The sequence below is a fragment of the Rhea pennata genome, chromosome 1 (genome assembly GCF_028389875.1).
Source record: "Rhea pennata isolate bPtePen1 chromosome 1, bPtePen1.pri, whole genome shotgun sequence".
Classification (NCBI taxonomy): Eukaryota; Metazoa; Chordata; class Aves; order Rheiformes; family Rheidae; genus Rhea; species Rhea pennata.
The window spans coordinates 1866416-2142708 of NC_084663.1; the positions used below are offsets into that span (position 1 = coordinate 1866416).

General features: G+C 49.5%; 12 protein-coding genes and 1 long non-coding RNA gene across 17 annotated transcripts; 8 read left to right on the forward strand and 5 right to left on the reverse strand.

The window, feature by feature from the left end:
• Positions 1 to 2236: 2236 nt before the first annotated feature.
• Positions 2237 to 11651, forward strand: LOC134149724 (carboxypeptidase A2-like). Its single transcript, XM_062592963.1, has 11 exons — positions 2237 to 2301; positions 5081 to 5162; positions 5930 to 6064; positions 6839 to 6937; positions 7570 to 7671; positions 7882 to 7983; positions 8764 to 8874; positions 9231 to 9321; positions 9771 to 9970; positions 10974 to 11058; positions 11464 to 11651. Exons 1-11 carry the CDS (start codon positions 2237 to 2239, stop codon positions 11649 to 11651), a joined length of 1260 nt encoding a protein of 419 aa, XP_062448947.1.
• A 4354-nt stretch (positions 11652 to 16005) lies between these two features.
• LOC134142204 (carboxypeptidase A1-like) lies at positions 16006 to 19727 on the forward strand. Its single transcript, XM_062579027.1, has 11 exons — positions 16006 to 16082; positions 16478 to 16559; positions 16934 to 17068; positions 17260 to 17358; positions 17457 to 17558; positions 18175 to 18276; positions 18590 to 18700; positions 18866 to 18956; positions 19061 to 19260; positions 19364 to 19448; positions 19540 to 19727. The coding sequence occupies exons 1-11, from the start codon at positions 16006 to 16008 to the stop codon at positions 19725 to 19727; spliced, it is 1272 nt and encodes a 423-aa protein (XP_062435011.1).
• Positions 19728 to 20996: 1269 nt separating this feature from the next.
• LOC134142210 (carboxypeptidase A1-like) lies at positions 20997 to 24190 on the forward strand. The gene is made up of 11 exons (XM_062579041.1): positions 20997 to 21223; positions 21599 to 21680; positions 21861 to 21995; positions 22070 to 22168; positions 22275 to 22376; positions 22580 to 22681; positions 22768 to 22878; positions 22950 to 23040; positions 23534 to 23733; positions 23814 to 23898; positions 24003 to 24190. The coding sequence occupies exons 1-11, from the start codon at positions 20997 to 20999 to the stop codon at positions 24188 to 24190; spliced, it is 1422 nt and encodes a 473-aa protein (XP_062435025.1).
• A 353-nt stretch (positions 24191 to 24543) lies between these two features.
• CEP41 (centrosomal protein 41) lies at positions 24544 to 38244 on the reverse strand. The gene is made up of 11 exons (XM_062593056.1): positions 38175 to 38244; positions 37731 to 37794; positions 36814 to 36861; positions 32861 to 32922; positions 31687 to 31756; positions 31049 to 31193; positions 29809 to 29960; positions 29208 to 29275; positions 28295 to 28409; positions 27872 to 28087; positions 24544 to 27397 (listed from the first exon to the last, which is right to left on the reverse strand). Exons 1-11 carry the CDS (start codon positions 38205 to 38207, stop codon positions 27249 to 27251), a joined length of 1122 nt encoding a protein of 373 aa, XP_062449040.1. The 5' UTR covers positions 38208 to 38244; the 3' UTR covers positions 24544 to 27248.
• A 3618-nt stretch (positions 38245 to 41862) lies between these two features.
• COPG2 (COPI coat complex subunit gamma 2) lies at positions 41863 to 62667 on the reverse strand. 2 transcript variants are annotated; one of them, XM_062580005.1, is made up of 24 exons: positions 62601 to 62667; positions 61127 to 61179; positions 60220 to 60300; positions 59308 to 59379; positions 58162 to 58241; positions 57310 to 57385; positions 56924 to 57016; positions 55670 to 55756; positions 54614 to 54771; positions 53845 to 53978; positions 53085 to 53152; positions 52245 to 52433; positions 51245 to 51340; positions 50616 to 50859; positions 49693 to 49768; positions 48481 to 48584; positions 47799 to 47924; positions 46818 to 46880; positions 46562 to 46701; positions 45973 to 46144; positions 44871 to 44968; positions 43931 to 44069; positions 43427 to 43525; positions 41863 to 42362 (listed from the first exon to the last, which is right to left on the reverse strand). In XM_062580005.1, the coding sequence occupies exons 1-24, from the start codon at positions 62635 to 62637 to the stop codon at positions 42232 to 42234; spliced, it is 2616 nt and encodes an 871-aa protein (XP_062435989.1). In that variant the 5' UTR covers positions 62638 to 62667; the 3' UTR covers positions 41863 to 42231. The 2 variants fall into 2 exon arrangements, with proteins under 2 accessions (XP_062435989.1, XP_062435998.1); XM_062580014.1 differs by lacking the exon at positions 62601 to 62667 and adding an exon at positions 62539 to 62569.
• A 14223-nt stretch (positions 62668 to 76890) lies between these two features.
• Positions 76891 to 82287, forward strand: IL15RA (interleukin 15 receptor subunit alpha). The gene is made up of 5 exons (XM_062579053.1): positions 76891 to 77018; positions 79122 to 79316; positions 79408 to 79515; positions 80668 to 80734; positions 82263 to 82287. The coding sequence occupies exons 1-5, from the start codon at positions 76946 to 76948 to the stop codon at positions 82285 to 82287; spliced, it is 468 nt and encodes a 155-aa protein (XP_062435037.1). The 5' UTR covers positions 76891 to 76945.
• Positions 82162 to 111500, reverse strand: FBH1 (F-box DNA helicase 1). 2 transcript variants are annotated; one of them, XM_062580037.1, is made up of 21 exons: positions 111452 to 111500; positions 109531 to 109695; positions 107464 to 108017; positions 105935 to 106065; positions 103845 to 103980; positions 103449 to 103639; positions 101037 to 101150; positions 99328 to 99422; positions 97491 to 97659; positions 96338 to 96566; positions 95478 to 95565; positions 95021 to 95107; positions 93617 to 93753; positions 91432 to 91531; positions 91136 to 91257; positions 89334 to 89409; positions 87871 to 88068; positions 87063 to 87185; positions 86314 to 86420; positions 83945 to 84079; positions 82162 to 82896 (listed from the first exon to the last, which is right to left on the reverse strand). In XM_062580037.1, coding segments are annotated over exons 1-21 (3078 nt in total). In that variant the 5' UTR covers positions 111453 to 111500; the 3' UTR covers positions 82162 to 82776. The 2 variants fall into 2 exon arrangements, with proteins under 2 accessions (XP_062436021.1, XP_062436012.1); XM_062580028.1 differs by lacking the exon at positions 111452 to 111500 and having other exon boundaries at positions 109531 to 110213.
• A 238-nt stretch (positions 111501 to 111738) lies between these two features.
• Positions 111739 to 127710, forward strand: ANKRD16 (ankyrin repeat domain 16). Its single transcript, XM_062593186.1, has 8 exons — positions 111739 to 112080; positions 114116 to 114336; positions 118245 to 118287; positions 119379 to 119487; positions 121318 to 121479; positions 124574 to 124652; positions 125974 to 126169; positions 126407 to 127710. The coding sequence occupies exons 1-7, from the start codon at positions 111767 to 111769 to the stop codon at positions 126132 to 126134; spliced, it is 1089 nt and encodes a 362-aa protein (XP_062449170.1). The 5' UTR covers positions 111739 to 111766; the 3' UTR covers positions 126135 to 126169; positions 126407 to 127710.
• Positions 127711 to 129683: 1973 nt separating this feature from the next.
• On the forward strand, positions 129684 to 147933 carry GDI2 (GDP dissociation inhibitor 2). 2 transcript variants are annotated; one of them, XM_062580052.1, is made up of 11 exons: positions 129686 to 129861; positions 138051 to 138158; positions 139018 to 139117; positions 140494 to 140628; positions 142043 to 142241; positions 142640 to 142771; positions 143938 to 144037; positions 145064 to 145235; positions 146350 to 146494; positions 146826 to 146880; positions 146959 to 147933. In XM_062580052.1, exons 1-11 carry the CDS (start codon positions 129817 to 129819, stop codon positions 147112 to 147114), a joined length of 1347 nt encoding a protein of 448 aa, XP_062436036.1. In that variant the 5' UTR covers positions 129686 to 129816; the 3' UTR covers positions 147115 to 147933. The 2 variants fall into 2 exon arrangements, with proteins under 2 accessions (XP_062436044.1, XP_062436036.1); XM_062580060.1 differs by lacking the exon at positions 146350 to 146494 and having other exon boundaries at positions 129684 to 129861.
• Positions 147934 to 148877: 944 nt separating this feature from the next.
• On the reverse strand, positions 148878 to 186557 carry TASOR2 (transcription activation suppressor family member 2). Its single transcript, XM_062579065.1, has 23 exons — positions 186490 to 186557; positions 177469 to 177614; positions 176069 to 176164; positions 174406 to 174478; positions 173017 to 173108; positions 172622 to 172759; positions 172369 to 172493; positions 172250 to 172269; positions 172047 to 172146; positions 171277 to 171377; positions 169579 to 169682; positions 167157 to 167229; positions 166975 to 167049; positions 162821 to 163621; positions 161325 to 161561; positions 158527 to 159448; positions 157607 to 158141; positions 153023 to 156199; positions 152153 to 152278; positions 151750 to 151903; positions 151172 to 151277; positions 150208 to 150389; positions 148878 to 150033 (listed from the first exon to the last, which is right to left on the reverse strand). Exons 1-23 carry the CDS (start codon positions 186527 to 186529, stop codon positions 149915 to 149917), a joined length of 7542 nt encoding a protein of 2513 aa, XP_062435049.1. The 5' UTR covers positions 186530 to 186557; the 3' UTR covers positions 148878 to 149914.
• Positions 186558 to 196589: 10032 nt separating this feature from the next.
• On the forward strand, positions 196590 to 210183 carry ASB13 (ankyrin repeat and SOCS box containing 13). Of its 2 annotated transcripts, XM_062593403.1 has the most exons (7): positions 196590 to 196659; positions 201707 to 201894; positions 202778 to 202928; positions 204634 to 204768; positions 206128 to 206319; positions 207870 to 208008; positions 208415 to 210183. In XM_062593403.1, exons 1-6 carry the CDS (start codon positions 196617 to 196619, stop codon positions 207995 to 207997), a joined length of 837 nt encoding a protein of 278 aa, XP_062449387.1. In that variant the 5' UTR covers positions 196590 to 196616; the 3' UTR covers positions 207998 to 208008; positions 208415 to 210183. The 2 variants fall into 2 exon arrangements, with proteins under 2 accessions (XP_062449387.1, XP_062449302.1); XM_062593318.1 differs by having other exon boundaries at positions 207870 to 210183.
• A 6706-nt stretch (positions 210184 to 216889) lies between these two features.
• NET1 (neuroepithelial cell transforming 1) lies at positions 216890 to 227284 on the reverse strand. Its single transcript, XM_062580071.1, has 10 exons — positions 227117 to 227284; positions 223980 to 224087; positions 223238 to 223405; positions 222432 to 222494; positions 221881 to 221977; positions 221682 to 221758; positions 220927 to 221184; positions 220548 to 220718; positions 219396 to 219582; positions 216890 to 218932 (listed from the first exon to the last, which is right to left on the reverse strand). Exons 1-10 carry the CDS (start codon positions 227207 to 227209, stop codon positions 218532 to 218534), a joined length of 1623 nt encoding a protein of 540 aa, XP_062436055.1. The 5' UTR covers positions 227210 to 227284; the 3' UTR covers positions 216890 to 218531.
• A 17900-nt stretch (positions 227285 to 245184) lies between these two features.
• LOC134150022 (uncharacterized) lies at positions 245185 to 250239 on the forward strand. The gene is made up of 2 exons (XR_009960578.1): positions 245185 to 245346; positions 247390 to 250239. It is a non-coding gene; the product is annotated as an uncharacterized LOC134150022 (long non-coding RNA).
• The last annotated feature ends 26054 nt before the right edge of the window (positions 250240 to 276293 follow it).

The window sequence follows — 276293 nt, forward strand, 5'->3', positions numbered from 1 at the left end:
GAGGCTGGTCAGGGCAATCAGAGCCTGTTGGTGTGCTCTGGGCATGGACATAATGTTTGGCAGGATAACCTGGCAGCCTCTGAATCCATGTGGGATGCAGCACGAGTAATGAAGTGAGCTATAATTTTGCTCTAAACTAGGTCCCTTCTTCCTAGTTTAAAAGAACGAATCAACAGGAGGTTGTGGAGAGTCTATCAGTTCTTTACAAAACTTTGAAGGATATAAGCTTATAAGGCTATAAGGCCAAATATTGGAATTACTGTAGTACTAGAAGCAGGGGAAATCTCATGGTGGCTTGTCTTCTAGGAGAAATTCCTGCAATCTGATTCAGTTTGAGAGGAATGGAGACTCCTTGTTTCCCAAGGACTGGAATAGGTCAAACATCAAAGATCATAATTATTCGGAAGACTTGAATCTAGTTGGGAGTGGACACGGGGCCCATTTTTGCCTGGCTTCCCAGCCTTGCTCTTGTGGGGAATCTTTGCTGCGGTGTCACAAGTCATTTATTAGAGATGATGGGAATCCCTGGCTGTATTTGCTCTGTAGAAAAACCTGTTCGTGGCATTTCCCACCAGACGCTGTTGTGGGTGGGAGCTGAGGAATATTGCATGTGCTCTCCACAGTGTGCCCCCAAGATACAACCACTGCAGGATGACTATTTTTTTATGTGCCAAAACAAGCGGAATCCCTGTCGAAGGCTCCCTTTATTCTCAAAAAACAAGGCCTGGCCTTTAGAGAGACTTATTTGGAGCTGACTATGATTGCATTACAAAAAGCCACTGCCCCAGCTGCGGAAGGGGCAGCTTGGGAGTGGGTGTTGGAGGAGGCTCCTCAGGGAGGTGCTGACGGATGTTTTTTAGAGCAATGTGGGTGAGGTCTTTCTTAATGGCCTCCTCTGAGGATTATCAGTTTTCCTTTCCCCAGCCTTCCTCCCCTAGATTTCCAAGGGTGTTAAGTGTTGAAGGTGTGGCTCCCAGGAAAAGAAGCCAGAGGCTGATTACAGCGTAGTAGTAATTACTGTCTCCGATGTTAGCACCTAGGAACCCCGTCTGCATGTATTACAGCAGGTTTAGCACCTGGCTCCCCTGCAGTAAAATTTTTAACTGCACAAAGTGAATCCAACAGCCCTATGACTCTGCTCTTCATTCTGGGGTAATTGCAGCTGGGTACTCCCAGGATGCAAGGCAAGAGAGACAGTTCCCAAAGCTCAGCCAGGAGAGTGCCTGTCGCCGTTACTCCTTGGATGTGGACAGCATCGATGAAAATATCTGGGCGTCTGTATGGAAGGAGAATGAGGCAGAGATTGTCCTCCCTGCAGCGAGATGTAGACAGAGACCAGCACAAGAGCAAAGAGACCCAGGGAGCTACTGGATCAGGGAGCAGCCCTGCCCTCATTGTAAAGCTGAGAGGACCAGGCAATGGCTGTCCCAGCACTTCTTTAAACCTGTCTCACCTCCACCTGGGACAGACCCTTCATTAGAAGAGGACTTCTACCAAGGAATCAATCCATGACTTGTTTTCACAAGAATTTTATTGCAGCCTTATTTTTGCTTGAAGCCCTGTAAAGGCTGGCTGGATCTATATGAAACCCCAGCAACTTGAGGATTGGGATGCTTTATTTCAATAAAAAAAACAAATTCAAACTATCTGAATTCTGTCTAGATGTGCGTAATTTATACATAAGAGTGTGCTTATAGCATTCCATAGGCACCGTCTATTAAAGACAGCTTGTTCTGTACCAGGCTAGGCCCAAAGCTCGTTCTTCAACATAGTCACTCAAATTAATCAAATATTTTAGCCAGTGTGAGATTTTTCTGCTGGCTACCTCTTTGTAACAAGGAGTGGGTTACTAGAAAACTGTAGTAGGAGAAATATTAGCATGGGAAAACACATGGCCAAGAGTCTACTGGTAGAGCTCCCTTGCGCTCTGGTGAAAGTTAGAACATCCTTCAGTTTGATTCTTATTTTCTTCTACCTAGAAAAATCTTTATGACAACACCAAGGAGCTTTGTGGGCAAAGCCTTGAAAGCAGCTCTGCTGTTTCAGTTCTGAATGTGTCAGTGGAAAATAATTTGAGGTGAGATCAGCCCCCTAATCTGTTGATTACTTCGAAAGCTTTGATATACGTGTGAGTTCAGTCACATGGAATTCAGATATGTTTTATCTGAAAAAAGGTTTCCTAACAAGTGCTGTATAAATTCACCTTTGCTAGATTGATCTGCTGTTTCCATAAAACATGAAGCTGATTTTGGTCTTCAGTGCCCTCTTCGGGGCTTCCTTGGGCCTGGAAACATTTGTTGGGTGAGTTACTTGTGTAGAAGACCTTTCATTTCAAGGCCATACTTTTCAGCTATTCCTTTCCTCATTATCTTCATTTTACAAAATCTGTTTGAGGTGTGTTCTTTTCTCTTCATAACTACCATGTCTCCAAAATACATTAACTTAGCTCCTTGAGCATCTCAAATCACTTGGAGGTAAGGGGAATCGGGCTACACAGTTCTACCAAAGAGTACTGTAGTCCTAATACTGCACTAAAGCAGACAATATAATTAAGCTACTAGGAAACTGGTGGATTTGATAATTCAAGATTTTAATGAATCCTCCTCTTAGCTTGATCGGGGTTTTCCAAGGAGGTAGGTCTAGCTGCAGAGTTAAATTCATCTTAAATTCATGTTCACCCAAGGCTTTTTTCAGCTTCTGGTAAAAGTAGGGATCAGCCTCAAAAGCCTAGATCTGGATCTGAACCTCACTGCAAAGCGTGACTATTCAGCCTAACAGATTTGGTCCAGCAAATATTGGAGCCAGAAGATCACAACTTGGCTTCATATCTGAACAAGCTCAGGAGCTGATGTTTGAAATTCAGGGTTTAAATTCTTTCTCACAAACCTGTGAATGTTTTGAGTTATGAGTAATCACAAAAGATAAGAAGTGAAGCTCATCTGAAGCTTTTATGTTCCACACGATTTTAATAAATGGCCAGGAAATAAATTCAGAAGTCTCACTAAGACTTCTATTTATGCTGTTTTCCTTCTGCAGAAAGTGTGGTTTTATGTACATGAGTGATTCTGTGCTATCACTCCATAAAGTTTTATTTCCATTTCTGGTTTTAATACATTTACCTGAGAATTCACTCAAATTATATGCAGAACTACTCCAGGGAGTTCCACGATCCTAGAACTAAACTTTCAATAAGTCAGAATCTGTACACAGCTTCTGCTTCAATAAATTTTGTTCCTTTCAGTCCTGAAATTTCACAAACCTCAGGCATGGATCATTATTCAAGTGAAAGATTACTAGCTTCTCATTATTTTTGGAGATTCATGTCATTCTCTTTAAATGTTTAATCCTTTTCTGAGCTTGCCTTGCTTAGAAATTTGGATCTTTATTTCCAACCACTGTGTTCTAAAGTTTTATCTGTATATTGCATCACAAAATATCTCCTTTAGATTTGTTTCCCCACAGCCTTACTGAGCGCAGAAGAACCTTAATAGAAGGTAATAAAAAAACCCCAAAACTAATAGACACTTCCTGAGATATAGTAAGTGAACAGCAGATTCTAATGAATAAATATCTGTATATTAAAATGGAAGGATTAGGAACAAGAGATACACATTTAGTTTACAAATCGACTCTAGAGTTTATTAAGACTAGGAGAAACTATTATGGTCATTTAATCTGGTCTCCAGCATACTATAGACTGGTTTCTCTTGGATTCTTTCCTGCATCACATCCAGTGGTGGTGGTTAGTGAGCCCTGCCTCTTAACAGAAGAATCCAGTCTGGAAAGGGAAGCTTACAATGATGGAGAATCCTATAAAAAGTTGTTGCCATAGTAAAATACTTCACTATTTGTTTGTCTTGATCCAACAGAAGAATCTTGTACCTCAGGTGGCCCGAGAGAAGAACCTGGTGTTATCAAGTGTGTCTCCTCAGCGATGATGTTCACACTAGTAAATAAGCACAACGGAGTTAAGTCCCTTGTTTAGCTTAGCCTTAATGCAGCTAAGGATCACACCAGTGCTTTGGCCACAGCGCCCGTCCCAGGCTGTGCTTTCAGTTGATTATTGTGTGGCTCCAACGTTTCCCTCTGAATCCGAACTGGTTCCCCAAAATAGGATGTACTATCCCGTGACTCTTGTGCGTGCTTGTTGTTCATCGATCCTTGTGTTGTTTCGCAGAGCATTGGTTGGAAGGGACCTCCGGAGCTCTTCAGTCCGATCTCCTGCTCAGAGCAGGACTTGGAGCTGTTGCCCCTTGTTGTTATCATCTTCCCCTACCTGGAAGAGTTTGGCTCTGTCATTTTTGTAACTCCCCTTCAAGCAGTTGTACGTTGCAATTAGATCACCCTGCCCTTAGCCTGAGGAAGCCCAGATTCGTCAACCTCTCCTCACAGAACTGTTTCCTTGTACCCATTTTACCAGGCAGCCTGGCTCACCCTGTGTTTGGATGTGATATATCTGTCTTTAGAGGTCTAAAAAGTACAATGTCTAGTCTCAGGTAGTTACTGAGGTTACCTCTGTAACCAGTGGAGGGAGGTCCTTTCACAAGGTGGTTCATTCCACCTGTCTGTCTGAATGGTACAAGCCACCCTCTGATTGTATCAGCTTCTGGTATCAGAAGGAAGTTAGTCAACAGTCTTTGCCTAAACAACTGAAGAAAGGTGAGATGAATCCCATATTTTGTATCTGCTCTACTTTTTTTTATATAATGCTCTCCAAGCATTTGATCATTTGCAAACTCAACCAGATTTTTTTTTGTAAGTTCTCAACAAAAATGATAAGTATGTGCAAGACTGATCTTTGTAACTAATTAAAAACTCGGCCACTTGAGGATGTCTTGTTTCCAGTGAAACCTTGGGAACTGCCAATTAACTAGTTACTAACCTAAGGCACATGAAGCAGGTTGGCTCTGCAGGTTGTTAGTCAAACTCTTGAGTGGCGCTAAGTCAACTGCATTAGAGAAGTCCATACTTGCTGCGTCAATACGAGTGACTATTCTCCAAATCCATAATCTCCAAAACAAGCTAGTTCAACAAGGTCCTTTCTCAAGACTGTTTCTCAAGGCTTATTGGTTTACTGCAGACACCAGGTTCTCCGAATCAAGGCGAGCAATGAGGAACAGATTAAAAAATTGCAGTTTCTGGAAACGCTGGAACATCTTCAGGTATGTTATTACCGCAGAGGCATTTGTTAACTCTTCAGACCATGGGTTCATCAGGGGTAGGACTTTGCGTCATGTTCAGTGCCTGCATTCAAAATCTCTCTCGACTGGGTTTACAATCATAGTTGAACTGATCTGCTCTAGACTTTAGTATCACCCCCCCCCGAGTTTAAAATGGGAGTGCTAATATTTCTGTACTTGTCTGCAAGAGTGGTGGGAGGAATTTATTAGTTAGAGTCTATACCACATTGAAACAGTAAAGCATGCTATAAAATCCTAGGTATTAGAGTTCTGACTGCCATTGCAGAGAATTTTTGATATAATTGCCTTTAAAAATATTGATTTGAATAATATATAAACCAAAATTTTAAAAGTCATACCAAAGGAGAAATAAAAGCAGTGTTTCACATTACCTAATAATGTAATATGGAGCTTTTCTTGAAACTATGGCTAGTGAAAAGGAGGCCAGTAAAATAATCATAATAGAAGACTAAAATTTCCTCTTGCTTGTACAGCTGAAGCTCTAAAGTCAGGGAAAATGCTGACTTTAACCCCCTCTGGACCTTTTTTCTGCTCCCAAGTTCATCACATTAACTGGTCCAAGGTTGTGGTGAGGTCAAGCTGAAGAATGGAACATGCTGTAAGCATGATGTGGCGCGATGCTGTCGGAATTATACAAGTTGGGAGAAATCAGTTTTTCTAGAGCTTTAGGGAAGCTGTTTGCAGAGAGCGCCTTCCTCAAACAAATCCATTTTCCTTTCTCGTTTCAGCTGGATTTCTGGTTAAATCCCTCTACCCCTGGTCTCCCTGTGGATGTCCGAATCCCCTTTAACAGCCTCCAAGCCGTCAAAGTCTTCCTGGAGTCCAACGTCATTGAGTACACCATCCTCATTGAAGACCTGCAGGTAGGCAATGCTATAGGTGTATGATTAACTTCTATATCCGGTGGAAACAAACAGCAGTTCATGAAGTGGCCTCGTTCATTAATTCATGCACTGTTCAACATTCTGCTTTCCATGACGAGTGCTTCCTTTCCCTTGCTATGGCAGACTGTGGATTAAGCCACCGTTTCCCCAGAGATGGTTGGTGGACCACTGTTGCCCTGGGAAGCTGTGGAGATCACTCTGAGGATGCTCTCCGAAACCATTCGGAACAGCGACATTATTGAACTCGTTAGTTCCAAGGGGCTATTCTGATCGTGAAATTTTGTGCGATCTTCTGCCGTCAGAAGTTTGGGGGTCACCGCAGTACGTTAGCTGTAATTCAGAACAGCTCTGGACATCATAACCTGAAAGAACTGTGCAGCACAGTGTGACGGCAAAAATCACACTCCTGGGCACTAATCTGGTATTGCTTCATGAGCAGTAAATCCAAGACGGCATCTAAAGATTAACTCAGCCAAAACACTGCCTTTTTTTTCAAGCTTTCCAACACTAGTATCTTCTTCATCTTAACAAGTGTTTTAAATTTACTGCTGAGCAATTGAACACTAGTGATCTTGCCTTCTTCACTACAGCGAAGTCCAGCAGAAACAGCAGTTTGCTCCATAGCTGTGTGAAGCTTGGGACTGTGTCCAGAGCCAGTACGCGGTGGCATCATCTCATTATTTGAGGTGAACATTGGGCGAGAAGTCTGCCAAGCAAGCAGGCTTTTCTCCACATTTGAATGGCTTGTTTTAGGTTGTACTAGATGAAGAAAAGCAAGCGATGGCCTGCAGTCAACAACGGGAGCGCAGCAGCAACACTTTCAACTACGGAACTTACCATTCTTTAGCTTCAGTGAGTAACTTGAATCCAGCTTTTGGGGAAGATGATTCTTTTTTCCTGGCTTTTTTTTCACTCTCGCTTTGATCAAATCCAATACTAGGATCTAAAATTCCTTTCTGGCTTCTTCTGGTATGTGGTTTTATTTTAAATGGATTTTTGTGTGTGTGGTCAGCACAGTGGGACAACACTCTCCCTCAAAAATTGTTGCAACTGGCCAGTGTTGATCTCATTTTTTTCTTAAACTTTTGGACAGAGCTCTATCAAAATACTTCCTTCTGACCCCTCAGAAATATCTCAGAAGAGAGTGAAAAATAAATAAATCTTGAAATAGGGAAATACAGGAAAGCTCCAGCCATCAAGCAGAGCAGAGGATAAGGTGTTTTTACTACCGGGAGGTTCTTGGAGTGGATTGTGAACTTGTTCTTGGAGTAAATGGATCTTGAAGATACAGCAGTATTTCCTGCTGCATCTGAGAAGCTGGGAAATAGCACTGACCACACTAACGTAGGGTGAGCTGGGGCTTTGGAGAGGCCGTGCTAATGCAGGCAGGAGGTGATAAAGTGGATTTCACCAGATCCGACAGAATTCATAAGATTTTTCTGGGATAGATGGAATATAAGTATCATCCTGACTTTTAATTTTAGATTTATGAAGAACTGGATAATCTTGCACATGAGCACAGCAGCATTGTCAGCAAGCTGAAGATTGGGGAATCCTATGAAAAGCGGCCTTTGTATGTGCTCAAGGTATGGTTCCTGTGTATATAACATATTCAAGAGTGTATGGCTGTGTGTGTGTATGTACGTATATTTATGAATATATATCTGCTATACAATTATTATAGATTGTATTATACAGGGACGTGGTACAATTCAGTTCAAAGCATCCCAGTCTATATGGGATGTTTGACTAAGAGGTGCCAGCAAGAGTTTTACAACTTTTTGCTTTATTCACAGTTCAGCACTGGAGGAACCAACCGTCCTGCAATCTGGATTGACGCCGGTATCCATTCCCGAGAGTGGGTCACCCAAGCAAGCGCATTATGGATAGCTAAAAAGGTCACTTCAGCAGTGATTGATTTTCTTTTGTCTTAGGAATGCCATTGACTATTTAAATGTATATCTACCGCACCTGTATGTACTTAACCAGGTCTGCTGCCTCTCCTTCACCTGTCTTGAAATGCAGCTGACTCCAGGCAGAATAATTTTAGGCAACTGTTTAGACACAGAATTGAACTATTACAACAGCAGGGAGAAGTTTAGGTAGGCAAAATGTAGTAGTCCAGGTGGAACAGTTGATGACTCCAGGGCTGATAGCTTTATGAGTGACTGAGGACTTTGAGAAAATTAAGATTAGTTTGAGAAAATTGTTGTTAGTTTGCTACTTCAGTCTGCAGACACAGAGGAGCACTGTGTAGTTGCCTTTCACAAAAGTGATAAAAAATTCCAGCTCTATTCAAATGAGCATTTAAATTCCACTAAAAATGAGTAAGCCAGCAGAGAAGTGCAGCATGATTATAGATTCCTAAACTGGACTAATTCATCTCGATCCTAGTGCTAGCTTTGGTACATTCTCAAGGACTTGCAGCAGAAAATTTTGTTGCCCTCTCCCATTACATTCCTGTCTTCTGAATATAATAGTAGAGCAGATTAATTGCTCACTCCAAGCTTTAGAGCAATTTTTTTAACAAGGAACAGTTTACTGCCAGCAGATAATTCATGTTTCTTGTTTCCTGCCCAGAAAGCTAGACATGCCTCTGTACTCAGCCGTTAGAGTGTGAGCATGAGGGAAGGAAATACGCTGATCATCACGTTGTGCCATATTTTATCTCTGCTTAGATTGCTTCTGACTATGGCAGTGATCCATCCATCACCTCTCTGCTGAAAAAAATGGACGTTTTCCTGCTGGCAGTCACAAACCCTGATGGATATGAATTCACTCATACCAAAGTGAGTAAGCACACTGCATCTAAGCTGATTTAGAAAGCTGCCATGCTCTTCCAAGGTGACATTAAATGTGAGGGAAGTAGGTTCCAAAAGTCCATTTGTTAATGCTGTGACAAGGAAATGCAAAAGAGTCGGGCAGCCAACGATTGCTTGTCTAATCCATCTTTCTTCTTCACTGTAAATTCACCAGCTCTTTGACTGTTTCCATTGGCGCATCTTGGCAGTTCTCCCATCGGAAATAATCCTAGGCTTGTGCCTAGGATCACCTCCCGGTGAATGGGAACCATTTCTGGGTAGCAGGTGTAATGCAAGCCCTGAGCTTTGTTCCTTAGCAAAGCCACAGTGTTGTTGTGTTTTAGAATCGCATGTGGCGGAAGACACGCTCCAAGAATCAAGGCAGTCTGTGTATTGGAGTTGATCCAAACAGGAACTGGGATGCAGGTTTTGGAGGTAGGAACAAAGTTTTTGGATTCTGGCTGTCACTGTGGAGAAGGTTCCCCTTCACAGAGTCAGTAAGGTTGGAAGGGACCTTTGGAGATCATCTAGTCCACCCCTCCCCTGCTCAGCACTTTCACGCTCCTGGATCTTGTTACACAGGAACAACAACCTCCAACAGCAGCAAAATGGTCAAAACAGCAAAATGGTCAAATATAATAGTAGTTGCCTTTTCTAATGGTAATTTCTTACTGACTAGTTGCCAAAGAGCTGAAAATGAGACAAATAACCTGCACCTTCTGGCAAAAAGTCTCTTCAGCATCCGTACTCTATCACTGCTGTCATCCATCATCATTCAAGGCTTTGCTGAAGACCTGTTTTTAGGAGTCACACAACCTTGTGTTGGTCTGCTTTGTCCTTCCCCGAACACCAGTCCTTACTTTGCTCTCCTTTTGTGCCAACAGGTCCTGGAGCCAGTAGTAATCCCTGCTCTGACTCTTACCATGGGCCCAGTGCCAACTCAGAGGTGGAAGTAAAATCTATTGTAGATTTTATTAAGAATCATGGAAAGATCCTGGCCTTCCTCACCCTCCACAGTTACTCTCAGCTCTTGATGTATCCCTACGGCTATAAATGCACTAAACCAGCAGACTATGCGGAGCTGGTGAGACACATTGACTCAACTATATCATCCTCTCTTCTTCCAGCTGGCTCTCCGTACTTGAGTATTGTAGTGAGATAACAGGATAAATGAGCTGAATTAAGCCATCCTTTCATAACTGTAACCATCCATGGGACTGAACGGGACCTATTGCAATGCAATACCTTTAAAAAGATAAGTCTTGGTCCTGTGCAGACACAGCCATTCCCACCCACTGTCAGCCCTGTTCACTCACTCTAAGGCTGGCCCACATTTCCTTCTTTAGCCTAAATGACAGTATTACTATCTTAGGGGGGATATGAACCACACTATCATAGGACAATTTAGGACTGGAGGCCTCTAGTCCAACTGTCTGCTCAAAGCAGACCAGCTTTGAAGTCAGGGCCAGCTTCAAAGTTAGATGAGGCTGCTTACAGCCTTGTCCATCTGAGTTTTGAATGTTGTCAAGGACATAGATTCCACAGCTGCTTTAGGCCCATTCTGAAGTTTTCCATGCTTATGGGGATTTTCTTTTTCCTAATATCTCTGAAATTTCCTGAGGGGCATTTTGTTTGTTGTCGCTTGTCCTTTTACTGTACACTTCCAAAAAGACCCTGGCTCTGTTTTTGTTACAACCACCCATTACATAGTTGAGGTGGGCACAAAGCTGACCGCTAAGCATTGGAAGATCTCTGACTGCCTTGGGGCTCTCTTGCATCTTCTGAACCTTCTACTGACAAGACAGTGGGTGAGATGAAGCATCAGATAATTTGGTTTAGAAGCTTTTATGTTAATTTGCCTGTAATATCATTTCCTCAACGTATTGTGGAAGCTGTGATTGCTGGCACTAGTATCCAGTAATGAAGAAATTCGTTCATTTGGTACAGCTGGTTTTGGGGGGAGTGAAAGCAGGTTGTAAACAAATTTAGAGGCTTCTCTAAATAGGGTTCAGGATGGTGAAATCTGAAGATTTAGTGTCATTAAACGTGGCTACTTTCTGACTCTTCTTCCATCCCCTCCTCTCCAGGATGCCCTGGGGAAAGCTGCTGCCAGTTCCATCCATTCCCTGCATGGCACCACATATAAAGTGGGGAGCATTTGCTCTACTATCTGTGAGTATTTCACCATTCTGAGCTTTATGGGCTATCCCAGGGAAACATGCCATGCTTTGGTCTCCCGTCAAGTTCTCTGACTCACAAGGTCCTTCTTGGAGGTCGTGTTGCTTCAGTGGAGTGACACCACGAGTCAGATGTTGCCAGCTGAGTGTTCACATGAAAGCCTAATACTTGATCCTCACAAATATTACCACTGTAAAGTTCTCTTCTGGATAACATCGTTTCAAAGCCATAAGCCCCAAACCAAGAATGCTTTCACTTACTTGTGTACGGCCTGATCCTGAGAAATTCCCAGCATATTTAGCACAAATTGGCTATGGCAGCTGAGAGTGCTGCAAGGAGGCATAACCCAGATCAACCCGTCGTTCATTCCTTGTGGCTTTTTCTCCCTTTCTCTTTCAGACCAAGCTAGTGGAGGCAGCATTGACTGGACCTACGATTACGGCATCAAATACTCTTTTGCCTTTGAGCTGCGAGACACAGGTAATTACGGCTTCCTTCTGCCAGCCAGCCAAATCATCCCAACTGCAGAGGAGACCTGGCTGGGTCTGAAGACCATCATGGAGCATGTGCGAGACAATCCATACTAAAAGTCGGGATGAGATCCACTGCCTAAATTCCCTTCCCTTGACATGTTTGGGACACTCGTTACTGCATGGCATATGGCTGAATAAAAGGCTTGGGTGCATATCTCCGACAGCAGTATGTGTCTGTATATCAAGAGCATTTCTTTTTGGTTCTCTGTATTTGTGCTTGCATGGTAGACTCCTTACAAGGCGTTACTGATTTTAGGCCCCAGTCAAAACTCTGTAACAGGCCCTGTTGCGGTCTGCCCCAACAAGACAAGGTAGGAGCTGTGATGAAAGGAGAGGAGGGTGGAAGATGTGACTGCTCCTGTGACTAAACATTACTGAGATTTTACAAATGACCTCCAGTTAGAAAAAGAAAACAGCCCCTTTCCCACCTAGATGAAGAGGTCGTCATCCAAGATGTTGATGAGTGCAAAGGCTGAGGAGAGAATTAAAGTTGAAGAGCAGGAAGCTTCAGAGCAAGGGGGAAAGGACTGCTTGGAGAGGAGGCATCTGACCCCAGCCTGTGACTGCAGTAGCTTGTCCGGCCGTGTGCCGCCTCAGGTGGCTTCTGCAGCTGCACCCCTATTAGTAAATAAGCACTCAGAAGTATTCCCAGGCAGCATAATGCAATTACCTATACTGTTAAACTCTCATATATGCTCCCAGGTGTGATTTCAGCCCTACTCCACCTCAGAGGCTTCACATTCCTGTGAAGATTTAATTTACTGGTTCAGCCGGACAGTGACACTGCTGCACCATGAGCTGCTTTTGCAGCTCCTCCTTTGGATGATGTGCTGAGCTATTTTCAACTCTGATTCTGCAGATGTGGCACTGTCTCTTCCTTTCTTGCAGGACCAGTGGTCAATACATTGCAGGGCAGAAGGTGGGGTTGGCTAAAAAAGCCTTTTTGTTTACGGTGGACAACAGTAGCCCTTCTGCAGCACTTCCTACCTCCGCAAATCTAATAAAAAGGGTTTAGAAAAAAAATGAAGGTCCTGGACTAAGACTTTATGTGTTTATGTGTGCACATGTGGGGCAAACCTGCGTCAAGCAAGAGTGTGCTGCTCCTCTTTACGCAGGGTGAAAAGTCCCCCTTGGAGGGGCTGGTGCTCTGGGTGCTGAAATCCTGGGGTTTCTCACCAACATGGGGAACACACACGTGGGGTTGGGAATGCAGCTGGGGCACTCCTGGTTCTCCACCGTGGAGGCAAGGAAAGGTTGGGCTTCCCGGTGCAGCGCCTGCTGCCCCCAGCCATAGGTAGAATCATAGAATCAGTAAGGTTGGAAGGGACCTCTGGAGATCATCTAGTCCAACCTCCCTGCTCGGCAGGGTCACCTAGAGCATATTAGACAGGGTTGCATCCAGGCGGGCCTTGAAGATCTCCAGAGAAGGAGACTCCACAACCTCTCTGGGCAACCTGGTCCAGTGCTCCATCACTCTCACAGGGAAGAAATTCCCCCTCACGCTCAGGCAGAACTGCCTGTGCTTCAATTTCTGCCCATTGCCTCTTGTCCTGTCACATGGGACAACTGGAAAGAGTTTGTCCCCATCCCCTTGTCACCCTCCCTTCAGGTACTTGTACACATTGATAAGATCCCCCCTCAGGCTTCTCTGCCCCAGGCTAAGCAGGCCCAGCTCTCGCAGCCATTCCTCAAGGGCAGATGCTCCAGCCCTCGGATCATCCTTGTAGCCCTGCGCTGGACTCTCTCCACTAGCTCCATGTCTCTCTTGGACTGGGGAGCCCAGAACTGGACGCAGTACTCGAGATGAGGCCTCCCCAGGGCTGAGGAGAGGGGCAGGATCACTTCCCTCAACCTGCTGGCAGCACTCTTCCCAATGCACCCCAGGAGACCATTGGCCTTCTTGGCCACAAGGGCACATTGCTGGCTCATGGTCAACTTGTTGTCCACCAGCACTCCCAAGTCCTTCTCTGCAGAGCTGCTCTCCAGCAGGTCAGCCCCCACCTCGTACTGGTGCCCAGGGTTATTTTTCCCTGTGTGCAGGACTCTGCCCTTGCCCTTGCTGAACCTCAGGAGGTTCCTCTCCGCCCAGCTCTCCAGCCTGTCCAGGTCTCTCTGAATGGCAGCACAGCCCTCAGGTGTGTCAGCCACTCCTCCCAGCTTGGGATCATCAGCAAACTTGCTGAGGAGGCGCTCTGTCCCCTCATCCACGTCACCGATGAAGAAGTCATTGATGAAAATGGTAGGGGCACTGCAAAGCGCCTCTGCCGTCCCTGGGGGAATTGCAACCCACTCACGAGGGCTGGGTTTGGCCTGCACTCCAGAGAGCCAAGGGAGCCCCTAGTAGCTGGCACGTCCCACTCTCACCGTCCCGGCCCGTCGTAGTCATAGGATGTTCTGGAGGCCCCATGTTCGCAAAGGAACTAGCTAACAGATGAAGGCCACTTCGAGGCTTACTGAAGGCAAAGATTTGGGCATGACCTGTGCTGCTGACCGCTAAGGTTGTCCTGGCGTGGCCTCACCGTGAGTTTATCCCGGCCCTTTCCTCTTTCCCTAGCTCTGGCCACCAGGCATGGTCAGAGAGGGGTCCACAATGGAAGGACCCCTGCTCTGACCCAGCGTGGCCGGGCTTGAGCGTCCTGTGGGCTCCCTTGTTGTGTTCTCCAGCTTCTTGGAGCTTCTCGTGCCCCAGTTTCTCGGGACTCATGAGCCAACACCTCCTGGCTGTGCTTCCAAGCCACCAAAGCTTCAGGCATGAGCAGTCCCTGGCGCAATAGTTATCCAGTCTAACGGGTTTATCTTGATGTCCTCGGCTTCCCCCGGCAGCTGGTGAGCTACTCACACCTTCGGGAGCGCAGCTGGAGAACAAACTTGCCCGGCGCGAGAGGGTGAAACGTGGGCTCAGACCCAAAGGACGCAAGGCCGTTGGCAGGGAAAGGCGGGTGAAGGTGCAGGTGAGGCTTCAGGCAGCTCCCCGTGGGGTTGGTGTGGGGTTGAAGGAAGCCTGGGCAGGGGGCTGGGGACTCCGCTGGCCCTGCGCCCACCAGCCGTGCTGTTACCCAGCCCGTGCATCTGCCGGTCCCTTCCCACCGGTGCTCGGCGACTCTCCGGGACGGTGCTGCGTGGCCGGGCTGCCCCATCCTTCCACGGCTCGTGACGGAGCCGAAGCGCCGCTGCCGAAAGGTTGCCGGTCCCCGGATCCGCCTGAGCTGCTGCCTCCCGCGTGGGCAACCCTGTGAGCGGTGGGCGGCCAGCTGCAGGCGCCTTCGCACGGGGCTTCAGACTTCAGCTCTGGCCTTGCCCTGGCTTTGAAGCTCCATCCAGGCAGAGACCACCTGAGCTTCTAGGTTGTCTTGTCCCTCTTCTTCTAAGTGCACGGCTTGATGACAACGGCATCCGGTTTTGGGACCCCCGCACTACCAGAAAGACATTGATAAACCAGAGTGAGCTCAGTGGAGGCCACCAAGATGGTCGGCAGATGGACGCAAGCCCTGTGAGGAGAGTCTGAGGGAGCTGGACTGGTTCAGCCTGGAGAAGACACCTACAAGCAGCTTTCCCATACCTGAAGAAGGTTATTGAGACGACAGAGCCAGGCTCTTTACCCCTCGAAGGTGCATGATAGGAGGTGAGATACAACAGCATCAGCTGAACAAGAGTTGTTCAGATCGGATGTAAGGAAAACCCTCTCCACCATGAGAACAGACCAGCAGCAGTCCAGATCGCCCAGAGAGCTTGTGCAGTCGCCGCCCTTGAGGGGTTTTAAGACCCAACCAGATAAGGCCCTGAGTAACCTGGTCTGACCCCAGAGCTGATCATGCTTTGGGCGAGAGGTTGGACTAGAGACCTCCTCAGGTCCCCTCCAACCGGAATTATCGTGTGATCCTAATACCCTGCCTAAACGAGGACCTCTTTCCCCACCCCACCCCCCCGTCCAGGTCTCCTTGTGCGGAGCAGCTGGCGGGCCCAGCCCCGTGGCTCCCACCGGCGCTGCCCAGGGGCCAGCTCCGAGATGCCACCGCGCTTGGTCATTCCCGGCAGGAATCGCCCGCGTATTGTGAAGCCACAAAGGACATCCCTGACTCCGGTCCTCTGCTCGGCGGAGCCCGGCACCTCCAACGCCCGCTGCGGCGAGCCAGGGCGCGGGGAAAACTGCCTCCCCGGCCGCCCGCCGCAGGCCCGGGGCCTCGAGGAGGATGTTTTCGGAGTCTCCCCGATTTGGCGGCTCCTTTATTTGCTTCTCCAAACAAAGCACACGGGGTTTTGGCTCCGGAAAACTGTTCCTTGCTTATCTGTTTGCTGTGTACCCACCAGCCCAGCATGGGCAGCAGATGTGACCTTGGCAGGAAGGTCCCCGAGGTGCCCCAGTAGGACACCTGGGGGCTATATAGGCCCTCGGGGCCAAGGCCCGGCTATGTCCACCACCACGCGAGGCCTCCTGCTCGTCGTCGCCGTCGTGGCCGCTGCCTGCGGCGAGGAGCTCTTCGTGGGGTGAGTCCTGCTGCTCCCCAAGGAACACGGTGGCCATGAATCTTCTGGAGCCCTCCTTTCCTGGGCTGAGCAGAAACACCCTTCTGTCTTGCTAAATGTTGGTCCCCGCTTAGCCGCTTCCCAACATTTTGGGATGCTCTTTGACCCAGGGAGGTGTTCAGAAGGTGTCTCAGACCACCCAGCTCTCTGGTGCTTGCTCTTTTTCCCACCACAGCTGCTTCAAAAGTGCATTTATTGGTCTTGACACCCCCCCCCCAATGACCAATTTCATTTTAAACCTGCTGAGTGGTCGTAGCCTTTTTCCGGGCGGATCGAGCACCCTGGTACATGTCTCCCCCTCATCTGCTACCCTTCCACAAGAAAGAAAATCTCCTTTTGCTCTTGACTTCCCGTAGAGACCAGGTCCTGCGCGTTGTGGTGCGTGCTGAGGAGCAGCTCACCCTGCTCCGGACTCTGGAGGAGAAGGTGGAGCTCCAGGTGAGCGCCCATTGCCCCGGTGTCGGGGCTGCGCTCCAGTTGAACGCATATCCGCTATGTGGCACAGCTCCGCCAGATCCACCACCAGCACGGTTCCTCCTACCCCCCCGCCCACCCCCACACATGCCTGGGTCCTATCACGAGAAATGCGACCTGATGGGCCACCTGTCCCACCTCAGAGGCTCTGATGAGGCCAGGTGGAGCCGCGTTTCTTGCCTGAGACACCAGTGACCACTAAACACCAACTGCGATTAGCCGCTGTTTTCCTAGCACCCCTTGTGAAGCCGCCTGGATGTCCCCCCGTGGCTCCACAGCGCTCTTGGCAGAAGAGCCCGAGGTGCTGGTGGAGCCAACCTGCCCCTTTCCCAAGCCAGGTTGACTTCTGGCGTGGTCCCACCAAACCCGGTCTCCCTGTGGACCTGAGGGTCCCTTTCCAGAGCCTCCAAGCCATCAAAAGCTTCCTGGAAGCCAACGACGTAGCCTACAGCATCATGATCGAGGACGTGCAGGTAAGGGGTGCCCAGTGGGATGCAGCTCCTCGCCTCCATCCTGGTGAGGCTGCTGGGGGCAAACGGAGAAGGTGGAAAGCAGAGGGCATCTCCACTAGACTGCAAAAAAACCACACCTGGTAGGTGGGAGGACCCGGGCTCCCTGGGGTGGGATTGGCCCCTGGGGGCCATGTTTGACTTCTCCCAACCAGGAACTGCTGGATGAGGAGAAGAGGACCATGACACTGTCCCGGAGGCTGCAGAGAAGCACGGACACTTTCGATTTTGGCTCCTACCACACCATCGAGGAGGTGCGTGGCTCAGCCGGGCGTCCCGTCGGCGGACACGTCCACTCCGCCGGGCGATGCGCTTCGGGAAAGGCCGGTGACGCCACTCCTGTCCCTGGCAGATCTACGACTGGATGGAGACGCTGGTGGCTGCTCACCCCAACCTGGTCACCAAGCTCCAGATCGGGCAGAGCTATGAGAAGCGGCCGCTCTACGTGCTGAAGGTGGGTGCTGCCAGGCGGCTCGGCCCGACGGAGCGGGCGGAAAACCACCGGGCACCCGCAAAGCCCGGCGCCGGCCTTGCCTGAGAGCAAAGTGACGGAAAAGTGCAGGCGTGCACCAGCCCGCACACGCGTGCACAAGCCTGCACACGCACGCACAGCCTGCACATATACGCGCACACATGCACCAGCCTGCACGCATGTGCACACAAATGCACCAGCCTGCACATGCATACACAAGCCTGCACACACATGTACAAGCCTGCACACACATACACCACCCTGCACATGCATGCACAAGCCTGCACATGCATGCACCGGCCCACACATGCATGCACAAGCATGCACACACGTGCACCAGCCTGCACACACATCCACAAGCCTGCATGTACACAAGCCTGCACACACACTTTCAGAAGGCAGCACACACGTGTGCAAGCTTGCATGTGTTCGGAGAAGCCTGCACACACATGAATGGACCTGCAGACTTGTGCTTAACCCTGCATGCGTGCCTAAGCCTGCACGTGCGTGCACAAGCCTGTACGTGCATCCACAAGCCTGCACACACAGGCACAAGTCTGCAGGTGCCGGAGGTGACGGAGCCGCGCTCCGCTCGCAGTTCAGCACGGGGGGATCGGCCCGGCCGGCCGTCTGGCTCGACACCGGCATTCACTCCCGGGAGTGGATCACCCAGGCCACCGGCGTGTGGACAGCCAACAAGGTAGGCGCCGTGCCCGCGAAGTGGCCGCCATGCCCGCCCCTCCGAGGCCCTCTGGGGATGGGCCCTCCAGCCTCCCCGCGCTTCCCCTGGTGATCTCCACGTGCTGCCCGCTGGTGGCCTCGCGTGTCCTGCGTTGGTTGGGAGAAGCTGGTGGCTCCTCGGTCGTCCTTGGCCATGGAGCCCCGGCTGTTTCCGCCACCTTGGGCGTGTGGTTCCTTGGTGTCCGCCCGTCCCCCCCCAGACCGCCCCGTGCCCGGCTAGCGTGGAGGGGGGGAAGGTCGAGGCGGCTCCTTCTGCTCCCCTCGCCGCGCAGATCGCCGAGGCGTACGGCAAGGACGCCGCCGTGACCGCCATCCTGGACAGCATGGACGTCTTCTTGGAGATAGTCGCCAACCCCGACGGCTTCGCTTACACCCACAGCACCGTAAGCGCCGAGCTGCGCTGAGCCAGCCCACCGCCCGCGCTGGCCGGCGCCCGCCGCGGCCCCTTCCCGGCCGGCGCGGCGGAGGCCGATCTTCGCCTCCCCTCGGCGGCCGGGGCTCGTCCGCGGCGGCCCCGCGACGGCCTCTCCCCGCGCCTCCCCCCCTAGAACCGCCTGTGGCGGAAGACGCGGTCCGTCGCCGCCGGCTCCCGCTGCGTCGGCGTGGACCCCAACAGGAACTGGGCCGCGGGCTTCGGAGGTACGGGAGGCCGGCGGGAAGCGCCGAGGTGCCTTCTCCCTCGGGCGGCCCCGCCGGCGCCGGCGGGCGTCTCCTCCTCCTCCTCCTCCTCGCCCGACGTCCAGGTGCCGGCTCCAGCGGCAACCCCTGCTCCGAGACCTACCGCGGCCCCTACGCTCACTCCGAGAGCGAGGTGAGCGCCGTCGCCGACTTCATCCGCCGCCACGGGCGCGTGAAGGCCGCCGTCTCCATCCACAGCTACTCGCAGATGCTCATGTTCCCCTACGGCTACAAGAAGGAGCCGGCGCCCGACAGCCACGAGCTGGTGAGGCGGCCACGAGCCCGGGCCGGCCCGCGAGCCGGGGCGGGGGCTCATGGCGGCCCGGCCCGGCCCGGCCCGGCGGTGCCCTGCGCTCTCCTCCTCGCAGGAGCGGCTGGCCGCCGAGGCCGCGCGGGACCTGGCCGCCGTGCACGGCACCCGCTACGTCTACGGGAGCGTCTTCGACACCATCTGTGAGTGGCTCCCGCCGCCGCGGGGCGGGCGGGCCGGCGCCGGGGCATGGCCGCCGCCATCGCCGCGGTCACCGGGACCCTTCTCGCCCAGACGAGGCGGCCGGCACCACCGTGGACTGGGCGTACGACAACGGCGTCAAGTACTCCTTCACCTTCGAGCTGCGGGACACGGGCCGCTACGGCTTCCTGCTGCCCGCCGCCCAGATCGTGCCCACGGCGCAGGAGACGTGGCCGGCGCTGCTGGACATCATGCTGCACGCGCTGGAGCATCCCTACTGAGGGGGGCGGGAAGCCCCCGCCGCCGCCAATAAAGCCCCGGCGGTTCCTCGGCTCCCGCGCCTTCCCGGCCCGCTCCTTCGCCTCCCCCCGCCGCCGGGGCGGCCCCTGGGAAAGGGGGCAGCTGCGGGCGCCCGCGCCGCCCTTCATAAACGGCCCGCGGCGGCGGCCGAGGCAGCGGCGGCGGCGGGAAATGAGGGGGCTGGTGGTGCTCGCTGCCCTGGTGGCTGCGGCCACCGGCATGGAGACCTTCGTCGGGTACAGGAGCCCGGGGCGGGGGGGGGGGCGCGGACAGGAGAGGGTGGTGGTGGGGTGGGAGTGGGGAGGGTGGTGGGGGTAGCTGCAGAGGAGGTGGCAGAGGTGAAGGTGGTTGTAATGGTGGTGGGGAGGGTGGGGGCAGTGGTGGGGGCAGTGGAGGAGGGTGGGGGTGTAAGCGGGGGTGCAGGTGGCAGGGGTGGTGGTGGTGATGGTGGTGATGCTGGTGGGGACAGTGGTAGCAGAGGTGGTGGCAGGAGCGAAGGTGGTGGTGATGGTGGGGGTGGGGAGGGTGGTGGTGGTGGCGGTGGCAGCGATGGTAGGGGTGTGTGAGTGGCAGGGGTGGTGGTGGTGATGGTGGTGGGGAGAGTGGTGGCAGAGGTGGTGGCAGGAGCGACGGTGGTGGTGATGGTGGTGGTGGGGAGGGTGGTGGTGGTGGCGGTGGCAGCGATGGTAGGGGTGTGCAAGTGGCAGGGGTGGTGGTGGCGATGGTGGTGGGGAGAGTGGTGGCAGAGGTGGTGGCAGGAGCAGTGGTGGTGATGGTGGTGGGGAGGACGGTGATGGTGATGGCAGCAGCGATGGTAGGGGGTGTGAGTGGCAGGGGTGGTGGTGGTGATGGTGGTGGGGAGAGTGGTAGCAGAGGTGGTGGCAGGAGCGAAGGTGGTGGTGATGGTGGGGGTGGGGAGGGTGGTGGTGGTGGCGGTGGCAGCGATGGTAGGGGTGTGTGAGTGGCAGGGGTGGTGGTGGTGATGGTGGTGGGGAGAGTGGTGGCAGAGGTGGTGGCAGGAGCGACGGTGGTGGTGATGGTGGTGGTGGGGAGGGTGGTGGTGGCGGCGGTGGCAGTGATGGTAGGGGTGTGCGAGTGGCAGGGGTGGTGGTGGTGATGGTGGTGGGGAGAGTGGTGGCAGAGGTGGTGGCAGGAGCGACGGTGGTGGTGATGGTGGTGGTGGGGAGGGTGGTGGTGGTGGCGGTGGCAGCGATGGTAGGGGTGTGTGAGTGGCAGGGGTGGTGGTGGTGATGGTGGTGGGGAGAGTGGTGGCAGAGGTGGTGGCAGGAGCAAAGGTGGTGGCAATGGTGGGGGAGGTGGCAAGACTGGTGGTTGTAGTGGTGGAGGGGGGTGGTGGTGATGGTGGGAAGAGGAGGGTGGTGGCCGTGGTGGCAATGGGGGTGGTGACGACAGTGGCAGTGACAGTGGCAGCGGTGGAGATGGTGATGACGGCAGCAGGGGTGGCACTGGTGGCAACGTGGGTGGTGGCGGCGGCAGCAGAAGCTGCTCCAGCTTCCCCTGGAGCCCGGGGGCGGCCACATGCCCTCCCCACCGCCTGGCTTGGCGGGGGAGGATGTTGCCCGCCGTGCGCCCCGATGCCCCAGTGAGGGCTGCCAAGCCTCGGGGCAGGGCACTCCGAGGGCCAGTGAGGCGTGAGGCCAGGGCTCCCGCTGGCCCCACCACCATCAACATGACCACCACCACCACCACCATGTCCACCACCATGACCACCACCACCATGTCCACCACCATGACCACCGTGTCCACCACCATGACCACCACCACCACGACCACCATGACCACACTATGACCACCACCACCATGACCACCATGACCACCACCGCCGCCGCAGGCACCAGGTGCTGCGCATCCTCCCCGGCAGCGCCGCCGAGCTGCAGAGCCTGCGGCAGCTGGAGGACCTGGAGCACCTGCAGGTAACGGCACCGGTGCCCTCGCTGGAGAGAAAACGAGGGGGGAGAAAATACCGGCGGAAAGGGCACGTCGCGAGGACCGTGCCCGGCCGTTCCCCCCCAAACCGGCCGAGAACGGTCCGAATCTGGGCACCGCGAAGGAAGAAGCCGACGAAAGCGCGGCGCCGCCTCTCGTCCCCGCAGCTGGACTTCTGGCTGGCGCCGCGCGGCCCCGGGGCGCCGGTGGACGTGCGCGTGCCCCCCGGCAGCCTGCGGGCCGTCAAAGCCCACCTGGAGGCCCGCGGCGTGCCCTACACCGTCATGATCGAGGACGTGCAGGTGAGCGGGGCGGCGTGGGGGCCGCGGTGCCCCTCGGCCGCCCGCCCGCCCGCCTGCAGCCGCGTCTCGCCCAGGCGCTGGTGGACCGGGAGCGGACGTGGACCTCGCGCCGGCGGCTCCTGCCCGCCTCCAGCGACGCCTTCGACTACGCCGCCTACCACGACCTCGATGAGGTACCGGCCTCCTCTGCCCTCCTTTATTTCTTAAGGAAACCCCCAAATCCGGGGCCGAGAGCCGGCGGTGGCGCCGAGCCCGGGTCCTCTCCGCTCTCGCCCGCAGATCTACGCCTTCATGGACCTGCTGGTGGCCGAGAACCCCGCGCTGGTCACCAAGCTGGAGATCGGCCGCACGACCGAGGGCCGCCCCATCTACGTGCTCAAGGTGCGGCGGCGGCGGGACGCGGTGGCCGCCGGAGACCCTCCCGGCCGCCGGCCCCCAACCGCCGCCTTCTCAGGGCGAGCAAAACGTTGCGGTCGCTCTAACGCCGCTAATTTTTTTTCTCGTGTTTTTTTTTTTCTTTTTTCTCTTTTTTTTAACCTTCCCCCCGGGGGGGGATTTGCGGGCGGCGCCGGCGGCTGTCGCAGTTCAGCAAGGGCGGCGCGGGCCGTCCCGCCGTCTGGATCGACACCGGCATCCACTCCCGCGAGTGGGTGACGCAGGCCAGCGGCGTCTGGTTCGCCAAGGCGGTAGGGACAGGCGCCGGGAGCGGGTGCCGCGGCCGCCGCGGCCACCACCGCCGCCGCGGGGAGCCCTCACGCCCCGGCGCCTCCAGATCGCCTCGGACCACGAGAAAGACGAAGGCTTGGCCTCCGTCCTCGACGAGATGGACATCTTCCTGGAGATCGTCACCAACCCCGACGGCTTCGTCTTCACCCACACCAAGGTGCCGGCGGCGCTGGGAGCACCCGCGGGCGCCGCCGCCGCCGCCGCCGCTCAACGGCTCCGTCCCCCCAGAACCGCATGTGGCGGAAGACCCGGTCCGCCCGCTCGGGCTCCCTCTGCGTCGGCGTCGACCCCAACCGCAACTGGGACGCGGGCTTCGGAGGTCAGAGCGCTGCCCGGCCTCCCCGCGGCTTTGCCGAGGCGCCGGGGCTGGTCCTCGGGCGGCAGGAACCTCCCCCAAGGGCGAGGGAGGATGAGCCCCGGCCCGGCGGGCTCTCGCCGAGGAGCCCCCCGCGCTCGCCGAGGCCCGGCTGCGGCTCGGGAAGAGCCGGTGCCCTTTGTGTCCCCCCACCAGGGAGGGGGGTCAGGGACGGGCTTTGCCCCGGGCCTGCTCCGTCCTTGGAAACGGGGACGTGGGGTTGGGTTCCACCAGGACCCCGGTGTCCCTATTGATCAGCGCGGTGGGGACCGGTCGTGACAGCGGTCACACGAACGCCGAGCAGGAGCCCCGAGAGCGTCCCTTGGTGGCCACCACGCGGCTGAGGGGTGGGAGAGGCTTTTGGGCTCGTATCTACGCCGCTACGGCTCCCTGAGCCGCCCCGCTGGGCCACCGCCAGCAGCCTCCATCATTTCCGCGCGTCCCCTTCCCTTGGCAGGGTCCGGATCTAGCGGAAACCCCTGCTCGGAGACGTATCGGGGGCCCTACGCCCACTCGGAGCCCGAGGTGAAGGCCATCGTGGACTTCGTGAAGGCACACGGGAACATCAAGGCTTTCATCTCCATCCACAGCTACTCGCAGCTCCTACTCTACCCCTACGGCTACACCACCACCCCCGCGGCCGACCAGGAGGAGCTGGTAGGGCAGCCCCCTCCCGCAGGCCGCGGCCTCCCCCCTTCCCCGGGCTCACCCGTCTCCCTCCCGCCTCTTCCCCGCAGCACCAGGTTGCCGAAAAGGCCGTCGCAGCTCTGTCTTCCGCCTACGGGACTCAGTACAAGTACGGCAGCATCATCAAAACCATCTGTGAGTACCCAGGGCTCGGCCCCTTCGCCGCGAGGTCCCGGCCCGGCCCGGGGGGACGGCAGCACCGAGCGACTTAACGCCTCGCCTCCACTCACCCCGTTTAGACCAGGCGAGCGGAGGAACCATCGACTGGACCTACAACCAGGGCGTCAAGTACTCCTTCACCTTCGAGCTGCGGGACACGGGCCGCTACGGCTTCCTGCTGCCCGCCGCCCAGATCGTGCCCACGGCGCAGGAGACGTGGCTGGCGCTGCGGGTCATCATGCTGCACGCGCTGGAGCATCCCTACTGAGGGGGAGCGCAGCCCGAGCGGCCGCCCCCTTACCTGGGGGGGAAGGGCGGGGGGAAACGCGATAAATAAACGTAAAGCTGGAAGAGAAGCGGCTTTTGGCGTTGCCCGGTTCCCAGGGGCACGGGGAGGCTCTGCGCTTCGCGGCTCGCGCCGAGCCGGGGAGCTGCCGCTGCTCCGTTTCGCCCGGCCCGGCGCCGTCTGGCGGGGGCCCCCACGCAACCCAAGCTCCACGCAGCGCCCCTTCCCCTCCCTCAACCCTGGTGGAGCCAGGGCGAAGCCCACGCTGCCTCCAGCCATACGATGCCATCGACTTTTTATTAAATTAAACAATTACAAGGGCCAGGTTTATGTAACACAGAGTTCCCACCTCCCGCTGCAGCCACCACCAAGGCAGATCATCACAAAACCTCTTGATGACCCTGTCCATCAGGACGGTCAGAAGACAGGAAGGTACAGGGCCCTTTTCCTTAAGATCCTCAGTCCCGGCAGTGAAACAGCTCAGATTAGTCTGGTCCCTCTGGTTCAGAAGGTTTCCTGGAGCAGCCAGGGACTTCAACCCCTTCTCCAGCAGCTGCAAAGATCAGGACTTGGTTTCAGCCGACATCCATGACCCCTGCTCTTGTCTCCAGCTTCACCTGGATGCCTTTCGCATGCATAACGGCGCTTCCGAGCGCTCGTGGAGCCAAAACGCCGCCTCCTCACAAGCCGTCGGCGCCCTACACATTGTACAGGTCCCCGTTCCAAGCATGTAACGTTCTCCCAGCTCTCACCTTGCTTGCGAGCGTTAAGCTTCAGCTGTACGGAGCAGCTGTACGGAGCAGCTGTACCATTTCTCAGGCACAAGCCTGGACTGGTTGGCAGTGCTCAAGGTATCAACCAAACTATGGATGAGGTGCCGTTTAGTTCAACTTTTTTATTTCACAACAACATAAGAACAGAGCTGCCATACAAACCAGAAAGGGGTGGTGGACTCAGGACACCAAAATAGGCAACTGTGCGGGGTCACAGTTAGTCCCCAGCGAACGCTTGGCGTTGCTGTGAGGCTCCACCGTCAAGCTCAGCTTTCCGTGGATATCCACCTACTCGCACCACGAGGGTCACCAAAGCCCGGAGAGGCGAGCCCAGGCTGCAGGGGGAAGAACACCGCGGACAAGAACGAGGTCTCCGCGGCTCCTGCTTTGGGAGGGACCCTTTAAACGGATACTCTTAAGCGGCAATGCTGCAGTTCAGCGAAAAGGTAACCTGAAAGACCCACTGCTTCATTGACGAGAGACGCGTCTGCGAACAGAGCGGCCGGAAGCCTTACTTCTCAGAGACGGGATAAGGCCAGAATGCACTCAGAGGTGTTGACTCTTAGGCTACTGAACTGTAAACTGTCTGCAGCTTCTCTCATCTTTCTTGCCCTTTCACCAGAATTGTCTCCTACAGCAGGGTATTTGGGGGCTTGTTTAAGCTTACTTGGCTACATCAAAAGGGAGGGAAAAGCCCCAAAGCCACGCACAAAAAGCACAAAACCACGAAGCCAAAGCTGGGCTAAGCTCTGTAATACTGTAGGTAAAGGCAGGAGCGCAGGGTCTCCACACAGCCACCCCCAAAGTCGCTAACAGGCAGCACATTCCTGCTTTTTTCCACACCCTGTATCAGCTTTGTCACTTTGAGGAGTTTCAGCTGGTTTCTAGGTCAGCCAACCAACACTGATATGGTTGGAAGCACTGATTTGATGAAAGCTGTGGTGCTTGTTTTCCATGAAATCTTCAGGCCCCACTGAGCTACCACAATCATGTCCCTCCTAAGTTTCAGGGTACCTAACTGGAGAGGAAAAAAGAAAAATTTTCCTTCAGTCACCCTAACTTTAAAGACGCTTCTCCAAAAATACCAGCAAAGGCATAGCTAGGAATAATTCTCAAGCCTCTACCAGGCACGGGCACTGTGAAGCTCTCTGCTGCTCAAACAAGGAACACAATTTACCTGCAAGTATTTTACAAAGCAAAATGAAGTTCTGCCTCCTAATCTTGACTCACATTGGCCTGTATCACAGTTAGGGAAGACCGGCGGGCTACAATTAGAGTGACCGACCGTCTCCTCAATTTATTTTGCAGTTCTCTGCGATGACAATGACCAGCAGCCTGCTCTTGCAAGGAGGAAAAAGAAGCAAGCACTGGTACGCAGTTGCACCCAGGAGATCCCAGTGTACAGACAGGGTAAGAGGAGTAGGGCAGCTGATCCTACCTTAAGAGAAGTCAACTAAAATCCTTCTCTGCACATGTCAGAGCATTACTCTTGTATCCTTTAGAAACCAAACCACCACGCGGTAGCTTTCTCCATAACCACAGCGAGGAACAAAGCAGAAAAGCGTAATTAAAAGTCAAACACTCCAGAAAATGAGGAGAGGGAAAACCTAGTTATCTTCCTGTCCAACGCACTTTTAAAAATACAACACTGTTCTGCAAATTGTTCACGAGTAAAGACAACTGTCAGGTTACAGCGCTATGCTGGGCATTATTTCAAAAGAAAATCTTTATTACAAATACTTTGTTCATTAACATAATATTAAAAAAAATGATGGAACCCTCTCTCCACCATTTTGGCAATTTGTTGAATGTCCGTATCACTGCTCCTAGACACAAAGGGTTTTGTTCACCGATGATTTCTGGCCCATTTACCCTCACGTGAGTTCACATATTAGCACAGTCCACAGATTTGGTCCTAGCGCCGAAGGCGTATTTGTTACAGACACAAATTCATTAAGTCTGAACTACAAGTTTCATAGAACCATTTCTACTGGTCCCAGGCTTTACTACCAGTTCCTCCTTCCCCTAGAAACCAGTTATGTCGACACTGTCCTGACACCGCACCTAAAGGTCAGCCTGATCAAAGCGACACCACTCCTGCTCCTATGAAACATCAACCGTTCCAGCTCCCCCAGCCTTTCCCAAGCTGCCATTTTTATACCGCTGCTGCTTTTCTTTGCAGATTCCTAAAACGACAAACGGGCTGTACCGCTCACGGTTCCCAGAACCTGGGCATTCATTTATTCAGCTGAAAGAGACACCGCTGCCTATTTCCATGGCCGATTTTGGAGGCTGCTGCTGCTGAGCGAGCGGGCGGTGAGCGATCCAGCTGAGCCCGCAGCGCCGGGGAGACTGTGGTTGCTCCTCGCAGTTGTCGCCTTGGAGTCACGCCCCGAAGAACCGCGGCTAAGACGGCCTGCGGACAAAAGATTAGAAACCCAAATGCAGTTGCACATGTGACAGAGCACCTGAATGATCTGCTGATCCTCACTGGCCCTCCAGCTCTCACTGCAATATTCAGCGCCATCGCTAACTCAGTGAGGGTCTCTGGACAATCTCAGTCTAGCTGTGCTGGAGCAAAAGGCCTAAACAACTCAAAAAAAACCCTACCAGCCACCAGGAAAACCTAAAGGCACTTAAAGCTAGAGGGCAGCACACCACACATCTGCCCTCAGTAGACCCAGGATTTTGCTCTCATGTAGCTATAAGATTTAAGTCCTGTGGGATCAATGTGACACAGGTTTTGGTGTACCTTCTCCATCAGTTCAGAAACAACCCTCCTCCTCCCAATAATATCCTGGAAAGAAAGGCTACAGGAAAGCAGAGACTTGCTGCTAGGCAGTTGCTAGAGCTACAGAAAGCAATTCTAGCATTATGCAGCGAGTCTTACTGGCAGTATCTGAAGGAATTTGCTCCTCTTCTAGGTAATACTTCATCTTTTGTAGATCATCTGCAGTAAATCTCCATTTATTCTCAGCACGTGCGGGTGGCACTTTGGGAGTGGCCTTCTTTCGGGCAGATGCAGTATGAGTTGCCACCTGGCACGACACTGGGAGTGAGCCCGTGACCAGTCCCTCCGGGATCTTCTGTGCGAGGACTTTGAGGCCTGCAGACATACAGATCACATCTTATCAGTGACCACCAGCTAAGGGGGTCCAAGATGGGATCGGTGATTTTAGTGGTCACAAATGAAACACTCAACAGAGCTGACCACCAAGCTCTTTTGCTCTATCTCCAGCTCACACAACCCTTGCTCTGTTTCACACCAGGGCTACACACTCGAGATCTCAGAGTCCTGGCCATCCCCACTTACCTCCAGATAACATGAACAGGTTTTCAAAGCCCCTCTCACACATGGTTGTAGCAGCCTGGCTGGCTATCCTCTCGTCATCATCATACAAAATAATAATTTTTCCATGTGCATTTTTCTGATGGTGGAAGAGTTAAAGATCATACTTACAAATTTAAATTCATTGTTAGTATCTCTTAAAAAGAGGAAGAGACAAATAAATGGGACTGGAGGCAAAAAGCATCTCTATTTGATTTGCAGCTATCAAGCAGGAACGCCTCTCTTTCATTTGTGCATTAAAGCTGATTTCTTAGTAGCTGAAGCTTGTGAGATATTGGAAGGACCTGCTTAACCCCCACAGCCCCTAGGAGCACTCGTGCCACCACTGTTCGGAAGGCTATTTAATAACAGACAATAGCAAGAAGCACCTTCGTTGCCGTCCTCCCCTCTGCTTTGCAGCCCTCACAAGCTATCAACCTGGGAAATCACCAGCCTAATCCTAGCTAATAATCTTCTTTCCGTCCTCCACAGGAAAGGCAATCCCCACAAAGGTGCTGAGAGGAAGCCAAAGAATTTGGTCAACGCCTCCCTCAGGTCGCCCAGCAGCAGCAGAGGACAGGTGCCATGTAGTAAGGATTTGCCTTCCTGCGACAAGAGCACATTCCCCAAATCGCCCAATTCGGGCATCTCCCAGCAAAGCCAGTAGGCTTATAACCTAACAGTTCAAACCCAGCAACTAACAGCTGCAGCAGAGCCCCGCCAGGTGATCACTGCCAGCAGAAAGAATTTCCCTTTCCACCCTCCTTGAAACCCTGAGATTTTGTTGGCTAATCATTGTACTAGCCCTGGTGGTTGCCAGAGCTCTGGGTTTTTTTGGAAGCTTCCCCCATCAATCTTGCCTCAGTTCTCTTGGATTCCAGCACTTTATAAAGGATACATATTCCAGAATGCTATTGGTATACGGATTCATGGTTCTAGATAGTGTTGCAATAGGGTAAGAATGAGCTGCAGAGGAAAAAGAGAAAAAAAAATCATATTGTGGCTCAACACCAACCATCACACAATCTAAAATACAACACACACTGGCTTGTAGGAGTACAAGAGCCTTGGCAAGCCACTGAGCAAGGGATTCACATCGTTATCAGTCCCCTCTCCCCCTTCCAGGGAGAAAGGTCTGTATTGGACGCGAGCAGAGATTATCTATGAGAATAGCTTCTTGTGGAAGAAGTTTCCAAAAATTCCCTGAACTTGAAAGACCCCAATTCCCCTTCCTGCTGCATCGCTTTCCTTCGCATCCTGACCATAGTTACTGGGACTCCCTCTATGCCCTGCCTAGCTGGTTGGTGACACTGCCACCAGCAGATCTTTCATACAGAGTTTTGGTGCTGGCTATTAGCCAGAAAAGAGCGCTTCTGTTGGAGACACTGATGTCCATCTTGGGGGAAAAAAAACAAAGACACCCAGAATCCAACAAAAAGAGCTTGAACATATGAACTCAGCTGACACTGGGCTGCTGTGGGGTTCTGGCCCTGTCTTACCTCCAACAATATGGCATTGGTCGTATGCATCGCGATCTCGTACGTCCAAAAGCAGGAAGGGGCAGTCGGGATAAGGCATGTCTTTAGCCTGAGGGTCCGCTTTCTTCGGAACGTCCTTTTCTATATCTAGTTCACCAACACCACTTATAACGCTACAAGAAGAAAGAGGAGGTTATGATACAAGCTCTCACTCTGTGAACCCTTCCATACCATCATACCAGGATGCTTTTCTATGATTTTATTTTCTATTTTCCAATAGCTCTTTTATGTTCCAACACAGCAAGACACAACATAAAACAGAGCCTTTCTGTGCAGTTTTTGTCAATTTGATTCCTGTAAACTTGTTAAGTACATCAAAAGAAAATGTTTTCATTTTTATCTATATAAATAACCCCTTTTGTGGTAGAACAGAGTACAGCCTTGCTATGTGAACACACCAAATGCTTCTGGATCAGTCAAGTCCAGGTGTTTTATTCAGTGTCCCAAGTGCCTATGTTACATTATTTGAGCTGAGGGAGAATAATCCTAAAAAGTTGCCAAAGCAGAGATCTCAGTAGTCCAGGCAGAGTAAATACCTGTCAATAATCCACCAGTAGTACCCTGCAGAGGTATCCTGTTTCCCACTCCATCACTAGGATGGATACAGGATGCTGAATGGAAACCTCCAGAATAAGAACAACTCTGTGTTCTACTCAGGATACTCTCAGCGGTCGCTAAATGGATAGCTTTGGCAGATGAGCTTCAAGGCTGTCAGACTAGCACCTCAAATGTTCTGTTAACAGTTGCACAGATATAGCAAGGCAGGGCTGGGATAAAGTTTCCTGGTGTCTTCCTGGTATCTCTGACCTTGACTAGTGATATATTGGATTTGGAAATTGGACTGTCATTCTCATACACTGGATAATCCACTAAGAGCATCAGGAAGGCACATAAACTGTTCTGGTCAACTTGGTTATAACATGGATTCCTGAACACAGGGAACTGGACTGAATCCCACCAGTGTTATTTCCTTGGCAGCTATTCCAGCAATCGTCAGGTAGCAACAGTGTTCAGTCACAGCCTTGAACCAAACTAATTCAAAGGGGAGAACCTGCCAACACTCACACACACCTGTAGTCCTTCAAATGTGGGCTTTAATGAGAAAGACAAAGAAGCCACTAGTAACAATTTAAAATAACTCACAGCATAAAAACCATTACTTGTTAACATAGGAAGAAAATTCTGTATTATTATCAGGCACCTCTGCAGTGTGGATCGGTATGACTCCCCTGCTCCTGTGTTGTTTATGAACAGGAGCGGATTAAGTGGTGCCTCGCGGGGGCTTCCTTTCCCATTTGTCCCTGCTGTGAGTTCAGCATCTGCATCTGAGGCAGCAGAATCACCATCTGGGGAAGACAACAGGGTATGAAGAGTTAAAATGCTGTAGGAAAAACAAGTAAGTTTTAAGCTTCATTTCTGTTTTGGGAAGAAAGTGTGTCTCTTACAGACATCCTTAGCTTTATCCTCTTTCAGAGTGACTGAGACTCTCATAGTAAAAATAAGAAAGAACTAGATGATTTAAGAACTCAATATCTCAGTTTTAATAACTCACTAAAAATATTACAGTCCGTTTAATTCTGACATATGATATCTATTGAGTTACTGCACTACACAGCAGAAGGCCTTTCTTCTTTGAGGCATCTTATTTGCAAACCTTCCTGCTTTTATGAGCCATGCATCCCAAACTGGAACAGCTGCAGGCCAGGCTGCAGCTTAAATTATTTTTATCTTTGATTAAAAGACTTGCTGAACAGCCAGTTAAGTCTCCCAGGACACAGTTCAGAATACGACAGTGAACTACAGCTCTTTCTCTTTTGTGCTTACAATAAATATTGTTACCTTCCAGCTTCTGGATCTCCTCATTTGTCACTTCTAATGTTTCATCAGATAGAGAAGCAACCTGGATGGCCTGCACAAAACCAAACCAAACAACAATACCTTGATATGAATACGCTGGTGTCAATGATAGACAGGGATCAGCTTAAGGAAAAATGATCTTCATGCCAAAACACATTTAACTCTGTGAAACTTCTACCGCACTTCAAGGCCAAATACAGGTGTCTGTTTGAGGCCCATACTGCAGGTCTGTCTTTTTACTGAACGGAAGTTGTAGCAAAAAGAAAGACCACTCAACCTTAGAATAAAGAAAATGCAGATATACCACGTTGGCCAAGCAGAACAGCAGAACTTTTTCTAACATTTACGAAGTTCAGTCACTGGCTGCAAACAAAACATTTTCACAATGCATACTATATAGGAGAAAACTGCATATAGCTAACTGGTCTGTAACGGCAGACCTACGCTACTCATATATTACATTAGCTCATCACAATAGCAAGAGTCACAGGAGAGGATTGGTTTTAACAGTCCAATAACAGTTCCGTAAAAGTCCTCTCCTTTAGTATTTGTGAGCTCAGCCTTTCCTTTTCTTCTCTCCTTAAAGGAAACTTCTTTATTTTTCTGTTTTTATTTTCTTGAACAAGCATGTAAGCAAACAGTTCTATTTCCTAAACGTATTTTCCACTTTTAAAATATTTTGATTCATTATGCATTACCTTTTTTCTTAATTAAAAAATAGGCAGAAAGCTTTGAAGTCACAGCCTTTCTGCCTTCTGCTGTTAGGGTTTCACACTGTGACTACCTGACACAAAGCTCCACGAGATCTGACTTGAGTATTACTTTACACAGCCCTTTTCCTTTGTAAGAGGCTTGAAGATCTTAAGTGAATAATAATAATAATAATAAAAGATTGGATTTTGAAACCCTCAGAACCATTGCAAACTTCCAGTTCTAGCTACAAGTGTTTGGCTATTCTGAAAACACTGCTTTTATTCAGGGAAATCTGTAAGAGCAGGAAGCAAGGATATAAGCAGCTGCAGAAGAATCCAATTACAAAAGGACATATAGTGTCTAAGGCTACATAATTACATATAAGGCTTTAGACAAAGCAAAGATGCCATTAACAAGAGATAATGATGGCTTTGGAAACCAGAGAGAAAAGAGCCGTACGTACCAACTGGGCAAAAGTAGTGATCTTCAGTCTTTTAAACAGCTCATCTTTCTTGTACCTGTAATCTTCAGGAACAAAACAGAAGAGGACAATGTAATTTCTCACAGGCATTCCCAGTTTTTGCCAGTACCAGATGCAAGTCTTGATGCCAGCTATTTCTCATACACTCTTCCACAAAGAGGCAACATCGAGGGGCAACAAGCTTGCTTTGCAGGATCAGAACAAACCTGAAGGTTTGTGGAGAGCAGTTTCAGCTATAGAGAGATCTCACCCACATATGACTGAAATGGAGAAGGCAGATTTAGTTGCTTCCTGACCCTGGCCTGTATTCTGCTGTGCTTTCTCCTCTCTCTGGGGAAGGAAGCATTTTCACAAATTTATCACCTCCCCTGCTGTTCTTTGAGGCCCAGTACTGTTGCAAAGTCTCAGATCTAAAGATAAAACTCTGACTGCCTGAATTTTCATTTGTGCAGTTTCCAGCAGAATCAGAGCATAAGTGTATTGTATCTCAGACTATGTTTTTTCTAAACACTAAGCAGCAGCGTAATGTAAAAAGAGTACTGATTCAAGCGTTCCAGGTTTTCTTGTTTTACCTGGAAACTAAATTCTGAATCCTATGACTTGTTATCACAGCTACATAAAGAAGTGGAGAATTGACACGACTCAACAGTAGAAGAACGGCGTGGGTACGAGCCCAACGCACGCGTAATCTCCGCAGACAACCTGGACTAATTGAACCTTAAGCTTGAAGGCAGAGCTTAGACAGCAAGAAAACTGAGCGGTCTGTTGGAAGGATTGACAAAAAAACCAAACCAAAACAAAAACAAAAAACCAACCTGCAGAGCAGCGATTAATAGAGCTAAGTAGGTGGTGACAAAGATGAAGTCTAATTGTGTACTGATACTTGAGCTGGGTAAACAGCAGGAAAAGAGAAGCCTTCCAGGTAAAACAAAAGAGTATACGTAGTAGGAGAGAGAAGCTAAGACAAATATCAGCAGGAACATCTTGATACAGACTAGCCTCCCATGGGAAGTAATGGAAGCCCCATCCTTTGGAAAACTTACAACCAGAAAAAAAGAGAGCAGAGGAGAATATATTGAGGGGAAAAAGAATAATAATAAAAATAATAATAATAAAACCAATCCCACACTAGCAGGGAAATTTACGGGAGGCAAACAAAACTTTTCCAGTGCTAGGTATTGCAGTTTTAACAAAATTCAGTGTGTAGCTCTTCAAATTGTTAAAAGCCATCCTCTAATTAAGCTAAAATCTCCTTAAAAAAAATGTTTCTCTATTTTTTCCCTCCTCCCTCATCAGACCCTACCTCTAAAGCTTTTTTTTACCCTTAATATAAAGAATCCTTTGCATTTTCCTAACAATTTTAATAGCTGTTGGAAGATATTCCAAACCAGTCCCTCTCCAACTGTTCAGCTAAGAGGGCTAATACTGGAATACAAGACCTTAATCGTATTCAGCCAGTTAAGCAATTCTAAATCCTACCATCTGTTGACTGTACTGTAGCTTAAGCTAAAGAAGATTGGGAGGGAGGGGGGAGAAAAGGTGAGAGGTCTCCAATCTATATTTCTATTAAAACCACAAAAAAAATGCAACAAAATTAGCTTATAGAGACTCTCTTTAGGCAAGGAACCAGCTGAGTCTGGAGGCAGAAATCCCTTCTCAGTACAAGTGGTGATCACACACTTACAGACAAAATTCCCCCTGTGCACCATCCACAGGTGCTTCAAGCAGTAGCACAAACACTAAGAGATATTGTGAGCTTTCAGCTCTATTTTTATCCCTTCACTCTCAAATACACTTCCTGGGGAGGTAGGCTAACTAATTTTCTGTGTTCCTGGGCAAGCAGGCTCCCCCAATTCAACACTGCATCTCCTGTAACTTTTCTTTTTCAGACTACAAAGCCATACATACTTGAGGCTAGACAATCTGTATTGGAAAAAAAGAGCCCATCCAATACAACCTAGTGGTCTCACATCTCCAGCCACTCCGAAAGAACAGCAACCACTTCCTTCTATGCAGCCCATTTCACTTGCCCAATGCAAGGTCCACAGGTAATCCATGTCCAAAAGGCTAAAATTCCCTAGCCATGGGCAAAGAGAGTCCCTTAGTTCAGTCGTGTGGACAGAAAGGCAAGGGATGACAAGGCCCTATTTAATTTATAACGAAAAATGCATGCAGTGAAGCTTGAGATGAGTTGGATGTATGTAGCCACTAACAAAGCAGCACTTCCCTTGTCCCAGCCCTCACACAGCACAGCTGCGGATGGCTTCCACCTCCTTCAAACACGGATTATTTACTGCAGAACAAGCCTTTATGACCGAGATCTTTGCTTTTCCACCTGAGATCAAGTCAATCAACGCAGAGAACTGTTGCTATTAAGCCTGCCCTGGAGCAAGCCCTTCTGAATGCTCGGGTCAGCTTCCCAGCTAACGCCACAAAGCGCAGAAGCAGCACTGCCTCTGACTACAAGAGCAACACCGCGTACCTGGCTCTGTCCTGGAAGGTCCGTTAGGGTTTTCCGACATGGCGATTCGGCGAGCTGCTCTGGAGCTCTAATCACGCTGAGGTATATTCAGGGAAGTTCTTCTCTGCGCTTCAGCAACGAGCAAAGCGACATCGAAGAACAGGAAGAGACTTGGTGCCTCCGCTCAAGTCAGTCCTCCAAAGGACAAATAATCATCCTTCCAGCTATCTTATCATTTTTGATTCCACATTAGGCTTGCAGTATTAGGTCCCACTCTCTCACGTTACACAAGAGACAGAGAGTTGACTGTACTGAGTTTTTAAAGTTGTGTCCAAACAGTGTCATCTATCCATGAGAAATCAAGGCAGAGAAGTTTCTAAACTGCCAGGGAACACAAGGTGCCTATTCAGCACAAATATAATGAGAAAGTTTCTGTGGGTCTCTAGAACCAAGATTAAACAAGAGAACTCCTATATACAATGAAATTAGATTCACAGTAGAGATTTAAAACCAACTAGACCAACACAACAAGATTTTCAGTAGATAAAAAGCGATGGCGATCCAGTGTTAAGAACTGAAATCTCAGTCAATCAACAAAGGATTTGGGGAAACAAAGTAATTTCTCTTTTGATTTACCCAAAGGAGCCACAATATTTAAAAACTAGCAACAAAGGAACATTTTGCACAAAGGCAAGCACAAATACATTTACGTGACAGATAAATGATCTCCCTTACAATCTGAACATTATCATGTTAGGGAAACATAGTAAGTGGTTAGAAGAGCCAAAAACAAACATTCAAAATCCTAATCATCCTCATTATCTGTGGCGATTTCTCTTTCATATCAATAAAGGCAGCTTTTGGATTTAATAGTTTTCCTGTCTCTCCGTGAAAATAAATAAATAAATAAATAAATCATGACAGTAACTGAAAATAAAGACGTATAACGTTATTAGCAAGAATTAAGAAAAAAAAAAGGGAAGTCAGCCTTTTACTGGAAAAACAGACTGTGATAAAAGTCCTAAGAGTCCTAAGAGTGCAATCTCAGTCTTCCAGGTGAGTTTAACTCCTGGTTTCATGTTCTTAATCCATATTACTGAATGGAAACCGGGTAGGAGTCAGTTACAAAACTTGCACAAAGAAGGTTCTAGAAAAGCTCCTAGACCTGCCTGCCTCCTATCTTACTTAATGAGAAGTATTGGGAGAGACAGAGAAGTGAGGCACAAGAAAAAACAGATGATCCCCAGCAGAGAAGCAAGGTAAAAGCCTAAGTACCACAGCCCAGTACATTCATACCCTACCACCGCAAGTTTCTAATATGCCCATTCCTGTAAATGCCTGGAGGCATCGCATCCTAAGGGAGCAGAGATTCCCAAGCAAAGGAAGGGCCTGGGATTCCACCCTGTAATTCGATGCTCATTCAGTCTTGAGCAAACCACTGCAAGCTAAATTCTGCTCCTCACGAGATACTCACTTCTTTTGATCTCCTCCAACTTCTCGGTGTATTTTGTCAAACTATTACCTGTAACAAAGATCAAATATCTTGTAACAATTCTTTATTAGTGGTTTTCAAAAATATTATTGAAGAAACAAAGCAGAAAGCGTTTGTTCCAGATCCTCTTTCCCCATGACAATACAAAGCAACCTTAAATCAAAAGCAACATGATGTTCCTCCTCACCCCCTTAAGTCACCAGGAACATTCATACCTAGCAGGAGCCCAGATCTTCTGCATATACTCACAGCATATTTTGATTCCTTTACAGAAAGGACCTGCCTCAGTTTTATTTTAGGGGATTTTCAGCAAGAGGTACAAAGGTACCTGCCCCCTGCTAGTCTGAACAGCAATGCTGCTGAAGAACAGCCTCTTTGCATTCTCCCCGTCCCATTTACAAGTTCCACACCGAGTCCTCTCTAGTCACAGGTGTAAGCTGTTTTGGTGATGCTTTGCCCATCAAAGCCATGATCTTCAGAAAGCCACTGCCTAAAACTCCATATGTCACTAAGGGACCGAAATCAGGACCACGCGGTTTTAATCCGGATTCTGACACACCGCTTCAAGTGTGACTGTGGACAAACTGTGCTTTTCCCAACACTTTTGTTTGGGATACCATTGGCAAATACTACCAGACAAAATTCAACTGTCTTATCAACAAAAAGCCCAGAGCCCCCTCCAAATAATTACTGCAATTTACGTTTTTGCCAAGAGATCATTTTATACAAAGAAAGCCCACATATAGCAACTGCAAGCGTGACATCCCAGTCATGATGCCAGTTCTGCCACAGCTGCATCATCCTGCGCATCGTAAAGTAGCTCAGGGCACAGAGACAGTTAGGATGTTGAGCATAACTACGTTTGCATACATAGTTTTTATTACAATGATTTCACTTACCAGTGTCAAGGCGAGTTTTTATGTGTTGATATTTAGGATTCTGAGGGATCCTCCTGGTTAAATACTGTTTCAAAAAGGAGACAATACCATGAAGTCGATACACGGCCACGTTGTGAGTTTTAAAGGCTGAGAAACCCTTACCAAAAAAGGGAATCTAAAGGGCTCCGCAAGGCAGCCAAAAAGGGTGGTAAGAGCAGGGCCACCGCCTCAGCTGGCCCTTGCCCCCCGGCAGGGCAGAGGCCCCGGAATCCTCAGCCCCACCAGGTCGTCACGTTAAAGCCTCAAAGGCAACTTTCTCCCCCTTCCTCTCCGCACGCCTCCAACTCGCCCGCAGAGCGGCACGGCCGCCGCGAGGGCAGCCCCGGCCCGGACCCCCCCGGCATCGCAGTGCGGCCCCGGAGGCTGCTCTGCTCCCTGGAGCCCTCCCCCCGGCCCCGCGCCCACCTCCGGGTCGCCGACGCTTCTCCTCCCCGACATCTTCCCGTCAGCGGCGGCCGAGACCTCCCCGCGCCCCCTCCTCTCCCGCCTGCCCGCCCGCCGTCCGGCTCCGGCTCCTCCACCCCGCAACAACCCCCGCCCCGATTGGCCGCCCGCCTCCCCCGCGGCCAATCAGACGCCTCGTAGCGGCGGCGGCGGCTGACAGCGCTCAATGGTTGCCGCGCAACGGGGGACGCCGCCGCCGCGCGCGTCACAACGCGGCGGCGGCGGGAGGGGGTGGAGCCCCCCCTGCCCTCCCCGCAGGGGTCCGGGATGCGCATGCGCGACCCAGCCCCCGCCCACTGCTGCCCCTCGGGGGGCGGTGCGACAGAGAGACAGAACAGCCTGGGGGCAGGGCTTTGGCGCACGGGGGGCGGGGCTTGCTGAACGCGGCTTTGCTCGGGGGCGGGGCTTATTCGCTCGGGGGCGGGGCTTGAGCGGGAACGGGGCGGGGCTTAACTGGGGGAGACGCTCAGCTCCAGTCCCCGGGGCCCCTATGGGGCCAGTGTCCCTTGGAGCCCCTCGGCCCGGGCAACCGGGTCCTTGTCCCCCCTCAGCCCCCTTAGCAATGTGCTCATGAAACCCTGCAAAATCTACATGGATATATATAAATATATATAAAAATATATATATATATATATAAAAAATATATAAATATATATACGCGCAGGAACGCGTGGGAGCTTTGAGCCGCGCTGCCTCCCCGTGCTCCGTACTCACGGCCGCGTCGCGCCCGGAGGCCTCCGGCCCTGCGCTCTGCTCCCTCCGGCCCAGCGGGTTTAGAGCTACCTCATCTGCTCGCTTACTTTCAGGAGTTTTCCCCCGAAACGCGCTGCTCCCGGTTCGGCCAGGTGAGCTGTTGCTCTTCCTGGCCTTACCGAATCACCGCTCGAGGAGAAACGAGCCGAGCTCTAGCACGAGCTCGGCCTGCTCTAACCCTCTCCTCCCTCCCGGGTGCTAAAATCCCGGCTGCGGTTTTCTTCAGTCTGGAGCTGGCCACGGCCCAAGTCCCACAGCCCTGGTGCTGCTCAGACCTTCGCCGGAGACGCTGAGGACCAGGTTTGCTCCCCGTCCCATGGCGCTCCTCGCCGAGCCCGGCGGCGCGGGTTCCCCGCGGACGTGCTCCTTGCGGGGGGGGGGGGGGCGATGAGAAATCCTGTCTCCTTGAGCGACTCCGGTTAGTTCTTGCCAGAGGCAACGGGGCAGGGAACCCGGCTGTGAGCGGGAGCAAGGCTGGAAGAGAAGCAGGACCAGGTGACTTCGACCCATGGGGAGAAATCCGGGGCCGCAGCCCCCTAGAAAGCCCCGCGGAATAAAACCCTCGCAGGGACGATGCAAGGCGAGTAAACGCAGCCCGGAGGCAGGGTGGTCTGAGCCTGGAAGAGAGCACGGCGGGAGAAGGCAGCTTAGGCTGGAGATGTGGGGAGATGTGGCTTGTTCTTCCGAAGCTGGGGGGGCTCCAGCTTCTATTTGCAGGCACTAGAGCCTTTTGCAGCGATGCATATCCGTGTGAGCCCTGCAACCGCTACCGGGCTGCTGTGCCCCCTGGCCTGGCCCGTCCTGTAACGTCACCTTCGCCCGCAGCTTTCTGTTCGGTATTTTACTGTCGTACGTGTTTGTACGCGCACGTTTATTTTTCACCGTTAGTAGCACGAGGACCTTTAACTCGAGTCACCCATTGGAAGAACTGCCCTGTTCTTCCAAAGCTGAGGTGCTTTCAGTACCGTCTAAAAGAGCTGGCTTTGCACCTCTGCAACATACTCAAGCATTTTACGGGTAGTGCGGACATTTCTCAGACGTCCAAGCAAAAATCTAGCCTCACCCCTACCTTCACTTGCTGCAGTATTCTAGACATGTGGTGTACATCAGCCCTGTTAAGACTGTGTTCAAGAAAACCATCATTTAACAAGGTACCTAGCAGAAAAATTGCTGCTCTGTCAGTGTGTCGGGGTCCGCGCTGAGATGGGCAGCTCCGCTGAGCCACCAGCAGCACTGCTGGAGCCTGAGGGGCACCGTCGCTCTCGCCGGGAGCGCCTCGATGGCTGCAGGCTCAGCCACTGCAGCTCCCGTGCTTAAGCCTTGCCGCATTCTTCCAACAGGAAGGTGCTTCCCACGTCCACGGTCTCCGTGCTGGACGACCGCATTAACCACTACCCCAGCTGGAGGATCTGAGAGGCTTCCTGAACGCCCGTCTGAACTTCATCAGCTCCTTCTGAACTGCTGCAGCTCAGCTGTTTCTCTCTGTTTAGGAGCCAGGTTTGGGGGACAGGGGGAAATCCCGATTTATTTCCAGATCCAACACCCCGTACTAAGAACCTTAATCTCTGGCTGGCAAACTGCTGCATCCACGTATGCAGTTAAATCCTCTGAACTCCGGAAAAGATTAGTTAGCCTCCAGGAAGGCATGGACTAAACTGCCAGCCTAAGTCACAGGATGCCGACAACTCTTCCAGCCCTGCACTGACCTTGCTTCTTGACTTGCCTGTCTCTGTATTTAGGGCCCGAGGAATAGGCACACCTGAGGGGAGGCAGAGAACGCGTATCTCATCAGTCCGAGGGTCCTGTCTTGCCTTCATTGCCAGGCTACCTGCTCACCCCAGGTGGACAGGACCACTAGCAACCAGGTGTTGATGAGGGTGTTTCCAAGACGCACAACAGATCGAGTTGCTGCACAGTTTAAATTATATCCCTGTAGCAAGTGTTGTAAAACCTAACTAGCTTTTCAGGACTGATGAATCTTGAAACCATCTCTGAACTTGTCCACACCAAATACAGCAGGAGAATCGGCGCTGTGAAGGTATAGCTGCTCCCGGAGCTTAAATGCCCCTGCACTTAAGCATCATAATTATGCCCTCAGTAATTGCTTTTGAACGGCCATTTACCTGTAGACAAGCTCCAGAACACCATGACTTCACCCACATCCCTTGCTTCTGTTATTTTCAGCTCCCTATACAATAAACCAAGCAGAGCCACTCACTCACTGACATGTCACCCTTGGGGCTTTCTCAGGAGCTTCCCCAAGGCTCTGCTGTAGCACCAGGGTGAGCTCTTACCTGTTTCATTAGAACGAGCTGAATATGCAATACTGGCACTAGCAAAAGCAGGAGGATGGGCAGTCTTCTGAGCAGCAGCTATTCAGGCCACAGCGATCTGGTGTAGGTGTTTAGATTAGCATAAATAGAAGTATTCTCCCGCACTCTTAACATCCCAAAGAAGCACCAGTTCATCAGTGAGCTGCTACGTGTCAGAACTTCCTTCACACAGACCCCCCTTTCCCCATCTCTTCCTGACGTCTCCTCCCCAGTCATTGTGATACAGGATGTTTTCACAGCTTCGAGTCCAGGAAAAGGGCTGCACTGTTGCTTGGTAATATCTGACATAAGGGTCAGAACTGTTGTTCCAACGTACAAAATTAATATACCATTGTAGGTTACATTTAATCTCTCTCTGTACATTGATCTTCTTCTATGAAACAAAGGACACAATCACCTAGAAATTGACTGTAAATGTACAAGTTGGCAGACTCTGCAATTTTATGTTTTTAACTGCTCATGTTTCGAAACATAAGCACTGCCTTAGGAATAAGGGGTGTATGCTGAGTGAACAGCCACTGTGGGCTACTTTTTCTGTACTGAAGATTTGGAAGCAGACAGAATTACAACAAGAAATTTCCATTTTATTGACAGTAATTCACATGGATTCCACCACTTGCATCAGTGTTTATTTTCTGTTAATAAAAATCATTCTTGACAAAAGTTCAATTGTTTTCTTACCATCTACCACATCTTACACCTTCGCTGCGCTACTGCAAGTGGCCAGAGATGCAATAAGTTAGACAGGAATGTGTAAGTGACAATGAGGGAAGGGACATGGAAACGGCTCAGTATCAATCAGCCACTACTGTAACATCATACAAAATATTTACCAAATTGAGGAATAAAAACTACATGCAGAGGGACAGACAGGCTGCTTGTAATCCGGTGCTTGCTAGGGTGTTCCCACCTTGGTAGATGCATTGTAACACTTAGCCTACAGAAGCCAGGATAACATCTACAGCCGTTTCCTCCTTGCTCCTAACTGTCACCTGCATGGTCACTCCATCTCCTAGTGCAAGCCTGGACCTTACCAGCACATCGTGGCCACCTCTGTACACACCTGGCAACAAAGCAAGATTTGGCACATTACATTTGTTATTATATATAATATGTATTATTATTTGACACTGATCCAGCTCTAACCCAGAAGCCTGGCAAATGCAAAACAGATTTGGTCCCAGTCAGTTGCAGGGAAGGGAGAAATGACCAAAAAATCACCAAGCACTTAAGGTTAAGAGTGAAGGTAATAGCTACCATCCTGATCAGACAGCCAAAGTCAGCCAGTACTGCTGGACAGCCAGGCAGTTTTAATGGGTAGAAACCAGAAAGCAAATAGCTGAAGCTCACTTGCAGTTTGAGGAGGCAACAAATATTGTACTTCTGCCTCGAAGGCAAAGTTGATTGGCTCAGTGCCCTTGCCGCAAGGGAAGAACAGGCATTTGGAAGAGATGCTCTCGCAGCAGTTCAGACTGCAGGACGAGCCATCTCTGTGGGTCAGGACTTCAAATCAACTTTAACAGTATAATGCAGAGATTATGCAGAAACTCTTGGAGTTGACAATTCTGCACCTAAAATAAACCTGAGATCTGACCCTGATTTAAACCTGAGTCAGGCTACAACACATCGTGTTCATTGCAGTTTTGCTTTAATAGCTGAAATAAAGAGTTTTGTAGGGTGCTTACATTTCCAGGGATTGCCAGAACTGTGAGTCTGGACCACAGTTTCCAAAGAGTTCTGGGAGCTGCGGGTAATTTAGGACCTGTTTTTAGTGACAGGAACTTGAAAATCAAATAGTCCTAGGAATCCCCTACTGAGATAGCAACTTGCAGGGAATTTAGTTTGAGCATCTTCTCTGGAAGTCACTCCATTCGCAGGTTTCAGTATCCTTTCCCTGAGGCAGAATGCCTCCATCCCGAGGGAAGCTGAGCCTAGCCTGAGTACACCTATGACAGCACACTCCAAACTAGCACCTGCTGCATTTATCTCGCTGGTTCATGTCAGCTTTCTACAGGAATAAGCTCTCTGTTCAAGGACAGAATCTCCTAACCCATTTCCGTTCATTTAGTAAGAAAATCTGTCTGCTGGGGCCACGAAAACATCAAGCGCAACAGTGTGAATACATACCAGCTAAGCAAAGCGTGTGAGAATTTTTGTTCTCTGGCACTTTATCGGATCTCTCACATGGCTGCATGCCCAAGAACTTGATGATGTTATTGACAGCTTCTGCATTCAGAGATTTAAGAATGTTATCTCCAAGTTGATACCAAACTTTCTGTCAGAACTAACTCACAGTTAAAGGGCATACTCTTAAGCACTCACGTGGTATAACCATTTCCATTTGCTATCCCAGTGACAACCCCACCAACACATCTTCTGTGTGATGTCCCTTCTGCTGCCGTAACCGCCTAGGAGGACATCCCGCCCCACAATCAGTTTCACCAAGACTGCACCACCAAGTTTCCAGTCACTACAACCCCATGCCGCAACACAGAGCCTCGCTGCTAGGACACGTTACATTAGAAGGCATCAAATTCCCCTCCTACTACACTAAGTACTTCCCCATCATTGAGGAATTACCAAGGATTACTATGTGGGTCACCAACAAACAAGGAGGAGAGATCATCTCACCATCAAGGGTTTTAATTGAGCTGAGTGCAAAGGTTTCTTCCTTCTCAAAGTCATCTCCTACTTCTTCCCATGCAGCTGCAAAGTTAGGCTTTAAGACCTTCTGAATATGATCAGACACAGTCACCTCCAAATCTTCCAACTGGCAGAAAAGCAAAAGAGATTTTCAGTTACCAGTTACAGAAAGGATTCTAATCTTAGAAAGAGGAAATGAAACAAGGAGGGACAGCAGCATTTTGCCAAAACAACTCTAGCATGCTAGGCTTTATTTTCAGGAGAAACATATACTAACAATATCTAAAAAACACAGAAGAAAAATAGCATTTATGGTGGTCATCTGCAAAGCTTAAAACATTTACACAAAAACATCAGTGAGACCAATGGAGAGCAGGAAACATGGCAATCGCTTGGCAAGTCAAAGCCCATTCTAGCCCTTACTGGACATCTAAGGAGAGAGACTTTCTCAGAAAGCAGAAGCAGCCTTTACTTCTCCCAAACCCAGGAAAGCTATGTTCTTTGGCACACCCCCCAAGAGAAAGGCGCTTTCCTGGGATGATTCGCATTTCAGTGACTTGTAACATCAACAGAACAAACAAAAGTGCAAATGCTTGGGGTGGAGGGAAAGAGTGGGTCACAGTTCTGAAAAGAGACCATGTAAATTACTCCTTCCGTCCTGTGTATCCTCACGAATCCTATCTCCACACAGTGCTAAAGCTATGCCAACTTTTAGCAGAAGCAAGTTTTTGGGGGAAGGATCTAAATAAGACACACAATCTAAAGCCAGATTATTTTGAAAATGGTGTTTCAGGCAGTACTCCCATTCTCTCCTATTGGCTTCAGACCTGAAGGGAAACTAGGGCAATCCAGTGGAAAGGAAACTGCAACCCAATGGTCACATTCAGAATTACAGTAGGAAGGGAAAAAGTCAACAGTCCTATCTTACCACATACTCATCATCATAGCCATCTTCTTCTGGCACGCCTGTGTTTGGGTCACAGTCTCGAACGGTGAACTTCATAGTGCAACTGAACGTACAAGCAACTGGGGAGCAGAGGACAAACGCACTAGGTCAGTGGTATAGTTTCCTCTGCTTAAGCCCTCGCTTCCCAAAAAAAGGTTGGGAATAGCATACATTAGCTTCTTCCTCTGAAAGATACAGACACAGCAGAGGTCACAGCTCTTTTCTACTTCACATAAAATTTCCCCAGATTCTGATACGAAGGCCAAAGTACGCTTTTAGAGGAAGAGCATGCCAGGGCTGTAGTGTTATGAGCACAGGTCTGCTGCTTCGCAAAATGCTGTGGTGTGATCCAGTCAGCAGCCATCATCAGGAGAAACTCTGCAGGGGTTTCTGTCAAGTGGATTATGATCCAAAATCACAGTTCAGGGAATTCAGACTAGTTCTAATCTTCTCTGGTATTAAAGCAATAACCAAGGAACCCAACTCACTGACACACTGAGTCATGTTAGATCAACTCCAAATCTATTCAGGTTTCTTTCAAGTGCAGATATAATAGAAGCAAAAACAAACCAACCAAAAACAAAAACCACAAAAAACCACATCATACTTTCATGCCCTGAAGAAAACCTCTCATTTCTAAGTTTTACACTCATTTCTAATTCACTACAAAAGGGGAAAATTGCATTAGTCATTTTTTTTTGTAGAGGCCCAAACTACCAATCAGTATTTTCACTTGTATTTTCCTTTTATAGATTCTGTTCCTGACTACTAACAAATATTCATGTTCTCAAATGTGTCAATTCTCTTGACTGAAGGTAACAAATTCAGTTTCCTCTAATTATCTGCAGAGTCTCAATTTTTCTTTAATATCTCATTTTTAGTTATCCAATACCCCTCAGTTAAAAAGTACGTATAATGTGTTGCACAAATACAGGTCCTACATAAAAACCAGTGAGTATGACACACAAGAAAATGTGTTAGGGCCTCAACATCCATTCAAATGCCACACCCTAAACATATCTGTTATTGAAAAAAATTCATTTGAGGGATTTCTCATGCAGAATAATTCCCTCTCAATTGTTACCTGCAGTGGGATCATCCTGGGGCAACTGGACAAGCGTGTAACACATGCCCGGCTGGTTGTAAGCAAGGTTAGGTGCTGGGATGCAACAGATCACATCGTAAGCATCCGATGGCTCCATCTGCACAGTGACTCTCTCTAACAGCTGATCATTTAACGTGTTTGTGCAGTCAAACTGCAGAATTAAAAAATAAAATAAAATCAGCAGGACTTCAGCATAGGAGAAACATTTCTAATCAAGAATTTTCCCAGGATCAGCTACAATACTTCACTGCATGTGGCAGATATCCCACTCCTTTGACCCAACCCTACCACTCTCACTGAACAATTTATCTTTCCAATTTCACCGGAATTCTCTAACAGATGGGATTCACAACCCCTATCCTCTTCTGATCATAAAGGCAAGCTTCTTCTTGTTAGCCCTAGTAAAAGAAAGCTAGAAGTATCCAGGCACTACACACCCTCTCAACTCTACCATGCAACTCCCTTACGGAGAAACGGGCTCCTCTGCAGGGCACAGTGACAATGTTGATTACGCTACCTGAGGGCCAGCTACCACTGCAGCCTTGCAAACATGCTTATCTTGTCTTACCTGGAAAACTATGTGGTTTGTGAACATGTGTTTAATACAACGAACAAAATATTCTGTTTCTGCTTCTGTGAGCTGCACTGGTTCCGAAGACTTGAATAACGGACCCAAGTTCTTAAACTCAGGAACGGCTGCCAGTTGTTCTGCGCAGAAAGGAGAAAAAGATGACAGAAACTTAATGACAGGCATGCTTGTGCCTTGTGGGAGAACAAGGCGCCTTCCCACTGAGCTCTAGAGACCCACCAATTTTCTCCCATACCTTGGAATATATCCTGACGTGAAGGAGCAACTTTTTCAGGCTTACTGGTCACTAGGGCAATCTCTGTGAAGACAGAAGCAAAGACAGCGCACTGTTAACTCCATAAGGCATAAGTTTTAAATGCCTTTAGATCTCCACTAGAAATTCATTAAGTTATTAGTGTTTCACACATTTCCACAGCAAGTTATTGCTAACTTGGTTCCTTGTACATACTAGAATAGATCTTATTCTGCTAACTAACATTGGATTGTAACAAGAGGGGAGAGATTTGAGTCATAACAAATAGAATCCACTTTAGTCCAAAACTGAAGCACCACTGCATTCACCATCTTGTAAGAAAATTAGTCACGCTGACTACATGACCACTCCAGTTTCAGTATACATTATAGTCCCAGCAATGATACACGAGCAAAGCACCGTTTACGACAAGCTGCCATTTCCTGGAAGGCATACACTTATTTATCTTGCTTAGGTGAAACCCAGCAACCCATGTAGTTTGAAATAGAGCAGCTCCTATTCCCCACACTTAATACGTACGAAGAGAAAAAGAAAAGGACGGGGGAAAAAAAAAAGGTCTTTTCTAAAAAAGTTATGCAAGGTCAAAATGCAACAATTGTTCAAGACCAAGGCATAAATTCAGCAAAGTGGTGTTAAGTGCTTCTGGAATGTTGTTTTCTCAAATATCTACACACTTATAAATTCTGATATGCAGACCCCTTTCTGATAAAGGGCAACAACATAATTAGCAGAGCAAATAATGATCTTCCTGCCACTGCTATAATCCTTTGGAAGAGGCTCTGTTTTCCTGTATCGGTGAAGATCAGGCAGGCTTGGTACCACAAGCTGGTGGCACTGTAAGCTGTACGGTACTTAGTTTAGCCACCTCCAGGCAAGGCTTGACAGAAACAAAGTATTACAGCAACCTTAATGCTTAAAGCCTTACCTGGAGCACAGAGTATTTAAACGAAGCTTGAGTGTTACCTGCTTTCTGTTCAAAGATTGGTGCAGTAGCCAGTGGAACTGTTTTCATATCAAAAGGTTTGTCAGAAGGCTCCAGTGTATACTGATGCAGGGCTTTCTCCATGCCAGGAACAGACACAGTCAATCCTGCAAAGCATAATCACGTGCTGAAGATTGCAATTTTAAGAGCAGGAATTGTCAGAGGCCTCAATGCACTGCGATGTCCACAAGTAAACAGTGTGAATTTTGGATGGCTGACTGCACCAAAAGCAGTAAGCTGGTCCGAGTTTGAAAAAAATAGGTCTGTGTCTCAGCTACCATTCTCTTGAAGTCAAAGAAGGAAATTTATTTTAAAAAGAGTTCCTGTTTGTAGCTTGCCCATTGGCTTAGGGTGGGAAGAAAGCCCAAGTGAAAGAGAAGGCAGTGATGAAAAAAGCCCAACTCATGCTCCTCCTCCATTTCCTAGATAATACTCCCCAGGTCTTGCTCAACCTGGTGTTCTCAGCTAGTACAAGCACTTCACAGGAAAGTCACAGTGTCAACAGACACACATGGCTCTGTCCCTTCTAGTTATTTTGACCAAAGGTACCCAAGATGCATTACAGAAAACTACTCTCGTAGCAACAACAAAATCGATCCATAATACAGAACATGAAATAACAGCCCTTATTTTTGGAGGTATTAAATTCTTTCTATCACTGACCATTAAAAATATAGGCAGCATTCAGTGCTATCTGTCTCTGCTGCAGTACATTCAAGTAGAACGTTGCTCTGTCCCGAACTTCATCATCACTGTCCATCATGCATCTGTTTGGGGAACAAGAGGATAACAGTCAACTGGCTGAGGATGTCACCAGAGCTGAGCTAGAAATGGAAACGAACAGACAGGACTTCATATTGCAATGCAATTCTCTGAATGGCTTTGCAAGTTGTGCAAAAAAAGATTCATACAACTTAGTAGCTGTCACAGCCCAAGTGCTGCATGGCAAAACCAAGATCAAAGGAGATGTGTACATAACATCATGAACACTCGGTAGGTTATAGAATATATACTAGCCATAAGATATCTGGAACAGGTAATTCTGATGGGCACCATGTGGTTACACTTTCTTTTTCTACAGCTTTGTTTTGACATATAAGTAGAAGAAATGCATAAAGATTTAAAAAAGACAACATAGAGGTTGGTATTTCAGAACTTAAGAATGGCTTGTGTATTGAAATATTTGCCTAGTTTTTCCAATTATACCAGGTGGTTTATAAAGACAGATTACCTCTCAGCAGCTCCTGCTTTTTAAACATTAATCAAGTCCCCTATTGTAGTAGTGACTCACTTGCATCTCTGCACAGTTTGCCTTCTGCCTGAAGCGCCTCATAATCTGAATTATTCCTCTCACCAGAGAAGTCAGAACGGGCAAGGGCTTATGATATACTACAGTGCTGTACCAATGAAGAATGTGACATTTACTGTACAGAGAATTTAAGGAGGCCGAATGGTCTTAACCAGAGATGTGCAGACCTGTGAAACTAGAATGCTACTCAGCCACGTGCGAATTACTATTTATGGATGACATGGAACTACACTTTCTTCAAGGGATGCAAAAATATACATACTTGCTACAGCACAGCAGCTCTACATTTTCAGATTGGATTAACAAGCCATGCAAAGGCTGTCAGATGTTCCCACGACTAACTACCTTTTTCTTTTGCATACCTCCAGCAGTCCCACACTCACTTCAGCCAGGAAGGAACAGCAAAAGAGAGTCATCTGTCAACCTCTCTGCTGAGCATACCAGTGTGTCCTGACAGATGCCAGGGCAAGTTTGGGCTTGATCTGACCTTGCTTCCTCTGTGGAGCCAGACAGCCCAGAGTCACCGAGGAGCTTAGCACATGCACAACACAGCTATACCCACTCACCTCTGCAGGAGCACCAAGATGCTTGGAAGAAGATTCTCATTCTGGGCACCAAACTTGGCTAGCGCACTCACAGCAGCTAGAGAAGAAAGCAGGCAGACATCAGAGGTGGTAAAGCAATATGCAAACACATTTTCACAGTCAGATTCAGAGCAATGCGCACACTATTGTCCTGAAGTTCCAGTTACACAGGTTTTCACCTCCACACCACAAACTAACATAAGTGAAGAAAACTCCCTCCTACGTAGCCATATTCCCTCTGCTTCCATTTTAAATGGAAATAGTTTAGTGCTAGGGAAAGGCTCAGAGCCCTAGGGGTTAGGGAGTAGTAACAGAACAAGGACAGGTTAGCAGCCCTGCAACTCTGTCCCAAGAATGCTCTGCACGATAAGGTTAGTTCAAGCTCCATGGCTCATTCCAGTTTTTGGGCCCTCTGGTGTGTACAATAATGAGGTTTCTAGAGAGTGGCTCAGTATGTTCTCCAGGGGATGCTCTAGAGGTCACAATGAGGAAATGATATCTCAAAGCGTTGCTGCCAAAATCAAGTGCAAACTGGCCCAGGATTTATTTGAGAGCTCGTTTTGCTTCCTCCTTCCCTCTGCTTCCACCACCAATAATCAGGAGGCTCAAACTGATCCTGATACATTTCCGATGCCAAGACTCAAGTGTAAAAAGAGGCTGAGTGCTGCAAAGGGTTTAATGTGAAGACCTTCACACATTTCCAAGAAGAAATCTTCATCTTGTGCATGTGGGAGATTGACATAATAAGAATACGCATCAAGCCCTGAAGAGCTTTCCTTAAATATTAAATCCACAGCAGACGATTAGGTCTATTATAGAATTAACAGTGTTCCCTTCTCCTGCACTGCCTCTTGGCCTTTTGGAGACATGCAAAGAAGGGACTGCAGCATTTGACTTGAACTTACCAGCTCTCACAGCCTCGTTCTCCAGCACTACTCTGTTGAATATGAAGCGGATATACTTGGATGGGGATGGAGTCCTCGGCCCCTCTTTCCCAAGCAGGTGCAGGATCTTTGTGGCTAGAACAGTATGTTCGCAGTCCTCAATGAACTCGCAGAGGTGAGCCAAACCCGATTCCTTACTCTCAGGATTCTCCTCAATGATGCCAATTATGCAGTCCACAATGGCTCGTTTGTACTCAAAGCCACCCTGGGAAGGGAAAGGCAGGGACGTTCACCCAGCAGGCAGAGCTCAGACTGCAGCGCTGCTCAGCTCTCGTCAAGCTTTACTTCCTTCCACACAGAAAATAAATATATTTGTATATAAAGAGAGGAGACAGGCTGGATAACCTAACAGGCTCCTCCCAGCTCCAACCAGCCAATACAGACACATCTTCTGAGCAGTTCTTTAGATCAGTTTTTGACGGTCTAATGTGTAAGCACACTTCAGACAGGTTTGACCCCTGAGAAAAGCAAGGCTTTGCTGATCAGTCAGGCCCTGCCAGTGATGTATCCCCGCTGACAGAAGACAAAGACCCTCTTCATACTATGAGAGCTACCTGCCAATAACTACCCAAAGAAAGTGTTAAACATACATCATCCCTGAGCATGTTGGAAAGGAAGGTCATCATGACACTGTGTTTCCGGGGGTATTTCTGGCACAAAGCACTGATAGCCTGCACTACAACTACCTGCAAAACAACAGAGAAGGACTTTAGTCATGTGCACTTACTTCTCTATGAAGAATACAAGCTTCTCACACAGGCAGTATCTCAAGCTGTCACCATCACAGGTTCAATTCACACAAGAAGGATACAAGATACAAGGTACAAGAAAGATAAAATCAGGTGGTAGACTCTCAGCATGTATGTATTGCCAGTTCCTCTGTGCTAGCATGCTGCCAGACCTGACTTTGCTAGAGGGACTGCATTTAGGACAGACCATGTTAATTCAAAGGCCTCCCCTCCCTCCTTTTGCCTAGTCACAACAGTGGCCCAATTTTAACTTAGTTACATTTTGTCATTAAAAACTTTTTCCATTTCAAATTCTTGCCCTTTGCTCATGAAAAGAATAACGTAAGAGCATTGTATGCTGGTAGACATTGACTTTGTACAGATACATCATGCTCAAAGCAACTCTATGACGCAAAAGGGACAAAAGTACAGGTGAACTGCTAGCTTTAACCAAGTTATTACTCGAGTTTACAGTGACTAAACTTAACAAATTAATTGGAAATCTACAGTTCACACTATTTCTTAACTATCAGACTGAGGTGACAGAGACTCAATTAAAATGGTTAAAACCACTTTTCCTTTCCACAGGAGCAACCAGCAGGCAGTACAAGGTGCTGCAGGATACTGTACTAGACCCAGGAACCCACCTAAGGATTTTTACTCTTTTTTTTTTCAAGGGGAGGTGGAATGAAACAGCACATTTAGTCAGTTAAAAAACAGAGGCTCACACCTTTCGAACTTCAAGCTGGTTTTGCTAACCAGACTAAGTCACTGAAGGATTAACAAATGGGAAAAGCTTCATAAAAACAAGAATGGGAGAAAAACCTGCAGCTGGAAAGAGCAGAGGCCTCCAATGCCACACCTTAAACTCATCTGATATTTCTGACACGAAGGAAGAGATCTGTTTCATGAGCCTGTCTACACTGCTCTCACTCCCTGTCTTCAGCAGGGTGGTGATGGCGAGAGTAGCAATGCTGCGGTTGGAGTCGGTGATGAGGTTTTCCAGGTCCAGGTTGCAGGCAGTTACGGCAGATGGATGCTTCATGGCCACCTGTAAAGAAGGTAATTCCAACAATTAGATGGGAGCAGTAACATTCTGCAATTCAAAGCTTTATATGCGGTAAAGATTAAAGCCCTTGCTTTTTCAAGCACTGCTCTGTTCCAGAAGTACTGTAAAGAATTGTGACTAACGCTACATTTATTCAGACACCATGATTGTTGGCAGGATACAGCCAAGGCTTAGGTTCCTGTATTGCAGCTTTTGAAATGAACTCCTCTAGCTGCAAATATCAGCTCGTAAGTTTAACAGTCATAAGTCATAGCCCAAATCTTCTTCCGTTTCTCTCATGGTGTGCAGCTTTGAAATCAGAATGTTATTTCCCTCACACATATCCTATTTACACATTTCACAGCATTAAAAACATTAGACTCCCTTACGGTTGAGAGTTCACAAGTTTTCCAACTGTAACTGGCTATAGCCCTGTGGTCCAGAAATGACCACACATAGCTTGAGTCCTGGTAAGATCTCTGCCACAAGAGATTTGGCATGGAAAAGCCAATCCTCCAGCATGGAATAGTTCTGAATACAGTAATCACAAGGGCAATTGCTCTATTTTAGGCAACACACCATCAGGCACTGAAGTCTGGCTTCCTCTGATGCTCTGAGACTTAAGCTTTTTTAGAAGGTCTTGGAAGCACTCACTTTATTAAGGGTCCGTACAGCTGCATATCTCAAGACAGGTTTGGGAGAACTACAGAAAAGCTGCAGCACTGAAAATAAAGAATCAAGAGAAGTAACTCATGACAAAAATATTGGAGTAGAGATTCTCTAACAAAAATTGGCTCCCAATACTCTAGGCACCTGTAACGTCTGGGGAGGAAAAGAGCCTTTATGCACAGAGTTTCCCATACCAGATGATGCCATGGAAGTTGCCTTGTGCCAATACTTTGATATTGACAGCTGCAAACACTGTAGTCAGAATTCACCACAGCAGATATGGTCTCTTTCCAAGGAATAGGAGTAGAGAGAAAAGTCTAATGGGTCCACATTCAACCATGTAGTGCTAAATGTTCATACAGCTCTACTCACTATTTACCACTAGTTTCATAATGAAATTAAAAACAATCTCCTGTTCTTTATCTTATATAATAACATGATAAACCACCATACAAACTGCCTATCTGTGTCATCAAGTTTTCCTCTACCACTCCTCCCATCCCTGCTTCCTGCAGTTGGAAAAAGATAAATATCACCTTGTGCTATCTAAAGCTTTGGATGAAATGGGAAAAAAGGAATCAACCTGCTTCACATCTACAAGACTCCTAACTTAAGGAGGATCATAAATTTAGGTTTTATGAGCACAGTATTTTAGTTATGCATCAATGTCTTTCATGTGTGCTTTATCACCCTTTCTTTCATAGTATTCCTACATTAATGCTAAGAAGGGTTCTTTATGACCAACCTGAAACAGCAGGTGCCAGCTCCCTCGCTGTGCAGTTTGGAAGATGGATGATTGCAGAGGCGGCTTCATAAATAACCATTTCATGCTTGTTTCGCAGACAACTCTCAATGAAGTCAAACAATGGACTTTCATGTCTATTAAGTGAAGGCATTTTACAGTATGATGCTGAACTATGTATAAACCATTGTAACTGCACTTCTGATAACTCGACAGAAAGCACAGTCAGTGCACTGGCTCTTACATTTTTCACACTGACATTTTGCTCTATTCTTAAGGCAGATTAATGTTTGAACTCTAAACTTGCCATTTAACATTATTCTACTGCTCTCTACATTATTTTCTACAAGTCAGGACTAATGCATTCTGGAAATAATACTTTATTACTAACCATGTTTCACACACCATTAAAAAATTTCCACTGATAAAAAAAATGTATTTGGAGAAGTTCTCAAATAACTTTATCATATTCTACTAGGATGAGAAATCAGAATAGGAGAGATCCTTTTGTTTAAACAGTACAGGTAGATTCTTACTGTATTCAAAATGCATCTAATTAGACATAATACAAAACACTGCACTCCTTCAGAGATTAATCTGCAGTTTTTATTCCTACTCTGAACTTAGCTTTGGTGATACAGCATCTAAAAAAAAGAAAAATTCACTTTTAACACTACAGATGTCCACAATCTTTATGAAATGCAAACTTCCCAGCTACTGTTGAACTCAGGCTATGATTATTTTTGTAATTCACATGCTGTCTCTCACTTACCCCTCTTCAGATTCTTTCAAGAGTTTGCTTGCAATTCGGATTAGCATGCAGTAGGCAAACTGGGATTTCAGTCCAGATTTAGTGAACTTATTCAGCATCTTGGAAACTGCAAGGCGATCGTTTTTTCTAAGGTGATAGAGCAACCCCAGAGCATGGTACTAGAAAATCAGAAGGAAAAGTGAGATGTGTACAAGAACATGTGAAGACATAAAATACATGCTACAGTAGGAAAAGACAGATTTTGAGACATGCAGGAGGAGTAATATTCACTGTTTCCTTGCAAAAGTACTTTCTAACCTTGAATGACTTCATTTTACTTACATGTAACAGATCTACAGTGTTTCCTTCCCCTTCTTGTCTACTGTTAGACAGCCTCAACATGTTTCTAAAGATCGAGAGCCATGAAATCAATGTTTACTCCCTCTTCTCTCCATTTAATGCCATAACTTCTACTATCTCAGGTTATTAAGCTATACCGCACAATAATGCAGTATGTATACTTGTATGTCCACTAACATAACATCCAAGACATCCCAAGTGCTTTAAATGCCAGCCGACCCTACAAAAATCCTTGAGGAATTTACAGCAAGAATCCAAAGGGCAAAGTACAGAAACACATTTCCAGTCACTTGCCAAGTTTTTTGTTATAAGATTGATTTACAGTAAGGCTTAAGGAAGCTGCTTACTGTGGCAGGAACAAAGCTGTTTTGGCACTGCTGTTTCTGACTGCGGATCTATGACACTGTTTGACCAAACATACAGAGTATTTTCATTTCTGTAATTGTTTGGAATATTTGTGTGAAGATTTTGCTTACACAGGTATCTTACTGATATTCAGACTATCTCCAGTGATCCTATAGCAAATGAAGCTCATGATTTCTGAAACGGTAGAGTCATTTCCCTCAAATCCCAATCCTCGGGGGTTTTTAAAAAAATAAAGGAAAAAGGGAAAGAGGTTACTTCTCAGGTTCTGTGGTTATCTTAAGAACTTAAGAGAATACCACTAATACACTATAGCTTGTTAGACCTTTCTGGGGCACCCACTCTGAAACATACCTGTACCATAATGTTGTCACTAGAAGCAGCTTCCTGAGCCTCGTTGATCCACCGTTTTACCACGTCATAACTGATCTTCATCATATGCTGGAAGAAGCCACAAACCGAGACTTCAAACAAGCTCACATTAGAAGCACTGAGAAGTACCACAAGTCACATTTGCAGGTTTCATTAAGTTTAATTGCTTTAAAAAAAATCTACGGCTTTGTGGCATAGTATTGGCAACAAAGAGCATCTCCCAAATACGTGTTTTGTATGGAGACACCCATATTGATAAAAAGAAAAGTAACTCAGAGAGCTTTTGTTTCCATTCTAACAGGGAAGAAGGAAAAACCAGAACAATTCACCTCTGCCTACTGTCCTGCCCTGCCTACACCAGAAAGACTGCAGTGATCAGTATTAATGCAGCTTCTTTGCTTTCTCAGGATCCGACACAGCTGTACTCCACCCTGTCAGCTGGACCTCTTACCTGCTGTTCTGTCTCACTGATTTACCAATGCAGCCAGTCTCTTTAACCTATGCACCTAGAATCCATTTTTTCTTACACATCGGACTGGAACTACCACACTTTCATCTGTATCTTCCCTCTTCTAGTAAAAATATTAACCTATAAAGATTCTTTTCTCTTAAAAATGAGAGAGAATATTCACAGTGAGCTTCTTTATCTGGCCCTCCTACTACATATTAGGGAAAATAATTCTGAATTATACCTTGTAAGGGCAGGAATTGGTTAATTTGGTTTTTGCACAGCACACAAAATAGGCTGTTTGTATTTTCTGTTACAGAACTGATAAACACTTTCACGGTCATCAGTGTTGGGTTTTGCACAGCACAAAGCAGGTAGCTTTTACTTTCTGTTATAAAACTGTTAAGCACTTTTTCAGGGTTAAGTGGGTTATCTTTTGAGAACATGAAGACAAGACTCCTTTCCAGATAAATATTTGACACCACACACACATAGAGATGACCGAGCACTCTGCAATTAGTTATTACAACAGATGCATTCTAAAACTATAGAATGCTAAGAAAACAATTTCAGAAGACAGGCTGCTTGAAACATAGGAAATTCCATTTCTACCAAAAAAAATCCATTTTTCTGTTTCTTTTTCAATGAAGAGGCAAAGACTAGTCATGTTAAAGGAAAGGGAGATGAAGAAATAACCAAACAAAGGCCAGCCAAAGCACTACACATATAATAGACTATCCTTCCCAATCACAAGTCACAGACTTACAATAATCTGCTTCTTCACTTACTAAGGAAGACACCAGTGCAGAACTGGACACACTGGGGACTTTGTCCACAATGGCTTGCTTCATGTATCTCTCAATGGCTTGTAACATTGTACCCTATGAAAGAGTAAAGGAAGGTTGATGCTCAGCTTCTGGAGGAAGAGCACGAAAGTAGCTGAAGATAGAAGTGTATGCACAGCACATTCAAAAAGCTCTAATAAAAAAGCTTCAGGTTACCACACTAATTCTTAAAATGCATACTCTTGCAAGGGAGATATGACTATCGGCTACACACTCCTGGAAGTTCAGTGACATGGTCAAAATTTAAGTAAAGCAGTCTCAGAACTGAAACTACAGCTCCAAAGCTCCAGCCTTTTAACACCCAAAACAAGGCCGTGACTTGTACTTACATCAGTGATCCTGCAGAGTGCTCTGATGGCTGGACCTCGGTACACATCTTCCTTCCCTGTCATGTCTTTGGTCAAACTAAAATAATCAGAGAGGCTTTTAATACTTCTTTAACATCTCAGTGTCTCAGTCCTTTTGGGAAACTCAACTCATCCTATTTAGCTGAAGCTAATATCAAACTATTACCATATAAGCAATAACTAAAGTTAGTATCTGCTAGAAACAACTTCCTAATAATGAGCACTTTGAAAGTTATTAAGATCAGATTCTAAAGACAGAGAACATTAAAAAAGACATAGTGCATAAAATTGTTTTGCTTTAGGATTGGTTTATTTAGTTCAGTCATTCTCTTCTTAATGTTCCTCTTCTTTTTACACTTAAGTATTATCTAAATCAAAGTTTCAAGTGGTAGTTTCCAGAAGAGATTCGAAACCAATCTCTTAGCTATTTCCAGAGATCCAATTTTAGCTCTCACATCAACATTAGTATCTGCTCTGTAGTAAAAAAAAAAAAAAAAAAAAAATGATAGGCCAGTTGGCAGAAGTGTATTGAGAGCTGCTCTGCTGTTCCCTAACTGCTCTGATAGCAAAGTAAAACAGAAGTCACAAATAGACTTTGATAAAAAAAAAATCAAGCACCAGTAAACTGAAAAAACAAGATGACAAAATAGCAATCAACTTCTAAACTCCATGCAAGTCTTCCCCTCCTTTTTTTTAATCTAAGAAAAGCATACTAACATGTACTATATGCTTTATAAAGCATAGCTGCAAAAACTGTAGCCGCTAAAACAAACACATTAAAATACAACTACTTGTACCAGAGCTCTCATACTGTGTTTTCTCTAGTTCTACTACCTGCTGGTGACAATGATGACATCTTCAGAGATATTGGCCATCTCTTTGATAGTAAGGTAACACATTCTTCTAAGGGTTTGCTGTGAAAATGTATTGTAAAAAGCATTAAACCCGTGTGCAATTATGAATAAATATTCCCTACAAGTTGTAGAAGTTAAATGAACTAGTCACAGAACACCCTTATCCCTCCCCAAGTCTATATAGTCTGCACAGGTCTAATTTCAACATAGACTGTGAATGTTATCATACAGTTTCTGCAAAGCTGAATCATTTTGTTAGTGCAGTGAACCTGAGGTAAATTTAGAGCACAAATTAAAGTCAAGTTAAAATGTAAGCCACTTTGTTGTAAATCAGAACCTCTTACAAATTTTGGGGATCATGTTAATTGTAAGCGATGTGTAATCTGTGTGCAAAAGCCATACAATTATCTGTTAAAAGCTTTAAAATCAACTCTCTCAGACCTATTTTTTATTGTCAAAGAAAAACAGAAATGTGCAAATAGCACTGACATTCTAATTCCTTGAAAGTAAGTGACATATTTTGCATTAAAAATAACTATCTTCTAAAATACGGATATAAAAAATGTCACAAACACTGTTACTTTAAACAATTGCATACAAAACCCTCTTCAGGCAAATCTCTAAAAATCTAATGTTCTGGTTCATTTTTAACATAAAAAATCCATTTTTTTAATGGTCTAGTCAAAAGTTTCATCTGATGTTTTCAGGACATTCTTAACACTTTGTGCTGAGTTATGAATAAAGCAAGCTACTTGAGGGAATACTAGTATCTGATTTACAGATAACTTTTTTATTTTATTTTGACAGTTAAGCAAATGGGAGTTACTTGCAAGTGCAAGACATTCATAAAATCATAGCAATTTTTATACTAAGCTTTTCTATGTTCATGTTCTTTACAATAGGAAATTAATTCAGAGAAAAAAAAATCTGCAGAAGTAACTATACGTTATTACACAATCAATTATTTCCAAACTACAGATTGCCTTTAGCAAGTCATTTGCATGCAGAGCTCATTCTCTGAAGTACTTGCTCCATGTTCTTCCCACATAATACTCAACTGTTCTGCAATTACTGTGAATGCAGCCAAAAGTAGGAAGGTAAAAAGCAGTAAACATGAGGCACTTACATCATTAGATTGAAATAATCTGGTCATTGCAAAAAAAGCTTCTGTGGCTTCAGTGGTTCCGAAGTGTTCACCCTGAAAACGGCAAACAACAAGTGAGAGATTAGCCAAAGCATCATTGTCCACTAGCCTCCACCCCTCACTTATAACGGCTACTCTGATACTGACAGATCTTTCTTGAAAGACGTTTTCTCATCTAAGAAAGTCCCTCCCTCACCTTGTGTTTCTCAGAGAGTACATGCTAAGATTACCAGTTCTTACCTACGTGGCTTCAATATGTCATCCATAGGTGTACAGTAATGGAATAGAGTTTGTCAATTAACCTATGTTCTCTGTTTTGACTTTAAAGTATTCGCAGTCATTCTTGCTTCATTTTTGTTAATGAGAAGGATCCCTGTGCAATCTACTTAACATGTGACTTGTGCCAACTAAGACTGAACAGCATAGGTTCATCCTACTTGATCATAGCTCTATGTTAAGTATTACCCAGTATGGCAGGAAATCTGGTCTACATGGATACATAAAATAAATCTGCTTCCTTATCATATTTCCAATTTCTCCACAAAGATACCTTTCATTTTGTGGCCTATGTTCTGACATGAACTCAGTTATTCCTATTTTTGCTAGACAAGCAAGAACAACTCTTTAATTACACAGTGACACAGTAAATAAACACAGACCAACCTGCAGCTCTCACCTGGCACTCGGAAGAGTCTTAAACGCTTCAGTGACATATCCCAGCTCACCTTAGAAGGGTAGTCACAAGAACACAGTACTACCGAACAAATATCCATTTCTAATATCCTTAAAAGTTGCCTTTCAAGTCTAATAGAAAAAGGTATAAAACTTCTTTCACCGGAAATCATCAGAAATTAGCCACAAGAACACACATTTGAATTAGGAAGAAATGATTACCTGGTTCAGCAAGTAAAGGATCTTTGTAAGTATGTGCAGGCATCTTCTTGGATTTATAGGAGTCTCATTAAAGATACGTGCCTACAAACATAGCACAAATACTCTATTATGGGGTAACCAAACAATAATAGTTTTTACCTTTACAACAGACATTCACATAATTCTTTTTCATCCAAGTGGCTTATAACTTTTTCATTTCAAAATGCAACCCAATGAATTTATCCTTGTTGTTCAGTTCATGTATGTTCAGCTCGCTGGATGGGCAGCAATCTGAACAAAGGACAATGACTCAGTTTATCAAGTTCTTAATTGACAGCTTAATCAAAGCTAGTTCTGGACATTTGGTACTAATAAAAACACTTTAAAATAAAAGCATAATTTAAAATTTCTCAACTCAATTTCTTTCACAATGTCTGCTGTCCAAACACTATTCAGCATAGTCTGTGGGAACACTGAATTGAAATTTTTAAGTTCCTACTTATAGCTCTTTGCACCCTGAAGAATTATGTAAATACTTAACTACAAATCTATCTCACCACTTGCGATTGCTCTTGGAGTAGATAAGAAGAAGCAGGAAGACCCATTATGAATAATATCAATCCATTATTATATTCAGCTGCATGCTGAATGACCACAGGAAAACAGGTAGGTCATCTCTTCAGAAGTACCCTGGAGGATACCGTGCATCCACATGGAAGGAAGAAGCCTATTCCAATAGAAACCCTACACATAAAACCCTTCCACAGTAAACTTTATGTGCTCTTAATTTACCTACCCTATGAATTTAAACTAACCACCCATCAAATTTAACCATCCAGATTTCCTACAATTTGTGTTATAAATCTTAAGATGCTAACACACCCTGATCAGCGACAGTTAAGCAATATTACGCAGTGATTATTCATACCTCCTGAAGCACAGCGCTCTTCTCCAAGTGCTGGAAAGGATTAGAGCCACTACCTGAATAACAAAAGAGACCTCTCAGTTAGGGAAATGCACTCATTAGACAGAAACAATAGAACTGAACATGTAGGAACAATCCCTAAGCTTTATAAAAACATGTCACCATGCATAGTACAAACCCTACAGTGACATTCCACTTTGAGTAACTGATGTTCTCCAACAACAGCTTTCAATCTACTTTCTGAAGTTATACATTGAGAGTTCCAGGAAGAAAAAAAGGGGGGGGGGACAGATTAAACACAGATGGAGGGGTAGGAGGTAGAAAGATATTCACTGTTAAAGCTGTCTTAATACCTGCTTTACATGAAATTCTACTCTTTTTCTTCCTAGACTCTCTCCTCTCTTTTTTTTTTAATTTCAGGTACAGAAAGCACTGAAAATGTCAGGATGCAGCTGCTGCTAAGGATCCGAAATAAGAGTATATTGATTCATGTGAATCAGCGAAAAGGGCTACTCAGCAAACTCCAAAATCAGCATGACTGCTACATATCACAAAATCATTAATACTAGTCTATCTTCATAGAGTAACCCTGCAGACTTTATAATGGTCCAGATCCCAACCCAGATCTTGACAAGTTACCTGCCAGCTAAAAACAAGATCTGCAAAGGATTTTAAAAAGATTTCAGAGGGGAAAATACGACGTGAAGTACTGGTCCATCTCTCTGCCTGTTGCAGGGGAACATAAATATCTTCTACAGTGTAACCCCCATACTCTGTTTCAGAGAACCATCTATACCCAAAATACAGTTTGAGTCCATCTCAAGCTGGCAGCATACAGGGCAGATGAGCTTCCTAATCCACGTTCACAATGAAAACACCTCTTGGGATCACTGTTACGGTCATGTAAATCCCTACAGACCCTTCGAGCTGCTTCTGTACCCTTTTCCTACAGTAACTGCTGTTCTTACACCCCAAGCAGAACGAAAGTGGGAAGGAAATGAAACTCAACCCAACAGGGCAGCTTTTCACGTGGTTTAGAAGATCTCTGAGCAGCAGCAACAGACAACGGATACGGCGTTAGCAGTATCAGTGGCTACATGCAAGCTGAACGTAATTTTTAGGTGATTTTGCAGAGTGAAAACATCAAGCCGATGGCTTCATCAGCCACAACGATCAACGGCCCATGGGGCGGGCGACAGGCTCGGCCTGCAGCCCGGGGGAGGCTCCGCGGAAGCGGCCCGAGAGAGGCTGCGGCACCGGAGTGCGGCCGTTATTGCCCTCCCAACGGCCGTTATTCCCCCCTCAGCGGCCCTTATTGCCCTCCCAACGGCCGTTACTACCCCTCCCCCAACAGCCGTTGCTTCTTCCCCCTCCTCAGCGGCCGTTACAGGCCGCGGCGTGCGCCGGGCTCCTACTGGTCGCTCCCCTCATGGCTGAGCCGACCGATCCCACCGCGGCCCCGCCGCCAGCCCCGCACCGGCCTCCTCGTCCTTCTTGTCAAGCTTCTTAATCATGTTGTTGTCGCCGCCGCCGCCGGGCGCCCTCCCCTCCCCCACCCCCACCCCGCTCCCGCCGAGCCGCACCGCCGCGGCACCACCCGCCGGAAGTCCCGCCCCTCCTCGGGGAGGTGGAGGAGGAGGGAGGGGGAGCCTCACCCTGCGCCATCCGACTGGGCCGCGGAGCTGTCACTCAACCCCTCCCCCCAACACACACACACACACCCCCCTGCCCCGCCCCGCTCCCGGAGTGCGCGGCGCGCGCCGAGCCGCGCGACTTCCGCCTCGCCTGGGGCCACGCCCCCTGCCGCGCCGGGGGGCGGGGCCTGATGGGGGCGGGGCAGCTTAAGGGGGCAGGGCCGCCATTTTGTGAGGCGTTTTCAGTCTCCTCGCTGAGGCGGTTTTGGGGGCGGTTTCTCGCTTTTCGGCGTTGCCTTCGTGAGGGACCTGCTCAGCCGCCACTAATTCGGTTTATTGACCGCACGCCGCCGCCGTCCCAACGCGTGGGGGTTGTTCACGGGGCGCCGGAGCCGCTGGCCGCCCAGCGCGGGACGCGGCCGTGCCTGAAGCCGTCGTCGCCGGGCACGGCCACGACGCGGTGGCTCTCGAAAAGCGAGGAGAGGCGCAGGGGCTGCCGCCGCGGGCCCTGGGGCTCGGCCTGCCGCTCGCCCGGCTCTGGGCCTGGAACGAAGCAGAGAGGGGAAAGGCGGGAGCTGCGCGGGGCATCGCGCCTCGGCACGCCCCGTGTCTGGGGCGGCTTGTGAGGTTGTCTGCGCTAATCCTCATTTCCCTTCTGGTGCTAGCTCTGGCAAACAGCGTTTTACAGAGTCCCGAGTGCTTTTCTGGCTGGGATCGTAGTGAAGCAACACCTCCTGCTGCAAAGCAGCCGTGCTGAGCAGAAGTGAGGTGAAACAGAGATCTTCACTTAAAAAATAACAAAAAAAAATAAAATAAAAGCTCGACTCTCACAGTGTGAGGATTGCTCAGAGTTCATGCAGGGACCATCTCATGTGGGTATTTGCACCTGACCCCAGGCCAGCTGCAAAAAAACTCGCTTCTACCTTGGGCACTTCTGAGCTTTCTGAGCTTTTGCCACTCAGAGGTGCTGGCTGCCGCTTCCCGCACAGCCTCTCGCTTCATAGGTGGGAGATTCAAGCAGTGAGAAATGGAGATGCAGAGTACTCAGCAGGTATTATACGCAAGCATTACTGACTGCTACTTTCCAGAGTATTCAGGTGCCTAATGCTGGGATCACGGGGAGGAGAGTTAGTGCAACCCCAAGGTTTGGGCTGTTGCTGCCAACGGGCAGATGGAGCAGGGAAATCCTGCCAAGTCTCTGGTTAGCACCACTCGTGAGTCAGGTGCTCTCCTCTCACTGCAAAATCCCTGCTGTTGCCTGTGGCTGCAGCTCCTTCACAGGAGGAGGTCCTTGGAGGGACTCACCCTGGCAGCACACTGCTGGCAGCGCACAAAGATGCCCTGCGGGGCCTGAGCAAGTGAATGTTTCAGTGGTTCTTCTGCCGAGATGAAAGGGTGATCCCTAATGCCTGCTCACTTCGAGCAGGAGGCCAGGAGGTGCCTCCGTTTAGGATGAGCTCAGCAGTAAGGGTTTCTTCAAGCTGCTCTGCCAAAGACAGCCTTGCTAACTTGCTACACCCTCATATGAGGAACATTCAGGTCATTTCACTCAGTGCTCCTACAGACCCTCATTTCCATCAGAGGATTCCTTGCTCTTGGTTACCTTCAAAGACCTCACCTTTGGCCAGGAGTCCAGCTGCTGCTCTTGGTACATAATTATGTAAGAGGAGAAGCTCTTCTTGGAAGTACTGAGACAATGGATCAGCTCTTGGGTTTGGAGATGAAGCAGTATGGAGCAGGGAGCTTGGCATTTATGGAGGAGAGGAACAGGAGGGGGAGGACCGTACTGAGAATTACAGAGGATGGGGGGTCTCCAACAAGTGCTATAGGAAGGTCTGGATGCTAATTAATTTGATATAAATTAGGGGAACAAGCTGAGAGGAGGCAGCAACCCTGCTTGTCCTGCTGCAACCCTGTGTGCCTGAGAGGTATCTTTACTCACCACCTTTACCAACCTTAATGATCCCAGCTTTGCAGTAGGTGCTGGATGTCTTCAGCCCATCCTTCCCTCCCCTTCTCAGGGGACAGTAAATTCCTACCTGGCTTAGGGAGGGCTTGATAGCAGAGCTGTGGATATTGCCTTTTCATTTGCTTCTCAGCATAGCTTTTTGAGAACCGTCCTTCTGCCTCAAAATCGCTGTCCCTGGAGAACCTAAGGTGTGAAATGAAAACTAGACTCAGTAAAGCAGCTGGAGATCTCAGGGATAGCTCTGTTACTTGGCTATAGCTCTGAATGTTTTTTAGCAGTGGTAACTTGTGCTAAGACAAAAATGAGCAGGCCCTTTCCTAGGTCAGGCAGAAGAAGGTAAGTGGATATTGCGGGGCCTTAGGCCTTTGACAGGCTGGGTCTACAGCAGACTCTGAGACACCGCTGGCAATCCTGAGTACCGAAAAGGCTCCGCAGCTTAGATTTAGGAGCTGGAGGAGATGCTCAGCACAACCCACCTGGGCATCATTATAAGACAGGGACTAGCTGGCAGGGTGGCCAGGAGCATGGACAGCACAGAGGGAATGAGAAGCTGCAGAAATACTTGGGGTAAAACATACGTGCAGGCTTGTTCTTTCTTACCAATTGAAACTATACTAGGATCTTAATCACCACTGAAAAATACTCAAAAAGCTTACTTTTCTCCTTGTGTTTAGAAGGGGCAAATCACAGCTTTGGTACCTGCGCCGGATCTTAGTGTCAGATTGAAGTTACAGTTCAAGGTTCACGCCTGTGCTCTAGCAGAGATTATGTAGGAAAGGAAAGCGGTTCAAATACACCTGAACAAAAGACGTTTCCCAGCCACTTCCACAGGAAAAGCTGCCTTTGGCTTTGTCGGCTCCTGCTGCTGTGTCTTCTGCAAGGGAAAGTGAATCTGACTCCTGGGAGCTGTCCTCTGTAAGAGAATGGAAAATTAAACCAAAGTAGATGTGCATTATTACTGTGCTGGGTTTAAAACATCCACCTTAACGCAAGAGAGAAATTCCTGGTGCTTGTTCAGGGTAACCTAAACAGGTTTTGTATCAGGAATGAGGAAGTTTGGATGACTGTGGTGTGTCTGTGAGAAGTAAAAGCAAATTCAGTAACTTCTAAAGAAGGGAAGCAATGGAGGCCAGACATGCAAAGCTGTGTGGCAGTCACGTATACAGTCCTAATGCAAACAAGTGTGTTCTCCAAAACCACCGTATGAAGCCAGCTGAGACATGTAATTCAGTATTATTTACTGTAAGTATAATTGAGTTGCTCTTGGTGGTGTTCTGGTTTGCTTTTTGAATATTGTCGTTTCTGTTTGCTGGCACAAAGACTGAAGTTCAGCTTAAAAGAAAAAACTAAAGTTGGTGTGATTCCACAGCACTGATGGTGGGACTCATCACACCTAACTTCAACTGCCTAAAAGTTAGGCATCTAACTCCTGCAGGAGAAGAAGGCATTAGGCTCTGTTTTGACTGTAACCCCTTCAGCAGCAGCACAAATTCTGTTGCTTGTTTTTAACCTGGATGTGTTTTCGTCTGCACGTGGCCAGAACAGGCAGCTGAGCTGCCCGGCTGTGGCTATGGCACAAGGGTGAAGGCAAAGAGCAAAGATGGGGCAGCAGCACTGAAGTCTGTCAGGCTTCAACCCTGCAGATAGCCTGGACTAAAGCCTCAGTCCCTCGTATCGTTTCTTGTTATGTTTAATACAGCGTAACTGAAGAGCGCACCCAAAAGGCCGATCCTCTTTCCACCCGTGGCTGTCTGCGCCAGGTGATTCCCTTGGGTAGCGGAGCTAAGGGACTGGCTCATTGATCAACGGGACGTGGACCCCGTGAGTAGTTTGATTTCTGTCAGACCATTGACATGATCTGCATCACCCCAAAGCCACACAATTACTGAGCTGACGTTTAGCGTCTCCCTCCCAGCTCACTCAACGTTACTGCCTTCCTCAGAGCTGAGCCTTTGGGATCTCTCCAGCCTTCAGCAAACCTTCTTGATAGCTTAGAAATGAAACTCATTAGTTGTGTGTTGATGAATTGTGATGTATTTTACCGTTCCAAATTGCTCTTTGGTGAAAAGTGCCATGGGGGTAGACTTCAAGTTAGGAAGGGGATTGTTCGTTGTGATCAGTGCTGTCTTGTCTTCATTGAACACTGAAGATCGGACCATGAGTGCCATGCATCTTCTGCAGTTATTGAGGTGGTTCTGAAATGCGTCGTTGGTGAACGGCATAAAGTATCTCTGCTGTACAGGACGAAAGGGAGAGCTGAATTAGAAGGGCCATTTCCATATATCCATCTTACAGCTGCAGAAGGAGGAGAACTGCCAACCTGCACCAACTCTGGGTTGCCTGGGCCTAGTCTTTGCTGAGGGAACTTCCTGGAGAGACTCCAGTCACTAGCAGAAGTGCAGAGAATGTAAGAAAAAGAACTTGAATATTGCAATATTTCCTCACTCCAGTGGTTTCCAGCTGGAGGCTGAAGCTGTTGAATCTAACAGGCACTGATGTCTCTCTCGTGCATTTGTGTAGCTCATGTTTGAACCTATGTTTATCTATGACAGCTGTTCTTCAGAGAAAACTGTGTAAGGGCTTAGCCTGCGTGTGTGCTCCAGCCTGCCTGCTGCAGAGTAGATTTATTTTGGAGAAGCATCCCTTCATGCTTCATTACGTTGGTGCAATGACTTCCCCTGGGTGGCAGAGCAGTGAGGTTGATCGTGGGATCTCCAGACATCAGTGTAGGCTGCTACCACCTGAGATAAAGAAAAAAATGCCCCTTCCTGAGGGCAGTGACAGCGTGGGACCCAGCTAACAGGAATGCTTTCCAACACCTTCCTCCAGGACTGGTGTGCAAGCCCATTTGCTTTTGAAGGAAACATTTCCAAGAGAAACAGCGGTAACAGCTTTCTAGTGCTGGGGTTTAATGCACTGGTGTAGGCAGCGTGTTTGCTACCAAAGGAAACAACGGTCCCTTCACTTACCAGGTAAGGAGCATCGGAATATGCTTTTTTCTCTTCCATGTTGGCTGCCTCCAGCTATGAAATGAAAGCAGTGTGGTCCATTAACAGGCATGGAAGCCAAAGCCCGCATGCTGCTAAATGCAGCAGCACTGATCTCTGCAGCCACTTCAGCAGGTAGAGTAGACTGAGCTGATAAAACCTTAAAGCATGGGTCTATCTATGAGTAGTTTAAAATAGTTAAATTATGAACAATCACTTAAATAAAAAAATAACAGGCCAACCGGCTGCTTATGACTCATGCTTCCGTTGCCTAATATGTGTAAAACCTACCTGTTGATAGGTGTATTACTAGAGTTGTTATTAAAGTCTCTAAAGTGGCTGCTAAGTATTTATTAGCCAATAATAAACTATTCATAAATAGAAAACTTTACATGTACCCCAACTTTCTTTTCAAAGTTGGACTTCTCTTAACTTTTTACTGACTCCATTAATGGAGATCTTTATTTTGTCACAGTTACCAACTTTGCCTGCTTATAATACCATCTCCTTCACAAAAGATTTTTCACAATCAGGGACATTATAAAAAAACTCTTGTTTTTGTATTGCATGTGTATTTATATTTAACTGAGGTATGAACCACTGAGGTACACCCCGTTCTGAGTCAGACTGTTTAGTAGTACACACAGTAATTTTGGATAAGACCCAAAGAATGGAGTAGCCACTTCTGAAATGTCATACTCAACTATTCAAATTGGAGTAGGGCTGACAATGGAGATTATTTCTTCTTGAAAAGGAGTGCCAGGAGAATAAGTTCAATTGAAGATAGCTGTTTACCAATAAGAAAAAGTCTAGAGTGATGGATGAATTAAGTCAGTGATTTTTTTCCCCATACATTGCAGAATGTGCGTGAAGAAAACAATCTAAAGATTGGCGTGAAAGCCACAAAGTTACTTCATGTATCTGTTAGTCCTTGTTTTTCCATATTTTCATATTTTTGGCTGACCTATGCATCTCTGACCCAGGGAACTGACTGTACATATGTAAAGCATGAAGAATGACTTGTTGTGCTGTAAAATAAACAGTATCACTAAAAGGCTCGAATACCATCTCAGATAACTTGCAAAATGAATCGGAAACTCCTTTCCCAGCAGAAGCTGCAGTACAGTTCACAGTTGTTCTACCAAGTGGAAGGTGCTGACTGTGTTTGGAAAGCTGGCTGCATTTAAGAAGTTAAGTCATTTAGGCTTTTTGGAGGTTTAGGAAACCTCACTAAGCAGCATACACCTTCAAACATTTAGTGCCTGTGAGGGATGTGGGGATGGCATTGTAGTAAACTCTCCTTCCCTTCCTTGGCATGGCCTTCTCCAACCTGGCAAGCAAGATGCAGCGGTCCGTGTGAACGCTGACCAGCCCCAGCGTGGCGTTGCCTGTCCAGATGCAGAAGTGGGATGGCAGGGAGAGCCAGGGCTTTGCCCTCACTGTGCTGGAGGCAGTGGCAGCGGCTTTGGGCTAGAACCATGGGGCCACCAGCATTCCCACCGGCGCCCACCTCTGTGACGCCGCAGGTGCTTCACCGGATGCCGCGTCAGCAAGGACAGAGCTACGGCAAGCATGAACATGGACATAAGACAAAGGACTTGGGTGGCCCTTTGCCAGCAGGGCAGGATTAATCTTGAATGGTGTCACTGAGTTGGGCACCTAGTCTGGACTTCATTTCCAAGGGAAAGAAGAATATCATTTCAGAGAGCAAGTTACCACAAGTGTCTTGGGACAGGCTCACTTGGGTTCAGGGATCCATGCCAGACCTGTCTACAGTAATCAAAGCATTGCACCATCAATAGTTTTGAAGATCCCAGCTTGCTTGCTGATTGGGTCTGAGGGTTTTACACACCTCCAAAGTTGTTTTTGCCCCCCCCTCCCCTTAAGCAGGCTTATGCCAGCAAAAAAGCTTTTGGTTACAGAAGCATTTCAAGGGCTACTTCTTTATAAAGAAGCAAGTGGATCCCTGAGACCTGCAAGTTTATTCCAGGGTAGATGGGAATAGAACAGAGGGGCAAAAGGAGCAGGATTGAGAAGGAAGTAAAGGCTCATAGAAAAGTTAGGGAGAGGGATTGGAAAAAAAAAGCAGGTAGATCTCATTTGTTACACCTCTAAAAGAAGAAATGGAGAGGCACAACAACAAACGGGAGAGTGGAGAGTTTCCACTGCTTTACTTATCTTCTAGAGATGTGGAAATATCTCACCGAACACAGCTTGGGTGAGAGACTTTGCTGCGTCTCCCCACATTTTGTCCTCTGGCAGCTTATAACTCTGTCCTGCTTCCCATCCCAACATGTAAAAGAAATGAATGACCATTTTGAGGAAAGGGCTCATTGACCAAGGAAGAGGAGAGAAGACAGCTCTGAAATTGAAAAGAAAGATAAGAGGTTTAAAGAAATAAGAGACCAGAAAGATCTTATGCAGATCCTGAATGTAGGGAGAGACTGGTACCTGGCTCCATAGCAGAGCTGAGAAGCCAGAAGACAATTTGCAAAATTGTGAGCAGGTGGTTGGTCTCCAAGCCTTTGAGACTGGGCACCTCGAGTGGCACCACCCTGAGCATGTTGAAACAAAAAAGGCATATATTTCAGAACTGTTTATCTGTCTAAACACAAACATGGGTTGTTCCTCCATGTCTTTGACATGGCCACTATTCAGATGGAGAATGGTAACTCTGGTTTCTGTTGAGGAAAGGATGAATAGAAAGTAACGAGGGCTGAGTAATGCCTTCAGGCTCCCAGAGGAGGAAGATCTTCCTATATGCTGGTGATTTCTGCTATTAACTTACTGCCTATCTGGCAGCCTGGAGTGTTTTGCAAGCCCAGACATCTGCTGTGAATTGCTGTTGTGTAACCATGGTCAGACTGTTGAGACCATGAGATCTGTGCTATTTGGATGGAATCATCAGGAGTCGTGGTTGGGAGCTTCACTTGCAGCAGGCAGTTATGAACCAACTGATTTGCCCAAGATCATCCCTCCCAATTGCCTTCAGTAGGCTGAAGACTTGGTTGAGTTGCCATGCACAGGTGTCTGTTGTCATTTAAGGTGCCCTATGGTTTCAAGACAGCCTTGTGCGGCTGGAAGACATGTCAAAGGACCTATGGGAGACCCATGCCATCTGGAGCAGCATCTGGAGACTAAGCAAACACCTAAAATGACACTAGGCAGCTGTGTGTGGGCTACTAAACTGTAACAGTGACATCTCTCCTAACCTTAGGGATGAAGTGGGGATATCACTGGTGTTGCCATGCAGGTATTTATTTTGGAGCAAACTTTAGATTCTGTTGACCGTATTGAGTAGGGACTCATTTCAGTTGTCTTCATACCGGCAGATTGTACCACGTGCGATCTGCTAGTGTGCCAGCATACCAACATGGAGCTGAAAGATCGGACGTAGACATGCAGAAAACCCATGCCCATTTGGAGCAGCAGTTGGACATCAAGCAGGAGTATCTGGTGCAGCTAAAGTGGTGCTATGGGCTTATATTTAGGCACTTAAACTGAGCATTGAACCTCAAATGGCTGTGGGAGGCATCTGGAGCGGCAACCCATGCATTTAGACTGCTTCTTCATAGGGAAAGGGAGTAGCTGTTGAGCTGGCACTGGAGTGTTTTGCCTTTCAATGAAATAAGCTTTTATGTACCAAAGTTACTTTTGAAAATGATATGTATGTGCTTTATATTGAGCAGAGAATCATCTGAATAACTTTAAAAATCTGAGCAGAGTGTATTTCAGGCGTCTCTGTATTTTCAGACATCTCAGTGCTTGTAGAAACCTGTTCTTAGAGACCTCACATCTTGGTAATTCATCATTTCTTGTTAATATTATCACCTATTACTAGTAGAAGTTTCTATTTCCGTTGTTTCTTGTAAAAGCTTGCTTTCCAGTACCTTGCTGTTCCTCATCTGCATTCCCAACCCTTCTCCTCTTCCCTTCCTCATCACTGCTAGCAAACACTGCTCTGTCATGGAGACCCCAATTTCTGCCAGACCTTCACCCCATATTCTGCACTGAAATTTTGCTGCTTCTGGCCTCTCTCCAGAGCCAACAGCCCTCCTTTTCTTTGTATCCCCTCAGTTGAATTCTTATTTAGGCCCTCACCGTCTTCTGCCTTGACTACTACACTGTCACCTCCATCACACCTTCCAGGAGGACACATCCAAAATACAGTTAGAAAAGCCATATCTCGTGTCCCCCTTTTCTTGTGTCAAGGTCCCCTTGCAACACTTCCTCTCTCGCATCAAATGAATGTTTTTCATCCCAGCTTCCATAGCTCTCTCTCCATTCACTTCTTATGATGCTGAATATTATCCATCAGTACCCTCAGCCTTATTTTCCCATTTGCCAGTGTCTTACAAACCACTTTTGATGCCTTCTTCATGTGGTCCCTGGATACTGTAAGGTGCTTCCAAGCTCACCTGCTAGGCCGGCTGCCTATGAAGGATCTTAAAAATAAATGCAGTTCTGCTGTTCCTCTTTGCCACAGATCTTTGTTCTCTATTTTTTCTTTTCTAACATCCACTTGAATATCTAGAAAGCATCTAGCAGACCAAGGCTGCTAAGTTACCAGTAACGCTACATTTCTGTTAAAACCTTCCTGCTCAGAGCACTGCTTCTAAGACCAGGAAGAAAAAAGGGCAAAAAGGAGTTTCTGGACCCCTCCATGAGGTTTTGGATGAAAGACAAGAAGGGAAGTGTCCTCGGTGTGTCTGACAAGTCCCCAAGGGCAGGTTCAGGGTAGTACGATGGGTTGGTCTCAAGAAATTAGAGTGGTTTAAACCTTTGAAGCCTGTCTCATATTTTGGATGAAAATTTATTAATAGTTTTTTCCACAGACAACATAGCAAAGTGGCTGGTTGGTTTGGGGTCTGTGGGGAACTCCTGGCTCTAAGGACTTCTGTGTCCAACAACATGCCATGTAACATGGACTTCATTTTCTGAACTTACCACTCTCATTTCTGCTTGATGTGCTATGAGACCTTCTCTCAGTACTGCTCCTTGGAAACGTACTTTCTCATTGTCTTCTTCAAGGTCTTCAGAGATGTTTCCCCCTATCTTCGACCATACAAATCACTGTTCTCTTCATTCCCTTCAACTCACACCATATGTAAAACGGGATGACTGGTACCGCCTGTTAGTTCTCAGGCTGAATAAATCCAAAGGGAACAGGCTTGCTTTTCAATCAGGTAATTAGCTCAGAGAGATTATATTCAATATTTCTGATTCTACTTGTTCACACAAACCAGCAGAGGCAAATGCAGAATAATCCATGTTGCTTGAGGAGGAAGACTGAATTGCTGTCAGGGGATTTGGACTGCTTTACTTGGACTACTTTAACTTAAGTAGTTAAATATGATATAACTGTCTAAATTCCCTGATACTGTGCTGTTTTTTGCCGTATTTTCCATAGAAACATCCAGATGTTGTCTGCCTGGGCCAATGTGCCGCAGCTGCAGATGACTCCTTCTCAGCAGCATGAGTACATGTGACAAGCAGGGCTCCTTGCACTCTGTAGCCACCTTAGCAACCCCCTGAGCCATCTGCTTTTGCTTTGTGAATGAAGATAGAAGAAGATCGATCTTGGCCGGTAAGTCTAAAGCCAAGGAATGAATATTGGAGCAAAAGTGATGGGCAGAGACATTTTTACTTCTGTTCTGTCACCATGGAGGATGCTGCTGGCTGAAGTAAAGAGGTGGTATTACCACAAAAATAGTATGTTATGGGAGAGAGGAAAAGACGACCACCATCTCTCTGGGTTTTTAGATAGTGTTAATATTGAGGGGAGAAAACAGACTGGGTCTTCTCAGGAGAGAAGTGGGCTCCAGGTAGCTCTTTGCCTGTAGGAACCACCTGGCAGGACTCGCCTCGTCCAGAGGAGATCCTGACTCCATCGTCTCTACTGCCTGCATGCAACGGTGCAAGAAAACAGGGTTCGAAAGGGTGGTTTCAAGCCAGCTCACGAGCCAGCCTCCACACCAACTGAACGCTGGCCAGCTGGTGGAACAGAGGAGAAGGCTTTCTCTGCACAATTCGCTCAGAAATGGTGACTGCAAATAGATGTCCCTTCTTCTCTGTCTCCTTGCAAATATGCTGTTATCCACAATTGCCGAGAGAGGCAAAAGCTCAGATGGGATACTGGCATTTTTGCCAAACTGTGCGTTGTCTTTCTTTATGCTCATGCTAAAGCTCTGCTAGTTTAGACATGAGAGCGTTTGAAGTCCTCACGGATAACCTCTAGTTTAGTGTTGTTTTTTCCTCCTCTGTCAAGGAGTTACTGAAATACACAACTGGGTCTGCTGATAGATTTTAGGTGTGAGATTCAGTCACCACAGAGCTCACCATCGAGCCTCCTCGCACCGCTGACGGAGGTGAAAGTGCTTCTGGCCGGGTGTCACTGAACACAAAACAGCTGAATTGTATCAAAAAAATAAAATAAAAGCTTTTCTTTTTCCCTACTGACCGCAAGGGAGTTGAGGGCAACTGGTTCCGGTGGGGATGTTGTCAGTGTGCAAAGCTGGGTGAGATGTGTCCTCCTGCATTAGCAGTCAATGACTTCTTGAACTAATAACGGTGTGTAGCAAGTGCTGGCACCCGCTCAAACTTCTTTGGCAACAAACTCCCCACGTGGGAACCTGCGGGTAAGAGAGGAAATCTGTGCATGAGAGTGGTGTGGAGTAACTCTCATAGCCGCAGGGAGGGGTTTTAGCCCTTGCTCAAGAATATAGGCAAAGAACCTGAAAAGTTGTAACAAATAAAGGTGAGGTACTCTGAGAAGTAATACCGGAGTCAGGCTTTCCTTTGGTGTGTCTAGTAAAAACCCAGAATGTACGTGCAGGAGCATGTCCCCGTGTCTGGGGACAACCCCCTGTCCTTGCGTTTTATTGAAAGCTCAAAAAAATTACGGGTATGGATAGTTTGCAAGACTGAGCTCTTTACTGTTATGAATAACTTCTTTCCTACCACAAAGTATTTTGATATAATTTTTCTAAAGTGGTTACTCCATGTCACAGATTTCAGGTTTTTTCCTCCATCTTTATCTATCTTGCCTATTTATGCTCTAATCACATCTCCATGCAATTTACCTCAAAAGAAGCATCCTCTTTTCTTAAAATTTCATTCGATTATAATTAATGTTAATACAGAGGAAGGCCAGTACTAAGCAATTCGTGCCTCGTGCGTATTTATCTATACATTGCAAATAGCCCCTGGCTTCAAAACAAGACATCTTGCTCCAGAAAGTACAAATTGGTGAAAAGTAAGTCCAGTCTGGAGCTTTTTGGTTTGTTTGTTTTCTTGGAGGGGGAAGAGGTTTCTGGATTTGGGTTTTTTTCTTTTTTTCTTCTTTGCACGCCACTTCTTAGCTTAGCCCTTCCGGGCTAAGACTAAATTCAGGATATCTTCACAATTTTCTGCTTGTCCCTTCTATGTTGGCACCTCGTAACCTCACTCTGGAGGTGCTAGTGCCCAAGAGAATAAATGGGAACAAATGGGAATAAATCCTAGTAGAGAAATGACGCCAGGTGCCGGGTGCTGAGCTCCTTCCAAAATCAACTAGAAATATTTGGGAACCAAAATTCCAGGACAAAATGGGCAGTAAGGGGAAAAAGGACAAAACGTTTCTGCCCAAGAAGAAGTTGGCTCTTTTAGAAGTTCTCTTTAGCCTTTTACCCAACCTTATTTTCTGCTGCTTTCCTGCAGTGTTGACTCTGGTGGCAGTTTTGTATTGTATTTTGGGCTCCCTGGATCCACTCCAAAGCCCCTGACTCCGCTTGGCAGCTTGCGTTTAGCCGTTCCTGGGGATGTGTTTCACCGGTATTTTCCATCCTCGCTTCTCTCTGCAGCGGGAGCTGTTGCGTGGCAAATGCAAGCCTGGGGAGCTTGTGGTTGCCCACCTGAGTTCACCATCTGCTCACTCCCCTTCCGTACATGGGATGAAAATGGGGCAGAAACATGCTGAATGGGAAATTTGTCGCCGTCTGGAGAAAAGTCAGGTCTTAAGCAGGGGAAATAATGACTTCAGAACTGCCTTAGTTTATTCTACCACCCTTATTTAGCTACTATTATGTCTCCAAAACCGTGTAGATGACCTAACCTGGTGCCTAACCAGCAAGGCTGGAGCATGAGCTTTTTTTTTTTACCAGCTTTTCCTGCATCTCACTGCAAGGTTTTCGGAAAGGCGGTGGTGAGGACAGGCAACGCACCCGGCCAGATCGCGGATTGGGACTGGGACCGGGCCAAGGACCAGGAGCAAGACCGGGACCGGGACAAGGACCGGGCCTCCTGTAGTGGTATTTGCTGTTCTTGCTCCGAACCGAAAAGGGAAGCAAGCCCGGTGTGACAGATGCTTATAGAAAGTGCCACGAAATCTTCGTGAGGGCAGGGAAAATACCCGAACCCTTGGAGGGCACGTCGCCTGCCGGGCCGACCCCGTGAGCTTCTCGGGTTGCTAAACCTGGTGTCTCTCAGCCGGGAACTCGGTAGCTGGCATGGAAATAAACCCCCCTTCTCCCCCATTTTTTTTTTTTTTTTTTTTAGAATAAATTTACCTCTTAGTCATTCCGAAGGGTGAAGCACAGTTGTGTCCTCTGGAAATATTGCCAGGAAAGCAAGATGGGGGGAAGCTCTCCGTCAAGCTCTCGCGTGACGGTTGCTGGTGCTTGGCTGCCAGTTTTGGCTTTTCTTTCTTTCTGTAAAATAGAGCTTTGAGAGCAAAATCTTTCGGTTTTCGCCCTGGCTCGTCACGTCCTCGCGGCGCTGGGGCCTCGCGGGCGCTTCGGATTCGGGAATCGCCGACCTGCAGAAAAGCACACAAAAAGGCTCGTTGGGAAGCGGGCGTTCGGGCTCCGGGCGTTTTTCCGACTCCTCTTTGCCCGCTGCGTCCTGCGGCGTCTCTTGCAGGCACGGGCACCGCCGGGTGCCTCGGCCCTGGGGTACTGCACCCCCCCCGGCTACCGCACCCCTTCCCCCCGCTATCGCACCCCCACCCCCCGGGTATTGCCCCCCCCGGGCATTGCCCCCCCCCCCCCCCCCCGCCGGGCCCCGCACCCCTCGGGGTGCACCTCGGCCCCGCATCCCGGCGGGCGGCGGCGCGTCGCTGCCGTTTGCCCGCGCCGAAAGCGAAAGCGAAAGGGGAAGGACGAGGCCGAGCCGGGTCGGGCCGAGCCGAGCCGAGCCGAGCCGGGCCGAGCCGAGCCGAGCCGGGCCAGGCCGAGCCGGCGGCGGCGCGGAGCCCATGGAGCGGCCGCTGCTGCCGCTGCTCTGCGGCGCCGTCGCCCTGCTGCTGCCCTGCGCCGCCGCCGCCGCCGGTAAGCGGGACCCGGCGCGGCTGCCCCCGGGGTGCCCCCATTGCCCCTTGGGGTGCCCGCGCTGCTCCCGGGGTGCCCGCGCTGCTCCCCGGGGTGCCCCCGCTGCTCCCGGGGTGCCCGCGCTGCTCCCCGGGGTGCCCCCGCGGCTCCCGGGGTGCCCCCGCGGCTCCCCAGGTGCCCGCGCTGCTCCCCAGAGTGCCCTCGCTGCCCCTTGGGGTGCCCGCGCTGCCCCTTGGGGTGCCCACACTGCTCCCCGGGGTGCCCGCGCTGCTTCCGGGGTGCCCGCGCTGCCCCTTGGGGTGCCCACGCTGCTCCCCGGGGTGCCCGCGCTGCTCCCGGGGTGCCCGCGCTGCCCCTTGGGGTGTCTGCGCTGCCCCTTGGGGTGCCCGTGCTGCTCCCGGGGTGCCCACACTGCTCCCGGGGTGCCCATGCTGCTCCCCGGGGTGCCCGCGCTGCCCCTTGGGATGGCCGCGCTGCTCCCCGGGGTGCCCATGCTGCTCCCGGGGTGCCCCCGCGGCTCCCCAGGTGCCCGCGCTGCTCCCCAGAGTGCCCTCGCTGCCCCTTGGGGTGCCCACGCTGCTCCCCGGGGTGCCCGCGCTGCTTCCGGGGTGCCCGCGCTGCCCCTTGGGGTGCCCGCGCTGCTCCCGGGGTGCCCCCGCTGCTCCCGGGGTGCCCGCGCTGCCCCTTGGGGTGCCCGCGCTGCTCCCGGGGTGCCCCCGCTGCCCCTTGGGGTGCCCGCGCTGCTCCCGGGGTGCCCACACTGCTCCCGGGGTGCCCGCGCTGCTCCCCGGGGTGCCCATGCTGCTCCCCAGGGTGCCCACGCTGCTCCCCAATGTGCCCGCGCTGCCCTGTTAGGTGCCCCCACTGCTTCCTGGGTGCCCCCGTGGCTCCCCAGGTGCCCGTGCTGCTCTTTGGGGTGCCCCCACTGCTCTTTGGGGTGCCCATGCTGCTCCCCAGGGTGCCCGCGCTGCTCCTTGGGGTGCCCCCACTGCTCCTTGGGGTGCCCCCGCGGCTCCCTGGGTGCCCCCGCTGCTCCCTGGGTGCCCCCGCTGCTCCCTGGGGTGCCCACGCTGCTCCCGGGGTGCCTGTACTGGGGCCAGGGGAGGCTTTTCCCAGGGGCCGGACCCCTCCGCGCCAGCTGGGCAGCGCCACAGGAATCTGGGGATTTTGGCCTTGTGGCTCCAAACAACCTTCGGGAAAGTCCCCAAAAGCCCGGAGCCGTCGCCTTCCCCGGGGAGGGCAATCCGTCGGCGTCCTCGGGGGAGGAGAGCGGGAGATTTTATGGGATTCGCGTGGAATCGCAGGGAAGAAGCCAGGGAAAAAACTCAGGGGCTTTGGTGGGGGCTTGTTGCCAGCGGGCCATTTGGGGCGGAAAAATGGGATTTGGGGGATAGCGTCGCGTGGCCAGAGCGGGAAAGGATGCGCCGATACGGGGCCCGAAAGGAAAACTGAAGCGGCGAGAGACTGAAAATACGCAGGGGAATCGGCCTGCGCGGAGTTACCTGGGGCTGCGGAGCGGCCGATCCCCCGGGAGCTTTACCGGGATCCCGGGGCGGCCACGCGCTCCCGGCCCGGAGCGGGACGGTGGGAAGTGGCGCTCCCGGGTGGAGGGGGGCTCCGTGGGTGCCGCCCCTGGCGTGCTGAACCCGGGACGCGGCGTTGGGGATGTGGTCCCCAGGATGTGATCCCTGGGATGTGGAGTCAGGGATGCAGTGGGGGGATGCGTTGGGGGGGATGCGTCGGGGGGGATGCGTCGGGGGGGATGCGGCGCTGGGGATGCGGCGCCGGGGATGCGTCGGGGGGGATGCGTCGGGGGGGGACACGCGGTGCCGGGGATGCGGCGGTAGTGGTGGGGGGGATGCATCGGAGGGGGATGCGGCAGTGGCAGGGAGATGTGGCAGGGGGATGTGGCTGGGGGGATGCAGGGGGGGAATGCGACGAGGGGATGCAGCGGGGGGGGGATGCAGGGGAGGAATGCAGGGGGGGGATGCAGGGGAGGAATGCAGGGGGGGGATGCAGGGGGGGTGTGGGGAGGGGATGCAGGGGGGGGACGCAGCGGGGCGCATCCCGGCAGCGCTGCCAGCTGCCCGCCGCCGCCCACAGCGCGCTGCAGCCGCCCCCGGCCGGTGCCCAACGCCCGCGTGGAGGCGGCCGACGCGACGGCGCTCGACGGGCACCTGCGCTACGCCTGCGAGCCGGGCTACAAGCGCAGGGCCGGCACGTCGGGCCTGACGCGGTGCCGGCTGCCGCCCGGCGCCGCCGAGCCCGCCTGGAGCCAGCCCACGCTGCAGTGCATCCGTAAGCGCCCGCCGCGCCCCAACAACGCGCCCCAACAGCGCGCCCCAACCTGGCACCGCCGGCGCCTCCCTGCTGCCCTTCCGCCCCGCAGGAGACCCCGCGCTGCCGCCGCTCGCCCCCAGCCCCGAGCCCGCCGCCGGCGGCCCCCCGGCCCCCGCGGGAGCCAGCGCCGAGCCGGCCGCCCCCGCGCAGCCCGCAGGTCGGCCCGCGGCGCCCGGGCCGGGGGTGGGGGGAGAGGGGTGCGGAAAGGAGATTCGGGTGCAGAAGGCAGCTGTCGCTGCAGGAAGTGGAGTCGGGTGCGACAGGGGGGTTTTGGTGCAGCAAGCAGATTAGGAAGGAAAACGTGTTTCCCCCCCCCCCAGGCAAAAAGCAGATTTTAATTCAAAAAGTGCGTTTTGTAGGTGCAAAAAGCACGTTTGGTTGCAAAAGGCACCTTTGGATGCACAGAAAATTAGCAGAATTAGATGCAAAACCAAGCAAAACTGCATGCATGCAAAAAAAAAAAAAAAAAAAAAAAAAAAAGCAGAACTTGATGCAAAAAAGTGTGTTTTGGTGCAAAAAGCCAACTTGGATGGCCAAAGCACATTTGGGGCAAAATTATTTGGACAAAAAAAAACAAAAAACAAAAAGAAACAAACAAACAAAAAAACGTTGTTGGTGCAAAGAGCAGATTGGGCTGCCGAGAAGCACCTGGGGGGTGGAGGGGGACAGTGTGACCCAAGGAGATGTTTGAGGCTGGGGACGGGGGTGCAGGGGTTGCGGCTGCACCATGAAATGGTGATTTGCCAGGGGAGGGAGAAAAAAGAAAAGGAAAAAAAAAGGGGGGGGAGGAAAAAAGAGAGAAAAGGAGAGAAAAAGGAAAAAATGGGGGGGAAGGGGGAAAAAAGGAAAAAATGGGTGGGGAAGGGGGAAAAAAAGGAAAAAAGGTGGAAAAGGGGGGATGGGGAAAAGGGGGAAAAGGCAGAGTGGGGAAAAAAGGAGGAAAAAGGAAAAAAGGGGAAAAATTAAAAAAGGAAAAAGGGGGAAGGAAAAAGAGAAAAAGAGGGAAAAAGAATAAAGGGGGAAGGAAAAAAAGAGAAAAAGAGGGGAGGGAAAAAGGGGGGAGGAAGAAAGGGGGAAGAAAAGGGGGGGAAACGAAAATGGGGGAAAGGGGAAAAAAGGAAAATGGGGGAAGGGAGGGAGGGAAAATGGAAAAAAAAAAAGGTGGGGGAAGGGGGAAAAAAGAGAGGGAAAAAAAAAGGGGGGAAGAAGGGGGGAAAAGGGCAAAACGAATTGCGGGCGGGGCTGCGCCGGGCGCCGCGGGTGAGCCGCCCTCGGCGGCGCCCGTTTACCGTGTGCCCCGTCGGCGCAGTGTCCGCGCCGGCCCTGGCCGTCGCCGTGGGTAAGCGGCGCGGAGCGGCGCGGAGCGGAGCGCGGCGCCTCGGGGCCGCCGGGGCCGGGGCCGCCGCCGGGGCCGGGGCCGGGGCCGCCGTCGGGGCGGCCGCGCTCCCCGCCGCGCCTCTCCCCGCAGGGCTCCCCGCGCTGCTCGCCGCCGCCGCCGCCGCCGCCGCCTGCTGCAGGATGAGGGCGTGAGTGTCGTGTCCCCCCCCCGGCCCGGCCCGGCCCGGCCCGGCCCGGACCCCCCCCCCCGGCCCGGCCCCCCGGCCCCGCCGCCCCTAACCCGCCCCCCCGGTGCAGGCGCGCAGCGCGGCGGGCGCCGGCGGCCGCCCCGGTCGAGGGCGTCGAGCTGCTGCCGCCCGGCGGGGCCGCCCCGGGCTGAGCCGCCGCCGCCGCCCCCGCCGCCCCCGCCGCGGTCCCTCCCCCCTGCCCCGCCGCCGCCGCGGTTCCCCCCGGCCCGGCCCGGCCCGGCCCGGCCCGGCCGAGCGAGCGAGCGGCGCCCCCGCGCCCAGGTGAGGCCGCGGCGCCCCGGGGGGGCTGCGGGTGCCCGAGCCCCGCGGCGCCCGGCGGGGAGATTGGGGGGAGGGGGGGTGTGGGGGTCGGGATGCGAGTGGGGTGCAGGGGTCGGGCCACGGGGTCGGGGCGTGGGGTCGGGTGCAGGAGTTGGGGTGCAGGATCAGGGTGCAGAGTTGGGGTGCAGGATTGGGGTCGGGTGCAGGGGTCAGGGTGAAGGGGTCGGGGTGCAAGATCAGGGCCCAGGGATCAGGGTGCAAGGTTTGGGGTGCAGCCGTTGGGGTGCAGGGTCATGGTGCAGGGGGTTGGCTGGGGTGCTGGGATCAGGGTGCAGGTGTTGGGGTGCAGGGATCAGGGTGTCAGCATCGGGGTGCATGTGTCGGGGTGCCGGGGTCGGACTTGGGGCTGCGGCCCCGGCACCCTCCTGCGCTTCCCGCTCTTGTGCAGCCATTTGCCGATGAGCACCGGAGTGGGACCCCGGCGCGGGACCTCGGCAGGGGATCCTGGCCTGGGACCCCAGTGTGGGACCCCGGTGTGGGACCCCGGCGCAGGACCTCGGGCTGGGACCCCGGCGGGGGTCCCCGGCGCGGGACCTTGGGCTGGGACCCCGGCGGGGGCCTGTGGCGTGGGACCGCGCGGAGGCGCTCCGGGGGCTCTCGCCGTGAGGCCGGGCCGCGCCGGCGCGCCGCGGGAAGCGCTTTCCGCGGGGGCTCAGCCCCGCCGCCCGCCGCTCGCCTCCCCGTCGCCCGCCGGCGCCTCCCTCCAGCCGCTGCCGCTTCGCCCGGGGGCTCCGCTTCGCCCGGGGGCTCCTCGTGTGCGAACTCGCGTCTGGAGCATCGCGCACGGCAGCCGCCCGCGCCCGCGGCTCACCCCGAGCGCCGCCCCGCCGGCTCCGCTTCTACCGCGAGCCTTGGCCGAGGCGACCCAGGGCGACTGCTTAAGGGCAGAAAGAAAATATCGGAGGCTGTTTTTTTTTGTTACCGATTTAATCGCAGCAGTTAAAAAACGAACGCGCTCCGCTTTGCGTGGACTGCGGCTTCTTCCCCTGCGGTGCAGGCTGACGGGGAAGCTGGCCCTCTAAAAACAGCCTCTAGGCAAAGGAAAACAACATCTTTTATTCTAGGAATAAAAGGATGTTTTTTTGAGTACTTCCCGGTGTTGCGTTTCCCCTTTTTTTTCCCTCAGTACAAGAGGGGTTTCACTGAGGTGCAGCTTGGCAGAAAAGGCGGAGACACGTTGGCGGTTTGGTCACTGGAGGTGGCTTCCAGATGGAGGAGGGAACGGAGGGCTGATGCCCCAAAAAGCAGCAGCCCCCTGCTCTACGGCTAATACCGTGCAATTGCCTTAGTGCACGGTCCTGGGCAGCAAGGCAGGGCTACGGCAAGGCTCTCGCGCCTCCTCGAAGAGAGCCTGGAGGGCTCCCCTCGGAGCCGGGCCGCGGTCCTGTCCGAGAGCACCGCTCCGGCAGAGGAGCCGCCTGATCGCGGGGGCAGAGCCTGGCCGCGGCCTCGTCCCGCACCCGGGTCGGCGCCGGGGCGCGGCGAGGGCTCTCGGCGGCCGGAAGGCTTCCTCAGGGAGCGCCAAACTCTTCGTGAGGCGCCGGGGAAAAGATCAGCGGGGCCATGGAGCCAAGACGCTTCCGGGCGCAAGCGCAGCACAGGTAGCCACCTTCATCCCTGCTGCCGTTGCTCTGCAGGGGAAAGAGGGGAAACGGAGACAAGAGTCAGGCTGGAGGAACGCGGCCTCTGCTTCCACCCTCGGGCTGCCCAAGGCGTCGCTGTACCCTCCGATCCAGGGAAGGTAGCGACGCCGCGCCCAAAGCATCTCCTGCCGCCTCGCTCTGCTAGAAGGTCCCTCACGGGCGGTTTGTTTAACAGCTGCAACGGCCTCGTGCAGGCTTTCCTTGGGGTTGCACATCTGGGCAGCTGCTGCCCCCTCCCTTAAACCTGCGTGCAGTGCTCCGAGCACCGGCAGGGATGAGCTCAGCCTGGGAGGAAGGGGGCTGACGCCGAGGAGGACTTGTCTCACTCCGCTTGTCTCATTTAGGGGCATGCATTGCCCATATCTTTGCTCGTGTTGAAGCTATCTGCTCTCCCTCGCCCTAGGGGGAGAGCTCCTCACTGCCAGCGCGAGGAGAGCTTGGCCTTCGCTGCACCTTCCGGGCCAGGAGAAATACCAGAGCCAGAAGGTGAGAGCTGAAGCCACAGTTGGACCCCAAATGCAGACTGCCACCCTCTTGCTAGCTGTCACCCATCGTGGCAGGCAGGCTGAAGTGCCCTCCTGATCCCTAGATGGCTGTTTGATGGCCTCTGCAGCGTGAGACAGAGGTTCTGATGGCAAAAAATGGCATCTGACACAGTAAAAACCCAAACTGCCGCTACGCGAGACCACTGTCTCAAAAGAGAGGTCAAGACTCGAGTGGACCTGCGTGAGCCGCAATGCCACTTTGAACCTCGCAGTCAGGACGTCACCCGCAGTTAGGAGCGGAGGTGAAGGGCTGAGGAGCAGTGGGCAGGTGATCCGGGTAGGGCGCGCTCCCTGCTCACCTCCATTAAGCTTAATGCCAAAGTTTTCACCTCCCCAGCGCGATTGCTAAGAACAGTCGCAGAGCACAGCCAGCCCTCAGCGGGCAGGGGCAGCTTGGGAAGACATCCTGGTTCAGAAAGGGGATCTCAAAGGCCAGGTGGGTATCAGGCAACCACGACAGGCAAGCAGAGAGGAGATCGGAAGGGACGTACGAGAGTCAAAGGTAATTTCTTCACAACTAGACCGGAGCTGGATCGCAGTGTTTGCTGACAGCGTGACACAGAACAAGTGACTGCTGTCCCCTCCTTCACCGCCTCGCTCATCAGCTCCACCCGAAGGAAGTGCTCCTAAGAAGAAGAAGAAGAACAACATTCACAGGGAGCTGAGACGCTGGAAAACTTTTTTTTTTTTTTTTTTAAGTGTAGGAAATGACTTTCATCATAACATTAAAAAACCAAAACAAAACAAAACCCAAGTGACAACCAGAAACCAACAGCAGCTCCTAAGGAAGGAAGTGAAGTAAGAGCTGGCAAACATTGCATACAGAGAAAAGGCAAACTGAGCTAAGAAGTCAGACTCTATGGAAGACAACACACAAAGTGTTTCCTCAACTATTCATCCCGAAGGAAGAGGACATAGCCCACGCTTGGTATGAATTTAGGATTAGGACGAATTCTGTTATCCCTGTAATCCCTTTTGTTTCAGGGAGCTGGTGGATATTGTTGCCAAGCTGCTCTCCATCATCTTTGAGAGGTCATGGAGAACAGGAGAGGTACCCGAGGACTGGAAGAAAGCCAATGTCACTCCAGTCTTCAAGAAGGGCAAGGAGGAGGATCCAGGCAACTCTAGGCCGGTCAGCCTCACCTCCATCCCTGGAAAGGGGATGGAACAGCTCATCCTGAATGTCATCTCTAAGCATGTGGAGGAAAAGAAGGTGATCAGAAGGAGCCAGCAGGGATTCACCAAGGGGAAATCCTGCTTAACCAACCTGATAGCCTTCTAGGATGGAATGACTAGCTGGGTAGATGAGGGGAGAGCAGTGGACGTTGTGTACCTTGACTTCAGCAAGGCTTTGGACACTGTCTCCCATAACATCCTCCTAGATAAGCTCAGGAAGTGTGGGTTAGACGAATGGACAGTGAGGTGGATTGAGAACTGGCTGAAAGGCAGAGCTCAGAGGGTCGTCATCAGTGGCCCAGAGTCTAGTTGGAGGCCTGTGGCTAGTGGCGTCCCCCAGGGCTCAGTACTGGGTCCCATCCTGTTCAACTTCTTCATCAATGACGTGGATGAGGGGACAGAGCGCCTCCTCAGCAAGTTTGCTGATGATCCCAAGCTGGGAGGAGTGGCTGAGACACCTGAGGGCTGTGCTGCCATTCAGAGAGACCTGGCCAGGCTGGAGAGCTGGGCGGAGAGGAACCTCCTGAGGTTCAACAAGAGCACGGGCAGAGTCCTGCACCTAGGGAGGAATAACCCCATGCACCAGTACAGGCTGGGGCTGACCTGCTGGAGAGCAGCTCTGCAGAGAAGGACCTGGGAGTGCTGGTGGATGACAAATTGACCATGAGCCAGCAATGTGCCCTTGTGGCCAAGAAGGCCAACAGTTTCCTGGGGTGCACTGGGAAGAGTGTTGCCAGCAGGTTGAGGGAGGTGATCCTGCCCCTCTCCTCAGCCCTGGGGAGGCCTCATTTCAAGTACTGTGTCCAGTTCTGGGCTCCCCAGTCCAAGAGAGACATGGAGCTACTGGAGAGAGTCCAGTGTAGGGCTACAAAGATGATCCGAGGGCTGGAGCACCTGCCCTACGAGGAACGGCTGCGAGAGCTGGGCCTGCTTAGCCTGGGGAAGAGAAGACTGAGGGGGGATCTGATCAATGTCTACAAGTATCTGAAGGGAGGGTGTCAAGAAGATGGGGCCAGACTCTTTTCAGTGGTGCCCAGCGACAGGACAAGAGGCAACAGGCACAAACTGAAACACAGGAAATTCCATCTGAGTATGAGGGAACTTTTCTGTGAGAGTAACAGAGCACTGGACCAAGTTGCCCAGAGAGGTTGTGGAGTGTCCTTCTCTGGAGATACTCAAAACCCACCTGGATGCAACCCTGTGCAACGTGCTTTAGGTGACCCTGCTTGATCAGGGGGGTTGGACTAGATGATTTCCAGAGGCCCCTTCCAACCTCACCCATTCTGTGATTGTTATAATTCTCTGTCATGCTACTGTCCCTGCCACATGCACCCCCTCCAAATCTTTCAATCCGAGTTGGACAGGTTTTCTAAGCAGACGCTGTCTCTCACACTGCCTTTTTAATTTGGCTGCAAACCATCCTGCCCGAGATGGTCATCCCTTCCACCACTGCCTTGAGTCTTTGAACCCCGATGGGAAGGTGGTGTGACAGGGACTTTACCTTCCCTTGCCGTCTGCTCTACCTCTGGCACGTTCCTGTACCTGCTGAGCAAATGCTGCAGTTGCAGGCAGTGTTGCTCAGAAAAACAACATGTGGTGACGGCTTGTACTGGTAAACTGAAGGCATCAGGGCCCTAAACTGCCCTAGTCAAGGATTTGCTTACCTTGGAGAGATTTTACTCACCTTAGCCAATGCTAAAACACGTTCCAGGGACTTCGACATTAGCAAACACTTCTTTGCACGCGTCACTGCGACGTACAGCAAATTCCATTCATCCTCAGGATACATACCTAAGGAGGAGGAAAGAGCACTGATAGCTTTTAAAAAAACCCAACAATGAACAACTCTGCAGTTCTTCCAGGGCTTCTCCTAGTGCTTTTGCAAGGACTCCTGGTGCTTCTTTGTGTGAGCCTTGGCTTATAGAGCTGCACGGCTGTGCAGCACCAGTCCTGGGTTCTGCTGTACAGTTCCTGATACCAGTAGCTTCAGTGTAATTTCACGTTTTCCTTCAAGGTGAAGGCAGGACTCTGCAAGCCCAGGGAAGCAGCTCGCTGTCATGTGTTTTCCCATCTCCCAGACACGGCCTCAGCACTGGAGGAGTTTCTCAGAGCCGAGCCATCGGCTGAGCTAGATTCAGACTGCAGGCTCCTCTCTGCTCACTGGGAAGAGACCAGCTCTTCCAAAGTGCCGATCACAGTAGTAAGGAAAGCTGTTTCTTTCCCAAGGGTGGAACTGGTCTCTCTCCACTGCCAGATGGCCGCACGCTAAATAAAGAATGCCCCCTGCCCCTATCTCACTGTGAAGGAAACGCTGTCAATGATCGCTAGGACAGCCAGTGGCACCTGAGACACTCCGACAAGCACGGACTCGCAGCGCACTTTGCTTTCCCACTTTTGAGCCAGGATGGGTGCCCCGTGAAGGCACTCCCTTACCGATACTGAAGCAAGACATCTTCTGCTGATCGCTGATATCTGGTACTTTCACAAAGTCATCTGCAAGCAGCACTGTGTCAAACTCCAGGCCTTTGGCTTGGTGGACAGTACCTATTAGGTAATCTGTAAACAGCACACGTTAGGAACAAGAAGGAAGAAACATCACTCATTGATATCAATAATATCACTCATCACAGTGATAATGATAACGATAATGATTAATTTCATTAAGCACCAAGTAGAATTAAGTGATTTCATTCTACATTCACTTCTCTTCTTTCCAAATGTGAATCATAAACAAAGCACTTCTGCCAGGAACCTAGACCATCAAAGACAACTTCTCTGCCAGGGAAGACTCCTGGTTGCCAGGAGCCCAAGCCATAGCCTGTGGTTCCAAACAGGAATGCTTTGTGTTTGGCGAGTTTTGAACTTGTTTTGCATCTCCCCAAATTTCATATAGCAAGTTGCAAGGCAGCTAGCACAGGAATCCCAAAAGCATGATAAAGTAAACACTAGAAAAAGCTACGGCTTTCCAACAGCAGGAAATGCTGTGCCCAAATCCTTATGTCCCTATAGCAAAGCTACACTAAGCAATCCTTTGCTGGCAGATTCTTTTTGCCCTGAACAACATCTAGAGTGCCAGATGGACTTCAAAAGCTGCTGTTCAACTTCTTTTCTTCCTGGAAGTCCAACTCGATCCAAATACAGAATTTTTGCAGAATGAAGGGGATTCAGCGGTGAAGTCGGGTTTGGGGAAAAAAAAAAAAAGTGTATTCCTCTAACACTAAAAGAGGCAGCTTGGCTTTACCTGCCAAGGCTTGTCGTGACACACGACTGCTCTCAATCCTCTGCACCAGCTCAGGGATCCGCTCTCTGTATTTCTCCACTATTGCAATCTTCACTTCCAGTTCTTTGTCATCACTGTACTCTGCATATTTCCTTAAATCAGTGAAGTCTTGAGTCTCTTCCCATTTTTTGAGAAAGGGGTCATTTATAACAAGGTTTACTAAAAAAAAAAAAAAAAAAAAAAGAAAAAAGCAGCAGATAACATGAGTTTATTTAAAAGGTACCTATGGTTGCATTCTTGAATTCTAGTCAAACTTCAGAGTAGGTATCGGGGAAGACAAGCGTGCCTCGGTGGATGGACTGCTGTGTGGGACGCGGGGTACCTGGGATGTGCACCCAGCTCTGCCACTGCTGTGACGGGTAGCTTTCAGCCATGACCTTCTCTTTACTGACACAAAACACTGTAAAGGCTACATATTCTCATTAGAGTGAGTAGCCCCCAAGCAGCCCGAATGCATCACTTTGAGAAAGAGAGTTGGAATATTATGAAGGGTATGGATGTTTACGGAGTTTAGGACAGAGCAACTGTCAAACATCCACGGAGCTCACTCGTTTTTGTCACTAGAAATGTATTTCCTAGAACAGCTGTGAAACCTCCATCCTCAGAGGTAGTTAGACATCGAGGGGAAAAGACTCTGAGCAACCTAATGCAACTTCAGTGTTGACCCTGCTTGCAGCAGGGGGCTGGACTACAGATCTTCCACAGTCTCTTCCAACCTGCATTATTCCGTGTTCCTACTCAGATGGTGAAGAGTTTTCCTAAGAGTTCATGCTCTAAACAGCCAGTAACAACACCCACATAATCAGTCACTCACGCGGCAGTTCAATAACTTTAGTTTGCTCTGTGTCCCATACACAACAATCCTTATCTACAAATGCCAAGGCATAAGGACATCCTACATGAATTATCTATTTGCTAAATGACACCCATCAGCAAAGAGCAAGTGTGTGCTGGAAGATTAGAAGACTCAGTGTGCCTCCTTTTTTTTTTTTTTTTTTTTTTTTTTTTTTTTTTTTTAGTACACATCTTACAGGAGAAGTCTTATGGCAAATGAAAAATGAAATCAAATCAGAAGATAGAGGAGAAAAAAATCCCAACACGCTGGTTATCAGGCTCTTACCCTTTTGATATGGTTTCTCAGAGGGAAGCAGGAAAGGGCTACATGACCCAGGCCCCACAGGTTCTCTGTTCATGGTATTAACAACATCTAGGCCACATGGTCACAAGCAACTGAAATAGCACAGCCTAGGACACTAGTATTTTAAAGTCAGTTTGCAAGAGATAACTGCATGAGAACTTCTAGACTGGCAAAAAGGTAAAATAAAATACAATAAGTCATTTTGCTTTCTGTCCCCACAGCAGAAACTAAAGCATCAATGCTGCTGTAGGGAGGATCACAGAGAGAAGGGTGAGAACATACTCACATTGTTTCCGTTCATCTGCAGGTTGATAGAGTTTCCAAATATCATGAATTTTGCTCAGTCCAAAACGGGCAAGCCCCTAAAACAAAGAACAACTATCTTAACATAGATGCGTCACTAAGAGTTTATAGATCAGCTAGCGAGGCCCAATGGTTACTGGTGTCACTAGGAAGCAAATAAAGGAAACATGCAAAGGGACACCGCTTTCCTAAAACAGCTGAGAATAGTCACAGGCAGCTGAAAAGGCAATGACCTAGCTCACTCCGGATTGCCACACGAGACAGATGGACAGCAGGAAGAGAACAGGCTGCTGTCTCATCAGCATTATAACAGAGCTGCAGCAGAATTTCACATTCAAAGGATCTTCAAAGAAAAAAAAAATCTATAAACTTTTGTCTTTTGCTAACAAGAAAGTTACTTTTTGGGGTTATTTTTGTTTCAAATAGATGCATGCTGGTTAATTGAAATAAACTAAGGACTCAGTTGGTTAGTAAATGCTACTGGCTTCCTGGATCCATGCTGTTTTGCAGGACAGGCAGCTCCAGACCTGACTGTCTCCATAAGGTACCACCTTCTTTTCCCATGAAACAGTGGGCCACCACAACAGAAGGAAAATTACTAAACTAAAGCAGCTGTAAATGCTCACATTTCAACAGAAACTGAAACAAAATGCTTTCCTTTGGCAATATTTACTTTTGGAAAGGAGAAAAAAAAAGAGGGAGTGAAGCAAAATAGCTTTTTTCCCTGTGTTTCCAAATTTAGTTTGTTTTCTTCCATCAAAAAAGTGATAGTCTATGTTTATACTTTTTTGTTCCAAACTGCAAAGATGGTCAAGAATTTCCTCCTGAGTAAGCAGTTCAAACATTCACTCTGTTCTGATAGGCAGTTTCGCAAGGCAAAAAATATTAAGAATTTAAAATATCAGCCTAAAATTCAAAAGATCACATACTTTCCCAAAACACATTCAGTACTAGGACAGTTGCTTGCTCTGTGTCTCTTGTTGCAGAATCCTGGTTATCCATTTTTCAGAGTTTGGAGGCTAGTCTGAAAACTCTTCTAAGGCTTTTGAAATGTGAAGCATTATTAAAGTGTCCTGGCAATTTAAGCACACAGATGTCTGCACACATGTGCATGCAGAGGCACACACGGACAGGCACAGACACACTCTCCTTCTCCAGGTACCTGGGTGCTTTTTGTGAATTCTGTGCAAAAACTCAGGCTAGCAGCCCTAGCTTTGCTTCCTCAAAATCTTCTAACATCCACGGCAGAGGATAAGTTAACATTCAGCTTTTCTGAAAAAATCCCAAATCTACCGACAGCGAGTGCTTACGCTCAAACCTGCAATTACAGCTGATTTTTATTCCCCTAGTGCAGGAGCACTAAGCAGCTGCTGGCAGCAAAAGGCAGTCAGCAGCGCTCCACATAATGCAAATATTTGCAGCAATGTTACAGCCACATCTTGCTCTTCCTCTGCCCCAGCCCCATCCAGCAGGATGGAGCTGCTGCCATCTCTTCCAAGTCTGAGGAAGAAAAAGCGCAACACTGTCCAGATGAGTCTAAAAAGGGAGCTGCTCTCACACAGCTTTAAGGAACAGCTACTGAAATAAAAAAAAACAAAAAACCCAAAACACCCAACCATGGCAAACTGCTGCTTTCTCATTGAATATTAGTTCTAAACCAGGGTACTACAGACCACAGCAGACAGGACACCTATTTTGAAACCCATGCAGGTGCTGCTGCAAGTGCTAACAGGCCTGGGGACTTGAGATGGGGACATGAACAGCACATTAGCAATTTCATCTTACCCCGATCACATGTATTTTTATTGGTCTTTCTCTACCAGTAAGTCTCACAGCGTCGTCAAATACATTAAAATTGCTTCGTGATAAGACTGTTATCTTCCCTTCCATGCTGCCTCTCACATCACCTGTACACAGAAATTCCCAGTTAGCCAGTGCAGTAAGAAGACAGTTATCTAAAAAACAAAGATCTTCATAAATCAGGATTAATCCTGAGATGCTTGGTATTAATGCAGTAGCTCTTGGACTCCTAGTCGCTGAATAGAGCTGACTTTGTCGACTGGTGCACAGATACAACCTACCTTCTTGGTTTCCACCCACCAAGGTCTTATTCCTGATCCTTTTGCATACATCCAGAATGGTTGCTCCGACATAAGCGATTTCAGCACCAAATCTGAAACTCTGCGTGGAAAAGAGAAGAAAATGGAAAACATCGAAAAAAAAACAAAAAAAAAAGGAGGAACTTGTTACGATTTACTGAAGTGTTACTATATTGAAACTGCACAATACCAACCTTCTGGACAACCTTTCTCTTAGAAAAAGCACCCAAATTCCCAGAAAACTATTTCCAGAAACTCTGGTCATGTTTGTACCCAAGGCCATAGGAACTGTGTTGTGAGACGGATCATCATATACGGTAAAACATAGTTTCCAGCCTCTCCACCCCGCTGTGACTCTTCCACAGCTTGTTAATGGGACACGGCATGTGTCCCATTTAGGGCTACGAAGATGATCAGAGGGCTGGAGCACCTGCCCTACGAGGAACGGCTGCGAGAGCTGGGCCTCTTCAGCCTGGGGAAGAGAAGGCTGAGAGGGGATCTCATCAGTGTGTACAAGTACCTGAAGGGAGGGTGTCAAGGGGATGGGGACAAACTCTTTTCAGTTGTCCCATGTGATAGGACAAGAGGCAATGGGCAGAAGTTGAACCACAGGAAGTCCCACCTGACCGTGAGGGGGGAATTTCTTCCCTGTGAGAGTGACGGAGCACTGGACCAGGTTGCCCAGAGAGGTTGTGGAGTCTCCTCTGGAGATCTTCAAGGCCTGCCTGGATGCAACCCCATCTAACATGCTCTAGGTGACCCTACTTGATCGGGGGGTTGGACGAGATGATCTCCTGAGGTCCCTTCCAACCTTACTGATTCTATGATTCTAGGATGAGGCGGCAGGGCTGTGCCTGTTGATCCGGCTGAAAAGCACATCCATGTGATTGCTGACACTAGTACGACGAGTAGGCAGGAATGTGAGTCTGGGGACAGAACTGTCACTTTTGGGAGCAGCAATAGCCAGCTTTGAAGAACAGTCTCCCCAAGCAAGTGGATTAAAAAAAATCCTCCATGTTCTGCAGGTGGGGGCTTAACCAAGGCAGTGCACGTCTGTTTTGGCTTAGGATCTTCCCTGCCTGGCATGGGCGGTGCATTGTTGGTATTCTGCTGAAAAGATCTATTGGAGTGGGAGGAGGAAGGCTCTGTTTATCCAAAAAAGTCCTCAGATATCCAAAAGCAAAGTGATATCAAGGCAAGTCCCAAGACTGTAATGAGATGTGCTACTGCAAATAAAGACAGTCCCTGTTCCCATGTGCCTGTCCCTGGGCCAGGCTGGCAGGGCACGAGAAGGAAAAGGCATCTGGGATGGATGGGTTTTCTGGAGGCCGTTCTGGCTTAGGAATCAGTGCCATTAGGACCTAAACGTGCTTTCCTTTTTGATTTAAGCTGATACATCCTACAAGCATTCCCAAGAAACAGTCCCTCCCTTACATTAGCTGTGATTATACACACTGAATGTATAGCTGTGTGGCTAATCAGGCCAAAAAACTAATCAGGGTGAATTTTCAGCTGGAAAAACAGCAAGACAGACAATCAACTGGGGGGGGGCAAAGCTGGCGATGCCACAGTTTGCACAGAGCCAGAGGTAAGAGCATTACCAGTGTACAGCCAGCAAAGACGGCTTCCTTCATCCATACAGTTTTATTTCAAGGACTGGCAATGGGAACAAGAAAGACATTTACTTCTGCCCGTTCAGCCAAAGCTGAGAACCACCTAGAGGATTTCCTTAAAAGGAGCCATACTGCAAGGTCTGTACCCCATTCCTCATTTCCCACCCACCTTTCCTAACGATGAGATGGGATCACACCAGTAAGAGGCACAAAGGAGCTCTGCCGTGCAGAGCACTGACAGCAAAGCACATCACTAATCTAGGCAACAGAAATGCTCCCCAGTGACAGACTCAAGAAGTCTGGCTGTTAGATGCCTTTTGAAGAAGCACGTGAAACATCTTCTACCTCATCAGGGACCTGTCCTGAGAAGGACAGCAACAGAGTCACTGGGTGGAACGTGGAAGGAGAGACCCCCACTAGCCCTGCTCATGCACTGGGAGACAGGCGTGGGAAGGAGACCGCGCAGCCCCTGAGCTCCCCTCCATCACCTCTGGAGCTGCGTGAGGCCCTAGCACAGAAAGCTCTTACTGGGACATGCTGCACCCTTGTCTTACCTGGGTGAGATAGTAAACATGGGTGTGACGTGCTGTGTAGAGGGTATTGACAGCGCCTCGGAAGGTATAGATCTGCTGGTGAGGGTCTCCTACAAGGATTATGCCGCATGACTGTGACAGCACGATATCCATGATGGCTGCAGGAAAATGTCAAAGCATTACAGGGAGCTTGCTCATAAAGCAAAGATGAGCTTTGCATTATAAAGAAGATGGTGCAAGACTGACACAAGGCCTTTAACAGCACACAGAGGCACACAGTTATTAGAGCAGAGATATGTTTTTGTGGATAAAGGATTGAATCAACGCCTGGGACAGATGGGTTCAAATCCCAGCCTTATAACAGAACTCTTGCATGACGTCTTACAGCATTTAAGACAGGCTGACACAGCTGCAGGAGAAAGCAAGTAGGAGAGAAGGAGAGAGAAGTACAGAGGTGAGCAGTAGCTCTACAAACACTCTCCCATTATTTTAGTCTTCCTGGACTTTGTGGCACTGCACAGCATCTTCATTCCACGCACCTGCGTCCAGCGTAAACCCATCACGCATCCACAGCGACCTGGATGTGCTGCACGTGTGCGCGCTGACTCAGCGCGCGTCCCAGCAAGCCCTTCAATCTCCCGCGATCAGCCTGCCTGATGCTCAGGCACTCTGGCAGAGCAACTTGCTTGCCTCATGCACAGCTGCAAGGGCACAGCCAAATCCTCATAACCCCAAGTCTCCAATGAGGATGGGCAGGAGATGGTCTGAGGAAGCAGCTGAAATGACTTAATAGCTGCTGAAAGGAACGGGCCTTCTTCTGCCCCCCTTCCCTTGTTCTTAAGCACACAGTCCAGTCTCTACCTCTTGCACAACTCTAGCACTTAACATATCCCCTTGCAGAACCAAATTAGCTTGCTTTGCAACAGAGATATTCCCCACATCCCCGACAAAGAAAGCTAATAGTTTTCTGCCAGCTGACGCAGGTCACCCCCGGCGGTGAACGGCAAAACCTGCATGCTATGCCGGGGGACAGAGCAGCTCAGCTCTTCTGATAGCACAACCATCCAATGTCTCACTGCCGTTTCATCCAGCCACATCCTCAGCTATGCTCGTGCTCCATTCTTCCTTGTTAGCAGCAATAGCAAAAGGTTTGTATGGCACACCTGGACGTTCAAAGCAACCAAATTAGAGTGCTCCCATCAGCTACTGCCCCTCAGCTGATGCACACATGCTCTGCTGGCCTGTTGCTATGCAAACTGCATATTGAATTTGAAGGATCCAGGACCAAGCCCAGAGTCAGTTATGATGTTACAGCTGAAGGGCAGGAGTTTCTTAAACTGTGCTCACATGCTCTCCTGAGCACGTGAGCTGCCTCTTTTTTAAGTGGTTAGGAAGGATGTGGCTCTGTCTCCTACAACCACTCACCTGGAGTGCAGTCCTGCGCTTCATCGACAAAAATGGCATCGTATCCTGTGAGCTGAGGCTTGCTCAGCTGCCAAAGTTTCAAATATCCTGAGAGAGAAAACAAGGCTCATCAGCCAGAGGGTCAGTGTTTTCTTGCATAGAACACCACAACTTTAAAAACTGATCTCTTCTTAAGAAAAAACAAAGCAGTTTCTGGCCCTACTCCTTGCTTGGATGTTCCATGACATTTGGAAAAGGTGTGTATTGCTCCCGCATGTTGCAAACCAACCCTCCAGCCTTTGTGCCTGTTTAGAACTCCCTGAAGAGCCAGTACAGGTGCACAGGTATTTTATACTTTTTGAAGCTCTTTCCTAGTACATAGCCAGAAGTAAGGTGCACAAAACACAAAAGCTGTATGTGTTTGTTCTTCTATTATTCCTCTTTACCTGAAGGCTATTTGACATCTGTACGTTCTTACCATCACATGTTATCTTGTAATTCTTCTCTATGTCTCCGTCCAGCTTCTTCATATTGTACCATATGTCTTTTGCCTCTTGAACATTGATCTAGAAAGCAAAATCAGAAGAGCCTGGATTGCTTTGAAAAATAGTCTAGGCACAGCAGACCTTGAAGTCCTAGTGTAGCTGGTACAGGGCAGGCAATGAGGCTGCAGGTTTAAGTATAATACCTTTCCTTTAGCAACCTACCAAATTCCCTCCCTCCTTCCAAAACAACTTTTGGAACTCTTTAATTGTTTTTGAACTTTTCACATTGGCTTAAAAATAACCTGTCCAAATCTAATTCTCTGAATGCTTTCTCCTCGTATTTCTCTTCTGTGTCATTACTAGCTAACTTCCCCCCAACTCAACACTGTCTTTTCCAACTGCAGCCCACATTGTCTGCAATGTCAGTTCTGTTCTTTAAGAGCTGCTAAGAAGTTTATTCTCCAGTTAAGAATCTTTGGGTTCAGCTCTGCTTATCAGAATGACTACAAAAAAAAAAAAAAAAAAAAAAAAGGCTAATGTCTTTACACGATATGATGTTGTTCTTCAGGCAGTGATAAAAATACATCCAATCTCTTCCTTCTTTTCATTGCATGCAAGAAATACGTGCATAGGGTGGGGCCTGGACTAACCCCCTCTGTTATAAATCACTTGCACAAGCAGCAGGAGTAATCAGGCCCAAGTTCCTTTGGATTTGTCATTGGAGAAAAAATGCTTATTGAGAGTTAGTTCTTATTGCTGAAGCACAAATACCCATGAACCACGAGAAACAGGATGAATACTGCCCCTGTGCTGAACCTTTCAGCTTAAGTCCTGATTCATCATGGATACTCACTTTTTTTTCTTCCAGGCTGACAGGATGCATCACGGCATGGGTATTTTTGAACAAGACAGGAGTGTGCTCTTCAGAGATCTCTTCATCTGAAGAGGCAAAAAAGTTTTCAAGGGTCTGTTTGACTGTTTTCCCTCTTATGAACAGCGATTGTCCCTCGCGGTGCTGGATGAGGAAACTCACTGAGTAAGCTGACAGCTTGGAGAAGTTTAGCTTGCCTTTTTCTTTATAGCTGTGTCACAGAGGACAAAAAAAAAAAATAAAGGGAGAAGTTGAAATACACAGGAAAAGTCTGCCGGAAAAGCATTCTTATTTTTGCTTTTATTACTTGCTAACACTCACAGAACCTGTATTTTATATATCCTCTCCCCTTTGCAGGTGTAGGGAGATGACAAGATAGGGAATACCTTGAAATTCCGAGCATACTTATCTTCATTACATTTCTGAGGGAAGCAAAAGCTTTTATCCCCACTTCACAGATGAAAAGTTGAGCCCAAGTGACATATACATTGTTCAACCCTGCAATTACACGTTGTTTTCAGTGCCAGGTAAGAGGATTCTCTCCTCTTCCATGCCATGGCTCATTTTCCCTTCTATCTGCAGTTTAGATGTGCCAACGTAGTTGTTGGTGATGCTGGAAACTGAATCACTAGAACAATTCAGGTTAAGAAGACCCTTCCCTCTGCTTAAAAAAAAAATGAAACGATGTAGTTTAGAGTTCAGCTCTGTGTACCACTGAAGTGGAAGGCTGTACCACTGAAGGGCAAGGCAAGCAAGTTTGGCCAGAAATAAGAACTCAGTGGTTTTCTGTCTCCTACTCTTGTTCCTTTCACGGGGCACTTAGCACACGCAGCCTGGAGGAAAAGCCCCCAAAACAGCTATGTGACTTATGTCAGCACAGTCTATGCCAGAGCAGGAATAGAGTCTATTTTCCAAAGGCCGCATGGATACTAAAATCATTGGCTCATTTTAGCTGAGAGAACAAGGAAACTGCAAATTAGTCTGGCTTAAAGCAGGTGAAAGAAATTCAATGTTTTCCTTTTATTTGCTCCCTCAAATCCTGGAGGTTCATTTCAAAAACCAGATCCTCCTTTCTCTCCCTGTGTTTTCCATGCTCTACTTGCCTTCAACAATGGATTTAAAGATCCCCACTTACAGTTTGCCAACGCTTCCGAACGCTAGTGAATGGAAAGTCTTGCATGTAACGTTTTTGGGAAAGACATGTTTTCCTCTCTCTGCAACAGCTTTGTTAAATGTCACATAGAGGAAGTTCAGGTCCGCAAACTTCTCTGCGTACTTGATCAAAGTTGAGGTCTTTCCTGTACCTGAAGAACAAAATAGAATAAATAAAAAGCAATCGTAGTCAGGAATGAATGAACTTACACACCTCTTACTACCCTCTTACTTACTCTTACCTTTCCCTTCACTGCAATCCTAATTACACAGCAGGATTATTTACAGCTAATGGACATTTATTCACATATGTGATTGATATCAGTAGAAGACAAGCAGCTCTGAAAAATTATAATCTGTAGCTAAAAGCTTTATTAAAAAAGATCACTTTATCATCCAGTATTCCAGAAGCCTGAGCACATGTGAAGGTACTGATTCCCCTGGGAGACAGGTTAGCAAGTGGAAAGTTGAAACTGCTATCGCAAATGCCTCATGAGCATATGTGCTTGTAAAATCTCCCTAACAGGGCACAGGGCCCTCTTTTCAAAGCTGATATTAACTTTTTCCCAACAGATCATATTTATTCATGCCCATGTATTCATTAGTTCTACCCTTCTGTGATTCTATGATCCTATATTACAGTTTTCATCAATCTGCCTGGTGCTGATACCAGACTCCCTGGAAGTTTTCTCCCATCACTTTCCCATTTTCTAAAGCCATGGCAATTTTAAGCAAGAGGGCAGTTACTGGTTCAGCTACTTCACACTTGAGGTCCCTTGCATCTCTCGAGTGATGCAGTCCAGGTCACAAAATGAATAGTACCAAGCAAATTTCATCCATAACCTTTTCCACATAGATTTGAGATGGATCCTCTGGTTACAGAGAAGCATCCTGAGTCTAGTCCTTTGCAAGATCTTCCATGAGGAACACAGAGGTAGAAACATATTTAGTTTTTTCTGCTACAGCCTCATTCACTCTAAGACATCATTTATGTTGCTACTAGGTAATGGATCCAACAGATGTTTTGGCAAGCCACCTCCTCTGCATGTTTGAAGGATTATGAGGCTTTTACCCTTTTTGCCAGTGGCTCCTCAAACTCTTTTCCTGCTCTGCCTTATTGTGGTTACATGTAACCTTAGCACAGTTCATGAATATTTTTATTTTCATCATTTGGACATGGTGACTTTATAGGGACATAAGAAGCCATCACCAGTGGCCTCTGCACTGTGCTGCTTAGGCACACATTCCCTCTGGTCTTTTGCAAGCCCGTTCTGAAAGATCATGCGCATTAGCTCTGAGCCTCCGGTGTGGTGTCCTTAACAGAAACTCTCTGCAGGTGTAGGGAGAAGATTTCCTTTTCTTTTTAAGTAGGCTTCCTCAATTTTTTTGCAATTCTCCTTTTCAAAACAGAGCACAAATGCAGAACATTTCTTGGCTTGTTTTTCTCCTACAAGGATGCTAAATCTAAACAAGAAAGAGCAACTCTGTCTAGTGGCCTTTGGACAGTAATGCTGCGAAACTGGCCCAGCAGAAAGCTAAACAAGGTTACGGTGGATTAGGGACAAGCTGCTCCAGAAAGTCCCTGACAGCACCCAAACATTCGCTTTCAGCACCGTGCCTCAACATGACATTTAGCCCGCTGCTGTGCTCCCCGGTTCTGTTTCTCTGCAAAAGTTTGCTTTGCCTTTTTTTGTATTGATTAAAAGAAAAGCTGATCTCCTGGCACCTACAGAACTCCTCAGACAGAAGAAGCAGGGAGGGAAGGAACAGAGGTAGAGGTTATATAGTTACTCTCACAGTATCACTTTTGTCTTTCTTACCTGCAAATGCCACGATTTTCACTACTTGACCACGCTCAATTTTGTGATTCAAAATCCTTTGCTGTTCATGCGTCAGCTTTATTTCAGGGCAATTACTGAGAACAAAAAAACGGAGAAAGGGGAATTAAGAAAAAAAACACATAAAACTATCAAACAAACTAACAGCAGAAGGAAACCAAGGAATGATGGGTCCCACTCCACAAGCAGGAAAGCAGCACTACAGCAAATTCGTTATTGGGCAAATGAGAAAAGCAGCAACTTCTAGGGAGTAAGAAAAGACTGGAGACGGCAAAATAAAGGGTGCAGTCTGGAGAAAGGCCACATAGAAAAAGACCTTCTCAAGGGTCCTAAGCTGTGTTTTCAAAATGAATTTGGCACCCAGAAACTGTAGGCTCATTGAAAACAAACAGGAACGAAGGTTTGGGGTATTTTGTTGCTTTTGAAAGCATGAACCTTGAATTACTCTCTGATTTCCCATCGTGTAGGACAGACCAATTATCCCTGCATCGCAGGGGAGCTGAGAGCTTTGATTAACATTTAGAAAGGCATCTGGCGCTTCAGGCTGGAGTGCAATTGTTTTATTAATAAATGTCTGAACCCTGTAATCAGCCAGCGGTGCAAACCATCTCTTTTCACAGAGTCCTCCTTGATGTGCTGCACAAGGGCAGAAAGCCTTGTTTAAGTATCCTTGACATTTCACAGCTGGCAGTTAGGTGCCGCCAGAACATCTTTTCCTGAACATGCAAACTCTGCTTAAAAAGAGATTTCAAATGGAAGAGCTAAGACAAAAGGACTGGGAAATCACTAAGAAATGAGACCCATCAGCTGATTACCCTTGATTTTTTTTTAATCGCCTCTATCACTGTTGTACCTCTGACAGTTTTATTGGATTTACCTGTGCTACACCTCTGTGAGGGAGGAAAGCATGGGAATGCTTATTCCCATTTTGTAGATAAGGACATGGAGACTAAATGACTCAACCCAGGGTAACTGCAGCAGATATGAAACCAAACTGGATGTCCCACAGGTCAGGGAAGTGTTTTGCCCCAGTTGCCCTTCCTTTTGCAATGGCTAGTTACCAACCAGGTTAATTTATGAGAATGGTGACAAGGGAATCCAGAACACGGGAGCCAAATCAACATTCTGAGGCTGGTATATCGTTTTCTCCCATGCACAAAAATACTGCTTGTAAATGAACTCCTTTATTTTTTGCACTACAGTAACATCATCTGCAACCCGGCCCCCATTTTGGCTGAAAGCAACTTCAATATGCACGTGTCTACAATAACACGCTGTTTAAATTAGAGCAAGCACTCTGCTCTTCTTCCAAAGCTTCTTCTCCATAGGGAAGGCAGGATCAGCGATCTGAGCAGGTATTCTAGCTCTGTGAAATTTCAGTAGCTATCACACTGGAGTACACAGAACTGTCTTCCACCAATAAACAGTAATAGTCACATCAGTGAATGAAGACCTCTAAATTCAGTCAGTGGAAGTAATTTAATGTAATAGATTTAAGGTCTGATTCTGTTTTCCTCCAAGATTTCCAGCAGAAGATGACAAAGAGCCAAATAAGATTTTGTACTAGTCCTTATGAAACTTTGAATCTTGTCAACTAGGCCTTGACATGAAATATCTGCTCCAAGATTCAGCACTCTGCTAGGGGCCTGTGTGTCTAGGTGCATTGCTCAGCTCCACTATCAAGACGTTACCCGGCCCAGAGGTCCTGTCTGTAGCATGAAGCAGGTGTTTCCTCTTCTACTGCCTCCATAGTTACGGAATCGTTTTCCATCAGATACAAACAGTGGAAGATATTGTAATGGATCCTGGTAGAAAGGACAAAAGAGAATCTATCATCGAGAAATTAACAATAACAAACTAAAATTCTGCAGTCACCTAGAAGACTTCCAACATCTTTAATACTTCCAAAGGAGCTATGCACTAAGCACACCCAAGCTATCTTTTCCAGCAAGCTGCCTGTATCTGGACTAGGGCACTCCAATCCTTTTGTGAAGGGAACAAACCTGCCTGTGCAACAAGGACAATGAACCCAGCAAGACAAAAGCTCCAAAACACCAAGGGCTGCAGCCAGGCACGAGCTTTTCTGTTTAAACTCAAGAGAAAGTTTTCTGTTTGCACTGTGAAACACTGAAGATATTACAGTGCACCAGGCACAAAGACGAAGCCATTGGAGACGACGCTGGGGCAGATCACAGGAGGGAGGCTGCAGCGAGCGCTTAGCGAGTTGCAAATGACAATATTAATATTTCAAAGCGCAATTAGTTATACTTGGAGAAGTGACTGCAAAGGCTGCATAGGGAGAGCTCTGTGTTCGTGGCCTTTCCCTCATCCCTGCTCCGGCTCGCTAAGTTTGTGTGCGAGATGTTACTTAACAATGTGTTACGCAAACATGACCTGGGATCAGAGTCCACAGGATCCTTTTGCTCTCCCGGACCGGATCCTTTTGCTCTCCCGGACCACAATCAGCAACAGAGAATCCAGGAGGAGCCTGAGGCTCATTTAGCCCTCAAAGGCAAACCAGTTTCAGCAACTGACTTACAGTTATTTTATAGAAGCGTGTTAGCCCTGACAATACCACTTCAAGGGGTTTTGCTACTGCACGTAGAGGAGCACAGTGACTCAGTGGCTTCACTTAGCTGGTTTAAAATTAACTTCCCTCCAAGTTCACTGTCTTACTCCAGGGAGAACATTGCTGTGGCTTCATCGCTTTTAATACAGCTTTGTTCCTGTGACCCAACAACTGCCACCCTGGGCCAATGTCTCACACCAGGTGACTTGCACACTCACACTCACTAGTTGCACTAGCAGCTGCAAAGAGGTACCAGACAGTTCCTCAAGGGCATCTTTCCTCCTTGTGCTTTATATCACAAGCAGAAAAGACACGGTCATTTACTTCTAGTCTAGACTGCTCAAGGAGATGGAGATGGGACATGGGTGACCTTTACACTGGCCTCTCATTGCTAGTGAGCTGCACCCCTTGTCTGCCAGGTCTTCAGCAGTTGTTTACTCAAGTTAATGAGCTTCACCACTGATTATCAGTCAGTAACTATTCAAGCAATCATCCTGGTTTCCCTGCACGGTAGCCTGAGTGGAGTGGCCCATGGCACAGAGGACAAACTCCTCTCTGGCAACTAACACAGGCAGCGCTATACCCCACAGAAGGCAGCTTAAAGAACTGTCTTCTTTCCATCTACAGATCCATTCTCCTTTGCAGTTCTTTTTCAGTCTTCCTATAACAAGAATTTCTATGTGTCCTTAATCCTTATTTCATCCTCACTGCGATTCTGAAGCAATGTGTGGGCTCTTACCAGAATTACCAGGCATTTTGGTGAACAGAAGGTGCACGATGGGTCACTATACACATGCAGCCAATGCCCAGGGGAACTGCAGCATCATTTAAGAAGAAGGATGAAGTGCCACACCAGTGTTAGGAAGGTAATGTACCATATTAAAATGTTTCTACTGATATGTCTATATTTCTAATCAAAATGTTTCTATAGTACTTTCAAACCTCTATTTCAAAGATTCCTGCTTTTGTTTCAGAAAAAAAACACTCCTTTTTTCTTGAACACTACCTCCCAAAAAAACAGACTATGAAACAGTACAGGAATCAAAGCAAATCTAAACGGAAAGTTCCTGTAGTTTATCTTCCCAACTCCCAGTAATACAGTACTCAAAACTCCCACTGGAGCAGCTCTAGGGAGCTGGAGAATTTTGTTTTATACTGTTACTTTCTTGAATATAACATCACCTAAAAGGCCCTCCATAACTAGGACTGGACTCAACTCACAGCTGTGTCGGATTAAGTTCCTCTGGGCATGGGACTGCTGCTCCTGCAGCTTGTACAGTGCCACACACTCCTCAATGGTATGTTCACAAAAGAAAACAAGTTATCCAGAGGTTACATAAACTGATCTGTTATTTTTCACCACCACAAAAAATGAGGGAGCGCACACTGCTCCTGACAGACTGCAAGCACCAAGGGACTGCAAAGCCCCAACCAACCGGAATGTAATCGCTCATGAGTACATATACACCATATATATCACACACAGCCAGGCGCAGGAAGAGAGCTGGGCACGACGCACCTCTCTGCTCCTTACCTGTTTGTGATGGCAATACCCCTCTCTCTCATGGCATACAGCAGCGTGGCTATGCAGTAAAGCGCCTCGGTCACGTCCACAAAAGAGAGGGTAGAGCTTGGTCTCCAGAGGCATGCCATCAGCTTTTGGATGTCCCGGACGCCATCAGAGAAAAGCACCATGGCTGCGACTATCGCCCACATGTTCTGAGGCTGGTATGGGCAACAAGAAGGAGGGCTGAGCCATGTCTCACAGCTTGGAGCCTTTAAATCCCATGCTCCTCCACCCAAACTATGCTCCGCACAAGATGTACGCCACGATGAATAGTCACGAATTTTAGCTAGGAGAGGGCAGATATGACCTCAAAATACCAGCAGTTGTTGGGAGGGAAGGAGAGGAATAACTGTTTAAACCTACCCCCTTACTGCTCTGTAAATGAGGTACTTTGCTGGCAATGCAGACCGCAGCTTTCGGGAAGAGGTGGTGACTCTCTAGACACAGGAGAGCTGCGCTGGGATCCACATTCTTGTTGGTGTGTATGGCAGACACGCACCTGTGCAGAATGGCAACAGCAGCAATTGCAAATAAGCCTTATTAAGAGTTTACTGTCTTGTGTAAATAATGCCCTCTTCAAAAGCAGAACACTACTAGTTTTTAAGTTGGGGATTCACCCTGCAGCTCACATCCAAGCTCATCCACTGTTCACATCCAAGCTCTTTACCTAGGCTGTGTAACTAAACCTTGCTGTGTACTACATACATTTGATGAGGCGCACTGAGCGGTGCAGCTGCAAAGTGCTGAACTTTGATTTTCGGTTCGGGACTGTGCCTCAGCCTGCACCTAAAGCCATGCACACAACTGGTTCCAGCCCTGTTACGCTGAACACGCACTTCAGCACTTTGCCTAAGTCTGCAAGTTCCTCCTAGCTGTCTCAAAGTCTCTTTCTGGAAGAGGGATCTGCCTTTCTCTTAACCCAGTTTGACTCTTTTTCTTACACTGCTTAACTGCCATACAAAATTGCTTTCCAGACCAGAGAGATCTCAACAGAGCACTTGTGCTTACTGGAGACCCATCTCTGGTCTTGGGCTTGCTGCTGAGCTCTGACTGATGGAGTCAGTCCAGGAAGGCAGCCTTTCATAGATGGAAAAGGAGGAAATACACCGGATAAAGCAGTGATCATGAAGAGGAATTCAAATTTCACATTATCCATGAAACGTTTGGATTTTAGCTAAATCCTCCCTGAGACCCTGCTGATGAGGAGACAGAAGAGCAGTGGTGACCTAGCAATGGAAGAGACACTTAAACTGAGCCTCACTCTCTCTGATCTAGTCACTCTGGAGGAAGCCACCCTTGCACGGCTTCTCCCAAGTCTGTTCTAGGGCACCCAAAAGGCAGCAAGTGACAGGACAACCCAGCTTTTGGTTATTTTGTCCTCTCACTTGCCTTGGTGCTCCTGGCAGCCTCCTCTCCATTGCTGTGCCCTGACACACAGGTCCATCTCTGAAATGTTCCTCTTTGCTGCCAAATCCAGGCTGTGGAAAGCTCACAGCTGCTTGCTGACATCCACTTGCTCCGGCTGCTCCCTGCCCTTGAGGGGGGACACCATCCAGCTCAACAGGTCGCTGCAAAGACTGTTCATTTCCCTCCACTCCATGGTTGGCTTCTCCATCTCCTCAGACATCAGGACGAGGTTATCCCTGCCCTAGGCTTTGCAGCCTCTCTGTCACTTTTCCATCGCTTCACACTTGCTGTTAAAATTGGTGCTTGTCTTCCTCCGGTTAGGCTCTCCCACCCCCACAGTGTGGTACCTCACAATTAGATATATGGAAAATTATCTTGCAATCCTCCTTTTCCTGCACTACCTTCCGAAGGAGAGACGTGAGGCTAAGCTGTACAAAGGCCGTTTAAGAGTTGCGCAGGAATGCACTCTTTCATGCTTGCAGCCTCTACTTGTTGCCTACGAAAGCTGCGCACGTGCGTGAATGTGGAGTCCAACATAAAGCAATCTCAGTCCTTGACTATAAGGTTAATTATTCTTCACTTAAAGCTACTGGCCCCAAGGCCAAGTGATGGAGAGAAGCTCATGCCCACAGTATTCAAGACCATGTTCCTGCTCACCCAAGGGAGGATGGTGCATCCATACTGCCCCGCGCTCCAGCTAGCTTTCCCTGCGTGCCCTCATTAGACAGGCGAAGATGGCAATTAGATCTCCTTTCTGCCTCCTCTTCTCCAGACTTCATCTCCAGACTTCAACTCACACATCACGTGCTCCCAGAAGAACAAAGAAGAGGAAGAAGAAGGCTTTTTCTTCCTCTTTCTAGAATCCCACTGGTGATCTCTACTGCTCAAATGATTTCTCCTTCCTCATCTAAACAGGTAGAAGACTTAAAGGAAGAAGACAAACCCACTTCTCTCCTGGCAATTCACAGAATAAAACAGGAGAAGACTCAATGCAAGGAAGGTCAGAGGACCTGTAACTACAAAGGCACGTGGTGAAGCAGACTCACCTGATCATTCCCACCACACATCCTTCCTGCTCCTTTGTTATGGCGTAATGCTTCAAGAGGTGTCCAACACTGATCAGGGCTATGTCCTCCTTCATTACATACCGATGGTACAGCTTTTTCCAAGGGATGAACTGGAATGTGAAGCACATACCACCACCTTTCATCTCAGAGCACTGGAAAATAGGTTTCTTCTGGCAATAAGCTAACCAACAAGATAACTTCCAAAGAAGACCTGGAGTTCAAAAGGTCCCATTTGCTTGATGGAAGCAGATAACTAGCATGAGACAGGTATGGAGAGAGAAAATTGGGGAAAGAGAGAAAGACTTGTGCCTCATAGCTTGAGAACTTGTCAGGAAGAGGCCTGTTTTCCTAAAATGATGGGAACAGGCTAATGTTGGTTCAGTTTCAAATATCAAAGCTTTGATGGAATGAAGTTATTTGCAGCATTATTGCACAGATCTGCTTTGAGTGGGGTTTGACGACAGAGTGCTTAAAATCCACGTGCCCCTGAAGCCTGCCTACCCTCCCACAGCCTGCTGTTTGGACTTCCTTGGTAAGAACTGATGGGGCATTATCTTTTAGGCTATTTCTTTGTTACAGAGTGAAGAGCAGACTCAAGAGAGGACCGCAGCACATGGGACATTCTACTCAGGCATTTTCTACATTTCTCGCTAGCTGTTCAGGCTCAGAGCATCCATGCTGTGCTGAGAAAGCACTCAGGACAGGACACCTGCTGTATTGTGTCCAGCCTTGCCTGTCCGAATTTATCAGATAGGCACGAACAAGAACTTGGATACCTACAGAAATGCTGGATGAGATCAGTCCCCCACTGGTTTCCAGTGTGAATGGTGGTCTAGTCTAGTGGCGACAATTGCCTGAGTCACCTTTAATTGCAGTGCAGAGATCTTAGCTTCAGCCAAAACAACTGCCACTGGGTTCACGACTGTTTCACGACTGTGAGGGTGTTGGCTGTGGAAAAATCAGGCTCCATAAAAACAGAGTTAAAGGCCCATCTACAAAACTTGTTTAACTCCAAGAGACATCACACACACATACACACACACTTAGGCAAGGGGGATGATGAGGTACAGCAGCCCTGAGAGGACACTGCCCAGTCTTGTAGTCAGAATTCCTACCTGATCCTGGCAAAAAAAAAAAAAAAAAAAAAAAAAAAAAACTACAAGGAAAACAATGAAGGGGGATTTTGTGGAGTTTTGCAGAATGCTCTTTCCATGCATGGAAAGACTGCAGCAAAGGAAACTATTCCAAAACTGATCTGATAGAAGTTGGCATTTGAACAGGTAGCAATGAAGCCAAGAGTACTCCCTGTAGTCTTGAAGACCAAAATGGCAAGAGACCTAACAAGAAAGGGTGAGTGCATTAGGAAAACAATAAATGGCTTTATATGAACAAAGACGGAAAGGCGCAGCATGGATGGTCCCAGAGCAACGTGTGCAGCCACAAGACTGAGACAGAACACAGCAGTAAGACAAGGACCAGGCTTAAACCAGTATCACAGCAGTCCTTACCAGTGGATCACTGACAATCTGCTTCCAGGAGTGACACACCAGGCTCAGGCTCTGATACAGATCACTCACAGGGAGGAAAGCAAATATCCTCCTCAGGACTTCCGTGGGCAGCTTATCAATGCTTCCTTGAGGCACATCCCAGTTCCGAGTACCCAGCAGTCCGTAGCATGTATCAGGAATTGGTTCAATTTCCATATCATCAAGTTCTTGCTTGGTTTGGCTGTGCTCCTCCTCGATTTGGCTGTGTGCTGGATGAACCACCAGTGGCTTCTTCTCAGGCTCACCCCACAGACTGTACTTTGTGTCTTGGCTGCCTGCAACTGCTGCAGACAGCGTCCGTTTTCTGGAGGGGGTGCTTGCCCTGGGAGCTGGTGCAACATCATCCTCCAGAAAGGAGCAGGGATCCTCCACACTGCTGAAGGATTCATCAGCTTCAGTGAAGATGGACTCTAGTGGGTCTTCTTTGATTTTATGGCTGTTTGTCTTGCCTGCACCTACTTGCTGTGTCTGAGAAACCTTGAAGTAATCAGTGATGTTCTTCTGCTGTGCTTGGCCTAGAGAAAAAGGAAGAACAGTAGTGAAGTCCACAGAAACAGGCATAAAGTACAGTGCTCCTAGTTGAGCTAATAAGGAGACTAGAGGCTGCATAAAGTGGCATTTATTTCCACAGGATTCTTCAGCTCATGGATTTATGAGCTTGATTACAGGTGAACTACTCCACCTCCTGTTGCCTCTCTAGTAACCTATGGAAGTCAACAGAAGAAAATTCATCTCCTTGTACCATCCACATAATCAGGGCATTCTCAGAGCATGTCTGGCAGCTCCCAGAGCTTCTAGAAAAAGATACGCCCATCGTATCTGTACGCATTAATCTGTACCTCTCAGATTACGAATGCTCAGGTAACATAACAAACCACCTGTGTGTTAAACAAAAACACAGCTGCATATTGATGGGAGATATTTCCAATGGCCAAATAAATGCAGTCAGGAAGGAAACATAAAAGTACAAGACTCAAATTGTTGCGGTATACCTGAGACTAAGGTAGATCTTTTAGTGCTTATTTGCTGTTGTGAACCTGGTGAATGAGAAGTACACAAAGGTTTTAGGAAAGCTTCAGGGTTTGGCTATTTCTCTGCACCATAAGAAGGTCACTGCACCAAGTGTTTGTAGGCTGCTTGTACCACAGAATAAGAGGGACCAAAAGAATTTTCACAAGCAACTACTGCTGATTTTAATGTATTTTATTTCTGAATGCTCATGAACGCATGGTTTAAGGAGCTCTGATTCGCAAGACACTCACTGCTTAACTCCCCCACCCCAGCTCCTTGACTAACGCACAAGATCAATACCCAAAAACCCAGAGCATTGAAAGTTAGTAGATTTTTAAAGGGGAACCTGCCAAAGATACCTGTTTAGAGCTTATTAATAAAGAAAAGTACGTCTGCAAGCACAGAGCCTAGGACTCTGGTGTATCAGCTCACCAGAGACAACATCTTGTGCCTATAAAGTATCACAATACTTCCCACTCCCAGCAGAGACAAAGACCATTAATACTTGCTAACCGCTCTACAACTGCTTTGCAGCCTTATACAACTAAATAGCTAATTATTATTTTATAAGTGACCTAAAGCACATCCAGAAGTAGCTGTTGTATTGTTAATACTGCCTAATTGCAGGGTCTGTAATGTTTCTCGGGGAGAGCTGCTGTTCCCCACAGGCAGCTTCCCCTGGCAGCACTAACTACAGCGCAGCTTCTGGAAGCAAGAGAGATGCAGAGGCATTTTTGGTGTGAGGAGAGCCTGAACCAGGCCTGATGGCAATCTCGCTGCCTCGTAGAGGAGGGAAGAGTTCAAGGTATCTCCTCCTCTTGTCACTTCACTTCCGAGAGGCAGAGGTTTAAGCTGTTATGCCATGGACCCCTCACAACACACTTCACCTTGCCTGGCCTCTCCTATCTGCAGGTGTTCAACGGCAGATTACACGAAGCCCTTCCGTTCCACGCTGGGGATATCCACATTTTGCTCTCATAGACACTGCAGACTGCAAAATGTTTGCAAACCCTGTACCTCCTTGTTGCTTCTTTGTCCGGTGGGTGGGATAGAGGCCCCTGTTTACATCTCTGCTCGTTTGTCTTTGACTCAGCGGCTGTGTCAGGGATGACGATCCTTCTCTGCTCTGTGCAAAAGCTTTGCAGTCATCAGCTGTAAGGTGCGTTTTTTTGGAGCGCTTCACTGCTTCACCAACATGCAAAAAAAAAAAAAAGATCCCAACAAAACAAAGAATACCTGTTAGCAAGCAGCAATAAACAGTTTGCATTTTCAGCAGATGTGATTTCTTTTCAGAAGTTTTACAAGGCAGCCCCAGGATTTTCACTAGGGGTTTCTCCAAATAGCTTACAGCAGAAGTTTTTACAGCCTTCTGAAGAGGTACTAGGGGAGAGAGATATGTTGTCAAAACGACACATTTCTAGTTTATAAAATTATAAAATTACTGTAATGGTGACTTCACTAAATCCAGTCCTACATGGTACAAGACTTCAGAATAAAAGAGAAGGACTTAAAACCAGGTTCTGCTCCATGTAAGTTTTACGAATTCCTCTGCAGTAGTGCTAAGGAAGCAGGCAAAGGCGTTTGCGTAAATGCAGAGTATCGTTTGAAGGACATCACAAACCCTGCAAAGACCTAGCTGTCGTGCAACACTGAAGACAAAATACAACCTGCTCACAGCACGGCTCTTCCCTGCACTAAGTATGATAACGCCAATCACGCAGCTGACAAATGAAAAACACGTGCAAGAAATCGGAAATGCCCATACAGGAACTTCCCTCTGGCATGAGAATTATCAGCAAAAGGCCTCAAATGCGAGGTCCCGGCGAGTGTTCAGGGGCCGCTTTCTCGGCGCAGCCTCCAGGCCGGGTCCGTTTTGCGTGTCCCACCTCACCTCGAAGCGTTTTTTTTTCGGGTAAACCTCGCGAGCCGCGCTGAGCGACGAACGCTCGGCGGCGCGTCAGCAGCCGGCCTCGCAGCCCGCGGCAGCGTCCGGCCGGGTTTAGGTGACAGCGAGAAGCGGCGCCGAGGCGCCTGCCACAGCCGCTGGGAGCAGGACATTTCTGTCACGAACCGGCAGATCCTAGCGGGGGGGTAACAGCCGGCGGCGCAGAAAACGCCGCGGGCGGCGAGCGGCGCGCAGGATGGTTTGGGAATGGCGGAAAGGTTATCGGGGCCGCTCCGGAGCAAAGGCCGGGTTTCCCTTCGGAACCGCTTCCCCGTCCTCCCGGAGCACTTTCTGTTTCCTTTCTCCGCCAGCCACTCCCTTCTCCGCCAGCTGCTCCAGCACAGGATGCAGGGGCCTGGCTCGCTCCCAGCGTGGTGCCGCGCCGGCCCGCGGAGGCCTCGCAGGCCTCCCCACCCCCGCCATGGCCCCGCTGCCGAGACCCCCCCCACACACACACACTTCCATGGGCCCCCCCCCCCGGCTCTGTGACCCCATTGCCAAAGGATCTCCTCCATCCTGCCCCCCCCCCCATTGCCAAGAGCCCCCTCCATTGCCAAGGGCTGCCCTGCTCCCCCCCCCACGCCCTAACCCCGTTGCCATGGCTCCTCCCGCCCTGCCCCACCCTGTTGCTATGGTTCCCCCCCCCCCGACCCCCGTTGCCATGGCTCCTCCCGCCCTGCCTCCTCCGTTGCCATGGCTCCTCCTGCCCTGCCCCACCCTGTTGCTATGGTTCCCCCCCCCCCGACCCCCGTTGCCATGGCTCCTCCCGCCCTGCCTCCTCCGTTGCCATGGCTCCTCCCGCCCTGCCCCACCCTGTTGCTATGGTTCCCCCCCCCCCCGACCCCCGTTGCCATGGCTCCTCCCGCCCTGCCTCCTCCGTTGCCATGGCTCCTCCCGCCCTGCCCCACCCTGTTGCCATGGTCCCCCTGACCCCCGTTGCCATGGTTCCTCCCGCCTTGTCCCCCCCCCCCGCCCCCGGTCTCGGGTGCTCACTCTGCTCCTGCCGCGCGCGCCCGTGCGCCGCGCTCCCAACACGACCCCAGCGCCCGCTGCCCCGCCCTTTTCCCCGCCCCCTCCTCCCCGGGGCAGCCAATAGGAACGCGGGAGGCGGCGCGGCGCTGCCCAATGGGAGGAGGGGGGCGGGGGGTGAGTGGGTGGGGAGCGGGGAGCCGTTTCCCTGTTCGGCGGAGGGGAGTGTTGTGCTGCGCGGCCGGTGACGTCACGCGGCGGGCGGTGACGTCACGCCGCCAGCGCGGAGCCTGCCGGGGAGCGCGGAGGCCTCCCCTCAGCGGACGGGCCCGCGCCGCCATGGCTGCGGGCGAAGGGCCCAAGCGGCTGGCGCGGCTGGCGCGGGCCGGCAGGCTGGACCTGCTGCGGGAAGCGCTGCGGCCGGGCGAGGCGGCGGCGGCGGCGGCGGCGGCGCTGCTGCTGCCCCACGCGGCCCGCCACGGCCGCCTCGACGTCCTCGCCTACCTCGTGGAGGGCCTGGGCGCCGGCCTCGAGGGCGTCGACGGCGACTACAAGCGGCCCCTGCACGAGGCGGCCGCGGCGGGCAGCGCCGCCTGCGTCTCGTACCTGCTGCGGAAGGGCGCCAGCGTCGACTGCCTGAAAAAGGCCGACTGGTAGGTCGCCGGCTCGCCGCGTGGTTCTCCGGTACGTGGGGGCGCTTTTCCCCGCTCCCCCGTCGCCGGGAACCCAGCGGATTCCAGCTTTTCCCTGCCCCAGGCGCTCTGATGCCAATCTCAGGCCTAAGGAGCTTTTAAAAAACCGAGTTGTATCCCTGCCAGCGGAGCCGAGCCCCTCGGGCAGGTTTGCTTCTGGTGGGAGTAGCAGTGTGGAAGCACAGCCTGAGCAGCGCCGTCAGGAAGCTGATTTCTTCGGGTTTTGTGTTCGCCTGGGTAACGCGTAACCAAACGAGGAGCGAACGCGCATTAGGAGTAGATGAGTCCTGTTCCACGGACGTGCAGCAGGCCTGATTAATGAAATTGTTACGTGCATGTAGAATCCTGCTCTTGGTGAAGGAAACGGCTTTCTTCTGCTGAAAATAAAGTTTCTCCCTACCAAATGAAAGACCAGGGACATGTTATTAAAGCTGAAATAACACCAGTGCTAAAGCACTGTCCCAGTCCTCGTAATTGCAGGCTGTGCCAGCTTCACGTCGACATCAGGGGGAGCAGAGGAAGGTAGAGATTTCACAAGCTAGATACGAACATGCTTGCAGGCCTGGTTTTCCATTATATTCCCCAGTATTCCCATTCTGTCCAGGGATAAAAAGCAGCACTGCATGCTTTCTAGTGCATGGCCTAGCCCTAGGACAAAGTCTTACTTGCATTGAAAATATACACTGACCCGAGACACTGCATAGAAGCAGAGCTGCAAGAAACCTTGAGCTCCTGGCTCTGTCAGCTCTACCACATCATCCGCAGCAGATGCGTGTCTAATCTGGTTTTAAAAATCTCCATCGCTGGAGATTTTATCTCCTTTCTCTGCACTCTGTTCCAGCCCTTATCTGTCTTTACAACTGGAACCTTTTTCTCCACGTCTAATCCAAATCACTCTCGCTGCTGTTTTTTTTTTTTTGGTGCTGCAGCTTCTTCTGAGTAAGGAATGTTTCTTGTTGCTCTTCTTAGCCATCATGTGTGTTGTTAAGATGATCCCCTCAGTACTGGAGAACTGTTTCTCTTTCCTGACAAAGCTCAAAATCCAGTCTGCGTGTGCATCCAGATTTGAATGTTTGGGGAAATTTTGTAAACAGATGAAATGGAAAACATGACTCTCACTTAGAGCAGTTCAGCTATTATCATTGCTAACATCATGTCACTTATATGATGTGGTAATTAAGGAAAATACAGGTTGGTGCTAGTGAGGTCAGTGAAATTAGTCACCAGACTAAAACTTCACACGGGAGGTGGCTGTGGGTTTACCACCTTGAGTTACCCACGCTTTGCCTCGAGGGTAAGTCCTCAACTAATACCCATCCCCAGACAGCCAATGGAGGCTGTAGATCCAGCAACCTTCCCAGGTTCACGGTGGAGAAGAATAGATGTGGAGATAACGGGTCACTGGGAAAGAAAAACATTGGTGAACCTGTCCTGCCACCACACCACGAGAGCTGCTGGGGAGACCGGGCAGATGATGAGTTATGGGTTGGGGTATTTTCTCTTTCTAGCTCCCCTGGCTCTTGTCTGACAAGCACGAGGCTTGTATTTAGTGAAGGAACAGAAAGCAGCAGGTTGTCCTGGGGTCACATTAATGGATTTGCTTCCTTCCATCATCTTCCAACCTCAACTATTCTGTGATTCTGTGATATGCGCAGACTCCATATTACCTCTGTGAAAAAACACTGCTGCAAAATCACGTGGATCTGTATGCAAAGCGCGGTGCTGCTCAAGTAAAGCCTCTGAATGCAAGTGAGACAATAAAGCCCAGGGCTTCTGCTTGGAGAAGGTCTTATGCTTTCAGCTGGCAAAGTTTCCTCCTAGCTTCCAGTACTTTTAGCACATCAGTTCTCCCCCCTGTTAGCTTACTACAGGATCAGTAGTACTAAGTACTTTAGGCAGACCAATTGGTGCTAGAGCCACCTTTGGATCATGCTTTAAGTTCAGGTGATAGAGCAAAAGCCATCAGACCTGTAAAGCACTGACGTGTTTCTTTCAGGACTCCCCTGATGATGGCTTGCACCAGGCCAAACCTGGAGGTGATCAAGCACCTTGTGGAGCATGGAGCAAACCCACTGCTGAAGAACAAGGATGGCTGGAACTGCTTCCACATCGCGAGTCGGGAGGGCCATCTCCACATCCTCCAGTACCTGCTGGCTGTGTCCCCGGACAGCTGGGACACGGAGAGCAGAATAAAGAGAACGCCCCTGCACACGGCAGGTTAGGAGGGTCCCATCACTGCTGGGCATGTGGGAGGAGAAGAGTGAGAGTGGACTGTGGTGGCAGTGGAGAACAGAGAGGGGCTGATGTTAAGGTTTTTGTTTAGTTTGGAAAAGCAAACCACAGGGAAGCGGTTAAATATTAACTTACTGAAAATTAAAGGAAGGGAGGTTAGTGGTGCACTGGTGGCAGCTCACCAATCTGTGAACACTGCTGTGCTACATCTTTGCAGGGTTTCACCCCAGGACAGATGCCCCCTTTTAGCTGCCTACAAATAAATAGTTAGAATTAATGCCTCTTAATGATGTGCCAGAGACTGAGCTTGTGAGGTTGGAGGGTCCTCAATTCCCATTGCGCTGGATTATTGCCCGTGCTTGAAGCCTATTTTTGTGGTGAATAATGGTTGTGTTCCCTGGGGAGTGGCAGATCCGTGCCAGGAGTGCTCATGGTCACCTGCTGACTCCGACCTCCTTGGGCCAGGGCGTTTGGGTCTTTCTCCACTCATCTCTCTGCCTTCCCGTGACAGATGTACCCGAGCTCCCGCAGCTCAAGACACGTTGCAGTAACTTTCTCCTGGTGTATAAAGCCTTTCCAGCTGCAAATCGCACTTGGGAAGTTTGCAAGGCTCTGAGTGTAAGCCTATGGGCATTTTAAAAGTCCTAAAACTGTCAGAGCTGCTGAAAGGCACCTTTGGGGAGCTGCCTGCTGGTGGCTGCTTTTACCAGTGTGGTTTGTGCTCTTTTCACTGGTTTTTGTAACGGACACATCTCTCGATGCGATCTGTCTCTGTGTGAATGCTTGGTGGGTTAGGTCATCATGGAAAAGCACTGCAAATTTTATTATTCTCATGTTGCTTTTAAGAAGGTGGCACTGAGCAGTGAGAAATACACAGTGTGTTTCTGTAAGGGAAAAGGATAATTTGTGCCGGGAACATGCAGGCACTGTTGTTAGAGTTGGCGCCTACCTTGTCCAGTTCCCCTGCCTTGCTCTTTTCTTTGGTGTCCAGGAACATATAAAGGGAGTGAATTGGTTTGAAGAACCACAGACAATAACTGTGTGTTGTGGGGAGCAGAAGGACACAGTTGTCTGAACGATGACCTGGAGACAGTTTGGGTTTGGTTTCTGACCTTCTGACTCTTTCGCTCCATTGTCCTTAAGACCTGGGTGCCTAATTTATGAATAGTGCATAAATGAGGATAATACGTGTCTCCATTAAGTTCTCCGAAAGTTAATAAGTTGAGTGGCCCAAAAATCTGTTAACATAGAATTAAGTTTCTGCTGCCATGCCTCATTGTCCTTCCAGAGTATCAAGTCCAGTTACCCCAAACCTGTGCGAGCGAGACAGTACACGTAATGCGTGTCTTCCCAGTGCTTAAATCCTCTTAACTCTGCCCTGATGAAGGGAGTGAGGGGCTGAGTGAAGGCAGATGGATGTGACAGCAAGTCAGGGTGACCTTGTGGGACTCAGGGCTAGAGGATGGTGGTTGACCTGAGTCTGAAACATTCCCGATCACTGAGCAGGGATTAGCCGGAGTTTCCTGGGGCTCAGCAGTGTCTCTGCGGGAGAGCTGAGCAACCCTGTGGCTCAGCAGCTACCTAAACTCATTTCCCAAAGAGCATAATTGGGACTGACTCTCTGAAAAGACCCAAGGTATCGTCAGGAGACCTCTGCTGTGCTCTAATTAATCTGTTGGCTATGTCACTCCTTGGTTGTCATTCCCGTTACTTGGCGGGACCTCAGTGGTTGCCCGTCCACTGCACTGTGCTCATCGACAGTGACAGTCCAAGCCCACAGGCAGTGGCTGTGCCTTAGTCCTTGTGCTTGACCTGGAAATGAAAAATAGCTGATTTAGTTGTTGGATGTTTCAGGCTTGGCAACGACGAGCAGGTTGCCTGAATAAGAAATGGGTAAACCCTGCATACTTGCACGTATCTGCAGTTCTCCTGTTCCCTCTCAGACTCACGTCTGGCCCTTCACCATGTCTTCTTTCTCCATGTATTGGCCAGCCAGCTGTGCCCACAGCCCCCAACCCCAGCCCTCTCCCAGCAGAGAGGTGGACTTTGGGTTGGCACCTTGGAGTTGAGGATCAGGCGACGGGGTCAGCAACAGAGAGAGTTGGGGAAAAGGGATGGTTTTGAGCTTGAAGTCTCCTTCCTTCCTGATGGTATTTAGGGTCTGGGGGTGCCATGGTGGTGGCATCCAACACCCAGTTCTCACCCCTACATAGAAGCGTCTCCAGCTCTGGGTGGCCTCCCACATGTGATGTTCCCCAGGGCAAAGCCAGCATCTTGCTTGCAGGGTGATTCCTCTTTCTTCTCTGTGTTGCATGGGTTACGCTGCTGCTGCTGCGGCTGGGGACCTGTGCGCAAACCCAGCTCCAGGGGGTGATCAGAGAAAATCCCCTCCTCCCACTGGCTTCTCTTTGGGTTGGTTTCTGGTCATTTCACTGATCCGAGTTAGAGCTTGAACCACACAGCAGCTGGCACAGGAGCAACTGGGCAGCAGGAAGGGCTGGAGCTGCTAAAACCACCTTTGCTGCTAATGTAATTCTAACAGAGGATTCTGCTGGGGGCTGCTGCTTGGTGCCTGGATTTCTTGGTGCTGGTGCAACATCCCCATCGCTGAAGATGTTACACAGACACAGCCCCTGAGGCAGGGGCACGGGCGAGGGGCCGGAGACGGTGCTGGAGCTGCCGGGGGAAATCACGTCAGACAAACAGCCGTCGATGAGAGTTTATATTTCAGGGTGTGGATAGAAGTGCATTAACCCGTGACCAGTCAAGCTGGCTTCGGGGCACAATTATCCCTCAAAAGATGATGGATAATTTTCTCCCAGTGCGATTTCTTTTGGGTTCATTCCTCTAGCTTTGCTGCTTCGTATATCCGTAGCCTAAGGCGAGAGAGCGGGGAGATGTAATTAGAGGAAGTGGAGTGCGACTGTGGGATCTGAGCGCTGCAGCTTTGTTGTGTCTCTGTTGCTGTTAAAGGATGTAATCATGTTGCCTGGGTTTTTTTTGCAGATAGCTTGGGTTTTTCTAAAGCCTCCATCTAAGCGTGGCTCTCCCTGTGTTTGCATCAGCTCAGGCGAAGGGGTGATAAACGGGCAGGAAGCCGGAGCGAAGAGCTGAGATGAGGGAGGGTGGGAAGCCCCCGTCGGGCTTTACTACCAAAGAGCATCTATTATGCAGCTGCGTCCAAAGGTTACTGCTGGTAACACATGTGTGCCAGGGCCCTTCTTCCATGGCACTGAGAGTAAACAGCCTCATGTAGCAGCTCTCGGATTGATTTGATTTTTTTTTTCTTTAATTTGTTTCATTTGTTTTGCAGAATGACCTGCAAAAAAAAAAAAAATTAAGGCTCTCCATATGTTGTTATAATACAATGTGTAAAAAAAGGCAGAATATTTCAGTGCTTGACATTCAAATCCTCCCCACACTGCTGAGATACTGTCTGGGCGAGGATGCTTCACTCGAACGATGGGATGGGAGTGCTGGGCAGTCTGCGCGGCTGCGGAGGGGTGGCGGTACCATCCGGCTGTTCTCCAGTTCCCGACTGCGTGTTCGTTTTGCTTCTCACACGTTTCGCTTAAGGGATTAACAGATTCCATCAGGAAAAGATCTTTGTGTCAGCTTAATTGCAGCATGTACCCTCTCACGCGTGCACTCTGCAAGCAGAGGCAAACGGTGCCTGTGCGCCATGCCTTTTCTCTGTTTTATCTGATATTTTCCTATGGGATTGGGGGAGGGGAAAGCTTGATATCTGGAGACAATGTTTTAATTAAGAAAAAAAAAAAGAGAAGCTTTGAATTCAAAGCCTCTTGGAACTCCTTCCACATCAGAAACACGATTATGTTTCGCAAAAGGTGGCACAAAAACATAAATTACCCTGCGCTTCCTCTCTCTCGCAGCGATGCACGGCCGATCCGACGTGGTGGAGCTGCTCCTGGAGCGGTAAGCGAGCTTCCCCTCGGCGCCGCCTGCGGGCCCGCAGCCCTGCCCGCGCCGGCCCGGGCGCACACGCCGCCTCTGCCGCGCCGCTCTGCCCGCCTCCCGGCCGGCGCTGGCCTCGCTGCGGCCGCCTGCGCGCAAAGGGCGTTTTTGCCGGGCGGGAAGCCCGGCTGCACAGCCGCCCCGTTCGCAATCCCAAGACCGTCTCTGTTTCCTCCAGCTTTTCGCTGCCACTTGCGGGCCTTTCAGACAAAGCCGCTCTCCTGACAGGCTCAGACTTTGCTGTGACATAAGCCCCCGTTATATAACTCGGCTCTTTCTCCGTGCTGATTCATTCCAGTTGCCTGCAGTGTGTCTGAGGCTGGATGATAACAAGAAAACACTTCGGTGGCGGCTCGGTCTGGGTGCAGCTCCTCCAGCTGGACTGAACCTTCGGGCTTTATTTTCAGGCTGCGGCTCCCGGGTGGCTGCTGTGAAGTGGCTTTAAATCAGCCCCTGCCCAGGCATCCTGATCCCGTTGCCTTGCTAAGCGGCGGTGCCGTCTTTCTCTGGCGTTGCAGCAGAGGGAAAGCCATCACCACCCCCAGGCACAGTCCCTTTAGCTGGCTTGTTCCAGCCTTGCAGACTGCTGTTCACGTTTGGCCCCGGGTGAACGTAGCCCTTGCGCTGTGACTCGAGCCAGGCTCTCAATTTTGGTTCAGTCTTCTCTCATTTCGAAGGGGTGTGAGCTTTAATTTTGTGTGTGGCACTGCCATGTGAAGAGACGTTTTTCCCGTCTGCCAGTACAAGGCCTGCGCACATCTTACCCGGCTCAGAGATGGTCTGTTCTGGGGGCAAGGGAAATAGAAATGATTTCCCTGCAGCTCGAGCGAGCTGAGCAAGCCAAATACCAGATCTCTGACCGAAAAAGCACACAGCCGCGCCCCAGGCAGTAAAGCATTGAGGAGAGTTTATGCATGGTCTTTGGACAGGCTTTGTATATGTGTCTTTTCTGATCAAATACACTGATATCAATGTAAAGCAAGTGGTGCAGTGAGGATTTTAGAGATGCCAGCAGCCCTGTGCTCGGGGGTGGCTTTTGTCTTCTCTCCCAGGTGCCAGTACAAACCTGACAGCAGGGACAACTGTGGAGTCACTCCCTTTATGGATGCCATCCAGAACGGGCATGTGAACATTGCCCGGCTGCTCCTGGAAAAACACCAGGTAGGTGCCAGAAACCTCTTTTCCCTTCTCTGGGACCTGTCCTAGAACTGCCATGAAAGGCAGTTCTCCCCTAACCAAATCATAAAGGATTGACTCAGGCAAATTCCCCCTGGAATTAAGTGAGATTTGGCCAAGTGAGGATTCAGTAAGCCTGTCAGGACTGGGCGCACGGGGTAGATTTCACCTCAGAGGGCTGACGGAAGGGGAAGGGAGACACAAGGCAGTGGCGGGAGGGGGTTTGCCCAGTGCCTTGGGGGCAGTCGTGTGAAAGCCCGGTCGGGCACTCGAGAGCTGTTTGGTGGCAGGGCTCGGCGTGGAGGCTCTTGTGGCAGCACTGAGCGCGAGTAACGCGGAGGCGTGTAGCCGTGCCAGCAGCAGCTCATCTCCGGCCTCCCTCTCTCGTGACAGCTGCCGCTCCCATGCTGCCTCCCAGTAATCTCTGATTTCCTCTAACTTAGGAGGCGTAATAGAGATGTCATTAGAGCCAACTGCTTGCTGCAAGAACCAGACCACTGCATTATTTATTGGTGGTGAGATGGTTGGAGCCCACCTAATGACTGATTCTCATGGAGATGAGGCTGCGCCTCCCTCATTTACCCTCCACCAGCCTCTCCAGCGCACCAGCTCTGGTGCCTCTTGGTCGCCCTGCCGCACTGGTGCGACTTGCTGATCTGGCAGAAAGCCAGCATGGCAAAACCAGTGAACAGGTTTCTGCTGCGGTGGCAGGTTGAGTTGGCCAGCTGAGCCTCCAGCATGGCACGGAGCGAGCCAGGAGCATGGGAAGGGAACGTGCGACCATGCTTTCCAGGGACAGCGAGCTGGTGGATGTACTCAGCTGTAGCATGTAGCCTCACCCAGCAGGGCAGGGCAGCAAAGGCAATTTGATGCCTAGTTTGCATTTGAGCACACAGATGCTTGTGGACTTCAGCAGACATTTGTGTGCTTGCCTTTGCTCGCCTGGCCCTTACACTATAAAATATTTGCAAAGTTTGCTAACATTTTTGAACAGCGAAGATGGACTGGTTGATTTAATTTCCTCATTCTGATGCCCTGGCTTACTGCCACGAAGCTGGCATTGCTCTAATGGCAGCATTGCTATCTTCTAGGTTTTATAAAACTGTGAGTCAGGCCACTAGACAGCAAGAGGCAAGATTATATCCTTTATGATGAGTGCACTATGTATTTCTTCTGTTTGCCTTCTTGCTTTTGCATCTTTGCGATTCACATTCAGAGACTCCTAGAGGCAAGAGCTGGAAGAGATCTCATGAGATCGTCCAGCCCATCGCCTTCTGTTAAGGCAGGATCCCGATTCTCTCTACCTTCTTCACCACCACAAAGACTAGAGATGGATTGTTTCTTGCTGCTTTAAAGAACTGAAACGTCATTGTTTTTATTGTTACTATCACCAAGAAATAAGCAGTGATGCTTAAATTCCTGGGTAAGCCCTGGGATGCCCTATGCAGACAACCCTATAAATCCAAGTTTGACCTTTTAAATGTCCCCAGTAAAATGTACGACAGTGTGTTCCAGAGGGACCAGGCCGTCGTAACAGAGATACTGTGTGCTACAACTGAAAAGAGAGTGGGCCTGGTTCTCTCTTTTTTGCACTGGCTTTGCTTATCACTTAACAAGCTCAGCAGAGAGCTGACATTGGTCTGCAAGTGGCAGCACATGTACCAACTGCACCAACCCTGCTGGTGGCACCTTGCGTGTTCATTGCCATCATCATGACAGTGGCAAGTGGACTCGACTCTGTGGGCTAGTGATGGTCCTTGAAGATTTGGTCAGGCTGATCATTGCTTTCCCTTTCCCTCCATCCTGCCACTTCAGGCCTGTCCTTCAGCCGTGGACGCGCTGGGCGCTCAGTCTCTGCACCTTGCGGCTGTCACGGCCCAGGATGGAGCCATCCGCTTCCTCGTCTCCGAGCTTGGTGTCGATGTCAACGAGAGAGCGACGGAGCTCCGACTCACAGCGCTCCACTATGCAGCCAAGGTTGGTCCCTGCTCCTGTGCTTCCCCTGCGAAGTCTCTACTAGTTGGTGTGCTCTTGACAGGCATCTGAAACAGGCTTTGCTTTCTTCATGCCTGGTGCAGGATTTACGTTCCTGGCTCATCCCATGTCGCTGTCTGTATTCTCCTGGCCAGTCCCATACCCTGATTAATGGTTTTTAGACCCTTGTCAGGTGTGGCTAGCTGTCTGCACAGTGGTGGTGGGTATCTGAGTTGCTCTGTTCACTGCATTCCTGCCCTTGTCCCTGACTGTGCTGAAGGTTTCTAAACCCTCCTGTATGTCCTGTGACTGAGCAGGAGCAGAAGTGAGTGGCACTAGGTCACAGCTCCTTTACCAGCCATCCGGTTGTCTGTGCCATGGATGAGACTGGAGCCATATCCCTGGGGAAAGTTATGCTCCCAACCTGTTGCCTTTGGACCAAACTGTGGCACCTGAAGCCTCACTGGCTATCAGGAGCTGTAGGTGTCCAGCAGCTCCCGAGACATGACAGTTCCTCACCAGTGTCCACTCAGTTGCCTGACAGTGGAGATGTGGATGAATCGCTGCTCAGATTTCCTCCTACTCTTTCTTCAGCAACTTTTGTACGATTAGGCCAGAGTCTGGCCTGCCTGTGCTTAGACAGGAATGGAGACGTGGCGGGGCGGATGGAGCTCCCTGAGGCTTCTCCGTGTCCTTCACCCAGGAACTGTTTTGAATTCTGGTCAATGAGGGTAGTTTGAGTATTCTCCTCCTCCCATCTTACGTCCATGAGGGTCGCAGTGCCTGGTGGGCTATGAGTCCTGCAACGCTCCTGGGATGTGCCAGTGAAGGTCCCCAAACCCTCACCACTGATCCAGATGCCTTCTGGAGCCCTGCTGCTTCACTTCTGCTTCATGCTGTCACACCCACGTGTGCTCCCTGCCTGCAGAGAGCGAAGGTCCCACCTCCGGAGAGCTCCTGACCTCAGGAGCTTTAACATGCAGCACTCAGAGCCCCGTCTAGACTAGTAGTGGGAATGAAGCCGCGTCCCCGTGCCCCGCTCCTACAAAAGCATCAATGACACTTACTGAGAGTGCTGGCAGCAGTATTCTCCTCCAGCAGGACCCAGCCGTGGCATTTGCTGGCTCCCACAAAGGAGGCCTTTCTCCCAGCTTCCCGTCCTCATGCTCTGCAAAACCATGTTGAAAGCCCTCTTGGTTGCCAAGGGTACGTTTAACAGCAAGGCTATTGGGGAATATAATGTGCCTTGGAGAAGATCCCAGCTCTGTCTTGGCGAGCGGCTGATTGAGGAGCGATTTGATAGGTTTCTCTTCCTTCCCGAGGCTCAGTGTCACTTTATATTTACAGCATCATTTGTTTGGCTGGTGGTATTTTTTTCTTCTTTTCTTATTACTTTGCATTTATAAATACACGAAAATCAAATTACGCTTTCAACTCAATTTGCTGCCAAGGCTGTGGCAGCTAAAGCAGTTCCTGTCTTGCCATCTTTGCTGCTGAGAGAGGGTGTGTGTGCAGCAGGGAAATGAGAGCCATGAGCTTGAAGGAATAAGATGCTACCGAGTCGTACGATGATGGGGGAAAAAGTGGGTGGTGGGGATAAAAATAAGATGCCGTGTGACAAAGGCTAATTCATTGCAGCAAAAAAGAAATTACAAAATCAGGCATGTTATTTAGGGAGAGAGAATTTATTTAAGGAGAGGCTTCTGCAGAGAGGAGGGGCCTGGGGGGCTGTGTTGCATTTTCCCCTGCAGCATTACAAATCACCTGCTGGTAGAGGAAAGACGGAGGATGCTGTGGGTCATGAAGGTGCGGAAGCGCGGCGTTCTGCGTCTTCTCGTAAGGCATTACGAATGCCAGAGTAATCCTTTAGGAAATGCCTGCACCTGGGGGGCAACGCAGACAGATGCATAACAGTCCAGATTGGCAACAGGTTCTGCTCTCTGGGCTGCAATACACCCTAATAAAAGCAGCTCTACATCTCTGTGGTGGCTGAACTAGATTTACGGTGCAAGAGAGCACACAGCTTTATGCTGACATTTAGGCCTTTTAACAAACAGCCAGCTGCCAACTGTTAAAGGTAAGTCAGAGCTCCTACAGCTCTGTGGCCAGCTGCAGTTAAAAGCAATTTAATTGAGTTATTTGACCGGAGACGAGGGTTGGAGAGGAAAAGGTTCGGTTGACAGTTTCAGTGCACTTAATTTGCTATTAAGAAACATCTTGAGGCCTTGCCACCCAGTTGTAAGTCACTGCTCATTTGGGCATTAAATCCTCTGCAGTCATCGGCAAAGGCAAAGCCATGGTGGGAGCCAGTTCTCCAAATTCCTGACACCAGGGACTGCGTTAAGTCCTCCTGACTGTGCAAGGTCGATCTGCTGACCAAGGGGGCTGATGAGCCACGATCAGGAAGATCCTGCAGGATCCATGGTTGTCTGAAAGTAGATTGGGGTCTGAATCTGCACTGAGTTGCGTCTTTCACGTCTGTCCTGCCAAGGCACAGCAGTAACATCACCATCAGAGATGGCTCTTCAGTGTAGCACGGTTTTAAGAACTGTTGGTCTTAACTCTCTTAGTTTTAAACATTGTGTTAATTGTTGGCAGGGAGAATTATGCCCCTGGGCTGCTCTCTGTTCAGCCTCCGGGTCGAAAGAGCTGGCATGGGCATGCAAGGCGTGCAGACGTGCTGAGCAGGGGCTGCGCCCCGGTTCCTCTCACGCGCTATTGACGGGAGGGCTGGAGAAGGTGCCTGGTGGCATCTCCCTGACCTATTCCTGCAGCGATAAAGGCAGCGAGGCCGCATGTCCGTTCTGCCGGGGCAACCCCCGGCTAACAGACAGGATACACACAGCCACAGGCATCTGGCCTTGACTTCCAGCTGCTGTAAGCGCCTCTGTGCCTGGAGCAGCTCCTGATAGCCCCAGATTTGACCACAACAGAGTAGGCCTGTGCCCTTCCCAGTGCTGCATGCAGAGCGACAGACAAGTTGGTGTGCGGCCTCCTCTCTTTTCTGGCCTGTTCTGTTTCTGCTGGATGCAAAGGTGAGAAACTTTGCAAGGTTGGTTCTGCTGAATAATTTACCTGCCTGTGCTCACCAATGCAGGAAGGACATGCACACACCATCGAGACACTACTGTCCCTCGGCGCCGATGTCCGCGCAAAGGATGGGAAGAGCCGTTCCGGTAAGGCTGCCGGCTTATTTCCTCACCCTGTGCATCATGCCAAGAGTGTGCTTTAATATGAGGAGCTCAGCTGCCAGAACAGCCAGCGCTGTGTTTGCTTAGCAGACCGCGCGGCGGGGCGCCGGTTGCATGTATGCAAACAGATCTTGGAGCGGTGCGGCACTGGCTTTCTTCCTTCTGGCTTCTCTGACGTCTAATGACGGGCTTGAGCCTGCATCGTGGCCTTTCCTTGGGGGAGGAACATGAGCACTCATTTGGGTTTCTCTCTACCCAGCTGCCTATTTTGCATGAAACTTTCCAGAGGTTACTATCTTCGGTTCCCTTACGTCGCCGTCAAATTTAGCTGAAATTAGCCAATGCAAAACTCTTAGGGTGAGCAGACAAATACGATAACTGTGCATTCTCCTAAGGCTCCGTTCCTTAGCAAGCTGCTTAAGAATGGCTTATGAGCAAATAATAACGTAGAGCTTGAACGTAAATATAGTTGCTATAGTAATGTCAGTAAATTGGCATTCCCAGCAGGACAGCGTGAAGCATCTTTTGCATCTCTAAAATATATATATATATATATATATATATATATATATATATGAATATAAATGGTTTCAGCTGTTGACAAAATTGGCAACTTCCCCAGTCTTCAGGTTTGCTTAATAACTTGCTTCGGCAGTGAGCATGAACAGTCTTGTATCTCTCGATCTCTCTCCCTCCACCCCCTTAATGAGTAAGCTCAAGCTCCGCTGAGCTCGTCCAACCCTGGGACGTTTGTCATGGTTTCCTGCGCCCATTGACTGCCTCGTTCCCTGGCGCCTTTGCCACATTGGTGTCGGTGTGTCCTGGGGCTGCCTGCAAGGAGTCCTGCATGGGGGGTCCCGATCCTGCCTGCCAGGCCAGCGGCAGCCTGCCGATTGCAGCAGGAGCTAACAGCCCTGGGCACAGAGGATACTTGGCCCCACGCAGGATTGGAGGGGTCTAGTAACCAGTGAGAAGGAGGTCAGCGAACAGCCAGGGTAAGGTGGGCTGATAGCTCTTCCGCCAGCGCAGCGGGGCACGGAAGAGGACGTGTCCCTTGCCTGCGTAGGTTTAGTCACCCCGTCCTTGTTGCAGATGGGCACAGCCGTGGCAGCTGAGCCCTGCTGTGTCATCACACGGGTGCTCGGCTGGGTGATATAATTGGAAAAAGTCTTCTTTCGCCCTCGGTGCGTTCCCTCTGCGAATCCGATTTCCTCCGCTGGAAAGCAGACGGTTGCAGCTGAAGCAGGTGTAGGCTGAAGCTGCAGGGAATCTCGGTTCCTTTCTTGATGTCCTGTCTCCCCCACAGCCCTGCACATGGCCTGCGCAGGGCAGCACGCGACCTGCGCACGGATCCTGCTCCGCGCCGGGCTGCGGGACTCCCTGGACAGCACGGGCACCCTGGCACGGCAGCTTGCAAGGAAGCCAGATGTCATCCAAGTTTTCCAAGAAACGGATGCTAGTGCATGAAACCAACCGAAGAAGGACTGTTGCATTTCAGCATGGTACGTTTGTTATCGCTTACTCGGATTTAGGCAGCCACCTGCCTAAGATGGTGGGATTTTTACCCAAGGATTGAATGGAGAGCTCAAGCTTGACATGTGGGAAGAGTGTTTAGGAGAAAGCATGCTTTAAATAGGATTATCTGAGATAACGACGGTAATGCATCCGGGCTCTCATGCTCCTGCGTGACCTCGTCCTTTTAAATTCATGGCTGCTCTTCTTTCTCTTCCGTATTTCAGGGCTGAACTACACCTCTGCAGCTCTGCTTGTGCAGCAGTCAGCACATCCAACTGGCTTGAGACTGCAGCCCCCCAAAAAAACGCTCAGGGAAAGTGCTGCAGGTGCCCTGGGTAGATGACCTCTGGGGACCTATGTGGCTTGAAGCCGTTGGAGCCTGCTTAGCTCTTCGTGGGTTGTTTCAGTACATCCTGAAGGGAAGGATAAACCTGGACCACTGATTCCTAAAGCCCTCTGTGGACCTCCTCTTCATGAACCTGTTAAGTTGCTTTAAGTGACCTTCTCTTTCAGTAGCATCCTGAAGGAGGCCAAGCGTGGTGCAACATAGATGAGCTTTTGGTGACTCTCCCTTCACCAGGATCAAGAACTGCAGTAGGCAGTGCAGGAAAGCTTCGAGCTACCTCAGCCTCTTGCATCCTTTCTGTGAGCCAAGCCTGATCCCAAAGCCTGATGAAATCAAGAGAAAAACCTAAACGTTGTGGTGACATCGAGGATCTTCGGATCAGGCTAAAAAAAAGAGGTATTCGTTATTGCAGACAACCTTGCTTGGCACTTCTCGCCACCAATGAACTTAAGAAAAATCTCACTCTTTGAAGTGCGTAGGGAGATGGCTTAATATTTAATGTGGCTGGTAAGTCTCTGACAGTCTGGAATACGCATAAAGCTAAGAGCTGGAGGGATCACAGAGCTCCTCCAGGCCCTTTTAAACTGGAGCACTGGTTTGCAGGACACGGGACTGCTGGGCGGCAGCTTGCCAGGGCCTGTAATCAGCAGGGCTGTATTTGTTGTACAGTGGCGGCTTGTTCCAGTTTCTAAATATCCTTGCTGGAGGATTTTTGGAAGATGCTGCTGCTGCCCCGGGAGCAGGTCCTGCCTGCAAAGTCCTGCTTTGGGCCCTGCAGGTGTAAGTCTGTCTTTCCCTGTCTTGCTTCCCGACCTGTGAAAAGAAGGAGATCCTTTTCCAGCAGAGAGGGAAAATAAATCAATACTGGAAGGGCAAAGGAAGCCGCATCAGCCTCTGGACAGACTAGGAAGTGGCTTTATTCCTCTTGAGATCCTGAATGCTTCTCTAAATCTGGCCCTGGCCTCCGTAAAGCAAATCAGTAATACTGCAGCCTGGTCCATGTGAGCACAAGTGGCTGCTTCATTCCCATTTTTCATGGTTTTCCCAACCCAGGAAGTAGCTGTTCCTCCCTCGTGGCCTGCTGATGAGCACAGATTGCTTTTATGAGGAACCAAAGGAGAACGTTTTCCTCTGTCTGTTTCTAGCTTTCCTGGCCATAGCCTTGGAAATATAAAAGGGAATTTGCACTGTTTGTATGGTATTTTCTGATTTCTGAAGCCTTTTGGCCAGTAACAGGGGGCCTGTCTGCCCGGGCAGCTCCTGGGACTGGGAGCTAAGAGACTCCGCTCTCGTCCGGAAGGGACATGCAGTGGCACGTCCTCAGCAACGTTTATGATTTACCCTTCTCCTGAATCTTCCCCGGGGGGATCCAGCCTCGCCCCTGCCCTTGCAGCCAGCTGGGGCGATACGGGGGCCACAGCCGCGTAAGCGAATTAAGATGCCTTAAGTGCCAACAGTACGGGTTGGCGCCGGGCGTTTAATCCGAGCTGGGGTGCTTAATCCCGCCGCCCGGCTGCGCCGTTTAATTGGGGCGACGCATGGGAGAGGCTTGGTGCGGCTGTGCCTTCGGGGACCGCTGACGGACGCGTCCATCCCCCGGGTCCGACGCGGCTCCAGAGATCTCTCATTTTAGCCTGTTGGTGGACGGCCGCCGCTGAGCACAGCTAAGCTCGTCTCAGGGGTGCCAAACCGCGCCGAAGAAGCAAATCTGTGAAATGCCAAAAAACCCTCAAACCCCAAATCCAAAATCTTGAAAGGCCGGCACTATGGCGGTGGCATCGGGGGCCACTGGAGGATGTGGGGATGGAGGGGTGGAGGAGCAGAAGGATGGAGGGATGAGATGGACAGATAGGAGGGTGGAAATACCAGAGATGGAAGGAGGGAAGAAGAGAAGAAAGGATGGGAGGACAGAAGGATGGGAAGACGGGGGAGGGAAATACCAAGAGATGGAAGGACGGAAGACTAGAAGGATGGGAAGATGGAAGTATGAAAGGCTGGAGGGATGGAAGGAAAGGGGGATGGGAGGACAGAAGGATGGGAAGATGAGCAACGGAAGTATCTGATGAAAGGATGGAAGAATAGAAAGATGGAAGGAAGGGAGATGGAAAGATGAAATGAGAAGATGGGGTTGGAAGGACAGAAGGATAGAAGTAGGAAAGGACAAGGATGGGAAGATGGAGGATGGAGATACTGGGGAAGGAGGACAGAAGGATGGAAGGCTGGGGCGATGGGAGGGAGAAAGAGGAGAGGAGAGGTGGGAGTATCAGGTGAAGGGATGGAAGAAGAGAAGGAAGGAGGGGAGCTGGGAGATGGAAGGGTGGCTGTGGGGCAGTGGGAGGACAGAAGAAAGGATAGAGGATGGAGATACCAGGAATGGAAGGATAGAAGAATGGGAGATGAAAGGATGCACACGTGTGTGCCCGTTGCACACGCAGGCCCCAGCGCCTCTCACCTTGCACATGTGTACTCATTGCACACGCACGTGCCCGCTGTATACGGGCACGCTACGCATGCACGCGCACAGGCAGCGTGTGCACCCCCCTGCACGTGCCCCTGTTGCACATGCCCGCTGTGTGTGCACACCGTGTGCTGCACAAGCACGCAGGCACCCCTCGCACACGCACGCACCCCTCGCGCTCCCATGTTTCTGCCACGCGTGTGTGCACCTGCCCGTTGCGTTTGCAGGCAGCCCTTGCACGCCCTCTTTGCTCCTGCATCCACAAGCACTTCTTGCACGCGCACAGGCACCCGTGAGACGCAGGCACCCACTATGCCTGCACCCATGGCACTTGCACCCGTTGCACGCAGAGGTGCCCACCGTAGGTGCACGCACGCTCTGTGTTGTGTCTGTTGCACACGCATGTGCCCTCCCCTTGCATTTGCATGCACCCGCGCATGGCACTGGGAGGCTCCCGGTGCCCCCGGGCCGCCCCTCGCCCCGCGGTGCTCGGCGCTGCACAAACTCCGCCGGGAGGTGGGGGGGGGGGGCGCGCAGCGCCGCGCATGCGCGTCGCGCCCCTCACCACGGTGGCAGCGCCGGCGGCGCGGCGCGGCGCGGCGCAGCGCCCGCCCCCTGAGCGACGCGGCTCGGGCCGGGGGCCAATGGGAGGCGGCGCGGCGCGGTGATTGGCAGGCGCGCGGGCCGCGCGGCCCCGCCCCGCGCCGTCGCGCTCTCCTCACGGCGGCGGCGGCTCCATTTTCTCGCGCTCGCGCGGCCCCCGCAGCGCCCCGGCTCGCCTCAGCCCCGGCCGGCGGAGACACCCCGAGAGACGCCCCGCCGCTGCCGCCATGAACGAGGAGTACGACGTGATCGTGCTGGGCACCGGCCTCACGGTGAGGAGGAGCCGCCGCCGCCCGCCTGGGCCTCGGGCCTGCCGTGGCGGCCGCCGCCCTGCCGGCCCCCCTCCCCCCCCCCCCCGGGGCTCGGACGCCTGGGCCCTTTTTTTCCCCCCTTCATCGTGACGCCTCTTGCTAGGATGCCGGGGTCCTTTTTTGCCTTATCTATCACCTTATTAACGTATCCCCCCCCCTCCCCGTCACTGACCTCCGAGCTCGGACGCTTGGGTCCTTTTTCCCTATTTATCGTTTAATTATTGTAGCCCCCCCCCCCACCGTCCACCAACCTCCAGCTTTGACCCGCGGGCTCGGACACCTGAGTCCTCCCCATCTATCACCTGGTTATTGTATCCCTCCCCCCCCCCGCGTCATTCACCCCCCGCCCCAGCGCTCGGACGCCTGGGTCCTTTTCCTCATCCATCACTTCAGCATCGTAGCTCCCCCCCCCCCAAAAAAAAAAAATGACCCTGGGGGCTCGGACGCCTGGGTCCTTTTCCCCATCCATCACCTGATTAATCTCCCCCCCCCCACAAAAAAAAATTGACCTTTAGGACGCTGGGGTTTGGCAGCGCCCCCCCCTCCCCGGGCCGCCTAGGTCCTTCCCTCATCTCTCACCTTATCGTAGCATCCTCCCCTCCCCGCCCTTCCCTCGGCTAGGGTTTTGTCGTCCTCCCCCCCCCCCAATCCCATCCCGACCCCTGGGCTCAGACACCAGGGTTGTGCTGGGTCCCCGGACCCCCCCCCTCCGGGAGGCTCCAGGAAATGCGGTGGTTTGGCAGAGGAGGGGGGGAGCGGCGGGACAATAAAGCACTAGCGGGGATTTGCTGCCTTGATTTTTCTCTTTTCTCCCTGCTTCCTTTGCCCCCTCTCCCCCCCGCCCCAACCCGAGTGGTCCCTCGAGTCGTGCCCTGTGGGGGCTCAGGGTGGGGGCAGCACCGGCTTTGCTGCCCCCTCCCCTTCCTTTGCAGCCTGCCTGCTCTCCAGCCAGCCCTGACTGCAGCAGGAGGGGGATGGGGAGGCAGCGAGCCTCGGGTGCCTGTCACATTTGCCTGATTCTCCCCTCTCTGACCCTGAAATCTCTGCCTGGGCCATCCCTGAGGACAGCTGACAGCTGATGCCGCTTGGGGGTGCAGGGGGGGGGCAGTCAAGGCGGTGGGGCTTTGTCCTCTCCTGGAGGATGCAGCCCCGCCGCGCTGCCAGCCGCTGAGGAAAAATGGCAGCGCTGCTGCCTCGCGGCTTTGCCGTAGGGATTTCTGGGGGCTGCTGCTCGCTTTCAACTCGGGGAGACGCTGAGAGCCGCCGCCAGCTTATCCAGCGTGGGGTTGGCGAGGGCCGGCGGATGGATTGCGGGTTGCCGGCGAGAGGCATTGTTCGGAGGAAGGGGGGGAAGAAAATCCAATATGGTGGAGACGAGGCTTTCTTCGCTGCTAAACAGCCTTTCCTGCTTTTGTTTTCTAATGGTAATTGGGGTAGGTGGCTAGACAAAGAAATATCTTTGGGGCAAGCGGGGAGGGATTTTCCCCCCTGCTTCCCTTATTCTTGGTATTGTAAGTAGAGATGCACGCGCTTCCTACTGTGGCTTTGGTGCTGTGATTGACAAGACTGCCCCAGGCGCTGGTGCATCATGTCTACTGACACATGACCAGGCCGTGGCTGTTTCGGGCAGACCTGGTTTATCTTTCACCTCTTCACCAGTATGGGAATTGTTTTAACAAAACCAGGATGTGGCACAAATAAAATGTGCAAGCTACGGGAGAGTCTTTGCAGCTGCTGCAGTAGGGTAAACCCAGCTTTCCTGGTTGCTTTCATTCCTTTCTCTAAAGACCATTCCTTTGAGGTAGCGGGAGTGACTTACAACACAAAAGCTCTGCTCCCCTTTGATAGGGAAGGCTGCAGTTTGTTTTAATACCTGTACCTGGCTTAACAAAGTAGGGAAACAAGACTTTTTGGAAGATTAAATATAATGAGCTTCTACATAATGTCTTAGCTCCGGGGCCTCCATTAGATCAGAGCCACATTAAAATGTTAATTTATGCTTTAGAGTGAGGCATGGTATCAAGTTGGTAAGCACCGTGCTTAATCCCAAACTGTCAGGCGCCATGTAAATTTGACAAAGGGTCTCTTGTGAAATCACTTTTAAGACAACTGATGCTAGTGATCAACAGTCGAGTTAAAAAGAGTAAGTTATGGTCATGTTTTAAGGTGTACTGACCAAACACCAGACAATGGGAATATGCAGGAGCACTTTTGTTGTTCTTCTACTGGAGGCTTGCCTCTAAAATGCCAGTTGCAACAAGGTGGACTTCATCTTGACTTTAGCAGCTCAGGCAGAAAAGCAGAGGAATGAAACCAGAGTTCCTGGTACAGCTGATGGGTTGGGACGTTCCCAATCCTGAACTGTGGGGTGCTGGTTAAACCATTTTGGCGGGCTGATAATGTCAAAGCTGAACCCGATTTGGGCCAGGCTCTAGGATTGCTTTTGTAATCAAATGAGGTTTGGAAGCTTGACCTGTGCTCCTGTGATTTGAATCTGGTACCATTATCCACGGAGCTGAAGTTACTGAGTTAACAGAGGAACTGTGAAACACTGCATAAACATGCTGAGTAGCTTCTTTCCCCTTCTAGAGATCCTCAAACCTTCATGAAACTTCAAATGATATTTTCTACCACCCTTCTCTTACAGCTGGTCCCCCTAGAAGAGGGGCATAAAGAAGACTTTGGTGTTAAGAGTCCCATCAGGCAACTGTTGTAATTGAGTGAGTTTGTCTTCTCTGCTGAAAAGCTCAGAGATGAGTTGCCTGATTTGCAGCTGAGATCCTTATCTTGATGTCACCTGAGCAAACAGGATTAATTGGGGTTCCCCTTTGCTGGATGCTTGAGTGCTCTGCCCTTTGCCAGGCTACCTGTTGGGCTGAGTCCACCTTTCGTGCTCCCGTGGTGTTCCATGAGAGCCAGAACAGGGATGGTGTTGGTCACTCGGACTTGTACCAAAACAAACTATGAATACCTGCAATCCAGGCCATCTGGGAAACGCAGCGAGTGACTGCTGTTCAAGAAGGGTTTTTTCTTTCTTCCTCTTTCCAAAGTGAAAGTCAGTTGTTGGCTTAAAAAAAAAGCGTTTGTACAAGAGCCACAAATAGATGCGTTGTCAGGGGTTATACCATTTGGGTCTGTAGGGTGCTGCTATGTAAATGCAGAAGAGGGCTGGTATCCTACTGCCTGTCCTAAAACTATTGATTTGACGCTTCATTTGAGTTGTTGCAACAAACCTTCTGTCTGTGTCTGTATAAACTTACCATTTTTGATCAACCCAAAAGTATAATAAGGAGTATTTCAAGTGTTAATCTCTTCTTCAAGCACAAAAGAGTTAAGGCGGCCTTGTGGCTGGGCTTAGTCTCTGGGAATGTTTTCACTTTTCCCTAATGTATGCTAACGTGAGACTCGGTTGCAGTGCTAAGCTGGTAAGGATATGTCTTAGGACAAGGGAGAAGAAAATCCCGACACATCGTTAATCCTGAAATACTGCTGATATGATTGTTTCAAATGTGCACAAACTGTTTAATTAGTTTCATAGCGTTTTGAATAAAGCACCAAGGTTTTTCGGATGTCTCTGCTCAGGTGAGTGGTAGTAAGGTGTCAGGCTGGGTATGCAGTAACCGTATGGATGCACTGGAGGCAGTGAGCCTCGTTGCCGAACCGTGAGTCTTCCAGCTACCGCTTCCTGGAGGTGCTGGTGGGAATGGCTCTTCAGCATTGCTCAAGGCTTAATAGCTTTAAAATTCTTGGCTTAAGCTTGCTGCATGCTTCTTGCATTGTAGAGTAGCCAGCATCTTCCTCCAGACCTATTGCACAAACTTGTTTTTAATTTAGTGTGCTGATTGACATACTAGAGAAACATATGTTATTTTATTTTCAGACTTGCCTCTTCAGTTCACCTTCATTTCCACCTCTCTGGTCTGCAGACGCCTTGGTGCTCGTTTGCTGCAACGTCCTGGAGTAGGATGCTGTGTAGCCTGACAGGCCCTATCTGTCTCCCTCTTGTGCTCCGAGCTGCTTGGGTTATTTGACGTGGACGTTAAGCATGATTAAACTACCTCTTTAGCTCAAGCAGATGAACGCCATGTTCCTGCTGGGTTTTCGCTCTTCACAGGCACTAGTTCACTGAACTAGACTTCTCACCTGCCAGCTTGTAGCTGCCTCGAGATGTTGAAGTTATGTGAATCTGTCACAGGGCCGCGCGCTCTCTGTGCAATTCACTTTCTCCAGGAGCAGAGTAGCTAAACTCTGCAGTTCGGAATGTATTTAACTGTATAGGCACAAGCCTGATTGCTTAAGGAGCCTAAATAAAGAACATCAACATGACAAGGACTACCAAGGTGGAGTATCACTGTCCTTGCATCATCATCTGGTTGCTAAGGGGATTGCCCAAGTACAGTGAGTAATGGCTTCTGCAGTTGGTATGGCCAAGCAGAGCTTTGAGTCTTGCTCAGCCTGCTCCAGCGTGGCACATGCAGATGGCAGATGCTGGTGGCTGTCGGGCCAGGAAAAAGCTAACTGGCTGCGTCGAACTTTTTGCTTACTGCTGCACGTCCCTGTCTTTCTTAGAAAGAGCTCTTAGTGTGCCAAAACCTGTTTTGAAGATAAAAGTGGTTTTGAGAAACACTTTATATGGAATTTTCTGCTCAAAGCTGTTAGATGTAATGACCCTGGCTCAAATTTCTATCAGTCTATTTGAGACTTTCTGAACTACCGCTCGGAGAAAATCCTTATAAATTTATTTGCTTCCTTCAATTCTTGATCACTTGATGCAGGTAAGGGAAGCATTGATGGTCTTAAGCAAGAATGGAAGTTAAACACCCAAACCTCTGAATTATCACTTGATTATCACTTGCACACGCACACACACGCACACGCACACACACACATAAAACTTAATGGATTTTTATTGAACATGATGTTTTCATATTTCTGATGCACGTTGTTCAGTGCTCTGTTTGGGCTCTTCGGCCATTTGAGCCAACTGAGCAGTTGCATAGGTGACGTCAGTCGCTGTGAGACCTACTCTGTCACTCATTAGGCAACAAAATGAAAGCTCTTGGGAGCCATGAGAGCATCATAACCTGAACTGGCCAATGTGATGCATTATAGTAGTATGCAGTGAGTGGTGTTTACACCAAGGTTTTGTTGAAACCAGGCTAAATATTGAGCTTGCTTTTGCTGTTCTTGGTGCCCTTTCTTTGCTGATTTTGTGGCCTAACAGTAGCAGAGTTTTACCAGTTTCTGTGAGGTTTATATTTATAATGCAGAATAGTTGGAAGGCCAGATCTGAACTCTGCAGCTTGCCTTTTTTTGCAGCTTAACTCGTCTCCAGCCTTATCTCTGTAGGCTGTTTGTTTTCCAAACTCACCGACCTAAATGACGTGATGGTGTTTCAGGCAGTTCTTAGATGCAGACCAGTGGATGGGTACAGCCACATCTGAGCAGTCAGCCGGTGTAGCCGTAGAAAGGAATTGCTGACCTAGGAAGATAAATGTATCTGTATATCTTGTGTGTTTTACGACTGTGCTGTTGGCTCATCTGCCACACTGAGCCGCAAAGGGAAGTGACTACGAAAGGCCGACATGGGATTTCAGCTGGATGCTGGAACCTGGGTGATGCAACTAACCTGTTAAATGGGCTCTGGATAAAACAGTGTTGTAATACCTGGGTTCTTATTATCAGCCTTAACGGGTATGAAAAGAGATTGAAAAGGCACTTACTGGACCTGAATTCACTTTATTGCAATTTGGGCAGGTTGGAAGGAATATGCTTATGAAGTGTCAAGTGTACTATCCTGAGACAAGAAATACCTTGAAGCTTCCTTGAATGGAGGAAGGAAATCAGCTGACATCTGGTTTAAAGGATGTAGCTTCTGAAGCTTTTACTGTAACTGCATGCTTCTAGTTGATAATTTCTTTTGTTTTGAAATCCTGGTTAGCTTCCTCGTGGCTCAACTCCAACATGGAAATTGGCAGTCCACTACAACCATCTGGCAGAGCTAATGAGCCAGTGTTATGGAGGATGTTCCAGGGGGGCAAAAACCCTAGGCTGTATTGAAGAGAACCAGTCAAACCAGAGCCTTCACACAGAGCTCTGTGAATTTGGTTTAACTTAGGAGTTTGTATTAGCTAGTGCTGATAAGCTTTGTGCAGGATTTCCAAGCTGAGCTAAATGCCCATGGTAAATCATTAACATTTTTAATGGATGTCGCAAAAGCAGCTGGTGCTATAGTCACTCGGGCACTTCCTGAATATTGTAGGGCTCATGCCTTCCTCAGATAGCCCCTTAAGGGAGGGTTTGATGCAACTGTGTTTGCTGCAAGCATCTCAGCTTGCTTCACCCTGCTCTGTTCCTGCCTGGAAGAAGCAGAAGAGTCTTGATGAAGGATTTGGAGTCTGTGAAGAATCATATGGATTTGGAAGGAGCAGCTGATAGATCGTGGAGCGGTATTGTGTTAAGTGCTGCGGCTAATGTTGATCTCAAACAACCTGGTGACCAGAAGGCCTTGTGAATGCAGTGTTTTGCCCACAACTTCATGGGTTAAAGTCAGATCAATCAGTTTTGTTGGGCAAGCAGCTCTAGCCTGGTTCTGTGGGGCCTGTGTTGAATTACTGTGGCATCTAGGTGGGTAACACTTACTATGAGTGCATTTGTCTTCCAGAGCTGGTTCATGCCTCTGCTTTTGCAGCAGGGAAGACTTGCCCATTGCAGCCTGGAAGCACAAGAACAGCAGGTCCTTGGTGCCATCTTTTGTTAGCGCCTGTGGAAATGGCAGTGATCACTGCCAGCTGAGCTGTGAAGTCAATCATCCCTGCTCCTACAGATGTTGAGACACTTCTGAACAAAATAACCTTTCCTGAAAGCTGTGTGTACAGCGGGTTGCTCTTTGGCTGGTGAAGTTGAAGATGACTGTTCAGTGTTTCTCAGTTTCTTTTACACTGAGGTTTGACTGGAGTGAGATATGCAAGTCATGTAAACAATGTATTGTAGGAGACTTTTTGCTTTATAACTGTGGTTTGTGTGTGCTAACTGATACCCATATTGGCTAACGTTGCACAACAGTTTGAAATAAGTCTTCTGCACCACCACAGTAAGGAGGAAGTGATGCATGAGGAGATCCTTGCTCCGTAGAACAAGATGCGTGTGGCGTAAACAAATGGATCTCACGGAGACCTAGGTCTCCCAGGAAGGCTGATGCAGAGTGAGAACCGAATTTTAGACATAATATCACTGGAAAGAGTTGAGGCAAAGCATGAAAGAACAGTAATTCATGTACTTTTGTGATCAAGCAGTTCTAAGTGGGCAGAGATTTTTGTTACACTGTTTGACTTGAGAATGCCAGAGCTGCTGACTGGGTTAGTTGGAAAGTCATGTTTTAATGGGGATTTAGCCACGCAAGTCCCTAGTTGGCTCAGCAAATGAGAACTTGGGTTCCTCAGAGATTATTCTCAGCCTCTTAGTATCAGATTCAGACCTAGCAGCTGATCTGTTGCTCAGATCAGTGGTTTAATCTGAGTGGGTGCATAGCAAGGATAGCAAAGTATGTAGTGACATGATAAAGCTCCTAAAGATATTTAAGATTTTATTGCTTACGCTACCTGTACCCTCTAAGAGTAGCTGTTTACTGACTTGGGTGTCCCCGTGTGGCAAGAGTCAAAGACTGAGGTTTCGAGGAGACATCAGGAGTCCCACGAGGCAAGATCTCATGTTCCCGGTGTTACCTATAAATGGTGGTGCTGCATCTCTAAGAGGATGAACATCCTTAGATGGATGGTCAGTGGTTCAGGAATATAGACTTTCTTAGTCTGGTGCAAATGTGTGCGCTTCCCAAAAATTTGCTTAGGGGAGTAAGAGTAGATAGCGACTGTGTAGTTACAGTATTTTGGTTGGCTTAACTTGGGCAGAAGGCAAACCTAGTAACAGGTTATTCTGTCTCTAGTATAGGTCTTCCAGCGTGCATGTTTGATTCTGAAGCAAGGCAACTGGTGTATTCATTCAAAGCAAAGGAGCGTGCATGTACCTTCAAATCTAGTCATGCAGCAGGTTGTCTGAACGTGTCCTTTGAGAAAGGATAGTTAATAAACTAGAATGGAGACTCGAGTGCAAATAACTTCTCCTTTGCGTCTTCTGATTTCCTCTCTCCGTAGGAATGCATCCTCTCTGGTATCATGTCAGTGAATGGAAAGAAAGTCCTTCACATGGACCGTAACTCTTACTATGGAGGGGAAAGCGCGTCCATTACACCCCTGGAGGATGTAAGTACTGAGGCCGACAGCTGGCTGTTGTGTCCTCCCCAGGCATATAAAGCTGATTGTACTTTTACTGAAAATGCCCTGTGGTATTTCCACACCACCTAATAGCGGGGGAGAAACCAGTGTGTGTGTTTATACTCGGCGTATAGCATTTGTTTTCTGTAGATTCTAGCCTAGACTCAAGCACACAGCATTTGAGTGATCGCTCAGAGGTGCAATGCCCAACAGCTAGACAGTAAAACGTTTTAGTTGAATTGTTACTGCTGTGCTTACCGATGAATGCCGGCCTTCCGGAATGACACGTGCTCTCCGTGCCTTGCCGTTACGCTGGCTGTCTTGATCCGTGGTCTACAAGCACTTCAGCTGAATAGACAGCTCCCTGTTCTGTGACGGCTTGTGCTGTGTGATCGCGTAGTCCCCTAAAGCTGATGGTGTGGCTGATTAATCAAATGTCAGGAAATCACTGCTCTCCTCGCTGCTTCACTGGGTTAAATATTTATATTTGGAAATCTGATTTAGGTGTGCAGAGGAGCCTGCCTTCTCCTGAAGCAGGCATTTTGATCAGATTACCTTTAGTTATGTTAAATAGTATTTCAGCAGGTCATAAATTCCCAACCTTTAAGCCTTAGGAGAAGAAAGACTGGATGAGCAAAATAATGCTGCTTGATTCTTACTGTGAGGATTTACAGGATATGCTTTGTGTGTTGCATCAAAATTCAAATTGAAGTTAAAACACTGGCAGGAAGCTTAATGTGAAGAGCTTATGATCAGCTAGCGACTTAGGAAGGTGAAAGGGTGTTGTGAGGAGAAATTATACCCATAGCTATTTCCTCTGCTACAATTAGTCTTATTTTCTCCAAAGCTCTACAAAAGGTTTAATCTACCAGGAACTCCACCGGAATCTATGGGACGGGGAAGAGACTGGAACGTGGACCTAATTCCAAAATTCCTTATGGCTAATGGTAAGTGATACTGAGCTTCCAAATCTGCCTTGCAAGCTTAGCCTGGGACCTTAAGCCTGGGTTAGTGTTCAGTGTTGTAATCAAATAAACAGCCCTTCAGCTATCTCCTTGTGAACTTGTTGAAGCATTAATTAAAGAGCTGCTGAAAGCTCGCTTGAGATGATCTGCATGCAGGCGGCTGTTCATGGCAAAAGTACTGCAGCACTCCTTCTGGGAGCAGTTTTGGTTGCAAACCTCTCAAACTCGGTATGTGCTTCCAGCTTGAAAGCATCTAGCAATGGCACGTCTGAAAGGTTTGAACAGCCATTTTTCAGGATACTCTTCAAAATAACACGTTTCGATTCCTAGCTGGAGTTAATGACGTGAACTTGTGCGTTGTGATTCTCCCGTGGTTTAGGAGGAAACGGAGGATTCCACGGTGACGGTTAATTTCTTGATCCCCTTTGTTCTCATCTTGGGGCCTGCAGACTCTTGTCATCCGTTATTGATAATATAAACCCTCGCTCCTTAATCCTAGTGTCCTGAGACTGAGACAGGTTGTCTGGACCAAATGCCACTATTGGCGAAGTGGTTTGCAGTTCAAACTGGTGCGAGGGCTGTCTGCCTGGGAGCTCGCTCTGCCAAATGCGGAGCGCTCGCCCCTGGAGCCCTTTGCCTCTGGAATGCAAGGAGGTGGTTCTAGTTTTGTAGTGCCTTGCTCAAGGTTACAGGGGAAGACGTGGTGGATTCCAGTCAAGATCTGGTTACCGTAGTGTCAGCTTGCTTCTTGTGCAAAACTTAACTTGCAGGGAAATCTCACTTTAATGCATTTCCCGGGGACAGCATCCTTCTGAGCGTGTAACTGTGGGTGGGGACAGGTAAGAGGGATTGACTTTACCGACTCTATTGACTAAATATTGACTCTAGCTGCTTGCCAGCCAGGCAGTAATTTGTGGTGAAGTGGCTGGACAACTAATAGGCAAACTCTGCTACATCTGAATAATGTGGACAAGGATCTGTTGTGGTCCATAGACATGACCTTGTTTGTCATGTCGTGTGAATGATCTGCAAGGAGAAAAAGAGTAGCAGCGTGCTGCAGTGGATTGACATGCTGCAAGGTGGTTTTTACTCAAAGCTCTAATGGAAATGGGAGTAGCAACAAGGAAGGAGTGACTTGGCTGTAAGCAAGCCTTAAAACTGCCTAACAATGTACTATGAGTATCTGCCGCACCCCGTCTGTTACATAAGGGTGTAGGAATTGTGTGGGTTGAAAGTGGTACTACCCTTTGAAGGGTTTGTCCGTTGGAAGAACCTTCTGCCCGGCGGGGAGGAACTGTCCTCTTCTTGACTTCTGGCTACAGAACAGCTGGTTGACTTGTGCCAAACCTCCTTTACAGGTCAGTTGGTAAAGATGCTGCTCTACACAGAAGTCACTCGCTACTTAGACTTCAAGGTGATTGAAGGAAGCTTTGTCTACAAGGGAGGAAAGATCTACAAAGTTCCTTCCACTGAGGCAGAAGCCTTGGCATCCAGTGAGTAGTTACACCTGTTTCCTTCTGAAGCTGCCATCTCTAAACAAAGGCAAGACAGGTCTCAAACACCTCAGTCTCAGGATGTTCAGTCTACACCTGTGCAGAAAAGAAATCTTGCTCTGCTCGTGTGGGGCTGTCTGTACAGACTGCGTTTCTGTAACAGACTGGGCTTAGCACAGGATTCTTCTGCATCTCATCTGACTTCAGGGACTTGCAGTGCTAGTCTTGGGCTCCCTGAACCTGAGGTTTTTGTTTTCCTGTAACTTACAAATGGAACTGGTCAAGCTGCCTGATCTGTGGCTCATCTGATGAGAAACTGGCATATTTTACTTCCTAGAAAGGTTATGCTCAGGGATTATGCTTCTAGATTTGCCATAAATATTTAATGCTGGGTCCTTGCCTGGCAGAATTATATGTGAAAAATGTTGTAGTGGTTGTTAGCAGGCAAATTGGAATGACTAATTCAGTAATATGGTACCTTGCTCAATCTTAATTGTTGAGGTCTACTTAAATTTCACTCTTCAGATAGAAGCACTGATCATTTGTAAGAGCTTAGTGGCACACATTAGGAGCTAGCAGAGGGCAGTCCATTAGCTTAGCTGCTTGATGTATATAGTATGTCTGAAAGGTCTCGTGATAGTGGTTGCAAGTAGGACTCCGATGTAGCTTGTCTGTACATTGGAGCCTTCTTGGTGGCAGGTTTCTGTTCCAGTTCTGAACAAGCCAGTTTGGCTAGTTGTTTTGGCAGCACTGCTGTCTTGCACGTGGTTTCTTAAGAGACTCGCAGACTGGCGGAGTTGGAAGGTGCCTTTGGTGCTACGTCTGCCTTTGTTCAGTTGGGGCAGCCCAGTCTTGCTTTTGCAAATTGTCAAAAGAAAGGCAGATAAATGGGGCCTTGTCCAATCTTGTGTTGGACGTTTGGACCATAGCAGCACTTGCTAGCTCCTTGGGGAGGGCTGTTGGAGAGCCTGAGACTGCTCGCTCTTAATATTAAAGACTGGTAGATGGCAGAGCAGAGCTCTCGGCCTGCGGAAGCCCAGGTTGTACATTGCACTGGGCTGAGCAGAAGCTCTTCGCTAAGCTTTCACACATCTGGCACCTGGAAATAGTGTAGAAGCCCAACCTCCAGCGATGCCTCAAATAAGTCCCTAAGTTGGCCTTACTGCATCTTGAAACCTGGTACATGGGGACAGCAGTCGGTACAAACTGGCTTGGCAGATGTTCACGTGTCTAAAATTCTGAGTCTCCCTGCTTGAAGGGAGAGTCTTGTTCAGCCCTTACCTAAGGCTGAGCTCTGCGTTACTGAATGAAGTTTGAAATGCTCGGTTCTTACCCTGCTTCTAATATGCTGTGGAAACGGAGGAAGTTGGCTTCTGGTACCAGTGTGAGTTCTAACAAAATAACTTGTTTTTAGGCTTAATGGGCTTGTTTGAGAAACGTCGGTTCAGGAAGTTCCTTGTTTATGTGGCCAACTTTGACGAAAACGACCCTCGAACTTTTGAAGGCGTTGATCCCAAGAAGACCACCATGCGTGACGTGTATAAGAAGTTTGACTTGGGCCAAGATGTTATAGATTTCACGGGCCATGCCCTTGCTCTCTACAGGACTGATGAGTGAGTAGGGGGTCGCGTGCTTCCCTGAGTTTGCCGGCGTTGCTCAAGGCTTCCAGCAGCAGCCTTGCGAGTTGAGGGTTGGGCTGTCTGTCAGTGCAGTGTCGGACGTGCACGCGGTGTGTCTGTCATTTGGTGCCCTGTTCTGGAATGGAGCTCTTAAAATAGCGTCTTCTGCTATGTGGGTTGCTTGGGTTAATGAAGTACCTACTTCCCAATAACCCCCCTCTCCCTGCCTGGTGATGTTAAGTGTTTTTGAAAAAGCCCTTCCAGGGAAGAGCTCACGAAGTAGGGAGGGAAACTTCATGGGAAGTAAATGCCTTTGCTTCTCTAAACCTATTCTACTGTAATTTTTTTTTTTGTTTGTGAAACATTGCAAATCTTGTAACTGTCCCTTCCAGCTATCTAGATCAACCATGCCAGGAAACAATCAACAGGATTAAGCTCTACAGCGAGTCGCTGGCTAGATATGGTAAAAGCCCTTACCTTTATCCGCTCTACGGCCTTGGAGAGCTGCCCCAGGGGTTTGCAAGGTGAGAACTTGTTTATGGACTTCATTTCCTGTGTCCAGGGCAATGTGGGGACTGTAGGTCTCATCCCTTGCTAGAGCTGTAGATGTCTGTTAATGAAGATCTATTTATTTATTTATTTATTTTTAAATCTCCTCAAGTACCAGTGTGGCATCCATCAGCACCAGAGTGGTAACACTGGCCCACCTCCTCCCTGCACGTGGGGAACGAAGGTGGGCTGGGCTGAGTGAACTCTCTGAAAGGAAAAGCTTGGCCATGGCCTCTCTCCTTAGTTAGATTTGGGACCATCTGGTCCCTGTTCTAACTGAATTAAACGCTGTAAGCAAGTTCCTCTCCGTTCTTAGTTGGAATGAAGCCATCAGTGCTGTGTCCTGAAGTCTGTTTATTGCTAGAGCTTAAATCTGGTCACTTGATGAGCCTGCTTTGGCATCTGGTGGGGAGCCAGATGTGTGGAGTCGTGGTCAGACTTCTAGGACATGGTGCTGCGGTTAAAATATTTGCAGGTATTAATGGTTCCCTAATTATCTTAAGAAGTAACTGCCTCCATGTGAGATGCCCATTTGTGGGCTTGCTTACTGCATTTTCTGTAAATGGCAGTGTTTTGGGGATCATTCACACAGATCCTACTTGCTGCGTGTACCCTGTTCCAAGAAGCTGGATTTGCCTGTCCAGCACAGGCTGCAGGATTTACACAGGACTGTCTGGGTTATGACACCAAACAGATTCTCTTTCAGTTGCAGTCATTGCACCTATGGCTTGCCCAAACAGTGGCTGCTGCCTTGCAGAAAGAAAGGCAGGCAGCACCCACTATGTAGAAGTTCAAGCAGTGTATTTTGAAGATGTTTAAGATGCTAATTTGACTGATCAGCTGTTGGGGACAATGTTCAACAGAGCAACAAGATAACTGAAGTGAGCTTCTTAAAGAGGAACAGTTAAAAGCTACTGCTGTACTCAACGTGAAGTGCTCTGTGCTCCTCCAGTGTGGGTGTAATGGTGTCTCCATCTTGCTGGACTAGTAGCATTCAGGACAGCGATTCAGGAATTTAGAGATGCTCTAGTTCTGGTCATAGTCAAGGTTCGAGGTGGTTTAAGTAGCCCACAAAATAGCAGTAGGTAACCAGAGCTCGAGGTACTACATGAAGTGCGCTAAAGTGGCATTACTCTTGCAGGCTAAGTGCCATTTATGGAGGCACCTACATGCTGAACAAGCCAATTGAAGAGATCGTGATAGAAAATGGCAAAGTGGTTGGTGTGAAATCCGAAGGAGAGGTACGGTACCTTAGGAATCTTTGAAATACTCCTTGCTGTAGAACCCCCCCATCTTGTGTCTCAAAATTGAGTTCTCATTCTCAGTCTGAACAAACAGATATTATAAAAATCCTCAGTTAAGTCCTAGGACTAAAATTGCATGGCAAGTGCAGTTTTCTTCCCTTGTCAATTCACTCATTTAATGAACTCAAGATACGTTACCACTTCTGTGGTGAGTAGTACAGGAGTCCGATTCCAGGAGTTAATGTAATCTCTCCATAGGGTGGCAAGATTTGTCTTCTGAATCAATTGGGCTAGCAAAACTGGAAAAAAGCTGCTTGGTTGTGTCTAAGCTAGATGTGAAACCACCTCTGCCCTTGACATTAAATGGTTGCTCAGACTTCTGGCACACGGCCTTTCCACAGCTGCTGCTTAACCTGGCAGTACAAAACGAGCAAGAGCGTTGAGAGCTGCTCGCAAGCTATAAATGTGCTGCCAACTGGAGCGGGAGCTCTGCAGGGCAGCTTAACAGTTGTCCCTTCTGGGCAGGGCGTGATGCCTGCCAGAGAGCAGCAGAGGCGGTAATCCACGCTCTTAGAGTGATGGGCCCAAGTGCAGGCACCTGGAGACTTCAGGTGGGTCAACTGTTAACCTGTTACCATAAAACAAATCCTGATGCCGAATCGTCAGTTTGTAACTGCGTGGTTCAGGCTTGACCGCGGCAGGTTATGGTCCTAGGCTGGAAGGACTCGACTCTGGCATAGTTGAAGCTTAATTATGTAGCGAATAAGAGGCAAGCGGAAGATGTGATCTATCAAGCAGCCATGTGCAGTCTTACAAAGAGTGAAGCACTGAGACTTGGATTGTCCGAGCGTGGCATGCTGCTGGCAGTGAAATGAAGAGCTGGTGCCGCCAGGGTCCTCAGACTGATCTTGTTGACTTCTCCCTGAAGTCAGCAGGGCCCTTGATTCTGTTTGATTGAACTGTCTGCGGATGAATTTCCACGTTCTGGTCAATGGAGCGCTTGGTGCTCGTCTGTCTTTGCAGGTTGCTCGCTGCAAACAACTCATCTGTGACCCCAGCTATGTTTCAGATCGTGTGACAAAGGTTGGCCAAGTGATTCGAGTAATCTGTATCTTAAGCCACCCAATCAAGAATACGAATGATGCCAACTCGTGCCAGATCATCATTCCACAGAATCAGGTCAACCGGAAATCAGGTGGGTGAAGAGCAATGACTGGTCATATGCAGATCTCTCAGCACTTGGATTTAGGCAGCGTGCTCGTTAAGTGGCCTTGTTCCAAATAAGCGTTTTGATGGTGCAGTGAAATGAGTGTCAGTCAGGAAGACACTTTTAATGTGACCCTTGTGCCACACTTCACAGAGCGAAGGAGCGCTCTTCCTGGAGAGCTTCCTTCCAATGTGCTCACTCTTCAGAGGAAGCCCCTTAGCTTCCTTCTGGGCCCTGTGATAGTGGAGTGAAGCTTTTTGACCCCAAATGCCTTTGCTCATGCTTTTCCTGGGTGTACCTGTCTTCTGGGCTTGTTTGGCGTCAGTGCTGCTTGGCATCGCCCCTGGGAGCCTTCGGTACCGTAACTCTCCTGACAGCAGCAGCTCTCCACCGCACCAGGGAGCGATGGTGATTGTGGTGGTAGCTTCTCGTGCCCGAGTATTCGCTGAACTTTGCGATGCGTTTAAGTGTTCAAACTGCTGTCCTGAAATCCTCTGTGCCGCAGCAAGGCCACGCTTCAGTTTCGTGTTAGAGCAGGGGTGGGGGATGTAGGAGAAACAGAGGTTCCCGTGGCCTGGAGACGGGGAGAAGCAGGAAGCCCGAACTGGGCGAAGCGATTGTAGATCATGGGGACGCTCTGGGAGGCGGAGTAAGGGCGGTGTGCGCAGGCTGGTGGGGCAGTGCCCGTTAGCGGGGGTGGCTGCGTTGGTCTAGTCCTGCAGAAGTGCCCCCGTGTCCTTGAGCAGAGGTGGGCTCTCTGCTGGGAGCCCCGCTTGCTTTCTGGAGCCGTCACAGCTATGAGGTGCTGAATTTCAGAGCAGGCACGGGGGAACTTGTGTCCAGGCTCCGAAGCAGAGAGACCGTGAGGGCGAGCGGGACTCCAGGACAAGGACTGCACTGAAAATTCAAGTATTTCTAGCCCGCTGGCATGGTCTTAAACTAGACTGACAGGTAGGGAGTGCCAGGGTCATGCAGAGGGGATGCGAGCGCGCGAGCCAGCTGGAGGAGCCTTGTCGGAAGAGGTGGACCTGTCTCGAACCGTTAGCTTGCGGGTTTTTTGCCCGATGCGCGCTGACCTGGCCGCTGCGGTGTGCTTCCCCAGATATCTACGTCTGCATGATCTCCTCTGCGCACAACGTGGCAGCGCAGGGCAAGTACATCGCCATTGCCAGCACTACTGTGGAAACCGCAGACCCCGAGAAGGAAATCAAGCCGGCCTTGGACCTCTTGGAGCCCATTGAGCAGAAGTAAGCCCGCGCCGAGTCCCCTTCTGCCTGCGCAGCAGTGCCGAGCTCTCCCCGCCGCTCCGGGCCGCGAGCAAGGCCCGCTGGTGTCGGGGAATGCCCGTGCCTCCGGCGCGAGGAGCAAAGGCAGAACGGGACTAAAAGCCAGTCGGCTGTGAGAGGTGTTGAAAAACTGGAATTCTTCTGTACCTAGACTGGCATTATCCACTCCGGGCTGCTTGCCTGACACGCTAATGCTGGGCAGAGTGATGCCCTTTATTTCAGTTGATTTGGCATCGATGATGATGCTCAGGAATGGTTTAAACCCTTCTGAAGCAGCTTTCTTCTCTTGCAGGTTTGTTAGCATCAGCGACCTGTTTGCACCAACTGACTTGGGAACCGAGAGCCAGGTTTGTAAGCGCTGAGCTTGTAGCTGCCGGGGCGCAAGGAGAGCGCCGCGATGCTGAAGTGCTGCTTCTCTTTTCCAGATCTTCATTTCTCGCACTTACGACGCCACCACTCACTTTGAGACGACGTGCGATGACATCAAAGATATTTATAAGAGGATGATGGGATCAGAGTTTGACTTTGAAGAGATGAAGCGCAAGAAAAATGATATCTATGGGGAGGAGGAGCAGCAGTAATGAGAATTTCTAATTAGGAGAAATTAAATCGGCTAATATGAATATATAAGGAACTTAATGAACACTGTATGAAATTCAATATTGTAAGGCCTGCTTTTGTAATCCCATCTCTGAGAGATTGAAGAGTACCGCACTGGTAATGTTCCCCTTTTGGATATCATGTGTTAATTATTTCATTCTAGTAGGGCTGCTGTCCAGAATCTGGCAAATTACTGACTGATTTAATGACTAACCTTGTAAGTGAAAAGCAGACTGAACTTTTTTGCAGACTTAGACATTGGTGCAGATTGAAATAACTCATTGACAGCTGTGTCTTACCTTGTATTTTTAATCATTTGTAAACATTCTTCACAATTATGTGCTTCTGGTGAACTAGTAGATGTGACAGTTGTCACTCAAACTTGTTATCAAGGAAAATAGAAACTGAGCACTCCATTATTGTGGACAGCATCCCTAAAGTCTCTCCCATCAATCTAACTCTGTGGCAAGTTGTATTATGGACAAAGCCCACATCTATTGTAGCAGCAAATGTTGGCATAGTTCTGGGCACAGAACTTAACCTACACTTAAGCTTCTAAAACTGTTTACATCGGTTGGGACACAGCTGTGCCTAAGGCTCCTTTGTGTTTTAATCTAATAAAATTGAGAGAACAAATTACAGAGCAGGCAAGATGTGAAAGTATTTTCTGTACCCTAGTGGCTTCTCGGATGGACCAAACTGCACTGCGGTATTGATATGACAGAGCCTGTGCTTCTCGTGTCTCCTGAAGGCTCCAAATGATTTCTGTACTGCAAAGTAAAGCCAAATTCTGGAAACCAGTCCTGTGCTCTGGTCTGATTCACTTCAGCGGTACAAGCAGCATCTCCTTTCTGAGATCTCTTGATCCCCACCTGCCAGGGTGGCACTTGGACAGTGCAGAGCGTGTCACGGTAGGAAACACAGGCTCTAACTTCCTCGATTCGGCTTCCCGCCCGCCGCTGCCGCCTCCCCTTGCTGGCGGGCGGGCCCCTTCGGGCACGGGCTCGCTCGCTGGGCCCCAGCTGAGCGGGGGAGAAGATGCAGCAGCCCAGGGTCCGTCTTCGAGGGCCGGAGCGTAGCTCGAGCCGTTGGTAGGAGCCGGCGCGCGCTCTCCTCGCGCCCGCCCCGCTGCCGCCGGAGGCGGCTAGCACCAGCACCTCGTGGGTGCAGCGAACCGACTGCCGTTCACTCTCCTTTAGGTGAGCGCTGTTCTCTCAGCGAGGTGCCGATCTGCTCCGTGGATCCTTGTGCGGCACCGGTCGAGATCGCTGGTTGGGTCACGGGCTTCTCTGTGTTTTTCCTCTTTAGCGCTGTCCACGCAGCTCCTGTGCAGGCTCCTGCTGAAGAAGGAACTGTGCTTTTGTGCCACATCCCCTTCGCAGCCCTGCGGCCTGCCCGGACTCGCGCCGCAGGTGCTCGTTTCCTTCCTCCCCTGCCTGGGCTTAGGGGCTTTCAGCGCTTCCTCTCGCCCGCCGCCCCCCGGTTCCGGTAAGCGGCTTCCCCTCGCCGGCCCCCGAGGCCTCGTCGCTCCCGCAGCGAGGCGCGGCGGCGGCCCCAGCGCCCGGGCCGCCCTCCCTCGCGCCCCTGTCCTCTCCTGGCAGCCGCTGCGGCGCTCGCAGCGCCCCAGAGCTCGCTGCAGGAGGAAAATCAGCCTGCCGCAGGAAAGAGCTCCCGCCCTCGAAGGCAGCGGTTCGGTCTGCGCCCAGTGAGAGAGCAGCTGCCCTTGAAACTTCATTTTCTGGTTTTATTAGTCAAGCTCTATATATACAACGTCATCCTGTACATAACTTCTTATATCATTTTATTAAAAAAAAAAAAAAAAAAAAAGTACAAACCATACCCTGTACAGCTCTTTGGAGGATGTTTTACAGCGTTCCTTAGTGCTGAGCTTTCCTCCCAGGGCTCGCTTGTCTGAGGCTACCATAAATAAAAGCTTTTGTTTTGCTATTTACAAGACTTCTGTACAGCGGCAAGGTGTTGCGTCCCGGCGGTGAGGCGGAACAGGAGACGCAGACACCGCGAGACGTAGTGTCGAGCGACGTGCTGCAGGCTGACGCGCAGCCCGCCAGCCCTCGAGGGGCGTTTCAGGCGCGCGCCCTGGCCCGAGCCGAAGCGCGCGCAGCGGGCGTTCAGTACGTACGGTCTCGGCCGTGTGGAAATTGCATCGATTATAACGGAGTAACCTTCAAGTATTGTTTTGCGGTGGTTTCATTTTCCTATTTCTTCTGTTAGCTGCACTAATCAGCTAAAAGAAAATGCTCAAATAACTTAAAATTCTGTATAACATTAAAATAACGTGTCCTACACACAGTCTCACGGCAGCATGCAGACCCTCGTGAGGACTCCCATTAGCCATCTTTAAATAATTTCTATCTACAGAATCTTTTCCTTTCCCCCTTTACAATTTGTCTGCAACAGTTCAGTGCGCAGCAGCAGCAGCAACCAGCCCACGGGGAGCAGGAGCAGCCGCGCGGGGTGACGTGTCCTCGCCTGGAGCAAAGCGCCTCCGCTTCCCCCCCCCCCGCCCGCCACGCCAGGGCGAGCGGCGCCGGCCCCCGCAGCTCTGCCCCCTCTGCTGCGGCCTCCGGAGCCGGCGCTGAGCACCAGCACGGGTGCGGGATCCCCCTGGATTTCGCGGGGCTGCCGGCAGCTCTCCGGCCGGGCGGCGCCGGAGGCTTCCGCGGCACCTGGAAGGGCTCCCGGCTCCCTGCCCCGTGGCCTCCTCGCAGTTTCCTCTCCGGCTTTCCGGGGACGAGGGCGCGTCGATCCCCGGCTCTTCCCTTACCAATAGCTTCTCCTGAACGGGGCGGCCGCTTTCTGCACGGTCCCCAGGAAGGTGTCGACGTCGGCCACGAGGATGCCTTGGCTTTCAAAGACCTCCCTGCTGAGACCGGGCTTTTCTGCAAAGGAAGGGGTGGAAAATTCTGCACAACCGAGCTTGTTCCTTTGGCTTCTTCTCGAGGAGCAAAAAGCTCCTCGAAAAAGAAAAAAGCTCGCTTTGTGGTCTGGATCCGATCTCAGATCCTCCGGATCGGAGCGGGAAGGAGAGCGGTGCCCGGAGCCCCCCTCCTTACCCGTGAGATACACGGCGAACCGGGCGCTGATGCGCTGCGCCTGCAGGTTCAGCAAGCACTTGACGTACTCGGCTTTCGGGGCGGCCCGCGAGTCGCACGAGTGGTAGTGCAGCACCTCGATGAGCTCAGCGCCTTGGCACGACTGCAGGATCGAGTTCTTCTTGCGGGCGTTGGCGTCCACCCTGCCGGGAGAGGGGCGCGTTGGGCGTTACCCGCGCCCTCTGGCTCACGATCCTGCGCTCAGTAAGCCGGTCTGCCCGAGAAAAACGTCCCTCTCTGCGCAGAAGCGGGACGCTTCAAGCGACAGCGTGTTCTTCGTCTTGTGTTTCTCCTTTAAAGCCCTCCTGGGGGGGGCCTTTCCCCACGTCCCCCTGCAAAGTCCTTGTTGCTCACACAAATCACACAGGTGACGGGGCGTGAGGCCCAGGAAACCACCAGGGCAACCTTGGCTGCCCGCAGCGGTTCAAGCGTTAACGGCGCTCGTGCCTCGCGGGCCGTAAGGCGAAGGGCGTCTCTGCCAAAGCGGGGGGGAAAAACCCGCCCCTCGGGGCTGTGGCGGGAGGGAGACATGGCCCCAGCGCTCCGCCTCGGTCAGGCTCGTGTGCAAACCGCGGCGCTTCAGGCCAGCGCAGCCTCTGCGGGTCCCGCTGCTCCATCTCAGCCAGGTGTTTTTAAAAAAAATGCTAATAATAATAATCCCGTTTTACTTTCCTGCCTGCAAACACCGACCTACAGCGATTCCAGAGGTGGGGCACAAAGTCTCTTACTGATCAAGAAATGTTCTCATTTAAACAGAAACCTTTGAATTTCTCCTGGAAGAGACCAAAGCTCAACCGGGAGCGCCTCACTTGCCCCGCGTCCCGTACGCTGGGTGTACGCGGGGACGCTGCAGTCCGCAGCACGGCCGCATCCTCGCTGCGGTGACGAGCGGGACAGCAGGGACCGGCGGTCGCGGGACCGTTACCTTAAGTCTTCTCTGAGCTTTTTGCTCTCCTTGTAGTGAAGGAGCCACTTCCACCTCCCGTTGCCATTCAGCTTCTCCAGCGCTTTCACCACCTCTTTCAGTTGCCCTGGGGAAACAGCGGGAGTTGAGGGTGACCAAGGGTGGAGGGGGGGGGGGGTGCCGGGAGGTCGCTGGTCCAACCTGCTCCCTGAACTGCACCCAGGCAGGTCTCACAAATGCCAACCAGGAGCATCATCTCCGTGAAGGCAGGCGGAGAGGGCGCCCAGGGCAAGGCTTTGGAAGCAGATGGCGGCCAAAGGCTCTCCCAGGACACTCCTGGTTCCCTTAAAGAAAGAGAAGCGGAGCCTGGCAAACCCCTGGGCATCTCCCTGCTGTGCTCCGAATGTTGCAGACTCCGTACAACGCGCTTCTGTGGGTTTTAAAGAGGCTCTGAAGGCCACAAACGCAGCGGCAACGTTCCCCGGGGGTGCCCTGTTCTCGAGGCGCTCGCGCTCAGCTCCCCGGGCTGGCGCCGGGGACCTCCTCCGGGAGCCGGCGCTGCCGGGGCCCCGCGAGCGAGGGCACGCGCCGAGACTCACCCAGCGTTACCGTCTCCAACACCTTGTCGTCCGAGACCACGAAGCCGCCGGTACGAAACAGCTCCTGGTACGTGTGATCCGTTAAGTCTTCGGGGCTGTCCACGCCGGCGAACACCACGGTCGGGCAGTGCTTTAGCCTCAGCAAGCAGGGCACCTGCAGGGGCGCGGACGCGCTCTGGTGCACGCGGCCGCGGCTCGCCAGCGCTCGCGCCGCCCCCTCCTCAAAATCGCCCCGCGCCGGGGAGACCCGGCGGGACCCGCTCCGGCCGCCGCCTGCGCCGCCGTGCCGCTCCGGCGCCGCGGGCTGCCCCGGGAGCCTTCATCGCTCACGAACATCATACGACATTCGAAAACAGCGCCGCCGAGTTTCGGCAGGAAAAGAGCGAGCCTCCGTTTCCCGTACCTTGTGGATGTGCGAAGATATGTCCTCGTTCCTGATCACGACGAGCAGCCGGTCGGAGCCCAGGCGCTTCGCTTTGCAGAAGTGCAGAGGGTCGACCTCCACGTGGCCGCCTTTCTTCAGCAAGGTCTGGAAGAGAGAGCGCTGCAGCAGGCAGGCGCCTTTGCGCGGAGAACAGCTCCGCGATTTCGCAAGCGGGCTGCAATCCCCCGCGGAGAGCGGGAGCTGCGACTTATCGCAACGGACCTCCGTTCGCTCGGCCAGAAAAAAACCACCCACTTTTTGGTGTGTTTAGGTCTCACTGGGTAGGTTTTTCTCCAAGCTTTTCAAACACGCTTCCGGTAAGGCAGAGCGTGCGCATTGAGATCGGATGCTCCCCCAGGGGGGTTAGCTCCTCGGTGGGTTGAGTCTCGTGGGAAGAGCTGGGCCCTTTGCTGGGTACCGGGTAAAAGCCTGAAGTCGGGCAGGATGAGCCCAACGGGGAAACCGGAGCCCAGCGTCCGAGCCCCACGAGCTGCCTCCGTGTGCATCCAAACCAGTGGTGGCCCCGCACAGGGCTTTCGGCCAAGCCGGGGCAGTAGGAGCGCGAGACGGCGTAAAACGGGTGCCGACCCGCGGCCACGAGCAAGCTGCGGAAGGCACGTCGGGCTTGGCCGAAAGCGGGGCGCAGCGCCGAGCCGCTCGGCCCCGTGCGGGCCGCCTGGCTCCCGCGGGGTTTCCTGCGGCACGGTCGTCCGTGCGGACACGCGGTCCTGGGCTCGCGCCGACCCCTCCGTCCGGGAGCCGGACACGCGAGGGAGACGGTAGCGGAGCGGCCGGGCTCACGCTTCCCAGCCGCGTGCCCGCGTCCCGGCCGGCGGGACCGGCCCTTACCTTGGCCCTCGCGAAGAAAAGGTCCTCGCCCGTCTCCACCAGGTAGAAGGAGCCGGCGCGGGCGCAGGCCTCCTCGGCCACGCGGCGCAGCCGGAAGCTCAGCGTGCCGCACAGGTCGGCGATCAGCTCCTCGAAGGCGGCCGGGCGCCGCCGGGGCTCGCCGGCGGGCTCCCCGGGCGCCGCGCCGGGCCCCGCGCCCGCCCCGAGCCGGCTCAGCATCACCCGCTCGAAGCCGGCGTACTCGTCGAGGATGACGGCGATGTCGCCCCGCGAGTCCTTCAGCTCCTCGTCGTATCTGAGCTTGCGGAGGTGGACGGGGGCGGAGCGGGGGCGGCTCGCGCCGCCGAGGCCGTCGCGCCGCGCCGCGCCGCGCCGCCCGGGGCCGCCCGGCCTCGCGGCCGAGGGCGGCAGCAGCGTCACCTGCAAAGGGCTCCTGGTGCGCGGGGCGAGCGCGGCGCCGGCGGGTGGCCGCGGCTCGGCCGCGGCCTGCGGAGGGGCGGCCGCCGCGCAGGCGCTCTCGGAGGGAGGAGGGGGCGATTCCCTGCTCCTCAGGATCTGTTTTAGCTTATAATGGAAACGGAGGCACTCCAAGTCCAGCGTGTCCTGGGTGAGCTCCTCGAAACCCCTCCACGTCCCCACCGGTGACCCGGGCAAACGCGGCGGCCCCGCGTCACGGCTGCATCTCCGCTGCGACCTCCCCGCCTCGTCCCGGCATTTTCTGGTGACGCTGAAGTTCAGGTAATCCCTGGGCGTCCCCCGGCTGTCCGTAATGCTGACGTACGGCGGCACGGGCCGCCCGCCGTCCCCCAGCCCGCGGGGCCGGCCGCCGTGCGGCGCGCCGGGCTCAGCCGGCCACCAGCCCTCCTCCGCTCCCGGGGAGCTCCAGCCCTCGCTGCGCCCGTCCGTCTGCTCCGAGCTCACCGAGGAGGAGTCGCAGTCGGTCCCGGTGCCGGCGGCGTCCGTGGATTTCGTGCTGGAGGAACCCCTGGATTTAAGCGGGGGGCGGACGGTCCCTCCAAAACGCTCCTGGTCCGCGTTGCTGCCGGAAGACCCGTACAGCAGGTTCTCGCGGGTCAACCCCCCACGTCCCTCTCCGCTGGGGACCTGCTTTGCCCTCGGTGGCACATCTGAAACGTCTCCGGCGTTGCTGAGCTCCGGGCTCTGCCCGGGCTCCCGGCGTGCGCACAGCAGCGATGCTGGAAGGGGCATTTCTCCCTCTCCCTGCTCCGAGACGGCACGGCACGGAGCAGCAAACGCGCCGGACTCCTCCGGCCCAAACTCGCCGTGGTGCTGGGCGGCGCCGAGCTCCCCCAGCGGCACGGACGCCGCCGGGCTGCGAGGAGAGAGGCTGCCTCCTCCGCCCACCTCCTCGCGCAGGTCAGGGCCCTCCTCGCAGCTCCCCGCCGCGTCCGCGGGGCCCCCAGGGCTCTCGCACCCCGCACGGGCGCTGGGTTGCAGCTGGGCCACGTAGCAAGACCTTGGAGCGCCATCCGGGGCTGGGGCCGGACCTGCCGCGGGGCAGCGCGTCTCCCTCGGCGCTCTGGGGACCGAGCCCGGCTCGGGGCTGCGCGGAGCTGCCTTGCGGCCGTGCTGAGGAGGAGGCGGCAGTGCTGAGCCGGGAGAGCTCCCTGGCGGCTCCCCGGCGCACGGCTCCGCGCCTTTTTCCGCTTGTCCGGGCTGGAGGGAGCTGGCGGCGGGGGCTGCCAAGCCTGCGGCCGCCGCGCTCGCGCCCGCAGCGTCCGCTCGATCGCGGGGCTTCCCGGGCGGGCCAAGGACCGGCCTCGGCTCGCTTGGCGCCGACACGCGCCCGCGGGGCTCTGCGTCCCCGCCGCGGCGCACCGGCTCCTGCGCGGGGGCAGCAGGAGCCGAGCCGGCGCGGGCAGGAGGGCACCACCCGCTTGCGAAGCTCCTCTCCCGCCGGCGGGCTGGCGCCTCGTCCCGGGGCTCTCCCACGGCAGACGCGGCCCCTCTCGCCGCCGGGTTCGTTTCGTCGCCCCCGGGGGACCTCGCGGCGCCTCCCAAGGTGGAGGCGAAGCCGCGGCCGTCGCCTGCTGCTGGGGCTCTGCCCTGCACGTCTGCCCGGCCGGCGGAAGAGCCGCCGCGCTGTCGAGCCGCTGGCAAGCTGCTCCCGCCTCCGTTTGATCCAGCGGTGCTCGGCGAAGCGAGATCAGCACTAAAACCCCCGCCGCGCCGTCCCCGGCTGCCCGGGGCGTCGAGGCGAGCTGTGCCGGCAGCTCGGCTCTCAGCGGGCGCCTGCGTTTCTGCAGAGGGCGCACGACCCGCGTCGCTCGGCTCCGAACCGGCCCCACGCACCTCTTCCGAGCTGCCTGCAGCCGCAGCCCCACGGGTAAGGCTTGGATCGGGCGACAAACTCGGCGTCAACCCGCCGTCGCAGGGCGACCCCGCGTCAGATCGACTGGCTTCGCGCATCGAATCGACACCGTTCGTCTCCGCACCTGGGGTGCCCGGAGCCTCCTGGGACTCCGGCGACGCGCGCGGGCTCGGGGCTGTTTCACCAGGACCGGCTGCAGCCGACAGCGTTGGCATCGACCCGCGCTGGCAGGGGGACGCTAAGGCAGCGGGGCCGGGCACGGGGTCCCCTCCGGGAACGGCAGCATCCGCGGGAGGTGCTGAATTCACCGGCGTCAGCTCCCTCTCTTCACGCTCCGTTTCTGCAAGGCTGCCTCCAGAAAACGCAAAATCCATAGGCCCCAGGACCGTGTTTTCATATTCAGAATCTTCCTCCTCTTTTTTCACCTTCTCCATCTCTTCCTCCTCTCTTTCCAGGTGTCCCGAGGAGTCCTGCGACTCCCCCCCTCCTCCGCCAGGTCGGTCCGGCTTTGCGCTCCTGGGACTCGCTTCTAAAGGCGCCGAACCGCAGGCACGTGGCGCCCTGCCGCTGGCAGCCCGGCTGCCTCCCCCGGCCCGCGTGCAGCGCCCGACGCCTCCCGCGCCGCCCCCTTCCCCGGGAGGGCCGGGGCACCCGCTCTCCAGCTGCTCTCCGCGTCCGCGCCGCGCAGACGCCGCGCTGCTCCGGGGGTCTCCGCTGAAACTAAGGGCTCGAGCGTGCGGGTTTTCCCTGACCGGCGCAGCTGGGGGGCTGCCGGCGTCACCCAGCTCGTCTGCAGGGCCGGGGGCGATCGTAGCGTCCAGCAGTCCCTCTCCGGGCGGCTCCTCCTGAAACGACACAACTCAGAGTTAATCTTCATGGGAAGAAAATGTGGGAATTGAAAAGCTAGTGCAGGAGACCATGGATATTTAAAATTTTCAGGCTTTCAGAGTACTGGCACTGGGGGAGACCAGTTTACATGAGTCTCTAAAATAAGTCCAGGATGAATCCTGACCCTACTCGAGCCAGACGACATCCTTTCTCACTGCCACCCCCAGGACCGGCACAGACAGCGAGGGAAGCGTTCTGAAACCTTCTACTTCGTTTACAAGCTGAAATGTCTTAAAAATAGGCCGGACTGCGCCGGAGTCACCAGCTGGTGCCCAGAGGTAATCTGTGCGACGGCCTCCTCTTACCTCTGCTGGGCTTGTCCTGTCCGAGCGAGTGACAACGGCACCGCCGGACGGAGATCCCAGGCCTCCTCCCAGAGCACTCCTGCCTGTTCCACACACTAGGGCAGCTCAAAGCATTGGGACAGTTTTTGCCTTGTGCGAAAAAGCTGCAGTCCTACAGCTGCCACCCGTTTGTTCCCGGGGCAGAGGTATTAAAGGAATTATTTCCATCCAGAGAATTCAGGCTGAAAAAATGTCTGTGGCTACCTACGTTTCAACTTTACCTAAATCCTGACCATCTGTAGACCGTAGAAACCATAAAAATTCTTTAACAAACAACTAACCAGAATGTACTATTAATTAATCACATTGTAAGGGCAGGGGAAAAATTGCAAAGCGGCGCCCTGCCATCCGCGTGGGGGAAACCTCTGCAAGCCTGCAGACCTCGGCTCCCAAGCCGGCCAAGGAAAGGCTGTGCCCCGTCCCCGAGGCGGCTGGGCCGCGGGCAGGCAAGCGCAGCAGCCCACAGGGCACAGGCAGGCTGCAGAGTCCTGGCCCCGGGGGTGGGGGAGGTTTCTATAATAGCTAGCTATAATATAAATGATATTGCTAAAAGATAAAGCCAAGCTGAATCTGCAGTGATTGGGGGTTTCCTTGGTCACTGGCCTCCTCCGGACCCTGCAGCGAGGACGCCCGTGTTTGCAGAGTCCTCAGAAAGTCGTCGCTCTGCCTCCTCCCGCTCTGAGAGCATCCACAGCGAGGCCCTGCTCCCTCAGACACGGATGGATGCGGCTTTCGCCAGAGCCCGGGGGTGCCAGGTCAATCCAAGAAGATGCCCAAACTGGGAGCGAAGACTAAAAACTTCCTTTTCATGGTGGCTCTGACTTTGCCTGTAGGACAGTCCCTCAGGGCAGCTAACTTTTAGGGGACACCGTCATGTCCCGCCAGGGCACCCACTCTACCGGGCTCTGAGCGAGCCCCCAGGTGGGTCTGCTCCACCGATCACGGGAAAACCCGCTCCAGGAAGCACAAAGTGCCTCGTGCCCTCCGCAGACTTGTATCAAGCAGACCCTAAGCTCTTACCGCCCGGACGGCTGGGACGCTGTGCACGTGCTCCTCGGGAGCGACCGCTGGCCACGCGTCTTCCACAGCCAGGCTGCTCTCATCAGCACGCTCTGTGAGCGCACGGCTTTCGGGACAGCTCGTGGAGGACGGCTCCTCCTCGTAGGGCAGCTCCCCTAAAGAAGAAGATACTGTACTGTCAACAACGCCATGAGTGCTATCTGCGTCCGTCTGAGAGTCTGCAGGTCGCTTTTCTGGGCAGAAAGGTCCTTGGTAATGTGCGCTGGGCTCCGGAAAGCTGCTGGGAGTTGGGTCAGGGTCTGACTGTGAGTCTGCAGGGCACGTCTCCAGCCCAAAACAGTCCTCGCTGTCATCACTCAACTCAAAAAAGTCCCCAGTGCTGTTTATCGAGACGTACTTCTCGGGGTTGCTGTGCTCCACCACTTTCCTTGTGCTGCTCAGGAGTTTGCTGGGTTTGCTGTAGAACAGAGCCACCCACATATGAAGTATCAGCTTCATTTCTTCCACGTCGTCGGGCAAATCGGAGTCCCAGGGACTGGAAGGGAAAGCAAACACAGCCTGAAACATCCTCATCCTCCCTCCAGCTCACCAGCACAAGCTAACTCCTCTCTCAGCTCCCTGCAGCACTAAGCCTCAACGCAGCGGGGCTGTAAATGCTCAGCTGCGTTCACAGACCACTTGTTGTTTTTGATCTGTTGAAAAAACAAGAGAAACTTGTGACCACAAATAAGACTTTGAGTTCACGCCACCGGAAGGCTCCACAGCTTTAACACAACAAAGCTGGGCATCCAAGTGTGGGGAAAAAAACCAGTACAGCGTAAAAGCAAAGCGGAAAGGCAAGAGCAAAGAAAGCCCCTGTGAAACTGCTCCCGACGTCCTGCAAAGCAATCGCCCGCAGACGGCCCTCCGGACCGACTTACCCGTGCAGGGCGCGGATGACGGTCTTCTCCAGGGCGTCGTTGGTGTACCTGCTGTCCAGATTGAAGAGGTACTCGGCCTCCCACTGGCACGTCACCCTCACGGACCCGCCGCAGTTGTTCACCGTGTGCGACTTGGCGAAGTCCTCCTTCAGCCGGGGGCAGAGCGCACCGCTGCGGTGCCTCACCGCCACGGCCTCCAAGGGCCGCTCAGGGTGGTGGGTGCTGCTTTGCTGGTGGCGGAACGGCAGGACTTTCCCCACCAGTGGGCCTGCGTGGACGTTCCTGGCCCCATTCCTGGCAGGTGCCGGCCCAGGGTACGGGATTCCTCTGGGATGCATCTGTTTCCTCGGGTGCTCAGGCATCTGCGAGGCGTACGAGTGCTCGGAGGAGATGAAGGAGTGCTTGTTCACCTCGGCGGGCTCTGGAGCCTCTTTCGGAGGCAACGCATGGGTTTTTGCAGAGTTAGGGCTCAGGCTGTTCTTCTTGCTGGAAATCCCCGGGCTTTTCTCCCTGGGAGTTGGGGCCGAGTCTTTTTTTAATTCCGTTTTTCCAGCAGAAGGAAGCTTATGGTTAGGTGACACCTTGCTAGGAGAGCTCCCGCCCTTGGCAAGCTTGTCCACCCGGTGGTATTCGTGGTCGCAAGCGATGCGCGAGGGCTTGAGCTTGCGATGGCTCCGCTGCTCCTTCGACGGGCTGCAGGACAGGGCGGCCGCACCGCTATCCGTGGGGATGAGCGGAGGAATACAGGAACCCAGGGCCAGATCAGCCAGCAGGTTCAAGGCATGGGGCTCGTAGCTGTTTCCTTGCAGATCGATATCCTCAGCAGCGCCGCCGCCGGGGTAAAGCTCACCTGTTTCGCTTGCTGCTCCTTGGCTTTTGCAAAGGGCTTCGCTTGGGAGGACGGCGAACGGCTCCTTCCGCGCTGCGAGAGAGAAGCAAAGTGGGAGAATAAACGAGGGCCCCTCGGCTCTGCCTCGAGAACGGCTTCGAGGCCCGCGTTCGTTCCTAACGCGTGTACGATTTTCGAACAGGCACCGTGGCATCCACTGCCTCCCACTTACCTCCACATTGAGCAGGCTCAGTTTGGCAGTAAAAAGGTGTTTCTCCAACATGCACTTTGCATATTTGAAAACAAAACTCTGCGGTCATGTGGGCCATGGCTGCTACAGAAGGATTCAAACATGGAATCCAAGAGAGTTCAGGAATGGGGTTTATTCTCAGAAATAAAAGGCAAAAGACTCGGAGTGAACAAAATTTCCTTGACCTCCGTGCACAGAGTAATTTGGCCAGAAAAGGGAAATGCCAGTACAACAGGAAATATTTTAAATATTTCTCTAATCTTTTTTCTTTGCTTTATACTTTCTTTTCATCTGAATATTTGCAATCTTAACCACAGAAAAAACCTGTGCTGTGCATTTGGTAATCCTCATAGTTACAGAAAAGCCCTCTCACACAGAGAAAAGCCACCCTGCTCTCATGTTGCCCTTTACACGTCCTCTCAAGAGCATAACCTGCCCCTGAGCTGTCCCGCAGAATACGTGCAAAATCCTGGGGTCTCTAAAAGGCAGCCAGAGCAGAAAAAATAAGTATTCATTTAGTTTTTGGTGTTAAAAACACCCTTTGCCATGGCTCAGGGCCCATGTTCATAAAAACAATATGAAGTTATTAAATAAGGTTGATACCTCATACTAAAAAACAGCAGAAACCCTCTTCAAGCAGAACCTGCTTAAATGAAACCTAGGTGTTACATTTAATTTCCTTGGGAAATGCAGAGTTGCCATTTAAATCGCCTATTTCTCACTTCTGAGCACTCTTTCTAGTCTGCATTTTTGGCAGATCTTGGCATCCAGCAGGTTTTTACCTACGGTGCTGTGAACAGACATCTCTGCGCCCCCCCCACCCCAGAGGAGAGCGGGGCCCATCCTGCACCCTCCGCCCCCGCCGCAGCGGCTCTGGGACCCGCCGGCGCCGGCGGCAGCGGGCAGCAGCGCCCGGCACGCGCGGGCTGACCAACACTGCCACGTTTCAGGAAGTCTCAGGGCACGCCGCAGGAAAAGACCAAGTGGGAACGGGCAAGCGGGGCCGAGGCGGCCCAGCCAGTTTTCAAAGCCTCCTCTTTCTTTCAAAGCCTTCCTCCTTCTGGGGGAGGAAGAAAGACTCGAGACAGGTCTGGTGAAGGACATCAAAGCGCGAGTGTGAGAAAACATGACAAATTATCAAAGAAATGATTCGCCTGTTCCAGCGTTTACTTTGGCACCGTAATAGCGGTTCTCAGTTTAAAAGCAGACTCCCAGCCCGCACCTGCAGACGCTGCACTCAAGGGCTTTCCACGGTGCCTTTTAACTCTGCCAGAGTCTGCGAGGGGTGCAGCAGTTCGCTCTTTTTAAAAACCATTGGATTTATAACGTAAGGGGCTAAAAATCTAGGCAGATATCGGCTACGAGGCGGTAACGCACTGCCGTGAGCTGCCTCAATACCGTTTCCAAACTCAGCTGCTCCAAACGAGCAGTTTAAGCTATCCCAGCAGTTTGCCAAGGATGCAAACAGCAGGATTCAGAAAGAACTCAAAAGTTTGTGCCTCCAGTCCTGGGGACGTGCGCGGTCGCCCTCGTGTCTCCCGCCATGGGGCAGCTGCACCCAGACCCCCGTCCAGACCTGCGTCACGGACCGGCATAAGGCCTGTCTGCTCCTTGGCTGCGGCCGAACGTGCTGTTTGGACAGCCTGGTCGTGACTCGAGCACGGCGTCAGGCTGCTCTGCTTTTAAAAGAAAGACTCCCGTGGGGAACAGCGTTCTTACCGCTTTCTGCTTGCTTTTTGGCTTGAGGCTTCGACAGGCTGTTGGCCACACTTGTTACCACCCCGCTTTTCGCTGCCTTTGTGGCTGTCTGAGCACTAGGAACCTTCTTCGCATCTGGTTTCTTCAGCATCTTTGGTCTCTTTGTTTCCAAGCCAGGATCGCTGGGAGCTGCGGTTCCTTTCTGGCCAGGCTCAGACTGTGTTTTGTGCACAAATTCTGCAGACAGGACCTCTGCACCTGGGGCAGGGGAAAGGGAGGGGGCAGAAGACGTTTAAATTTAAAAGCAATAACCACCGAAGGTACAGGTTTATGACTGTGGAAGGACTGCTCGAGCTGTGAAGGGCGATAGCAGAGTATTTGTCAGTGACTGTTGATTTACGCGTCTGAACCTTCAAGTGGGTTCATTATTGATGCAAGTGATCAGTAAGCGCTTATTAAAAATTAAACATCACTTCTTTAGCTCATTAAAACCCTGCTTTGCTGACCAACAATATGTGATCTCCAGGGATTTCCACTCCAACTCCTGGCACGCTCGAGCCCTGAGGGTACTTATCTACCTCTCCAAGAGGCACCTAAGGACCTCTCAGATGGACCAGCAACGGCACCAAGAGCAACGCCCGGGCGCGAGGCAGCACGCTGCAGGGCAGAGCTCGACAGACTGTGAACCGGAGCCGCCTTGGGCCCACAGCGGGCGGACGCCGCACCGCCCCGGCGCTGCGTGAGAGCCCACGGCCACTGCCACCGCCGCTGCTCCCGGCGAGACGTGCAAATGCCAGAGTGCAAACGCCAACACGCAAATGCCAGTTGAGTGTGATGCTACCTTTGCAGGCACATGGCTTTTTTGGACCTTTCTTGCCATGTTTCATCACCAAGGTTGCGATTCATCTCAGCCTACTTCGAGGGTCTACAAATCAGGAGTAGGCACAAAAAGGACAGGCTTACTTCAGCCTCAAAAGGGAGAAAGGAGCCTCCAAAGGACAATTTATTCCACTGAGGGCACCTTGCACGAGCAGCTCAAGCCAGAGAGCAGCTTTCAGCTGAGTAAGTTTGGTGGGATCAGTCTCACACCTCTCATTTCATCAAGGCCACAGCAAAAAAGTTGGCTTTCAGGAAGCCAGAATGTGATCACAGAGGGTGGCTGGTTATCTAGGCAACCTGCAGCAACCTCAGCTTGGGCAACTACTCCTTGCCTGAGACGCTGACAGTCCTCGGACAAGGGATGCAGTAACCGTGAGCGGGCTGAGCTGCCTGCGCAGCAAAGGGCAGCGATGGCATGGACCGTCGCACCGAGCTTCAGGCACCTTCGCTGAGATCCCCTCTCATCGCCCCGGTCTCCTTCCCCAGCTGAAGGAGCGACCACGCGGACACCCGCAGAGCAGTGCAGATGCTCTCGGGCCGTGTCTGCTGGCCCCGGGTACTGGGAGCAACGCAAGGCGATGTGGTTCTCAACAACCTCGCTGGATAACCCGGAGAGGCAGGAGGAAGCCAGCACTTACCTCTTTTCCTTCTGTGCGGAAATTGCAAATTGGCCAGTTTGAGCATGGGCTCGTCAGAACTGGCCGTGAGCCCCGGCTTTTTAGGGAAAGAGAAGGCGATGTTGATTTTTTTCTTCTTGGTTGCTTTCCTGTTTCTGCCGCTGTCCCCCACAGGATGCATTTGCATCTTGAGGGGGGACCATTTCTTCCTGGTGCTGGTCACGATGGCTCGGCTGGATTTCCTCTTGCTCTGCTGCACCCGCAGCGTGCCGGCCGGGCTGCCGTCTGCCGCGGTGCCTTTGCCGCCCCGGTTCAGTCCTGCGGCGCGCTTTGACGTTTCACTTTTCACCTTTATTTCTGCTGCCGTGTTGGGAGGAATAGGATCTGGTGGCGCAACTAGAGAGAAGTCCACATCACAAACAGCCTCCGAGTTGCCGCAAAGGGACTGAACGGCACCGGCCAAACATCCTAAGGCAGCCGACATTTCCAGGGTATAGCTGCTGGGATCGGAGAGATAACGCTGCAGCTGCGAGACAGACTCCTCTGAGCATTTTCTAAAGGGATTAGTACATTCATCCTCGGCTGGTGACAGGAGAGAAGAAACGGGAACTCGGCTGTTCTGGTCAGAGACGGGCTGTGCATTTTGACCACACTTTGCAAACTCCTGGAAGTGCCGTTTGATAAGTACACTGGTACTGACTGTGTCTTCACATGAAGAATTGGTGGCTTTCTGTATGGCATACTGAAGTCCAGGCAAAATTGAGGCTATTTTTAAAGAGATGTCACTATCCTTCCTTTCAGCTTTTGGATCTTGCTTGTCAACTGAGAAAGGAAAAGAAAAGAGTTTTACTCATGTTAAGAAAAGGATTAAATTCCTCAAATCGCCTCACCACTGCATGCTAAAATAACGAAAGCATGAAAAAGCCTGACAAGCCAACCTACAAAAAGCCAACCAGCCCAGGGGCAGCGTCCTCATCTGAAGGATGTTTGTAACTGCTGAAGGTACGGAAGAACTGCATGTGGGAGTCAGAAGGGGAGGAAACCAAGATGAAAGACTGCTGTTTTATCAGCCAGCCCCATTCTCCAAGAAATTAAAGGGCGAGATCTCACACACAGCGGTCTAGTCCCCTCGCCCCGACATTTCTAGAGAAGCCCAACATTTAGGAGAGTCAGAACTCTGAAAATACATATATATTTTTTTTTGACTTGTCCAACTTTATGGTCGGCCAGGCAGGGCATTTAGACTGTCACCGAATTCACGTCATTCCTCTTGCTTACATTCCTGCTCGGACGCCGCTTCCAGCAGCTCCGTCTCTACCTGCTGCGAGCATGAGCGGAAGCAGCGCAAGCGAAGCAGCGGAGACGGGGGCAGCATGAACGAAGAGGACGAACCCTTGCCTCCAGGTTCGGAGCTGGAGAAGCGATCCTGCTGAAAACAGCAGGGCTTCCCTGCTCGCCCCCGCAGGCCTGACCCACCTATGCGTTACACGCCGACTTGGACAGTTTTTTTGGCTGCAGGGGCACGTAATGCACACCCCTGTTGCAGCGAGGACCAGGTGTTCCTGGGGGCTGGCTCCCCGCCGCAGCGGCTGGCTCGGGAACACGGTGGGTTTCCTACGTCTGTGCGGGAAGGGAGCAGCTTCGGAGGCCACTGGCTTCGAAGCGGGAAACGTTACTCATGCTTCGAATCCGCGCCGAGCGACTTCCAACTGTGTCCGTCCATCACGCCCTTCTCGTGCCTCCATGGTGCCACCGCTGTCTTCATGTGCATCCATTTTCAGCACGGCTGTGCTGCATCTTCAGGGAAAGGAGAAGCCCTAACACACAGATGGGGTTTATAATCGCAGCAAGAAGAGGTCTTGGAAGCAGGACAGTCCCCGGGGTAACGCCGTTCGCGCAAGCAGCGGCGACACGGCACATGCAGGAGTCCCACTGGCCCCAGAGAGAAAACACCTGGACGCCGCTAACGCTCGAGCTCCTGGCCCGGCCCGGCCCGGCACAGAGCGCTTGCTCAGTGTCGTCCTCTCCCCTCGCCCCTTTCCACCGCTGCCAGCTGCTTTCCCGTTTCCCAAGCTTTGCTTCCTCCTTAACCTCAGCACTAGCCGCAGCCGGCGTGTCCCCAGACCTTCCCGATGGCCGCACGGGCTTCCAAGGCGCCGCGCTCGCCCCAGGGTGCTCCTCGTGGCCGGCGCTCTCTCCAGTCTCCACCGCGCTCCTTCCCTTGCCTTCTTCCCCTCTCCCCCAGCACACACGCTCACATTCAGCCTTGCACCACTAGACCCCCGTGATCTGGACTGTATTTTCCTCCCATCACAGGATCTCGGTATCTGGGTGGCCAGATCCTTCCTCCAGTCTGGTCTCCACACGTGTTCCCCCTTCCTGGTATTCACCTCACCCAACTTCAGGGGCTTAATTCAGATATCAGAGCAAAGACCTACTAACCCCTATGCTCAACAGAGAGTGCCAGGCCCCTGCAGACACAGTTTGGATCTTCAACCTGCCTCCAGAGGTGCTTGCCTCTCTCCTAGGTCTAGAAAAGCAGTTAGTGAAGTTATCACACTAACGCAAGCTACCAGCAGTGAAGTCTTTAAAGCCAATTTGAATTCAGACCTCTACAACAGCTGCAGCCCACACTGCCTAGTCGTCATCACATCTTCACCCGACTTACAAGCCCAATTCTTTTGCAGATCCAGAAGGAAAAGAGAGTTTACAGTTAGAGGTCAAATGGAGAAGCCAAAGCGATCCATGCCCAGATGTGCTGGCGGGTCCTCTCTGCTCTCCTGCTGATTTTCTCTTCCGGGGAGGGGAGGACACGTACGTCCTGTACGGCTTCAAGACAGCGCCAGTCAACACGCACACACACAGGCGGACTAAAATACCAGTGTGTGCTGGCATAAATGGTCTCTTGGCTTGTCCCTCGGATGACTCAACAGAAAGCAAGCCAGAAGTTACGCAGAGCAAAAGGCCCCTGTATTTTTAACGCTGCTCAGGGATTTGCAAGGCCAGAAGTACTTCTGGGGGAGAAGAGAGCTGACGAAGCTGTCCAGGGCAGAGTGGGCGACAACCTTCTTTACGTGCGCAGGAGGGAATTGTAATATGAATATTTCCACGTGGGCAACGCAGTGTAAAGTCAACAGAGAATATATGTAGCAAATGCAGCAGACATTGGGACTTGTCATTTTGAGATCTGCAGGTTCAAACTCTACATCCTGTATTTGCTCTCATTCAGTGCCTCGGTGTTTGCTCTGCAGGAGAAGAGGCACGTTCGGGGGATGCAAACAGCCTCGAAACAGCGCCTGGAGTCACCTTGCAGGCCCCAGAGCTTTGACTCACCTTCGTGGCAGCAATGCACCGCAGCTTCCCGCCACAACACCCGTCATGCACCCCAACCAGTCGTCACAGTCCCTCTGCCAGCACCTATGGATCCCGCAGCTGATTCAGCAGAGAGGAAACTGGACCCACGTCCGCATGGCTCCAGCTGGTGGCCAGGTGTCCCCAAGTGAATTATGCAACCCGGCCGAGCCTGCGAACGCTGGCTGCCGCGAAGAGGAGCAAGGTTCCTTCCCCATCCCTCCTCCTCCCCCTGCCTACACCAGCAGTGACCTTTCACGGAGCCCAATTCACTTGTTATCTCAGCAGAAAATCATTCCCTTATTTTTTTTTAGGGCAGGCTATTTTCCTGCTGGTTTAGCAAATCATGTCGGCTCAGCGCAGGGCCCAGCGAGCACACTGTGTCGTCTCGCCCCCCGAGCACGGCTGCCCTGCACTGCAGGGGCGTAAGCCAGGCCGTGCACACACGTGAGTCAGTTCAGGGAGCAGATGCTGCTGAAAAGTGACTGAGAGGGGGCAAAGGGATTATTTTGCACCCGCACCAACTTCCTGTAAAGGGGCAAAAGTCCGCAGTGAAAGGGTGAGACATGGGGACCCTGACTGAGACCAGCTTAAAAGGCAGCTTAATAGGCAGAGAGGTGGTACCGATCTCGCTTCCAAGCCCTCGAAAGGGTGCTCAGCACCTGCAGCTAAACAACCTCCTTGAAATCCCTTTGCACGAAAGCTATAGGGGGTGCCGAGTGGAGAAACTGGCTCTTCAGGAGGACTGCATCTCCGAGGACCTCCTGGTGAGGATTCTGCACTCAAAATACAGCGAGTGAAGCCAGCAAAGGGAACCTCCCTACCTCTCAGGCACACCGACCGGGACGAGGTGAACAGGAACAGGGCCAGGAGGCTGACAGGCTCCTCGGGGTTGAATGCTGCAAAAGAAAGGTTTTCTTTAGACGGAGAGTGTCCACCCTCCATTCCCAAACCAGACCAGGAGATGTCCATCCCATGTCTCGGTTCCTACGTAGCCAAGTCTTACCATCGTCTCGTGTTAAGGCAGCGGATGTGAGGAGGATAAGAGCTCCTTGATCTTGTAAATATTTGATGATTGCCTAGAACAAACACATGCAAAGTTAGAACAACCTCTCCCTTCCCTCCTAGGCAAATTTAATATTGCTCAGGATGACTGTTAACAGGCACCGATTGATGGCGAACATGCACCAACACCAGCAGCTTATTCCCTGCTGAGAAGGTCAGTGGGCAGCTTACTGGACAATATTCAGTCCATGCCAGTTGGGTCAGCTGGGACCATTAACCCAGAGATGGGGCAGTCCATTTAAGTTGTTATTCAGCACCCAAATTCCTCTCATCTGTTTCTTAAAAATACATATATACTTAGTCAAACTGGTTGCAATTAATGAACAAGGCTAACAATTTTAGTCCCTTCAGTTCAGAAGCTCCCAAGCACCTCAGTCAGGAATAGCTCTCATCACCACAAGGGGAAGGTTTTTCCAGCAGGAAAAGTAAAGCAGGATACCAGCCTCTGACAAAACACAACCAACAGTGCCAGCCATGAGCCTGGCTGAAGTTCAATCTATGCAACTTCCTTTTAGCAGCAGCAGCATCAAAAAATACGTGAAAAAAACATCTGCTGAGTGTTCGAAGCTCCCGTGGCTCCATCTCAAAGCTGGATGGTTGCATGTCTAAAAAGACATGTGCACTTATTGAGGCTTTTCTTATGCTTGGGTATTTTCCGATGCTTCATCTCAGAGCTTGGTGTGGGTTGCTTTTCCCGTCATGGCAGCACTCATCTGGGTCCCCTTCCTCCATGCAGACACCTCTTTTCAGGAAATTTGGAAAAATTGAATAACTTTAAGGCTTCTAATGTTCCGTGGAACTTAGCTGATCCCATCCGACACATTTGGACCTGACAGAGGACTGGTCTGTTCCTCACAGCCACAGGTAGAGCAAGCCTTGTTTTCCAGTGACAGCAGAGCAACTTTGGAAATACCAAACAATTTGAGCGTAATATTCACTAATCAGTACAGCAGCTCCCTGATTCAGTTGTCTCAAGTCAGCACAGTAGAAAGGATAAAAGCCAAAACTTCCCCTGCATAAATCCAGCTCAATGAAATAGCTGTGGTTTCTCACCAACAGGTCAACTTTCAGGAACGTAAGGAGGAAAATCAAACCCACAGCTGCTGACACACAGCGGAGGGAAGTCACCTCGCACTCAGATGGGTGCAACCCCGTATCCCCAGGCATCCTTTCGCTTCCACTCTGTGGTGCCTGGTGGAGGCATCACTGGAAGGGAAAGGATATTCCCTTTCAAGGCTTTTCACTTGCACTCTTGAGAGCTGCCGTGAAAGCACATTCACCCACTGGCCATTCAAGAGCATGTCAAGGAGAGGGAAGAAGCACACTGCTTCCTCACTGAAACATGGGCGATGTTTTAATCCAGCTCGACGTGCGTACGAGGGCTGGGAAACTCTAGGGAAACGATGCTCCCATCGGCTTTCAAAACCAAACTGCTTACGGCCCCAACTCAACCATCTCATCTCCCTCGGTTCCTCTAGGGAGTTTGGCTCTCCGCGGCTTGGCGGGATGCAGGATCTATCCTTAAGCAGCTGCAGATGTGGGAAGCTGCACACCGGTGGGCTGCACAGCAACAGCTTTTCCGGGGAGTTCACGGATCGCTGCCAGTTTATACGGAGGGGAGGAGGTGCCCAGCCAGCTGCACGCTTGCAGCCATGAATTATAATTCTGGATTTACGGGAAGCATCAGACTTGACACAGCAACCAGCGGCAGCAAAGCCAAATCCAACCCAACCACAAATCTCAGCGCAGACGCGGGTGCTGCACTCCTCTGGAGGCAACGTCTGTCTCCTGGAGTCAACAGGAGCTGTGACGGTCATGCGGGGAGCAGAAAGACCCCAGTGGGCTGGAAAAAGCCGGAGCGGGTGCTCTTTTTCAGCCACCCTCCAGGGAGAAAGGTAGGCATGTGACAGCTGGTATCTTTTGCTCAGCAATCATCATTCTAGCACTGTGGGGCTCGGCTTCTGCTTTCCTGATAAGTAAAATCCCACTGCAGTCCTTGTAGACTATACTGTTTGCAGTCAATGGGAAAAATCATTAATAAAGACAACTCAATGTAATAGTCTCCCCTGGCCTAAACATAGTCACAAAGAGGCTCGCCTGGTATAAAGCCTTCTGCTCAGTGTACCATTTTTCTCACCCTAGATCCATTCACAGCTGGCAGCAGGTGATCTCCAGCTAACAGTTTATATGCAGAAAAACTAACCTATGCTTGAGAATAATAAAGCATAAAAATAATACTTAGAGCAGGGAAATTCGTTCCACTTGGGTGTTACTTCAGAATCTGTGAATGACGTTCTCAAAAGTTTCAACAGACCATTTAAATAACGCTTAAAAGAAGACTTTCCTCCCAGAAGGACACTTACCAAGTCTTTTTCCTTTAGGTTTTGTAATAATTCATCCATTTTATGTTGATCCTTGTTTGAGATTTCCACTTCATATAGACTGAAGTAAATGCCTTGAAAACACACTGCAAACAAAACAGAGAGAATGTGATGCTGAAGTAGTGACTCTTAAATGAATGCTAAATGAACAAGTGCTCTCATAACAGGGAGAAGGAGTGGAAGAACTGTTTTTAAAAACAATGGTTATCAAGGTTTCCTGAGCTGGTACATGAATTCACATCTCAGTGAGTTTCCTCTTCAGCCCACTGTTCATGGGAGATGTTTCCTAACTCATCACTGCAGCTAACAACAGCAATTTGCGTGATGTTGCTGTGTGCTTTCAACGGAGACCAGAAGCCTTTCAGACTGAAATATCCCATCCTCACACGCCGTACTCTCCCCTGCTGTGAAGCATCCCTGTTCCACACACTGATCCTCAAGGAAGTTTAGCAAATGCAAGACCTTGGACTCATCTTGTCTGCTCCTGAACCTCACAGCAAAAGTCCTCTGCTCAAGTGAGCATTTTCTCTCTCTCTCTCTCTCATCAGCCGACCATGAGACTGTGGCTCCGCGGCAACTTCATGAAGTGCTGCCGTGGCTTCCCCCACTTCCCCGGCCTCCTCCCCTGCCCTGGCACTGTCACATTGATCTGCACTGCAACCTGAACGCTAATCCTCCCAAACAGGCTTGCTGTTAGCTGGCCGGATCAGCGCCCTGGCCGGCTCGGCAAAGCAGGAAGGCAGCACTGCAGCAGCCCACATTTTTTTTTTTTTTTTTTGGTGCAAGACGCCATGGAAATGCACCTTGAGGGTTCTGCAAACAGCATCCAGGGCTCTCTGTGCACAACCTGCAACACCAGCATGAGTAACCACGTACCTGCTGCAGCACACAGCCACTGACAGCCTTTGGGAGCTTATCATCCTGGGGCTAAGAGCTGCCAGGCTCATCAGAACTCCCTCCCAAAAACCAATCAGCAGTACAAACCCCAAAGCATAACTAGAAACAGGAACAGGCATCCTCCTCCCTACCTGACAGTGGTCAGGACAGACAGCAGGTGACAACAGGCACATAGGCTACGGGGTCAGCAGAGCCGTTCTCTCCCTTCCCCAAATCTATGCTTTTAATCTCGCTGACTGCAGAGCAATCCCTGCCTCTCCCCCAGCTCTCCACGCTCCTCTCTCTCTCATGCTGTCTTCCGCAGTCACTGTCAGCCTCTTGCAGTGACGAGCAGGTCACCAGTGACTACCCACATAGCTACTGCAGGCAGCGAATCACCCCACTTTTGGCTTTGGCTGGTGGCTACCCCCCATCAGCCCGGAGGCGGGAGACACCACGTCCGACCTTTCTTGGCAGCAAGTTTGCGTGACGAAGAGGAAATCTGTCTTCCTGCGCAGCTCCGCCACGCACACCTCAACAGGCAGCGTCTCCCACCCTGTCCCATCACAGGAACGGGTTGGCTTCGCTTTGGGAAGATGATTGTGCCACACTGGGAGACCATATTGAGCGTGGACAATCTTTCCTATCTATCCTGCTGTGAGCTCTCTCCTTGCAATCTGCAACCAGCCACCATCCAAGACAGGACGTGAGGCTACGTGGGCCTGTGCTCTGACCCACTGCAGCAATTGCTATGGTGCAACACCAGAACGCTGTTACTCATCCGTCGGCGGATTTTCTGCTCACCTTCATTCTCAACATAATTGCTTTTCCCAAATGCAGCTTCTGGTAGCTTTTTCTTCAAGTCGGATAAACCCATGACATGGTTAATGTCCAGGTTGGGAGGCCTGTGGGGAGAGAGCAATAGAGGATGAGATTGGAAGTGTAAAAAGTTCTCAGGGTTAAGGATAGCAGAAGCCCTAGGTTACTCTATCACCATGAAATCAGAGAACGCAGCTCTGGAGAAGGCCAGAGAAGTGGCTTAACATTTTGCTGATTTGAGGATCCTATTTGGAAACACCTCCAAATCCTGGTATTGGTGTCTCTGTTACTGGCTGTTATTGGCTGTCTCAAATTGCTCCTCGCCAGCTGATTTCTGACTGCTGAGGATTTTAAATCTTTTTTTTTTTGAACACTAGTTACTTCAATACTTTATTTGCCATTGTGCTGGTTTGTAAACACAACCAGCTGACTCTATCTGCATCACCACCAAGCCCCCTGCTCACAAGGAGAAAAAGCCCAAGCAAGAATAATTGATTTGGAATAAATATGCCTAGTTAATATAGCAAAGTGCTGGTTTCCTGCTGCAGCTCAGGGCCTGACCTAGTACAACTATAAGGAAAGGATGGGACAGAAGAGATAAAGCTGGCTCTTGCTAGTATACAGATATCCAGAGGCTGGCAGCAGACCTGCATGCTAAGGGCCCACAGGCAACCCCAAAACGCACACCAACAGTAGCTGTAATGCTCCCCCCCACACCCTTAACTGCACAGAAAGAAGAGAAAGAGGCTACGTACAGCTGGGCTGGAATCGTAGAGCTGTACGGGGTCCGCAGGGCGATGCTGCACAAGAGCTGGCCTCGGATGAAGAGCTGTCCCCTCCACGGGCAGTAAGATGCTACAGGCAAAAGGAAAAAAGAAGCTCAGGGAAACAGGAGAGAAGAGGAAGACAAACAGAGAGGTGCATTTGTAAAACGAAACCAACTGCCAGATGCTCTTACCTTTGTGATTAAGTTCAGGTCTAAAGAAAAGGGAGAAAAAGAGGGATATTTAGCAGCGGGAAAGGGAAACCAGCCCACAAAAGTGACTGGGCATTTCAGAACAACAGTAAGTTGCTTACAGGCTCTCTCTAGCTAAGACAGGCATCCCCTTCGGCTCCCTGTACTGACAGGCGACGACTATGTACGGGCAGATCTGCCTGGGGCGCTCTGCAATGCTGCTGTCGGACACTTCATACACATAATACTGGGGGGAGAAGGGAAGTATAGATGAGAAAACACAGTAAGGAGTGAGCGAGGCACCTCGCCCAGCACTTTATTCCCCCATGGCCCACAAGCAAGTTGTCTGCAGAGTCCTCCTGCGAGACCTCGTACCTGGCTCAGCTCAAAGGCCTGGAAGTGGCTGGTCTTTGAGGATATGTTGTTTCTGCTCACGGCGACGTGACAGTCGTAGCCTGGAGATGGGCAGGTATAGCTGGTAGTGTAATTCTCACATACTGCTTTGACCTTTCCCTGTGCCAGCACATTTACAAAAATAAAATAAAAATACATGCATATACTCACACACCAAACTGTTGGCAGAGATGTATTTTAGAAGACCCCTGAATGCTCCTTTTCCCCAAAGTCAAAAATGAACTCTCAGAAGAGCTGATTTTACACCCTGCCCCTCACAGTTATGGTATGGTGCCAAAGTGTCCTTAAAAACTGCCTGCACTGTACAGTGACTTTGCAAGCCATTCCATGTAAAAATAAAAAGACTTGTATTTTACCTTAATTAGCTTAAAAATGACAATATAGCCTGATTTTCCATGATACCAGGGTCTCGGATGAAGATAGTCTGCATACTTGGAAATGTAAACGCCTGTGAAAACAAAGCAATGCAAGATAACATGCATGGTCTGTCTAGTAATGCTGATCACTGAAAAGCGTGTAACGAGGAAATTCCTCATGCGAACAGGATGCTCTGCAGAGCCAGCACCCAGCTGCAAACCACAGTGGCACCGGTACTTGAAGAGGGTGAAACTCTTTTTGGCTCTTATCCTGTTTTTGACCGCTGGCATGGTGCAGAATTATCTGTTCCAGGGTTAGCTTGAGGAAAGGAGTGAGAAAACACTTTGGGTTTCTCCTGGGGAAAACGGCCCAGGAGGAGTCAGTCTTGCTTGCACCCCTGTGAAGCATGAAAATGCACCAAGCAAGGGCTCGTCTCTAAAAGGAAGATCTGGTAAAGGACTTGGGGGTCTGACTAGAAGTATCGCCCTTCTGTGTCCCAGGCGCCAACGCAAACCTTCTACCCTGTGACATGGCCCATTTGGACTTATCCCCAGCTTCTCTCCATGCTCAGAGCATGTCACATGTGGATTTACTGCAGTTTTTTTTTTCATTCATGCTCTATTTCTGCAGGCAAGTTGGGCAGAGAAGTGGACTAGGAGGAACAAACCTAGTTGGGCAGGGGGAGGGCTACGAAAAGCAGCAGTTGGTTATACAGGCTGTAATATTCATCTAGACCCAGATGAGATTAAGATACAGTCAGTATCCTATTTTACAATGAGTAAGTAATTGCACTCTTGCTTCATTTTGCATTCGCTGTTAAGTAAATAGGTGTCTAGGCCTGCAAAGACCTCCCGGACAAGCACTGCGAGAGGCTCTGCTCCTGACAAAACGATTTCTTTGAGTAATATGTGCTGTGCTGCGTGTCTTCATAGACTTGAGGCCTCAGCTCTTGGAGCAAGGAACAAGGAGCAAGCACAGACCATAAAGGGCTTTGGTATATCACGACTGGCTCCGATTAATAACAGGACTGCTGGCAAAAGCTCAGCAAAGGGAGTCTGAGGAGCAAACTGGTGGGGAGAGGTGCCAAAAAGCCACTTCGGTAACAGAGAGAAAAAACCTGAAATGGAGAAGAGAAGATATGACATGTTCCCTTGGGAAGATCCCACCCTGCTCTGGATGAGCAGGCAGGAGGAAAACACCGTTGTTTGCTTGATCCAAATGCAACTTCAAATGTGAAAAATACAGGTGTCTCTGTGGATTTTTCCTGCTAATAACAAAGCAGTAGCAGGAATTTGTCTGGGCTTTGGCTTTTGCTTTTTTTTTTTAAAAGGAGGCAACGCCCCCACAGCAGTGAACAGGCCTCTTGGTCCTGTGAATGGAAATCTTACCTTTTGCTGGGTCACCAAGCACGGAAATAGAACTGGTGTTTATGCGGAGGCCTGTCTCACAAACCTCTTTTGCCTTCAAAACAAGAGACAGACTCTTTTACCATCTATTTTCAAAAATAAGGAACACAGTTACTGAAATCTGTAGCACAACTGGCAAAATACTTTCAACACTTACGTGTTGCCAGTCAATCCCATAGTACAAACACAACTGAATTCAATACCCACTGAAGCCAACAGAAAGAAAACCGGTGGTTTCACAAACTAAATACTGAGATCTACTTATCAAGTGTTGTTACAATAACCACTGTGGAAACAGAAGCATTTTCTACATTTGTGGGACAGGGAGAAAAGCTAGGAAAATCTGGAAAAAAATATCATCTCCAGAGATCATTGCAAGTGCAAGGCTGGACTTTGCACTTGCTTTATCTGCATGGGGAATTCATGGAAAAATAAATGCAAAGGGCCTGGCATGAATGTAAAGTGCACTTTCTACCCCATGCTCACTCCTACATGGACACAATTATTCTGCCTTGAGGGTGTCTCCCTGGGTTTGATTTAATCCACTTCCAAAGTGGATTAATCTAAGCATGTGAAGACCTTCAGGATCTTGGCCAAAGAGTGACAATAGGAGAAGTTAATATGAATTCATTATGGGTGAAAAATAAAACTGAGTCAGCCAAACTGCACTCAGTCCTTTTATAAAAAACATACAGCATTCACCTCATCTAATTTTTTGACACTTTAACAAGTGTCAAGTTTAGATTAGCCAATTAAGACTCCTCTGAATAGCAGAGAAAGAGAGGTACCTCCGGAGACGGATTTAGCCCAAGGATTTTGCATGCCTCTCGTTAGGCCTGGCCAAACTGCTCTCTGGAGAGCTCCCTCTTTCCTAGCACTATACGAGGAGCTGAGCCAGCTGGCACAGACTGTGCTAACTTTCAAACAGCTAAAATGAAGTGGGACGATTCCCACTCCAAACAGATACTGAAAGCGGTTTACTTCGGTGCCAATTCCAAATGAGCAGAACTAAACTGCATTCAGGCCATCCTCACCCTAAACAAAACTATCACTGCAGTGATTTAACACGGTATCATTAATTCATGTTAAAAGTGAATTCCCATTAGTCTCCCTGATTCTCTGATCATCCCTGTGCAGACAAACTCCTTCCAGAAAATTAAAAGCATCCTCACAAAAAATGGCCAAGAATAACTACTTCTCATTAGCTGTGTCAGACTCCTTCTCCATGTAGATGGCAAAACCAAGGGACCTTGTCCAAAACCACCTGATAAACTCCTGCCTTCTGTCACAAAGGTTTTTTCCCCTCCTAAGCGTACCTGAAAGGTTTCACCTGCCTATACTTGCCTGCAAATCCACTGGGAAAAAGAAAAGCTTCTTTTGTCTCCCTGCAGAGGGCAAAAGAGACAGCCAGGCCTCAAATAACAGTAATCAATTAGAGAGATCCAAAATAAGATCCACCACTGAAACCCCCCAGGAGTCACTTTCACAGCCTGCTCTGGACTATTTCTGCAGCAGCAATCGCACTGACAACTGAGGTACAAAGAGCCAGGGCGCTTTTGTCAACAGAGCTGCTGGGCTTCAGTGGGAAGGAGCCCACGTGCACTTGGCATCAACCTTGTCGAGTTGAAAAGATGTTTCAGGTTACCTCTTCTTCGTTGTCAAACAGGAGAAATGCAAAGGTCTCCTCCAGCTCCTCCCGGCGGTAGCCGGCAGCTTCCTTGGCCTGGGCAAAAGCTTTGAGCTGCAGAAGACACAAGGACACTGTGTTCTAGTCTGTTCAAGCCAGAGCCAAGCGATCAAGCTGCTACGGGGAACACATAGCATGTAGACAGCACGTCCCACATACCCTCAGCTGTGGTCGCTATGGGGCAGCTGGATACTAATACAGCCAGTCCAGGTGCCCACACATCATTCTCTTCCCCATGCACACGTATATCCAGCCTCCCACCACAGGGATCCCGATCCATGTGTCTTTCTGCATGTCCCCTGCCAGGCTGGAGTCCACCTAGACCATCCTGCCTGCTTGTCGGTGGTTGCAGCCTGTGAGGAGAAAAATCGCCTCTGTCCCTTGCAAATGGTTCATGCACCATCCAGCTCCTCTGAAGACATGAAAGTGTGCTGCAAGCAGTAACCAGAAGTAATTAAAGCTGAGTTTGTTTGGGGGGCTTTAATTAAAGAAGTGAAATTGTGGAAGCATGAGTTTTTTAAATGGGGTTAAAAGATAAGAAAACAATAGTCTCATCACTGCTTCTTCAGGTTCAATGACTTGTAGAGATGTTCAGTCCTATTTTGACCTTAAAAGTCACAAACAAATCAACAAATAACTTGATTTGTGCATTCCCAGCCCTGAGTTCCATGATACAATGAAAAAAAGGATAGGTTTTTTATCCAGCTCTGCAGCGACTATCCCAGGCCTAAGCAGCCAAGATTTCTAAGCACTGCTTAATTCACGACAACAAGTAGACTTGTTGAGACTGCTCCGGTCCTCGGAGGAGATGGCCTGTCTTCCATACCAATGACAACAGCACTGGAGGTAAGGAGGAGTTTTAAAAGTGGTTCCATACATGTCCCGTCCAGCTGGAGAAAGGGAAACTTGGGGTCAAAACTGGGGCCTGCACAGGGTGAGGGGAGGCAGAGAAACACCATGCGGAAACCTGCCCAGCTGCGAATCAGCAGAGCTCAGGCTTGACATAAAATGCCATTAAAGTTCCCCTGCCAGATAGGAAACCTGCACTTCAACCTGCCCCTGAAGGCCTGCTCCACCCCAGCAGCATCTGCTGATGAACTCTGGCAACGTTGGCTGCATTGACCATTTGTTCCTCATCAGTTTGGGAAGGAAGAAAAGCAAGAAAGCAAAGAAAAGGCTTTCCCCATTCAGGAACTGTAAAGAGAGCCCCAATGAGACAGGCAGATCAGCCGCATGCTGAAAGGAAAGACACAAAGATCTGCCAATAAACCAGAGTTTAGAGAATCCAGCAGCCCCACAGTGGGACCCTATGCCCCTCCTGAGCTGCCAGCAACGCCCCGCTCTCCCACAGGCCTCACCTCGTTTAGAAAAACATCGTTTTCCACCAGAATTGCTTGGCTGTATTGAAAACTGTCCCGAGATGTATAGTCCAGGTAGGAGCTCTGCAGCACCGAAACCGCTTTCTGCAAAAGGGAACTCGACTCTTCTGACTCCGGATGCAAACCTGGAGGAGGAAAGCAGTAAGCAGCTGCAAATATTAACTCTGAACATACCCACATTGGCACGAGGCCTCAGCGGAGCCGGGTGGCAGCTGAATGTGACTCACTGCACACGGGCCTCATCTAGCAAGCCCAGATCTCCATGGAGCTGATCTAGCTCCTCTGCGGCTCCCACCGGTAAGTCTCCAATGGCTCGTCTCCATCCATACAACCCATGAGACTTCACCTGTGAGTTAAATTGCCCTCAGGAAGGAGGAACATGAGCTCCCCATTTGCCAGTAAGCTTCAGGAGTCATCTCTAGCCATTGCTTTCTCTTCACTCTCTCTAACAAGACAGAAGAGCCCCCTTTGTGTCCCAGCCAAGTGCCCTCCAATTCTGCTAGACAGCTTTGGAGCTCTTCCCATGCAAAAGGAGAAAAGGAAATTCTTAACGATCTCTAAAAGCAAGACCTGGTCGTAAACTAACTTTGTGCTTTCTCAGCAGGCCAGAGTTCTCCCGTGTGCTAAAAAGTGACTCAACTTTGTTGAGCTCTCTTATAGGGTGCAAGAGTTGGTATCTGCACACAGGGAAAATCCCGGTGCATGGACAGACAAGTCTCTTGGTTTACCTGCTTGACTATAAAAATCTTCAGGTCCTGAGTGAATGTGGCCTTCAGTGCAAGCCTTCCTTCAAAGTCTTATGCAGTTGTGACCAGCTGCTCCAAGGAGGTGCAAAGCACCATCAAGAGGGACAAGTGCACGCTGCTACTCCATGCTTGGTGTCTTCAGCACTGGCATCACTACAGTATGAGTAGAGCTTTCCCAAAGATCATGCTCTGCCCAGGCATCTCCTAAGGAAATCATTCCCATGAGACGCCACCCAACAAGAAGAGATGCCAAAGCACTTTGCACACTACAAATGAGACCAGAAACAAAAGAAAACTCCACAGTATCTGTGCTTTTACAGGTGCTAAAATCCAGGTATTTCAGAAAAGCAGCCACTTAGAAATACAGGAAATCCTGGGCTTGGTCTCTCTTGCAGGTTTTCAAACCTTTATAATTGGTGATGACTCATGCAGTTTCAAACCTCAAACAGGGTTTGCAGTACAGACTCACTTAAAAGTGCTATTTTTATGACCTTGTGAACTTAAAACAAGGAAAGAACTGTGGAACCTCCAAATCCCACCTGAAGAACAGGTTTTGAGCTCTGCTCTCCAAGGAAAACCTCACAGAGATTTTGAAGACAAACAGTTACGTTCTCACTACTGCCTCCTGAACGGAGAGGCCCACCTTACTTTGGTGAGAAGTAAGGCAGCATGAGATGCTGCCCTGCAACCTCTTTGGGGTTTTGACTCCTATTTTTAAGGCTAAGGCTAAGTTTCTGTTTTTTTTCCCCTTAATTAAAAAGACAGAAAAATTCCCCATGCCATAAATCTTGCTATTCCTCTCAAATTACTTGAGGCCAAAAAAGGATGTAATACAAAAATGGGGGGGAACAGTTTGAATCGTGTGTATTTAATGCATTTAGCTACACCACTAAAAACCAGTGCAGCAAGTCTGCACTATTGGACTTAACAGGGGAAGGGAGACAGCGTCTGTTTTTTTTTTTTTTGTCGAGCAAAGGGCAAATCTGGATGAGGCAAAAAGGCAGAAGGAAACAGTCTAAAAGCAAGTTTAAAAATGATTCTCAGAAAAAGTTAGAGGACAGACAGGAATGGGAAGTGGAAGCATCTTCAAAAGTGCTTTTGCCTCTCTCAACCTCGCTCTGGGGAACGGAAGTCTTTTATGCCTTTTTGTATTTGCTTTCTAAACGTCCCGCTCGCAGGTGATGCCTCTGTAATCGTTAGGCAGGAGCTGTACAAAAGCAGGTCAACATAGCTTGGTTCTCGAGGGCAGAAAATTGTGGAAAAAAAAAACCCAAAGAAGTCTTCCTGATATATCTCAGTATTCTTAGTGCTTTCTCTCCCCCGGAGAGGGACCTTTTTGCTCCTGGTCCAGGGTCAGTTCCTGCTTCCTGCAAGCAGTGAGGCCAGCTGAGACGACGACACCGGAGGACCTGCCCTGGGTTTTTCTTGCATTTGCCCTTTTCCCAGCCATATCACACCGGTTGCTCAGTGTCATCTGCAAGTGACCAAATGCTATTTACTTCCAAATATCTCCATATGACACGGCAGTGATTTTTAGTGGAGATTCTTGTTCATATGTCTCAAAAACATAGGACTGCAAATGGCACTATCTAATTTCATAGCTACTGCTCTAAAACATCTCATTTTTCTAGGTACGATATTCTGCTCTTCCGAATAACAGTGCCTTGCAACTGCATCATCGACAAATTTAGGGGCTTAGAGCACGGGAAAGACCATGTCCAAATGTGTGAGCTGGAAGCCAGTTGTGTTTCCACAATGTACATGTGAGGCACTGAGTTTCCAAAGAAAGATTATAGGGTTAAAAGTCCCAAAGGGAGTAAAACACATTGAGGGTGTGGTGAGCTAAAGCCAGCAAAAGCTTTGGATGTTCAGTACCTTTCGGGGTTAAAAACCAAAGGGCTTAAAAAAAAAAAAAAAAAAAAAAAAAAAAAAAAGGCTGGGAAGCTTTTGGAAATGCGTTAAAAACAGCAATCTTGCAGATGATACCTCAAACATTCGCTCCTTGTGTTCCCTAAAAGATCAGCTGCAGTGTGAAAATGACAGAAAGCCTAAAAGGGAAGAAAAAAAAAAAAGAAAGAAAAAGTTCCCAGAGTAATACATAAATACACGAGACGAAAGAGTCACAGAGTGTGTCACCCAGCCCGGCAGCTCGCTGCCACCCCCTTCTCCTCTTTCAGATTCGAGAGGCTCCCTCAGCTAAGGAAGAGCCACAGGAACACACGCAAAACCCGGGCATCCTCGATCTGCAGGTCCCCAGGGGAGCGCGAGGCTGTTGCAGGCTCTGGGGTGAAAGCGAAAGTGCTTGAAAGAGAAGCAAAAGCGAAAGTGGCCGTTTCCCTCCGAGCAGCCTGGCCATGCCACGCCGGCACCCACGGCGGCGGCGGCACCGTCGTGGTGGCACCGTCGGCGAGCGGGGCTGGCGGGCAGCGCGGCCGAGGGCCGCAGCAGACCTCGAGGAGCCAGCCCGGCCCACGGGGAGCTGCAGCGGCCGTTATCCACGCTCCAAAACCCTCCAGGAGGGGATGCGCGGCCAGGCGATCTTCTTCTCCGGCACCAAAGGAGAAGTCGTCTTCGCAGCTATCGACGCCGGTGTGCAACGAAGGCCGATCTCTGCGGCTTGCAAAGCTGTCCTCTCTCCACGAGCGTTTCTTGGAAAGCTGCTCTCACGCTCCTTCCTCCTCTGGGGCTTTTCTAGACTAAACGAAGCCAGCTCCTTAACCTTTCCTCCTCCACCATGCCAGCAAACGTCTCAGCGTGTCTCGGTGTTCTGCAGAGTGTTCAGCAGAAGGCAGCCGGAGCAGACGTGCCCTAAGAGCGGACACCGGCTCGTGCGCTCCCAGTTTTGGTTTCCGCTGGCGCTGGATGTAAATCAGCAGGGCCAAACCAGGCCCAAGAAGAGGATCGTCCTTTGGCTCAGCTATCTTCATACGACCTCCAGGTGGCCCCACCATGCATGGACTTCCAAAGCCAACCCAGGAGCACAACAAATGGCTTTTGAACAATTTACTAGTACAAACTTGTAGAAGGAATAGGATTTTTTTCCTTCTTTTTTCCATCTCAAGCGCTTGGCACAGGCACTTGAATAATGTCAAATCACCCGAAGTTTGCCACCACGTTGGCTAACGTAGACCAGACGCAGCCACACTGCTCACCTCCCAGGCTTTCAACCTGTCTTGGAGTGGCTGCTCCTGCATGGTGTCTTCCCACAGCCCTTCTCTATCTTGTCCCTCTTTGACCAGGAGTTCCCCAATGTTTCTGGCTTGGTCCCGTCATTGGTATGAGGTATCACTGGCACCACATTCAGGCACTCAGGTTACCAAACACAGCATTTCCCACAAACGTCTAGGATCAGGAATGAGTCATGCCTACGAAGCTGTCAACGTCTACGACATGTTGACCATGGAAGATGCCTTGGTACTATCAGCCTTGTATAAAATATTTCTAGTTATTGACATAATGCAAATCTGGCTTACGTTTACTCGCCAGGAGCAATCAGGCAAGGAGATTCAGCACAGACCGCTACCAAGGCTAACTGATATTAGACAGACTTGCAAATTGGTTGCCCAGTGCAGAGCCCAGCGATGGCTCCGTGCAGCGCAGTGAGCTAGTTCCTCGCTATGGGGCAGGTGCCCTGCACCGGGGAGCTTGGTGCGGGCAGTGCGGTGCAGCTGTGGCACCAAGGCACTTCTGAAAGCAAGACAACTGCGCTCGCACACCAGGAAATCATTTGCTTTGGCATACTCAAGTCTATCAGGGTTTTCTTGTGTTTTAGTGTGGGTTCTTCGAAGCCCTTCAGTCTCAAAATAGACTCTCCTCCATTGAAGTGTCCCTTCTTGCTACCATTACTGCTACCATTACTTTTAGCCTTTGCTATTACCCAGCCTCCTTCTCTTTTGCTTTCTCACCATTCTCCTTCCCATCCTTTCCACTTGGAGATGCTGATAACTTTTCTAACCTTTTATTTGTAGGGCTACCACTGAGCAAAGTTGAGCGAACCTGCCATGCGGTGACAGATCTCAACTAAACTATGTACCAACACAGCCAGCACAGCTTGGACAGGACGTAACATGTACCTGGGCAGATGCTGGGCATGGGACAGGCTACCAGAGTAGGTCTGTGCTCATGGGATAGCCAAAACAGGACCTCTGGCTTGAACTGGGTTGATGGAGGAGCCCATCTGGAGAAATCAGGAGCGAGTCTGCTGGCAAATGAAAGGGGAAGTAGCTGCCCACCAGGGATGGAAGAGGGGGCACTGAGTGTACCATGGGCAGTCTGCTAAAGGCAGGAGGGGCTCTAATAACAAGCAGCGTTTCCTGAAGGTCTCACCACAGGATGGTGCAGATGGGTTCATCTGGACAGGTTTGCGAGGGGATCGTGTTGAGGGTTATTAAGCATACTGATTCCAGCTCTTTCTCTGGAGGTCCCTGTGCCACAATCCTTTGCAGCGTGCATGAGCACTCGGGGGAAATAGCACTGTATGCCTGCCCTGTGCACACACAGCCGCTTCTGGAGTCACGAAACTGGTCAAGAAGGATCTCTGGCCTGAGCTAAGACAACCCATTAAATCAGCACAAGGTTTTATCCCTAGGTCAACTTGCACAGCATCAGGTCTACACCAGATAATGGACGTGTGCTGCCACATCAGAGTGACCATGGTAGGAAGCATCTCCTATTCTATGTGGTGCTTTCACGGGTTAAGGCCAGCAACTGACTTGATAAAATCATTTATCCTGCAACTGCTACAGGTCCCCTGCAAATAAATCATCGTAACAGATAACTACAAACCACCTCTCTGCAATGGATGTTTCCTCATACTCTCAGGAAGAGAGCGGTCAGCCTGTATGGAGATTCAGGAGCTCTCTTAACCGTGGAGCTATTTTCCCTGAGAAGAAATGAGCACTCAAATTGTTGGGGCAGGGGGGAATTTAGGGGAGGCAGAGCTCTTCAACCTTTGCAATTAGCCAAAAAGAATGGGCAGGCAGATGCAGCTCCCTTCTCCTAAACCAACACCTTTGTCCTTAAACCTGAGGATTACGTCTTCTTTTGGGGAAAGCATCTTTTGAAACTCCTGGTTTGATATATTTAAAACATGCTTTCATAGTGAGACACAGTGATTGCTGCTAAGCTAGAAAACACAGATGCTGGACTGTATTTTAAATTACCTCTGGGATCAGGTAGCCCAGGAATGCAGAGCTCTAGGCTGCGGGATCTTTTGTAATGCTTTTCATCTTGGCATTAGGGACTGACAATATTTATTTAGATCACCTTTTGGCCACAATCCTACCCAAAGAAAGCAGCCCCAACATGACCATGTAAGACATGTTTGAGGAGAAATGAAGCAAGCGGGGCTGTTTAGTCTGGGGAAGAAAAGGCTGGAGAGATCTAAGTGAAGCCCACATCTCCTTGAGGGGGAGTCACAAAGACGATGGAGCCACTCTTCCTGGCAGTGGCAGGTGGTAAAATGAGCAGAACACCACAACCTGCAGCTTGGGAGGTTCAGACTGGACATCAGGAGAACTTTTTCCCCAGGAGGGTCATGCAGCCTTGGTACAGGCCACAGAGAGGTGGGGGTCTCCATCCTTGGCTGGACAAAACTAGTTTGGTATTGGTGAAAATCTCCTGGGAGCAGGAGTCCTACTCCAGGGAACCCTTCCAGCCAATACCTCTGTGATTTTATCACTTCCCTCCCGTTATCTTCAGCGGCTCAAGTAATTGTAGATTTGGTTATTACAAGTTTTCCTGTGTTAATTCATTGCACAAGCAGTTGTCGTTGCCTTTCATCTCAGCAGATGCTCTTCAAAGCGCTTGTACCAAACGCGTTTTCTCTGTCCTGCCAAGGCTCCCCTCTTCTATCAGCTTGAAACAGGCTGCCGCTTGATGTGGGTTCACTTAACTGCAGGCATCTGCATTGACTCTTCCCAAATCTAGCACCATTCCAGATATTTTAGCACTTAGACAATTAAAGATGCCTCTTTCTTTGCAGAACAAGCCAGCCAATCGATTCTCCATGCTAGCGCAGAAGCCGTGATGGACTGAGACAGTCAGGCTTTCTGCGTTTTGACCTTGCAGGAGAGAGCACTCCAGCTCTACAACTAAAAACCAACTAACAAGTTTGCCTTTCTTAGGTTACATTGCACAGATGCCTTAAATGCAGCCCACAGACTCTACACTGAAACTCACACACAGAGATCAACCACACAGCCCCCAAAGAGAGAATCCGCCACACGAGCCAGAGTTACCCGCTGTTTCCCAGGACCCCAGCCCCACAGTGCTGTGCCGACCCCGTAAATCGATGTTGGGAAAGTCCTGGATCTAAAGCGCACACAGTGTAAAGCCGACCGCACATGTACTGCAGCAATGTCTAAGATTTCCTAGCACACAAGCAGCCTTGTCAGAGAAACAGCAACATTTCACACGTTAAAAACAACCTTGTCAATGCTGAGCCTTCCCACATATTTTCCATTTGGGAAAAGAAAAAATTGTCTGTGGCTGGAGAAACTGGATGTACACTTATCCTACCTGAAAAGAGCTGAAAAACAGCAGCTCCACTCATCCAGATCAGCAGTTACTTATCCTTTTTGCTTGTAAGCAAGCTGAAAAGCTTAATAACGTTCCTTAGGTTTGTTCTGTGGCATTCATTACTTTTGCTCTCATTACAGATGCTCTCATTTTAGTGTTGACTCTCTTTCCCCCAGTTTCTTGTTCTGCTTGATACAGCAGTGAAGCTGCCGTAGGGACTCTCTGGCTATGGAAATTACCAATAGCACCAAGACGTGCTTAGAGTTTCAAGTAAAAATGGAACTGAAGCCATGAAATACTGAAATCCCCCTGCACACACGCAAACGCTAAACATCCCACCAAAACCGGAGGGTAACTATTTCACCGTCAAAAAGAGAGCCAAATGGTGCCAAAACAGCACTTGCCAAAAAAGACAAATGTTTCACTTTCTTCTCCCGAATTTGTGTTAATGATCAGTTGCTGTGTTTTAACAAAGTACTAACACGCGTATTTCATGTAATAATATTGGTGCAGTTCCACCAAAGCTATAATCCCGTAGACACTTCTCCTGGTGGCCATGCTGATCTACGCAAGCTCTTGCACCGACACTTGTTCCCTTCCCTTGCTGGTACAGCTGGGGCCGTGTAATGAACAAAATCAGCAAACCGCAGCAGAGAGAAAAAAAAAAGAAATCATGTAAAAGAGGTTATTTTTAATCCGGGTAAGTTTAGCAATCCGGTCCACTGCACAGCTCCATGAAGAGTTGTGCCAACACAGCTCAAAGTCTGGTAGGACGTTGAAGCTCAGGTGTGTTGAGAGTGTTGGGGGACTGGAAACACTTGCTACGGACAAAAATGCTTGGGCTGGGCTTAACAGGAATGCCAAAAATAGCCCAAATTGGTGCCAAAGACTAATTCCAGGACCAGGTAGCACCATCTCTAGCCTTAGGAGGTACTTACACCTCTTCTTCTCGAGGCAGTGGATTTTGGCGCAAACTGATTTTTCAGTGGGAAAACAGCAATTTCTGTGAGACCGAAAACACTGTTTTAACATATTTTTGTTGGTGGCGGTGGTTTTTTTTTTTCTCTTCCAGGGATGGACTGGAAACTCCTGGACTTCACCGAAGAAGCGCTGCAGACCTGAAATCGCCTCCCCGTCCAGGGGGAAGCGTCCTGAGGAGATACCCACGACCCCGAGGCGCCTGCCAGCACGCTGCTGGGGGGGAAAAAAATTCCCCGTCGCTGGGGGGAAAAAAAACCTCATGGCCGGGGGGGAAAAACCTTGTCGCTGGGGGGATAAGACCTCATCGCCGGGGGAAAACGCCGCCGCTCCGGCCTGCACCTCGCGGCGCAGCGCACTGACCGGCAGGCACGAGCAGGGCCGAACCGCCAAGCTGGCGCCTCTTCTGGGCCAGGCAGCTTTCCTTAGACGTGGTTTTCTGTGGTTTTTTTTTTTTTTTTTTTTTTTTTGGGGGGGGGGTGGTTTGGGGTTTAATTTTGCTCCGATGCAGGGCAAACCTCGGCGGCTCTTTCCGCGCTGCCGCCCCCCGCCGCAGCGCAGGCCTGCAGCCCCCCCCCCCCCCCCCCAAAACCCCGGGCCAGACCCCGCCGCCTCCCCAGCCTCTTAACTCGGCAGCCACCGGGAAGCCGCACCGAGGAGAAGCCGGGGCACAACGGGCATTTTCGCCGCCTTCCTCCGCCCAGCCCGCGGGGCGCATCCCGGCCCCCCCCCCCCCGCCCCCCGTCCCCGCGCTCACCCGTCCCGCCGGCGGCCGCCTCGTCCCGCCGCTCGCCCATGGCTCGGCTCCGCTCCCGGCGGTTTTGACGCCCGCCCGCCCGGCACCGAGGAGGCTGCGGGGCGGCGGGAAGCGGCCGCCGCTACCGGGCCGGGCGGGAGGGAGCGCTGAGGCGGCGCCGGGCGACACGCGGGGCCGCCGCCATCCGCTCGGCCGCAGGAAGTGAAAGGGAGGCGCGGAGGGGCCGAGGAGGAGGAGGAGGGAGGGAGGAAGGAGGGAGGGAAGGTGCTGTGGGATGTGGGAGTTTATTAAAAAAAAAAAAAAAAAAAAAAAAACAGAAAGTGAAAACTGAACCGGAAAGACAGCCCGGCCGCGCCCGCCGCTTTCCTCTTCCCGCAAGGTCGCTGCCGCGGCCGCCAGCATGGCGCCGCCGCCACCCCCCGCCCCACCCCGGGCGCTCCGTGCAGCGCCGGCCGGCGGGGCCGCCCTTCGTCCCCTCGGCCCCTTCCCTCAGCGCCGCCCTTCGTCCCCTCAGGGTCATCCCTCATCTGCCTGGCCCCTTCCCTCGGCACCATCCTTCGTCTCCTTGGCCTCCTCCCTCAGCGCCGTCCTCTGTCCCCTCGGCTCCTTCCTGCATCGCTTCGGCTCCTGCCCTCAGCACCACCCTTCGTCCCCTCAGCACCATCCTTCATCCCCTCCGTCCTTCCATCAGCATCGTCCTTCGTCCCCTCAGCGCCATCCTTCGTCCCCTCGGTCCTTCCCTCAGCATTGTCCTTCGTCCCCTCAGCACCATCCTTCATCCCCTCGGTCCTTCCCTCAGCGTTGTCCTTCGTCCCCTCAGCGCCATCCTTCGTCCCCTCGGTCCTTCCCTCAGCATTGTCCTTCGTCCCCTCAGCGCCATCCTTCGTCCCCTCGGTCCTTCCATCAGCGTCGTCCTTCGTCCCCTCAGCACCATCCTTCGTCCCCTCGGTCCTTCCCTCAGCGTTGTCCTTCGTCCCCTCAGCACCATCCTTCGTCCCCTCAGTCCTTCCCTCAGCATCGTCCTTCGTCCCCTCAGCGCCATCCTTCGTCCCCTCGGTCCTTCCATCAGCGTCGTCCTTCGTCCCCTCAGCACCATCCTTCGTCCCCTCGGTCCTTCCCTCAGCGTTGTCCTTCGTCCCCTCAGCACCATCCTTCGTCCCCTCAGTCCTTCCCTCAGCATCGTCCTTCGACCCCTCAGCACCATCCTTCATCCCCTTGGTCCTTCCCTCAGCGTTGTCCTTCGACCCCTCAGCGCCATCCTTCGTCCCCTCGGTCCTTCCCTCCCTTCGGCACCGTCCTTCGTCCCCTCAGCACCATCCTTCATCCCCTCGGTCCTTCCCTCAGCATTGTCCTTCATCTCCTCAGCACCATCCTTCGTCCCCTCGGCTCCTTCCTTCGTCCCCTCGGCCCCTTCCCTCAGCGCCATCCTTCAACCCCTCAGTGCCATCCTTCATCCTTTCAGCACCATCCTTCATCCCCTTGGCCCCTTTCCTCAGTGCCTTCCTTCACCTCCATGGCTCCTTCCCTCAGCACCATCCTTCCCCCCCCCCAGCACCATCCTTCCTCCCTTTGCCCCCTTCCTCCATCTCAGACCCTCCCCTCAGCACCATCCTTCGTTCCCTTAGCATCATCCTTCATCCCCTCAACTCGTCCTCCAGCCTCTTCCCTCATCCCCTCGGTCCCTTTGCCCACCCCTTCCCTCAGCCCCCCTTGCCCCTTCCCTGGGCTTCCCCTCAGCCCCTTCTCTCAGCCCCGTTGGTGCCTTGTCTGAGGCCCTGGGGGCCCCCCACCACTCGCCCGTCCTGCTCCCTCCCGCGTGGTGGCTCCAGGCCCCGCTCCGTGGTGTCCTTGAGGCTATGGGGCACTTGCATGAGGACTTGCCCCAGGATGTAAAAGGTGACTGGTCTCCTTCCAAGGTTTCCCTCCAGATACCTGTGTCTCAGGGGGTTTCTTCCTGCCTCCTGGGGGATGCATTGAAAACATGCATGTGTATGGCCTAGGAGCGGATTCGCTGCAAGAATGAGGTGGGGGAGACATATTAATGCTTAAGCAGAAAAAGTAGATAAAATAATCCAGTTTCCCTCCACCACCTAGAATCTTTATCAGCCTGGAAGGGAGACAAGTGATCACTTCAGAAGCCATGTATAAACTGAGGGTCTTTCTGCTTTCTCCCCCCTTCCCTTGTGGTAATTAACTGCCTGATGATTTTTGCTGCTCTGCCTCTGCGGCTGTCTGCTGAGCAGAGCGCTCTTGTTTCTCCGCTGTGGCCGCCTTCGTCCACATCGCACCCGAAGGTGGCTTTCGAGAGGAGGTGGCCATCCGTGGGCAGGGCAGGTGCAGGGCAGGCGCTTGAGATAACGCTGTTGCTGGTCAGTGTTGCAGTAGACGGTGGGACACGGTACAGGGCAATCCAGGTTGTACGAGGCGTTGTGCAAACACAGTGTGCTTAATAGTGGTTTAATGTTTGCATTGCAGAAGTGTGCCTGCAGCCGTGCCAGTCAGCAGGGGGGCTTGGAGAGGAGACCAGCCAGAGTTTCAGGTACTATAGACCCAAAGCAATACGCCAAGGCCGATCATTTGGCCGATTTCCAAGCTTAATGCGTTAAAAGGCTGCTTTGCCCCATTGCTGCTGACAAAAGGAGACACGAGCTACCCGGAGCCAGGCTGTGGAGATGGCCCTGAGCCCGTGTTGCGTATGTGCCGCCCTGAGAGCACGGGGCAGAGAGATCCCTGCGCTGGGATCTCACGCTCGGAGGGCGCAGTGTCTGCCTGTTGTGGATGCACTGTGCAGTGACATAGCTGAGCTGGTACATTTATGATGCTGCTGCTTCCTGATCCTCGCTGGCTTCTGCTTAGCCAGCTTGGGTGTCTCTTTGCTCAGGTAAGTTTTCGCAAGCTGGGGCAGTCATAGCCTTAGTAGGAAAGACTGGCAAATGAAGAAAAAAAAAAGGAGAAAGAAAATGAAATGACAATGCGACAGCTCACTGATAAGTCGCTTACTACTCAAGGCAATGCTGCAGGTCAGTAACATGCCATTAATAATGCTTTCACCTGGGAGCTACTAACCTCTTTTTGGTGTAATTAGACATCACAGCAGCAGAGCAGAAAGCGCTCTTCCCCCAGTGAAAAAGCCGAGGCATGGGGAAAAGTGAGCAATTTGTCTAGTGCCATACAGCCAGGCAGTGGCAGATCTCTTGCTCTGACGGCTCCGCAGCGTATCTCACGTTTGTCCTCCTAGATCCTGCTGACGTATCAAAGGCTGGAGTTCTCGCGGGTGGTGTTAGTCCTAAACATAGCCTGCCTAGGAGTGACAAAAAAGACTCTCCATGTTCCAATGCCTTCGTGTTCGGGTGAAGCGAGACGGAAATATCTTCCCAAGGTCAGTGTTCCTGGTTGCCCTGCGAGGGTGTAAGATGAACACTGTGTGCCTCGTTCTGAGAGGTGTAAGGAAGACTCTGAGCTTCTGCTACAGTTGGAACAAAAAGTAGAGCTGCAGTCAGACTATGTGTTTCCATCACAAGTGTGACTGTTCTCAGGCACTGTGGCAATGAAACATGAGTATCTTAGCATAAAAAATTACTTCTGATAGTAAGATTAGCATTTCTGGTGACAGGTTCCCATTTTTGAAATGTTCCCATTTTCAACTGTTACAAAAGCATAAAGGATTTAAGGAAACTTTGTTGTCTATTTTTGTGGCAAGGGGGAGAGGAAGAGAGTAATAACTGGAGTTTCTGGAAGTCAGACACCAATTCTGACTGGAGTGTCTGTATTGCTATTTGGTTCTTCATGCCTTTTTGGACAGGTAGACATGTGCAGTCTGCATAAGAGGAGAGCTTACGATCTGGCTTTGGTGTGGGCTTAGTTCCTGGCAGTTCTCTATTTTGGCTTCTTTGAAAGAATGACTCATAAAGTTCTGACATAGCTACAAGTCTAAAATAAAGAAGTAGTCATCTGAAGATCCATTTTTTCTTTTATTCAGAAAAAAAAGAATGATACATGCAGATGCTGTCAGCGATTCTAAGGAAACAGTTGCAATGAAATGAGTAAATAGGGAGGTGGAAGCAATAGTTCTTGAAAGCTACGGAGTCATCTGGCTTAAAAACAGGGCAGATAAAGCAAATAATTAAGTTTGAGATCATTATTGACTTTGTGTGTGGGAGAATTAGGATCTCCAGCTGCTATGTGAGGTGCGCAAACACAACCTGCAAGCACAGAATGGCCCAAGACCTGTGGGCACCCTCGCCTTTTCCTGTGATGTATGAATCACGGGACAGCAGATGACACAGAAATATGTGGAAACACTGAGTTTTTCTTCTGTCTTTCTCCTATTTCATTATAATACGTGGCTTGAAGGACTGGCTTGGCTTTTGATTGACTTCCTAAGAAAATTAGGCTTGCAATCATACTATTTCTGCCTATTTGTTTCTTCCATTAACTTTTGAAGCCATTAGCCAACTTCAGCCTAATATGAGAGCGGTGTAGTGGTTTCATAGATTCCTTTTTATGGTTCTCTAGAAAACTGGTGACCTGCTGGAGTAGCCTCTTCCTGTCCTTGCTATGAGACCATCCAAAGCGTGAACTTCCTCGTAGTTGCTGCAGAGAGAATCTGCACGGGGAGAGGTCACTGAGTCAGTGTTTGTATTTGCTTGGACCTTAAAGTCAAATCTGTTGGAGATTCTGGCTGGCTGACACTGCTGATGCCTAGTGGGACTGTTTTTTTCACTGGCATGGCTGTCAGGACAGATTAAGGCAAGTCTCATAGGTAAAACACAAACACATGGAAATATCATGGATGCCTTTTGAGAAGCAGCTGAAAACTCCAGTGTTCCTCAGCTGCAGGGTCTTATAGACAGATGTGTCCAGAGGGGAGTGAGGTGACTGTGGAAACTGAGAGGAACTGCAAGCAAATGGCTAAAGCAAGGAGAGAAGGCGAGATGGACTCCAGTCACCGTGGGATCCTAGCGTAATTTTATTTCAAAATAGCTTTGCTAATTTGAGGGCCAGTTCTCAGTGTATATCGCTGAAGTTTCCCTTCCCAGGGAATGAAACAGAGCAGGATTCTTCCTGACTGATCGTTTTGTACAAGTCTGAGCCGAGAAATTGCCCGGTTTTGAACAGAAATCAGCCTGCATTAGCAACCTCCCTAGATGCATCATTATGAGGCCAGTCTGGAGAGTCAGAGAGGCCAGAATGTCTGTTGTTTGGGGAAGTTTTCATGTGCAATGGTAAAGCACCAAATTCAGAGCCGTTTGGTTTGGGGAGAGTTGTTTCAGGGCCTTAGCTGTCATACTGAAGCAAAGAGAACTTGTGGGCTAGTTCGACCTCTTTGGCAGCTCGCTGTATTTTGTCATTCCCGCTGACCTTTCTGGTATACTCAGAAAAACTGTGGATTTCCTTTTAAAGGTGCTATGTTCAGAGCAGCTGAAAAGATCGTGCAAAGACTTCTGGGCACCTGAATAGGGTTAGGAGCAGGTAGATGACTCCGAAATGGCTGGTACGTGGCAACACAAAGTTGAGCACATCTGATATAATCCAGCTGGACAGAAAGAGATTTGTTCTCACTCATTTCTGCTCTACTCTATTTTCTGTAAAGGACTGTCAAACCAAACAGCATGGAAGAACGTGAAATGCAAACTCAAGAATTGCCTTGTCCCAAAGGTCTACTTTATGCTAAAATGCTGTCAGGTCCATGTCATCCATGAAGCTCTTCTGCCTCATCCAGCACTCGACTCAAGCAAAACTCTACAATCACTTCAGTATCTTGCAGCATGAGAACCAGATTTTATTCCAGACCTATAATTTTGTCATGTCTTTCACTAACATGTTAAAGAAAAGTCTTCTAAAATACCACATTCAGCTCTCTACACATGCAAGAATCCTCCAGTGCTAAGGTATTTGTGTGTGTGGTTTCTGTGAGAACGAGTGCAAAGTTTATCACATGGCTTTCTAGGTCAGCAGGTGGCAGACTGATTGAGATTGAGGTTATATGCAGGGGATTATTCCTCTTTGAGAAAGAGCTGATTGATTCTTCTCCCTCAGAATCTAACTTCTTACATTCTCTGTGTATACTTATCTAGAGAGATCAGCACATTTTCCAAGCCTACCGATGTGTCAACAGTCTTTCCTCTCCTTGAGGAAGTCCCAAGTAACTCTCTGCACCAGGACGTGCCCGTTAGTGACACGATCCCTTTTCTCTTTGTTGGAAGTTGTGTTGTATTTTCTCTACCATCGAACTCTGGTATTTGCTCCCTGCGTATTAGTGCAGTATTCATCTCTAACACTGAAGCGCATTTCAGATTTTCAGTTTCTAGTTTGATTTGTTCTTGTGTTTGTTTTCTGGCTGTTTTGACATCTTGCAACTTCCTAGGCTTCCCAGCTCTGTGATGGAAACATTTAAATAGTTGTAGCAGCACCAGGGAAACGGAACCAAAGTTGTTTAAACAACCAAACAGCCCTCTATAAAAGCCTCAGACAAAACCCAACTTGTTTCTTGGTGTTTTTATCACTGGGTAAAACCACATACCGCACAAGCAGCTATGACATATAGTCAGGAAATGAGTCAGAGAAGCCAAGAATGTGACAAAGTGCAGATTGCCATTTTCAGCGGTCAATAATTGATTTTTTTCAAGTCTCTTTATCTTTTTTATTCAAGTTTTTCAACTATTGTTGAAATAGATTCTCACTATTGTTTGTCTCACTATTATTGTCTCACTATTTAAACCACAATATCTCTGAAAATACTCAGATTCAGTAGATAGTGTTCTAGGTAGTACTTTTGAAACATTACTTATTACTCCTTACCAGGCACAAGACTGGAACAAAGAAGCACAAGCTCCTTCTGCAACCAAAATGTCACTGTTTTCTCATGGCAAAATGTGCAACTGCATGCATGAGATTGTCCAGATCACATAAACTGAATATCTTTTTCTCTTTTAAGGTAAACAGCCATCTATTGGTTAAACAAAAGGAGCATTTGCAATAGTTGTTACTATCTTCAGAGTTGTCAATAAGCTTCAGAGTTGATGTCAGCTTGTGTGGGGTTGGGGGAGGTTGTACCACTCTGTTAGTTCCGTCCTTCTGCAGATGCTGGCATGTGGTCCTGTTGAGGGAGATGATATTGGCACTGGATTATTTTTTCTTACATGGCAGCTAAGATTGTGTCCACAATCCTCCTCCACGGCTGTTTCTTTCTCACTCTTTGACTACACTGTTTCCAACCCCTCATCTCCTAATCTCCTTGCATTCTCCCCACAGAAAACCCATGTGAGGCTCAGGAGGTGCTGGCTAGTCTCAGAGGATTAAATTTCTCCTGTCCTGAGCCACATCAGCCCATCCATTGATACTCAAACTCTTCCATCAGGCGGGTGCTACACATCACTAATGTCTGTATTTTACAGAGAAGGAGACTGAGGCAGAGAAGCCAGGAAAGGAAAATTTCTTTTCTGCATAATTAACATTTTCAGGAGAAAAAATGTCCATTGGTGTGAAACATTGACTTTTCATGTGGAGTTTGTTCTCAAGCCCACAGCATCCTCATTCCTTGCCAAGTTTGCAGGTTAGGTCAGGAACAGGCTGTGGTTCCAAGCTCCCAGGTCCTTGGGACCCTACATGGCCATCTGACACAGAGCTGGAGCTATGGCCCAGCCCTCTCAGCTGACTCTTTTCACCTCAAAGTGCGAACCCAGGACTGGACAGACTTCCATTTTACATTTGTAGTCACTGCAAAATAGTAGGAAACAATAAATTTTTGCTTTTTCTAAAAATGTCTTTTTTTTTTGGTATGGTTTCATCCTTTATCCTGGGGTGGCTGGAAGGGGAAACGGGCGTTCCTCAACTCACAGTGTATCCTAAAGCTCAGCTCACAAGCACCCAAGGATGCAAATGCAGACACAAAGCGGGTGTGCAGAGGAAAACCAAAAAGAACAGCAACTGCAGATATATGGCTGGGCAGTGAAGTGCACGAGCCCTGCAGAATCCGTCCTCCGAGGGAGCAGCTCTCCTTGGAGATCTTCAACTAGTAGAGATGTTGTTTGGGGTGAGGGGGATTTTTTTGTCTTTGCTTTTAATCCATTTGCTGTGTTGCCTTCCTTTCTTCCTCCAGCAAATTTGGAAAGGGAGTCAGGGGAAGACTGCAAGAGTGGGAGTGCCAGGACATGAGAGAAAGCTGACCTACACCTCCTCTTTCAAGACCTGGATGTAAATAAGAAAACTTTAATACCTCTGTCGCAAGGTGGGAGCAGTTGTCCGTGGCTCCAAGCTGCTGGCAGCTATTAACATTTGCAAGCTTATTAAAGCAGCATGTTAAGGGTGCAGGTTACCTTTTGAGAATACAGGAAGTGCAGAGTCAAGTTGCATTTCCCAGTGCAACCAGCACCCAAATTTAACTCCTTGAGGACACAGAGGCCAACCCACAGGTCTAGTTTCTCTTTGGGTAATTGCTTTGCCAGGGCATAATAAGCGTACAGGCACTAAGGCTTCTTACAAAGTTCTCATAAAGTTACTTAGCTCTCTAAATAATCCACTGGGAATTAGGACAGCAAGTGCTTTGTATTTCCGGATGTGACTACAGAAGTGCAGGGCAAGAAGGCGAGTCGAGGGAGGAAAATCCAGCGATGAGGAGCGGACAGAGCTGTCGGCGGTTTCCTCTGCGCAGTCGTGCCTGGGACGTTCTGTGCAGGCTCCGCTGCTGCCTCCACGTGGGCAGGGTGTTTCGGCAGCTTTAGAAAACTGATTTTAACGTATTTAACGTGTCTTGCCTCAAATCCTTCCCTGAGAGAGCAGAGCTCTGGGGCAGACACTAGAGAAGCGTTGCACTCCCCTGGGTGAATCAAGTGGGAATCAAGTGAGGGAGGCTTTAGTTTCAGCTTTGCACTGAGGTTTTTTTATTATTATTTATTTTTTTTGTAATCACTGGCAAATCACCGTGCCTTTCTTTTCTTTTTTTTTTCTTTTTTTTTCCTGCTTTTACCTAGATTGCAAATTCTGCAGAGCAGCAGACACAAGTAACTAAAAACGCTGGTCCTCGCCGAGGGGGCCCTCGGCGTCGCGTGTGGGACGTGCCGGTTCCAGGAGCTAATATAATCGATGACATAATTCCCGAGGAACTTGCTGTGCTCCCGGTGACTCCGTAAGAGCAGCCTGCTCCGCCGGGGGGCCTGCGGAAATAACCCCCCGACGGCATTTTTACGCCCTGTGCCACTGGTCACCCCAGCTCTCCCCTCTGGCCTGCCCCAAACTTTTTTTTTTCTGTTTTTCCCCAGGATCTCCCCCAAACATCCCTCTCCAAGACACGTGCCCTCACACCAGTGCCACCAGTGCTCCCAGTCCCCACCACACACCGGTGTCCCCACACCAGTGCCTGCAGTCCTATCCCCCACATAGTGCCCCGCCGCACCAGTGCCTCCAGTATGCCTGCCCACACACCAGTTCTCCCCACACCAGTTCCCCCAGTTCCCTCCCCGCACACCAGTGCCCCCAGTACCCCCTCCCCATGCACACCAGTACCTCAGGATCCCTCTCCACGCACAGCACTGCCCCCACACCAGGGCCCCCCAGGAATCCCCCCCCCACACACACCAGTACCCCCAGGAACCTCCCCACCAGTGCCCTGAGCTCCCCTCGCATCAGTGCCCCCACACCAGTGCCCCCAGTCCTATCCCTGCACGCCAGTGCCCCCAATAACCCCCCCACCAGTGCCCTCTCCAGTACCCCCCCAGCACCCCCAGCAGTTCCCCTGCACCCCCCACACCAGTACCCCACACCAGTGCCCCCAGTACCCTCCAACAGTACCCCCCACCAGTACCCCCAGTATCCCCCACACCAGTGCCCCTGTGCCCCGCCAACACCAGTACCCCCATACCAGTGCCCCCAATAACCCCACCACCAGTGCCCCCAGTATCCCTCCAGCAGTACCCCCAGTGCCCCCACACCAGTGCCCCCAGTATGCCCCCAGCAGTGCCCCCAGTATCCCCCCGGCAGCGCCGCCGCCCTCCCGCCGCCCCGCGCACTACAAGTCCCGGCGGGCGCCGCGGCGGCCGGGCCGGGCCGAGCCGGGCGGGAGGCGGCGCGGGAGGCGGCGCGGGGCCGGGGCCGGGGCCGGGGCCGGGGCCGGGGCCGGGGCCGGGGCCATGGCGAGCCCCGTGGGCAGCGGCTCGGCGCGCGGCGAGATCGGTGCGTGGGGGCGGCGCCGCGGCCGGGGCCGTGGGGGCTGCGGGGAGGGTTGGGGGTGCGAGGAGGGGGCTGGGGGGAGACGGGGGGAGTATGAGGGGGCTCTGAGGAGGGTTGGGGGCTATGGGGAAGGTTGAGGGTTTGAGGAGGGGAGATGGGGGCTGTGGGGAGTGTGAGGGGGCTGTGGGGAGATGGGGGGGAGATGGGGGCTGTGGGGAGTATGAGGGGGATGGGGGGAGATGGAGGCTGTGGGGAGTATGAGGGGGAGATGGAGGCTGTGGGGAGTATGAGGGGGAGATGGAGGCTGTGGGGAGTATGAGGGGGATGGGGGGAGATGGGGAGAGATGGAGGCTGTGGGGGGTATGAGGGGGCTGTGGGGAGATGGGAGATGGAGGCTGTGGGGAGTATGAGGGGGAGATGGAGGCTGTGGGGAGTATGAGGGGGATGGGGGGAGATGGAGGGAGATGGAGGCTGTGGGGGGTATGAGGGGGCTGTGGGGAGATGGGGGGGAGATGGAGGCTGTGGGGAGTATGAGGGGGCTGTGGGGAGATGGGGAGATGGAGGCTGTGGGGAGTATGAGGGGGCTGTGGGGAGTATGAGGGGGCTGTGGGGAGATGGGGGGGAGATGGAGGCTGTGGGGAGTATGAGAGGGATGTGGGGAGATGAGGGGGAGATGGGGAGATGGGGGCTGTGGGGATATGGGAGATGGGGGCTGTGGGGAGTGTGAGGGGGATGTGGGGAGATGAGGGGGAGATGGGGAGATGGGGGCTGTGGGGATATGGGAGATGGGGGCTGTGGGGAGTGTGAGGGGGCTGTGGGGAGATGGGGGGAGATGGAGGCTGTGGGGATGGGGAGATGGGGGCTGTGGGGAGGGTTGAGGTAAGGAGGGGCTGTGGGGAGGGCTGGGGCTGCGGGGACTGGTGAGGGTTGGGAGGGGAGTAGGGGAGATGTGGGGGGCTGCGGGGAGGGCTGGGGCTGTGAGGAAGGGGGGTGTGGGGAGAGCTTTAGGGCTGTGGGGAGTATGGGGGGGCTGCAGTAGGTGTTGGAGACACACGGGGGGCTATGGAGGCTGTGGGGAGCATGTGGGGAGGGTCCTTGGGGGGCTGCGGCGAGGGTTGGGTGCGCGGAGGGGGTGATGAGGCGATAACGGGGTTGTAGGGCTGGGGGGGGGCTCTGAGGGGGTTGGGGCTGGTAGGGGGCTGCGGGGGCTCGAGGCGGGTTGCGGGGTGGGAGAGGGAGTAGCGCGCGTTTGGGGGCAGGGCCTGGCGGGGCAGCGCGGGGTGCAAGGGCTGGGGGGAGGGAGGTGGGGAGAAGGGTGCGTGGGTGCCCGGCGTGGAGCGGTCGTGTGGTCTGGGAGACCTGGAAGGGGCGCCCGGGAAAGGGGGGACGTGTGGGGAGAGGCGAGGAGAGCAGGGAGACGGGACGGGGAGGCGGGTTGCGCGCGCGCGCTGGGCCGGCGGGGTTGGTCCGTGGGGCGTGCGGGTGGGTGAGAAGTCTCTCTCTGGAAGCAGCGAAGAGGTGAGAGCAGGCTGGAGGGGGCAGGGGCTTTGCTTTGGGGCTGGCGCGGAGAAGGTGGAAATTTTAGCATTTAGCATTTGGGAGGACGGGGTGATTTGGGGAGCAGATGGGCTCTCTCAAGGAAGAGGGTGCGGGTGCTCTCCGCAGAAGGGGGTTGTCTGTGCGCCCTGACGAACGTACGTGGTTTTGATCCGAAGAGGTGTTGCTAGAGGAGAGGGGATGGCTCTTCCCTGAGGAGTGAGTTGGGGATTTTTCCCGAGGAGAACAAGATGGGTGGTGACAGCTGCGCAAAGCTAGCGAAGGACCCAGGTCCTGTCTTTTGTGGGTTGGTGTCTACAAGATACGCCTCTGAGCTCCTGTGCAAGCAATTTTGTTACCTCTGGCTCTGTTTCTCATATCCTGAGATATCATGTAGCTGGCACAGTACAAGGTGCCGGGAGTGCTGGGGCAGGCCCAGCAGCCTCCCGTGTAGGTGGACCACCACAAAGATAGCTGGTGTTGGTTGTGCTGCACTGCCACGGTCACCTTGTGGTGATGCCCTCTGATTGCATAAGGAACGCAGCAGTTTTGGAGCCCTTGATTCCCTGCATTGCACCCGAGTCTGGCGCGGTGGCTCTGTCCAGCGAGTTGTAGCAATGCTGTTCTGCAGCTGCAGGAGATCTGGGCCTGGCTGGAGTCTCCTCCTGCTCCGTAACCCCTCCTGCAACTGACTGGTGAGATGCGAGAGCTGAGACGGGACTGATGAGCCGTCTTTGGCATGGGTGGCCAGGGTGCAGGAGGGAAGCCAGGGCGCAGCCGTAGTTTTGGGGAAGCACTGTGCACAGAGCGCTGTTGGAAGGTACCTCAGAAGCTGCACGGTATCTGAGCCCCTTCCCTGATGACTGATGATATCCCTCTCATGTGACTCGGCCACGTAAGGGAATTGCATAGTAGGAGAGAAGAAATTTGAGGACCGTGCAGTTCACGTGTTTGATTTTGGACTATATAATAGCCTTTTAATTAAATGCTGCAAAAGCTTTTTCATCTCCTTCCTAGTTGTGCTGCTGGCAGTGTCGTGCTGCTCAGCAGCTTACAATTCAAGGGCTCCATCCTTATTTGAACTTCTCTTCTTGCTTCTCCTGGCATAAACCAGAATCACCAGTGAAGACAAAATATCCTGCCCAGCAATACAGACAAAGGGAATGAGGATATAACAAGTAAAGAAATAAGATTACATCATATTATGTACTGTAAAAGTGCCAGTACTCATGGTTCCCTTTCAAGGGGTGGTCATTAAAGGGGCTCCTGCATTGTATAATCCTGTCACGTCTGCTGCATCTTTCCTAACTGCTGGTCTGGGATGACTTCAGTGCTTTATGCTGGTAAATTAAGTTCCATTAATGAAGATGTTGAACAAAATTGGCCTCAGTATTGGCACCCGGGGAACACCAGTAGTCACTGCTCTCCAGCTGGACTTTGTGCTGCTGTTCACAACCCTCTGAGCCAAGCAGTTCAGCCAGGGTCAGTGAGGTGGGTTGAAACACCTAGCCTGCACTTCATCAGCGTGTCTGTGACGTTGTTTGGGGAGACAGTGTCAGAAGCCTTACTGAAGTCAAGTAGATGACATCCGCTGCTCTTCCTTCATCTGCCGTGCCTGTTGCCTCACCGTAGGAAGGCTGGCAGGTTGGTTAAACATAGTCCCCTCTTTGTAAATCCATGCTGATTACCCCGATCACCTTCCTGTCCTTTATGTCTGGAAATGATATCCAGCATTAGTTGCTCCTTCACTTTCCCAGGGATTGAGATGAAGCTGACTGTCCCTTAAAGATAGGGGTGACATTTACGTATTATCTGCTATCTGTTATCAGCTCCATCCTTGCAGGATCTTGAATTCTGTCATGTCATGGTTGCTGCAGCAAGGGCTGCTCCCAGCTTTCACATCTTTGACCAGTCCTTCCTTGTTTGTAAGTATGAGGTCCAGCAGAGAGTCTCTGTATTGGCGCCCGTGTTAAGAAGTTCCCATCAGTGCTCTCCAGGAACCTTCTGGTTGCTTGTATCCTGCTGTTTTGTCCTTCCAGCAGATATTGAGGTGGTTAGAGTCCCCCATGAAGACCAGGGCCTGTGAATGTGAGGCTTCTTCCAACTGTCTGAAGAAGACCTTGTCTGCTTCTCGATGTTGGACTGCCCCCTGATCCTGGCCCATCAGTTCTTGGCTGATCCCTTATCCATCCCTGGGGAGAGCTCTGCACATCCCAGTTCTCTCTTTGCTGTCGCAGTCTGACCTTCCTAAAGAGCCTGCGTGCATCTGTGGCAGTGCTCTGGTTGTGTAAACTATCCCCCCACGTCTCGGTGATTCCAATGGGATCATAACCATGTAACTGCACACAGACTTCAGGCAAGGAAAGAGGTATGGTCAGTCCAAGTGAGGTACTTGACAAGGTGTTCATTTAAAAAAACAAAACAAAAAAACACCCCAAGCATCTCTAAGTAGAGACTGCTGCTCATCTCCATCCTTTCTCTCCACAACCATGAAGTGTTTTGCTTCTCCAGCCATGAAGCAGGGGTCGTGTGGAGATACATTCTAAGGGGTAGTAGCAAGGTCCAGTTTTCCAGTGGTTCTCCTTGGTGTTGACCGGCATGCAAACAGCACCATCCAGCTCATTTTTGCCCTTGACCGTAGCAAGACGTGGAGGCCCAGTTGTGTCAGTGCAGCGAGCTGGCCAGAAGTGCCTGACCATGCAGTGTTTTATGGCTGAAGACAAAGCCAAAGACCATTTGTTGGTTGACCAGGGCTAGGAAGAATTGTATAAACCTAGTTTTAAAGAGTATCTGGGCACGTGTGTTTACAGAGAGGATGGATGTATCTTGAAGGTTGTATGAAAATACATAGTACTCTTCTTTACTCATGGCTAGCTTGGTAAGCAAAAAACACACCTGAGAGGAGATGATAGTACCAGTTTGTGCTGGGAAGCAAAGCCTAGATTTGCTCTCTATAAATGTAAACACTCAATGAAGGTGCCTAAGTTAAGAACTTAACTTGTTTAAGCTCTGTTGGCTTTTGAGAGGGACTGGCATTTTTGGAAGACAGTTTTTAGATGGACTGAAGTTTTCTCTAGAGGTGTTCATTTCCAGTCATTTCCATGATTGCAGTTGGAGCCAAGAGGGACTGTGCTTCTAACTCTGATCGGTTAAGAACTGCATGGAATGAGTCTGGACCTAACTATCTGAATACTACTAATGGTTTTGTACTTGGATAACCAAGTTTCAAGTAAGGGCTGCAAAGCATTGCACAAATCGTAAGAGAACTCAGTATCCTGAACAGTCCCTCTGAGGTCGCTGTTCAGTGCGGAACCTGGAAAAGCGAAGCAGTTAATCTAAAATTGCACGCTGAGTTGAGGGTGCGGTGAGGCCCAAGCTTCTTATTCCCAGATCTCCAAGCTACCAGCCTGCGTCCTACTTCTGGCAGAGCTGGGTTTTTTTCCAGCACAGAAGCCCATTCATTCTAATTTTTTTTGTTTTTAAATTTATTTCCTCCATCTCCTCCTTCCTCCAGGCTTCTGGGCCGATCGGACGCCAGTTCACGAAGCAGCCAGGAGGGGAGAAATCCTACAGCTGCAGCAGCTGATAGAGAGCGGAGCCTGTGTCAACGCAGTCACCTACGACTCTATCACCCCGTTGCATGAGGCAAGCCTACGAGGGCAGACACAGTGTGTCAAACTCCTGCTGGCTGCAGGGGCCCAGGTTTGTATTCAGCTTTCATCCAAGAGGCCTGGACAGAACGGGAAGTTAAGCTCCTGTTCTGTAGCTTTGTTCTTAGTTATGCAGCTCTTACTGCTCGTTGATTCTGCATTGAGATCAAGAAAGACCAAGAATACTCCATCCCTTGCAGGAAAGTCTTGAACTAATCTAGAAAAATGAGATTCTCCAAGTCGCACTTCATCCTGACGTCTGAAATTATTCCAGGGATCCAGGTTCACTCCATCTAACTCCAGGCTCTTCACTCGCACGTTAGGATAAAGGCTTAGTCACCCTGGGCTCCCTCGAGCAAGGCCAAGGGGGCTAGGAGAGGAGCAGGGGACATGTGGATTCCTATGGGGGGTTATATTTATATTCTTGTGTTTCTTTTATTACTTAATTTTGTTATGGAAACAAAAATCTGACAAACATAATCTTTTGGACGTAGGTGGAGACTTTACTGTCTTCAAAGGCTTGTGACTTCTCACAGGTTAACAACAGCTGTCCTCATAGCAAAGCTGGTGAAATAAAGTGCACTTCATAGTCCTTTTCAGTGCAAAGTCAGCCAGCTTGATTGAATCTGCTGAAGCCTGATTTTGCGATAAAACATGAAGGGAGTACTTGTGTTAACCTGGCTCCACTGCAGACTTAGCAAGAGAACATCAGAAAAACACTGGGAAGGAAATAACGTCCTAAATGGTAGTGGCTGCTTGTGAAATTAATGTGCATCCATGCTCTGAGAGTGATGGGAGCAGTGCAAGGCAGGTTGCTGGCAGTATCCACTGACTGGCTCCTGAGCCCTCAACAATTCCACGGAGTTAAAAGAAGCAAAAATGTCACTGAGGCACACAACAGTCTGTGAGTACATAACAATTTTCCTGTCTTGAAGGTGGATGCTAGGAACATTGACGGCAGCACTCCGCTGTGCGACGCCTGTGCCTCGGGTAGCATAGAGTGTGTGAAAGTGCTGCTGTCCCACGGCGCGAAGGTGAACCCTCCCCTTTACACAGCGTCCCCTCTCCACGAAGCCTGCATGAATGGTAAGCCTGTGGCGTCTGAGCTGTGTGTGTTTGCTTGGGGCTTGCAAAAAAAAGCAGTTGCCAAGAATGTTAAATTGACTGTGAGCTGTCGTTGCTCATGAGACCGCTACGTACGGAAAATGCGTCAGCTTGTCTCTGCTGTGCATTGCAGCGGCTGTTCTGTGAGCGCAGCTCCCTTTGAACCTGCAGTGGAAAGCGCTGTGGTATCCGGCAAATAAAGCAGTCCCTTGTGCTGGGTGCTTTTATCCCATGTGACAGGCGTGGGATAAGATCCTAGGTGCATATATGTCGGCTTCTTGATACTCTATTAGAAAACTTCGAGCCAAACTAGTAGCTTTGCTCCTGCAAGTAGAGGGCAATTTGCATCCTTTCCTTCTGATCCAAGTCGAGGTGAGGTGAATTGCTCTGATTAAGACACAAGACTGTCCTCAGCAGATAGTCCTGTCCCAAACCCCTCCTGTTTTTTCAGAGCTGCTGTCACTTCCCAGGTGGCAGCAGCAGCGGGTGGATGAAGCTGTGAGATGGGAAGGTGGGGATTGTTGGGCAGTGCTGCTGCCTGCTCTGCTCCTTGTTCCTCTCACAGTCTTTTTCAGCTGGAGACTTCTGTCCAGGATCTAGGCGGACAGGCCATCTGGAGTGGGAAGGTGGAGGGCAACCTCAGGAGCTGCTGAGACAGGGGTGTGCCCCAGGTCTGCACAGAGCACCTAGCAAAGGTGCCTTCTTGCGTTGCTCCGCTGAGGGCGTAATTCCACCTCTGAATTTCCACTCCCATGGATGGAATGGTGGGAAAGCGTGGGTGTGAGAAAGGCAGTGTCCCCGTTCGATGATCGTAGCCAAATCTCTTAATCGTTATGTGCCTCAGTTTCCTCTTTGTAAAACATAATATCTCCTTTCTCCTCCCTGTCGCTACCTTTGTTGTATACTGTCATGGACAGAGTTTCTCTTTGGCTGAAGGCTCTGAGACAACATTTATGACAAACAAATAGATACTTAAATAAATAGCCATCGTCTCCTGTTTTTGTTTGTTGAGTGTTTTTCCCAAGGTTCACTGGTGATGACTGCTTGCTTTCTGTTAAGTCATATTATTAGAACTGGGGGGGGGAGGAAGGCTAGAGGGAGTCTTGGAGGTGATCTAACCCATCCAAGGCAGGATCAGTCACACAGCCAGCCCTGCTGAGCACAGGCTATTTAGTGCAAAGCCCTGGACTCAGGTTTGTTTCAGCCGACTCCCTCCCAGGCCCGTTAGCTCTAGTTCGGTGTCGGGCAGGTGTTACGGTGTGACTGGCGCTCTGGTCCCGGCCTTCGTCCTACAGCGCAGCGTGTTGGCTCAGGCAGAGCAGGTGAGCCTTGCTGGGCTCAGCCGATCCCGTCTGGACTTACGTGGGTGTCTCTGCCTGTCTTGTAATGTCTGTATTACGTGAAATATTTTCATTATCTGTGGGGTCTCTTCCCCCGTAAAGTGGGGGAGTGTTGTCAGAGCCCACCTTTAATGCCTTTTGGATTGCTCTGCCACGGATGAGGCATCCTGTGTTTTTCTTTGGAGGTCCTGTTAGTGCCTGAGGGAAATCAAACGCATGCATTTGTATTTTGCAGCCATCACCCAGATGTTAAACAAGCAGCTCTTAGGCCACGCTGATGTCAGCACGCGAGGTGCTCTCATTCGAGCCGGGTTCTTTCTTCTGACTCGCATCTTCCCGTTCTAAAGGTAGCTCCGAGTGTGTGCAGCTCCTCATAGACGTCGGTGCAAACTTGGAGGCCCACGACTGCCATTTTGGGACGCCCCTGCATGTGGCCTGTGCCAGGGAGCATCTGGACTGCGTGAAGCTGCTACTCAAGGCAGGTATGGCAGCCACGGGGTTTGCTGCCACGTGGGCAGTACGTGGTGGAGTCCGTATGCAGCACTTACCTCTCAGTGCTCCACAGTGACATTCTTGTTGAAGAACCTACTCGTTCGCAGCGTGATGTAGGTGGCTGTGGTTTTGGTTTTGGTTTTACCTGAGCAAAGCCTAATGCTTAAGCGTTTTTCATGGTATGCACGTCAGTATCCAGTTCATGATGTCTCCAGCAATATTTCCGTTCCCCTCCTTTAATAAAAAACAGAACTCTTCACCTCCTGGGAGCAGTGTTTCAACTTCTTCCTGAAATTGGTATCTCCTGGTGTGCTTAGGTTCAGTATTGGTAGTGTAATCATATGGCTTTGGATAGCAGGGAGATGTCAGGGTTTGATGTTGTACAGAATATTAGACATGAAGTCAATTCATGCCTCTGGGAGATCTGGTTGGTGTTATGCCAAGATGAGTTTGGTGGGTATTCAAGACTATAAATGTTCTGTGCTCCAGGTTCCACATCCTATTTCACTGCTGCTAATTTTGGAGGAATTTGGAATTGGATTTCCTGTCTTTGCTTATCCTTACTAGGAAGTGATCTTGCCTAGGGTGGGATTTGTCTTGTTGAACATTGCCTAAAAGTCTCACAGCTCAGCTACCTTGTTCCCTGTGTCCTCCTTCCAGCTCCCTGTATTGTTACCTGTCTTCAGACAAGATTAATTAATCCCCTAGAAATGGCCGTTCCTCTTTCTTACTTAAAAGGAGAATCCAGTGTGACTAGCTCAGATATGTATATCTGAAGTCAGTTGTGTGAATTCAGCGAGGTTCAGCCCACCTCTGTTGAACAAATCAGCTTGGGAGAAGGAACACAAACCGTTGTGGCGTATTAGAAGGGCCTTCTGCTGTCAGCATATAAAAGCCAGTTTTTCCTTAGAAAAAATATCTGTGACTGAGAGTTGATCTCCGAGTGGTGTGTGATAGGAAGCTGCTGCATCTCACAGATCTGGAGTGTTTTTTTGTTAAATAAAAACAGTTAACAAAGATGTCCCTGTTTACCTTGAATATGAGCGCTCTGAGATGCTGGGAATGGCTCTCTGTTGGCTTCAGGCAGTGCGGGCTCAGGAAGCAGTTCTGAATGTCACACTCAGCAGCTTATTTACCTAGCAATGTGGACTAAAATCTTTCTCTGCAAGGAAAACAGAAAGCCAGGGAAGAAAACGCATGCATTGCCAGCACTGAGAACTTGTTCAGTGGTTTGCTTTCCTGTTTAGGCTGGTTTGTTTGGATTTCATTCTAGCCACAGCCAAATCATCTGTTATATTTGGGTCAAGTGAGGCTTTCAAGACCAGATTTGTTTTTCTTTTTGGTCCCAGGGGCAAATGTGAATGCTGCTAAACTTCATGAGACAGCCCTGCATCATGCAGCTAAAGTGAAAAACGTAGATCTGGTGGAGATGCTGATTGAATTTGGAGGAAACATTTATGCCAGGGACAACCGAGGGAAGAAGCCATCGGATTACACCTGGAGCAGCAGTCCCACAGCAAAGTGCTTTGAGTACTATGAAAGTGAGTAAGATATGATCCCCTGCCCCAGGAATTCAGTGACTGCCACCTCTGTTACTCCACATCAGTGATTCTCAGTCAACTTTGATTTGTAGATCCCTGAGCATCTTCCTTTGAAGGTGTTGAGTTCTTGGAAACTCCAGCTGGCAGTAGGCGAGCTTCGCTTACCTGCGATTTAATGACAGTGGTAAAATAGTTCAAGTCTTGCCCTCACTGCATTCAGGCCTCTGTCATGTTGGCGTGAGCATTTATGCTTTGGTGCATTAAGTGAGATCAGGGAACTGATCCAGTTGAAAACTCACTTTACTTGTAGCAGGGTTAGGGAGCGTGTTGAACTTCGGCTTTGCTGGTTATCTGATTTTGGAGGAGATGTTTGACTGAGGTTTGAGGATGGCTCTACGTCGATATCAGTCTTGGTTATCTTTAGAGGAGCTCGGGGAAGTAATTCACAGACCTTTCCAAGTTTTGCACACCACTGCTCAAAAACACTGCACTAGATGATCCTAAAAATCTTTTCTGGCTTTACAATTCCTTTTGTGGCTAGCACTGTACAGCCCCTGCTCCCTCTCACTGGTGTTTTCTGGGTAGCAGTCTCTCCTGTAAGTTATTTGTTTCTCTTCTTTTAGATAACAGATAAGCATGCTGTTCTGGCTGCAGCTGAACTGAGTTAAGCTGAACTGGGTTAATCCTACATGCCCATAAATATTATTGTATTTTGCCAGAGTTTATTGCCCCCTCAGCTCTGCTGGCAGAACTGCATCTGTAGTTGCTTTTTTACACAGATTATTATAACAGAATTGTCATGTCTTTAATAGAAGCTCTGTGGCAGATTGTTTTGCTTGGTTTTTAACTTGTATCATTAAGTTCAGGATAGGTTCAGGACAGGAGCAGATCCTGGAGGCTGGTTGGGGTGGGGACAGTAGCTTCTTATGCTTGATGGCTTCCAGAGCGATGTGGTTCATCTTAGGTCCGTGTGTGCGTGTGTACCAACGCCTCGGATCAAGGCTGCGGGCTGCAGACTGGGGCCTGTCTGGAAAGGGCCTAGAGGATCGTAGTGAGCTCTCGGCTGCTTGGTGACAAGGGTTAACACAATCCTTAGATGAAAAAATAGGGCAGTAGAGGAGAGGGATTGGAAGTAGGTTTTATTCCTGTATTTGGCAGTGCTGAGACTTTGTGCTGCATTACTAAAGAGAATTTGGAGGCCTTGGCTATCCCCAGCGGATCGGAGCAGATGATCTAATGAGCCCCTCTGGGTGCAGCCCGCACAGCTGGTCTTTGGGGGATGCAGGCAAGGAAGGGAGTTGGGATGCGCTCGGTGTTCATCACGGGATTGGCAGCGGGATGAGCCGAGAGCGAGCGTGCTGGTGGCCTTGCAGTGCCTGCCCTGGGCCCGGGGTGCTGTGGGGATCAGAGCCCTTCTAAGCAGAGACAGGTTCATGATTACAAGGGGAGCGATGCCAAGTGTCACCCTCTCGGGAGGTCAGCGCTCTGCACGGAGATCAGCCATCTGCTGAGCTGCAACGGTGACTCTGAATCCTCTTCTCTTGTTTTAGAAACGCCTCTGAGTTTGTCGCAGCTCTGCAGAGTTACTGTGAGGAAAGCAGCTGGGCAGCGAGCGCTGGAGAAGATTGCCAAGCTCAATATCCCGCAGCGACTGATCCAGTACCTGTCATACAACTGACAGGGGTCAAGGTGACCAGGAAGGATGGTACCTCTAGATCCCACAGTATGAAGTCTCTGTCTCTTTTTCATCTACCTCCCCACAAGAAACAAACTTTAATTTAAGCAAACTGGTGTAAATAGCATTTATGAGGCAGCACTTCACACCCCTTCCTCTTCTCAGTCAGTAATTGTTTTAGCAATGACAGACTTAGGCTAAGTATAGCACTGACTTGAAGTTATAGTCTCTCCCACAGTGGTCTGCTAGACTGTTACCGCTCTAGAGGCTGTGGTGCTCACTCTTTGAGTGGGATTAATCTTGCCTAATTTTAGATGTCTCTAGCCTAAAGACATCTCCCTAGGATCTAGCCAGGTTCCCTTTCCAGTCAGTGGAGAGAAATAAACACTTCTAGAGCCTGATTCGTTTATCTTGTTTCAGAGGTCTGTGTTAGGATGACGCGGTGTCTGTGTTAGGGGTGGTGCACGCCCTGGGCGCGCCTCTCTCCTCTCCGCTGGCTGCCAAGGGATCTGGAGACGGTACCCTCAGATGCGGACGTCTGCGTTTCTGAAGTGGAAATGTTGGCTCCCACCTCTGTGCTGATAACTCAAGCGGTAACTGCCTAATGTCGAGGCAGTTCGCCGGAGGCAGGATAAGTCCGCAGCAGGCTCAGGACTAATCCAGAAGCATTGGAACCAGTCGGTGACTTTCTGTTGACTTCGATGGGCTCTGGCCCAACACCAGCAGTGTGGACAAATTGCTGGTAGACCTGAGTAGGTTTTGCCCGTGCTCCTTGCTTGCTGAAGGTGAGCTAGCTCTGATTTTAGTGCCTCCTCAGAATAGCCCTAGGTCTAACTTACAAGCCTAGGCTGGAGACTGGTCTGTCTGCACGTCCAAGGAGGCTTTTCTCCAGATGGCTGGTGCCAACGACTATTTCTCCACTTGCTTCAAGCCACTGTGGCTGCTGCGTTGGTTTGTTGTGCAGTAAGTGGCAGGTTTTTTTCTGCCCTGTACTGCCAGAACTGCAGCACCCAGTCTGTAAAGCCACACCACTGTGGCAAGGTCATGTCCCTTGTGTAGTACCGCAACACGTTCCTTTGGGATACGACCACATGTGGAAGATAATAGCAGGGCTGGGTTGTGCTTTGGGTTTTGAGAATTTTCCCTCTGAGATTGCCTCTTGATTCTGGAGCCTCTCCAGTATTTGGTAATGGGAGCCAGCCCCCAGCTGTGTGCCACTGGGTGTCACGTTTGCATCCTTTGGCTTTGGCACAAGCTATTGCAGCTTTGTGCTTTCCTGGTTCCAGAGCTGGTGGTGACGCTTACGTGAGCAGAGCCGAAATTCTGGCCTGCCTTCCGCGTGAGGCGTCGCGTGTTCTCTGAAGACAGTAACGACCTGCCAGACGCTCGGTGTTAAAGGGATGGCACCGCCTGCGGCGAGCCTGGGCGCTGCCTGGAACGACAGCAGACGTGGCGAAATCCTGCGAGGTGTCTAACGGGGCATCAAGCTGACTCAGGGCTCTCCCCGGCCTCCACGCCGGGAGCTGACACCTGAGCACGAGCGGTGGCTTGTCCCCTGGGTGCTGCCTGGGAGCTCTCGTGCTCCCCCAGCTGGCATGACGGAGCTCGGCCTTGGGAGAGGTGGAGAAAAAAGGGCAAGAGCAGAGTTGGGGAGGTGAGGTGGAACTGGATGCACTTTAACTGTGACACTGAATTACTCTGTTTATTACTTTTTGGTTAGGTTTGTTTCCGCCCCCATACCCGGTTTTTGTCGTTTTTGCTTTTTGATGTTGTACAGAACTGGGACAGGTTTTTGAGACTGTGCTTTTGGGGTGGGGATTGTCTGTTTATAATTCCATCTGAAGTTTTGTATTTAAAATGCCAGAAATGTGAAATTGTTAAGAAGCTCAGGGAAGCCCTAGAGATGTTTATTGTGTGATTCAGTCCTGTAACTGATAGGAAAATATTTTTTGTATTGAATCTTTCAACAAAAGCTTCCTCTGTCCAAAGTGTTTGTTCTTACAGTCAAGTAAATATTAGGAAAGTGTACACCTATCAGCAGCCTGAGCTGAAAATTCAAATCTCTTGCTAGCTTGCTTTTTTTAATGCCATTTCATTGTTGCACCCGCTTAAGCAGTGCCCAAGTTTCCGATGTAAAAACAAACCAAAAACTCCTTAACAACCAGGAATAAAATGACCAATTCCTTTTTATGTCATTATTTATTGTTTGCTCTCCTATAAGTCACCTGTATGGTAGGGCCTAAGATCTGATTATTTTTCTTCCTAAGTGCACACGTTTGGTAAGGACTTGCTGAAAGTCCTCAGCAGCTGTGCTTTGGTGGGAATAGCCATGCACATTCAGTAGCTGTTTTCTTGGAAAACAAGAGATTTACTTGTTACTGTTTTGTCTGGATGGAAAAGTGTTCCAGAAAGGTACTTTGAGAACCAGCCAGCTAGAAAACAACACCCAAATCATTCGCCTGTATGTTCTGGTACTGAGGCAGGTGGCTGTTGATCACCTACTGTGTATTTAATTGTATATTCCTGGATTTCTAAATTGCATGTGAAAAATAACTCCCTCTGAGATTCTCAAAATGTTTCTTATCCTGTCTCCAACCCATCTAGTCCTCAGTTCTTTTAATCCTGTTGGGATTCCTCAGCTGGTTGTGAAGCATCTTCTGAGCTCTTGCATTTTGCAGCTCAGAATAAAGGTAAAGTGGATGTTAAGATAAATCAGTACTGAGTTTGGGTTTCCCTTAATACCTCGGACTGCAATTTTTGTGGCAGTTTGCAGTTGCTGCGCAAGCAGCTGAGTCATCTTTGCAGCAGGTAAGGTCTGGAGAACTGGGGGTGGGAATCGCTACAGCCATCCCGAATTAAACCGAGAATGAGAAGTTTTGGAGGGAGCGTTGTCCTGAAAGGGGAGCTGCCTTCTTTGGCACCTGGGCTGTGCCGAGGGTCAGATTTGGGTGATCTCAGCAGCCCATCCTGGCCTGTAAATTGCCGAGGGTGCCTCCGCCTGAGCGAGCGATGGAGACGCTTACTCACGCAAGCTGCGGAAGGTGGGTGGAGCGTCATCCCCACCGCAGGGTGAGGTTGCCTGTACGCCTGGCTCAGACAGGTGACTTCACTGGCTGCTAGCTGTGAACACCTCAGCGCTGCCTGGCCCAGGCCTGGTGAGCCACGTGCCTGGCAGGAGGCTCCCCAAGACCCGTGTCCCGACGCTTGCTGAGCGCTCGCTCGCCGGAGCCGCCTTGCTGGCTGCGTGCAGCAGCAGCCCAGGGAGCGGCCGCGTGCGTGAAGCTCTGCTTGCGCTAGTCCACCCCAAGGCGCTTCACTGTGCCGCGCTGCTCGGCGCGAGAGGTGGGAATGAGAGGCTCGGGGCAGTCCGCCAGGCCTGCGGAAGGAGCAGAAGGCCGGTTCTGGACGTGCCGGGCTGTGCTGGTCTTCCATGCGCCTTCGCCTGCCAGGTCATAAACTGCCAGTGTGCCAGACGCTGGCGAAACGGTGCTGTGGCCGTGCTGGGAAGTGTGGTGCAGAGGCCACCAACGGGCACCGTGTGGAGCTCCCTGGGCACCGTGTCCAAGCTGGTAGGTCCCACAGGCTGTTAACTGGCTCTCATCAGGCCTGTGGATCTGCTGTGCCGCTTCCCCCGGTGGTTCTGCGTTGGAGTTTGGTGCAGGAAGCGCTACGCAAGCTCTGCCCGCCTTGCGAAGCCGGGCCGGGTGCAGCGCAGTGGCCGGTGGTGGCCGGTCCCTCTGGTAGGGGCTGCTTTGAGTAGACGCTCTGCTGCTGGCAAACAGCATAAAGTAGTTTCTTCCTCGTCTGGGGAACGTGTTCCCGGGAGCTGCCCGAGCAGAGAAGTCCGCTGCACGCGCGTGGCAGCCACGGACCTCGCGGCCCTGAGGGCGCGCGTCCGCGTGAGTCTTTGTACCTCGCTGACTCACTTTGGGACGGCTTCGACACGAGCGCTTTTCCCCGAGCGTGGCGGGGAAGTGTTCGGGGTGACTCAGGTGGAGCAGGGTGCGAGTCACGGCCGGTCACTGCACCCCCGGGCTCCTGTCGTGCCGCTCTTCAGCTTCCCGGTTTCAGGACGCCCCGTCGGCGGTATCGATTGGGAAGGTGGTTGCAACCATCTGCCACCTGCGTTCCTTCTCTAGAGCCGACTCCGTCGGGCAGTGTCGCACTGGGTCGCGTTTTGCTCCTCTTATATACCTGAAAAGAAGGGTCCAAGACGGCCTTTCCTCCCAGGAATAGAAATTTTATGCACCTCGCTTGGATGACTCGCCCTCTGGCCAACCCTGGAAAACCATCACGGGTGGTGACGGCTTCCCCCAGGCACGGGGTAGAAAACCGGGCGATCCCCCAAAAGCAACTCCCTGCTCACACCTAGTTTGTAGAGACCGGTTAGTGCGAGGTACCCCTGCTTTTTAGCGGCGGCTAAAATGCCCTTGGGTTTGTATCGTGGAAGAGACTCCCTGAACGGGGGATATCGCTGCGTCAGACTCCCCAGCTGGCTCTGCTTGCGTTACGCCCTTCCCTTGGGGTTTGCGTCCAGTTCTGGTTATTAGTCGACTTCCTTCGCTCTTTAATTTGAATGTCAGGTCTGGGCACGAATCCAGCGCGAGCCAACCCGGACCGGGCAGGCAGGTCCTGCTTTCATCTGGGCCCTTGCCGGGCTCCTGGAGCGGAGATGCCAAGGAAGGGAGCAACCCCCAAACTGCAAATCCAGCTTGGTGTTTCGGGCCTCCTCCCCGCTCCGGCGGGTTTCTCCTTGCTGCACCTCGCGCCCGGTTGGGGATCCAGCGTACGGGAGGAAGCCTGAACGACCCTGCTCCTGCCCGGGAGCTTCGCCCCCAGCGTCGGGGAAGTCCAGATGCGAGCGTGGCTTTGCCGTTTGGAAGTCAGCGTTGCTCCTGGCTGCTGCTGCTTGCACGGCTTGTTAACGTTGGCTCGCAAGAAGGGAACTTGATCGCGGCAGCTTTTCTCCAACTATGTGAAGTTTGTCCAGAAAAAACAAGGTGCGGCTGAAGCCGGAGCCCCGGCGAACAGGCCTTGCGCCGCCGGCAGATTAACTCCTCGTACCGCGAGCAGCTCGTCCTTTCCCTGGCGGAGGGGGCGGCCAGCCGCCCGTTCTCCTGTTGGCCGGCGGCAGATCGCGGAGGTGCGCGTGCTCCCGGAGAGCCCGCTCGGCCTCGGCTTAGAGCAGAGCCGGGGAGGACGTCAACCGCGCGCGGGGCGTCTTAGTGTCTTCGGAGGAGTTTGTACCTTCAGCTCCAGCCGCAAAGTGCCCGGCCGGGGTTTCAGCAAACCCCCCCAAAGCTGCCCCGTTGCTGCTGGTGGCAACCAAAGACCTCGGGGTTGGCTGGACGCGAGTACCGGGGCGATTGCGTCGCCCGGAGAGCAGGCGCGAGCGTGAGGCCGCTGTTCTGGTTTGAAAAAGGCGCTGCCTCGAAGAGCGTCTCGCTTTTCCCGGTTCCTGCGCTTCCTGCCCCGGCTTCGCAGCTGGCGAGGGAAATCCTGCGGCCTGGAGAAGAGCGAAGAAACTGGGAGGCAGCGGGTGCCGCGTTCGGCGGCGTGGGGACAGGCCCCAGCAGGAGGAGAGGACGGGGACGCGTCTCCGGCCGAGCTCCCCGCCGCGTCCGAGAGGCCCCGCGGCCGCGCGAGCCAAGGGCGTCCGGTAGGTCCTTTGCCCGCTCTGGGTTGCTTAGGCTTAGAAAACCTCTCTTGGATGTATTTTTTACCCATTTTACCCATTTCCTGGGTAAAAATTAAGAGAAGCAACAATAAATCGACGTGGAAACGCAGCTCTTTCCTAGCGCCGGGCTGGAATTCCCTGGGCTGCAAAAAGCTTTCCAACCCTCCCCCCGATCTGTCGGTAATAAACCTCCCTCTGATCCCGGGAGACGGAGCTGTGGCACTTTTTTGAGGAGGAAAACAAGGAATCGAGCGAAAGCCGGGCAAGGCGAGCCGGCCGTCCCGCGGGACGAGCTGGGCGAGCCCCGCTGGGGCCGAGCGGAGGGGCAGGCCGGCGAGCGGCGCCGAGCTCGGGGCGCCTGAGAAGAGCTCCAAATCGCAGCGCTTTGGCCCCGATCAAAAGCTGGACTTGTCAACGGGGAGAAAAGTGCGGGTTTCCCCCCCCCCCCCCATCTGCCCACTGCAAGTCCTCCTGAACGGTAGGAGGCCAGAAGGACCCCAAGGCCATGAGTTGCTTTAACTAGGTGAGGAGAGATGCCCTCGATGGGGGGACGCCGTTCAAAGGGGTAGGAAACCTACAGAGAAATTATTTCTTCCTTTAGGCTTTGTCTGGACTCGCTTTGCTGGAGATCTGTGTGAATAACTGGCTTTTTATGTCTTCAAGCTCAACATGGTGGAAAGCAGAAGGAAATGCATGGAGAGAGGGGTTGGGAGAGATGGTTCCTGTCCTTCTGCACCTTCGTTGTTGCCTGTTAATGACATTGTTCACCTGCAACCACGTCCCTTTATCCATGAGGTCTGAGAAGAGCCTGGTGGCTTCTGCCCTTGGGCTGAGATTCACCTTCTCTCACTGCAGCCATCTTCATCCAAGCTTGAGAGTCCTTTCCCCAGGCACTGGCGAGGAGGAGGCATTCGTCCAGCGCAGGTCTTCTCACCCAGATGGTGCCTGGCTGGAGTGACTCACACCCACAAGTGTCTGTTTGCTTCCTGTCTATTAGAGGCGAGCGCTAGACAAGCCCAGACGTCGACAGTGGTTGGTGGCAATGCTGGCCGAGATGGACCGTCCCTGCTCCTGAAAGCCCCAAGTCAAGTCCTTCGAAGTAGCTAGAGATCCCTGGGAGCCTCTCTAGCAAGAGGTATCGTTCGACTGACGCTCCAGAAGTCCATGGGATTTCTTACCCCTGGGGCTCTCTCCTCACTGCCTCCCCCTGCCCCCAAATAAACCTTGACCGTAACAACCCAACGCGTCCACGCAGCTCCTGTCCCTGCTGGGGGATTTTTATGCCAGTTGGGCTGGAAATACTCTCCGGGCCCCCGGGAAGACACGAGCCGCGGCAATGCCAAGGCCTCGCGGCGTGGCAGGGACCCCGGGCAGCTGCGGGACTGGCCGAGCGGCCGCGAGCCGAGTCGGGTGGCAGAAAAAGCCACCCAGCGCCGGGCTCCTTTCCCGGGGGTAAAAATACCTGCTCAACCTGGGATCATCCCCCCCCCCCCTTTGCAAGCCCACGGGACTTGGGGAAAAAGCCCTGGGGACTCGGCCGGTCGCCGCTGGCCGCTTGCTGGGAACGCCGAAGAGCCCTGGACCGGTTGGATAAAAAAGTGCCAGGACCGAGAGCCCAGGGTGGAGCGAGCAGGGGAGGAAAGGGCAAGCCAAAAATTAGGAGGGGGCTGATTTTTGCCGTGCTGGATGGGCTGATCGTAGTGGCTCGGGCACATTGTCTTGGTGCAACCCCTTAGCTTGAGCTCGCCCGAGCAATTCCTCTGGCCGCCTCAGCGGCAGTGCTGCAGCCAGGAACCGTGCGCGAGCAAGAGGGCAGCGCGTGGTGAACGCGCCCTGAGCTGCTGGCAGCCAGCCCAGGCAGCATGTGCCTCCTCCCTCTGTCCCACCTTCCTCCTTCCGCTGTCCCTCCATCCTTCCCTCCATCCTTCCTTTCCCGCTTCCTGCTTTCCTTCATTCCCTCTGTCCTTCCTCCTTCCTTCCCCTGTTCTTTCTTCGCCCCTTCTCTCCATCCCCCTTTCCTCCTTCCCCATCCCTCCTTCCTCCGTCTCTCCCTCTTCCCTTTCCTCCTCCTCTCCGTCCCTCCTCCTTTTTCCTTTCCTCCCTCCCTCTCCAGCAGGAAGAGGAGGAGGCAGCAGAACAGGAGCTGAGTGGAGGCCAAGAGATGGGGCTGGGCGATAAAGCACCGAAACTCCCCAGGTTTCGGCCACTTACGCAGAACAGGTTTGGCGGCCGCTTCGCCTGGGCTGTGTCTGCGGCACAGCTCAGGCAGCCCCGGCGCCCCAAACCCGCGGCGCCCGTCCGAGCCGGGACCCCGCGCCAGGCCGGCTGAGCGCCTCAAGGGTGTTTCGGTGCGGTCACCCCCGGCCCAGCCTCCGCCACCTTGTCCCGCTCCGGTTCCCCAGCCCTGAGCTGCTCCACGGGGCGGCTGACGTGGCCGCGCATCAGGCCACCGTCGCCCTGAGTCCTGCTGGGTTAATTGTGGCTCAAAGCCCCCGAGTTCGTGAAGGTTAATCAAGTTACATCACGCTGTTCAGAACAGGGTTCAGAAGCACGTGGTGAAGAAGTCCCTTTCTGTCCACCCATCCACCCATCCATCTCTCCGCTTGTCCATCCACCCATCCATCAGTTCTCCTGGTTGGGTCAGAGGAACTTCTTTCGTTTCCATGCTCGAACGATGAAGCGTGGCCCGAGCCCCTGTACGTCGAGCTGATGCGGTTTCTTCTCGTGCGCAGCAGCCACCAGGTATCGCTCACTTCCTGCAGGAGGAGGGGTTGGAAAGCAGAGTAACGTCCATCAAAGGGAGGCGAGGATGAGAGAACTACGTAACCGGTGCCCTTGCTTCCGGAGATGATGGAAAACAGCCGTGATGCAACTGCTGGAAAGAGCCGTTCGTGCCCCGTTTCAGAGCTGCCCATCGCACGTGAGATGTTTCTCCTCAGAGCATCTTCTCCAGCCTCGGCTGGGCAATCGCAAGAGGTGCCGGGCGCTCGAGCAGGTGTTCGAGGAGCAGAATTACACACTATCCGCTTCCGTAACACCTCGCTCTGGAACCACCTACTCCCACAAGCGCCTCGTGTTTACCCCCGTCCCACTCTCCGCCCCAGCGGCGCTGAGCGTGTCCAGGCGCGCAGGGCCGGTGCCGGGAAGGCTGGTGGGACACGAGCCGGAGCTCCCCGCTTCCTGCAACAACTACAACAACTCACACCACACAAGCAAGGTGCTGTCAGGAATTTAATTGTACTTGGCACTCGAAACTGTACAATACATTTACAGAGAACCGCGCGTTTCGGTGCGTCTATCTACACCCTCTTCCGCTTTCCGAGGGTACTGGCCAGACGTCTTTCCGGCGGAGAACCCTCTGGGCCCGAGCTGCGGCTCCTCGAGCGCCACTTTCCGATGCTGCTCACGGGTCGCTATCACGGGATCGCTGTCGCTGCCGTGTCAGTGCCGGTCTCGCTACGCGAGCGACCTGGTGGCTCCTCCAGTCAAAGCTGCTACAGTTCTGTTTCGCGCAGCGTCTTGCAGCCCGGAGCTCTCAGGCTGACTTTTCCTCGCGGGAATCTTTGGACGACTAGAACATGGCAGCGCTGCCGTCACAAGTATATACAATACACCAGCTCCTCTGAATTCATCAGCTTCAGGTACTCCCTTTTCTCTACCTTTCTACCACATACAGCATGCCCTTGGTTGCCTCCAGTCCTGCCTTCTACCCTCCACCGAAGGCTCTTTATTTTCAAAGCAACAACAAACTACCTCTGCTCCCTGCTACTCCCTCTAACCGATACTCCTCTTCCCTCCCCAAACCCTTTGCAACGTTCCTAAAACCTTCCTAAACCCCTTAGCAATGCAGTTCTCTTTCAGTAGTTCAGAGCACGCACAAGCCGTTTACACTGCTCGTCGGGACAAACTCAACAGGCAGCGTCGAGCGCGGCGTCTCCTCCCAGCCCCCCGGCTCGCAACGCTATGGCTTGGTTTCTCTTCGCAGAGTTTTGAAGAAATAGTATGTACATGCACATCTTCGCACAAGAAGGATCGAGTACTTGAAAGGAAATGCCAAGTCTGAAAGACTCTACAGACGACAACAACAAGTAAAAAACAAAACAAAAAAACCCCACAAAACCCCAAAGAAAACAACAACAAAAAAAATCCCAAACAAACCTGAAACAAACTAATAAAAAAAATTAAATACCTGGCAGGTTATGTGAGTGAAAATGAGGAATGTACAATGGACAAACTAAGATGAAAAATTCCAGTAGGTAAATTGAAAACCTATTGAACCTGGGGTCTGTTTTTTCATTTGTTTGTTTTGGTTTGTTTTTTTTAAGTTACATGGATTATGATAACCAAACACTGCAAAACACGCTCTGCACAAACAAGAAGACGACGTGCACTCAGGTTTGAAGTCCAGTTCGGGAAGTACTTTTGCAGTGTTGATGCAAAACCCCCAGAAGCGAAGTGTTCTGCTCATGTTGATGGCACACAGTTCTGCTTTAGATTTCCCATTTTACAATCTCAAATGGTGCACGCGATAATACTTTTTTTTGGAAAAAATTATGCGTGTTCTTCAAATCTGCCGTTAACAATCAAAATCACAAGGACTTTGGAATCACAGATTTACAGCATGCATTCAGGTTCAAGGTGGCTGTGTTTGCAAAAAAAAAAAAAAACAAACAAAAAAACCAGACTCCAGTTCAACAGTGTTAACTGTATACCAGTAGCTGCCATTATAACATAAAAAAAAAGAAAAAAAGAGACATTTCTGTTCAACAGAGTAAATCCCATCATGCTCACATTACAAGAGAAATGTACACGTTATTTATAAATAAACAGTCTTCCACAAGGACATTCCTGGACTCCTCTTTATACTAATGTTTCTTTCCGTTTGCTGCCTAGCTGCTTCTCTCTCGTTTTCCTGCGCCCAGACAGCGTTCTGTGTATTTTCAAGCCCTTGGCCTCCTCCGAGTCCAGGATGGAGCCGCATTCGGATATGTTTTCGTCCAGCTCCATCTCAGTTATGCCAGACATGGCAGACTGCCTCCTCTGGACTTTGGTGTTGGATGCGGAAGGGTTGTTCTCCTCCGACTCTTCGCTGAGCTCCGGCAGCTCCTTTAGCTCTCCCGCGGCCGCAGTCCGCTGGAAGGGGGCAATGGCTGTTCGGATGCAATTAATCCATTGCTGCTTGTGGAAGATATCGTTGGCTTGCAGCGTGTGGGACTGGCCTGGGGAGGGATCTTGGAAACGAACTCTGAAGATATTTTTAGCTGAAGGTAAACATAGGAAAAAGCAGATCAGTTCCTAGCTCAGTATTTAGAGATTCCACTACTAGACGCGTGGCCTGGACTGCCCTGCTGTTTCTGGGGAAGCGTTCAAAACGCCACAAACCAAACAGAACAGGCACTTTGAAGCAGATGTTTTCTAATCTGAGCAAAGACTACGAAGTGCTATATATGTATAAACATACACACACACAAACACACACACCCCTGTATGTGTGTGTGTATATATATACACACACACACACACAATGTGTAGCCACCAGATATAAAATCGCAAAGCCAGCGGTGACAGACCGAAGGCAGAAGCTCACGTACGTCATTTGGCTGCTATCCTAATGGAACCTCAGTTCACAGGGATCTGAGGCAGCACAGCTACAATCTCACCTCATCTGAATACAGCCAATTCCTGCAGAGCAATTCCAACACAGGTAACTGGTTTGGTCTCTACCTTTATCTGAATTGCCAAAAGCTCCTCGGAAGGATCCTCCCATTTTCACATCGCCATCCTGCAGGTCTTCGAGGAGCAGCTCCTGCACAGGGATCGGCTGCCTGTATACTTGGTAGGACTGACGTTCGTTTCGAGTGACTGGCCGGGTCAAAACCAGAATGTCTTGGAAAAGGAAGACGTACAGCTTCTGAAAGGGAAAACACGTTTAAACATGAGCAAAGTGTTGTGCTCTGTATTCAGAGTAGTTACAGATCTGCCTGGACTCAAGGCCACGTTATCTAAGTCTCACCCACATCAACTTGCTGATATTTTCCTGATATAGTAATGTAGGCTCTGACAGTGGACTTGCACCAGGAGGTTTAACTTTTAACAGATCACAAGATGCTTATTTCTAATTTGCACCTGTCTATGATAGCCAGTTAATGGCACAGGCATAGCTTTCTTAAACACTTTAAACAGCCATTTAGGATCTTGCATTTAAAATTCAACTGCTGCCTTAAGACTACATACTTACTAGCCACAAGTAGTTCTGAGAAGGATAGGATGCTTAGAAGCAGTACCTTTTTTTGAAAATACATACTGTTTGATGTATAAAAGTGTAATGGTTGAATTAAAACGTGCAAAAAAAAAATCTGATATTTAGTATGTGTTTACTCCTCCTGTAAGTGAGGATAAAAGGCAGCAAGCCCTCGACTACAAGCAGGGCTTTCCAATGCTGCTGCAGTGGCAAAGATAAACATTTGGCAGTTCATCTCTAACCCAAACAGGCCTTTGCAGGAACACTTTGTTTGGAAGAGCAGTAAGCCTGGTTTTATAACAGGCAATGTCAGAGCACCTGAAAGTAAACAGCAGGCAGGAAATCCCTCCTGATGGGGTGCTAGGGCACAGAGCACACTGTGGGCGTTTTCTGTGCTAATTATTTTCCAGGTTCTGAAAGCCACTTGAAAAGCTGTCAGCAGAAACTTTCCCTTACACCCTGAAACACAGCCTGCCATCAGGTGCTCTCACTCCTGCTTTTTAAATTATTTAACTGTCTATACCTTAAGGACAGAAGGGCTCATGATTCTGCTATGACAGACAAGCGATGACAACTACCTCTAGCGAAAGGTTTTCAAACTTCAGTGTTAATTACTGAGAACACAATGAACTTACATGTCCATTTTTATTTTTCAGCTCCCCATGGCACAGCAAAGCTTTGCTGCCCTCAATCCTTGGGTCCTTCTGCTTCTCATCCAGATACTCCAACTTGTCAATGTAGTACTGGCACTCCGACTCCCCCTTCTTCAAGTTGATGTCAGAGAGGACTCCTTGGATTATAGTGATCTATACAACAAAGCATTAAAAATGATTAAACAGGAACCTATCCTCTGCGTATCTTTAAGTGCTATTTAAAATTCCAAATGATGGAATTCACTTAGATTAAGCTCTCATTTGCTTTCAACCCCAAAATCGCTGGGGGTAGGGAACTTTTTGATGCTCCAGAATTACATGCTTATGTCAGAACGATGATCATGAAATCACTGCTACTTACTGCTTCTTCTAGAATCTGGATATCAGGATGGTCTTTGGGAGTGTGTCTCAAGATTTCTTTTAGGAGCAGTGGGTATTTGACTAGCCGACTTCGAGGAATGTCCAGGAAGCTCCAAAGGTCTAATTTACGGCTGAAAGGAGACTCAAGGCAGCGCTGAAGAAAGTCCTGCACTCTCCGGTCCTGCTTCTTCTGATCCAGAAGTGCTTTGGCTGCTAGCTGATTGCTACAGTAACCTTTGTAGGCATGAAGTCGTGGCAACTGCAGGAGAACGGAACATTTAGGAGGTAAATTCCATGTAGGAAACATAAATCATATCAAATATGTCGAACTCGAGGAGTTCTCTTTCCCTTACTGCAATGCTTCACCCCATTAAAAAGCTAACAGATTATCTTGTATACATAGCCAGTCTTTTGTGAGGAGAAAAAGGGCACCCTGCACACAATGCCTTTGAAGTTCACATGTTTGAGATTAACAGCGATAACACTATTGAAGTCACATCAGCTACAAACAGTCTAGGAGATACAGATATTCCAAACATAAATCCGTAAGTAATTACGGACACAAGCATAAGTCTCCAGTGTAAAATCTTGGCCCGTTACAGTTCACAGACTCCCATTGTTTTCAGCATAGCCAGGATTTCCGTTTAGACCTTTCACTCAAGGCCACAAAAGCCAACAGCATTTCAGCTTCTAGCTCTAAATGTTCTTTAAGCTCATAACTATTTTCTGCCTGGTGTCTCTCAGCAGTATACTCACCCATTTCACAAGAATGGGCCCAATCTGCTCCACCGTTCCATCAGGTTTTGTTGCTTCTCCTAAACTTGCCAACAAATCTGAAATTGAAACAAGAAAATAAGAACTGCCACAATGCCTCAGTGAACTTTTCTAATGTGAAAAAGCATAGCCTGTAACTCCTATTCAACATATTATGTAAAAATGATACAGTTGCTCTTACCTTCATGCAGAGGAATGTAAGAATCCAAGTCTCCAAATATGTGAGTGAGTTCTTCCTCAGACATAATTGAGAGTTTCAGCATGGGATCATGATAGGCCTGTCAGAGAACATCAGTATTAAATCATATTCCGATCTCCCAAATCCAAATGCCAGATGAAAACATATTTATTAGGGGATGTATCATGTGCAAGACAGGTGTGAAGTAAAGCCAATAGAAAAAGCAACACTGACTTCAATCTCTACAAGATTCATCCCTGTATAAAGGTATCAAGGCCTACAAATGAAAAGGACTCCTGTCTAAACTGATCTCATCCGCGAGAAGAATTCTCCAACAAGTTCTGTGGAACTGCAAAGCACAATTTCTTTTGGCTGGGTTTGCTGTCAGCCAAACTAGTACTGGTAGTACTACAGGGCTCCTCCCTGCAGTTTTCCAGGCCAACTCGCAAACAGCGGGTGCCAGGCCTGACATCAAGTTGATGTGTAGTGTCCACAGGTAAAGAAACTTTACTCTCTGCAATTTGATTACTGACTCTTAGGAAAAAGACACTCACCTTTCTGGCAAGCTTCAGATCTTCTATTAGATCCTGCTCTCCTCTGGACATTTCATATATTGCCTGTGAGGAGATGAAGCATGGAGAATCATTTCTAATCCCAGTGTTCCTCTGACAGTCTTTTAGTTCACATAATGCACATTCCATCTCTGCAGCTTGACTAGGGGGTTCTGCTATCTGAATTGGGCACGGCAACCACAAGTAAATGGGCTGCCTTTCTCAGCTCTGAAAAAGCTACATTACTTAAAGTTGTGCGAAAGCTTTGAAGCTCAGGCACCAGCCAAATTAAATACTAGCACCTTTTAAATCACTGCTTTTATACAGGCTAGTATGAATAAAAACAAAAGCCAGAAAACCACAGAGGTCAAATCCCAAACATCTTTAGTCAAGCTTCTGTGTTGTCATTAGAAGATTTGTCCAAGAACTACAGGAAAAAGGCGAGCCAAGGCCTTGCTATTTGGCTTTCAACCAATCATCAAGAGCCTAAGAGAAAGGCAGCTGGCCTTAGAAGGAACCTGACTTTGGGTTCACTGCAAAGCAACCAGCGTGGGCGATTCTCAAATTTCTTCACCGCCATGGAGAGGGTTTGGCATCTCGGAAGGGTCAGACTGGGGAGACAAACTCCCTAGCGACTCGAGAGAGAAGGCTACCTTTTCCCAAAGAAAGAAATCTAGTCGTCTAGAAATAAAAGTGCACAGGAAGATACAGTCACACCCACTCATTTCTCCTTCTCCCACTATGGAAACGGGCTAAGCAAAGGCCTCAGTCGCCTCTTTCCCAGTCCTGCTGTTTAACTGACAGCCTACCTCCTGCCGCTTGATTTCTTTGGTGCTCAGGGACTCTTTCATGTTGACGTCTAACATCTCAGACCAAAGTACACTGTTTCTTCTTTTCGGAGGGGTAGGTGCAGCAGATCTGCTACATGACTTCTGGGCACAGCTAGGAGATTTGCTATCACTGCGAAGGGCAAATGACTGTGGGGATTTAAAAAGGGGGGGGGGGGGGAAGGGGGAAAAAAACAGTTTATAGCCAACATTTAAAAAGTGCATAAATGTTATCCACACCCCTCCCAATCCCTCATCCTCCTCTGCTGTGCAGGGCAGGAAAACACACCCAGACACTCTTCCTCAGATAAAGGAACACTTTAATCAAGCTGGTGAGAATGTCCCTCGAGACCCAAGATGGGCAACCTTTTCCATGTTCCTCTCCTGGCTCTGATCCAAAACAAGCACGTGCTAGAAAGAAGGGCAAGTAAAGTTTGATTTCAGCTCCAAGCTACGAGGAAGTACATAAATTAGGATCATAATTCTACCTATAATGGAGCTAATCATAAGCCACTCGAACTTTGCTTTCATGGTTTGTAATGTTACTACAACTCAGATGTAGAAGTGATGTTATCTGCACGTACAGGTTATAGTGTTCTTCAGACAACATTTTTCTAAGATTACTTAGAGAGCACTAAACAGCAGGGTCAGTTCACGTTTAAGCACATGCTCCAATGCATGTATCTTTAAGTAGTGGAACAGTTTATCAGCTGGTTCTCCCTACCTGTATTGTCTGACCAAAGCGCCGAACTGCACCATTTCTTACAGGAGAGATCAAGTTGGCCAAGGACGTGACACGTGCTAAAGGCCGAACCCGTTTATTGCTTGGCTCCTGTAAATAAAGCAGAGAACAAGTTGTACTGGCTGCAATTCTCACTTCATTTCTCAGCTGTCCAAGCAAGTTTAAAAAGCAAGAACCCACTTAAGGAGTGCGGAAAAAACCTCAAAGAGTGTGTTCCGAAGTAGCCTTAAAGGGAAAGCAATGCCTGTAAATATTTGCCTGAACTTTAAGGCTAAAATTAAACTGCAAAGATCATAGCCAGTATAAAAGGGGCAGGAAAACATACGTGGCAATTAGAATTCAAAGCAGGGTTTGAACAGCAACCGTTATGGTTTGAACAGAAATAGATGGAAGCAGTCTCCTCTACAGGGCAAGCTATTGCCACCTTTAGATGGAGCCATGATCTGTTTCTCCGTTTCATCACGCTTTCCTTTTTTAGAAAGAAAATATTTTTCCATTTTAATTTTATTTTGGAGACAAAGCAGCAGCCAGAGCCCAGGCCAGCCTAGGCAGCTATTCTAGTAACTGGCAAACGACCACATGCTGAACATTCCTGTGGGGAACATGCACACACAAAGCAGATTAAGTTTAAAATCTCCAGTTCTACAAAATTTCTTCCCTCTACTCCCCAAAGTCACCCTAATTTTTCCTTCTGCACTGTTCAGATTTGAAGGATAGAACTGCTGCTGGGAGCCCAGAGAGCTTTCATTTCTGTTCTGACCGAAACATTTCCAAGAAAGAGGAAATGGCTCATAGAAATCTATTTGTGCTTAAGTTCAGATCAGTTTTTAAATTAAGCAAGCAACTCCGTGTACTTTACATCAAAAACGCTGCATTTTGAGGACTACTCAGGAAAGGTGCACACAAGGGGAGGCCAGGAAGAGACGGACTCAGCACTGGATGCTGAGAAAGACCAGTAGAGCTGCCCTGGTACTCACAAACATCTAACATAGCTGGGCATGACTCACTATCACAAGGAAGTTTCTTAGCATGAAGTTAAGATGAGTTTAATAGAAGCTTCTTTTTTGAGTCAACTTCAGCAGACATTTTACCAAGGTTTTATTAGGCATTTTTGGTTAATTATAGTTGATTCTCTCCTCTAACATGTATCAAAAGATTAAAGGAAGAAAACTAAGATTGCCCAAGAGCTTAAAACAAGCTCTCTACTGTCTCCACTTCCCGTCTGAGACTGCAAGATAAGGAGCCCAAACCCATGAATCCTTCGCTTCTGTGCGGCACGAGAAGTGACAAATGCTGAGAACAGAAATAAGGAATAGGAACATACAGCACCGGATTCCAATCACGAGATTCAGGAACTGCAGAAGCCACATCCGCAAGATCCCATTGCGGCAAATCGACCCAAGAAGCGGCCTGTGCCTGCCTGCACGCAGCGTTAAGCGAGACAGGACATTAACTCATGCTTCGAATCAAGTCTTCAAAGTTGCAGGGAGAAAACAAGAAAAACGATTCTATGATTGACGCAGAACAGAAAGACCACTCAGCCCAGTGCAAAGGGCGTTCAAAGCCGGGCTTGAAAATGTTTGGGTAATCTCAGGGCTGCGAAGGAACTACAGAAATGGAGAAAACCTGTTGAGAGAACAACGAACTCCTGCAGCCCTGGAAGCCTGATGATGCTCAGGTACACGACCGCAGTTACTTCTTTCCTGTGCCAGCCCACAAAGCAGTGCGCTCGGAGCAGAATCTGTCGGGAAAAGGATCATCCAGAAAGCTGGAAAGTCAGGCTGGACAAGGGAACTTAATTTAACCGTGGGCATTTCTGAATGGAGCAGAAGGAGAGGGACTTCAGTTCTATAAAACTGTGCATCAACCTTCTGGGGCGCAAGCCAAGAAAGGCTTAAGAAACTACAGGAATGTGAGCAGAAAATATACAGACATAAGCCACACGCAGCTCCATCAAGGCCAGGGATATAAATAGACTGTAAATGAAAAATGCGACATTGAGAATGAAGCACTGAGGTTTCTTATGCTGCTCAGACAGGACGCTTGTACTTCTCAGCGTGCAGCCCGGCGGGAGGCATCCCTTCCCGTTCGGGCCGTGCGGAGGGGCTCCCTGCTCCCGCGGGGGCACAAACCGCCAGGGCGCCGCGCACCGCGCCGCGCGAAGACGGGCTCGAAAGGCGCGAAAGGCGTCGCGCGCCCTCCCGAGCAGGAGGAATTTCGCAGGAAGCGGCACGAGCGCAGCGCTTTTCCGCGCGCCCGGCGGGCTCCCTCGGCGCGTTCGGCCAACCGGGAAACTTCGGCACGCTGGAAATTAGGTTTAGCCGTTTCCCTCTCTTAGAAAAGGGGAAAACGATCCCTTCTGTCCCGCGAGCGCGCTCAGGCTCGAGGAGCGGCCAGAAGACGCACCGCTTTCTCCTCCTTCCGACTATGTTCTTTGATCCAGGACAGGAGGAAAGAAAAATAATAAAAAAGAAATCCTCCTTCTTAGAAACCTCACCTTCTCCGAGACGCGCGGTTCAGCTTTGGGGCTACACACTCCATTTATAGCCAAACTCGGCCCGGCTGTAAGCTGAGACTCGGCAGAGTTCATACTGCGGGTAATTTTGGCTCAGGATTTTTTTTTTTTTTTTTTAAGTTCTGCATTTGCAAACAACGACTAGCCTGTCTGCACCACGTATTACTTACAGAAGCACAGATGACATCGGCGCGTGTTAAGTTTCGAGTTTCTAATGAGAGTTAGGGGCGTTAAACGCTACAGTACTGACAAATGATTAAAAATCCAGAAAGTTCAAGTATGCCTGCTTGCATTCAAGAAAAAAAAATTAATCACGAATCCCTTGAAGAAAGGTGAATTTAAGCCTACGTGAAGACACGCGCAAGAGCTGAAAGCAGCTGAGCGAGGCTCCCTCGCGGCTGCCTCGGTGCTTCGCTTCGTAGTATTCCTCACGGTGCAAAGAAAGTTGTATTTAGAGCTTGAGGGGGAAACAGGCTGTCTGCGAGCTCCGAGCAAGCAGAGCTGCCCGGCCGCAGCGCGCACGCAGCCTCCCCGCGGCGCTGGGGACACCGAAACCCGCTGCTTTTCCCCTCAAAATCCCCCCTTTCCCGGGCGCCCGCCTCACCTCCTGCTCCCTGAAGGACTGGTTCTGCGCGTCGATGACCCGGATAGTCCTTTTGATGGGCAGCAGCCCCCCGAGCTCGTCGTGAGCCACCATGGCCGCTCGGCGTCTCGCTCCCCCCGGCCCGGACTCAGCCGCCGCCGCCGGCGCCGCCGCCTCCCGGGCCCGCGCTCATGGCCGCTCTGCGCCCGCCGCCGCGCCGCGCCCCGACCCCACCGCCGGGGGCGGGGCCTCGCGCCAAGCCACGCCCCTCCCGGCGCTAAACCACGCCTCTCCAGCCAAAGCCACGCCCCCTCCGGCGCGAAGCCACACCCCCTCCCAGGGGCGCCCCCCTCCCCCCCCGCCATACAGTGTGTGTCTATGGAGGCGGGACACACGTGTCTGGCCTCCTCCTTCCAGCCCTGTTTTTCTCCTAAACTCTAGGAAAAAAGGATTTTTTTTTTTTTTTTAAAAAAAAGGACGTGGCGGGCTTTTGGCAGCACAAAGCCACGGGGGCGCCCGGAGGAGGTCGGGAGGGAGTGGGGGGCCCCCGCCGCCGCTCCTGGAAAATCTGACGGGCTGAAACCTGCCAAAAGCGGTGGTGGGAGCTGGGGCGGGGGGAGAGAAGGGAAAACAACCCGACCTGCCCCAGCCGCCGGCGCGCGCTGGCTGATCAAAGGGAAGCCCGGGGGAACGGGGGCGAGGCGGCGCGCCTGCAAGCGAGCCCGCGTCGGGGAAAGCGGTGCGGAAAGAGCGGGGTTTCTGCGTGCACGCCAGAAAGACACAAAGGGGAAAACGGGTGGTTTCTTCTGCGTTCGCCCCCTCCTCTTTGCTGTCACTGGCGGCCAAGGCAGCGGGACGCACTCCCCCCCTCCGCCCCGGGCCAGCGGCCCTCGCTGCCGCCGCGGGGAGCGCAAAGCGCTCGGCGCGTTTTTGCCCCGTTTGGGCCCTCCTCGCTGGAGAAACCAGTTCTTGCCTGGACCCGCGCCTCTGAGTCCGCCCGCGACTCGGAGGTGTTGCTGGCCCGGGCCTCTCGCCCTCTCCCGGCGGGGCGGCCTGTCCCGGCAGGCCCGGCCCGCAGGCGCAGCGAACGCTCTGCTTTCCTGCTGCTTGCACAAGCTGTGTTATTGCTGGCACTGCTACAAATCGGAGAAGTGAAAGGACTCTTGTGCTGGTACAGACCGAGCTTATTTGAGCCCTGCTCGGGGCTGTCTACCTGGGCTAACGAACCTTCTTCTCGGAGGAGGCAAAGCCGAGGCGGCCGGCGGAGCTCCTTCCCGGCTCCGGCCCGCGCACTGCTGCCGGCAGAGGCTTTGCGGCATCGCTTCTCAGACTAAGGGGCAGGGAGAAAGTCCTTCTGTGGCCTCCGCTGGTTTTCTGCCTTCTTTGCTTCGGCAGAGAGCTGCTCCCAGCAAACCCAGGCCCGTTTAACCTCTGGGCGAGACCAGATGGTTTAGGATCACCTACTGCACGAGTCTCAGAAGCTCCAGACACAGGGAGCTCCTGCAGCTTTACTGGATGGGCAACACGCAACTCTTTCTAACAGGCAGCCTTTTTTTTGGAGTAGTGAAGTCAGCTTCGTTAGCAAAGTCAACCATTTCTAAGACAGCGAGGGACAGCTCTGGTGAGGAGTAGGCAAACTCTGTTGAGTTGGGTTTTTTGGAGCAGGAGTGCAGTCAGTGAGTTGGTTAAACTTGGTCAAAAGATTGAGGAGTTGAGGGAAGCGAATACTTCTAGACCCAAACAACACACACCTTTTAACCGGGACGTAGACAAGCCATAGAGTCAACTAAAAACAGGACCTAACAGCCAGGACCAGAGAAGGAAGGTGTGAAGTGGAGTCATAGACACAGGAGGTATTTAAACGAGTCTCATTAGGACCAGAACGTGCTGTCCTGCATCTTGAAGCACTTTGCACCGCAGAATATGAAGTGTTTTCTATGACGTAAGTGTTAAATATTCCTTCTCCTTCCAGAGCCCTCGGGGAAGGGACCTGCTGCCGTGCACCAGGAAAGCATGTGATTCACTGGCGGGGAGATCCTTGCCCGAGCACGCCTGCCCTTCTGCGTGCCATCTTGTGAGCCTGGCGAAGACCATCACCTGGTGGTGATGTAACCCTCAGCTGATGCAGCCTGCTTAAGGCACGTCGTGGAAACCTGAGGAGCAAATACTGCTCTGGTGGGCAAACCGTTCTGAAGGCGACTGTGGTACTTGGGAACCCCCCCGATGAAGGCCAAAACATAATGGAAAAACAACGGAAAGGAAAACCGTGCAGCAGAATCAATGAATCCTGACTTAGGGCGTTGTGCCCTATGCCTCCCATGCCGTAACCCCAGTGTCCCTCAACCTGAGGATATTCTTCTAGCCAAGAGCATCTCATAATACCCCTTGGTGCTTGTGGTGCCCCACTGCACTGACTCCAGCCTCCTTGTGCCTTCCCCACCTCTCGGGCCGGCAGGGCAGGGATCAGCTCGCGCCGTGGCGGCTCTGGAGCCACGAGAATGCAGCCAGGCTAGTCGGCGGCTGCCAAATGACGGATAACAGACTAGTTCTTCCTGCTTTCCTGCCAGTGGGTGTTAAGGGCGATCCTCCCCTATACTCAACTGTTGATTTTCACTTCTAGGTGTGAAATAACTCGGTGACTTCTATCCTACTATCAAATTAGGGAGCTGGGAAGAGTTCAAGTGACAGAGGAGTCACCCAGCCCTCATTGTTTTACTCTTATTTTTAGCCTGGGTTTTCATTTACATGGAGGACTGCTATTACATAGAGCTGTTTGCCTCAAGTCCTGGATGGCTTCATACCTGTGACATTCTTTGCTCCTGCAAGTTATTCTGAGTAAGGCTGCCACTAAGTAAAAATGCTCTCTAGGGTACTGACGTGCCATTTTGTTATTTCAACCTCAAAGCATCATCAAATAAATTTTAGACTAACAAATGATGAATCCCTGCGAAAACACACATCAAAATTCCCATGTGCAATTCCGGACTGATGCTAAGTTTTCACAGATACAAATGCTCCGTTGCTGAAGCACCACAGTGCATCTGGCTAGCGCCAGGGGTTGCCAAATGGGGCATGCCAAGCACTCGTGGCCCCAGCGTGCTGCCCCAACAGCTGAATGTGTCATCTCGCACCTGTGTCCAAGCATGGCTGGCGCTCGGGACCTGCTCCTGTCTCTTCTCTTGGCAGTGTTTGAATCATGCAAGGCAGAGAACAGCAGGCAGGCAACGTGAAACCCTAGCAGGCCAGGGTTGTGATCTCAGCCTAGCTACCTTCTGTGGAAGAGTCATTACAGCACCCTTGATCTCCTCATAGTTCAGGTCTGGCCAAGTTATAGAGCCCCTACATTTCGGGGTTGCTCTACTTTATACCTACCCCTGCAAGAAGGATGTTTGTTGCTACAGAAAGGAGCCAAAGACAAAAAAATCTCAGTTCTGCCACTGGTTGGGGAAGAAGGCTTGAGCTGGTGCTCTAATGGAGCTGGGAGGAGGGGGTATTCCTTCGCGGGCAGTTTTCCCAGTTTTTGTAGGTCCTGGATGCCTCTAATGTGACTGACATCTGGATTCAATTTCTTCAAAGAAAGAACCTGTGACATTTTAATCCCTTTGGCGGCTTGAAGTCTCGGGGAAAACGAAAGCATCCATAACATTCATAGCATATTCATTTTCATTGTTGTGCCCGTACATTTAGAAATCCTGTTTACTAGGAACAGAAATCCAACTAAAAACTAACTTTATAGGAATTCTTAATATACTATATATAGCATAACATGCCGAACACTCGAGGACTGGAAAAAATAAGAACTCCACAGGCAATCTTGTTCTTCTTTATATTCTCATGAGCCCCAGGCAGTCAGACCTCCTCCATTGTACACAAAGTTGTTTACTGTCCATGAGCTGTGTTTAACATTCCACTCCTAGATATTTATACTCAAAGCCAAATTCAGAGCAGTATTCTGGAAAATGAGCAAAAGTAGGATATGACCCATCAAGAGACTATTAGGTCATCTGAAAAGTTTACAAGCTGGTCTGGAATCCAGCATTTATTTTGGATGGTGGGAGGTCACTATAATTAGCTGCCATCCAACTCCATTATAAAGTTACAAGTGCAAAAAAAAACCAATACACAGATAAGGTATTACCAAAATACAAGTTACTGCATTCTGCGGACCTCTGCAGAAAACAAGTTATCTCGGCCATCCATGAGCTGAATGTTTGTGTACTCATGCCAGGAGAGTAATTTCCATCTTATGAATATGAATGCAACACTAGAAAACGTGGACTGTCTAATCTCGTGATACTCTTAAACACAATGTCTGCCTTAACAACAAAGTAATAGAGCAAGAAAATACAAATGATTTAAACCCCTGACCTACTCACGTGCCAAATGTTGTTTTTCAAAGTTGTGAGGTGCAGCCAATGCCAGAGATGTTCATTTTGATCAAAGTCTGTTTCTAAATACAAATTTGTAGCTTATGCATGGGCACGTTCTTGCATGAATCAGACACGCCAATAAAATTCCCATAAAAGTCCTCTAGAGCTGTTGTATTTTTGGGAGGAGGGAAGGGAGGAGGGAAGGGCTGTTTTCGCTGCTGCTTTAAACTTTATGGATTTATGTTCCAGAGAAGAAGATACTGCAGCAATTTCTTGCATCACTCAATGACGTTCTTTAGGCTGTGCTTCCCCTCGCTCGAGCCAAGCTGCTGGTGTGAATGTTGACCATGGAAAGACACTGATGGTTTCAAATGATGTGGACCAGCAAGAATGCAGACCCGCAAGGATTCTCCCTCCCCTCTCTTTTTTTCTTTTTCTACTCTGGAAACTCAGGGCTTATCTGCCTTCCTTGGAGCGACCGTCACTGACGGTCAGCTTCATAGACGCAATCTCCCTCCACCGCCAGGGCTGGTACAACTCCAGGGCTTGTGTGGCGTGAACTCCTCTTCCATTCAAGCTGAGTAATGTTCACAGAGACAGTCCCAAAAAGGTGAGTAAGGCTTGGAGAGCACACAGCACTGCGCTTTCATAAAAAGGGTCAAAAAAAGGGTCCGCACTAAGGCTTCACTTCCTCTGCGCAATTCCTCTTCCTAAAGCCTTACAAGGACATCCCGTAACCACGAGAAAACACAGTCCAGACAAGACATGATTCTTGAACATTACTCAGCCTAGCTTCATTTTGCCTCTGGTAAAATACACTATCACATCTGTGTATTCCCTACCATCTGCTGTAAAGGATCTAGTTGCTAGCAAACATCAAGATATACACACCTTCAAAAAACACGGTGCGGTTTCCTCCCATGAATCATTCAACACCTTACATAACTCTGGGATAACGTGCAACCATTTCATATGTGATTGCTTAGCTAGAAGTTGGTCGTAAACACAACTGAAATGCAAGAGCAACACATGGAAGCATAAAGATCTGCTTGACAAATGCTTGTCCTCAGTTTCTTGCTTCTGCCTCTGCACTGCAATTCGATTTGCCTTTGGTCTTGTCCAGACAATTATTAATAGCCCGTGTTGTAGTATGGTCCCAGAAGTGATCTGGGAAGAAAATGCCTCTTTTCCTCCAAGGAGAGCATTTTTTGGCACAAGAAAAGGGGTGGCTCAGCGCTGAAGGAAATGGATACAGTACGCTTGGTCTCAGGTTGTAACTTCTCACTGGTATTTAGGTAATGTTTGGAGGCCTCTGAGGGTTTTAGGCTGTATGTCAAATGATAAGAAGCTTAGCAGACCTAATAGAAAATGAGACCTTGTCTCATTTTTGAGGACGACTCTGGAGGCAAAGACAAGGTTAACAAACAAAAATAAACAAGAATAGCATGGCCCTTTCAGTCCGTCTGAGCTGACGTGACCAGCCCTACAATTTTACGTACTATCTTCCTGGTATGCAGAGCAATGACCTAGAATATCATTAAACACCACTAAAGGACTGCTCAACCTTTTCAGGACAGGTACGCATGCAGGTTAAATTATCCCTTCCTTGCTACATTTTAAAAACATACATTGGGTAGGGTGCCAAGTCAAGGGTAGCGAGAGGAGCTTCCCTGCTCCACAGCGGCCCTCCTTGTGATCACCAACTACATGGAGGTTTTGTCAATGCCTCGCAGGAGCACGAATGCAATATGCTGGCAAAACTCTCCATTACGGCAAGTATGATGACAAAACAGCAGTTTGTCAGCTGAGCTATATTTGTTGGGGGAGCTATGGAAATAACAGCTACACGATGGAGTTAGATGCTTTGTATAGACAAACTCTGTAACCCAGTTCCCAGCTGTAAGATGGTGATAAATAATGGCATGGTTTAACCTGTGCATAACAATCTTAAATCGTCTTAATCTTCTCTTGTGACTTTATTTTGACAATTTAATTGATATATCTGTGTTTCATGGGACAAATTTTAGCCTATTGATTCACCAGCTGAAAATCAAGATAAAGTATAATCTGGACTACAGTCTAAGTGCATGGTGAGACTCAGAAGTCCAAGTGATCTGCGTGTTTTGAAAATCTGCCTTTAAGTAGTGTGGTGCTTTTGAAACTTCTAATAACCTTGATGGTTGGTATTAAGAAGCCTGCAAATTACAATCCAATCAGGACTGTTAATGCATTTTAACAAGGATACTGGAATGTATTTGGTGGGTGTGTCTCAAACTCTCAAATAAGAATATCCTGGAGAGCTTGATCCTTTCAAAAGAACAAGGTAAAAAGTCAGGTTAAACAAAAGCTGCAGCCTGAACTTTGAGTGCGCTAGCTGAGGGCTTTCCCTTTTCCCTTGGAAGGTTTCAGTTAAAACACCTAAAACATGAGTACGTAAGTTATTGTTGAGGTTTTAGTTTCACTTTAAAGTGATTGCTGTTGTGGGCCACCTCCTAATTTATGGGATTTCTGTGCAGCACCCAAAATGGCAGTGCCAAGGGAAAAAAAAAAGAAAGGGGGAGTGGGGGAGGAGGGAGAAAATCCTCTTCCCTGAGGGCAGTTTCCCTAGCCATAACACTCCCATTTCCATCAGAAAACCAGAAAGAGCTCAGAACCAAAACAAGCCCAAAACACAGTGGGCTCAGAGATGTCAGCACTGCTGTGTCCCAGCCCTCTGCAGGTAATCTTTTCTGCTCTTTTCCCTCCTATCCTAGGAAATTACAGGGACAGTCCTATCTGGAACAGTAGATCTCATCTAGAGAGGTCAAAGCCCAGCATTAGCCTTTGGACAGCACAATTGGTCATGGAAAGCATGGAGCAATAGCCAGGCTAAGCGAGCCTAATAAATAATGCACAAATGCAGAGTCAGTGACACCCACAGAGGATGTGCTGGTCATTAGGTCAAGCAGGAAATTCCCCACCAACAAATTACTTTTAAACCCAATCTAATAAACCGTAAAACTCACTTAGTTAACTCTCAACCCAATAGCTTCCACGAAAAAAAACACTATTTCTCTTGCTTCCCCTCATCAGAGAATTGTCTGACAGAGAGATCTTTAAGGCAGATGGAGAGCAGGAAGCTGCTTTGGGTAGTCCTTGGGAAAAGATACAATTCGGCGCCCTCCCACCCCCAATCTTTTAAAGTCACCATAATCCACAGCTTTAAGAACAATTTACACACCCGAGCCAGTCCAGCTTATTTGCAGTACAGTGAAGTTCACTAACTGAAGTCAAACAACAGCAAAATTTGAAGGAGCTTTGCTGTTTCCATGCTGCGTAAGTTTGCTTCCCATCGCTTGAAAATGCTTATGTTTTTGTTAGGCACAGGTTACACATACTTACTTCACACAACATTAAAACTGGCAGATTTAGGATACAGACGATAGAAACAGGAGGCCCCAGACAGTGCTACGGACACCCCTAGCAGGACTCGGCCCATCCCTGAGGGGGATGCAAGAGCAAACACAGCTGTACGCTGCTCTGCACTGCTGGTGGTGAAAAGCAGACACGGGAGCTACAGCACCCCCAGTAAAAACTACTGTAGTTGACCAAGTAGATGATAGCACAATATTATAGAGCAACATGCTTTGATTACCTTGAAGTCAAGGCTGCAAAGACTGACTACATCATCGTCCTTCTCTCGGCGCTTCCTCTTCTGTAAGAGATGAAACCAAGTTATAGCTGTACACTTGACCCGGGTTAAAAAAGAAGACTTCCCAAGGCGTACGTGATAATAAAGGTTGGATTTTTTAAATCTGTCTATAAACATTTTCTTTCTTTGTACTCAAATAACTGCAATAACTCAAGAAACCTTAAGGCTGAAAAGAAATGGAAAGCATTTTTATGCTGTTTCATTGGTTTGTCACCTGATCGTTCCTACAAATCACATGATTATAAACTTGTTTCTCTGTGCTGCCATAATTATGGCTGTGAGTAAAGTATAAAGTAGGAAATCTTAGCAACAGGGTAGAATGCAGCAGTTACCACTGTGAAATGATTTAAGGTTCATTTAGTTAAATGAAACCGTTTTTTTTTTTCCAAATGGTTTCTGAAGTCAGCAATCCAGCAGTAAAGTGTCCCCCCCCCCAAAGAGTTAGGTAGCAAGGGGCTCAGACCTGGTGATCACTGGGATTTGTGGTCTCTAAGGGCGAACCAGAAGATGCAATATGTAATTCTCATAATATCTGCTCACGGAAGTGGCTGGGCTTGGAGAGCAGTCAAAGAGTCAGGGGTCCACAGATTTCACCCTAGAGGCAGTGCCAACGTAAAATAGCCTCGCACTGTTCCTGCTCCTGAGCTACCAATACCCAAATACATTTTATTCAGGGGATGTTTACTGTGGATCGGTGATTTCTTTTACAGCTCGGTCCTCTTAGCAGTTTGAGATGTGTTTATGAGTGGGAGCAGTTACACAGACAGGAAGCGAGTCCTGCCCTGGCCCTTCTAAGTCAGCTTCACCACAAAAGTCACCATATCCAGTGACTACACCCTAAAGTCAATAGTATGGTTTTAATCAGAGTAGCTGACTGATGGTTGGTTGGCCAGACGCAGCCCAGTCTGCACCTGAACATTTTTGTCCAAGGCAGAAAGACGATGCCTTTGGCCAGGGAGCTCTCAGCTACTTGTCTTTCCAAGGAAAAGCACAAGACAGTGAGCAACGACCAAGGACACCTACACTGAGCTTCCTGCTACATCCCACTGGTTCTGTACTACCCGGGCTTCTACATTATTTTTTCATTACTCAGATAATAGAGAAATAATTGTGGACTCATCGTGTTAGACCGTGCCAGACTGCAAATCACGTGGTCCTGAAAAAACATGGGCCGTGAGCATAAATAGTTTGGTCACCCACAAAACAAATAGTTGATTTTAATTCCATTTTTTGTCACTTGTCCATCAAGACATAAGAATTAGTAGATCTCATCCTTTTCCACTTCACTGTTATAAATGCAGTGGAAAAAGACAACAAGCTATCCTGTTTTTTTCAAATTGATCTACGTGTTGTTCATAAGATTAACAGACTAAACATCTGACTGAGTGAAATAGGGACCCTGTCTTCTCTGCAACTCCAGAGGAAGCTACAACCAAAACTTCATTCTGGACTTCAACAAATTTCAGACCTTGGCGCTTTACCAGCTCAGCAGCTTGACTTTGTTTCAGAAGCAAGTGTGTAATTCTTGTCTTCTTAGATTTTAATAATCTATTCAAATAACTTAAGTTTCAGCTTTAACAGAGGTTTTAAGTAAATATACTTAAAATATTTGAATACAAGTATTCATTCAAATTATTTTTTAACTGCTGACCAGCCTAGTTTCCATGGTTCCTTTGAAAATCTGATGTCGTTCAGGGCACGTCCAGCTTCTCCGGAGGGTTCTCAGCAACCTGTTCTTTTGTTTTCTAGTCCTTTCATATGAAATGTTTTTAGGCTCCAATGTCTCTTCTTGTCTATCCACATTATGCCGACCCTATTGTTTAACTATTAAATTAATTGCACGCATGTAACACTGACATATTACAGAAGTACAGATATTCACAGGTTTCTTATATTTTGGGTTTTGATGGTGTGCTTCCCCCCCCCAAAGCTGTTCAAATGAGCTGGAGAAGCAGATTCAAGTGCAAAGTTCCCCTAAAATTTAAATTGCATTTTTTCTTCTGTTTTGCATTTGAAAAAGACAAGATATTACCTCAGTCACGTGAGTGAATCCCTTTACTGATAGAATTGCAGAGGAAAAAAACTTCTCATGTTAGACAATAAGTATTACCAAATTTGTAGCATTGACACTGAATTAAAGTCCTAGCACATTCCATACTTTTTGAGCAGACGTTTGGCAGGCTTGAGAACACATGCAAACGCAGACATTTGTCTTTTAAGTTCAGTAAAACATTCAAAATTGGTTATTTATCAGACCCTGCAATAAAAAAGACTGCTATAACCACACCTTTTTGGACTGCAGGTTATTTTTCCCATATGTATGTCAAGGATATTAGCATCTATTTAACAGAAGAGAATTTGCAATAAAGACAAAGACACCACGCCTTTCTGGTCTGAGTGTTATTCGTTCCGTATGTAGTCAAGTGTATTAACATCTTTAACATACAGCTCCAGACCAAAGCCCAGACACTAAAGGAAGGCCAAAGTTTTGTTTTTAAACTGGCTAGACTTATGCAATAAGTACTGCATTGGCTGGATCCCATTTCCTTTGCCCAATATAGTTTCATACAAAAACTTAGACATTTGACTACAGAGCCAGCTGTATTATTCCTGTGTGGTGCCAAAAAGAAACAGATTCCAAGAACACTCCCTCTTTAGACTGCTCAAATCCGGGCGTTTAAAGCCGCATGATAGAAAAGCAACTGCTACAGTGCTGTTTTCTCACATTTTTGAGACGGTCACAATCAGAGATCTGATATGTTAACCTTCTCACGCAACTCAAGTCATGTGGAAAAACTTATTTCTATGAAAGTTATTAAACTGTAAAAACCGTGAGACCCTACTTAGGCTCTCAAAGAGGTATTGTAATGGAAAAGCATTAGAAAATGCTTATCAGGAGGAGAGAGCTAAATATTTTGTGCCTTATTTTAGAAAGGCCTAAACAATGCCATAAGCATGAATGTTAATTACATTTCAAGGATTCCAATTAAAGCTCTAGGAATGTTTTTCAGGAAAGTACAGAGTTTCAATTTGCAAACAATTCTAGTCATCTAGCTTTCCCCACTCAAACTAAGGGCTTCTAGCCTAAAAACAGCATCTTTATAATTCAGGGGTTGGTCTGCTCTCTGCTGCTTATTGCCCACCTGAAGTCATAAAAAGCCAGTACGACTTCAGGTAAGGAATGTACCTCAGGACCGTTAAATCAACAGAGATCAAGTGCCTCGTTTTCATGTATGCATCCTATTTAATGAAAAGGGGGAAAGGAAAACAGACTATGGTTAACCTTGCTTCCAGTCAGAAGCCACCAGCAGGATGTTGTAACACGACTTGCACTGGATTTTTCTTAGAATTCACAGAATTTGCCCTGGCCTTTTTGTTCTAAACCTATCCACTTCTGCGGGCGTGAAAAGGACACACAGCGCGGTTACCCACCTCCCCTGAGACGCAGGCCAAGTACATACTGCATTTTATCAGAAAAGCTGCGTGAACTATGTCACGAAGAGACGCTGTTGGTGACTGGCACACTAGTACCTGGTGGTCATGGGAAACAAAACCCCTCGTGTGACGCATTTATTCCAGCGCATGAAATACATGAACCAGGAAAAGAGCAGTGCTTGTTTGCCTACAGGCCACAGCCGAAATACAGGACTTTGGTCAGCATGACCACCTAACTATATTGGCAATGCCTCTACATGGAGCCTGGGTCCCAGCCAACACAGCAAGGATAGATCTGCTGGGCAACTGAACTCCATAGCTGCGCGCTCTCCTTCGTTACTCCTGCTCTACTCTCATTTGCTTCCCCACCATACATGCTCATCCTCCTCTCCATGGCTTCCCAGCTAGTGACTCTGGAGGCCAGCGGTGGATGCATCAGTCCAAGTCTAACCTCTAGCATGTCACAAAAAAGCTGGTCTCTCCAGAACAGGCCTGGAGTTGAGAGGTGTCCCCTGGCTACAGCTGGAGTTGAAGCTACTTGAGCTTGAAGGGAGAAATGGCAATAGACCAGACTGATGAGGGACACGATGGAGGAATGCAGATAAGCAATTAAGTCATTCAAGAACAGTCTCTTTGCTTTTTGCAGTCTGTCATGAACTATCATGCCTAATTGAGAATTGAACTGAATATGCATGCTGCAAAATAAAAGCAGAATTAAAAAAAAACATATTAAGAACAGGAATGACTTGAAATAGAATCAAAATACTTTTAATTTGTGATGATAGAACACAATATTTTCAAATTTGAGAGAATATAATTTCTAGGGCTTTGTAATGTTCAAATGTATATGTTACTGCAGCTGCATTCATCAGATGAAAATTTTTAAAATTAATCAAAAGAAAAATCTTCAAGACCTTGTGGTTTTGTTTAATCTACTTTCACACCGGACTGGTGCTTGTGTAGCCTCAAAATTGCACATGGCACTCTTCAAAGCATAGCCAGAGTGCTGCCTAAATGCATATTTTCACAGGAAGCACCAGATTATTTAAGATGGGACTTCATTCATAAAAGGTAGTTCTGTCCTTCTCCCCACCTCCAGACATGTTCTCACGCCCTTCGTCGTGCCGACACTGGCATCAATACAGCTTGCACAGTCAGCTGCATCAGCTCATCCAAAACTCTTTGTTTTCTTTTTGGTAAGGCAAGTTTCTCAGTCAAATCAGCTTGCTGGCTGAGGATGGGCTCACTGCTTCAAGGGGCAGCAAGGTCAGGCAGCTCATGAAAATTAGCTTTAAGATAGGACACTATTATACATATACAACACCAAACGCTAAGCACCTACTTCAGCTGACTAATCGCCTTGCAATCCTCAGTGTGTGAAGAGGGACAGACTTCATGAAGAAGCAATTCAGAACAGAAACCCAGTGAAGGTCCTCTGAACCACTCTCCAGAGTGGTCCATCTTTCTCTACCAGCTCTAGAGGCAGTCTAGGAAGATATAAACCGCTTCCCTAGTAAGGGATGCACGTTACAGGACAGAGAAGAGTACAAGGCTTACAGCAGCCAGGCCACATACATGCTAAAAAGCTCCAGCTAAAGCTCAGCAGCTCAGAAAGTATCTGTCCAGCCTTGTGGAGAGGAACATGTTTATTTTCTTCCCCCCCGCAGGGAGCTGGACCTTCACCTCCTTATTCTTGCTTTTGTTTGCATGCCTTTGCCATATGCACCCACCCCTTGTTTCACTCACCAGGGTGAAGTCCCAGTGCGGTCCAGGAGTTAGAAACGTGAAAGAACTGCCTCGTCTCAGAGTGTACCTATGAATAGAAAGGAGGATTAAGGTAAATAACACATGGGTGGCTGCAGCAATTGATAAGCTACGTCTGTTATCCACTGCTTTTAGATCTTTAGCTTCTAACACAAAAGTCTCAAAAACAATAATAACTTAGCACAGTCTTTGGGTAGGAGAGACCAAAGGAATTGGCTGTCCCTGCCCTCCCCATTGCAGGTGTTAGATGAAAAATCCCGGTTTACTACAATAAATGGCTCTGTGCTACAGAGGCAGGCAAAAACCTCCCACTGGGCCCTGCAGGCTGGTCTGGAGAAAAAGCTTTCTTTGACCACACATCTGCCAATTGGTTTAAACTGACCAAGAGAAGGCTAAAAAAATAATAATAATTAAAGGAGAATAATATTGCAGCCTCGTTTTCCAAGGTTAATGAAGCTGAAAGGAAAGCAGGCAACAAACTACACCTTTGACAATGCAGCCTTGTAGTTTCTCATAAAATTACAAGCAGGAATTGAGTTGTGGTCTTTCATTAAGTCAGTCTCGATCCAAGAAAGTTAAACCACCAGAATGCAACACGTACAATGGCCCGTTTGTATAATCCTCGCTCTTTGAACAATGGTAAACGAATTGCCTTATGCAAGTCATTTATTGTACTAGCACCGAGTTAAGCAAACAAATAGCGTTCCAACTTTCACTGTCTGGTGGACTTCAGGTATGTTTCCAGCAACAACTTTTTAAAGCTTATTCTGGCCACAGCATAGAGAAGCATTTTTGTCTGTCATTGGGTTTCCACGTGTAGAATTTTAGACCGGAACAGGCCGCTCTCTTTTCAAAGACAGCCAGCTGCATCATCTAACGGGGAGAAGATTTCTCCCTTGCTGTTACAAGTTTAGACAGAAAAGACGTCTCCTTTCCAGCTGCACCTTTCTTCTTTGGACTAAGATCCCATAGGATTTTCAAAAACATGGAAATAATACAGGAATGCAATCCTTTCGACTTTCAGGGGACCTACACTCCAGCATTGCTCAGGCATTGCTGAAAATTCATCCCGCAAGGTAATTAGTAAGGTCAGCGTTTGTCTTTAAAATATTTGTGCAAGGTGGGGTTTCCGGATTGGTACTTGGACCATAGAAGCCAACCGCCCAGAAAACACTTCTGTGCTTCTACCAGCCAGCTCAGAACAAGGTAAATGTTTTATGAAGTGTACCTTAAGGGAAGAAAGACGTGAAGGAATATAAGACGCTTTCAGTGATGAGGCAAGCGCTTTATGCGGTAGGTGCACACCACACAGGTGAGTTTATTAGCCCATTTCCTCATAAACATATCTGTGTGCTAGCCCTTTGCTTGGCATACTTCTGCTGATACACTCGCAAGTGATACAGTGTTTAATTTCAGCCTCAAATCTGAGAAGAAATCTAACCAGCCGTGGGATGCCTGAGCCGGTTCTGTGCTCCGGCGTACAGAGCGCGGCGCCACGGATGCTCCGCGGACCTGGGAGCTGCTTGAGGGAGTCTCCTCTGCTCCAAGCCTTCGTGCAAGGCAGCTGCCACGTGAGCAGCGGAAACAGCAAAGCTGACAGCACCCGCAGCGGGAAAACCAAGAAGCAGCAACATCTTCACAGGCTTCCGAATGGTTTTCACTAAATAAACCTTGTTGAAAGCACTGTACATGCAAATTATGATTTAAATAAAATTGGAGGAAATTATTCTCTAAGACCGACTCTTTCAGGTATCTAAGGACCAGCCAAAACCTTTAGTAGGCTCACTTTGTCCATGACATTGCTCCAGAGAGGAAAGGGGCATTTCCAAGATCCACATACCAGCACCGTGACTGCTAGACAGAGGAGAAACTGCTAGAAGGAAATTTTCTCCGGGATTTTTTAGAGTACATATGCTCGGGAAGAAAGTCTGGGAAAGCGCATCGCATTTGTTTGAAATTAAAATAGAGTCTTTTTTTCTCACGAGAAAGAAATCCGGGCAGCTTAATCCCAAGGTCTAACCTGCCAGGCTGCCAAGGCCAGAATTTACGGGTTTGATTAAACCTTCCTTGACTACAGATAGAAAAGCAAAGAGATAATTAACAGTCTGCAAACTGCCCCGCGCAGCTCCGAAGAGCTACCGGAATGGCCTAAGCCTCGGTCTCTGCTTTCTGGGAAGCCACGAGAGTAACTTTATTCCATGAATCTTGATCTCCGACACCAGCGGTACCACGCTGTGGCCTGAAAGCCACTCGAGGCTCGCAGGCAGCTCAGAGCAACCCCCAGGCGCCCCGGCACAGGTCGGGGCTGCTGAAGCTGCCACGACCACGGTATCCGGCCTCGTGGCTGCACTCTGGTCGTGCCCCACTTCCCGCTGGGATCAGGGGGACCGCAGGTGAGAGCTGCGTAGGGAACAAGCAGAAGGAACTTGCCTCGTTTGTATTAGTGCACGCAAACTTCCAGCTAATCAGAGATTTTATGGGGTTAAAAAAAAAGCAAGCAACTCTGGCTACAGCAGTCTTTCAAAAAAAAGCATAAATTTAAAGGTCTTCTAGGACCAGCATCAGGTCATCTTACACTCTTAAATTTAAAGCAACTACTATGCAATTTATATTTACTATGCAATATTTTATGCCAGTTATATAGGCATTATAACAAGGTTTTAATGCCAAGCAGTACTCTGTTTTGGCAGGTGTGTTACAGGGCAACATAAATACCTGGTGGCAGGGTGTAAAGATGACAGGGCCAGACTCTTTTCAGTGGCACCCACTGAGTCCTGGGCAACCTGCTCTGACTCTGCTTGAGCAGGGAGTTGGACCGGACAATTTTCAGAGGCCTCTTCCCACCACAACCACTCTGTGATACCTCTTGGGATTGCCTATTTAGTATTTCACTGCCCGCTCTGCCTAGGCTGGGGTGGGAGGGAATCATTTGGCTAACTGCAAGATGTTTCTCACTCTGGCCTGCCCTCTGCTTTTGGAAAAGGCCCTTCTCTGTCCCTCCAGGGATGGGTCTTCCAAAAGACAACCTGCAGAGATGAAAATGCAGGTATTAACCTCTCTACTGCTATTGCTCAATGCCAAGAGCACATAGCCACTATTCTTTAATAGTAATGAGACATGATCATTTATGAGAGGGATTAATTTGGAAACCTTCTTAGCATTTTGAAATGAGTCGTAGAGCTGAGGAGAAAAATAAGAACACTTTTCAAAAATCTCCCACAAGGCTAGGATAAATCCCTCCACCTCTTATTTGCATCCCCATCCATCCTCTAAACTTTCTCTCCCTTGCTCAGTCAGCCATGGCGAGAAATGCCACTAATACCTCCCACAACAGGCATATAACAAGCAGAAATATCCACCCTAGTTATAAAATGCCCTTCGGTACTCCAAAGGCCTAACACAGGTCTTCTGGAACAACAGATCAGGTTGTAGACAGGCTACTCTTTCCTCCGCACCAATGATCCAGTGAGAGGACTCAATCAAGAGAAGATGGTGATGCAGAAATCAGAACTGCGCCTTCTGATCTGTCACTAAACATCTATGGTGGTCTAAGGGCGGAAATTTTTATTCATTCTAGATGACAAGTTTCTAAAGATCTTCATAATATGGACATTTTCTGATCATCTTTTGTTACTAGGAATGAGCCTTTCATAGTGCTAAGAGATCTTAGAGAACCTCCTTCCTTTTCAAGTCTTTGGCCAAGCACATGGAGAAGGAAACAGACACCAGTGCTGACACAAAAACTAACTGGCTGAGTTCTGCCAGGAGCCGTCAGGAAATGCAAAAGGACAGACAAGAGCAACAGACCCATGTGCTAAGTGGAACAAAGATCTTTAGGAAAGTGGCCTCTGTCATCTCAAGGTGTCATCACCTGTCATCCACTGTATCATCTCTCCACTCACTGCTAGTGATCCAAGCCTTGGTAAAGTACCATTTAAGGAAAGATCATTGGAATGATTGTCTGCAAAACCGCTCGATTTTATACTCCCCCTCTGCCTGTAGCGGTACCAACAGAACTTGCAAAGCCCTGCAAAACTACAGAGCCAAATTTAGTCACCTGCATGACTACCACATGTATTACGTGCGAAGGGATTACTCATAACTGCAGTGCTCAGCAGGATGTGCCTTGTGAGGTCCATCAAGAATCTGAAGACAGTCCTGGTGAATAAAGGTCAGTGATGATCCTAAGAGTAATCCTGGAAGTTTTACCCAACATGACACCATGCAACATGAGAAAAAGCAGAGCAGTGTGGTGGAGCACTATACTGTTGATCATCTGCTCAAAATACAGCGTGATTAATTGAAACAAGTGCAGAGCTGCCTGGATGTAATGTTTTAGCATCTGAAGATATCAAAATAAAGTGCTGTTCTCATGCCAGTTGGATACAGCCAAATAACTGTGTTTACAGCGTACAGAGATCATGCAATAGCCCTGTACATCCACATATATCACTGCTGTGTAAGACAACTAGACTAAAACTGTATTCACTCATTTCCTTGGGTTTCTTGATAGAGATTTTCTAACAACTGTCTACAGCATCATTTTCTTTTTTTACAACAGGATGAAGAGATCCTCAAGTAACAAGGGCCCAGTCTCTTTTCTTACCTTGACAGGGTTCAAGACAAACAGAAAGTGTAAACTATAGTCAGCTAATGCCATAACTTTGAAACCTGTTTCAAAGTAAGGAAGAATGTCAGGGTTAAGAAGAAGATTACGCAAACACACAAGAATAACTTTCTAGATGTAAAATGCTGTGGCAACACTCTGACAAAGCAAAGTTCTCCAAACTAAGGGCAGGGGAGGAGCAAACTTGTTGAGACTGCACAGAAAGAACAAACACTTCTGTTTTGGGACCCGGTGCTTGCTTCAAGAAATGAATGTTCCAGGCTGCTTACCAGCAAATGATGATACTGCCAGTCTTGCCAAGAGTACGTCTTTCAATGACCTGTGAAGATCCGGATTGCCACATTGATGATCCATAGAGAAGATGGTATGAATTATTTTTAACTTGAAAAGTCTGTGTCATTTATAGTCTCAAGGTATCCTTCAAACGGATTTATAAAAGCAGCTAGCTACTGAAAAAATCAGCTATGTTGAGGGGAAATAGGGGAACTTCTGAATAAGAAACCTGTTTGGCAACATAGTAGGGAGGAGATGAGGCCCCAATAACCTTAATAGAGGAAGCTTGGGCAATTTAGTAGATAACATATTGATAAAGGCTAGTGGGCAGGCACAATTGTTTCACATCGAAGCCAGACTAAGGAAACACTCATTGTTCACCAGCTTCCTAGAATAAACATCAGGATCCTCTCGGGAGCACAAGGGAGCACAAGACAGTACGGATGTAGCAACAGCAGCCAGCACTCAACTAGTTGCCCTCAGAATTTAACTCCAAGGATGATAAGCCCCTCCAGGGCCTGTATTTTTTTGAAATTCAGAAGGGAGGAGTGAAAAGCAGCGAGGAAACACCCTAGATCTTACCTCAGTTTTTTACAGAAAGCAAATGTTTTTGTCAAATAATTTACAGTTTCTTCTTGGGTATTTTTTTTTATTGGCTGTTTTATCCAGAAACAAAGGTTTTCTTGTTTTGACTTTTGCTTAAATTTGAGGAGAGATTAAAAAAAAAAAGTCATAAATGAGAACTCAAGGTAAACAAATCCAAAAGGCATCTGCAGCGAGTGTCCTAGAGCAGATTCTCATTAGCCAGATTGAGTACCAAGCATAGAAGAGCTCCAATCGTCAGATTAGAGCAACTTCCCATTAATGTTATTCGAAACATTTTTCTCCCTTTTTTACTGTAAATCCACATTGCCTAGTCAGCATCATTTGACAGTCTGCACTATTTTATTATTTTTTTAAACTTATTTTTGATGACTTATCCAGGAAACTGCAGAAATGCTTTGATCTGGCAATGTATTCTGAAGTTCCAAAATACATTCTTTAGACTGGGCAGCAATTCCTTGTTTCCTTCCCCTCTTACTCCCAATGCTTTTTTTGTTTTCAGTGCAAGCTGTTCTTAAATATAAACCCCTTGCACCAGTTAAGTATCAGGACTGTGAATATTACAGCAACATGAACAGATTAAAAGTAAATCTTTCCCCAAACAGGTAAGCCACACCGGTGAATCCCATTTTAAATGACAAAAACAGAAAGCTCCACAAAAAGCCTTCTGAATTTTAATTTAAAGATCTTCTGTGAAAAAAAAAAATTCTGGATTTCCAACTTAATATAGTTAATATTTCCACTTCAGCAATAGCCAGAGGCCACTAGAAAAGGCCTCCCAAGCACTATGCAAACAACTGCTGACTAAGGGCACTTAGGTCAGTACTTGTCACGGTTCCTTATCTTGAAAAGCTTCAGGGTAAAAGCCTCACTTGAAGAAAAAAAAAACTATTTGCAGACATTTTAAATATCTAAAAGCAAGACAGAAGAACCCAATAGCACTCTGTGGCTTACAGGAAAATGGTGGTGATGCACTGCGCAAGGAGTGCGAGTTTGCAGATTGCTTCTCTGTCATTAATGCTACCACAGATAGCAGCACACAGAAGGAAGTGGGATACTCACAGCCCTAATTATATAGAGAGGGCAAAATAATCACTGCTTGCTCCCTGGAAATGTGGTTTAGAAAGCTACAATAACTTTCTGGCAGCAAGAGCACCACACTTTGCAACACTGGTGCAATTAGTAATTCTAGCAGTCTCAGCTTTCAAATAGCGAAGCCATGAAAATGCACATTCGGCAGTGGAGTTAAACAGCGATCAAAACCACTTAAATCCATCTACCACTTGGACAGGACAAGGCACTGCTACTGCTGATCTGAGAACTTCTTGTACTTTAGAGACACTCTGGAATAGCTATTATTTTGTTCTTTTATGCTGGAACAGCTCTGCTTCTAAAGGAAGCGCTTTCAGACACTCTGGGCAGGTTTAAATTATATAAAGAGCATTTAATTTGTTTAAATAGTTTTATAAAATTTAGTGCAGACTGAAAGGGAAGAGTGGTTTTCCATTTCAGAAGTATTTGTTCCCCATAGGTATTGGTTGGATACTATAGCTATTTGCCTGAAGAAGCAATCAACAGCAATGCTGAACGTGAGCAGATAAGGCCTAAAGAGATTAAACATGCACTGATATCGTTAAATAATCACGAGTCCGACCTCTCCAGAGCTGCACATTAACAGTCTCCCTGCAGCCAACACAGCAACGTGCAGTTTCATCTGAGGATTGAAGTGATATCTTTTCACCACAGACTTCCCTTCTGACCCAAGCATCTTCCTTCCAGTTTTCCTTCAGACTTCCCTCCCCAACTGGGTATCTGCTCCAAGTCAAATTCAGCGAATGCTAAGCTCCCCAGCACTGTTGCTAGGGCTGGAAGTCAGACCTGTCTGCAAGAGAAAGAAAAAGAGCTCTTGGTAGCACACGTTCAAGGTCTCCTCTCTCCCCCCCATATTCCCTTTCCGACCGTGCCAATTCCTTTGGAGTTTACGCCTAGGACGCAGCGGCATTTCATTTCGCGAGGCTCCTAAGCGAATGACGCACAGCAGCTCACCGTCAAGGGAGCGCTGAAATGAAACGGTAACAACAGCCTTTTGTGATGGTTATTTGTAGGAGCGCCGCTTCCAAGGATTTAATTTACAACCTGACTCCGCAAACATTTGCACTGGCCGAACAGAGAGGCTGCAAACACAGGCCGGCGCAGGAAAACCTTTAGTCTGCTGAGCTGGCACGCTGAGACAACGCTCCTCCGCAGCTGTGGTGCCCCCAAAACACGGGCGCGTCCCGCTCGCCCCGGTGCCGTACGCCACCTGCACCGCGTTCCGCTGGAGCTGGCAACCGTGCCGAGGGTAATGCTACGAGCGTCGCAGGGCACCGGTGCTGCTGAGGAACCGGAGAAAGCTCAAACGCCTCGAGCGGTCCACAAATCCCAGGTCACACCCAAGCTGAGAGCACAGAAACACCACTAGATGCAAGGCAGAAGTGCCAAGCTCTAGAAGACCATCCTTACAGGAGAGAGCTGGCATTTGTCTAGACAAGTCATCAGCATTAATGTCTCCATATCAGTGACACTCTAGACTATTGCCTAGTCATTCCCTCATCTGGACATTTGCCCTTGCCTCTATCTGTACTTTGCTTTGGATAATCAGCAAGAGCAGATCCTCCTCTGTGCAGCCTTAGGATATTCAAGGGCAAAGCTGTACAAAGACCGTTCCAGTTCTGCAAGTCTGTATTCTTGCCTACAAGCACGTAAGATAGGATTATAGCAATAATCCGTTATCGCAAAGAGAAAGATTTTATTCCTCTTAAGAGAAAATGGAAGCTACTGATAGAACTGCGTGGAGTCATTCTGCCCACTTCACAGAGCTATTTGTACTCTCATTTCCAGAGACATGATTTAACGCTGAAGCAGAGGGGGGAGGAGGACTGTAGGGAGAAGCAGTGCAGCTGCTGACTAAATATTTTGCTTGTCAGCAGCCACACAAGGGCTCTCGCCGCTGCAGGATCGTCTCCAGCAGAAGAGCCCGGCTCCCTGCGGCATAGCGAACGCGCCCCCGGTTTTCGAGCCGCTGAGTTTCGTGCATCAGGCCCTTGTCAATCAGGTCCGTCTGCTGTGCAACAACTCCTCGCGTGAATGATGGCTAGAAGATAATCCGAACAATTAAAAACCAGGAACAGAAATAAAAGCGCTTCAGCGCCAGATGCCGAACCCTGGCTCCCCGTTTCCTGCTGGGCATGTGGCCTGGCCGGGGCTCGTCTCATCTGTCAGCCCCCCGACGGGCAGGCGGTTGTCCAGCCTCCCCTGTCACTCCCGGAGAGAGGCAGCACCTCCAGGCGATATTTTAGGCTGGTTTGGCCATGCTCTGGAGGCGCCACTCATTCTGTCTTGACTATAAAGGATCCTTGTTTGCGGCTTTGTCAACTTCTAGGTGTTTGAAGTTAAGTGAAATCAATCTTCCAAACCACGTCTAAGACAAAAATTTCTAGTTAGAGCTCAAATGCAAGTGATACTCTATTTTCTAAAAGGAAATACATTCATAAGCACATTTTTGTCCCGCTTGATCATCTCATCCTAGCTGTACAGTTGATCGAAGGCATCTCTGATGGCTATGGCTTAGAGAAATCTCTAGTCAGGCTTTACTCTAAAATATGATCTTCAGGAATTTTCATCCCAAGTTGAGAACTGAGCTACGTTCCAGAGAAGCTACCATCATTAAAAAGCAAAAGCTGACTTCTAAACGTAGAGAAGTTAAACTTAATAGTGATGAGGTGATAAAGCACAAGCAAAAGAAATATCATGAACAAACATTTAGGTAGCTGGACCGCATTCAAGGAGGAAAGAGAAAGGAAGCGAACGTTGTAAACAATTGCTGTGCTTGCGGGAAAGCACCGTCTCGTAGAGACTGGACTCAAAGATTTGGAAGACTTTGAAGCGTTTCTGCGTATCGAAGCGAAGGCCACTTCACTTTGTCCCAATGTGCTTTGGTGAACGACTGACCCATTCGTTTTAACTCTACCTGACTTTTCTTTCCCACAAAACCAGGCTCTTGGGGGCTTCAAGTGAACTTTAAACTCTTAGAATATTTCCAGGCAGGGAGCAAAAAGGTTCCAAGTTCAGCCGAAACTAGTTGTACTATAAATGTAACTGTTTCCACTTAGTGTCACCCCCCTCCAGCCCCGTCCCCTCTGGTACCTATTCTGAACGCTCTCATGGGAGAGCGGTCGGGACGGAGGAATTCCAAGTGCCCAGAAGCCATGGGAGCGAGCGCTGCGGCCCTGCAGCCATGCCAGCCGAGGAAGAGTGCGTCGGTTCAAAGCCAGACAACTATTTTGAGCTCTTGTGGGAACCAAGCTTGATCCAATAAATATTCAAAGTTATCACAAGCGAACAGTCAGGAAAACATACATTTAATGCTGACAGGCACAAACTTCTCTTATTTAACTCTAAGCAGCTATGCAAACAATCACTTCAGCTGTTTTTTTTTTAATGCAAACTATATAGCAGTAGCCCCTACATGAAAGCAGTTATGCCAGTTATAGGGCTTAAGGGCTCAGGTAGCAAATTAACATGGTGTAACAAGTTACTGCTGATCGGCTGATCCACTGTAACTGTCCACACGCATCACCGCAACCTGCAGCAAACACGAGGTGGTCCGAGTTAAGAGTTCAGTTCGGCTTGCTCTCACCGAAAGGCACAGTTATCTTGTGCTCGAGCTGAAAGCATGCATATAAAAGCCCATTAAAAAACAGTTGAAGTGTAGTAATTTGCTTATACTGGCATAGCTTGTTTCTACGATGCAGGACTATACTGCAGCTCAAAGCTCCCTTGTAACCGGGAGGAGGAGGGGAGATTTGCAACTGCAGGGAGAGCGCGGTAGTGCTGCCACGTGTGTGTTTGAAGGAAGCCATCTTACACTCTGCTATAGCAGCGTGGGGGCTCGCCCGCACCAGAACGCTGCATCCGTAATTGCTTGCAATTCCCAAGAAAAACACCCAAACAACAAGATTGCTTCATCTCGCAATAACCTGTGCCAGCATCTGTCCTACTGCGCTGTGTAGTTTTGTGGAAGCCATAAAGTCCAGCCTGGCTGGGGCAGGTCACATCCTGCTCCCTGCCCATGGGGGTGAGAGAGGTGCTGTCCCAGGCAACACCCCGGCCAAGCGCCTGACCTGGCGCCCGACCTGTGGGGCTCCTTCCCAAAGGCTGCCGTGGATGCAAAGTCCGCACTGGACCAAGGTGACACCGGCCAAGGACTTAGGAGAGGTTTAGTGAGGGCCACAAAACTGACAACTTGAAAACAGACAGATATTGGGATGATACAGGAGAAAAGTATCAGAAGCATCAGTTCTGTCCTCGCTCTTTCCTAAGCATTCAATTCTGGACAGCTGGAAGTGATCCATTAGAAGTCAGATGGACCCTTGGTCTGAATCAGTTCTTATGTTCTTAAAGTTTACCTTCATCGTTTTGGGCAACACTACAAAAAGCTGCCTTGCATTGCTTTGGAGGATCAAGACAGACTGAACCAAAGCAAGAAATGGAGAGGAGGAGGAGGTTTGGGCAGAGTAGCCAAGGAACCGAGAAGCAGCTAGAAGTCTAGGAACCAAAGAGGAAAATGGAGCTTTAGAAAAAAGCAGAAGAGGACAGAAGAGAAGAAAATAATCAGAAAATACCAGGGACTGAGGAGGGCAGGAAACGGTTGTAAGGTGGAGATGTATAGTGTAATGTCCATGCAATGTAAGGGTAAGATTGTAAGAGAAACAGACCTTAGTAGGTGGGTGGTAAGGCAGCACTGAGTGACTTCATATTTTAAATATTTAAACATTACAAGGACTTGAAGGTGTACTTTGCTCTTTCAAAGGAGATTGTTTAATGCTTTTACTCGCTGAAGGGGCAGTCCCTTTCATTCTTTGCTTATTAAATGTAAGAATAAGTAAACACACTTAGTGCTGATATCCCAGGCAGCTCTGCGAGCCAGCAACAAATCAACCTGTGCTAAGCTGACATAGACCAGGAACCACCCTAGGGGAATTTATTTTCACCGACAGGGTTTGTACTGTTTTATTAAATTCATTTAAGGCACACTGATTTAACTAGTGTACCTTCTGGGCTCAGGGCACTTTGTCCCCTTTCAACATGACTACCTTCCTTCCCCTGCGAGTTTGGAGGCTTTGGCTTCCTCGGTGGCTGTATGCTTCATGTAGCGTTTTAGCCGTGTCCTTTCTGTGGAAGCTTCAGCAGCTGGTCCCAACTGAAGTTAGTCCAAATGGTTGGTACCTGCATCTGACCTAAGCTCCTAGTCATGCAACCCCAACGTAAAAACCACAGCAAAGGTTTTTGGTCCTCTCTGCCTCCCTGCTGCTCATCTGTATGTTTAGAAACATACCTTGTGCTTTGTGCCAAAACCCTCTGTTCTCTCCCAGCAGTATGAGAGCATGAGAGGAGTATCAGCTCTCAGATGACCTCGTTCAAGTCCTGGCTGCAAAGTCCCCGTTCAAGATCCTTTCCCTTCTCTCAAATTGTCTAGTTTAGCTCAGCTTGTGCACAGACAGCAGTAAAGATCAGGTTCGACCTCAGGCTAAAGCCCAGATTATCTCTGTAGGAATGACATAGCTCAGTTGTCATTTGGATATTTGATCATACAGAGGGTTTTGGAGAGACTAGCAAATAAGGAACAGAGTAATGAAAGGCCTGCAAAGAGAGGAAGAGAGTTTGAAACTCAGACAAAACAATACAGATGAAGGATTAAGAAACAGGGAAAATGTATTATTGCAGTAGACAAGGAAAATGCAGCCTCCAGAGATAATTTTATGGAGCCTGGAAGGGAAAGGTTGCTGCTTGGGGGCCAAGGAAGCCATATGAGCTAGCATGATGACAAAGAGTTCAGACAGGAGTCTCTAATCTCCTTCCCTGGGAGAACTATAAATACACCTGAAGTCTGTTTTCAAGTCTTAATCATAGAGAGTAGGAACAGAGTTTTAATAAAGGTTTATAGCTATTTCCAATTATTAAAACAAACAAACAGCCCACACAAAATAAATCTCTTGGTGCAAGGGAAACAAATAGCACCTCAGTAGAAAGAACATACAGTCTTTGCAGAAGAGAAAGTCAGCTAGATGTGCACAGGAAACCCTGTATTAAAATTCATTTAGCTCAACTAGTGGTTATTCATGTTTGAGAGAACATTTTTGTACAGTTAGCTCAAAGATTATTCTGTCTCTTCTAGAGATTATCCCAAAACAAATTTTTCCCCTCTAAAGAAAACTAATTTAGGCTATAGAAGAATCTCAAGTCTGCCCCCTTATGTATATGAACTAGTATTGCAGCAGCCCTACATGCAACTATGAAGTAACTATGTATGGCTCTATACAAAGATATTCAGTTAGAAATCAAAATGAATGCCAAAGACTGTGTAGAAGTTGCATTAGCTGAAATGAGCAATAACACAAAACATTACGTGGGTAGATCTGGTTCAGAGAACACGGTTTGATACTATAAGGAAGGTTATTGTGCCTCGACGACATCGTGCATCACAGCACACCGCCTGCTCGGGAGAGCACTGCCTTTCCCGACGCTTCAAACAGTACAGGTTAAAACAGCAGCTCATTTTACTGAATGCAAACAACCTCAGGGAAGGAGACGTGACGCTAACAGCATACTGCGGCAAGCAGTTTTCTAGGCGAGCGAGCCAGAGGCCAGATCGCACTGCAGTTAATGGACACAGTACTGAAAGCAGCTTCTGCGTTGGCCTTCATCTGTCATTAACTGCTCCGAGTTTCGAAGCTGACCCCTCTGTAAAACAGTTATAACAAAATCAGCTGCTCAGTCACACTGAGGCTTTTGGAAGATCACTGTATGAAGGCCAAAGTCCCATGAAATTAATGAAAATGTCATTTGTGAAGGACTTTGAGTGCAGGCTACTAATTTGTTTATGCTCCATAGTGCTGCAGTTGATTTTTTCCAAACAGTTTAAGGGACTCAGGAACTCAGCTGCCATAAAAAAAAATTACCCATGGGCTGGAAAACCTTGCACCTACAGAATTAAACTGAACCAAGCACTAATTGCTCTCACTAAGCAAGATATGGATGTGATCACAAAAAGAGAAAGTATTAAGACCTTTATAAGTGTGTGTGGGAGGAAAAGCAGCTTGTTTGCAATCTCGTGCAATAAGACTTTTGTGGTCTCTCTGATACCAAAGACCAACTGGGTTGTCAGGAATGAATGTGGAACCACCCAGACAACTTTGCAGAACGGCTTTTAAGTGAAAATATACATGATGAATACTCCCAACCCAACCTTGCTGCATTCCTCCTCCAGCCCACCCACACGCAGAGAGCTCAGGGCACCTGGAACATGTTTGTGTGCTTTTGTTTGCTGCTCATTTTTTTTTCTCCCCCTTCATCACTCCAACTCACCTTCAAGGAGATTTAGTTAGGGAAAGGACCTGGTCAGAAGACAGGTAACATAAAAGCATATCGATTCAGTGAGGAAAACAGGGCGAAAAAATTAGTCATCCGGTAGTATTCAAGAAGTTACTTCCCTTCATCATGGCTGGACGGGGAGGCACTAACCATTCGACTCCATAAAACAAAATTAATTCCAAATGTATTCCAAGCAGTCAATTTATTGCAAATATTGAGCTCAAAGCACAGTGAAATACAAACACCAGCTTGTGACTTGGGATAAAGCTGAAAGAAAAAAAATGTTTCCCAATCTTGTGGTGACATCTAGAGGAAGAGGATTTAATTGCATGCTCCTGAGGGAGCTGCAAAGAGAAGCACACAGCCTGAACCTGCGTCGGCAGTGGCTCTGCAGAGCCACACTCTGAAGTTCCCTGTGTTTCAGGCACACCAGCAGCTTCTCTCCCTCTCCTCTGTTTAAGAAAAATAATCAGTTAGGTAGTGGCCTTTGCTCAAGCATATTGTGAACCCAACAACTAATATTAAATATATAAATGCATATATAGGTGTTTTCATCCTTCAGGTCTCATGTTCAGGTGTGTTCCAGCGCAGCAAACAAACTTGCTCACAGTAACAGTGGTCCAGGAAGATGCATAAAAAAAGGGAAGAGCCTGATGAGTCTCTTTGAAGAGCACTGGAAGGGCTCAGCCACTCTCAGAGCTCCCCCGCGGGCGCTCCTGCTGCCTTAAACACTGCAGGAAAGGCAAAGCATTTTGCACAGTAACATCAGCGGGAGGCAAGTCACAGGTGGCTGTCCCCAGGGGGCTCTAGGCCCCCAAACAGCAGGTAAGCACGTTTGTACCTTTCCTAACAGACCCTGCCTCTTTTTTTGCCTTCCCCCAGACTAGAGGACTCAGATTTAAAAACAACAAAAAAAAAAAAAAAAAAAAAAAAAACGCATGTGGAGATTACCTCTCAACTTTGTACATCCTGCTGCTGTTATCCCCACCCATGGAGGCAGGGGAAGAAAAGACATCAGAGAATCCAAGCACAAGCCAGGCTGCATTGGAAAATGAGCTACATTGTGTCTGTCCTTGGAGCTACTTGCTAAAACGTGCAGAGAACTTCAGCCAAGTTTATTACTACTCCTCCACATAAGCTGAGGCCCACCCAGATTTGCAATTCTAACTACATTACTGGCTTTAGGCTTCCCCCCCACCTTCTTTTTAGAGGTCCATGCTTTTTACAGTTTGTCCCACTCAAGTAAAAAGAAAAATCACCTTGTCCACCTGGGACCCATCTAAACATCTGACAGTTGGGTCAGAAATAACCTCGGCCTTTTCCCTCCCAGTTAAAACTGCTGGAAGGGTCTCTGTCCTTGCTTTAATTTCTGGGAAGACTTCAAAGTAACCCGAAATAAAATTGCCTGAGGACAGCGGGGTACAAAGAAGTTGAGGCCTGTGATTAAGCCTGCTTTCCTGTCCATTTGCAGGTAAAGTTGAAGGGCCGGTCAGATAATTGCTCACAGTTAGGTTAGCACATTTTAATAGCGTACTTCCCTCTCACCAGGACATGGTAACCAGCGGACCACCAAGTCTATGGCAATGCAGAGCAGAACAGATTTGCTTGCAGCCTGTGATTTCTGGTGCAGAGAATCAATCAAGCCACAAGCTTTAAACATCTAAAGAACAAAGTATGTATTTAGGCACGTGAAACTCGATGAAAGTGCAGCTACTTTCTAGAGACTACTGCAGCTTACCCTGCAGAGCAGAAAAGCTGGGAAGCGAGGAAGCTGTGCACCTAGGAAGACAAATGTAGCAGCCACTTAAAATACCATTTGGAAGCAGGTCACAGTCCTCCACCTGCAATTTTCTCCTGCCACGTTTACCAACGGCTCAGTTCCAAGGCACTCTGCTGCGGACGCAGAGCGGAAACCCCACGGAGATGGCACTCCCCCACGGCCAGATCACTGCAGAACCTGCTCTCGTAAGACCAAGCTCCTTCTGAAAAACACTGAGGCAATCCTACTCTTTTCCAAGCCAAATTCAGATTGAACGGTCTACTTGGAGACTTCTCCTGCATGCAGTGGCTGCATTTTTCTAAACCGGGGTGTTTTACAGCTCTGCTTTAATACAGAGCTGTCATGCTTATATTCAGCTGCTACTCAAGAAGCACGTGAAGTAATTTCTGAATTCAGCTTGCATTTCAGGCCCCTCCATTACAGCAATAAAAGGTACTTGAGTACCAGCTCACCATTGACACCCACACAAAATAAACACCCGTGCTATGTAAGACACTATCTTCAGGAACAGCTCCTCTGCAGACATGAATCCTCATTATTTGTGAGCAGACTTTCAAAATTATTTAAGTTAGAATTCAGTGTATCCTTCCTGTTTACATCTTTTAACTCTCAAAAAGTAGCAAAATACTACCAATACAAAAGGAATACAAGTACTTATATTCCATTAGCTTCCCCAGGAATTGTCCTTGTTTCAGCTGAGAGCTTTTCATCCTCATTGACTGCTTTATCCCAGCAGCATCAAGATGATTACTAGCTCTTTCCCTTCCACTTACAAAGTATTTTGAGGGGAAATTGTCATATAATTATTTAATTTCTCACATTTCATTGTTTCAATATTTGCTCATCTCAATATCATGCTCCTCCCGGAAAGAGTTTTTCCTTCCACTTATTCTTCTCATGGCTGTCTTATCACTGCTGCCCATTCTCAGGCATTTCAAAACTTTCCTCTAAGTCTCATTGTTGCTATGGCTTGACAGTTACCAGAACCTCTGCATTTCCTGCTGCTTCTTCAGAGCAACAGCAGAGATGACAGCAAATTTAAAGTTGATGCAGAAATAAAAGTGTAAAATATACTGGCAGATCTGATAGGAAAGCGAGAGAGAAGGGGAAAGGGGAAAATAAAGAGAGGAGGCAACAAGTAACTTTAGCCAACTGATAGCAGAGCTATGAAACAACTATTAACAGTAAGGATGAAATTCTTCCAGTATCCAGAGAGGAAATCCTTGGAAGTCAGCCAAGACAGCAATTTTCTGTGTTTGTCAAACTGACTGGCACTTGAAATAAATCCATTGAACAAAGCTGTTTAGGGTAAAATCCTGGCTCCGGTGAAGTTGCTGGGAATTTGGCCATCAGTTTCAGTGAGGTCATTTTCCTCTATGCATTGCTTTTAAATCTTAGTAATGATTTAAAAGAAAAGCATTGCTGAAAGGCCAAACAAGAAAGTATTTGCAAATTAGCAAATCAAACAGTAGTGACTTCTCAATACAACTAATGTTCATAAGAAATCTTCCAGGTACTAGGTCTGTCCAAGATTTGCAGTGGTAGGGGCCAAGCCATCTTCCACCAGCATATCCAACTTAGATACTTACAGTCACAGGCTCCCCAGTTCTGCTTGCTTACTACCATAGGTGGCAACATCCACTACAGCTGCAAAAGATACCGCCTCTACCACAGTTATCGCCTCATGTAAAAATCTAAGGCATTTTTTCCACTTTCTAATCTGGCACCCTCTAACGTCTTCCTGCCATCCTCCAAAGAGGAGCCCCTGCTTAGGAATCTTTCATTCCTACAAGTTGTCAGCTGTTTTCTGAATTTGTGCTTGTTCATTATCTTCCTACAGAAGGATTCATGGGTTGATCTGCAGCCACTAAACATGCACACCAGAATGCACTAAACCATCTAACCATAATTCTCTTAAGCAGTTGTCTAGATCAATGTATTACCATATTCCTATATTCTAGATCAGAGGGAGAGTGAGGCACATCATCTCAGGCAGTTAATGCTTATTTACAACTTATCCTGTCACCTTAGATGGAAATTTGTAAGACCAAACCCCAACATTTTAATTAACACCGATTAAAAGTCATTAAAAACCCTTGAATATAGGAGAAAGGCTGGGAAGTGTTTTGCGTTTCTTTCTCTGTTGTACAAAACCAAAGGAAACTGATAGTTGCTTCTTATCTGTGAACTGGAAGACGGTGACAGCTTGGCAGATGAGATTTGTTACTTCGAAGGGCTGAAGATGATTTCAATAAGTGCAAGACATTTACTTTGGGGGCTTCTGAAAAATGTTCACAGCCTTCCACACGTGAATGCTTCCCAAAAAAATCCAGCCCAGAGGAAGAAACGTTTTCAAATCCTAACACGTTGAGGTTTCACTTTGAGTAACTTTGGCACGAAAAAGAACTGTCCAGAAAACTGAAAATGAAAGTAATTAAGAAAAGCTGCCTAATACAAAAGAAACCGAAAGTCTCGACATCTCCTGTGATGTCAAATATGAATACCAGCATTCAGTTCAACAGGAAAAGAAACAACGCAAATACTTAAAGGAGTACACAGCTCTAGAAAGCTTGACCCAAGAGTGGAAGATATCCCACAAACTGGCTACTACTGAAACAGCAGCACCACCTCGTTCTTCTCCCATCAGGCACGTGAATGCCTCCTCTTCGGCCTGTACAAGCTTCTCCTTCTCGCTCCTACTCCCTACCCCCTTTTCTTCTTCACAACCTTTCCTTCTACAAAGATACTCGAGTCTACCCCCTTTAGAGAGTTGCCACAATGCAATGGCTCTCTGCTTTCTCAGGCCTACTCACAATCCCATCCCTCCTATGCCGGAAAATATCACAAATCAAAGCCTACCCTGTGACAGGCATTTTTTTTTTCAAGGTTAACAACAATTTTGCCCCTGATATGCCCAGTGTTATAAAAGCTCAGTCAAACACTACGTCCACCTGCGCAGGAAAGTGTTCTGGAAGGAGCCTTTCAATTTTTTATCACTTTGATTAACATAAAGAGAAAACAAGGAGATTTGGAGGGGATTAGATAAATAAAACCAGCTCTTTTCTTCACTTCTTAAACTATTCTTTAACCCATATACTCTTCACATCCATCCTCTTCTCTGTAACTGGCACATGTAGGCCATCTCCTTTCCTAGTAGCTCAACTCTGCTCACTCTTCGGATAAGCCATGCCTATCTGGTTTATTACTGATGCAATGCACTTTCCCCAGCTTTAGCGAGCGTGTGGGGGTAACACTGCAGATCTCTTTGGCAAACCACTGCAAAAATCATTTCCTGGTCCTCCACATTAACTACATAGTACCTCCCTGCAACCTCCAGCTCCCTTTGAAAGACCCCTCTTTTTCCATAGTATCACATATTTGCCCTCATTTTAAGGCTTCTCACAACACACCCAACATCTCACTTTCTATTAGGTAAAGGGATCTCCTCCGCTGTTCAGTGATGTCAGCCTCCATCACACGTGGTACTTTTAACCACACAGCTCCTGCTTTCTTCTTTGCTGCCCCTCAGACTTGAAAAGAGGTACATAAATATGAAGGATTTCATCTCATTTCTTTCAACTCCCTTTCCAATGCTTTCTTCTTTTTGTGTGTTCCCTTGTCCATCTTTACATGTTGTCTCTTGCATTACAGATTTCAGACTGTTGGGAGAGACCACCTTTATATTATTTCAATTTCCCCTGAAGCACTGGAGATCACACACAGGATATAGTCAAGACATGCAGAGCCTCCTCCTAAAATTAAGATAACTGAGGCAGATGCCTGGCTAATCTCCCATTTGCTTGTATTCAGCCAAATGATTCTTGTCATTTCGAGCCAGTCAGCTCTCCCCTGGTCAGAACGCAGGACTGAAAGAATTGGTTTCTTTCCCTGTAGGAGCAGCAAGGCCCTTTTCATGAGGGTTCTCTTTGGATTTCACTCTGAGACCAGCAGTGGACTTGATTTTCTCTTGTTCTCTTTCTGTGACAGATTTCAGAAGATCAGTGACCCTTTCCTCTCTTCCTGTCCAGACAAATTTAAATGCTAACATAAATTCTCCTTTTGAAAAGCATATTTAACAGCTTGTTAGATACCAGAAGAGGGATATCAATCAAATGTAGTTGCAGTAAAGACGCAGTTGTTTGTTTTTCATAAAACCTACTATAACTACTCATAAGTGAAAACTGAAGAGCGAGATCTTCCCTGAACAGGAACACAGCAGCCCAGTGTGTTGGACTGATCAGTCTCATTGCATTAAGCCTTGTCTTTACTGCAGGTTCATACCAGCCTCTGCCTGATACCTAGGTCAGAAACAAGACCAGCCAAAAGAGACATCTCAGTTAAGAGCATCCCTCGTTGTGGAAAAGATTCCTTCAGCACATATATAGATTATTTCACTGGGTACAAGAGCACCACAGGGTTTACTCTTATTGAGAAGGGGTCATGTTTATAGGCAAGATACTCTCCTAATCTTTTGATTTGCAGAACTGAAGTGACTGGGGTCAGCAGTAATATCTCATCTTCATCTGCTTTGAGTCACACACATTTGGAAGCAGCATTCTACGTGGCACCTGTGATGAGCCTGCCCTGAAAATATTAATTGAAGCAATAATAGCTAAGCTTAAGCAAATGGAAGTTGAGGATAATGATTTGTGAGTGAAGATAATTGTTCGGCAAGTGTAGCATGGCTTCTGTTTTTACAAGACAATAACAAGTCAGGCTATCATCAGCATATAGCAATTGAGATCAGTGTTTCCCCCAGTCAACATTCATGTAAAGGGATTTTGAGAGTGCTGAAAAAACACCCTACATTGTAATAACAGGTTGATGGCACTTGCTATATAGCTTCAGAAAACAGTAGTTTCCTATTTTAGAAAAGGCAGGCTCTGAATGATTTCATAGTTCTTTCTTCCTTCTTCCCACCCTCATCTTATCCTTTTATGAGAAACTTCATTCATTGCCCGTCTCTCGAAGCACAGAGAAACACCGAGCTGTGCTGGGAGCACACTGCGGGCAGAAGAGTGCTCCATCAGGCACTAGCAGCATTTCTTAGAGATACTCATGCAGAGGCCACTCAAAGTACATGTTTGTTTTATTAATTCAACAGGTGTTTTAACACACTTAGAACCTCCTAACAAAAAGGAGGTATTTCCAGAGCTGGGCACTTGACTAGTTAGGTAAGCTCACACCTTCTTTGCAGGGAAGCACTTTGATACACAAAAGAGAAACAACATACTGGATTCTAGTAAATCCTTAGACACTCGCAATAAGGGAAGATGAAGACTATAAAATGCAACTAGAGTGATCTCGTGATGTCACTGGCAAACACGCTTTACAGGAAGAAAAGGCAGTGTCACAAGTTCACTGTTCTAATTCTCAAGTCCCTCAGTTTTGGGAATAGTTTGTTCCTAGTCCTTTCCTCGCTGCTGAAATGTCACGCAGTTCTTGGACAAAGGAAGGCTGAGAAACACAAGCAACAGTGGGAAAAGATGAGACAGACAGTGAGGAAAGTACACAACAGTGAGATTTTAACTCTTAAGAAAAGAGCACTGATTTGATCTTCTTCTGTGGAGATATTCAAAATCCACCTGGATGTGTTCTGTACAACATGCTCTAGGTGACCCTGCTTGAGCAAGGGGGTTGGACTAGATGACGTCCAGAGGTCCCTTTCAACCTCAACCATTCTGTGATTTTCATAAACTACTTCCACTGAAATATCAGCATTCTCTTCAAGTAACTTCAGGCTGAGCTATGGACACACAAGTTAACATACTGTGGTTGCTGCAGCTCTGGATGTTTTGTGAAAGCTACACAGTAGTTTCCAATTATGATCAAGTGATACATTTTAGTAGCTACCTTCAGTGAAATAAAAGTTTCCATTTGTGCTAACTTTGATGTGATAATAGGAAGAAAAGGTGCACATTAGCACTCTCCCATTGCTATTTTACCAGCTCAGAAAAGTCTGATGGAACACAGGCTTTAATCACAACAGAGACCAAGAGCATACATTCCTTTCAGAAAAGCCATAATTAAGGACAAGAAAGGAAAGAGGCATCACCATCAAAAACATGTGGCCTTCAACAGGGTCAAGTCACAGGCCAACAAACAAGTGACTTTAAATAGGATGAATGTGTAGTAAATAAATACAAGCCAACTGAAGAATTTACTGGAGATTGTGCAGAACAAGTCAGTACTCAGGGAGGACTACAAAATTTTTAAAAAATAAATATTAACAGATTATTCAGGAATGACTCTCTTCATATGCCTACTTAAAACCCATCCTTCCCTAGTGTGAACAGACAGTTTTTTGCGCCTGTCTCCACTATAGAAACCTCTTGTTGTCTGGCCTCCCAGGCAGCTGTCCCAGCCCATGCAGGCTGCAGCCAAGGGTCTCGTGTCACATTACACTTCTCTAGAGTGACTGTAGGCTGTCAAAAGGGGCCATTTTTCTCCTCTTTTCCCACCCACAGATGCCCGCCCGCCCTGCCCCTGCAAGCTGAATTCAGCAATCCCACGGCATCAGGATAAGGTGGCTGATCTACTATATACTTCACATTTTTGGGTGCTAGTTCAACAGAAAACTCGCTACCCAATTCACCCTGCAACCACACAGCGACAAGAACGTCTGCAATGGCTGCAGCAGGATTGGAGCTCCTTTGGGGAACCAGAACCACCTCTTTGGCAGCAGTCCACAATTGCAGCAGCTATGAGAAAACACGAAGCCGGACTCAGCTCCTTTCCAACCCCTACTGCTCTGGCCAAGCTTCTCTGCCAGCCCCATCCAGGGATCACACTGGAAAGCTGCTGCTTGTCCTTGCTTTCTCCATTTATCTCAGCCTGCATACTTCAGACCACCTATTGCTCAAGGGCTTAATGTGACACCATCCTTGTTGCCATGAGTTCACAAATGAACATCTCTTTCTGCCTTCTACTCGTATCTTACCCACATAAAAACTCTAGTTTCTTTTGATCTTTCTATACAAAGCCAGCCAGTTAATTCATATTAGTCCCCTTTGAATAACTACTGAGAACTGATGGTCATAATTAAAATATTCACAAGTGCATGAATAGGTACAATCAGCTCCAAGCCTCTCACATGGTAGACATCTTATTTTAAAAAGACACATTTGTCTCTTCAGAGCCACACTTTCTTTACAGGTTCAGACCTTCAAGTCTGAAGACCTGAGACAAAGTGCCAACAGATCGCAGAATGAGAAAAAACACTGGAATTGAGTCATAGGATCACTGCTTGCAAGAGGAGCTGTGGTTCTGCACTAGCAAGGCATGAGCTGATGCTAGGGAAGGGGAGCACAAGGTAGAGCTTAAACAGGACATGTGACCTAACAGCCCGTTTCTGTTCTCTGAAGCCAAGAACAGCAGTACTCCAGCCCTGTGTGACTGCTGCCTCTGCAATATGAAAGCTATAAAATGTGTCTAGATATTGGAGAGAATAGTTGACTGTGGAAAAAGATTAAAAAAAGATTTTGCCCACGCCTGACTTGGCTAGGATTAGAGGGTGTCTGTCTTCCCAGCAAGGTGCTGGGTCTTCCCTGCTGGAGGAAGGTCCTTTCCAAAGTCAGCCTCCATACTTGCTCTTGCAGCTTGTATGCAAGATGCAAGCCAAGGTTAGGTATCATGTCTACGGTGAGAGAGGTCTCACTGGTCACTTTTATTTGTGTGTGTTACCTCAGAAGAGATAACATGTCCTTGAGCTGCCAGCTTCAGCTGGCTTCACCTGCAGACATCCAGTTAACTATGAAGTTGGGAACAAGATTACAAAGTAAACAAAACCCTAAACAAGGGGTTTGTTTTTTTTTTGTTGTTTCCTCCCTCCCCCCCCCCCCCCCCGCAATCTGTTCCAGAAGGCTACCTGCAATTTCTTTGCCATGTTCTAGGTGCTAGATTTGGGCACTTGAGGTTTCTCAAAATACTCACCCAGCAACTGGTAAAGTATGCTGATTCTGAGTCAGAAATCAGCTGGCAGCAGAGTGAATATCTTCTCAGTAAATCCATTCTTCTGTCTCCCTCCGGACTGCCTTGCTTTGGGCACACTCCCTAGCTTCCTCTCCTTGTTTAACAGGGCAATTGCCTCTCCTGCTCTTACCTTAAACCTGATTTGCATTGTCATTCAAGAATTAGTGGCACTGCTGATGGGGGGGAGGTGATGGAGGGAAAATTATAAGATATTAATATGTTAACAGCAGTCCACAGATCATAACTATCATAGAAAATATTCACTGTTCATAACTGTATGAGGTCATTGTCTCCAGCATGCTATTAAGCGTCTCCTCCTCTTTTTAGGCACAACTTTGTGGGATTATATAGACAAGAGGCTGACTACAAATACTCTGTCCAAACCACATCCCTTCACACCTCCCTGGCCACGTACTCCTCTTTTGGGAGCATTAGGAATCTCTAACATCACAAAGTGAAACTTGATGCTTCACACAAAAGTTAAACTAATGCTTAAAAAAAAAAACTCACTAAAAGAGCAGATTTGAGAACACTTAGGAATGCTGTAGCCATGAGAGTCTAAGGGTACAAGCAAGGCAGTGCCTGGAAGAGGACATGTCTAATAAAGGATATTACCTCGCCCTCAAACATTGCTGAATGTATTTAGCGCATTCACAGACTTTCAGTCAGAAGCCTCAGCCCTGCAACTGGAGCTGCGTTTCTGCCTGTAGAGATATTTGACTAAAATCAGACTGGTGGGCAGAGGACTCCTCCTCCAGGGTCAGATTACAGGGCTGGAGACAAAGGGCTTTTTCATGCATGTGCACACACTTGCAAGAATTAAGGCAGATCAACTGGAGGGAGGAAAGGAGGGAAAGTCATTGTGCATATGTTTAAATATATTTAAGTTCTAGTGCAGAAGTGCTTCCTTAGAGGACAGGAGCCTTGTTTTAAGTGTGGTTCTCCAAGAGGCCCAGTTGAATCCAACCCCTGACCTCCTTGCTTTTCTGCTCAGCAGGTTGACAGAGGTGATCCTGCCCCTCTCCTCAGCCCTGGTGAGGCCACATCTGGAGTATTGTGTCCAGTTCTGGGCTGCCCAGTACAATGGAGACATGGCACTACTGGAGAATATAGGGCTACAAAGATGACTAGCGGACTGGAACATCTGTCCTATGAGGAAAGGCTGCGAGAGCTGGGCCTGGTTAGCCTGGAGAAGAACAGACTGGGAGGGGATCTTATCAGTGTCTACAATTACTTTAAGGGAGGGTGTCAAGAGGATGGGGCCAGACTCTTTTCAGTGGTGCCCAGTGACAGGACAAGAGGCAACAGGCACAAACTGAAACATGGGAAGTTCCACCTGAATATGAAGAAAAACTTCGTTCCTGTGAGTGACGGAGCACTGGACCAGGTTGCCCAGAGAGGTTGTGGAGTCTCCTTCTCCAGAGATATTCAAAACCTGCCTGGATGCAACCCTAACATGCTCTAGGTGACCCCGCTTGAGTAGGGCGGTTGGACTAGATGATCTCCAGAGGTCCCTTCCAACCTCAACCATTCTGCGATTGCAATTCTGTGACAAGTGGTTAGATGCAATCACAACCAACAGGGAGAAATCACCTACTATCCTATACCATTTGGTTGAAGCAGTTAAAAAAAATTACTGCTTCCAGTTGCTTATTCTCTTCCTCTAGCACTTCTCCAGCAGAACAGAAAGGATTAAAGATATTCAGTGTTTGAGACCTCACAAGGGCACTGGGTTCAGCCTAGAGTCTGCCAGTACAAGAAACCAACAACTGGAGCAAGTCCTGCCAAGGGTTACCAAAATGGCCTTGGGACTGCAACACACTACAATGTGGAGAGGTTTAGAGCATGTTTCCTCAGGGAAGAGAACATGAAGGCAGGATCCAATTACTGTCTATAACTACCTAAAAGGGGCGGAGAGAGAAAAGATGGAGAGAAAACTCTTCCTGGGCACTCAGAGTAAAGGAAGAGAGGCACAAGTTGTAGCACAGAAAATTCTTACTAGATAAGTATGTTTTTCAAAATGGTCAAACTCTGGAACAGCAACCCAGAGAGAGAAACCTCCATCCTTGGAGGTATCTGAAACTCACCTGGACAAGGCCATGAGCAAACTGACCTAAGTTCAAAGTTGCTTTGAGCAAGGGTTGGACTAGAGATCTCCAGATTTCCCTTACTAATTAAACTTTTCTATTATCCTATAAACAAGCCTTGAGCCAGTGACTTCTTGAACTGCTCTACTTACATCAAAAGACGATATCCTGGTGCTGAGCTGGCATCACTTTGCCTGTGAGAAAGTCTCTAGATGAAGATATAATACATGCATGTCTTATCTGTATCAACTTCTTTCAGTTTTGTCATAATTTTGCTGAGCCTCTCCACACAGACAAGCCCCACAAAGGAATGCACGACCATCCCACAGTCAACGTGTTTCATCACCTCACCGAGCCACTGAAGCCTTTAATTATGCTGCGCTTTTCAATTGCTGTAATTACAGAACTACAAGATGATACTGCAGCACATTTCTATGAAAATGTTTATTTTTAAAGTTTAAAGCATTCTGCCACCCAGAACACACCATGCTTGCTGAAGTCAGCCATTAAAAAAAAAATCACATTGATGTTTAACTTGCTTTGATTTAGGCCACCAAATAAAGAACATCAATTCTCATCTCTGGGGAATTTCAGCAGGTCTCAAGACAAGACACTGCCCAAGTCCCCTTTCTCCTATCCATTCCCAGGGCACAGAGGAGGCTGAAGGAAAGTAGGAGCATCTTTGGCCACTATAACCCAGGCAATGAAAAGCAGCTTCCAGGCTGGGCGGTAAATGATTGCTATCTCCCAGTGGGTACAAAGAACTACAGCAGTAAAGAAATGATCCTGATTCGCATCTCAGGAGAAACCTCAGCTCGCATACAGCATTCGGAGGTAGAGGCTGGAGTTCAGAAAGACAAAGCCAGAACCACCTTTGTCAGAACTGGAGGATTTATATTTTCTTGGTACACTACAGATCACTACACTTAGATGGACTGAAGGCATATTGCACTTGCACAGAAAACAGAACAGAGGAATATGTAGTTGAGTGTAAGGGGGAATGGTGACAGGTCAAAGTTTTATAGATGTGCTCCCTTCTCTTGTCCCAAGCCAGCTGAAAACCACTACCCCAATTTAATGGCTTAGGGCATCCGCATATCCAAACCCACCATCTCCAGAGCTCAGACCATTTCCCTGACAGCAATGCACTTTCCACACCACCAGCATGATCGGAGAAGTCATTTCCTAACCCCAAAGGCAATGGAAAATGCAAGCCATCTCTGATCAATCTGGGTTTGCCTAGATGTGAGTCAGCAGGAGATGGGTCTTTTAGGGGTCAACTGCTGATAGAGCAAGATCTGTTTATAAACAGAATCAGTTATCATTATTGGGGGCAACACAGATAACCAGAAGCTCAATTTAACTCAAGAAGTAACAGTCTCCTTCACGGGGTGGTCTTGAAAAAGGTCTCGAAGTCCAGCACATCAGAACAGCTATAGTAGATGGCACACCGAGGCAGTTAAAAATCAGAGCAAAAGCCAAGACTGACCCTGGAGCCGAAGTAGGTCTCCCCCCCGCCCAGGGGAGCGAGCTGATCGGGCATTACAGCCTGCAGAGATCCTGAGTACCAAGGTACGATAACTTGCAATGACCAAGGGAGAATCTGCCCAGTCTGCCCCCCCCCACGCTGGGCAGCCTCAGACTCCCACTTTTAGACATACATTCCCCACTCACCCTGCCCACCAGCCAAGCCCTGTAGGGATCAGCTCCTGATACAGGTGACAAAGGGAGCCCGACCCCCCCGAGATGTGGGGCAGCACAATAAGATGGACTGGAGAAGGAACAATACACTCCAGCCCCAAATCGTACTGATGTTCACTCTGGGGAGCAGAGAAAACCCTCTCCTCTTCCCCCAAAAGGGGAGGGGGGGGGCTGCAAGCAGACAGGGGGATACCCCCACCAGCAATGGGAGAGAAGGAAGGTCTTGGCATGAAAGCCCAAGAGTAGTTTTGCACTTAGGGGTAGAGACGGTAATGGCCACTTTCCCCATTATGGGATGGGGCAGGCGGGGGATCCCCTACATCCCGCAGGCCACCCCTCTCCTCTATATACACACACTTACAGGAAAGTATAGGCAAGGGACACTCTAAACCATGAAGAAGTCTCCCTTATAAGATAGGGGTGCAAAGGGTTGCTTATAGCCTGGAGAGTGTCTGCTTATAAGACGAGGGGGCAAGGAGCCCTCTAAAGCCAGCGGGGGGGCGGGGGGGGGGTAGAGTGTCCCCCTTTAAAAGGTAGGAGGAGAAGGAGTTCCCTATGGCCTGCAGGTGTGGGTCACTTATAAAGGGGTAAACGGTCCCCTATAGCCGGGGGGGGAAGTTCCTCCTTATAAGATATGAGGGGGGATGGTCCCCTTCATACGGCAGGAGGGTCCCAACAGCCTGAGGAAAAGCTCCCTCTTATGAGAGGCACAAGGAGCACCGCGGCCATCGGCAGCACCTCCAGCCCCCGAGGTGGCGACGGGGAAGGATCGCGGCTCCTACCGGCTGCAGGAGGCGGCCGAGGCGGCCCCGTCGGGGGTGCTGTCCACCGGCGGCGAGCGGCTGGCGCGGGCCCCGGCGCTGACCCTGCCCCGTCTCCGCCGAGGGGGCTTCTGACCCGCGGGCTCGGCCTCCATGGGGACACGACAGGTCGCGCCGGGGAGGGAGAAGAGGCGGGGGGGGGGGGGCAGGGAGGCGGGCAGCGATCGCGACCGCGCCGCTTCCGCTCGGCGGATAATGGCGGCGGCGGCAGCGACGGCGGCGGCGGCAACCGGGGGGTTTGAAAATGGCGGCGGCGGCGGCGGCGGCCAATCAGCGCCGTGGGAGGGGCGTGTTGCTAGGAGACGCGGGGGGCGGGACGAGCGAGGGGCGGGGAGGCGGGGAGGCGGGGGGAAGGCGGCCCCGGCGGAGCGCAGCGCCCCCTGGTGCCCCGCGCTGCAGCGGCGGCTGCGGAGGACCGCGGCGGCGGGGCGGGAGCGGGGGGAAACTGAGGCACGGAGCCGTCGTGCCCGGCCGCGGCTCGGCTCTCTCCAGCCTCACCCAGGGCTGTGGCTCCTCTTCTCCAGCCCTTCACCCTTCCCCTCGGCCTTTTCTGCTCAGCGAGCACGGAGCTGGCGCCCCGCTGCCTCGCGGAGGGCGGCCGCCGCCATCCTCGTCCCTTTAACGCGGAAATCAGTGGAAACGGCTGAAACAGCTTCCCCCGCCTCAAATCTCAAAAATGTACCTCAGGAATTGCCTCGCGTCATGAAAAAGTACTTCAGGAATGAGCTCAAAACGCATAGAAGAGGGTTCAACAAGCCGCGCCACCCAGGGCGAGGGCCGCGGGCAGAGCTGGGCTCCCCCAGGGCTCCGCCTGCCCCTCGCTTTCCCGTCTCCCTTTTACAGGGTTTTCCCTCTCCCCAGAAGAAACTGTGAGGTGCCCCCAACGGCCGCTGAGCTGAGGAAAACCCCGCGGGTGCGGAAGGAGGGGGAGGTTTTTATCGAGGGGGTCTTGGGCGCGGGGAGAGGCCGCCCAGCGGCGTAAAGCGGGCGATCGCGCGCTGCGGCCTTTTGCTGCCTCCGCTTCTTACTGCTCTGGAGAAAAGCGGATGCTGCTGTGAGAGAAGACCTTCGCTAGCAATCTACCTCCCCCCCCCCAAAAAAAAAACTGGCCCTAAAAAGCCATCAGGATCCCTCCTACCCCATTTTGGGTGAGGTGGGACTTTGAGCCAGGCATTCAGACATACTCAGCTATTGGCTGGAAACGTGTCCCCGTTGGGCAAAATCTCAGTTTTCTTGCATTTCAGCCCTCACCATGTACAGATAGTTGCTGTTTTTGAGGGGAACTGGGTCTCTCCCCTCACGCGATGGTAGCCCCGAAGTTTACAATGATGAGACTGGTCCTACGAGAGAGGGAGGGTCGTGATTTACCCTTGTCTGGAAACCGGGAGTAGCTGCGCTGGAGTGCAAGTCTGCCTTTAGACTAGACAGTTTTGGCAAAAAGATTTCCCTTTTACAGTGCTGGCATCCCAGGCAGCTGTGCTGGAACAGCCTTTTACAGTTTATCACATTCATTTCAGTGCAAGTTGGTCTCAACTTCTGTTGCAGTTGGATGAAATGCTTTGAAACCCATAAAAAATCTTACATATGCACAAGGCATTTCACTAACTTGGCTGTATTTTAGTAATAAATCAGAAATGGATTCTTCAGAGATACTAAAAAAGAAAGCCTAACTTTTGAAATAGAATCTGCAGCTTGATTCAGAAAAAAAGTAGATATCCCCCCTCTAAGCTGAAATACAAGAGGCTGCCAAAGGGTTAAACATAACCATATGCTAGAGAAAGATTTGAAGGCTTTAGAAAGAACTTGTGCTTCTATTTTGAAATGTACCACTGGGGTGGGAAGAAGAGCAAGCATACCCAGTACACCAGGCTTACTCTCAGCAGAGTATTTTGCTATGCCAGAATAGTCAGACTGATACTATGCCAAAACTAGGAGAGTTAATTCTGCTTATATTATTCCAGTGCAGACTTAACATGATCAAACTGTGAAGTTTCTATTTTTATTCAAACCTAAACAGTTCAGTGGACTGTGTTGCCCCACTTGGTATTTCATTTATATTGGCTTGTAGTCACTGATAGGCAGTCATACACTTCATGTCCACCGGCTAGATTGTTCCTTTCTTGACAGTCCTTCTCCACAGCTTTGTCCTCTGCCCGAGAGAGAGACCTCCCTGGTCCACTTCAGTCATGCCACATCACACACCAGTCACAGAGGCCTGTTTCATATACATCATGTTGAATGCATGATCAGTGTGGTTTCTGCAGCAGCCCTCCACTAACTGATGTATCCTCCTGGCATTGAAGAGCTCCCAGTCTTTTAGGATCTCTCTCTCTCTCTTTTTTTTTTTCTTTTTGCATTCTGCAATGGCCACAGTCACATCTCACAGCACTGTGTTCCCCCTGTACAGTAGGCAGTGGACCATGGACTTGTCAGATGACTTTTCCATTTGGTTGGAGAATTCAGCACTGATCCTGGTGATCTGTGGCATGGAAGAGTGCTTGGGGCAGGCCTTCTCTGCTGAGGCTATAGGTGCATAGGTCATGAAGGTGAAGCATATCCAGGGATGGAGTTGCGAGGTTGATATGTCTTGTTGATGTCAATACTGAAGGCCCTGCTAAACCACAAGAAAGCAATGGGAGGGACAACATATGTCCCATCAGTGGGTACAAGTGGGAGGCTGGGTATCCAGCCTTTGCTGATACCATAGATGACTTTGTTCTCCTGTGCGTTCTGAGTGCTCCAGGGTGGGGTAGGAGGTCAGCTTGGCGTTGTATGTGGAAGCTGGTGGCTTCCCTGGTCTCCCTGTCTGCAGGGAGATCTGTAGGGCTGCAGCTTGGATCTGGATGAACAGCTGAAGAAAAAGGAAGGGACTCATAGCCTGGTCTAAGCCATGGAAGAGCAGGAACCCTTGCAGGATCCACACTGTTCTGCTGGCAGTGGGAGAAAAGAGCTGTGGGAGACTGCTACAGAAGAATATTCAATCCAAATGTAAATTTTCAGAGGTCACACTTCATTAGAAGCCAATCACTACTGTATTGAGCTGTGGCCAGATGGGGAAGGGGAACATACCCTGAAATATGAACTCAAGCAGAGTCACATTTGCCTTCTTATCCATCTCTGTCACACCCACCTGTCTTTGCTTTTCGGTTATATGTTCAAGACACAAAAAGTCTCCATCTGTCTGTAAACAGTGCAAGTGTGATGGAAGTCAGACCTGCCTCCACTGCACCGTCATGCTTTATTTACCATTTTATAAATCTTGTCAACTAGTGCCCAAACATAGCATATCTTTCCCAGGGGAGTAGTAGTCCCAGGCTTTAGGCAGCATCTTCCTTCCCACTGACAAACTCCTCACCGTGGAAGAACAGTGGAGAGCAACCTGAATTTCACCTATAGTGAAGGATGTTCACTGGAGCTCATGGTAAAAGAGGGAGAGCAGGGAGAAGCGGATTGAAAATGAGTCACTCTCAGCTTTTTCTAGAAGGGACTCAAGCTGTTACATTGTTACATTAGATGAATTTAAATTACAATGGCTTCCCTACAGCTCTACTCACTAACTCACATCTGCAGTAGCTGCAGAATCTGCTGAATGGGGAAAGATAAAGGGAACCTCAAAGCCTGCGCCACATTTCAAAAGAAATGAAGAACCTCTCATTGAGAAGCCAATCTGGCTAAAAGATCTTCTTCAAGCCTCTTGGGAAGGAGGTTGTGTTCCTTCTTCCATTAGATTTCCATCCATTTTTGGTATTTCTGTAGTGACTGTGGGCTCTGGGACAGGGTGGATGCTCTGGACAGCTACTTCCCCAGTCAACTTTCACTAAAGAAGAATTCAGAAGAGTTTGTTCATTTGCTTGGTTATTGGAATGATGCTGTGTGGTTGGATGTATGTGAGGCTGTACCGATTTGTCCATCTGCACATTAGCCTGCCTGGTAGAGATAGAAATGCATAATCCCTGGATAGGACTAGGAGAGAAGAAAGCCAAGAAAATGAAACCGATTCACAGTTTCAATTCCCATGCAACAGGCAGTAGCAACAGCAAGAACTTCATCAGAGGAGGCTGTACAAGAAAAAACCCTCCTCAAGGAGTCCCCTGCAGTGGCATGAAACTAAGGAGATCTCCCTCAAGCACATTCCTTCCTTGCTCCACTGTACAACAGTGCATATCATACTGGAGACATCATGCCTAAGGGAAGCCCCAACTAATTATCACAGTTGCTTGGGTGGCAGAGGGCAAGCACTGGGCCAGAAGGATACATCACTCTGCTAATCAGCACGTGAGCAGGAGTCTTCAGCTAGACACTCCAGCCTCACCCAATGTCTTCTTCTTCTGGTTTACACATGAGACTTATCAGCTGTGTAGCCCTGATAACTGCTACTTAATGCTGTTTATGCACTCACCAGGTCTGGAATTTTAGCAAGCATAAGTGGATTTAGGATACTATGCAAAGATACTGTCTCAGAGACAGACATGAAGGTCAACACTGGTTGGCACAACCAGGCTTCCTTCTGAAGGTCAGGAGATTGTGACAGAAGCTCAGCCTTGCTTTGGGCCAGATCCTGATGTTATATCAAGTCCCCAGTAGTGTCTGAGGCTCTTTACACCTCTGGAAATGGACTCTGGCAGTCAAGCATGTACCAAAGACAAGTAATAGCTAAAGATCATAGACACACAGTATCCATGAGAACTCATGAGTAGTGCACTGCTAGAATTATTGACAGAGCACAGCATCTCAGAGGCTTGCTCAGAGGCTTCCCACTGATGTTACAGCATCCACCTGCTAGCAAATGCTGTCAGAGTTTGCAAAACTGAATATTCAGAAGCTTATAACGCTCTAGGAGAAATCCTAAGTTTGAGCTTTGCTCCATGCTCCATCTTTGGGGCCAGAAAGGACTTTATTCAAAGGAGGGCTTTTGCCTGCTAGACTTTCTCCTCCCAGCTCTCAGCAAGAAGTAATAACAACTATATTGACTTAAATGGATAGCTGGCCTAGTGAGGACTATGGCCTTTTGGAAAGATTTTTTGGATTAGGCAGAAGATTAGTAACACATGCATTAAGAACTCGTGGTTCTCAACCAAGTAGACTTAATTAGGCAAAGACTAAAGCATGCTTCATTGACACCAATCTCTTTCAGGATTCAAAGCGTCGAGTTATTTTGTAGAATTTTATACACTTGGCAATGTTGCTCGTTTAAGCACTTATACTACTTTGAAAGTAGTCATCTGGAGGATTTGAGGCAGCTTAGACATTTATGGTGCCATAAAACCTTAGGCCATAAATTGCACATGATTAGGGTGTGTGTCACCATTAGTACTTCAAGTCATTAAAACAAAACAAAAAAAGCCTTACCTCATATTTTCATCTTTAAAATCCTAGAAATTGAGTGCCATAAAACTGCATGAAAATTGCCCTTATGTTCCAGTTAGTCAGCAAGCATTAGGCTAGATAATACATGTGGTTCACAGCCACAACAGTAACTCTGCCAAGTGACACAGTCAACTTGTGAAAGGTTTCAGAGCTCTTCCATAAGGCTTATGAGATATCCAAGCTGGCCAAGCTGCTGTAACCCTCGAGTGATGCATTTCCCAACTGTTGCATACTGTGCAGAATTAATTCCTTTCAGAAAAAAAAAAAAAAAAAAAAAAAAAACAGGCAAATTAGTTTGGATAATCCAAGTCATTTTGTTCTTCTCTTTTACTCCTTGCACCTTCTACAGACATTGCTTTTAGGCCTCACTAGTGCTCTGTTTTAGCCAGAGAGCTAGCCAATGTAAAAAATCAGTTTTAATAATAGTGCAGCCCTTATGCATATTTTTGCAGTGCATTCCATCTTTCAGAAGGTGAAGGAAAAAGTATTTTGCTTTTGCATCCTCAAACTAATTGTTTACAATGGCTTAATGAGAGCATTTGTCACTGTTGAAGAATTAGGACCACTAGAAAAGCTCCATGAGCTGTAAGCAATCAGAATTGTCTGTCATTCGTCAGCTTTGTGGCAATGGGAAGGGCTCTTGCTCAAAACTTCTCCTTCGCACAGCTCAGTACAACATGGGAACAGATCTCTTTAATCACAACATTGCAAGGTCCTTTTGACACTGATGCAAATTTGATTTCAGTGGCTCCCAGCTAATCCTTTTCCATACGAGAGAAACGATATGTGTAGAAATGAGAAGACCTCACATGCCCAAAACCTAATGTGTCTACCCTCCTTTTCCAGCCATGCAATAGATCTCTGCACACTACATAGGTTAATCACAGTGATTATTCATCTCAAATAGCACATGAGGAAAGATTCTTCCAGCAAAGGAGAGAAGCCTCTGCACTGAAATCTAATTCTTCTACAATACTTGATGCACAGCTTCAGTTTTCAACTCCACTGAAGGCTGTGTTGGCAGTTCTGATATTAAACATGAATTATCAAATTATCATGTTAATTCGGTATTAAACACGAAGGGACACACTAAGGCAGAATTTTTAAACTGGTCACAACATTGGAAAGAGCTTTCCTAACCCTGTGTTTGCTCTAGGTGTTTTCCACATACAGACAGGCAGGAAGGAAAAGTCTCCTATTGAGAAAGGTGCTTCAGAGAGGATCAGTATAAACTCAACCAGCGCTGCAAATGCAGCTTTCGACCAGGTAGTTCCATGGTAAGTGCTGCTGGCAGAGCCCTGGTGAATGATGGGGAGTTTGGCAGAAACCTGCAAGAATTGCAGTAAGGTCAACCAGTAAGAGAGCAGATTGCTGCGAGGATCCCCTGCAGAATCCGATAAAAGAGTTTTGTTGGCAGAAAAAAAGACACAACTCAGTCGCTTGCCTTCCCTTAAGAAACGTACACGCACACATACTCTTGAGAGCTGGGGCAGTTTCAGCTTTACAGACAGGGAAAGCAGGAGGAAGATCAAGAAGACAAAGAAAAAAAGGAATATCAGAAGGATGAAAAAAATCACACAGCAGAAAGTTACCTTTTGGGAGTCCAGCTGAACAAGTTGAAACTAAAAGTGCCTGTGAGCTGGCACTAACATTGGACAACATTCAAGGGCACTAGACAAACTGATGGTAGAGTCTGTCAGCAGGATAAAAATTAGAGGAGAGACCTCAGGGGATATGTTATATATGCTTTCCCTGCCCTTTACACTTCTCTAAGCAGCTGCTCATGGCCACTGTTGGGAGCAGGGCACCAGAAGACAGACCTTTGTTTGACACACTACAGCCCTGCTCAAACTCATTAAAGAATATGAATCTGTTTCTTTTAAGTCGCTTTAGAAGAAAGCTTTTCCTTTAAGCATTTATCTCATTATTTCTAAAGCAATTAAATAGAGATGAGTAAAAATAACTCTTTGCATCTGGAGAATAAATAAAAATATATCCTTATGGGCTTGCTAGTGCTACAGCCTAACCCCACTGCAAAGCCTCCCCTACCCAACAGCTGGTTCCTATCTGCTTTAGGGAAGGCAAAAGAGAAGTACAGCTGTGCAGACACAAATAAAGAGATGGTGCTTTCTCCATTCTTGGTTACAGGAATAACTTTGAGGCAGAGCTGGTTGGGGGAATTTTGCTGGAATGGTGTTCTGCTGAAATAGGCATTTCCACTCAAATCAAGCTGTCTTGCAGAATGGGGATGGGTCTGCCAGAATTTTATTTGGAAAGAAAAATTGAAGGGGGGGGA

Bases quoted from the DNA above. Each gene is read 5' to 3' on its own strand.
- FBH1 (XM_062580028.1), bottom strand. From the start codon at position 109,780: ATGCAAACTGTTTATTGCTGCTTGCTAACAGGTATTCTTTGTTTTGTT. The intron at 103,640-103,844 runs GTAGGTTTAAAC...TGCCCATACCAG, and splicing joins ATTTACAGAGCAGTAAGGGG to CCTCAGAACATGTGGGCGAT. The intron at 86,421-87,062 runs GTAAGGGAGTGC...CCTCCTCCTTAG, and splicing joins GATGTCTTGCTTCAGTATCG to GTATGTATCCTGAGGATGAA.
- IL15RA (XM_062579053.1), top strand. From the start codon at position 76,946: ATGGAGCGGCCGCTGCTGCCGCTGCTCTGCGGCGCCGTCGCCCTGCTG. The intron at 77,019-79,121 runs GTAAGCGGGACC...CGCCGCCCACAG, and splicing joins CTGCGCCGCCGCCGCCGCCG to CGCGCTGCAGCCGCCCCCGG. The intron at 79,516-80,667 runs GTCGGCCCGCGG...CCGTCGGCGCAG, and splicing joins CGCCCCCGCGCAGCCCGCAG to TGTCCGCGCCGGCCCTGGCC.
- NET1 (XM_062580071.1), bottom strand. From the start codon at position 227,209: ATGGTGGCTCACGACGAGCTCGGGGGGCTGCTGCCCATCAAAAGGACT. The intron at 222,495-223,237 runs GTAGGCTGTCAG...ATCTCCTCACAG, and splicing joins AAGAAATCAAGCGGCAGGAG to GCAATATATGAAATGTCCAG. The intron at 220,719-220,926 runs GTAAGTAGCAGT...TTTGTTGTATAG, and splicing joins TCCAGATTCTAGAAGAAGCA to ATCACTATAATCCAAGGAGT.
- ANKRD16 (XM_062593186.1), top strand. From the start codon at position 111,767: ATGGCTGCGGGCGAAGGGCCCAAGCGGCTGGCGCGGCTGGCGCGGGCC. The intron at 114,337-118,244 runs GTTAGGAGGGTC...TCTCTCTCGCAG, and splicing joins AACGCCCCTGCACACGGCAG to CGATGCACGGCCGATCCGAC. The intron at 119,488-121,317 runs GTAGGTGCCAGA...CTGCCACTTCAG, and splicing joins TGCTCCTGGAAAAACACCAG to GCCTGTCCTTCAGCCGTGGA.
- TASOR2 (XM_062579065.1), bottom strand. From the start codon at position 186,529: ATGGGCGAGCGGCGGGACGAGGCGGCCGCCGGCGGGACGG. The intron at 167,050-167,156 runs GTAAGACTTGGC...TTTCTTTTGCAG, and splicing joins TGCCTTAACACGAGACGATG to CATTCAACCCCGAGGAGCCT. The intron at 156,200-157,606 runs GTAAGAGCTTAG...GTGTCGTTTCAG, and splicing joins GCGTCCCAGCCGTCCGGGCG to GAGGAGCCGCCCGGAGAGGG.
- LOC134142210 (XM_062579041.1), top strand. From the start codon at position 20,997: ATGGTGGTGGGGAGAGTGGTGGCAGAGGTGGTGGCAGGAGCAAAGGTG. The intron at 21,681-21,860 runs GTAACGGCACCG...TCGTCCCCGCAG, and splicing joins AGGACCTGGAGCACCTGCAG to CTGGACTTCTGGCTGGCGCC. The intron at 23,899-24,002 runs GTGAGTACCCAG...CACCCCGTTTAG, and splicing joins CAGCATCATCAAAACCATCT to ACCAGGCGAGCGGAGGAACC.
- ASB13 (XM_062593318.1), top strand. From the start codon at position 196,617: ATGGCGAGCCCCGTGGGCAGCGGCTCGGCGCGCGGCGAGATCG. The intron at 202,929-204,633 runs GTAAGCCTGTGG...CCCGTTCTAAAG, and splicing joins CCACGAAGCCTGCATGAATG to GTAGCTCCGAGTGTGTGCAG. The intron at 204,769-206,127 runs GTATGGCAGCCA...TTTTGGTCCCAG, and splicing joins GAAGCTGCTACTCAAGGCAG to GGGCAAATGTGAATGCTGCT.
- LOC134142204 (XM_062579027.1), top strand. From the start codon at position 16,006: ATGTCCACCACCACGCGAGGCCTCCTGCTCGTCGTCGCCGTCGTGGCC. The intron at 17,359-17,456 runs GTGCGTGGCTCA...TGTCCCTGGCAG, and splicing joins CCTACCACACCATCGAGGAG to ATCTACGACTGGATGGAGAC. The intron at 17,559-18,174 runs GTGGGTGCTGCC...CTCCGCTCGCAG, and splicing joins GGCCGCTCTACGTGCTGAAG to TTCAGCACGGGGGGATCGGC.
- GDI2 (XM_062580052.1), top strand. From the start codon at position 129,817: ATGAACGAGGAGTACGACGTGATCGTGCTGGGCACCGGCCTCACG. The intron at 145,236-146,349 runs GTGGGTGAAGAG...GTGCTTCCCCAG, and splicing joins TCAGGTCAACCGGAAATCAG to ATATCTACGTCTGCATGATC. The intron at 146,495-146,825 runs GTAAGCCCGCGC...CTTCTCTTGCAG, and splicing joins TTGGAGCCCATTGAGCAGAA to GTTTGTTAGCATCAGCGACC.
- LOC134149724 (XM_062592963.1), top strand. From the start codon at position 2,237: ATGAAGCTGATTTTGGTCTTCAGTGCCCTCTTCGGGGCTTCCTTGGGC. The intron at 6,065-6,838 runs GTAGGCAATGCT...GGCTTGTTTTAG, and splicing joins TCCTCATTGAAGACCTGCAG to GTTGTACTAGATGAAGAAAA. The intron at 9,322-9,770 runs GTAGGAACAAAG...TTGTGCCAACAG, and splicing joins CTGGGATGCAGGTTTTGGAG to GTCCTGGAGCCAGTAGTAAT.
- COPG2 (XM_062580005.1), bottom strand. From the start codon at position 62,637: ATGATTAAGAAGCTTGACAAGAAGGACGAGGAGGCCG. The intron at 53,153-53,844 runs GTTGGTCATAAA...CTTTATTTTCAG, and splicing joins GCTGGCACCTGCTGTTTCAG to TGCTGCAGCTTTTCTGTAGT. The intron at 48,585-49,692 runs GTGAGTGGGTAT...TTCCCCAAACAG, and splicing joins ATCTTGGTGCTCCTGCAGAG to ATGCATGATGGACAGTGATG.
- CEP41 (XM_062593056.1), bottom strand. From the start codon at position 38,207: ATGTCGGGGAGGAGAAGCGTCGGCGACCCGGAG. The intron at 31,194-31,686 runs GTAACAATATTT...TGTCTTCCCCAG, and splicing joins GGAGATCCAGAAGCTGGAAG to ATGGTGATTCTGCTGCCTCA. The intron at 27,398-27,871 runs GTAAGACTCGCT...TTTTGTCCGCAG, and splicing joins AATTCCTTCAGATACTGCCA to GCCGTCTTAGCCGCGGTTCT.